Source organism: Siphateles boraxobius, unplaced genomic scaffold, assembly GCF_051911475.1.
Source record: "Siphateles boraxobius isolate OS27281-9 unplaced genomic scaffold, OSU_SipBor_1 13, whole genome shotgun sequence".
Classification (NCBI taxonomy): domain Eukaryota; kingdom Metazoa; phylum Chordata; class Actinopteri; order Cypriniformes; family Leuciscidae; genus Siphateles; species Siphateles boraxobius.
Genome location: NW_027508733.1, coordinates 7,402,821 through 7,691,178, shown reverse-complemented (window position 1 = coordinate 7,691,178; position 288,358 = coordinate 7,402,821). Strand labels below are relative to the sequence as shown.

Here is a 288,358-nt window from a genome sequence, read left to right as displayed (position 1 = left end):
ACTTGGAGTGCAACCTCCTCAGACTGGCGAACAGTTGTAATGGTTTGGGGAAGTGTAAGATCAGCCATTAGCTGCCATTTACGTGACAGATCCTTGTCTAAAATGCCCACAACAATGCGGTCGCAGATGTGTTCGTCTCTATTTACGCCGAAGTCACAGTGTTCAGATAACTCATACAGGGCTCTGATAAACATTTCAGCTTTCTCACCAGGCCGCTGCGATCTCTGGTGAAAACAGGCGCGCTCGTGAATCACGTTGCGTTTAGGATAGAAGTATGCGTCGTATTTTCCCAACACAACGTCTATCTTCTTCTCATCCCCCTCCGTTTCGAAGGTGAAAGACTTGAAAATGTTTTCAGCCTCAGGCCCCATGGCATAAATCAGCGAACTGACCTGAACTTCGCCGTCCTCTTTACTCAGTTTAGTGGCCAGCTGAAATCGCAGGAAATGTTGCTTCCAGTCCGCCCATTCATTTGGACGATCAAAAGCGAAACATTCCGGAGGATGAAACTTGGCCATGTTTTCAGAGAAGCAATGTGTCCATCAAACGCTTCTGACACCATGTAAATAATTCAAATGTCCACACGAGTCTTAGACTTCAATGAATACTTTGTAGTGTTAAACAAACGTGCAGGTAACCTACAGGCATGTACGAACTAAACTCTCTACAACAGCTTGCGTCTTCCCTCAGGGGCACGCCCCCCGTACGTGCGTAGCGACGTAGCAGAATGTCCTTAAAGGTATAAAGCACATTTACATGTGCACATTGTATGACAATGTCCCTTATTCAGACTGAGACACTACATATAATAACATTAGCAGCAGTGAAATCAAGAGTGCTTGAGGATTTCCAGTGTGTGTAACATTGGAGGGATTAATCCTGCACTGTTCCTGTCTGATTCAGCTACTGTATTAATCCCTCTAACGTTACATAGAGGGATTATTACGTGAGATTACTACATTACATTTTTTTGAAAAATCATTGGAATGCTTTTTCAAAAAAAGTTTATGTAGTAATGTCAAACTGCAAGTGCTCTTCACCGATCATATGCAAAAAAGCATGAGAATTTGATAAAATCTGTACTGTAGAAAGACAGTGGCCAATCAGAGGTGTAAGTTAGTCAGAATCCACTCAAAATGCTGTAGTTTTTGTTCAGAACCGAGTTCTTCGCGCTCACAAATCCACTCTTTATAACAAACACATTGCAGACATGATATAAATAAAAGATTCAGTGTGCAGTGTTAGACAGCTTTGTTGATTATAAAGAAGATTTGTGAGATTGCGATGAACAGAGTAAGTGACAACTTTTTATTGATTTTAAATGAAGCATGAACTTTGTAGTATTTTGGATAACAATGTTTACGATAATAAAGTTGACAAGATCATGAAAAATAAACGTAATAGTTCATAACATGTTATGTTGGACTAATTTAAACACTCATCACGACGCGATTAAAATACATTATAAAACATATAATACATTACCATAACATGTTAATTATGCATGATTATACAGTTAGCATTTGCCACTTAAACTATTCTTTGGAAGAACATGAGTGAAATCACAAGTTACCGATGCTTCATGGCAGATGTGTGTGTACAATTCTGAAATAGCTGTTTTAAAACCTCTTTACTGGCAACGCTAACAATGTGGGCCGTTCTGCTTGTGTTAAACTGCAAGTTAAGTGCAGTGTATCTTCTTTTAAATAAATTGACACTCCTAAGTGTCTTCTTTTAAAAGAAACCATGCTTGACTAATGATTGCAATCATATAAGTTTATTTAGCTTATGTCATTTTCTAGTGTTGCTCATAAAAGGGGATGACCGGAAAGAGTTCATTGCTCTTTTATGTCCATTTGTTGTTTAATTCTTGTGATTCTTTTTTTTCAGATTGTTAGTTGTTTATTACCATTTACTTCATATCTACTTTTTTTCAATATTCATGTCATAGTAAATTGCAGTTATTTTGAAATATACTTATTTATTTATTTATTTATTTATTTTATAGAGTGATCATTGTTTGTCCTTGTACATTCTGGAATGTGATTTTTTATTAAAACTTTCACTTGTAACATTTAACATAGGATTCAGCCTTTGATTTTTAGTCAAGCTAACTAGATGTACAAATCAGTAATGCGAAATAATAAACTGACTTTAAAAACATTTTTATTTTGTGTATTTATTTTAGATGAAGTTGATGGCTGTTCTTGGAAAGGTTTTATGACTAGATTTCAGTCTAGTAAAGTATGCATATTTGTCTATCAAAGAAAATGGATAAGTAAATGGATAGCTGCAATTTGCAGAAACTGGAATACATGCACTGAAACAGGGTCTTGCTTAAATTGCCTGTAAACATTTTTTTTTTTTTTTTTTGCTTTGTTTTGTTTTGTTTTCAATCATTGTGGTTTGGTTGGTGACTATAACAAACTTCATTTACCATGGTCACTTTTTAAAAAAAATTACTTACGATATTGACTTCATTATTGCAAATTTGCATTTTATTTGTTATTTGACCATAAAATACAAAGTCATATAAAAAATACATTTTTATATAAGAATTGTACAATTCCAGAACCTGAAATCTCATCAAAACAAACCAGAAGTGACTTTAATTTTTCCTTTTTTTTCCTTTTAGCAGTTAACAGACTGAATCAAATCTGGACAAAAACTGGATGTCCACATTCAACTAAATACAAATTCACAAACTAGTCATGAATACAATATTGCTGTCTTGTCAGTTTCCATAGATACACTTGTTTATCACCATGACAACTAATCACCTTCACCTGTCCCTCATTAAGCCTCTTGTTACACAGTGTATTTATACCCTTGTGTTCCAGTCAGTGGCTGTTGGTCATTCGCTAGCAGTGTTACCAATTTATTGATTTTGTCGCTATATTTAATGACTTCCCCTTTTGAGACAAATCTAGCAACTTCTTGGACAAACCTTATCTAGATTCCGAGACTCATTTATATTTATATAGATTAGTGAACTCGCCATTATGACGTCATCTAGCGACATTTAGTGATCAGTTTTAGCTACTTTCCATTGAAAGCAGTTGGCAATAGTGATGGTGAAATGAAGCTTTGTGAAGCAATGAGGCTTTCCCCTCAAGCAAAGAGTATAGAAGAACAAGAGGAGAGGAGAACTCAATAGAACGTTCCATTGCAACACCAGCGCCCAGCAGCAGCGCTACGCTTCCGCCATTTTGGGGTGAAAGCGCCTCGGCAGTCCACTAGTGTTGATGTGTAGTTCGCGAACGAGCCGCTCTAAAACCCGATTATTTGAAAAGAGTCGTCCTTCCCATCACTATCCACTAGCTTTTTGCTGTCGCTATGGCAATATCAGCTGCTTTGTAATTTTTTTTTTAAAGTAGCCTACATTAAAGATCAAATCCAAACTGAATGATGACAAGACAGAATAGCGTATACAATCACTAGACTAGTGATCATCAAATCCCTTTTAACAGTTTATTTCACAGACTTTTCAAGTTTTCTACTTTTTTCCCACAAAACCTTTAGTATTAGCATTACAAACACTGAATTAATACCAACATATAACAGTAAGTAAAGGACATGCTATATCAGATAATTGGGAATGTTGGACAATATTTATATATAACAGCAATAGAATAGCTTTACAGTCAACTGTTTTTTTTTTTTTTGTTTGTTTTTTTTGCAGTAGCTATCTTATATTAATGACCGTTAAAGCAAGGCTATGTAAACAAAAAACACAGCCATGTCCATTATGTTCTATAAGATCATCATGTTTGTAGCATGATCCAGGGGATTACCCATACAGAAATGTAATATATGTCAATATAAGTAAATTACATATATAGCCTAATGTCAGCGCCCATGTATGTCTACTGCCTATATGAGAATATATGCAAAATTCATATAAAACACATAGACATATGAAACAATATAGCAAAAATGGCAGTTTTCATGTAAGTGCCATATATTTTCCTGTATATGCACATAAATGTTAAATATATGTAGCCTAGGACGCATAATGTATGCATATATGTACTTATTTCAATGCATCAGTATCACATGCATGTATGTTTACATACATTTATTAAATATGTGGGAAACAAATATGTATGTCACGTATTTATACTTAATGTTGTCCATATATGCGAGAAATACTATACTCTGTAATATATGCAGATATATGGTATCATATATACATATATATATTAACTCAAATATTTTCTTCACATGTTTGGACACATAAATGTTCATATATGTTGCAGGCATAGGCTATATTGTGTTCTCAGATAAGTCAAATATATGTATAGATATATGTCATGCTATTTAAAATATAACATATATGGCCATACATTACATTTTTGTATGGGTAAAAAGTACAACATATATTTCAGGCCTAGTGGAGTTGGTAACTAATAATAGTAATAAATGTGTAGTTGCTTAAAGTTGCATAAAATGGAAATACTCAATAAAGCAAGAAAAAACTACCTCAAATGTGTATTTAATGATTGGATTAACTGTTACTATGCTGTTGTCCAGAAACTCCAGTTGGAATTTTCACCCCAAAATGGCGGCCGCGCTACCGAAGCGCCACCTAGTGGCTGTTTCCAAAAAAGCATCAGAGTTTCGCCTCTTGTTCTTCTATACTCTTTGCCTCAAGTGTATGGTAAATTGGTTCATTACTCGAAGCTTTTCAACACGGTGCACACTAACGTTATCTTGTGGTCAAAAGGTGGAAAAGCTACCTTTCCCAATTTTTTTATTTATTGTTTTATGTTATAAATCACTTTGTGCTATGAAAACCACAAAGCAATAAAATCATCAGTATTAGTGTTGATTTTTACACAATGTATGAACAAATGAGATTTTATTAATTTATGAAAGAATTAATACATAGGACAAATTAACCCTGCTTTGTTTAACAAATGCAGCCTTAAAACTTTAGCCATAGTCCTAAACCTATGAGTTCATAGGCAAGGCTCATATAGGTATACTGTATATAATCAAAAATAAAGCTATTGTGGAATGGTGAAAGGCTGGGTAGTGAACCTGCTTGTGAACTGGGGAGTTGTGTAATTGAAGATTTTTTACTAAGGAACAGGACTTGTTCAACAGTGTGAGGGCTAAGTCTATTTCTTTTTTTATTTACTACTTCCCCTGCCTTTGTGTATATTCTCTCACATGGGACTTTATACGACCTGAAAATGCTGCCAGACTTCCGAACGGCCTCGTTTCACTACCGACGCGCATGCATGACACTCGATATCCTGCGCAAGGGGTTTGCGCTATTGTTGAATCAGAATATGAAGCAGTCACGTGGTTGTGAGTCGAAACGAAGCTTCGGACGTCACTGATCACATTATGGCAAAACGAATCAAGCTCCGGTACAGTGGTTCGTGAGAGATGTTTCGTTATTTTTGATACAAGCTTCGAAGCCTCGGTGCCGAACGTCACATCACTAGTTGGAAACACTGTTTGCTATGTTTCTGTACAAAGTTGCGAATTTAACTCATATGTAAAATTGGAATATCACACAATACGTTTGCAAAGAATGTTTCCATCCAGTGAGTCGAAGAGAACTAAATCGTCACTTCCTGATAAACTGGTGCTAAATATCACTAAGAAAATTAAGTACGAGAACTCGAGAAGCCAATATAGTTATTGTCGTATGTAATTTCTTGCATCTCAGACTGCGCAGAAGAAACACAAACGTGGTTACATTTTTTTAAACACTCGGGTGGATGCCTGCTCTTTGGGTACACAGTTGAGTAGGCCTTAGACATTTCTGGGAGGTAATTTAACAGAAACACTTTGACAGACTTTCCTCAGGTGTTTTAAAATGACCAAAACAACATTTCAAATCCTGTGCAACTAGATCCGTCCGCTGGTTAGTCCAATTATGTCGTCCCATCGCACAATTCACATTACTTTTTTTTGATGCGCATCCTGGAAATTATTCGGCTAAATGTGTTTCCATCACATTTTATGCGCATGTTTTGTAAGCGGATAAAAAATGTATCCGTCTCAATTGCGCATTTGTAGAATTTATACGCATCTTGGTGTTTACATCAAACAACATTTTTGTATGTGAGATTCCAAAAAGCACATAAAATAGGTGGGTGTAAACCACTATATTATCCTTATACAATTATGCACAGCTGTAACACTGAATACAGACTGCTTCACCTTTCCTTGTCCCTGATATAACTGCGGTCACGCCATCTGTGCTTCAGAAAAGCGCGGTCACGCCATCTACGCTTAAAAATATATTGCGCGTCTACACGAGGTTGCGTGGTAGGCTCAAGGTGTATGCGCTTGGTGTCGGCAGACTTTTTTAAAAATATTCATAATAAAATAAATAAAATCTAATTGTTTTCTGCAAAATCCACCAGATTATTGTTCTACATCTCACAGACTACCACTGTGGTGATTTTCATGTTGTTCTACTGTTTTATTATTTAATAATTAACTGCCAAAGTCCTATACTGTATACCTTGTTATACAGCAATATTTAATAAATTCGTAAAAAAAATAAAATCAAATTGTTTTCTGCAAATTCCACCAGATTATTGTTCTTCATCTCACTGACTACCACTGTGGTGATTTTCATGTTGTTCTACTGTTTTATTATTTAATAATTGCCTGCCAAAGTCCTATACTGTATACCTGGCTATATAGGCATATTTGATAAATTCATAGAAAAATAAAATCAAGTTGTTTTCTGCAAGCTCCACCAGATTATTGTTCTTCATCTCACTGACTACCACTGTGGTGATTTTCATGTTGATCTACTGTTTTATTATTTAATAATTAAATACCAAAGTCCTATACTGTATACCTTGTTATACAGCAATATTTAATAAATTCATAAAAAAATCAAATAAAATTGTTTCCTGCAAACTCCACCAGATTATTGTTCTTCATCTCACTGACTACCACTGTGGTGATTTTCATGTTGTTCTACTGTTTTATTATTTAATAATTGTCTGTCAAAGCCCTTTGCTGTTTACCTGGCTATATAGGCATATTTGATAAATTCATAAAAAAATAAAATCAAGTTGTTTTCTGCAAACTCCACCAGAATATTGTTCTACATCTCACAGACTACCACTGTGGTGATTTTCATGTTGATCTACTGTTTTATTATTTAATAATTAACTACCAAAGTCCTATACTGTATACCTTGTTATACAGCAATATTTAATAAATTCATTAAAAATTTAAATCAAATTGTTTTCCGCAAATTCCACCAGCATATTGTTCTACATCTCACTGTCTACCACTGTGGTGATTTTCATGTTGATTTACTGTTTGATTATTTAATAATTGCCTGGCAAATTCATGAATATTTACATTGCTATACAGTAATATTTGACAAATTCATAAAAAATCAAATTTATAAAATATTACTGTATGGCAATGTAAATGTTCATGACTTTGGCAGAGAATTATTAAAGAATAAAACAGTAAATCAACATGAAAATCACAAAAGTTGGAACAACATGAGAGTAAATACTGACAGAATTTTCATTTTTGGGTGAACTATCCCTTTAAGAATAGTTCCTCTTCAAAAACTCCTCTTGCTAAATCTGGAAATAACTTCTGAAACTAGCAGAGGTTGTCTGCAGGATCACAGCATGAGAATGTGAGGTCAAGGATACACTATATATACTTACTGTATATAGAACTGCATATACCCTTGAATATCAATCCTAATATTTCACAAACACATAGTAAAATGTCATAGTAATATTGCTGTTTGAATTTAGTCAAATCTGTCAGATTCAGTATTTTGTACTAAAGAAGTTTTGTCTAAGCAGAAGTCAAATGGTTTCATATGAACACGAATGGAAAACAACACACCCTTCACCCACACACTATTCTCAACTCAGACACATCCCAGACATAGTGTTGGCCCAGATCCGGCCCACATCTGGTACGTGTGGAGTCCATGTATACCAGATCTGGGCCAACATTATGTTGCTGTCTGGGATTCACAAACTGACATCAAACACAAACGTCCAGCAGTAGATGCTCATGCACAAGGTGTTTGTTCACCCAACAGATCAAATTACATTACAGTTGTAAATGAAAAAAAAAAAATCAGGTTTAAATTATGATGAGTGTTTTGTATTTACATTTTGCTCTTTTTTGCATGAGATTTGGCACTCGTGGCCAGATTTACTAACAGCTTGCTCCTGCGCAAACACTCTTTTGGCATTAAACAATTACTGTCAGGATTTACTAAAGAGACTGCTCTAATAGTTGTTACGTTCTATGAATGTCTAGGGGTCAGAACATAAAGTTTAAGATTTTAAAGAGCAACAGTCAGGGCCCTGCCACAGCACCACAACAACGAAGTTCTTTTCAAAAAATTTATTCAAAAAGTTAACAACAATTTACTTAGAGAGTAAATTGGGAAGGAAACAAAGACTTAGGGAGGGGGCAATGCCAAAATAACAAACAAAAGTTTAATCTGCCGGGGAGAGTCAATTTCTTACTAAACCTCTTAAAGAAAATACAAATAAACAACAGAAATGTACACTCTCTCCCCACAAACTAGGAGAAAACAGGGGATATGCAAAATAAAGATGGCACCCACCTCCCTACAGTTCCCAGACAATAAACAAAGCAAATAACCAGATAGATAACAGCTTAAATGATGAAGCAAAAAAGTATGGACTGGGACGTCTCACAAAGAAACAACAGTGCGTGGCTCCAGTGGTTAACAATAGGCAGCAAAGCAACAGTTCTCTAGCCAGAACAACAGAAAGAGGAACAGTGTTGCACAGGTCCACGACAAGGAACACAACAGCTCTCAACAACTGGGCCGGGCAGGACACAGACCATGCTCTGGAGAAAGGTTCTCCCTGAATGATAGTTCTGCTGGCGTTTATGCTGCGTCCCTCCTGGATGATAAGCAGGTTCAGCTGGAGACGTAATCAGCTACCTGCCAGAGTGAAAAAGTGGGAGGAGCCAAAAGAGAACAGGAGACACCAAAACAACAAAGAAAGCACACACAGGTCACAGTACCATGTACTTCACAAAAATATACGTCCTTGGACGTAACATAGTGCTGAAGAGGTGTGGTCACGGTTATTTGCATTATGCATTTGTAGGAGTTTCCTTTTCAAACGCAAAATTTATGGGAGGAGAGTATTTAAATGTATCACGCAAGGTGATTTACTAAGGTTTATGCTAGTCAATTTACTGGTATTTTTGGCATTATTTACCGCCCCAAAAAGCATTCTTTAACCAGACGGCTCTTGATGTTTAGTAAATCCTGCCCATGGTCTCTTTAAGGAGTCAAACATGAAATTGCTCCAATGAACCATACAATTTAGATGATTTGTATTACAAGGCAAATTCTTTTTAGGGGGTAATATCTTTCATCAATCTTTAAGTATCACATGTGGTGATTCTCACAATCCCTAAACTCAACCAAAAACAAACTGAGAGTGATGGCACAGATCTGATACTAGAAAAAGACTGAATATTGATCATCTTCTCATGGCAAGCGGTGCATATTCCACATGATCCTCCTCTTTAATATCCTGTAAAAAAATACAAGAGATGATTATAGGCTACTAAAAAACAAAATGAAGTGTGACCCTCTTAGAAAGACACTTGACTATATTGGCAGTATGGTGATGTAATGTCAAGTTGGACAATAACAATCTGATCTGATATGTGATTTTGCTGTCAGATGGTTTAACAGAGTGAGTTTCTGCTAAAATGAACAAACAAATGGCCAGTCCTCTTACAATTTGTAAAGTACAACTTAATCCTTTTGTGTTGGAACCATTTATGATATTAAAAAAAAAAACTAATTGCATCGTGGATCTATACTTCCCAGCATGCTTTTAGCACTGCATTAGGAGAGTAAATGTTGAAATAAAGGAAATGTTGCTTCAAAAATCTAGAAAAATAAATTATTTTATCTTTTCTGGAACTATGTTTTCCTAGAGCAACTTAAATAAGGAATCTTACCAATTTCTGTGAGTTTCTTTTGTGGAATGTCGGATCAGCGTAAGTGATCTCTTTATCAGGAGTCTGAACTGTTTCTACAACAACAATGATAAATGCATTAACAACAAAATGCAATCTTAACTAGATCTGTTTATTTTGCAACATACTGTTATTAGGGCTGTCAGAGTTTAAGCATTAATGTATGCAATTACATATTTGAAACAAACAAGATAATCAGTGACCAAGAAAACCAAAACTGAACGGAGCAGAGAAACATGAACTAAATAAAACAGAATATAAAAGTCCCCAAACGTGACAACAACAGAGTGTTGAATGCTTCATTCTGATTGGTTGACGAATATTCTAATTTGTCCTATTATTTTCCAGTAAATCCTGTTAAAGTAGTTCCACTGCCTACAATATCAAATTAAGTATTGCCCACAAAGTCACTGACCGAGTCAATAAATAAAACTAACAATAGGATAAAAATGTGAAACTATTTACATGTTTCCCCACTAACACACATGGACAGAATACATATTTTTGATAAAATATTTTGCAACTGAAAAGCTACGTTATTTAGATTACACTTGCCTTCTTGATCAGTTTTTCCGTGTTTTCTGCAGATGCAGAAGATCCCAAATCCTGCAACAATCATCAGAGATCCAGCAGTAGAAATCAACACTATCAGAGACACTGGAAAATGTGAAGAAGAGATGTGTCCAGTGCTGTAATGATAAAGAAAGAAGTGAATGCATCAGTCTGATCTAAAACAGAAGACAGAGATCAGGTCAGTAAATACACACATATATCATCAGCGCTGTCGTACATGTCCAGATGTGGTGGTGATGATGATGATGATGATGATGATGATGAATAGTCTCTACTGATGACAGGAACAGGCAGATGAGCTGAGAAACATGGGAAAATAATAGAATAAATCTACACAACAATTTTCAGTCCAGTGTATTTTTTATTTTTTTTACAGTCTGTTTTTAAAATGATTCAACAATTCAGTATGTTGATATAAAACAAGCGTAAAAGACAGGACAAATGATCTCTACTCACCAAAGACAGAAACATTGAATGTTTTTGATGTTATTTTCACTCCCTTTATCTCTAGTTGATAAACTCCAGTATGTTCAGTTCTGGAGTTTGTGATGGTCAGAGATCCAGTTTGATGATCCAGTTTCAGTCTGTCTCTGAATCTCCCATCAGGAACATCATCAAATGTAGAGAAGATTCGCTTCTCTTTGCTGATTTTAGCTATCAGAGAGTTTTCAGCTCCATATTTCCACAGTATATCGTCATCTTCATGTATTTCAGTAACATTATTGTATAAAGTGACAGAATCTCCCTCCATCACTGACATTGACTGTATTTCATTTGTCTTTGTGCCAAACACACCTGGAGAACATACAGAGGTTTTGTTGGTTTATAAATCCTGAAATCAGCTGTAGTTTTGATTATTTTCATGTGAGCTGAAGAACATTCACAAAAGCAGCAGAAACAGAAAATGAAAGGTGAGATATGACAGACGTGTGTGTGTGTGTGTGTGTGTGTGTGTGTGTGTGTGTGAGTGAGTGTGTTCGTGTGTGTGTGTGTGTGTGTGTGTGTGTGTGTGTGTGTGTGTGTGTGTGTGTGTGTGTGTGTGTGTGTGTGTGTGTGTGTGCGCGCGTGGGTGTGTGTGTGTGTGTGTCACTTTGATCTTTTTTTGTTTTAAATTGATCTGCTGTACAGCAAAATCAAGTTTAAAAAGTTTACTTGTGCTGGATATTTCATAAGACACTTAGACGAGTATAACACAAGTTATCAGTGTCCATGCACATTTTGACTGAGTTTTGTAGCTGTATTTATAAACTTGTATTTTTAGAATTTTATATTTTAAAAGTATAAAAAAATCGCCTGATAATTGAGAGCTACTGCATGGAAAGTGTTGGCTTTCTAAGCCTCCATGCAGATCATAAACTGAGACATTTACATTCACAAGAGATTTCTATTACTTTCCATGACTTTTTTTTTTTGTGTCATTTCTAGAGCGAGAAATTTCATAGTCTTCAACAGAGACCTGAATTCAAAGCAAGCAGATCTTACAAAATTCTGTCAGGGTTTGGGGTAGAGGAGATAAGGCGAGGACTCAAACGCAGAAAAATAGGCTTTTTTATTAATAAAAATAAAACAAAATACAAACAAAAACTACCCCAATGGGGGAAACCAAGACAGACTTAGACTTGGCAGCAGGGAAACACATGGTGTAGATATGGCATACATCCGACGACGAACCAGCACAGGACTGCAATCACAAGGAGAATAAATAGGGAGAGCCTATTTGAACTAAGCGGCTGCTTAGGGCCCCGCCGCCACTAGGGGGCCCCCAAACTATAGTCCGAATATAGACCCTGACCGTGACCTGTAACTTAACGTAAATTCGCATCACATGTTAACGCAGCGGTCGAGTTACTCAAGAGGCACTGCACTTATTCGCTATCACAAAAGTTTATAATTTGCATTTGCTTTAAAACATTGTCGGTTAAACATTTCATTCTGTGCGCGTACACACTGAGCATGCCGTGCACACACTAAAAACCTGTCAAACAGATTACTGGACTTTATCTATATTGCGTCACAAAAGTGTTGAGTTAAATAGTTCTGTTTTTTTTACTACATTTCTAAAATTGATAATGGGTGTGTTTTGTAGTCTGCGAATAATCAACTATTGACAATAGTCAATCATATTGGCGGCACCATGGGCCCCAAAATAAAATTCTGCTTAGGGCCCCATAAAGGCTTGGGCCGGCCCTGGGGAGAGCAAACAAAGCAAGATGGGCGGGACTAGACAATTGACAGGAGAAAAAATGGCACAAGGAAACATACATGACAAGCCATGTGCTCACACCAAACATGACTAAAACACAAGCACATGGCCAGGAAAACAAATCACCAGCCACATGCTCACACAAAACGAGACATGAACTAATAAGAAAATAAGAGCTAATAAGCACACTCATAAGCCACATGTTTACACGAAACATGACAACACAGCACAAGACAAAACATGACATGAAAGCACATGAAACAAGGCACACAGACAAGACAAAACAGGAGTGTCAGGGCTCTGTCATAAAACCAAGAAATAGACTAGACAGAAGTGACAGAAATTAAACCAAAAATATATTTGTAACTTACCAATCGGACGGCACCAGCACAAACAGAACAAAGCAAACACGTGAAACATTTTCTTCTGTTGTTCAGTGTGTGATGAAACGTTGTGCTAAAACACTCCGTCTAGTGTGAATCCTCCCACGACACAGTTTGACCCTCCCAGTTTCACACATTGTGTTTGCACATGATTTATTGTTAGTTCATCTGGCTGTTAAGATTTTAACTGTTCATAATGGATTCTTTATTTTTTTTTCATGTAACACATTTTTTGTAACTGTCTGACTTTTAAATGGCTAAAAGTAGAATAATATTGTGTGAATTGTGTATAAAATACATTTCATGGTAAAATAGAGCCTAACTCTAGTGATTTTAAAATGGTTGAGTATATTTGTATAATGTATTCAATTCTCAGTGAACGGAAAACGAAAATAAATATTTAAACCCGTCTGCCATCTCACAGTATCAGTTTTAGTGAAGTTCATCTGAGTCAAACTGAAACCTTCTTCGGTCTGATTCCTGACATCAGCAGACTCTTCACACTCTTCAACATTATCTGCACTGGTGTTCAGTGTTGAATTATTAACTGTTTATTCCAGAATAATACTACACATGAATCTACATGGATTTTGTAGATATACATGAGTGTGCAAGGAAAAACACAGAAAGATCAATTGTCATTGTCATTGAATACACAGAAAATGCATAAACTCAGCAGTAAAGACATGAACCAGCATCTTAAATGCTTCACAAAGGCACAGTGTGTTGTGGAGAACAGTCTTCTCTTTCATTCAAATGAAACCAAAGAGTTACAGAAGTCATAATAAGACCTTATTGCAAAGCAACAAAGCTGATACTCCTGCAGAACATCTAAATCTTCCTTTGGCCAAGACACAATTATTATTCCTTTTTCTTATCTGTTATATCACAATAACCAAGTGACAACGTCTGGAAAGATTCACCCCTCTTGTTTTCAGACCATTAAGTTCTACATCTTTTGCTTTTCTCTGTGGCATTCTGCCAATTGATGGTCAACCCTCTTTCATTGGCAAAATGTAACATTCTCCAAGGACAATCAACTCTTCTCAGAGGCAAGAAACATCTACGTGACACCTCTTAACAATGGTCTTATTCTTTCACATCACCTGTTGTTTACTGGAAAATCCCTGATTATGCACACACTTCTCATCTTGACCTTCACAGTCACATAGGCCATAAAGCTTTTTTTCTAAAGAATTGTTTTCTATAGAATAGATCAAAAATTTTAACAAATGTTAGAGGTTACAACACAGTTGTTACAAGAAAGTGCAAAGAAAAACATTCACTTCTGCACGTCAAAAATAAGGATATTCAGTGGCCTGTACAGGGCCAGAGCCCAGCGAGATTTTAGATAGCGCTGCAACAAAACCAACTTAATTCAAATAACTCAATAAATAACTTAAAATAAGTAGTTAAATATGTATTTAACTAATAAATAAATACATACTGTACTTCTCTTTCATACGAATTGCAATTTACTATGATATGAATAGGCTAAAAATTAGCATAAATATGAAGTGGTAACAAACTAAAAAAGCTGTAAAAAAGAATCACAAGAATTAAACAACAAATCGACATAAAAGTCAAATAAACTAGACCCTTTCCTGTCATCACCATTTTTGAGCATACACTGGAAAACAATATAAATAAACGTAAATGATTGCAATTCATAACTACAGTCATGTTCTCTTATAAAATAAGACACTTAGGAATTTTTGGTCAAGTATTAAAAAAAATAGAAATCTAAACATGAAAGAAGATACACTGCACTTAACTTGCAGTTTAAAACAAGCAGAATGCTCCACAGTGTTAGCATAACCAGTAAGAGGTTTTAAAACAGCTTTTTCAGAATAATACACAATCATCCATGAAGAGTCGATAACTTGTTATTTCACTAATTTTTTCCAAAGGATAGTTTAAGTGGCAAATGCTAATGGTAAAACTAATACCCATAACTGGTTATGGTAATGTATTACATGTTTTATAATGTATTAATGTATTATAATTGTGTCATCATGCAGGCAGTTTAAATTAGTCTAACACAACATGTTATGAACTATTATGTTTTTTTCCCCACATTCTTGTAAACTTTGTAATCGTAAACATTGTAATCCAGACTACTAAAAGTTTACACTTTTACTCGCAAAGTTTCATTATAATAAACAAAGCTGTCTAACACTGCATAATGCATCTCTTATTTGTATGACGTCTGCACTTTACATGTAATCGCACTGAAACCGATTTTGCTTATCACGATTTTGAAATCACAAAGGCTGTGATTTTTTGTTATGCGCAGCTTATACATCAGTCATTGATGTACGGCTCTGTAAACGCAGCTCCGTCTGAAAGCACTGTGAGTTTGAGTCACTTATAACGTGAATTTGAAAAAGCAACACATATCAAACATATTTCCAAACATGAGAGGCATTTATGAACCTCTTGTCCAACAAAAGGCAACATTTAATAACATCTTTTTACTCCAAACTCACTTCATAATGACAGTTGAGCTCATCCTTCTGTGAGATGATGTGGCTTCTTACACAGAATAAGGCAGTTGTGTATTTATAATCAATCAGATTGTTTAAATCTTCTGTTTAGTCAGCTACAGCGATGATGCGAGGATTTCCTGGAATGATGTGTGCTATTGTACTTCTGCAGCGGGGCATATTTGGAGTGTCTGCGTGGGACAAGCTGTGCATAAAATAATCGCAGCCTTTGCCAAATCGCGTGCGGTTTCATTGCGATTAATCGTGCAACCCTAATGAGAGGATTTGCGAGTGTGAAGGATGGTCAGACAACCGTGCGGCCAATCAGGATCACCCGTCTGCGAAGGCTCGGTCTGAGGAGTCTTAGGTTGATTAAGGGACGTCCATTAAACAGCATATGTCTGGAGTCTCACGCTGATGAAGGTACGGAGAACACAGAAAACACAAACAGATACACAGTGTTAGGGTGGTTACTTTGGAAATGTAATAGATTACAGATTACAAGTTACCCTATTTAAAATGTAATAAGTAGTATAATAACTATTTCAATTAATCTATTAAAGTAATGTAACGGATTACATTTGATTACTTTTTAGTTTAAATCAAAATGTGCTGCACACTTTCCTCTCAATAACACAAGAAACACTCAACAAAAATGACAGCGGTGAGACCACAGTCACACTTTTAACAATCACCACGAACCTATGGGAGTTCAAAGCAAGCTGTTTCAAACTCCCGAAAAAAAACTCCAAATAAACTTTGTTTTGGCCTGATTTAGTTTGAGATGATGTTACACCAATTCGTTTTTCAATTTTCTCGTCTTTAACAGTTTTCAAAGTTGTCAGTTCCCTTTCGAAGGGAACTCAACAATACGTCATCGACGCTATGGGGAACGCCTCAGGCGTGACAGGTGTCTGAAATCACTATCAAATCACGTCAATCACATTGACCGGCGACAGCCCGTGAATCATTAGAGGTGAATGATTAACATGCAACCTGGAAGTATATAAGGGCGCCTTGTAAACATGACAAATCATCTCATCGTCTTCAGGGACTGTTTGTGTGAAACACTACTCAAAGTTACGAGCAAAGGTAAGAGAATGAAACACACAGCAAAGGCAGATTGTTTTCGTAAGTGTGACGACCCGTGTCCGAGGTTTCTGACACCGGCTGACACACCCGAGCTGTGCGTTTTTTGCCTGGGAGAAGAGCACGCACGGGAGGTTCTCGAAGGAGACGTCTGTGCAAACTGCGAGCATTTTTCTCTTAAAACGCTCCGCTCTCGTCTGGCCCTCTTCTCGAGAGGCCGAGGCCGAGCGGCGACTTACATCATGGGGTTCCCAGATGGAGCTCGTCGATCACCTCGAGAGGGCTGTAAACCTCTCAGATGATTCGACGGCTGACGAGGGCGAACTGCAGGTCGATGGGGAAGATTACTCACCGACTGTTCCTGCAGTTGCGGCTCTTCAGGACGCGCAGGAGATGGTTGAGGAGGTTTATGATCAGGAAGATCTTGAACCCCCTCAGTCATCCTGCCCCGTGTATGCAGAGCTGGTGGATGTTATGGAGCGCGCTGCTGGTAGGCTGCAGTTGCCTTGGCAGCGTGCTAGAAGAGAGGCCGCTTGCGGTAGGCTCGATGATCGGTTTCTCCCAGGCCTTACACCACCAGCTCGGGTGAGCCTTCCATTCCTTCCTGATCTTCACATGGAGCCCGTATTCACCAACATCAGCGGGCAAGTTCCGCTGATGTTGAGGGGATTGGAGAGCATGGGTACGTGTCGATGCCGCCCATTGACGAGACGTTTGCGAACTATCTTGTGTCTGGGCGGGCAGCAACACTGAAACCTCCAACCCTGCCATCCAAACCGCTGAAAACAACGGCTCGTGTTTGAATGGCAGAGCATACACGGCAGCAGGTCAGGCCGGTGCTGCACTTCATTCCATGGAGGTGTTGCAGCCATACCAGGCCGACCTGCTGGGGGATCTCAACCAGGGGGCAGGGATGTCCCCTGAGGCGGTGGCTGAGCTGCGCCGTACCACAGATCTGGCTCTCCGGGCTACTAAGCAAACCGCTGCCGTGATCGGTGGGTCGATGGCGGCGATGGTGGCCACGGAGAGGTATCTGTGGCTAAATCTAGCTGGCATCGGGGAGAAAGAAAGAGCCTTTCTCCTCGATTCGCCAGTTTCGCCTTCCGAACTCTTTGGCACCTCCGTAGAGGCAGTGGTGGGGAAGTTCAGGGAGGCGAAGGCAAGCTCAGCAGCATTCAAGAGCTGTATACCGCTGAGATCCGCTTCCGCACCCGGGCAGGCGGGAGAGCCTGGCCCTTCACGGTCTGAGGACCGTAGCAGGAGCAGGTCGCAGAGGAGGCGTGACTCCCGCAACAGGAGGGATTTGAGGGATGTTATCCAGCACAAACGCTCACAGCGTCGGTAATGGATAACCTCCCCGGAGGGTCACGAAATCTGCCCTCTCCTCTCTCCTGACCCCCAGGCGTTCATTACATCAGGCCTGGGGATGGGCCTATGATGAGAACTACGTTCTGATGGCCCACCTAGGCTTGGTTGGTGGAAACGCCCCTTTCAGGCATGTAAAAGTGGCGGATCCCAGGTTCATAAAGAACTGTCTGGCGAGTCTTCACTTCGCACGCCGAAGGTGAGCTATTGGTCTTTTCAAAGAGTATTTTTTGTGATTAAAAAATAAAAAATGTCTCTTTACAGACCTCGTTCCCTGTATAGAGTATGGGGTCATGTCAAGATAATAAGGTAAGAAACTTTATTGGATATTAGGGCCCTGAAGTTCCCCGTTAGGTGGCCAGAAAGATAACTGTGTTAGCCTTCGGGCTGCTAGCCACCTTAGGGCAGAGTAGTTGGTCTCTCTCTTATAGAATGTTTTACTTAGAGTGTTGACAGACGCTAGAGCTTCCGATAGATCTCATGTCCGGCCCACAGGACAATTTGACTTCTCTGAGTTTTTTTCCGCCCCCTGGGCTCTGTTTGGGTTTTCAGTAGGCTGAGCGATTCTGCAGCCCCTTTTTTGTATGGAATAATACAGACTATACTCTTTAGCAGGCTGTGGCTTCTCCGAGCCCTCAGATAGATCTATGCTTGCAGGCTGGCCCTCACCTGGGTCGCCTCTGTAGCTGGCCAAGGCTGTGCCAGGGATAATTAGAGGCACTCTGCTTAAATTAGCATTTCTTCCTCTGACCCTTCACTTTGTGAATGTAGGTGTCTAACATCCCTGTATAACAGCCTCCTCCCATGGGAGTCGTTAGGCCAAGGCCCGCCCTCTTCTCTGCATTCCGGGGTGACTAGAGTAATGCAGTGTGGTGCAGAGGATGGTTTATACAGGACATGGTAGGCCTCAAACAGGCCTCCTTGGTATATATGTCTTTATTGAGCAGGGTTAGGCCGTCATTCGCTTCACGAAGAAGACTGGGTCTGTCTGCCCGACCCTGCCGTGCAGAACTGGCCTACGGACTTAGGCCGCCAGTATAGGCTTCTCTCACCTTGCTGAGCTACTGCTCGAGTGCTGGGTTGTAGGTGGTTGGCTTTCATTCAAGCCCCACTCCCCTAGGTGGGCGCAGATATAGTTCTGCCAACCCTAGAGCCGCTGGCAGGCCCGCACCCTGGTAACCTATCAGGGTGAGGTGTGTGTATTCCCCTGTGATACAGGGTAGGTCTGAGCACTTCACTTCCAGTTCTGTTTTTCCTACCTCGCACCACTATGGCTCGGGTCGAGTATGAAGTAAGCCTTCACTTCTTCTTTGGTTGAAGTACGCTCCCCTGAAGCCAGAGCATTGCCCTGAGATGATGCCCATGCATAGATGGTAGGCCCCTGACTATCTGGGGCCTCCGGTGAGGCAGAGTGGCGTATGCTGTACTCCCCTTGCTTTAAGGGTGCTAGCTTTCTTGCCTTGGTGGTTCGGCAGTTGACTCACTGATGGGTAGTAGGCCTTAAGCAGGCCTCCTCGGAGATGACAACATTGTGGGACATACCTTGTAGCGCTATTGGCCAATATGTAGTGGTTCCCAACAGTGTATGTTATAGCAGAATATGACTCGCTATCAGCTAGTAGGCCCGGCCAGGCCTCCCTGATAGACGAGTCCCCAGCTGGCTGGCCTTATCAGGCCACCTTGTACTATCACCCAGACACAGGGCTCATAGCTACCAGTGGTATCAGGTAGTAGGCCACTCAGGCCTCCCTGAAGGTAATTCCCACTTAAGATGGTTATCAGGTGATAGGCCTCACCCGGCTGCCCTGAATGTGAGCTCCCAAATATTGTGGCTATCAAGTTGTAGGCCTCACCAGGCCTCACTGAAGGTGAGTTCCCACATGCCGTGATTATCAGGTAGTAGGCTCCTCCAGGCCTCCTTGAATGAGAATGGTCAGGTAGTAGGCCTCACCAGGCCTCCCTGAAGGTGAGTTCCCACAGGTTGTGGTTATCGGGTAGTAGGCTCCTCCAGGCCTCCTTGAGTGAGTACGGTCAGGTAGAAGGCCTCACCAGGCCTCCCTGAAGGTGAGTTCCCACAGATTGTGGTTATCAGGTTGTAGGCCTCTCCAGGCCTCCCTGTGAGCGGTTCCCTATGGTGCTGGGCCTATGAAGCTAGTGGTCTCTTGCTATCAGTCTCAGCTAGCCTTAGTAGGCAGCTGCTGAAGGCGAGCCTGCGCCCTGGCTCGCTAAAATGTTCATTCACTGCTTCTCTCTGCCTACAGCCTAGTTTGCCTACCAGGCGGACCTTCTTGCTCCCCTCACCGAGGGTCACTATGAGCATGTGGCCTCCTGAGTCTGGTCAGACGGTCGCAGGCCTCTCGTGAGGCCTCCCAGTTAGATCAGCTCTTAGGCATTTGCAGGCCTCCTCAGTGTTTTGAAACACAGACGCTGGGTAGATCCGTGGATCGAGTAGAGAAACTCCCCTCCCTGGTAAGGGTTGGAAAGCGCTATGCTGAGTCATATTCTCCGGGATATCCCGTCTCTGAGATCCGGGCCCAGTGGTTCACTGCCAACTTTGCAGTCCCCCGGGCTGGATGCCTTACCTAAGGCAATTGTCCAGAGGCTCTGTCTTCGGACAGACAGGAAGTGGCCAGACTAAGTGTCTATGTCTGACGCCAGGTCAGGCCGTCCTGGTGGCATTTCGGGGTGAGTACATTCCCCTGAATAGGGAAGGCTGGGATTCCTTCGGGTTCCCTAGCCACATTCCCTAGAAGGGACCCCTTCTAATTGGAAGCTGTGGTTCCAGGCCCGGAGCAGGCCCAGGTAGGCCTTTCATTTAACCATGTTTATGAAGGTTTTCCTGTGAGGCTATAGCTTGGGTTATGACTGTAGGGAATGCTGTCACTGACAGCCCAGTGTGACCTGAGGGTGAGTGGTTCTAGTGTTTCATTTGAAGTTGCTGGTTCTGACAGTTGTCACTGCCCTCTGGCATGCACTCCCCTCAGCATGGCGGAGTGGGTATTTCGTTCCCCATAGCGTCGATGACGTATTGTTGAGTTTCCTTCAAAAGGGACTTCTTCAAATACTCGTTCGTACTACTCTGAGTCTCGTCAGTGTCACCCTTCTTCAAAGACTCGATCATACTACTCTGAGTCCCATCAGTGTCACCCTTCATTGAATTGTCACAAATCTTCTGGAAAAAAAAATGAAAAGAATATACAGTAGCTAAAATTGATTCACTTACACAAGCACAAAAATATGTTTTTCCCTCTGTTTGCTGAATGTAAAGACCCTTGTTTTTCATTTGATCAGCACTTTCTTGAATACATCAAATTGGAATTGGTGTATCTGTGATGATATACTCATGAATTTATTTTTCCTTCTCACTTTAGTAGTATAAAGAAGTTTGAAATACAGTATGTGGCCAGTGATATACTATACGTGAATATCCGAAATATACAGTCAGTATACTATAAATTCAGTGTTTTTGCAGATAGATTCAGTGCTCACAGTATATCACCGGATCATCATTGCCTGGTGTCTCTTCTGTTTGAAAAACATCAACCTCCACTTTGGTCAATTAGAAAACAATTACTAACATATTTCTAAAGATTATTTTTGCACAATATCTCATATTCACATGTTGTATAATCAACTGTACGTTATACTTGCCATATTTCCCTGGTAGTGTAGTTTTCCTGCTGCGATAGTAAATCACAGCAGCGACAGTCACAAATGCTACAAGTGCTACAGTCACAAATAGCAGAGCAACAGCAGCACTTATTCCTGCTATAACAGCTGAAGACAAACCTGAATCTGGAACAGATGAAGACACACAGTCATCATTTATAGAGATCATCTGATAATTGATTTTAACAATACTGTCGACTAATATTTACATCTTTCTATTCACAGTAGAAAGCTCCATGATGATTTAACTTGTAAATTGCGCCATCTGGTGTGTTTTTGAGCAACAGCAGTTAAAACAGCATCAGCACTGTGTGAGCTCAACAGAAAACAACATTCACAGTAAAAACTGACTAATATTATACCTTTTTTATTTTTATTTACATTTAGACTTCGAAATTGTAAGTGTGTTATCTCAATTATATTTTAATGTTGGGTCAAAAATCTCACTTTTTCAAACAGGCCAAAAATGAAAACATTTATTGGGTCGATTTAAATAGTGAATGGTTTTCTAAAACTGCTCAAAGGCAAACGCACTGAATGAATAAATGAAACTTACCAGAGACAGAAACATTGAAGTGTCTAATGATGCTGAATCTGCTGTTGTTGATCTGTAGTTTATATTCTCCAGCATCTGTGTTTCTGGTGTTTGTGATGGTCAGAGATCCAGTCTGATGATCCAGCTTCAGTCTGTCTCTGAATCTCTCTTTACACTGAACATCTGTACAGATCTTACTCTGATCTCCAGTGATTTCAACAATGAGAGTATCATTTAAATACAATGACATAAAATCATTTGGGTTTTTTATTGCACCAGTATATAAAGTGACAGATTCTCCCTCCTTTCTCTTCACTTCAGCAGAAACACCTGAAACACAAACCAACAGCTGCTGAAAGGATCTTGTTTTGAGGGACAGACAAACAACATGAGAGAACGGATTATATGAAAGAGATAAAACACGCTGTCTTGACTTTCAGTCTGAAAAGCAAGATTTATTCACATTTTGTGCTTGTAAACACATTTTACATCTAATCCTATATTCCTGTTGAACTAATAACACTGAGTATGAAGTAATAGATGCAGATGATTATAAAAGATCAACAGAGATGATATGATGATAAATTGTTAATCATGTGTACCAGAACTAAACCAACTGTCAAAGCTAATAACCAATGGAAAAACTAAATATGTCAATACTCATTAAAATATATATGTACATCTACAAAGTTAACTTGAGTTTTGAAGATATTTTCTTTATACTGCATCTGAATTAGTACACAGGTAAAGAAAAAAGAAAAATATCACTGAACACATTAATGATGTGATTAAAATGTACAAGACTTGCTTTTAAACATAATGACTCACCAGTGACAGAAACACTGAAGATCTTTTCACTGATGCTGCTGTCGCTGATGATCTTCAGTGTATAAAGTCCAGAGTCTGTGTCTGTAATATTCATGATGGTCAGAGATCCAGTCTGATGATCCATCTTCAGTCTGTCTTTGAATCTCTCAGTGCCTTCATTACACTGAACATCTGTACAGGTCTTACTCTGATCTCTATTGATTTGAGCCATTCGGGTGTCATTAGAATACCATCTAATCTTCTCCTGTCGGTTTGTTTGAACACCAGTGTTTAGAGTGACTGAATCTCCCTCCATCACTGACACTCTGTCTGGCTCAACACCAGAAGCTCCTGTAGAAGAACAGTACATTATGAGCTGAACAACATGAAACAACATGAAAGTAATGTGAAAAAGTTCATAAAGTTTATGTGTAGAGAAATATGTCTGGATTCATAATGTAACATGTAAACAAACAGCAGAAGAACATCATTGATTTACAGCAGGGATGCCCAATCCTGTTCCTGGAGATCTACATTCCTGCAGAGTCCAGATCTAATCCTGATCAATCACTCCTGTTTCTAAATATCAAGAGCTCATGAAAATCTTAATTTTCTGCTTCAGCTGTTTTTGATCAGGGTTGAAACTGAACTTTACAACAAGTTAGATCTCCAGGAACATGAGATCCAGCAATGTTGTGACAATCTGACAAATTTCAAAAACACATTGTACACAGAAAGTTCACTTCACAACGACCCCATCATAAAGGACATCTGAATTCTCTAACTGCACAGCGAGGAGGCGAGGAACGAGGAGTGAGGATACAGTTTCCTATGCAGAAGTCTTCGGCTGCGTCAGAAAACGTAGGCAGTGACTTGTTGCCTCGCTGCTCTATCAGATTTCTGAGGTTGTGTTACGGTTTAATGATCCACAGCAAAATAAAGCGAGTAAGAGAAAGCTAAGTGAATATTTAATGACTACAATCCCAATTTCTTGCTAGAAATGACATCAGTGGAAAATGTTTACCAAAAATGTACATTTACACCCAAACTGACCACAGGCCGCAACTCTCAGACAGCATCTTTATTTTTATAGCTCAACTGTCACAGAATTGAAAGCACAGGATTGTGGGATATTAAAGGCAACGAAGGATGGATCTATCCTGCCTTAAAAAAGCAATCATGTGAAGGTGTCTCAGGAGACAGGAAGTGAAACTAGCATTGCATTTGGACGTGCCTTGATGCCTTTTTACCTTAGAATGTGTCTTTCGAAGGCAGCATTTATCAGTTTTCGGACACAGACTATCTTGTCGAAAAACCTGATGCATGTAAGCTATACATTATCCTCCCCCTTCATATCTGTCACAATCATTTTAGTTTATGTTTTACCTTTGCAGGTTAAATAAACAACACATCTTATATATTTAGCAGGGCATCTTGCTTTATTATTAATTATTATGAATTTCTTTAAAAAAAAAAACAATCTTTAACAATATAAGGGCAGATCCCTTGAGCGCAGCTGATGATGCTGTGAAGTGATGCTCTGTAGTGATCGAGTAGCCTATATTCCATTATATAAATAAGATGTCAGTCTTCATTTTCTTTCCATGTCTCCTTCCCTTGCTAATGGCGGTGGAGCTGAGACTCGAGGAAATGAAGAGAGGGCGCACAAATAACAAATATGAAGCACCAATGACAGCATGAAAAGCTTTTCAGTTCATGTCATCATTGTTGAGATTCATAATTCTTTGATCTGTGTCTGAATAATGCCACTCCCTGAAACAAGCTTTTAAAGGGTGGGATTTCAGCAAACCTAAATGTCTTACAATGGTAAAAACACACACTGCAAATACGAATGATAGGCCTAAATGCATTTCTGTCGAATATAAATCGATTAGATAAGAGACTATAAAATACGCTTAATATCTTACCATGATTGATTAAACACAAGAGCAATACGGGCAATATAGTAAGAAGCTTCATTTCCCCCATTTTTCCTTTAAAGTATTATTGCATCTTTTGATACACAATAGCGCTGTGGTCCTCTACATTGACGCCAACGCCAAAGAGAAATATTTTGAGATGCTTATAGTTACGCACTTGTAGCGCGATGACGTAGTGACGCTTCGCATGTAACTCTTTGATGCGTACGACCACATAATTGTTGCACATATAATATTATTTTGTAATGTTTACGATGTTTTATTTTTTGGGCGAAACGCAGCACTCGATTATGTGTTTTTACAATTATTTGTGTTTTACGATTATTATTACACCCTCAAAACGTGTTGTTTTGTTTTACAATCACAACCACATTTCACTTCAATTTAATTAAAAAAAATAATAATTAGTTGATCGAAAGAGAGATAAACCAATGTATTTTCGAGGTCGGTTAAAAATAAGATCACTGTGAGAAAATTAAAGAGAACCTTTATTTTCACCATTATTTTTCCATCAGTGAATGCTGATTCAATGATGTGTCGTTCTTCTGCTTCACTGGGGACGAAGTTGTTCCACTAGTCAAAGTGAAAGTAATAAACTGGAACCCCTAGGCTTTATGAAATGTAGGGTGCATGATAGAGAACGTGACATTCTAAAACGCTTAACGTGAAAAACGTTTAACGTGGTTAATGTACTGAGACAGTGGCATTAGCAGATTAAACCCTGTAAACAACACCATACTAATAAAGCATAGCCTTATATGCAAAGAAAAGTAGATTAGTCCGTAATGCAACTTGTTTAATTACACGTGGTTTAATGTTACTCAGACAATGGCATTATCAGACCAAACTCAGTAAATACCATACTAATAAAGTATGCTATGCACAGAAAAGCAGATGAGTCCAGAATATGAACGCAGCACGTTTAATTCACATGGTAAGTCTTTTCAATCTAAGACACATAGATTTTCTGTAAAGCAGCATGGAAATGAAATGTAGGCATATTATGAAAAGTGCTATAAAAATGTATGTGAATTAAATTTAATATATTTTATCCATTATAAATAGGGTTGATTTTAGTCCAGTATGTCCAAGTCTTAATCTTGATAAAAATCACTTATTCTCTTCTGTACTTTCCTTTAAAAGTTTTTAATTGATGATTTAACCTCACCTTTACCAAAGTGGACATTCATTATTTCCTCGGCCTTTAATTTCAGAGCATTCATCGCAATCAAATCTGCGTAATCATTGCCCTCCACACCAATATGAGCTGGAACCCAACTAAACTGTACATTAATTCCAATTATGCTATTTGTAGCATTATCGTGAATATTTCTTTCAATTAATCATCTCTTATTGTTTCAGTTGGCCTTACCTCTATCCATTGCAGCCCTAAGATTATGGCTGCAACTTCAGCTGTAAATAAAGATAATTTGTCATTTATTCTTTTGCATATGGTTACATCAAATTATCAAGCTATTAAAATTATAGTTGACAAGATACTGGGTTCATGTTGACAAGGACTGAGTTAAACAGGTAGATAACGGTTGATATTGATTTTACTGATAAATGGCTCCATCTGGTGTGTTTTTGAAGAACAGCAGCTAAAACTGCATCACAACACTCTGAGCTCAACAGGAAACATTTTGGTTACTTGACTTAAAGCAGGAACGGGATGCTGCCCTGACAGCGCTATGGGAAAACATATTTGCTTGACCGGTTGTGTGGCAAACACGACAAGAACATGGCTTTGAATAACCTCTGATGATGACGTCATTGGAATGCACACTCGAGAAAGGATATAAATGGACTCGAAACAGGTACATTTTCCAGTGACTTTGTCTGAAGAGACGTCCTGAACACACCCCCAGTGCGCCAATGTAGAGCAGCATCTTGTTCCTGCTTTTTTCAGGGAATAGGGTTACAGTCAAGTAACCCGAGATGTTCCCTATCAAAAGCTACTCTCAATGCTGCGCTGACAGCGCTATGGGAATGAGAAAACTAACGCCACCACATGGGAAATGTCTTGACCCCTCAAGGTTGTGTAGTGTGTGCGCACAAACACAAGAAAAGGCCTCAGTTATGAACTTGGGATGTCGACTCAAGCACATGTGAACCTGGAGTAACATGAACATCCAAACTATAAAATCTGATGTGTGTGGAGAGGACAAGCCTGCCGTATCACATACTTGTTGCAAGGAGGGCACCTCTTGCTAAAGCCCTGGAGGATTCAACCCCCCCTGGTAGAATGAGCCCTAACTCCTAAAGACAAAGCTTGACTGCACACCTCATAGACTAGAATAATAGCATCCCTCACTCAGTACGACATTGTTTGCTTGGTGGTGGCAATCCCCGGCTTGCGGCCCACATGGAAAATCAAAAGTTGTTCTGACTTACGCCACTGGCTAGTGAAGTGGATGTAACTCTGAAGAGTACAAACTGGGCACAGTAGGTGAAGTTTGTCCTGCCCTGATGTAGTGAATGGCGGAGGACAGAACGCTAAGAGATCGACCAGACGCACAGTTGAGAATGATAGACAGGGTAAGAGTGCAAAATAGCGGATGGTAAATTTCACATTTACCATTGACATTTGATATTTACCAAATTTACCAATTTGGCATCGCTCCGTGGATGAGGTGGGCAATCAGAGGATGTTTCCCAACTGGAGCTTTTTCCTGCAAAAACTCCAGCACTGAAACAATATGGCAGTGAACTGGGTCTGCACGGCGTATAGTACACCTCTGGGGTTGCAACGGAGCCAGTGCTAGGCCGAATGAAAGAACACAATATTGTTAAGCTTCACCCCTGAAAGTGATCCCCCGGAACATCCTGTGTTGTGGCAGAAGTTCAATATGAAAATATGGGTCCTTGAGATCGATTGTGACAAACCAATCTTTGTGTTGGATCTGAGACACAATCATCTTGATTGTTAGTATCTGTAACCTGTACACTGTAATCCCTTTCTACTGTCTTTAAGACCCAATAAGAGATACTTGGCAGTAGTTTCCATTTCCATTTTTGTCTTGTTGGGAGGGGGGTGGGCTGTTTAATATTCTGTGTCTTTGGAGATAGCAACAGAACATTCAACAGTTCGCTGGAAACCGCTGCTCCCGAAACACCGAAGGTGGCGGGGATATAACAGCGGTGCCGTGATGGTGTTGGGAAGGAGAAGGAGCTGCCATAGTGTGTACATTGTTCTGAACGGCTTGGTGGGGAGCGCTGACTTTTAAGTGACGATGAGCTCCCAAGAGAGATAGCCCACGAGAGTCTCTTCCAACTGGGGCATCATTGTATAACCACGTGCCCTTGCACCCACGATAGTTGAATAAGTCGACTGTAACAATGTTCAGGGAAGAAGGAGGCGGGAACCGGCGAACATTTAACAAACTTTATTTAAAATAAAATAAACAAACTAAAATACCGCCAGCAGCCCCTCAACAACTAAAATCAGGCCTGTTCCTCTCTCGATCATTAATGTCGTCGCTCCCCCTTTATGCTTCCGCTCCTCCGTGAGAGATGCGAGACCGGTGTGCTATACAGGTGTTGCTCATTAGCAATCGCACCACCGGCCTCGCGCCGTTCTCTCACGTCCCTCGGCCGTCCCTCGCCACATACCCCCATCGCCCCTCACAGGCCGGGGGGCACCCACGAGCCTGTGCCTACTCCCCCCAGCGGCGGCGATCCCTGGGGGGTATGGACCGACAAGCCGAGAGAAACGGAGACGGAAGCATGAGGAGCGACAGATCGAGAGAGGGGAGAGAAAAAAAAAAAAAAAAAAAAAAAAACATGGTCCGGTTCCCACAACGCGCTGCCATCATGGTCCTCCACCAGCTGGGCGATCTCCTCCGCGGTGCCTGGCGGTGACGCTGGGTAGCCCTCGATGGACGGCTCGACACTCCTCCGCCGCCCGGTGGACGGCGACGGCTCCTTGGGATCTAGGGCAGACGGCAGGAGTCCCCTGCTCCCTGCTCCTCCCCTTTGCTGGTGGACGGCAGTAGGCTCCGGCCCACGGCGAGCGGCGGCGACTCCCCCGTTCCCTCCCGGACGGCAGCCGCCCCTCCAACTCCCAGGCGGCCGGCAGCGAGCTCGGCCGTCCCCCCGGCAACTCACTCCAGCGCACCGCCTCGAGCGTCCATGGCTGCGAGTCCCCCGCTCCCTGCTCCTCCCCTGCCCGGCGGATGGCAGCAGGCTCCGGCCCACGGCGAGCGGCGGCGACTCGCGCACCATGCTCGATGGCACCGCGGATTCCCCACAGCGGCGAGGACTCTCTGACAGCGCGTTCCTCCCTCTTCCCGGGTTTCGGCACCAGTGTAACAATGTTCAGGGAAGAAGGAGGCAGGAACCGGCGAACATTTAACAAACTTTATTTAAAATAAAATAAACAAACTAAAATACCGCCAGCAGCCCCTCGCGGACGACTGCTGGCTTACCCAAAATAAACATAACGGCCAGCAGCCCCTCGCGGACGACTGCTGGCTAAAGTAAAACACAAATACAAAAACCAGAACAACTAAAATCAGGCCTGTTCCTCTCTCGATTATTAATGTCGTCCCTCCCCCTTTATGCTTCCGCTCCTCCGTGAGAGATGCGAGACCGGTGTGCTATACAGGTGTTGCTCATTAGCAATCGCACCACCGGCCTCACGCCGTTCTCTCACGTCCCTCGGCCGTCCCTCGCCACATCGACGTCGAGGGCACAAATTATTTTTGATTAAGCCTCTTTGATGTTGTTATCGTCACAGGTTATTTAAAGCCCCGTTATTGGGGTGTTAGACAAACATTACAACTGTTCATACAAAGATGCCCATAGCGCTGTCGGTGCAGCATTGAGAGTAGCTTTTGATAGGAAACAGGGCCCGGTTGCCCAAAACGTTCTTTTCGCTAAGTAGTTCTTAACCTATTCCTTAACCTCTCTCTTAACATCATGGCACGATTCCCGACACGTTCGTACGCTAAGTATATCTTTTGTAAGTCACACTTTTGTAAGGTTGGTCTGGACCATTCGTAAGCTCTCTCTTAGCGTTGTTTGAGCTCAAGATGCTAGTCGCCGCCTAGGCTAGCCCTCTGCTAACCTAGGCTATTTCTAACCTAGGCTATTTAATGTCATTAAAGCGTTTAAATTGGCAATCACTTTTGATAATTAAAATCTGGCAAACAATCTGGCTCTAAATGGTCTATAAATTTAAATATAAAAGATCTATAAATGAGTAAGCATAAATGGGTAAGCATGGTGGTGTCCAGTAAGCGACCAACGATGGCACCGATCCAACGTGTCATTGTATTGAATCAAAGACAGCGCCGTCTGCGGAGCCGTTTAGTCCATGTCAATTGTTTTATTCGGCAAAACTTAAGCCCTTTTGACATTTTGCCTGACGTGGCTATATTAAAAATCATTTGCCTCCCAAGACAACTCATTATGGAGCTGCTGGACCTTCTAAGACCTGCACTTGCTCACCTCGTCCAGCAAAACTTCAAGTTCCTCTGACGAGAAGCTTGGTGCCCTTTTTTTACATTGCTTCCCCACCATATTCAGTATCTAACTCTCTCTCTCTCTGTGTTCATTGTAAATAGGTTGCTTTTTATTGACAACATTAACCAATGGCAATCAATACCGCATTAAACAGAAGTAACTGCAGCTGCTTGCCAATCAATTCTGATTGTAAAGTACCTTACCATTAATATAAAAGTGTATTACATAATTTTTAGAAGTCGTTACCCATGTCAAGAAGCGGCACAAGTGGCACAATGGGATAAGGAGGGTGGATGATTAGCGAGGGATACCCGGTTCGTCTACCCGTCTCAACATATCGCGTGAACATATTACTGACAATTTGGTAATTTAATTAATAGTCTATATTTTACTGATAACTTAAACTATGTTAAAATAAATTTTACTGGAATAATTTGAGGAATGTTTCATTTTCATAGAACTTGTTGTCTTTCTTAACGCCGTAATGCACCTTCGCGTAAAGTGGAAAATCGATTCCTGAGCAATCGATGCCAACTAATTCCAATAGCGTCTGGCTGCAGACAAGTGACGTCACTTGCACTCTCGGACTTGCACGCTCAGGCACAAGCGCTTCCTCTGCAAGTGACGACTCTTGCACTCTCAGACACGCGCTGTGGAAGGCGATCGGGGCCAATAGTCCTCAAACGAAACGCGTGAAATTTGACCGTGTCAAATTTTTTTACAGACTATGGTCAACACGCACTGTTTGTCCGCGTTAACGCTGCAATTTTTACGTTTTTCTTTTGTATGCGTTGACACGCTCATTTTGGTCGTGTTAAGGCGTCAGTTGTCGTCGCGTTACTTTAGTGCGTGTAAAGACGCACAGTTTTACCATGTTAAGACGACCAATTTTAACGTGTTTCTTAACGCGCACGTTCTGTACGCATTGAAGTGTAATATTTTAAAAAAGCAGACTTACCTTTTATATGTACCTAAATATTAATCCTTTAGTTTATTGTGGCATTGCTTTACTGACTACTGTGCTAGAGTAAAGTAATGTTACAGTGTATATCAAGTAAGTCAAGTGCTAATTATCCATATTATACAATTATTATAATGTTTATGGGTTATTATTTATTTTTGTTTTAAGTTATAATTTCCAAAAGTATTATAGGCTAACTTACACAGCACATATAACTAAATACACACACACACACACACACACATAAATTTATTCACTTTCACATAGCCTAATAATGTTTTGTAATTTGGTGTTTAATTGGTTGTATGGTTTGTTTCTGCTGTTCTGTCTGTATTGTTTCCAGGAACATCATCTATGTCTATCTATCATCAGTGCTATAATAAAATTACTACATTATATTTAACATGTGTTTTGATATTCATTATAGGCCTACTTTTATTATTAATATGTTATTTACCCATAAACTTGTCTTTAGGAATCCATAAGTTATAGTGGCAAGAATAACTTTGTTAAACCTTTAGGGGCGGTTTCCCAGACAGGGTTTATATTAAGACAGGAGTAGGCCTTAATCTACTTAATCATGTTTAAAAACACAGATTAAGTACAGATTACTGACAAACATATATGTTTTGCTTGCATTAAAATAATTGTCTCTTGTTTTTGTTTTTTTATTGCAGTCTTTTTTGTTGCTTCCATTCATGCTTCTCAGTTCCATGCAATTTTAAGATTTTCTTGGTTCTTTCCATACGTGACCTCTGTCAGTTTGTTTTACAGTTTTTTTTTTTAAATTGCTAAGACACTAAAAGTGGAATTTGAGGCTCACTCTGTGAAACCATTCACTCATGTACCGAATCTTTAGACCAAGTCTGCAAAAATACAAGGACATTATATGCTTTGCACTGCAAACTTTTTTCAAAACTCTAAACACATTTCTCTACATGTGAGAAGCCAGACCATTCTCACTAATTCAGCACCTTTACTTGGGACAGCGCCTTTGTAACGTCGAACGTAAGAGGCAGTGTGCTAAGAAGCTTCCTGGGACACTTCGGAGAACACACTTAGGAACCTAAACAACTTTGGTACGATATATCTTTCGAGTCTTCTTAGCGCGCTAAGAGTGAGCGTTATCGAGAAACCGGGCCCAGAGTAGTATGCTAGTGCCATGTGATACCAACACTATATTTGCACGGTTTTAAGGGTAAGGTTTGGGCTTGGGCTCTACACTATACAAATTATTCAAACATCATACAAGCTACATCCTTATTTCATCCCAGTAGAAACGGAATATAACCTTTATTATGTGAAAGTGTAAATTTGATAAAATATATAAAATATCAAAATACCAATATAAAATAAAATAAAATTTACAGACTAAACTTGAATGGTAGTGTTAAATAAGATTGTTTTCTATTGCTTTTCTGCCTCGGTGTAAAACAGTTTCTCATCATGTTTCTGTAGATTAAAAAAGTTACAGTTCCCTTTCAGTCGATAACGTCAGATGTAGTCGACGTCGACTGAATGGGGATCACGCTAGGGAGCCTATCATCTTCGATTACTATTGAACGAGCCAATGGAATTTGGCGTGCGTGATTTGCATCACACACTCCGCCCCCGCGGCGCGGGTATAAATACGGAAGTGGATGCACGCACTAGTTGCCTTTCGCTTCGGAGCCGTTCGTCTTTGATGTCTCTGAAGAGTGCTGTTGTGTTCAACGAGCGAGTGTGTCGGTGTTCTTGCGGGAAGACCTCTCCAGTGTTGGTGTTCTACAGCGTGGTGTAGCGGTGATCGCGAGCTTCTCAGCTCTCAACTGCTGTTTTAACAGCATCAAATTTCTATTGTTTGTTTGTGTGTTGACGGTTGGTTAGAGGGCGAGAAGTGAGTGCTTCACTGTTAATTGAAAGACTATTCAGTGTTTGCCGCGGTCATTCCCTGTGTGCTCCGGCACTGGTGACGGTCCCATTTCCTAAAAGAGCAACACGGGTGTGAGTGCGTCTTTTTCAACATGCCATTCCATCCGTGCGTTTCTGGGTGCGGTCTGGCACTATCCCCCTCTGACGGTCACGAAAGTTGTGTCGCATGTTTGGGCTTTCAGCATGCCGAGGCAGCTTTCGTGGATGAGTCATGTTCTCACTGCGGGAACATGACCATCTCGGTGTTGAGATCTAGACTCGCCTTCGTCAAAAGCGTTGGTGCAGTCCCCACCTCTGGGCCCCGCCCCTGTTCTTCCTCTGGGTTACCTTCCCAGAGGAGGACTGGGGTGCCGTCCAAGCTGGGTGATCTGAGGATCACAGTGAGGGGTAATCCGCCCGGCCACGCCCCGTGGGTCCCTCACTCCTCTTTCACACCGCAACCGGTGGAGCTCCCCATTGATCCCGCTGGTCCCTCTGTAATGGACGGGCCAGCCGTGTCATTTGGGGCCCCTCCAGGGGATACATTGTCAATCGCAGCATCGGAGGGGGAGCTGAACTCTGGAGATGATGACTCGGCTGCACTGCCTCCCTCCGGGAGACCAATGTTGCCCGAGCCAGATCCAGAGATGTCAGCTATGCTGAAAAAGGCCGCCGAGGCGGTAGGGCTCGTGTGGAACCCTCCACCGTGTCCCGAGCCGTCTCGGTTGGATGATTGGTATATCGGGGCGGGCCGTACTGGTTCTCAGTCCGCCGCCCCGGTTCCTTTCTTTCCTGAAGTGCATGAGGAGCTTACGAGGGCATGGATGGCACCTTTCTCTGCCAGAAACCGCCTGAGTAGCCCCTCCCCCCTCACTACCCTTGATGGGGGAGCGGTGAAGGGTTACGAGGCTATCCCTCCGGTGGAGCGGGCCGTTGCGATGCAGTTATGCCCAACGGCGGCCGCTTCCTGGAGAGGTGATCCTCGTCACCCCTCTAAAGCCTGTAAGTTCTCGTCCGCTCTTACGGGCAAGGCTTACAGAGCTTGTGGGCAAGCCGCTTCCTCCTTGCATGCCATGGCGTCGCTCCAGGTCCACCAGGCCCAGGCACTCATGAACATGCACGAGGGTAGTTCGGACCCTGAGCTCATGGGTGAGCTCCGCACTGCAACTGACCTCGCCCTCCGGGCGGCGAAGGTTGCAGCTCGCGCGGTTGGTTCGGCGATGTCCACACTAGTGGTCCAGGAGCGCCATCTCTGGCTCAACCTGGCCGATATGAGAGAAGCGGACAAGGTTCGGTTCCTGGACTCTCCCATTTCCCAGGTTGGGTTATTCGGCGACGCTGTGGAGAACTTTGCCCAACAGTTCTCTACAGCTCAGAAACAGACGGAGGCCATCCGGCACATCCTGCCTCGGAGGGACGCTGCTGCCTTCACCCGCCCCCCGAGGTCAGATCCTCCGCCTGCTCGTCGCCGAGGGCGTCCGCCCGCAGCCGCCTCAGCTCCCGCCGGACCATCGCAGCAGCCTTCACCCAGGTTCCGGCGCGGAGCCGGCCGCGGAAGGGGCGCCCAGCCTGCTCCAGGCGCTGCCAAGCCAGGTGGTAAGCACCAGCGCAAAAGAAAACGCTGAACCTGGACGGGCTCTCAGGGATGGAGGAGTTGCTTGTGGAGTGGTCGCCGATCCACTCCCTCTGGCTGGTTGGAGGGCCGGCTGGAGTTTTTTGATATGTGTGTGTGTCTGTTCCGCCGCTGGCCCCTATAAAAACGGGGTCAGCGGTACCCACATATTCAGAAAAAGAGCAATTTTTCTATTCCTGAGTCCCAAGTGGGCCAGTCTGGCGGGTGTGACCCTGTATTAGCCTTACATCCCCCAGCTTCCCTTGGTCGGCAACAGGCAGCTTGGGGCGTTCGAGGACCCGGTCGTCCGCCTTCTCACGTCCCCTGCCGCTAGTGGAGACAGGTAAGTGTTGCACTGCACACTAACACCACTATCTCTACTTTGCTGCCCCACCTCAGGCTCGGCTACCCCGCTCAAGTCGGTGATGGTCACCACAATAGGTGTTGAGCAGAAGTGCTCCTGAAAATTCAGTGATATTCATCACACCGAGTGTGGAGCAAAAGTGCTCCTGACTTGTGCGTGTTTATCTTATCCTGCTTGCGAAGGATTTGATATAGCCGCCCTCCAGCCGGTACGAAGGCCAGTCGAAGACTCGCCCTTCGTGCTACTAGGTGGTGAGTCGTGACCATCTTGGCCCAAGATTGGTCTGCAGCTTTGACCTGAAAGACATGTGCTTCGGATCTCTACCCCCCGCACCGCAGGCCATCCTGCAGGTTGCGTCTAATGGTGGAGTATCAGTGCAATGTCCTTCCCCTCGAGTGCTCCAGAGCCCGTTGGGTCTTCAGGTCAACTGGAAGAGAGTAATCTCGCCCACGGGCTGAGTATCTCTTTTTCAGTTTTGGAGAGGTACTCGGTCTAACACGTCTCTCCAGTGAGAATGTGTTCAGCTGGTGTTGAAGTGAGAAAGGGTCCCACTGAAAAGATTCAGAGGCTCCTGGGGTATACGGTAGTACGCAGCCCTTGGCTTCCTCCATATGTGACCGCTTCAGCGCTAGCTTCACGATCGAGTCCCGAGGTGACCGTGGCAGAGCAGCTCACCCTGTGTGACTATAGTTCATCCCGGTCTGCTGCCAAACCCTCCTCAACAGAGGGGCCATGTACAAAGGGCGTGTTTTAACGGGGGCCTGGGCGACCCCCGACTACACGGGCATTCGTGCCTCGAGTTGTTAGACATTGCAGCCGTTACGTAAACCCCTGTATGTCAGAAACTCTCCCATCACCTCCTCCTTGGAGTCAGACGCTTCTGAGGGCGCCTTGTTCCACTCCTCCCGCTTACTCAATCGTGCCGCCATCGAGCCTCACGACAGTTATAGCCAGGGCAAGTGGAGACTCCATCCCCTGGGTCCGGCTGGGTCATGACCATTCCGGGGCCGCTCAGTTGCCCCCCCGGTTTTATTTTTCCGCCAGTGTTTGGGTAAACCGAGCGGACTACCCTTGGACAAACACTGGGTCTCAGCTGCCCCGGGGGCCCGCAGAAATGCGTTTAACCCCAGTGAGCCTTCTAAAAGTGACTGCGACTCAGGGTCGCCTTGCGCCTGCTCAAGTCAGTGAGATCATCACACTTCATGTTGAGCAGAGTTGCTCCTGAAACTCAGTGAAGTTCATCGCACTCAGGTGTTGAGCAGCAATGCTCCTGTAGCTCAGTGAGTTCATCACAGGTAGCTCAGTGAATTCGTCACACGCAGTGCTGAGCAGAAATGCTCCTGGTGCTCAGTGAAGTTCCTCGCACTCAAGTGTTGAGCAGAAATGCTCCTGAAGCTCAGTGAGTTTATCACACTCAGGTGTTGAGCAAGAATGCTCCTGAAGCTCAGTGAACTTGTCACACTCAAGTGCTGAGCAGAAATGCTCCTGTCGCTCAGTGAGGTTCTTCGCACTCAAGTGTTGAGCAGAAATGCTCCTGAAGCTCGGTGAGTTTATCACACTCAGGGTGTTGAGCAGAAATGCTCCTGAAGCTCAGTGAACTTGTCACACCCAAGTGCTGAGCAGGAAACGCTCCTGAAGCCCAGTGATCTTCACATGTTGTGTTGAGCAATGCTCCTGCCTTTTGCACCCGTCACTTGCACCTACGTGCCAAGTCAGGAGAGGAACAGGTCTTCATAGTTGCCCCTTATTGGCCCAACTAGACCTGGTTCCCATCAACAGCCTTCCTGACTTCCCCTAAAAACTCTTCGGGGACGGGGCACGATGGCACACGCGTTCTTCCCCCGGGGATTCCGGGCGGTCTTACATCTGAACGCGGAGGTTCAGGTGGCTATCACAAGAACATGTGATAGTTACCATCACTTCTGCGAGCACCCCCTAGAATTGGGTAGCGTGCTTACGCCTCTAGAAGTGGAACCTAGTCGTTGAGTGCATCTTCTCTCCAGAGGAGATCCTGAGAGCTTTCGATCACTTCAGTGCTCTCTTTCCTGCAAAATGGGTTGCAGTAGGCTGTTTTTCTTCACCCTCAAGGTGATGTTGCCTCGGTGTTTAAACGACGCTCATCGTGTTGCAGGAGTATGCAGAAGCACGTTCTGATCGTCAGGTTCCTGAGGGAGCAAGGTCTTGTAAATCCTTGTGGCCCTCTTTATCCTCTTGGGCCTTGTCCCTGGTGCGATTGCACTGCAGAGACCGCCCCTGAGCCACTACAGGCAGTGAGTTAAAAAATCTGTTATATCAGTTCTCCTGCTCGCGTGGTCTCTACTAGAGGGTAGGGACTTGCTCGCTTTCGGTCAACGTATTGTGCCTGGAGTCTGGGCCGGCTAACTCTCACAAGCTGAGACCCCGGCTCGGATTGTGCCCAAGGTTCCTACCTCTCCCGTAATAGGAGCAGGTGGTGAGCCTGCAAGCGCTGCCCTGGAGGAGGCAGATCCAGCCCTGGCTTCTCCGTCCGTTCGCTTAGACGTGTACAGAATGTAAGTCATAGACCTCAGACCAGCTCTACAAATATCTGTTGGAATTCAGCAGAGAGGGAAGGCTGTTTCCAGGCAAGGTTGCACTTAGTGCTTGCCTTCATTTCGGTAAAGATCCGGGATGCAACATGTCCACTTAGGTGTTGAGCTCCTCTATGATGAGTGTAAAGTGCTCCGCCTGGGCGTTGACGATATGCTTTGCTAAGACAGATTCTAGAGTTGGGGGCTGGACGACACCTAGTTGAACCGCTGCTTCCCGTGGGCTCCCTTCTCATGAAGCCAGTTTCACCGTGAGCCCGGTTCAAGTGTCGGCTTGCTGCGCCATTCCCCTCCTATGGACTGGATGCGTGCGCCCTTCTACTTCAGTTGAGTTCCCTTAAAATTGAACCCTGTTGAGTTCCTCCACACCCCTCCGACGTCGGACGTGCGGAACGTCTGGTGTTAGGCCTACCACTCGTAAGCAGTGTGGAACCTGTGTTAGGCTGGGTCCATATGTTGCGGTCCCTTCGGTGACCCCATATGTGTATTCTTCCACGATACGGCTCCCTGCGGTGAGCCCGTGTCTTCCCTCGGCAGAGTCTCTCTGCCGTCACTGTCCGGTGTGTCTCCCCCCGTCTTAGGCTGGAGCCACCCCAGTGACATTCCATATGTTAGACTGCCCGGTTTCCGCCCAGTTCATATGTGTATTCTCCACATTACCTCCCTCTGGGTTGGATGTGGCTTCCGCAGCGTCCCTTCCTTCCAACGTACGGGGAACGCTTTCCCAGTGGTCCTGTAGGAACAGCGGTGACTTCCCTGGCCTAAGCCCTGTCCTTCCCCGCCTTAAATTTGCGGGGGCATCAGGAGGCTTTTGTTTAGGCACTGGAAGGTGGCAGCTTTAGTGGCGTTTTCAAAGGTTATCCCGATTCAGTCGACGTCGACTACGTCTGACGTTATCGACTGAAAGGGAACGTCCTGGTTGCGTATGCAACCCACCGTTCCCTGAAGGAGGGAACGGAGGACGTAGTCCCCTTGCCACTACCGCTGGACCACCGCTGACCCCGGGTTACTCTCGGCTCCTCAGCGAAAAGCAACTAGTGCGTGCATCCACTTCCGTATTTATACCCGCGCCGCGGGGGCGGAGTGCGTGATGCAAATCACGCACGCCAAATTCCATTGGCTCGTTCAATAGTAATCGAAGATGATAGGCTCCCTAGCGTGATCCCCATTCAGTCGACGTCGACTACGTCCTCCGTTCCCTCCTTCAGGGAACGGTGGGTTGCATACGCAACCAGGACGTTTTTTACAGTCGCTAGGACACATTTCTCAATACTTAGGTCACTTTTTCAAAACTCTTCACACAGTGAGCACAACAGAAGTATATGTGGGCTAAACTGTGGATCATTTATCATTGCTTTGGCACAAAATGCATTCAATGACTACATCTTTCAAATTACATTAATTATTTTCTCACTTCGACACAACAACCACCAAAACTCTGTGTACTTACAGGCCAATTTGCACATGCTTACATACTGTTTTCAAAACTGTTAAACTTATGTTCAAAACAATAACATAATACAAAACGTCTCAGGTTACGACTGTAACCTATGTTCCCTGAGAACAGGGAACGAGACAATACGTCAACGACGTTATGGGGAACGCCTCAGGCGTGACAGGTGTCTGAAATCACTATCAAATCACGTCAATCATATTGACCGGCGACAGCCCGTGAATCATTAGCGTGAATGATTAACGTGCGACCTGGAAGTATAAAGGGGCGCCTTGCAAACATGACAAATCACCTTATCGTCTGAAGGGACTGTACGGTAGGCAAGCCCCGAGGCATGGCAGGGAGACGTATTGTCTCGTTCCCTGTTCTCAGGGAACATAGGTTACAGTCGTAACCTGAGACGTTCCCTTTCGAAGGGAACTCAACAATACGTCAACGACGTTATGGGGAACGATATACCAACGCCGCCATGCTAAGGGGAGTGCATGCCAAGTGGCAGTGACAACTGTCAGAACCAGCAACTTCAAATGAAACGCTAGAACCACTCACCCTCAGGTCACACTGGGCTGTCAGTGACAGCATTCCCTACGGTCATAGCCCAAGCTACAGCCTCACAGAAAAACCCTCATAAACATGGTTAAATGAAAGGTCTACCTGGGCCGGCTCCGGGCCTGGAACCTCAGCTTCCAATTAGAAGGGGTCCCTTCTAGGGAATGTGGCTAGGGAACCCAAGGGAACCCCAGCCAGTCACTATCCAGGGGAACGTACTCACCCCGAAATGCCACCAGGACGGCCTGACCTGGCGCCAGTACATAGACACTTAGTCTGGCCAAATCCTGTCTGTCTGAAGACAGAGCCTCTGGACAAATGCCTTAAGTAAGGCATCCAACCCGAGGGACTGCGAAGCTGGCAGAGAACCACTCGGCCCGGATCTCAGAGACGGGATATCCCGGAGAGTATGACTCAGCATAGTGCTTTTCAACCCTTGCTAGCGAGGGGAGTTCTCTACTCGATCCATGGATCAACCCAGTGTCTGTGTTTCAAAACACTGAGGAGGCCTGTGAAGGCCTAAGGGCTGATCTAACTGGGAGGCCTCACGAGAGGCCTATGACCGTCTGACCAGACTCAGGAAGCCGCATGCTCATAGAGACCCTCGGTGAGGGGAGCACAAGGTCTGCCTGGTAGGCAAACCAGGCTGTAGGCAGAAAAGGTTCCGAGAGGGAACCAATAGCAGAGAATGAACACTTTAGCGAGCCAGGGCGCAAGCTCGCCTTCAGCAGCTGCCTATTAAGGCTAGCTGAAACTGATAGCAAGTGACCACTAGCTTCATAAACCCAGCACCACTAGGGAACGTTATAAGGAGGCCCGGAGAGGCCTACTACCTGGGCCAACGTAAGTGGGAATTCACCTTCAGGGAGGCCCGTGAGGCCTACTACCGGATAACCACAGTATGTGGGGTGCTCACCTTCAGGGAGGCCCAGAGAGGCCTACTACCTGATAACCACAGTATGTGAGATGCTCACCTCCAGAGAGGCCCAGAGAGGCCTACTACTTGATAACCACAGTACGTGGGAACTCACCTTCAGGGAGGCCCGGTGAGGCCTGCTACCTTACAACCACAGTATGTGGGGAGCTCACCTTCAGGGAGGCCTGGTGAGGCCTACTACCTGGTAACCACTATCTGTGGGAACTCACCTTCAGGGAGGCCTGGTGAGGCCTACTACCTGACCGTTCTCATTCAAGGAGGCCTGGAGGAGCCTACTACCTGATAATCACAGCATGTGGGAACTCACCTTCAGGGAGGCCTGGTGAGGCCTACTACCTGACAGCCACAATATTTGGGAGCTCACATTCAGGGAGGCCCAGAGAGGCCTACTACCTGATAACCACAGTATGTGAGATGCTCACCTTCAGAGAGGCCAAGAGAGGCCTACTACCTGATAACCACAGTACGTGGGAACTCACCTTCAGGGAGGCCCGGTGAGGCCTGCTACCTTACAACCACAGTATGTGGGGAGCTCACCTTCAGGGAGGCCTGGTGAGGCCTACTACCTGGTAACCACTATCTGTGGGAACTCACCTTCAGGGAGGCCTGGTGAGGCCTACTACTTGACCGTTCTCATTCAAGGAGGCCTGGAGGAGCCTACTACCTGATAATCACAGCATGTGGGAACTCACCTTCAGGGAGGCCTGGTGAGGCCTACTACCTGACAGCCACAATATTTGGGAGCTCACATTCAGGGAGGCCCAGAGAGGCCTACTACCTGATAGCCAACGTAAGTGGGAATTCGCCTTCAGGGCGGCCGGGTGAGGCCTAGTAACTGATAACCATCTTAAGTGGGAATTCACCTTCAGGGAGGCCTGAGTGGCCTACTACCTGATAACCACTGGTAGCTTTGAGCCCTGAGTCAGGGTGATAGTATAAGGTGGCCTGCTAAGGCCAGTCAGCTGGGGACTCGCCTATCAGGGAGGCCTGGTCGGGCCTACTAGCTAATAGCAAGTCATATTCTGCCATAAACTACACTGTTGTAAACCATACTACACAGCATAATTTACTAATGGGCTTCCAGTAGCGCTATAAGGTATGTCCCACAATGTTGGGACTCACCTCCGAGGAGGCCTGTTTAAGGCCTACTACCCATCAGTGAGTCAACTGCCCGAACCACCAAGGCCAACCACGTAAAGTGAGCTGGCCTACAGTGCCCTCTGGGGGGCTGTCCAATCAAGGAGGCCTGCTGAGGCCTACTACCTAATGGCGCAGCCTTCGTTGGCAGAAAAACTGTTTACACAGCGCCTACAGCATCCTGGTGCCTAATCACATTGCCCATGGCAGTGTACTCCGCAAGAAAGCTAGCACCCTTAAAACAAGGGGAGTACAACATACGCCACTCTGCTCAACGGAGGCCCCAATTAGTCAGGGGCCTACCATCTATGCATGGGCGTCAGCTCAAGGCAATGCTCTGGCTTCAGGGGAGCGTACTTCGACCAAAGAAGAAGTGAAGCTTACTTCATACTCGACCCGAGCCATAGTGGCGCGAGGTAGGATAAAACAGAACTGGGAGTGAAGTGCTCAGACCTACCCTGTATCACAGGGGAATACTCACACCTCACCCTGAGGTTACCAGGGTGCGGGCCTGCCAGCGGCTCTAGGGGTGACAGAAATGTATCTGTGCCCAACCTAGGGGAGTGGGGCTTAAATGAAAGCCAACCACCTACAACCTAGCGCTCGAGCAGTAGCTCAGCAAGGTGAGTGAAGCCTAAACTGGCGGCCTAAATCCGTAGGCCAGTTCTGCATGGCAGGGTCGGGCAGGAAACCCAGTCTTCTTCGTGAAGCGAAAGACGGCCTAACCCTGCTCAATAAAGACATATATACCACGGAGGCCTGTTGGAGGCCTACCATGTCCTTACAAACCATCCTCTGCACCACGCTGCATTACTCTAGTCACCCCAGAATGCAGAGAAGGGGGCGGGCCTTGGCCTAACGACTCCCACGGGAGGAGGCTGTTTATACAGGGATGCCAGAAACCAACATTCACAAAGTGAAGGGTCAGAGGAAGAAATGCTAATTTTTTTTTTTAGCAGAGCGCCTCTATTATCCCTGGCACAGCCTAGGCCAGCTACAGAGGTGGCCCTGGTGAGGGCCAGCCTGCAAGCATAGATCAATCTGAGGGCTCGGAGGAGCCACAGCCTTACTAAAGAATATAGTCTGTATTATTCCATACAAAGGGCTGCAGAATCGCTCAGCCTAATGAAACCCAAACAGAGGTCAAGGGGCGAAATACTAAGGAAGAAGTCAACGGACCCGTGGGCCGGACATAAGATCTATCTGAAGCTCTAGCGTCAGTCAACACTCTAAGTAAAAAATTCTAAGAGAGAGACCAACTACTCTACCCTGAGGTGGCTAACAGCCCGAAGGCTAACATAGTTATCGTTCTGGCCACCTAACGGGGAACTTCAGGGCCCTAATGATCCAGGAAACTTCTCTTACCTTATTACCTTGACATGACCCCATAGCTCTATACAGGGAACGAGGTCTGTAGAGAGATACATCTCGGAATTTTAATTCACAAAAAATTACTCTTAAAAGACCAGTCAGCTCACCTGCGGCGTGCGGAGTGAAGACTCGCCAGATAGTTCTTTATGACCCTGGGGTCCACCACTTTACATGCCTGAAAGAGGCGTTTCTACTAGCCAAGCCTAGGCGGGCCATTGGAACATCGTTCTTATCATAGGCCCAGCCCCAGGCCTGATGTAATGAACGTCTGGGGAGTCAGAAGAGAGGAGAGGGCTGGATTTCTTTTTAATGATGCCCTCCGGGGAGATTATCCATCAGCGACACTGTGTGCGCTTGTGCTGGATAACCTCCCTCAGATCCCTCTTCTTGCGGGAGTCACGCCTCTTCTGCGCCCTGTTCCTCCACGGAGGGGGCGCACGAGAGGCGACACTGGCTCTCTGGCCCTGTCTACAGTCCTCGGACCGTGAAGGGCCAGGCCCTCCCGCCTGCCTGGGTGTGGAACCGGATCTCAGCGGTATGCAGGATCCTGCAGCAGGTCGGCCTGGTATGCCTGCAGCACCGCCATAGTGTGCAGGGAAGCACCAGCCTGAACCGCTGTCGTGTATGCTCTGCCATTCAAACGTGCTGTTGACTTTAGCGGTTTGGATGGCAGGGTTGGAGCTCTCAGTGTCGACGCCTGCCCAGACACGAGATAGTTCGCAAACGACTCGTCAAATGGGCGGCATCGACACATACCCATGCTCTGCGATCCCCTCAACATCAGCGAAATTAACCCGCTGATGTCGGTGAATACGGGCAGAGTATGGGCTCTTCCATGCCCTCTCGATCTCCGTGTGAAGATCAGGAAGGAATGGAAGGCTCACCTGAGCTGGTGGTGTATGGCAGGGGAGAAACCGATCGCCAAGCCTACCGCGAGCGGTCTCTCCTCTAGCGCGTCGCCATGGCAGCTACAGCCTGTTGGCGGCGCGCTCCACAACATCCACCAGGTCTGCATACACGGGGCAGGGTGGCTGAGAGGGTTCAGGATCTACCTGATTATAAACCTCCTCAGCCATCTCCTGCTCGTCCTGAAGAGCAGCAACTGCAGGAAACCATTGGTGCCTGCAGTTCGCCCTCGTCAGCCGTCAAATCATTTGAGAGGTTTACAGGACTCTCAAGATGATCGATGAGCTCTATCTGGAAGCCCATGATGCAAGTCGCCGCTCTGCCTCGGCACGAGCGGGACCACGCGGACCAGACGTTGAACCGCCTTCACTCGAGAAGAGGGCCAGACGAGAGCGGAGCGTTTTAAGAGAAAAACGCTCACAGTTCAAACAGAGGATTCCCTCGAGAACCTCTCGTGCGCGCTCTTCTCCCAGGCAGGAAAAAAAAAAGCACACTCGTGTGCTGTACATTTAATTTTCTTACCGTTTCATTGAGTAGCGTTTTCAAACAGACAGTCCCTGAAGACGATGAGATGATTTGTCATGTTTGCAAGGCGCCCCTTTATACTTCCAGGTCGCACGTTAATCATTCACGCTAATGATTCACGGGCTGTCGCCGGTCAATATGATTGACGTGATTTGATAGTGATTTCAGACACCTGTCACGCCTGAGGCGTTCCCCATAACGTCGTTGACGTATTGTTGAGTTCCCTTCGAAAGGGAACTTAATATGACAGCAATTTGCCACATTTCTACAGTAATATTGTAATGAAATATATTTCGAATCTAAAAATGAAATGCTATAAAAACAATTGGAGCAACCACAGCTGATTCCTATTGTATCTGTATCGGTGAATGGTGTGTATAAATTCTTGTATTTTGTAATTACTGTAGTCTCTGCAAAAAAAAAAAAGATGTCTGATTCATTCCAGTAAAATATATTGGAGTGAATTCTAAACAGAGAGGTGTGCTTGTTTTACAGAAGAAAACATTGTATAATGCTACCTGTTGTTAGTGTTTTTTAGGTCATTGTTTTGTGGGTGACAAAGTTTGTTTGTTGTCTGTCAACCTTTGCTAGTGTGATGGAAGAATATGTTGATTTGAGACATGTATGAAGTGATATGGTAGTTTTAGTGCATTTTGAAAGTGAAATGAACTGCTGTGCCGAGCTGAAAGTTGGTTTGGAGAACTGTGTGAAGAGTTTTGAAAAAGTGACCTAAGTATTGAGAAATGTGTCCTAGCGACTGTAAAAAAACTGTAAAATCTGCTCATATAGAAGCAGGACAAGAAGAAACTCTTCACCTACAAACTAGCACAAACACACATTCACTGTATATCCACCCTCACATACAAGATATCTGTCCAAAAAAACAAAACAGCAGGTTTCAGTTTGACTCATAAGATGGACTTCTTTAAAACTGGGACTGTGAAATCAGACATGGATTTTAACTTTAACTTACTTTAAATACTTTTTCTACTTTTTCTCATTATAATTGAGAACTGAATAAACATACACAACAATTTTAAATCACTTTCTATTTTACAATGAAATGTAGTTTTTATTGGACATATGTATATATAGCATGTGCATATGTGTGTGTGTGTGTGTGTGTGTGTGTGTGTGTGTGTGTGTGTGTGTGTGTGTGTGTGTGTGTGTGTGTGTGTGTGTGTGTGTGTGTGTGTGTGTGTGTGTGTGTGTGTGTGTGTGTGTGTGTGTGTTTGTGCATAGGAGGGTCAGACAGAGGGGAGGATTCACAAGCTTGTGTTTATTAAGATCTGTTATGCTTTCATTGATAGCCTTATTAGATTAGACATTTCACTGAACAGCTGAAAATGTTTCACGTGTTTGTTTTGCTCTGTTTGTGCTTCTGCCGTCTGATCGGTAAGTTATAAAAATATTTGTGACATTTATTTACATTTCAGAGTAAAAAACTCCTGTGGCGGTTCAAATGAGATTATTTTCATCCACTCATACTGAGATCAAATCTCTCTTGTTGTTTTAGAAATGTTGTTTTCAATGATTACAAATGCAAATTCTCCTCAAGCAATTTTAAAAAAAATAAACATTTTTAATTATTCTGCAGTAATCATAAACAACTACAAATATAATGGAAGTTCAATCATAATACATTCAATATATCCATATAATTTAACTTGTACTTTCAAGCAGTAATTCATTTAACATATCATTTTGATTTTGTTTTACACCAAATAATTTTAAAACACATTAAAGATCTAATTCATTTATGTGACTTTTCATTTAGTTTGGTGTCTCTGCTGCTGTTAAAGGTTACAAACTGATCTCAGGCTTTCTAAACCAACATGAGCATTAATCTGAAAACCTGTTCATGTTCATCAGGTGTGTTTGCTGCCGAAACAAATGAAATACAGTCAGTGTCAGTGATGGTGGGAGATTCTGCCACTCTAAACACTGATGTTACTAAAATACATGAAGACGATGACATATTGTGGAAATATGGAGCTGAAAACTCTCTGATAGCTAAAATCAGCAAAGAGAACCGAGTCTTCTCCACATATGATGATGTTCCTGATGGGAGATTCAGAGACAGACTGAAGCTGGATCATCAAACTGGATCTCTGACCATCACAAACACCAGAACTGAACATGCAGGAGTTTATCAACTAGAGTTAAATGGAGCGAAACTGACATCAAAAACATTCATTATTTCTGTCTATGGTGAGATAATTTGTCCTGTCCTTCAGTTATACTTATTAAATTAACTTCTTCAGTACCAAATGTTTAAGCATGTCCATATTTCTCATGTTTTCCAGCTCGTCTGCCTGTACCTGTCATCAGCAGAGACTCCTCAAATTGCTCTTCATTTTCTTCTTCATCAAATTGCTCACTGGTGTGTTCATCAGTGTTGAATGTGAGTGATGCGACTCTCTCCTGGTACGCAGGAATCGGTGTATTGTCCAGCATCAGTGTGTGTGATCTCAGCATCAGTCTCTCTCTACCTCTGGAGGTGGAATATCAGGATAAAAACACCTACAGCTGTGTGCTGAACAATCCCATCAGCAACCAGACCACACATCTGGACATCAACACACTCTGTCACACATGTGCAGGTGCGGTTGACATCAACAAATTTCAGTGCTGATATTAGCATTTATCAGGTACCACAGCACTGATATTTAAAGTCAGAGCTGTAATTAGTGTTCATTGACTGATCTGATCTCAGTTTGATGTGTATATTCCTCAGACTCTGTCCACTGTTGTGGTCCTACTGAAGCTGTGATCCGATTGGTGCTCTCTGCTCTGGTGGGCGTGGCTACTGTGATTGTTCTACTTTATGACATCAGATCCAGAAGAGCTAAACAAGATCAAGCACATATTCACACATTGGGACAGTAAATGATGATGTAATTTCTCATTCTCAACCTTTTCAATCATGTATTAATCTTCATTTTTTATATTAATCTGGTGGTACTGATGTTTATTTATTGCCACCTTTATAAAAAAAAATATCCCTCTCTGAGGTTCAAGATTCTCACTCCATTACATTTCATTTTGTTATTTTTCGGATCCTCAAGACAAAAAAAAAAAAAAAAATTGGGGGAGGTGGGATGTAACTTTGCATTCCATTTATTACTTAAAGCTCACTTTAAGCACTCCGATACCACAGCACATGTTTCATTTCATAATTTTTCTCCAGTATGATTGGTGCTTCACATGTATAATTCTCTGTTACTAGATAAAAGCAAGTTAAGATTCCTTGATACTTCAGCTTGTTGTTAAGGTCATGAGGTTAGATATAACAAAACCAGACAGCTGTCTAGTTCCGTTTCCACTTTGGTTATATCAGACACACTAACTCTGGCCCAAGTGTTGGAGACTTAGTATTCAAAACAAAAGCATATAAATGTTAATCCTACAAGAAAAAGAAATGTTAGTTATGATTCATTTAAAAATTCCTTAACAATTGCTACAGGAAATAGGAACCCACTTGTGATGGTGGCAACCCATATATTTGTACATTATGTAAGTTCTATAGAGCGAGAACGCACCTACTGGCTGTAAGTGTATATTTCATCAGTTGTGTTTCTAATTTTGTGTTGGTTTATTATTTTCATTGAATGTATTATTCATTTGCTATTTATTTTATTGCAGAAACCACCCACATGTAAACACACATCTAGATCAAACTATAAATGACCCGTGGATTCACTTGAATAAATCAATGCTTGGGAAAGAATCTGCTGTGGAACTCACTCTTTGTTCTGATAAACCTTCTGATCGAGGTTGAGGGCTAGCTTATACACACAAGTGCATCTACGCACATCCATCTTTAACACCAGTTGATGTTCTCTAGTCTGTGCCAATTTCAGTAGTCCATTTCTAAGAGGGAACTGCTATTGATTTTTATGTGGGTATTAATAATTTAGATATTTATGACAGTAATTTATTTAGATTTTTAAAGTGAAAGGGTTTAATAAAGAGAGGAATGAGCGTTTTTTAAGTTCCTTTAACCAACAGATTTTGTTATTATTTTTCTGAACTGTATGTATTGAAAGTATGCCATGTTATATTTTAACTGGATTTGGTCAAAGGTCTTAAGCAGGCCAATTATTCAATAAAATTTAGCAAAAATAATAAAAACAAGAACAGTAAATGACACAAAGGAGTACAGTAAAGGATGTGATTAATATTTAATAATGGGCAGCAGGTGAATTCCTAACTAAAAACTAAAAACGTTTCTGTTTGCTATATCCCAGTGGGCATTTGATGTCAATTTAACATCAATATGACATCAAACATTGATGTCAAAATGACGTCACGAAATAGGTCAAAAATGAAAGTCAAATTGACATCAAAGTGTCCGTCAATTTGATGTCAAGATTTTGACCTCTGCTGATGTCATTTTGATGTTATTTTTGATGTCATGCCTTGTTGGCATTTAATGTCAATTCAACATTTATTTGACGTCAGGATGACATGATGTTGATGTAATTTTAATGCTATTTTGATATCATTCAATATCAATCAACAATATCAATTCAACATGAATGTGATATCAAACATTGACTGTTTTTCAAACAGTATCTGAAGCAGTGTTAAAGTTAATGAGCTAATTAAGTGATTAATTGAGTGATGATTGGCCATTATTGAAGACACCTGATGTTAACAAGCAGAATCACCAAATGAGAAAATAAAATTTTAAGCCACCATTATGGTGATCAGTGTTTGATTTAGTTGGGCTCTTGACCCACCATTAATATTTAAATTTTGTTTGGCTGATGTAATTGAGTTATACCTGCCAGATGAACATTGAGAAAAGGTGATCTGGTTGTGTTTTGACATTATCATCACATCAAGTAATTTAGAGTGTCTTTACTTTGTTTATTACACCAAACACTGTAATTCTATAGCAAACAATTATCATAATTTTCAAAATGTTTCTAAAAAGTTGTTCTGATCAGAAGACTTTGAAAATTTATTTTATTCAGACACAATGACATCAATAATCAGCCTGTGAATCAATGGTAACAATGGTAACAATAATAAAGCATGTTGGTGGGTGGTGATGGCGCAGTGGATAAGACACATGCCTTTGGTGTGAGAGACCTGGGTTCGAATCCTCTACGAGACACCAATGTGTCCCTGAGCAAGACACTTAATCCCTAGTTGCTTCAGAGGCGTGCGACCTCTGAAATATAGCAATTGTAAGTCGCTTTGTATAAAAGCGTCAACTAACTGAATAAATGTTGCAGTGCATTCTAGGTGCCACCAATCAAAACTCATTCATGGCTCGCATTGCGGTATGAATAAATTATGATCTGATTTGTCTTAGTAATTTCCTTTTCCTAATTGAATATTTTGTTTGTCACCATTGTTGAAATTCATACACCGATTCTAAATGTCTGTGTGTGCCTAAAAGAAAGACTTGTTTTATCAGAACAACTTTTAGTAAATCCTTTGGATTACAGTACATTGAAAATTCTGGTTCGTATGCTGTAGAATACTGTGATGCTGTAATTACCAATATGAATCTAAGTCAGAGATTAGGCTCTAAATGAGTTCAGTGATTCAGGTCAAATGATGATTATGTCAAAACATAACCAGCACCATCAGATCACCTTTACTCTTTGTTCATCTGGTTGTTCACCACTCAGTTTCAGCAGCCAAACACAGTCTAAAGTTAAAAACTTAGGGTCCAAAGCCAAACTAAAACAAACATTGATCCCCAAATTGTGACTTAAAATTGTGATTTTCTCATCCAGTGATTCCGCTTGTTACGTAACATCAGGTGTCTTCAATAATGATCAATCATCACTCTTACACTCATATAAACTCCCAGGAGAGATAATTTAACACTGGAGTTTTTGCTTTGTAAAGACTTGCATGGCTGTGAAATTATTCAACATAATTCGGAAAATTGCACATATCAAAATTAAGTAGCCTGCTAGCTGGTTACTTACCAGGATTTGGAAGTGATGGATTTTGAGTTTCGAAATTGAAATTGAAGATCTCTGGCAGTTGAGCAGACATAGAGTGTGAGAGCGGTTATGCAGATCTGCTACTTTTCCACGTGATATGGCCAGGATGTTTTTGTAGTCAATTTGTAGTTCATGATGATTATTTTAAAAATCAGCTTCAATATCAGATTAAATTTACCTTTTATAGTATATGCAATTATAGTGTCTACTGTCATTTTAAACGTGAACTAAATGTAAACATGCTAGGATTTAAATAAATAAAAAACACACATGCATAATTCATAGACCTAGGCCTACAACTTTCAAGATCATTCAGGCTAGGTCTTTTAGATGTTGAAAATGAGACGCATTGATTTACAATGAGTAATAAACATACTTTTTCAGACATTTCAGACATTGTTTTGACATAAATTTCACATGAATTTGACGTCTTATTTCCTGCCATCAAATCAACATTGATTTGATTGATTTAATGTCAATGATACTGTCCTGAGATGTAGGCTAGAGTTAGGCCGTCTAACTCGATCCAATGGCGGTAATCGAATTAGCGGTGAAGGTCTTTGCGTGTTACTGTCTTTTCTCGCGGCAAAGTATTTTTGGTTAAATGCAATACATTTTCTCATATGTATTTTCTTTTTATTTCATCTGACTCCATAAATGAAAAGGCTTTAATGATATCTGTGCATCATTAAATGTGAGCGAATGTTTTACTATTCTTTTAAACTCTTGAATGAACATTATGTCAAAGTCAATTAGAATAATCAAATGTCACAATTTAATATGTCAGGTAAATGTATCATTATAATTTCATAATCAATTCAAGGATAATCAATGCAAAACATCAAATGCTCTAGAACAAAGAGGAAAAAGTTTGCCCGACAAGAAATGCGTGAGGCTGAGAGTCTCGCAACTCTCAGCCTCACGGGCCGATCTCAAATATAGAAAAGGCCCCGAGCTCTCCCTACGTTTCATTATATACCCAGACCTCATTTCAAATCTAAACATCATCCACAGTGGTAAGTCACCATTTGCTAGCAGTGTACAATTAGCATTCAGTCAAATGGTCAGAAGGTATTAACTCAAAGACACACCCTTCATTGTGGAAGATGTTTCTAAACTTCCTAAGAACTTTATTACCTTTTTGCTTATTTATTTGGGAATGAGACACTTGTACCAGTCGCACAGAGACATTTCAAATAATACCAAACATGTATAAACCTTGATGATAATCATTCACAATCAACCATTTCGATTCTTGTGTGAGTTTGGGAGATCTCTGCCAGGATGAAGAATGGGGGAAAGAAATGTAGATTAGGATGAGGGAGGTGAGACCTTCGTCTCAATAGTGCATGAGGGGGAGTTCAAATGTTAATTTCCTTTGTTTTCTCAGAGAGTGGCCCTCTCTTAAAGTCCTTCCAGTTTTTCCAGTCTTACACTAGGGACCAGAAAAAACTTGTCAGATTGATACCTTTGTTGGGCCTCTTTAAAACCACAAGGACATAATTACAAAATATAATGAAAATATGCCTTTTCATGCATGTCATACATGGTGGTCAAAAGCTTGACTATTTGTTGATGTCAAATTGATGTCAAGGTGCCCGCTGGGATGATATTAAATACATTTAAATTAAAACAATATCACAATATCACAATAATACCAAAAGATGTGATACAAAAAGTAAAAACAGACGTATCCTGTCAGAGAATTAACTTGAGCCAAAAGTGAGAGGTATTACGAACTCTAACATCAATTCCACTATAGATACAGTATTTGATCATCGTTTTTTGGGGACATTTTCATACACAGCCTTCATCTTTAATTTCTGAAAGGAAACAAAAACACAATCAGGATCCTGGAGATGTGACATAACTATTTCTATGAAAAAAATGTCCTTAAGTGATATAGATATTAAACTAATACAGAATAGATGCTAACATGGAGCTACAGGAGGAAGTGACATCACACGCCCCTTTTATCACAAGATCTGAAAGATTTTCATGATAGCCATGCTGTCCACTGATCTGATAATGATTGTCTTTCACACAAAAGCAACAGCAACGATTGTTGTAGCACGTCTACAAAGCAACCAATGGCTGCATTTCAGCTCAGAATAATGATAAACCGCAGAGCAGCTGCAGCTTGAGGACACACTTCAGCACAGCTAACATGAGTTAACACTGCTTTCTTACTTTCTACTTGCTAGTAGGACTACTGTCCTACTTTATTTCCAAAGACTATCAAATGATATAAAACTTATGTTGTATGGGTTATTTCAGAATAGCAAACCAATTTACAATTAGAACTGTTTACATATGATTTCAAACAAAAGATTATATAAATTGTGAGGTCAGAGATAGATCACAGACTGGATTTTTACACCCATAACGAAAATAGTCATAACAATTAATTCATGATGTGTAAATTAAAAACTATTGTGGGTGGACAGCAGCACATCTAAAATAGAAATGGACTGTCATAAACTAAAGACATGTCGCAGTGCAACTTCATAATGTTACTGATTATAACAGGAGCACATGTGTGTATAAAAGGATGCCTAAATTACACAACATCAGCTTTTTTGTCTTCAAGAGCTGTTTGTTTTAACGTGTGATAATGGAAAGCAAGAGTTTCAGGAAGTGTGTTCCTCCATGAGGGAGCATATGGGGAGTTGCTTGAAATAATGGCCAGGTTGAATTTGTTCCAAATTATTCTAATGTGGAGGAATTATGTGTGCAGGGTATGTGAGGATGCTCCTTGTGGAACAGACGGCGGCAGGGTTAGGAATCCTCATCGAGGGCTCCTGTCTTAACGTCAAAGCCATGTCAGACCACCTTGCGGCTCGTGGGTAAGGAATATGGGGCACCAGGTCAGGCTCAGGGTCACACTTTGGCAGTTTTACAGTCATGCCAAACCGACGTGGTTAGGGACTTCGAAAAAGGCAGGGATTGTCATCAGAGGCGGTGGCTGAACTGCACTAGACCACAGTTTTGGCTCTCTGGGCAGGCGGTAGTCACGGAAAGACACCTTTGGCTTATTCTGTCAGGAATTAAAGAGAAGGAGAACATTTTTCTCCTGATGCCCTGATCTCGCCCACTGGACACTTTGGCAACTCTGTTGAGGCAGTGGTAGGGAGATTCGGGGAGGCAAGAGTGCAGTCATTTGCTTTCAGGAAGTAAACCGCGCAAAGGTACAAGTAACCTCCTGAACCCTCCACTTCCTCTTCTAAACCTTTGGACCTGTTCCCTGAAACAAGAAAGGGTCAGAAAGCCAATGTGGCTGCTCACACCTCCAATCCTATGAGCAGAAGTGGTACGGTGCAAAGAGGAAGCAAGACCTCAGGAAGGTGAACACTCATAGACATAAAAGAAACCTCCTCTTCTTCTCAGTTGTTTTTTGTATTAAATATCAACCACTAGATTGGGGTTAGTAAATGATGCATGGAATTGTATTTCTCATCAGATCCATTTCAGCATTTTGGCTTGAAGGTACTGGAGTCATTCCTGTCAGGCTTGTGCTGGTTTTAACAAACGTTTCTGAAAATCACAGAGTTAGAGCAGGTTACATTTACTCTTTAAGGAACTGCTCTCTCTGTCACCTGTTTCATATCAGGCTGGGTGCAGTGCTGTCTATATTATGCACACAGCAGTATAGTGTTCCCCCCTGTGGGTGGTTGCTATAATCGACATGAAGCTTGGTGAATTGGGTTGCATTAGGCAAATGCTTTTGTCACACACTACCATTAACAGTCCTCTCCAATTATCCAGATTGAATTGTTGATGCATCTCTTTACTATAGTCTGTCATAATGTCAGTTTGTTTTGATTCCTGTTCTTTTCTGTGTTTGGTTAATCTAGAAATTAGGTCAGCTCTATGTTGCGATGAGTTTGTTGTTCTGTTCTTGTTCTGGAGATTATTTTGTGAAGTTTGAGTTTAATTTTGAATAAAGCTGCTGCACTTAGATCCTGTTTCATCTCTGCTGTAACCACCATGTAACAGAAGAACTGACCACAAAATGGATTTAGCAGCAGCAAAGTTGGTCTGACTGCGTCAGGGAACACACTCGTCGAGGATCACATCCAAGATTTTTTGGACATTTCAAATTTCACCAACCTCCCGGACTATGTTCTAATTTACTTTTTCTGCCATGAACTAAACCATTAACTTCAATCCCTTCTTGTCCGTAATGGTCCTCGATAGGGCTGGGTATCGAGTTCTATACTTTTTAGGTACCAACCAAATTGCCTCGATACCATTGAGTATCAAAAAAGGTATTGTTGTTCGCTACCAAATTTTGATACCTGAGGGTTAATCTGGTCAAAGTCAGTGAAACACTAAGCATGCAGCATGTATGATGTGCCTAAATCAAGTGCTTGTGATTGGCTGTGGCGAGGCATCAAGGAAAAACACAAGTTTATGTCGGTTTGAAGGCAACAGCGTGCAATGAAATGAATAGCCCATCAGACAAGCACCGCGTGCATCGTGCATGCTGTGTAGCAAACGAAACGGTGCATCTGCGCCATTCATTGATGCAGAACCATAGCGCAGAGCATGCAGGACATGATTCTCACTTTGACAACATTTCATTTGAGAGAAACTATCGTCACATCACAAAAGGAGGTCTACACGGCAACCCGTCAAAATAAAAGTTTGGTTTAACTTAAATAAACTGCGATAGAGTTCAATGCAAAGAGTTCAAAGCCCCTGGGAGCAGCAGCTCATTTGCATTTAGTCACCCTCAAAAAGTGACAATTTTAACATGCTATACACCATATTCCTGATGAGCTTACTGTGTTTTGAATTATGGGTGACACTTCCGGTTTGGTGAACTTCCATTCAAAAAGGCTGAAACGAATAATTTCAAATCATAAGGTTGCCCTACAAATAAAGCTTTTTCGTCAGTTTGACTGGATGAGCGGTCAATGCCCCTTCATGTTTTATTTTCAGACATGAGAATAATGTTACACTTTGTATTTTAACGTGACATTTTATAACAAGAATACCTATATTAAAAATATTTATTTAAAAAAAACATTTCAATAGTTGACAGCATGTTATGTTGGATTTAAAAATTGCATGCATCATGACGAAATTATAATACATTACCATAACGTGTTAATTATGCATGATTATGCAGTTACTATTAGTATCATTAGCATTTGCCACTTGACCTATCCCTTAGAAATCACAAGTTACCTACTCTACTCTTCTATCAGATGTTTGTGTGCTATTCTGAAATAGCGATTTTAAAACCTCTTTACTGGCACTACTAACACTGTGGGCCATTCTGCTTGTTTTAAACTGCAAGTTAATCGCAGTGTATTTTCTTTCAAATAAATTTAGATTCTTCTTTAATAAGAAACCATGACTGTAGTCATGAATTTCAGTCATTTATGTTTACTTAGCCTGTACTGTATGTCATTTTCCAGTGTATGCTCAAAAAGTGGGATGACAGGAAAGAGTCTAGTTTATAGCACTTTTATATTGATTTGTTGTTTTGATAAAATTTATGCTATATATTCATCAGTAAATTGCAGTTCAAATGAAATATACATATTTATTTGCACTATCTAAAATCTCGCTTAGGGCTCTAGTAGATTCTGGGCCGGCCCTCTACAGGCTACTAAATGTCCTTACTGTTGACATAAGTAAATGTTTATCTTTGTATTTTCTTGTAACAAATATGTTGTAACCTGTAACATTGTGCCTTTTGTGAAGCATTTTATAAAGATGCTGATGTTTTTGCTGCTGAGTTTATGCATTTTTATGCATTTACAAAATAAGAATTTATCGTTCTGTGTTCCCTTACACATATCTATGTATACTGTATCTACAAAATAACCCTGTAGATTCATGTGTTGTATTATTCTGGAAAAAATGGTTAATAATTCAACACTGAACACACCAGTGAAGCAGATAATGTTGAAGAGTGTCAGTGATCAGGAATCAGACCGCAGCAGTTTCAGTTTGACTCTGACGATGAACTTCAGTAAAACTGCTACTGTGAGATGGCAGACGAGTTTAACTATTTATTTTCGGAGGATTCACACCAGACTGAGTGTTTTAGCACAAAGTTTCATCACACACTGAACAACTGAAGAAAATGGTTCACGTGTTTGCTTTGTTATGTTTATGCTGGTTGAGTCTGACAGGTAAGTTATAAATATATTTTTTTTGGTTTAGTTTAGTGAAAAAGCTGCTATTTTCGATGGTTATACCTGTGGATATTGTAAGATCTGCTTATTTTTTATTTAGGTCTCTGTGGAAGACAATGAAATTTCCAGCTCTAAAAATGTCATAAAAATAAAATGTTAAAAGTCATGGAAAGTAATGGAAATCTCTAGTGAATGTAAATGTCTCAGTTTATGATCTGCATGGAGGCTTAGAAAGCTAAAACTTTGCTTTCAAATATCAGGCGATTTTTATCCTTTAAAAAAATACATGATTATAAATACAGCTACAAAACTCATCAGGCAAAATGTGCATGGACCCAGAGAGCATGAGAGACGGTGATACCAGTGGAGTTTGTGTTATACTCGTCTAAGTGTCTAGTGAAATATCCAGCACAAGTAAACTTTTTAAACTTGATTTTGCTGTACAGCAGATCAGTTTAAAACAAAAAAGATCAAAGCGACACACACACACACACACACACACACACACACACACACACACACACACACACACACACACACACACACACACACACACACGCTCACACACACACACACACACACACACACACACACACACACACACACACACACACACACACACACACACACACACACACACGTCTGTCATATCTCACGTTTCATATTGTGTTTCTGCTGCTGTTGTGAATGTTCTTCAGCTCACATGAAAAATAAAAAAAACTACAGCTGATTTAGGATTTATAAACCAACAAAACCTCTTTATGTTCTCCAGGTGTGTTTGGCACCAAGACAAATGAAATACAGTCAATGTCAGTGATGGAGGGAGATTCTGTCACTTTATACACTGATGTTACTGAAATAAATGAAGAAGACGACATACTGTGGAAATATGGAGCTGAAAACTCTCTGATAGCTAAAATCAGCAAAGAGAACCCAGTCTTCTCCACATTTGATGATGTTCCTGATGGGAGATTCAGAGACAGACTGAAGCTGGACAATCAAACTGGATCTCTGACCATCACAAACACCACAACTGAACATACTGGAGTTTATAAACTAGAGATAAAGGGAGTGAAAATAACATCAAAAACATTCAGTATTTCTGTCTATGGTGAGTAAAGATAATTTGTCCTGTCTTTTATGCTTGTTTTATATCAACGTATTGAATCATTTGTAAATATTGAGGACAAAAATATCAGGATAAAAACCCCTACAGCTGTGTGCTGAACAATCCCATCAGCAACCAGACCACACATCTGGACATCAACACACTCTGTCACACATGTGCAGGTGCGGTTGACATCAACAAATTTCAGTGCTGATATTAGCATTTATCAGGTACCACAGCACTGATATTTAAAGTCAGAGCTGTTATTAGTGTTCATTGACTGATCTGATCTCAGTTTGATGTGTTTATTCGTCAGACTCAGTCCACTGTTGTGGTCCTACTGAAGCTGTGATCCGATTGGTCCTCTCTGCTCTGGTGGGCGTGGCTACTGTGATTGTTCTACTTTATGACATCAGATCCAGAAGAGCTAAACAAGATCAAGCACATATTCAGACTTTCGGACAGTAAATGATGATGTAATTTCTCATTCTATCTTAAAATTTTCTTCAAACTATTTCAATCATATATTAATCTTTATTTATTTTTAATGGTTTATATGTTAGTCTGGTGTTATTGATGTTTATTCATTGGCATCTTTATCAATAATATGTTCCCACATTGAGGTTCAAGAGTCTCACCATCTTACATTTCATTATGTTATTTTTCAGTAACTTTGCTTTCCATTTATTACTTAAAACTCACTTTAAGCTCTCCGATACCACAGCACATGTTTCATTTCATCATTTTTCTCCAGTATGATTGGTGCTTCTCATGTATAATTCTCTGTTACTAGGAAAAAGCAAGTTAGGATTCCTTTTTTTTTTTTTTTTTTTTTTTTTTTTTTTAATGACCACACAGCCAGGCTGGTGGAATTTGTTTTCAGTACAGCTCTTTGGTACAGGTTCCAGCATTACATTAAACAGTAAACATTAAACATATAAAGTAACATACATATACATACAGACAAACACATTAATACATAGTACATAAGGGGTCATGCTTAATCCACAGTCCTCAGCGTTCAGAGTTCAAAAGGTGTATTGCTTTTGGAATAAAACTATTTTTGAAGCGAGTTGTTCTAGAGGCGATTGTCCTATAACGCCTCCCAGAGGGCAGTAACTGGAAGGCGTAGTGAGCAGGGTGCGAGGTATCAGAAATTATCTTGTGGGCTCTGCGTAGTGTCCGTTTGTGGTAGAGTGATTCAAGGGATGGTAGGGGTGAACCAATGACTTTCGATGCTCTGTTGATGATACGCTGTAATTTCTTCCGGGAAAGTGAGTCAAGACTGCCAAACCAGACTGTGATGGAAGTGGTGAGGATGCTTTCAACGATGGCCATGTAGAAGCGGAGCAGAAGATGAGACCTTACTCTGAACTTCTTGAGCTGTCGGAGATGAAAAAGTCTTTGCTGGGCTTTTTTGTAGATATGATCTGTGTTGATTTTCCATTTAAGGTTATTGCTGATGTGTGTCCCAAGAAGTTTGAATGTATCAGTAATGGAGATGGGTTCACCTTCAATGAGCACAGGAGTTTTGGGGGATGGCTGACGTCTCAGGTCGACGATGAGTTCTTTTGTTTTTGATGTGTTGAGTAGAAGATCATGGTCTGTACACCAGGTCACTGCTTGGTTGATCTGTGCACGGTATACGGTTTCTTGGTTGTTGGTGATGAGTCCTATTATGGTTGTATCGTCTGCATATTTGTATAGGCTGACAGAACTGTGGTGTGATGTGAACTGGTTTGTGTAGAGAGAAAATAGCCATGGCGAGAGAACACAGCCTTGGGGTGCGCCTGTACTGAGGTACAGAGGGGAGGATGTATTATTATTAATCTTTACCCTCTGTTGCCTGTTCCAGAGAAAACTGTGAATCCAGTGACAGATGCATGGATCGATATTCATGTCCAGTAATATATTGATCAGTTTGACCGGGTTTATTGTATTGAATGCCGAGCTGAAATCCATGAACAGGATGCGGGCATAGGTGTTTGCAGACTCAAGATGGTTAAGTATCTGATGAATTGCTAAGTTGATGGTGTCCTCAACTGACCTGTTGGCTCTGTATGCAAATTGGAATGGGTCCATGAGGGGGGTGGTGACAGTTTTTAGGTGATTGAGTAAGATGCGTTCAAATGATTTCATGACTGCTGATGTCAAAGCAATAGGTCTGTAATCATTGAGACAGGAGATGGTCTTGGTTTTGGGAACCGGGATGATAATGGATTCTTTGAAGCACTTGGGTACTGAGTTTAGACAGAGGGAGGTATTGAAAATGTCGGCGAAGACCCCAGCCAGTTCTGCAGCGCAGTGGTGGAGAACGGTGGGGCTGATGTTGTCTGGGCCGGGGGCTTTATTCCTCTTAAGTCCCCTAAAGATGCTCCTCACCTCCTCCTCATAAATGGTAAAAGGGGGGTCGGGGAGGGGGTCGGGGGGAGATGGTGGTGCAGTCGGTGCCTGCTCAAACCTCCCAAAAAAGAGGTTGAGTGTATCAGGAAGCTGATTATCACCATCAGGTGTAGGAGCGGGTTTCTTTTTGTAATCTGTCATGTTTTGGAGTTTTTTCCAGATAAAACGTGTATCATTAGTGGTGATTTGTTCTTCTAGTTTAGTAGCATAGTTGGATTTGGCTCTTCTTATTGCAGATCTCAGTTTGTATTTGGCAGCCATATATTGTTCTTTGTTGCCTGATAGATGAGCTGCATTTTTCTCCTGTCTTAACTGTTTAATGTCCTTGTTGAACCACGGTTTGTTGTTATTGTAGTGTTTGATTTTTTTGAGTGGTATGCAAAGGTCCACGCAGTAATTGACGTATGACGTTATTACGTCGGTGACGTCATGGAGATCGCCTGCAGCATGGAAAACTTCCCAATCTGTGCACGCGAAACAACCACGAAGTTTTTCGATGGCCTCAGGGGACCAGCACCGAACGATTTTTGTTGGTGACTTGGTGGATTTAACTTTTTGTCTATATTGTGGAATTAGCAGCAACACTGCATGGTCGGACCTGCCCAGCGGAGCCCTCGGGAAAGCACGGTAAGCCTCTTTGATGGTAATATAGCAGTGGTCCAGCGTGTTGGTTCCTCTGCTAGAGCAGGCTACCTGCTGATGGTAGCGGGGGAGCTCAGACGACAGATTAGTCTGGTTAAAGTCCCCAAGGACAATGACTGTTGCGTCCGGGTGAATATTTTCCACTGAGGAGACGTAGTTGGCCAACTCGGCTATGGTCGTGATAGCGTTAGCCTCAGGTGGAATGTACACACATATCATGATTACTGACACGAACTCCCGTGGGAGGAATGATGGTCTGCATTTGACAGTGAGGTATTCCAGGTGAGGTGAGCATAAATGAGCGAGTTCTGTAGAATTTGTACACCAGCGTTCATTGATCATTATGCAAATACCACCGCCTTTAGACTTGTGCGATAGTTTGGGTGATCTATCGGCACGGTGTAATGTGAAACCTGGAAGTGTTACCGCTTGGTCGGGTACTGATTGATCCAGCCAGGTCTCTGTCAGGCAGATGGCAGAGCAGTCACTGTAGTCTTTGTTGGTTTGTAACATGAGTTGTAGTTCATCCATTTTGTGCCGGAGGGATCTAACGTTTGACAGCAAAAGGGCTGGAAGCGGTGGCCGGTAAGGGCGTCTCCTGAACCTGGCAAAGGTTCCTGAGCGGCGGCCTTTTTTGGTCGGCAGCCATGGTGTTGAATGGCTTGATATGTTTAATTCCCGTAATTTCTCCAGCAAGGATGTAGATGGACCCAGATCACTGTGAGAAGTGTATCTGAGGTTTAAGAGCTCCGATCGAGTGTGCTGGATCAAACATGACACTTCACAAACAAGTAACGCCGATATTAAAATGACAGACAGGAACACTGCTTGTACTGTGGCAAGCCTCACGGCCGCCATCTTTTTCCTTGATACTTCAGCTTGTTGTTAAGGTGAGGTTATAGAGGTTAGATATAACACAACCAGACAGCTGTCTAGTTCCGTTTCCACTTTGGTTATATCAGACACACTAACTCTGGCCCAAGTGTTGGAGACTTAGTATTCAAAAGCATATAAATGTTAATCCTGCAAGAAAGAGAAATGTTAGTTATGATTCATTTAAAAATTCCTGAACAATTGCTGCAGGAAATAGGAACCTATCAGGTGTGGGGTAGAGGAGGTGAGGCGAGGACGTAGATGAAGTGCAGAGAAATAAGGGCTTTTAATGATGATAAAAAACAAATTCACACAAAACATGACAACAAAGCACACAGCCAGTGAAAACACAAGCTCCATGCAACACAACACAAGACAAAACATGACATGAAAGCACATTAAACAAGGCACACAGACAAGACAAAACATGAGTGTCAGGGCTCTGTCATAAAACCAAGAAATAGACTAGACAGAAGTGACAGAACCCTGACAGGAACCCACCTGTGATGGCGGCGACACAAACACATTCACTTACAAACCTACAGTACATGTGTCTCATCAGACTGATCTCATGAAATGGCGTATATGTATGACACGCCAATTCGTATTTCCATTTTTGGCGTGCTATCAACACGCATAATCACTTTTCAGCGTGTTTATAAACGCCGTTGACTTAACGTTACATCACTGTATATATAAATATATGACCTACCCCAACCCCGTCCCTAAACCTACCCGTCACTAGGGTTATTACCATTTATGAGTCTTCCCCTACCATCATAGGAAAAAAAATATCGCTCCCCAGATGTAGATATACATTTTGCTTCGTTTCGCTCGGACATTTAACGGCGTACACATACACGCGGAATCACTCGGACATTTAATGGCGTAGACATACACGCGGAAGATGACGGTTCGTTTCGGCGTGGACATACACGCGGATAGCTAAAAATGCGTATAGATAACACGCCACTTGACTTGAAAGTGGCGTGTATGTTTACGCAAAGTCATGATGTCATGTTGCTCTCATGGATGTCTAACTTTAATGCACACCATACAACCTACATCCTAATTCATACCCTGCTCTCCATATATTTGTTCATTATGTAAGTTCTATAGAGCGAGAGCGCATCTACTGGCTGTAAATATATATTTCATCCTACAGTTGTGTTTTTTTAATTTTGTGTTGCTTTATTATTTTCATTGAATGTATTATACATTGCTATTCTTTATTTGAATGCAGAAAGGACCCACAAGTTAAACACACATCTAGATCAAGCTAAATGACTCTGGATTCACTTGAATAAATCAATGCTTGGGAAAGAATCTGCTGTGGAACTCACTCTTTGTTCTGATAAACCTTCTGATCGAGGTTGAGGACTAGCTTATAAACACAAGTGCATCTACACACATCCATCTTTAACACCAGTTGATGTTCTCTGTGTGCCAGTTTCAGTAGTCCATTTCTAAGAGGGAACTGCTATTGATTTATATGTGGGCATTAATAATTTTGATATTTATGACAGTAATTTATTTGGTTTTTAAAGTGAAAGGGTTTAATAAAGAGAGGAATGAGCGTTTTTTAAGTTCCTTGAACCAACAGATTTTGTTATTATTTTTCTGAACTGTATGTATTGAAAGTATGCCATGTTATATTTTAACTGGATTTGGTCAAAGGTATTAAGCAGGCCAATTATTCAATAACATTTTGCAAAAATAATAAAAAAAGAACAGTAAATGACACAAAGGAGTACAGTAAATGATTTGATTACTATTTAATAATGGACAGCAGGTGAATTCCTAACTAAAAACTAAAAAAGTTTCTGTATGCTATCTGATATTGGTAAATACATTTAAATTAAAACAACATTTTATACATCACGATAATACCAAAAGATATGATACAAAAAGTAAAAACAGACGTAATCTGTTAGAGAATGAACTCAAACCAAAAGTGAGAGGTATTATGAACTCTAACATCAATTCCACTAGATACAGTATTTGATCATCGTTTTTTGGGGACATTTTCATACACAGCCTCCATCTTTAATTTCTGAAAGGAAACAAAGACATGATCAGGAACTAGTAGATGCGACAGAACTATTTCTATAAAAAAATGTCCTTCAGTAATATAGATATTAAACTAATACAGAATAGATGCTAACATAGAGCAGCAAGAGGAATTGACATCACACACCCCTTTTATCTTTTAAGCTCTGAAAGATTTTCATGATAGCCATGCTGTCATCTGATCTGATAATGATTGTCTTTCACAATCAAAGCAACAGCAACAATTGTTGAGCACGTCTACAAAGCAACCGATGGCTGCATTTCAGCTCAGAATAATGATAAACCGCAGAGCAGCTGCAGCTCGAGGACACACTTCAGCACAGCTAACATGAGTTAACACTGCTTTCTTATACTTTCTACTTGCTAGTAGGACTACTGTCCTACTTTATTTCAGGACAATCAAATGATATAAACAAGACAGAGTCAGAAAGCAGTGAGGCTGCTTGCGCCCCAATCTTATGAGCAGAAGTGGCACACTGCAAAGAGGAAGCAAGACCTCAGGAAGGTGAACACTCAGAGGCTTTAGAAGAAACGTATTAAATGTCAAACACAAGATTGGGGTTGGTAAATGATGCATGAAATTATATTTCTCAATAGTTCCATTCCAGCATTTCGGCTTGGAGGTGCTGGACTCATTGCACTTTCTTGTCGGGCTTGTGCTGGTTTTATAAAAAACGTTTCTGATAGGCACAGTTTTTTTCGGAACTGCTCTTTCTGTCGTGTTTCATATCAGGTTGGGTGCAGTGCTGTCTATATTATGCACACAGTAGTATAGTGTTCCCCCCTGTGGGTGCTTGCTATAATCGACATGAAGCTTGGTGAATGGGGTTGCATTGGGCAAATGCTTTTGTCCCACACTACCATTAACAGTTCTCTCCAATTATCCAGATTGAAGGGTTAGTTCATTTCTTTACTATAGTTGTTAGATTATTCATAATGAACAGACAGGAGACAGCGGGCTCTAAACATGGAAGCTTTACTGAAACTCTTTTTTCCTTTCATCAACAAACCCTCTGCATTGAGCAGGTCATGTCTGTGTTGCCAAAACAATGCTAGGTGTGGTGGAACACTCTTTTTTCCATCCCAGCCTTTACATACAAGAGAACTTAGCTGTCTGCACACTTCATCCTCTTCCTGAGCCCTCTTTATTTGAGCTAGCTTGGTAGGTGTTGCTGCCAATTGTTGAATGACATGATCAACACACACTTTTACCTCTTCCTCTCTTTTTAGGTCTGCGTCAGATGGGTTTTCTTTGAGTGGAGCTCTGGAGAGCGCGTCTGCTGTGATCAGGTTTTTTCCAGCAACGTGCATGATCGTGTAAGAGAACCGCAGAAGTCGTAGACGAAATCTTAATATGCGAGGAGGCAGGTCATCTAGCGATCTCGAGCCAAGTAGACTGACTAGTGGCTTGTGGTCAGTCCTGACCACAAAATCCAGTCCCAGAAGATAAGTTTGAAATCTCTCACAGGCCCACGTGATTGCTAGGGCCTCCTTCTCAATTTGAGCATATCTTTTCTCCGTAGGCGTCATGCTCCTTGAACTGAAAGCAACAGGTCTCCATTCACCTGTAGGCTGCAGCTGAGATAATACTCCTCCTAATCCAAAGAAAGACGCATCAGCCGAAACTCTGGTATGACGATCTGGACAGTACTGTGCTAATACTGCTGAAGAACTGAGTTCTTGCTTCAATTTTTCAAAAGCTTGTTGTTGTGGACTCCCCCACACCCAGACGTTTTCAGCTTTGAGCAGGTCTCTGATAGGTCCAGTCAACTCTGCAATGTTGGGTGAAAATTTTCCAACGTAATTCACCATGCCAAGGAATCTCTTGACATCAGCCGTATTTTTAGGCTCTGGCATTTCTTTGATAGCTTTTATTTTGTCTGGGTCAGCTCGTATGCCTTCTGCACTGACGATGTGTCCTAGGAACCTAACTTGAGGCACTGCAAATTGACATTTTTAAAATGTTAAAACAGTATCTTCCATAAGGCGTGATGAAGTTAGTGAGTGGGACCGAATCTTTATGCAAAGGAATATGCCAGAATCCAGCAGTAGCATCCAACTTAGAGAACACTGTTGCCCCTGAAAGTTTTGCCAGTGTTTCATCAACTGCAGGAAGAATATGTCTCTCTCTGCAGACATTGTTATTTAGATGTGTCAAATCAACGCAGATTCGAATCTTGCCATTGGGTTTCGGCACTATCACCATACCTGAACACCACTCAGTTGCTTCTTCAATTGGCGTTATTACCCCTATTTCTTCCATCCTTTCCAGCTCCTCTTTCACTCTGTTCATCATAGGCAAGGGCACTCGACGAGGGGCAGTCAGAGCAAATGGAGTGGTTCTCTCTTTAAGTTTGATTTTGTATTCTCCTGCCAATTTTCCAAGTCCTCTGAAGACTGTTGGGAACAGCTCTTTGTAGTTCGGATCTGCTGTATGTATTGCATCCACTGTGTGAAGTAAGTCCAGCTCTTTTATGGCTGGTAGTCCAAGGAGAGGGGACACCAGTCTTGGTATCACAAACACAGGGTGTTTTATCACTCTTCCCAGATGACAAAGTGATGCTTTAAACTGCCCTCTCACCTGTATTGACAAGTTGCTTGGTCCACACAGCTTTTTGTTCGGCGGGCTGAGAACACCGTGGCTCGTCTTTGAGTACATACTCTCTGGGATTGCTGTCACTGCTGCTCCTGTGTCCAGTTTGAAAAGAATTGGCTCGCCGTTCACCGCAATGAACTTTTGCCAGACATCAGTCGAATTCTCAGACTTTACGACTCCCAGGAACACAGTCTCTATGTTCTCCGTCTCATCGACATGATATAATTCCTCCAGTCTTTTCTTTGTTTTGCAGACTGCAGCGAAGTGGCCTTTTTTGTTGCACTTCCTGCACTCAGCCTCCCTCGCTGGACAGCTGTTCAGTGAGTGTGCTTGTGGCTTTCCACATCTACCACATCCCTTGCTGGCTTCGTTGTGTTTTATACTGTCTTGTCGTCTTTGCAGCCCTTTTTGTGCAAATCTTGGTTTCATTTTGTATTTTAACATGTCCATGTTTACCTCATTTGAGTCACCGCTTGCTTGTCTTAAGATCGTCTGCTGCTTTTTTATTTCTTCACTTTGTCTTATCTTTGTGATGGCTTTACTGAGTGTGAGCTCTGGGTCAAGCTGTAATCTCTCTGACAATCCGTGATCTCGTATGCCAACTACCAGTCTGTCTCGTATCATTTCCTCTTGAAGGACTCCATAATGGCAATTTTCTGCTAGTTTATGAACTGCAGTTATGAACATTTCAGCTGATTCGCCCTGTTCTTGGCACCTCTTGTTGAATTTAGCCCTCTCGTAGATCACGTTATGTTTACATACGAAGTGTTTCTCGAACGCTTCTTTAACTTTGTCATATATTTTTCTGTCTTCTTCAGAAAGAGCCAGCGTATACATGATATCATCAGCTTTATCTCCCATTGTGTAGATAAGCGAATTAACTTGATATTCTTGGCTTCTTTCAGTAATTCCCGCTGCTATACGGAATCTCTCATATCGTCTAATCCAATTTGGCCAGCTGCCAAAATCATTGAAGTCGAAATGTTCAGGCGGGCTTAATGAGAACAAAGTATCCATCTTATATGTTTACCTTGATGCTGTTTTATGTTGAATTTTCTTCGGGGTTTTCTTTTTTTCTTTTCTTCTCGTTTTATCGTCTCGGAGCTCACTCACACTCTGTGTCCGTCTCGCAGCTGCCGCCGTCCCAATCGCGTGATCTCGTTTGATTAATCAAAACTTCACTTACACTCTCTTGTACTGGGTCGGCCTGTTATCTTTTAGAAAGCGAGGTAAATCCGCTTCTGACACCATGTTAGATTATTCATAATGAACAGACAGGAGACAGCGGGCTCTTAACATGGAAGCTTTACTGAAACTCCTTTTTCCTGCGCATGATGCGCATGCGCACCTTAAACATCCAAAACATCCTACCGGTACAATAGTCTGTCATGATGTCAGTTTTTTTTTATTCCTGTTCTTGTCTGTGTTTGGTTAATCTGGTAATTAGGTCAGCGTTATGTTGAGATGAGTTGGTTGTTCTTTTCTTGTTCTGGAGATTATTTTGTGTAGTTTGAGTTTAATTTGGAATAAAGCTGCTGCACTTAGATCTTGTTTCATCTCTGCTGCAACCACTGTAACAGTCAGAGGTCAAACCCATCCCCAAACACTTGCATTGGGGTTTCAAATAGGGTTTAAGCTCACCTCTGATTCCCAATGGGTATTGAGCCTGGTGATTGAAAGTTTCGGGACATGTGAAAGTACAAAAATGATTTGTCCCATATTCTCGTTTTTCTCCCTCCCTTTATAAATCTATTCTGGAGGGACATTGCTGCCTTTTGGGTGGTGCCATTTCTGTAGGTTGTAGCCTGCCCTTCTCACTAACTATCTAGCCTCTCAGGCCAGAATTTGTTCTGCGTGGGACACTGCTTTTAATTCTGAATAATTCTGTAAAGTAATTTGATTTTATGCAACCTATTGATCAGGCTTTTCCTCAGCATGACGTAGTGGGTATTGTGTTCCCCATAGCGTCAACACCAAGACGCAGCAAAGAAGTTCCACTCCGAAAGGTAACGTCTTATTTGCATCTTGTTGCCATACTTTGGCACATGCCTGCACATCTCCTTCAGACAAAAGAGTTCATGACGTGTAACTTGGGCACTCTTTTGTGTGCATGAGCGCTTCATGTGTGATGTCATGGATTGCCATCTGCCAATGGATTTGTGTGTGTTTACACATCCTTAGTCACCGGTCACTTCGAGGGCATTTACAATCGCGTCAGTCAACACCAAGATGACCAACACCAAGTCTCATTCCCCTTATTAGGGACCCTGGTTGATAAATCATTGCTTTTGATACATGCTTATTACTAATTATTTTTTTAGGTCTGTTAAATCAAAATAGCCCTTTAAAAAGTGATAAAACAATACACAGCCACCCTCGTATGTTCACTGACCATCTGATGCTGCACACAAAGCTTTGATAAGACTAAATGAATGAAACTTCTTGCAACAATGTCATAAATGGATTTACCGTTTTTGGTGTTGTTGGTTTACTCAATGCTGAATCAGTTCTGTCTTTGTCCTGGGTCTGAACTGCATTAACAATAATCACAGATATGTTAAAAAATGTGTGTCTTAAAAAACTTAATTATTTGTACAAATTAATTGCTTGCTCTCCTTACCTGTTTTTCTACATTTCTTACAGATGCAGCACATCACGACTACAGCAACAATCATCAGAGATCCAGCAGCAGCAGCAGCAGCGATCAACGCTGTGTACAATAAAGGTAGGCCTTGATCTGTAATGGACCAAATTGAATTGAATGTGTCTGATGTATAACAAAATCAGAGAGAAACTCAGTAAATAAACACTAATATCAGCGCTGTCGTACCTTCACATGCCTGACAGAGTTGAGTGATGTCCAGATGTGTGGTCTGGTTGCTGATGGGATTGTTCAGCACACAGCTGTAGGTGTTTTTATCCTGATATTCCACCTCCAGAGGTAGAGAGAGACTGATGCTGAGATCACACACACTGATGCTGGACAATACACTGATTCCTGCGTACCAGGAGAGAGTCACATCACTCACATTCAAAACTGAACACAGCAATGTACAATTTGATGATGATGATGAACAATCTCTGGTAATTATAGGAGTGACGGGATGAGCTGGAAAACATGAGAGAATAAACAGAAATATATAAAATGAGTAAACATTTCAATATGCAAACAGTTAAAGGAACATTCAGAGTTCAGTATGAGTTAAGATCAATCAACAGCATTTGTGGCGCATGATATTGATGACTTAAAAAATATGTATTTCCACTTGTCCAGCCGAAAAGTAAAAATCTGAGGTACTATGGACTGAGAGTTTTAAAATGAAAGTAAAAGGAGTCAATCTGCACACGTTAAAATACTCACAACACAAAACACCAAAATGATTGTCGATTAAGCTTAACTTGTCCTAAACCCCAAATATCCCTTTAATAATACTTGAACGTTTTAACAAAGAAACACTAAATGTTTTTGATCTCAGTTTTGCTCCACTCATCTTTACTTCATAGAGCCCAGTATGTTCAGTTGTGATGTTTGTGATGATCAGAGATCCAGTTTGATTGTCCAGCTTCAGTCTGTCTCTGAATCTCTCATCAAGAACATCATCATATGTGGTGAAGAGTCCAGCAGCTCTACTGATTTCAGCAATCAGAGAGTTTTCAGCTCCAAATTTCCACAGTATATCATCTTCATGTATTTTATCATCAGTGTTTAGAGTAACAGAATCTCCTTCCGTCACTGACACTGAATCACCAAACACACCTGGAAAACATGAACAGATGTTCCACAGAATAATGGTCAAGTTGGTTTACTGAGCATGAAATCAGCTGTTGTCAGTCACTTTTAAAAGTGAACTGAAGAACAGGATCAGAGACGCAAAAGAGAATTACAGTAAAACTACAAGTTTAATTCTACTTGACACTTTCAATAGTTTCATATGTTTATATTCGGCTCATTATATCACACTCACAGTGACCTGAATCCAAAGTGGATCTCACAATAATATGCGTTTGATTTAATTTATGTAACAAGAACAGCAAATGAAAATACTCTAAACTATTATAAACTATCAGCAGCATTATTACTGAGAAACAGACATAAATTAGGCTATTAAAATGCATTTGTTACTTACTAATCAGACGGCAGCAGCACAAACAGAACAAAACAAGCAGGTGAAACATTTTCTTCAATTGTTCAGTGAAACGGCTGACCTAAAAAGACTATTTGCTGATAACCATCATCTGGTATGTGTATTCTCACGGTTTGACTTTTGTAGTTCACACACTCTGAATGCGTGTTAAGAATCTATAGCCTATATAAATCATATAACTGTTCTTCTGACATTTGTTAAGAATTTAACTGTTCTTTATATTGGAAAACAATCTTTATCAAATGTAAAACATTCATATAATATAACACCGATAGTTTCTGAAAGGTAGTTTCTGACATAAAAGTAGAAATGTGTAAACTTGTGTAAATATTGATTATTCAACATAAGTTTCATGATACAATAAATCTCATGGATTTTAAAATGGTTTTATAATCATATAGACCATCCACCATCTCACATGGTTTCCAGTCATACTAAAGTGTGCCACGAGCAGCTCAGTTTTAAACTGAAACCTGCAGTGGTTGTTCTTAGGAAATCTGGTGAGATATCTTTGACAATGATCTTGTGCATCACAGGGGCCATTTTTTTCAGTGTTTAGTTTGTATGTTAAGATTTTCTTCTTGTGCTGTGATCTTAAACCTCACAGTCTGACTTCTATCCTACACAGATCAGAAAAGAGAATGTATATAAAATATTTGACTGTCACAGACACATTAGCAGTAACTACTAAACAATTAGCTTTCATGTTGTCATGTGGGGTTGCAGTAAATCGCAAAATGATAGAAAATATAAAACAAACAAACTTTAATAAAATAAATCAAACAGGAAACACACAGGAGCTCACAAGGAAACAGCATAGAAACAACTAAAACAACAATGACACCGAACAAAGAACTGTGGGAACAGAAAGCTTAAATACACAGGGAGTAATCAACGGAACTAGAAACAGGTGCATAACAATCAGTAACCATAGAAACTTATTAGGAAAACAGATGGGCAGTCAGGCAGGGAAAACCAAAACTAAAACACAAACAAACCAAACATGTCTCTCACTTCTCACCGCCGTCCTCAGGAAAGCGTGTCCTCGCGGTATAACGATAAAAAAATGGAGGGAGGGTGGGGGTTCTGGAGGCAAACGAAGAGCTAATCTCCATGGTTGAGATGATGGAGAGAGGAGACAGGGTGAAGCCTTCGAAGAAAGTACGGGCAGAACCTGGAGACCGAGCGACAGAGGTGGAGATGGAAAAATTGGAAAAGATGGAGCCGTGGCGACGAGAGGCAGAGATGGAGTCAGGGGGATGGAGGAGTGAGGCAGAGCTGTTGGGGCCGAGGACCAACGTGGGGTTGAAGGAAAGGGGGAGCTCGACAGAACCAGAGAGGCAGAGGGATGAGGCGTAGCCAAAGGCCAGTAAGTCTGTGGTATAGGCAGACCAACGACTGACCAAGAGCAGTCGAAGGAACAAGGGAGCTCAGTTGATCCATAAGAACGAATGTCCCAGTTGGAGCCGAGGGGGCAAGGAGCCAAGGCGGAGCCGATTGGTCGAACGGGCCATTTGGACAAAAAAAGAAAACATTTAGTACTGGTCCGCTTAGCGTTCACATTGACAATTTAAAGATACTAAACTTAAAGGCATAGGGTAAATGTTCACAACCTGGCTTGTTTTATCACATATTTCACAACAGGCTAAAGGGGCTTTTTGTCTGTGCATAGCAGCCTACATATTATAGTATTTTGATGAGCTGAGAACTTGTGAAGAGCTTATAAAATGTATTAAGGAGTCAAAATAGCATGAGGAATCTGAGACTGAGACTGTGATTAGCAAAATCGTCACTATGATTTGAAAAAAAAAAACAGGTATTCTGTCCTTTTTTGGGTCGAATATTAGTTTGTTTACATGTCTTTGGTCTATGTTGCGTTCATATATCATTCAAACCACACCAGAGTTCATTTGGAAGCGAACTCTGCGGCAGCATTCACATTTATTTAAATGAACCGCACTAACAGAGCAATCACCAGAGTTTGTTTTAATCTGTCCAAACCAAGCCAATCTTGCAAGTGTGAACACTCCCTAAGTGTAGGGGAGAGCGGGGCACAAATTTTGTGTATTTACTAGTTGCCATATCAACAATATATGAAGAAAAAATTGCGCCAGAAATCTTTGGAAGATGTCATTGAACATTTATTTAACTATAGCAAAAGTAAATTTCTTACTTATGTTAATTTTTCATCTCTATTTCTGGCGTTTATTTTAAATTAGACAAATCTGATATTATTTTCATCTCCAATATGGTATTTAACAGTTGATATGGTTCTTTAATGCTTCGCTAACTAGCTGAAGACACTAGCCAGATTTCAATCCCAGTTGTGCAGGCGGGGCATGTTGTCACACTGCGTTACAATGTGCCCCATATTAGAACTATGCTATTCTATTCTATATTTTTTATGAATTCTATTGAGAATACATGAGAAAAAGGTGAATAAAGACTGGGAGTCAATGTTCAGAAATTCTTAATTAATATTATGTTTTGAACTGTTGTATAGCATCATTGTCAAACTCAAAAATTATTTTATTTTTAATTATTAAAAAATGCCATTATTTATATGAAAAAGTTAATAATTGTATATTTTTTTTTTGACAAAATATTTTAGTTTGACTTGTATATATTTTTTTATTAGATCAGATAGCATTTTAAGCTGTTTTTGGTCATGTTACAGTGTCCCCACCTATGGAGCATGTTGTCACATTTCACTTCCACTCTTTCGGGGTATATCAAGAAAAAAGCATACACTGTATTAATAAAACATAACCAGATAAGTGTACTAGAAATGTGTGAAAAAACAAATACTCTGAACTCTAAATAGATTTACACAAACTGTGAAAGTCAAAAATCGTTTAGTCGTGCACCTATAATGTAAATTCAAATATTGGACATGGGTCACTTTTAAAAGAAGATGTAAGATAGTCCAAAAAAAAAAAAAATCAAATATAGTCAACAAATCGGAATTGGGCCTCAAGTCCTGTAGTGTAAATATGCTGATCAAATGAGGTCACAGGTGTATTTGGGAACTTAAAAAAATAATAGTCTATCTAATCAACTGTAACTGGCGGTTTTTGACCGCACCAACTAAAAATGGATGGAAAACCCTTTGATTAACAAATGTAATTAGAATGTCTTTTCATATGAAAGCAGCAGAGCTCGAATTACATGAAGCACGTTATATCCGCCTTATCTGATACTGTATACTTTTCCTCCCCTCACCGCCTACTCTCGGCCACATTTCGAGACGAGGCGCATCTCAAACCAGCCACTGACAGCGCACTAATAAACGAGAATCACCTAGTAATCCTCATACAATCGCAAAGGCTTTCATGACGAAACACCAATGAAGCGAGCGTGCTTTACTGTGATGTTTCTGACCTACGCTTTGGTTACTCGGCGTCACACCAATTTAAATAACTTTCACTTGGGCGCCGTCCTCAAGAGTACTAAAAACGCTTTTATTTATAGAGAATCCGCATTCATTTCAGTGGAAAAGTGGTGAAAATGAATGGCTTTGTTTTGCTCACATTGATTGTATTCATCGTTCCTGGTAAGAATTCACTTTCTCTTATAGTAAACAATAAACAAATAGCGCTTGTCATGCACCATTTTCATACGTTATTAACACTGTAAATCACTTGACAGAAATGTATTATTTCTTAACTGTTTAGGATGACTTTGTTGTAGTATTAGACAGTTATGTTTTGTGCACAGACAAAAATTACAGCGTTTAAACGGTCGTAGTTTAGTTTAAAGTTTATAGGCAGCAATGTTAAGAGATAGGCCTATTCATCATAGATCTAAATCTACAATGTTCTCTTGAATATATTAGTTAGTTAGTTAGTTAGTTTATTTAAGAGTTTGACAAGGCAGGATATTGAAGGACAAAACCCTGAAATGTATCAAACAGAACACATACTCAAGACAACCGTATATACCTAATTAAAAAAAATTAAAAAAATAAATAAATAAAATAGAAGAAACAAACAGGAGGGGTAAAACAGATGCATACAAAAACCTGAAATACATCAGGCTTCATACAAGCAGGACCTGCAAGTTATTTATAAAACAGTTTAAGAGCACGTGGAATAAAAGAAAGTTCATGTCTTTTTGATTTACTCCTGGGCACAATAAGTTCTCTACGCTGCCGTAGTAGGTAAGTAGGTGTTGGAGCCACAGACAGGAAACAATGCAGCGGTGATGAACTGTCCTTGAGTAGTTTTGTAAAAGTACGTATAGTGGCCTCATCACGCCTCTCACTCAGTGATGGGAGAGAAGAAGTTGGAACACCTATTATCCGACAGCTACGTTTTTGGACCCTTTCCAACTCATCAGAGAGACCTTTTGGTAGTCCACCCCATACTGGACTAGCGTACTCATGCACAATTTTAGTTTATTTAAAGTTAAGTTTAAAGTTTATTTAGTTTATTAATGCACAAATATAGTATGTGTGAGGATATGAATCAGGATTGCTTGTAGCCTATGATTTTAAGTTGCATGAGATTATGTTTGTTTTAGGAGTGAATGTGAATCAATGATGTTCTTCTGCTGTTTGTTTGCATGTTACATTATGAATACAGACAAATGTATTGATCATTTTTCAAAACATTTTCATAGCACTTTGTCCCATTAGCCTATCTCAGAAGTGACATATAGGCTAATGAACTGTTCATTTCTTCTCTAGGTTCGTATGATGTTGATAAAGATGTGTCAGTGATAGAGGGAGATTCAGTCACTCTAAACACTGGATTTATAAAAGCCGAACAAGAACGAATTAAATGGTATTTTCAGGACAGTCGCATCGCTGAAATCACTGGAGATCAGAGTAAGATCTGTACAGATGATCAGTGTAAAGAGAGATTCAGAGACAGACTGAAGCTGGATCATCAGACTGGATCTCTGACCATCACAAACACCAGAAACACAGACTCTGGAGAATATAAACTACTGATCAACAGCCGCAGCACAGAAAAACTCTTTAATGTCACTGTTCGTGGTGAGTCGTTTAGTGGGTGTTTAAAAGCCAGTTAAGTTTTGAATTGCATCCTTGTTTTTTATTGCAGAGACATTCAAGATAAATTAATTCAAGTACAGTATATATTATGTCTTTAAAAACAATTGCTGTGGGAGTGCAACCGTTCAGTTTGATTTAAAACGAAATCATTTCCGTTGATGAGTTTTTTTATTGTCTCATGTTGGTTTATGTTTCAGGTGTTCGTGCTACTGAACTAGATCAAATGAAGAGAAAGGAGGGAGAATCTGTCACTTTAGATTCTGGTGTAGTAACAAACCCAAATGATGTGACAATGTGGTATTTTAATGATATTCTCATTGCTGAAATCACTGGAGATCAGAGTAAGATCTGTACAGATGAACAGTGTGATGTTCTTGACGGGAGATTCAGAGACAGACTAAAGCTGGATCATCAGACTGGATCTCTGACCATCACAAACACCAGAAACACAGACTCTGGAGAATATAAACTACTGATCAACAACAGCAGATTCAGTATCATTAGGAGCTTCAGTGTTTCTGTCACTGGTGAGTTTCATTTAATCATTCAATACATTTTCCATTGCAATTTCAGAAAACAGTTCAAATATTTTTAAGTTGTTTTGAGTTAGTATTACATTATAATTAAGATCATCTCTATCACCTTCACATGTGTGAAGTTACAAATGACCATCTTGTCACTTAGATGTGTTGTAGGGTTGTTTCTGACACGTGAGATTTAAACAAGACAAGCTAGTTCCAAACTTTATCACAAAACTTGTAGATTTCATTTTAAATTCCTAGTTCTGACGGGCAAACACATAGTAAATGACAAAAGCTTGTTTCCTCCCGCACATGTCCTGACACGGTCATCAAAATGTGCTTCCCTCCATTACACACATGGCATGTAGCTTTAAAAAATACTAAATGCCAACACTTTAACTTGTGCACAGTTTAAAAGGATGTTTGCCGATTTAATCTAGCTTAGTATTTTTAGCAGTGTCAATAGTAGGCTATATGTAAATGAACAATGTTTACACATTTTTTTCATGTTACCTGTAACATCTCATATTACTGCATTTTTTGCCAAACAGACTGATCAAGCCTGGCAGCTTATGAGTTTTTAAGTTCCATGCATTTTTGGCGAATGTTCTACAGTCCTATTTTATCTGTATTTCTAGTCGTGTTTCACTTGTAAAAAAACAACAACAAAAAAACACTGTGTCTTGAACCACATGAATCCAGTCATATTTTTCTTTACCTGCACTCTTTATGACCTATAGAAAAACTTTTTTTCACAGCACTTTCCTGTTGTATAATTTTGTCCCAATATGTCAAAAGTGGCTTATAAAGAGCTGTTGATTTCTTCTTCAGGAGCTTCTGGTGCTGATGAAGACTGGGTGTCAGTGATGGAGGGAGATTCAGTCACTCTAAACACTGGTGTTGAAATGAACCAACAAGACAGAATTAGATGGTATTTTAATAGCGATCGTATAGCTGAAATCATGAATGATCAGATTAAGATCTGTACAGATGAACAGTGTAAAGAGAGATTCAGAGACAGACTGAAGCTGAATCATCAGACTGGATCTCTGACCATCACAAACACCAGAAACACACACTCTGGAGAATATCAGCTATCGTTCAACAGCCGAAACAGTGGCACGAACTTCAATGTTACTGTCAATGGTGAGTCCTTAAATATGTTTTATTCGTTTTATATTGTGTTCATTTTTACTATTGACAGCCAGAGTGACAAAAATCATCACTGAGTATTCCCTTTGCTGATATATATAATATTCATTATTAGAATTCACATTAAAATACCAGAAAAAAAGTTAATGATGTCAGTGTAAATCAGGTTTAAATAGCAACATTAGCATCTTTTGTTACACTAAGTGAAAACAGTGAGAAATGCTGTGCTTGCAACGTGTAAATATAGGTAATATGCTATTAATATTAAAGGTAAAATTTCTGAGCAGTAGTGGGTGGAGTTAAAGAACACCTATTCTGCTTTTTTTCCAAGTTCAACTGTCTTTAGTGTGTAATGTTGCTGTCTGGGCATGAAAAATGTCTGCAAAGTCTCAAAGCACAAATTTCCTCCAAAGGGTGACTGTAATAGAGTTCTGTAAATGAACCAAACTTCACATGCTCCCCTTCCACCCTAAACATTTCCCCTTACCTCTCCCCATTACTTCAGTCCACTTATCCTCCTGCAAAATCAACTTGACCTTTTCAACTATTGGAATATCAGTGTCACTGTTTCTGAACTCCTTGAAACGCCTCCATTGCGTCTTGACTTTTCTTTTCTTAAACTCTATATCAACCCTAGTTGGCTTTGGAAAAAACACACTCCAGAGTGTTATGGACAGACTGGGAAAAGAGGAATAATTAGTTGTTTTTTTAACATTCAATCATTAAAACCTAAAACCCCGTAAACTAATTTATATGTCAGTAAATCATAACAGTAACTTTGCTGTGCTAATCATTGGAATTTCAGGAGTGTGTCATGAAACAAGTATTCAGCAGATTTACTTATATTCCTTCTGGAATGAATCTATGCTACTGTTAAAAATCAGCCATAGGAAAGCATCTCGGACATTACAAATATTTGATCCACGTGTGCTTTGTTGTCCTGTTTCATTATCCTGCCAACAGAGAGCATTTTTTCAGCTTTTAGGTGCATTCTTTTTTGTTTATAATGAGAGTCAGTGGACAAAACTCTTCTGTGCAGTTTAAATGAGTCTGGTTAGCTGGTGTGATCTTGTTTGTGATTGGCTACTGTGCTCAGCACCGCAAAAACTGTTGTCAATGAAATTCTTTAACACAACAGAAGAGCATCTAGTAAATAGCCGTAATCGTGACTGTCAATTTACATCTATACAGTCACTGTAAAAGCATACAGTATTTGCTGTTAAAGTGAAATGTTTAGTGTTATCTCAGTTTACATTTAAAAATATGCAGTTGTATTTTGATGAAGATTACAGAATCAAATGGTGTCTCAGATCACCTTTTAACCTCATTTATCATCTGTTTAATTGAGGATTTGATGTGAAATTACTATGTAAAATGCAAAACCATGGATACATGTTGCTTTAAAGACTTGGAGTCAAGACTATCCATGATGTATACCGCCCCAAACACACACACACACACACACACACACACACACACACACACACACACACACACACACACACACACACACACACACACACACACACACACACACACACACACACACAGACACACACACACACACACACACACACACACACACACACACACACACACACACACACACACACACACACACACACACACACACAAACAAAGATCCTCCAGCATCTGTTGGTTTGTGTTTCAGGTGTTTCTGCTGCTGAACGAGATGAAAAGAGAAAGTCTGTGGAGGAGGGAGAATCTGTCACTTTAGATCCTGGTGTAATAAAAAAAACAAATGATTTTATGACATGGTATTTTAATGACATTCTCATCACTGAAATCACTGGAGATCAGAGTAAGATCTGTACAGATGTTCAGTGTAATGAAGGTAATGGGAGATTCAGAGACAGACTGAAGCTGGATCATCAGACTGGATCTCTGATCATCACAAACACCAGAAACACAGACTCTGGAGAATATAAACTACTGATCAACAACAGCAGATTCAGCATCATTAAGAGCTTCAGTGTTTCTGCCACTGGTGAGTCTCATTGAGTTATTCAGTGTATTTTCCCTCGAGCAATTTTAGAATAGTTTAATATATTTACATCGACCCAGTCAATGTTTTCATTGTGGCCTGTTTAAAAAAGTGACATTTGTCTCAACATTACAATATAATTTGAGATTGTCTCTATCACCTTCAAAACAGACTTACAATTTTGTCTTTGTCATGTCTATTGTTATTAACATAAAAAATGCATAATATCAGTTGGTTTTCCTGTGAACATTGTTTTCTGTTGAGCTCACAGTCCTTGATGCTGTTTTATCTGCTTAAAATTTATAAAAATCAGAAGGCACGTTTTATTAATTAAATCAGTGTCGTAAAACTGATTACCAGAGCAGAAAGTTGTAATTGTCAGTCAACAGTTTTGGTAGAGTTGATTATCAGTTGATCTCCTGTAATAATGTGTGTCTGTCTTTAGCTGTTCCAGATTCAGGTCCGTCTTCAGCTGTGAGGAATGACAGCAGAGAAGGAATACGTGTTAAAAGAGTAATATGTGTTGCTGCTGCTGTTATTCTGTTTGTGGCTGCTGCTGCTGCTGTGATTTTCTATCGCCACGTCAAGTAATATATATAGCTGATTGTACAAAATGAAACAAAGCAACCCATAAAGGCATTGAAACCGAGAGCTGCTTTAGGATTTCCAGTGTGTAACTGGAGGAATTCTTACAGATGCAAAATTATCCAGACAGGAACAGTGCAGGATTATCACTGTTTTTATGTCTTATCTTTTTGTCTATTTCTGTTTGAGTTTTTTTATATTTATAAGTTTATTTGCCTTTTTGCCTTGATGAGATATAAAAGTACACTGAAATGTCTGTCAAGAGTCTCCTTCACTGACCAGTTCATAAGACATAAAATTCGTAAGCTTTTGAACATACACACATCCCAGCACTGCACATGTACACATTGTATTTTTGAATCCGATTGAGAAAATACATCAGACTCAAGTGTTTACATGCATAGTATTCTACCTTTTGACTGGGTTATTTCAGGATCACACCATCAAATTGAAAATTCAGAAAGGTTTTACAATCCAACTTAGCCATCAGTCCGGTTATTGATTATATGTGTATGTAATCAACATGATCTTGACTTATCAAATGTTTTGTTTAAATTAATGTATAACTGTCTGTGAAGCCAAGATAGATATTTCTAGAGTGTAAGTGTCACGATTACCAGTGAGAGTGCCCATCATTACCAGCAGAGGGCACCCCACCCCGCACTAGTGTCATTCCCTCATGAAACTACATTTCCCATAACTCTCTGCTTGGACTCAACCTATAATAGTTCCAGTGTTCCTTTCAGTGCTCCCTGTTCTGTATTTTTTCCCTGTTCATCTGTATTCCTTTGGTCAAAAGCACAGGGTAATCAGTCCAAACAATGACAGGGCACAGGAATACAGACAAACAAGACAATCCAAAAGACCGGTGAACCGAGAGAGATGATTGAAATGGACAAACACTGAAACGCTCAGAAATGCAATGTAACTGTACGTTCACACCGCCGCCGACTTGAGCTTCCAAAGCTACCGGAAGTCATTCATTTTCAATGGAAGCTGGCTTCTCTCAGCTGCAAGGAGCGTCAAATCCATCGGCTTCGCGTTTTGGGCGTTTTGAGCATCAATCAGAAAGTTGAAAGTAGCTCAACTTTATGGTAATGAGCTATGACGCGGTTCAGCGGCAAGCAGCGGCAAAAGCCAGCAACCAATCGGAATATAGACGTCCTCCGTGCTGGCTGATTCCGGAGAAACACACAATGTAAACTTTCGTTCCTACCAAAACATTAGTTCAGATAAAATGGAGGAGAAGCTAATAATTGCCGTGGCTGGGTTTCCTATCATTTATGATATGACGTTGTTTGCTTATAGGGACCAGTTACAAAAGAATGAGGCATGGGATAAAATAGCTGGGATATTTTACATTTTTGTTCTTAAAGTTGAACTTATTTTAACTTGAATGACGCGTTTTTTAAAATGCTGTGACATGCGCGAGACGCGGCAAAAGACACATAGCTCGAGCACACAGTCTAGCGCGTGTTTACATAGTTAAACAGAAAAGCATTGAAGTGGAATGCAAAAACACCAATCTCATGTGACATTTCATGTTGTGACAATTCTCTTCTCCCTGCTAGTGATGTGTCCTCCCGTATCGAGGCTTCGAAGCGTGTGTCGAGTAATCCGGGATGATTTCTGTGAAGCGCGTATCGAGGTTTGTGTCGGTGAAGTATGTGGTGACGTTTGAAGCCTCGCGAGCCGCCTGTACCACATGACTGCTTCAGGAAGTGGTTCGCGGTTTTTGCGGTCTATTTGAAATATAAGGGCCAGCAAAATGCAATGGATTCCCCCTTACATTTTGTGGACTTGGGACTTTGCGAGTTTGTTAGCGATCTATTCAAGCTTCTTTTTTTGCGATGGAACCATGCAATGTCATTATAATCACACTGCACATTTTACATTTATTGTCCACTTGATGGCACAATAGAGCAAATGAAGCACCATGAAGCTTCGGCACATGAGTGAACCAATTGGATGGAACGCCTCAATGCTTTATGAAGCTTCATCTCGCCATCACTACTCCCTGCTACGTCAGAGCGACCAAAGCGTCAACAATCTTCCCCGTACTTTTTGACAAGCGTCCTTGACAGGGCGTCCAAAGCTTCTTTGCCGCTCAAGTCGGCGGCGGTGTGAACGTACGGTTACACGTTCTTCACAGGGAATGAATGTGAAAACCAGGCTATTATAGGGTGAGTTAATCAAGGTAATGAGACACAGGTGGATGCAATCAGGGATGATGAGTCCAGGCAGAGAGTTATGGGAAATGTAGTTTCATGAGGGATTGACACCAGTCCGTGGTGGAGTGCCCTCCGGTGGTAATGATGGGCACTCTTACTGGTAATTCGTAACCGTACGAGCCAGTGAGCATCTGAAGGAAACTACTGAACTCCACTGAAAGACACTGTGGATTGAAGCAGCTACAAAATGCCATTTTTGTTATTTATTGTTATATCTTATATTCTCTAACATTTCTATAGTTTCAGATGTTTGCTACTATGGAATGTCGTTGATGAAATGTTCGAAAGTGAATGTTTTTCTTTGTAATTAGTTGTAACAAAAGTATAGAACAGAAAAACATTCTATCTTTTGTAAAGCATTTGAGATGTTGATTGTTTTTTTACTACCAAATTTGTGCAAATTCATGTGAAGAGGAAGATGCAAATGTATCATTATCTGTCTATTTCCCTCCATTTCTTGTCTGTTTAGGTTTAAACTGCATTAGCTTTATGTTAAACTGTGCTTTTTTAGTGTCATTGTATATAATTTAATTAAATGATTGTGTGTTCCTGATGTGTTTGTATTGTGTGATTGGAAATGATCGTCTGCACTTGAACAGGACACAGGCAAGTACAGTATGTTTGACCGCAGTTTAAATGTCATCTGCACAAAAAGAAAAGTCCTGTATTGTGTAAATCTCTCTTTCTTTCTCATGTTTATCAGAGCTGAGTCCACTGTTCAAAGAGCTCAGCAAATGATACTGAACAAGATCAATAGGATTTAGAAATGTCATGGTGCCCATGTTTGCAGTACTAGTGTGCCAAAGTCCTGTAACACGACCTCAGTAAGAGACAATAATTGTGTGGAGACAAAAACTCTTAAGCGTAACATTTTCAGACTCTTTCTGTTTTCTTTATCTTTGTATTAGCCAAGTAAACAGTTTAGCCTATACGCAATTTCAACCGCATGCTAGTCATGCAGACAGACCAACTATTGACACACAAACTGAAAACAACCACACACTGCAGAACCTGTTTGTCCACCAACAGAGCAAACAACATTGTTGCACAGAAGTAAATAAATGAAACGTATAGATGAGTAGCTTATTTTGCATATGTTTTGCACTTGAAAAATACTACTTTGTCTACATTACAGTCCAGGCCGCAGCTAATTTTCACTTTAACTAGTGACAGCAACATAGTGTCGGCCCAGATCCGGTCCACATCTGGTACACATGGGCTGAATCCGAATTTGCCCCCTATACCCTCAAATAGGGCATTATTTGAAGGTACAGTCATTTGTAGTGGTGTCCGAAACAGTGAGTGTTATAAAGTGCACTCATTCAATCCCAAAATGCACTGCAATAGCGTGTGCACAGCAGATCTTCGCTCAACGGCTGTCCGAGTTCACTCACTAGTTTTCATTCACTCCTTCAAGTGAACTGTATTAGTGGACTTACATAAGGAATAGTGATTGAGGGTTTAGAGGGCGATTTCGGATTCAGACATGGATTCGACGCCTACCAGATATGTTTAAAATGTTATCTAACTATAATATGGCATTATACCGTGATGAACAGTCCTTGAATACACGCTTCAGTTTGTGATTTAGAGAATTATTCAGTTTCGCAGTTTAAGATTGTATATATATATTGCATAAATTGTAATCGGCTGAAATGTATTCGGCTGAAATGTATACTCTCTTGCATATGTACTTATTTTGAATTATTAAATACTTTACGACCGCTAAAAAAATTATGTTCTATATAGTATGAGTGTGTAGCTACTGTGAATTCAGACATACTTCTTTTGACACATACTATTGTTCACCTATATAGTAGGGAAGTATGTGATTTCGACTGCAGCCATATTTTTCTCTCTTCCGCTCGACCGGTGATAAAATTGAAAGTGACGCAGATGTTTTTTATCAGCTCTAATCGCTTTATATTCGACAGAAATGCAATTATCATTTTGCAGGGTGTATATTGCTCAATCCATTGTAAGACATTCAAAGGTTACAATTTCGTGTTTTGACAACGATTAAAACAGTGACGCAGTTATATTGAGTAGCCTAGTCGAGGGCGAGGCAGTGGTGTATGTTTTCCGTATGACTCAGCTACGCTTAACCACAATTAGCCATGATTTTGTTATAGTAAAAGTGAAATGACCATGGTTTATTTGCGGATTGATTACCATTTGTATAACCACAGTTGTAATATATATATATATATATATATATATATATATATATATATATATATATATATATATATATATATATTGAGTGATGTAAACCTAGACAATATTGTTTGAGAATTAAAAAAAAATATACATTCAAATCCACAGCTTAAAAGTAGGGCTGGGCGATATATCGCACGATATTGTTATGCGCATCTCGTCAGTAAAGCCGGTTCCTTGATTAGTAGTAAATCGCCTTCACCTGCTTTCAGATGGAGCGGCATTTACTCTACAGCACAAACTCCAGTGTTAAATTAACACTCAAGAGTGTTAAAGTTAATGAGATAATTAAGTGATTAATTTAGTGATGTTTGAGCATTATTGAAGACACCTGATGTTAACAAGCAGAATCATTGAAGGCGAAAATCACAAATTGTAAGCAACCGTTATGGCGATAAGTGTTTGCTTTATTTGGGCTCTTAACCTTTATACATTCACTTTAAATTTGTTTGTCGGCTGTTATTTGATTATAACAGTCAAATGAATAAAGAAAACTGTGATCTGATAGTGTTGGTTATGTTCTGGCATAGTCATGCTGTGATCTGAAATTGAATCTTATTGAGACAGTTTGGATTAACAGATTGGCAACAACTTTATGATTTTAGAGCATATATGAGTATAGGTATGTTTCTTACAATCCAAAATATTTAATAAAAATTGTTCTGATCAAAATATTTTCTAATAATTTTATTTTGAAACACAGACATCAATAATCAGCCTATGAATCTCAACAATGGTGACAATAATAAAGCATGTTGCAGTGGCTGCCACCAATCACAACTCATTAATGGCTCCCATCATGCATTGCGATATGAATAAATTATGATCTGAATTTTCTATGTAATTTACTTCTTCTAATTGAATATTCTGCTCGTCACCATTGTTGAGATGCAAAGACTAAATCTTGAAGTCTGTGTGTTTCTAAAAGAAAGATTTTTTTTTTTTTTTTTTAGAAAACAACTTTTAAGATATCCTTTATATGATAGCTAAAATTCTGGATATTTATGCAGAATCACAGTTATGCTGTAACAAACAACATAAATCAAAAACATAAAGTTCAAATGATGACTATCATAATATAACCAACACCATCAGATCACTTTTTTCTTTGTTCATCTGGCAGTTACAACTCAGATAAAGCAGACAAACATAATTTAAAGTTAATAATATAAGGGTCAAGAGCCCAACTTAAGCAAACAATGATCGCTATAACGGTGGCTTACAATTTGAGATTTTCTTCTTCAGTGATTCTTCAGGTGTCTTCAATAATGCTCTATCATCACTAAATTAATCACTTAATTATCTCATTAACTTCAACACTCTTGAGTGTGGACTAAGGGTGCTTTCACACTGGCAGTTTAGTTCGGAACGGGGCACGGTTCGCATGAAAAATCGCTAATGTGAATGCTGTCATGGGACCCGGATGCGCACTGGGGTACCGAACCCGAGACTACCTGGAGGAGGTGGTCTGAGTTCGGTTGCTCCCGAACCGTCCTGCGATTCGCGTGTATGTGAAAACAACACGGACTCGGGTGCGCACTTGTTCAGGAAGTAAAGTATCCTGCGCATGCGTTTTAGCCGATTATGATGTATTTAGTTAAATAAAACACACGTAAGGGTTGAAGATTTACCCTGGATACGAGCAAGAGTGAGTCTGCAGTGTATTCGCGCATAGTGCGTGCAATCAGGGCAACAAATTAATGGAAATCCACTGTCTCTCAAAAGAGTCCATTTGCAAGCAGCGGAAAGACGGCTTATGCGAAACACACACACAGTTAACCTGCGTTGTTTACTCAGCTATGAATAATAGCACCAAATTAATAAAAAAAACAATATATTGACCCGCGTCGTGTTTTCTATCATGCGCCGTGCACGTTTGCAATGACGTAAGATGCACGCAAACGCACCAGAGTTAGATAGAATCAAGTTGAGTGTGAAACCAGACCAACGCTGTGGGGGGGACGTGAACAATCGCGCCCGGGCTCGGACCGCAGCAAACGAGCCCAGTGTAGAAGCCCCCTTATATACACTCCCAGGAGTGTTAATTTAACACTGGAGTTTTTGCTGTGTACAAAGAGCCGTAGTTAACTGACAAGCTGAGCCATATCGCATTAATTATCGCTGGCGATACGTCCGCGATATTGATGCGATATGGCTCAGCTTGTCAGTGAACTACGGCTCTTTGTAGTAAATGCCGGAAAATATCATATCGAGTCAGATTAACGAAATATGGAAACTATGAACGTTTTAACAAAATGTGTAGACTTTTTACATGGTCCCTTACACACAACAACGTTTCAAATTTCCGAATAATTTCTCACTAAATACTAACTTTAAAATGCTGATGTGACCTGCTCAAATGATTTAAACATGTTAAAATAATGAGAAAAGTTGCGTCCCTTAATGGTTTGAGACGCGACGAACATTCAATAGGCCTATTGAATAGACGTCAGAATTATAGGCCTAATATTTGTCCAGTAACAATAATCGGTCTATTTCTAATGTTGTTAAGATGGATATGAATAAAAGCGAAGATTAATGTCACGTATGATGTCTAACTTTTCCAATTAGGTCTACTTTTGGAGGTTTCATATTGTTTTATATTTCATACAACGTTATTCCCAAGTCAAAACCCGTAAGTTAACAAGTTACAACTAACGTTAATCACCACAAAGCAAGATAAAACAGCACAAAGCGCCTTGCATATTATTTTGTTCTAAAATTATATTAGCTATCAAGGTTCGCTGATAAAATAGCCTACCTGTAATAGCCTCAATTATCTCGTAGAAAACCCACAATGCATTGAGGTGACTCTGTCTGGCATATCTCCCGCCGCCTTTAGGGGCACTATTTTAGGAAACGATGCAGTGGGTCGTATTTGAGGAAAAGTGCAAACGACCATTATGGTCGTATAAGTTGGAGGACTTGTTGTTATAAACACAATATTGGAGCAGCAGAGAAAAACTAACAATAAAAAATGAAAAGATTAAAGAGCCCAACTAAAACAAACACTGACCACCATAATGGTGGCTTGAAATGAAAAATTCCATAAAACATTGCCGTCTAAACTTCTGTTGATTCTCAATAACTTTTGTAGATGTATGACAGAAATAAAGTCACGCTGGTAATAATAAGTGCAATAATGTGTAAAGGCTCGAAGTCAGTATTTCTTGTCTTTCTCTTTTTTTCCGTTCTTGTTGTTTCTCTTTCCTTCAATGATTCTGCTTATTAACATGAGGTGTCACCAAAAAATGGCCAATCATCACTTAATTAATCACTTAATTATGTCATTAACTTCAACACTGCTTCCGTGTTCATTTTTAACACCCTGTAGTTGGACCTATATGTACACCAGGAGTGTTAATTTAACACTGGGAATTTTGCTGTGTCTTCTGGCCATCGTCAGGATGTGGGTTCTAGGTTTGATAGCAGCGATTATTTCTGTGAAGCTTGATAAGTTCTACTGAAATATCGCACTGCAAGATCAGGGTCACGAACAATAACACCAATCTTAATCCAAATATGGCCTTTTAATGTGTCAAATTCAAACAATAAGAAGAATGCCTTAGTATGTCAAACATCAGCATTAATAGTATTATATTTGTGAGCATCATATCAGCAGGAATGGGGAACAAAAATGCCACTATTGCACAAGCTTTTTGTCTAATACAATCAGTTACCACATCAAACCACATTTCTTTCCAGACCAGCAAGCTTCATTTTGACTCCCAAACAAAGTTTAATTGTTGAAAGCAGGGTGGTCCGGCCAAGATGGCGTACTAGATAGCAGCATAGGTTAATCGCTAGCAAGGTCTCAAAGTTTTATTTCTTATTTTTAGACTTTTCCCAAACGGTTTAATAGAGATTTATTTTTTTATCACCTAAAGATGACAAGTAGAGCACGTAACTCTGAAGAGAAGGCCGTGAGCAGTAACAGAAATGATCATGATTATGAGGACGCGATGGAGGTTTCTGCTGAAACTAACAAACGTGTCTTGGAGGAATGCGCTGCTGAGAATTTACCTGTCACTCCCAGCAAAGTTCACATAATGAAGAAAGTGCGGCCTGATCAGGTGGAAGATATCTCTAATGCGGATATACTTGAGGCAATTCACTCCCTCGGCAGACGATTTGACAAGCAGGAGAAAAAACTTGAGGAGCTGTCCAAAAAAATGGAAGAGAATTGTATCGCCATTTCTGAGGTTAAGGAAGAGATGAAAGCACAAAAGCAGAAGGAAGCTATATTGGAGCTGGAACTTTCTGATATTAAGAAAGAAAATAAAGAGCTGAGGTCAAGGGTAGGAGAATTGGATCGCTACAAAAGGCGTTGGAATTTACGCATCAAAGGCTCGTCAGAGAAACAGAACGAGAACATCCGACAGGAGGTGATAACCCTGCTGGCCAAGATTGCTCCTGGTGTGCCCTGGGAAATGGAAGAGGCGGTTGACACGGTTCATCGGATTGGAAGAAGAGAAGGAAATCGTACGCGCCAGATCATCATACAGTTTTCGAATCGAATCTACAGAGATCAAATATGGACATTGTCAAAGGGATCAACAGTGTGCAAGGAGGCAGGCATTCATTTCGCTGAGGACTTAAACAAAGAAGACCGAGAGGCTAGGGGAGTTCTGTGGCCACGCATTAAACAAGCACGAGCTGAAGGGAAATGGCATACTTTCGTGGTCCCTTCGCCTTCATTGAAGGGAAGCAAATTTTTGCCTGATGGTGAAGTCTTGGAAGATGGGAAATGTGTTGTTTTTTAAGAGACTTTTTTTGTAAGTGTTGCACTTTATTTTTCTAATCTCATTGTCGATAGCTTTTTGACACTCTCGATCCGTACACTGTGAGTTCCAGTGGGCGTATGTTCTCGTTGAAATCTCGTTTATCTTTTTGTTCGTTAAATGCAAGGGGACTAAAGGACAATTTAAAACGCAAAGGTATATTTTTGTTTTGCAAGGGACAGAAGTCACATTTTGTTTTTCTACAAGAAACTCACTCTACTGAAGAAGATGCTGCTTTTTGGAAGATGCAGTGGGGAGAGACAATTTTGTTTAGTCATGGCTCTAATCGTTCAGCAGGGGTCGCCATATGCCTTAACAATTGCCCTGGGAAGATTGTGACTTTTCAGTCTGATGCTCTTGGTCATTGGCTTGCTGCTGTGGTTATTAGTGAAGGTACTTTTCTTATTTTAGTTAATGTTTATGGTTATAATAGTAGTGGGCAAAACAAGGTTTTATTTTCTAAAATTACAGATGTTGTCACACAGCTTAAATCGAAATTTCAAACAAATTTTGTACTAATTGGAGGTGATTTTAATCTAGCACCAGATGAATGGCTGGACAGATCTCCTTCTAGTTATACAAGTCACCATTTTAATAACATTATTCAGGAGTTATGCCAGTCAAACTCCCTTAATGACATCGGGAGGTTGAAGCATCCTAATGAGTCCCAGTTTTCTTGGGTCAAACCAAATGGATCCTCTAAGTCACGGATAGATTTTTGGCTAATTACTGAGGAACATTCTGAGTTTGCCACTGACGTTTTCATTTCTGCCGCACCAATGACAGACCATTGCCTCATTTCATTAATTTTGACACCAACAACAAAACGTACCTTTAGGAAAGACTACTGGAAGTTTAATGCGGAACTTTTAAAGGACAAAGATTATTGTAGTCAAATAAGAAATTTGATTATTGAGGTTCAAGATGACCTCACTTTAACTTCTAATGGGCATAAATGGGAGTATTTTAAATTTAAAACAAGGGAAGTTTCAATTAGATTTGGCAAACAAAAGAACAAAGAACAGAAGCAAAAAGAGTTAAGTTTAATTCAAGAGATTAACACTTGTTGTAATACACAGGTAATGACTCAAGAAGATCTTGATAAATTACTTTCTCTTCAGGCTAAATTAGATAATTTTTATTTAATGAAAGCACAAGGAGCTTTTGTACGGTCTCGTGCAAAATGGTTGGAGAAAGGAGAGAAGAATACAGCATATTTTTGTCAGTTAGAAAAAAGGAGACAGAAAAGCAATGCTGTGAATAGTTTGATTGTTAATGAGAAGGTAATCACAGACCCCAAATTAATATCCGAGGAAGTTTACTCATTTTATAGTGATATTTATTCTTCTTCATATTCTGTCAGAAATGGTCAAGAATTTCTAGAAAAGATAAAAGATTTTATTCCGCAGATTGATATTGAATTTAAAGAAAGCTGTGATGTAGACCTGAGATTGGAGGAAATCGATTCCGCTATTAAAAAAATGCCTTTAGGTAAATCTCCCAGTCAGGATGGTCTGACTACAAATTTTTACAAATTTTTCTGGGAAGATTTAAAAGATTTGCTGTTTAAAGCTCTAAAGGATTGTTTTGATTCTAACTCTTTACTTCCAACTATGAAGCAGGGGTTGATCATTCTCATCCCAAAGTCAGGCAAAGACAAAAGAGTTATTGATAATTTGAGACCGATTACCCTACTCAATGTTGATTATAAAATTCTTACATCTGCTATTGCAAACAGGCTAAAATTTATGTTGAGTCAAGTTATAAGTGAAACACAATCTGGTTTTATTAAAGGAAGGTTAATACACAACAATATTAGACTTATTTTGGATTTAATTGATTATGCACATTTGATTAAGGATGATGGGTTTATTTTGTTTCTTAATTTCTATAAGGCATTCGATACTGTGGAACATACGTTCATTTTACATACACTTACATCCTTTGGATTTGGTTATAAATTTGTCAAATTGATAGAGATGTTGTATAAAGATATTAATAGTTCAGTATCGCTTCCAGGTGGGACTTCTAAGCGTTTTAACATAAACAGAGGTATTAGACAAGGAGATCCGACTAGTCCCTATTTGTTTATTTTAAAAGCTGAACTTTTGGCAATTTATGTGAAAAATAGTAAAGATGTTAAGCCGTTGAATGTTTTGGGGAGTCAGCTATTAATAAGTCAACTAGCAGACGATACTACTCTGTTTCTCAGGGATGCAGAGCAGATCCCAGCTGCCATTAATTTAGTGTCACATTTTTCCAAAGCTTCTGGTTTGAATTTAAATTTAAAAAAGTGTGAGTTGATGGCAGTGCATAATCGGACTGAATCTCAACTATTTAATATTCCATTAAAAAATGAGGTAAAATATTTAGGTATTGCTATTACTAAAGACACTAAAACTAGAGAAAAAAATAATTTGGCTGACAATATAACAAAAAGTCAAAATATGTTAAATGTGTGGTTACAAAGGGATATTTCCATTTTTGGCAGAATTTTATTACAGAAAACTGAGGTACTTTCTAGGCTGATTTATCCTGCATATTCTTTAGGTATCTCTGACAGGTGGATAAAGGATATCAATCAAATTCAGTATAAATTTCTTTGGAAAAACAAACACCATTACATAAGAAAATCAGAGGTAGTGAAGCCAATCAGTGAGGGAGGTTTGAATATTATTGATTTCAGTGTTATGAATGGCACTCTTAAATTGAGATGGCTCCAAGCTTTCCTTAGGAATAAACATTCTGTTTGGTCGAGTTTTTCTTCCAAAATCTTTGATTTTTTGGGGGGCATTGATTTTCTTTTGAGATGTGATTTTGAGCCAGCAAAACTAAAGTGTAAACTGTCGTCTTTTCATAGTCAGGTATTATTGTATTGGAAACTGATTTACAAACACAATTTTTCCCCACATAGTTGTTCTTTGTGGAATAATAAGTGTATCCTTATTAATAGGAAATCTGTGTTCTTTCAGGACTGGATGGATAAAGGTGTCTGGTCCATACACATTATGGATGGGGAAGGGAATTTCCTTAGTTATGACAATTTTTGTGAAAAATATAATATTATTTGCACTCAGAAATTATATGTGGCTTTATTAAAAGCTGTTCCTGGTGGTTTGGTTCAGCTGGTTAAAGGTGCATTGTGTTATTCACCTGTGATTCCAAGATTGAAGAGTTTATTCATTTCTGGTTATAATTTTACAGAGGAGGGCTGTAAGATTAAAGTTTTAAGATCATTGGTAAATATAGAGACTTTCCCTTGTAAAGTTAAAAAGAGACCTCTTATATTTGATTTCCCGAAAGACAAAGTGTGCCAAATTAGAACAAGATTTCTCACTTTTCCTATTTTTCCAAAGGTAAAAGAGGTTCAGTTTAAAATTATTAATGATATTTATCCTTGTAATGATTTCCTCATACACAGATTTAATATGGATTGTAATGAGTGCTCTTTTTGTGAAGCAGACATAGAGTCGTTGGAACATTTATTTTATTTATGCAAATTCTCAAAGAAATTCTGGGATGACCTTTATGTTTGGTTAAGTTTGAAATATGTAATACCTGACTTTAATTTTAAAACTATAAAGTATTTGTCTTTTTCTTCGAATTACGATCATGAATTTTTGGTGAACAATATTGTGATGTTGGCCAATTACTTCATACACAAATGCAGATTCTTTAAGAACAATCCCACTTTCTTACTTTTCCATAAAGATTTAATGATCTTCTTCAAATCTTTAAGACTTGTGCATAACAAAAGAGCCCTTAAATTATATAATCTTTTGAAGGTATTTTTTGATGATAAACCCCTTGTGTAATATTTTATTTATTATTTATTTTACTTTTTGTTCTTTGTGTTTTATTTAGATTTATGGTGTTTGTTTATATTTTGTGCTGCTATTTGGACTTCTTTGTAATCGAATAAGATTTGTATCTTAAGGTTTGTTTGGTGTTTGTATCTTTCTTTAAGCAATAAAAAAAAAAAAAAAAAAAAAAATTGTTGAAAGCATCTAGTCAATCACAGTCACAGCAAAAATTTGTTTGTGACATGATTTATATTGGCTTTATTATCACATTAAAGTACCATTTACACTACACCATTTTTAACTAAAAACGGAAAACGTATGCGTTTTGGACATTCATTTACACAACAACGGCATTTTGAGGGCCTGAAAACACAGTTTTGAAATCAAAATTCTTGAAATTTTTGCAGGAAACTCTCTTACACGTCCAGCATTTTGCATGATCAGGTTTACTGTGGGATCTGTGGAGGGAGGAGAAAGAAGACGTGCAGCAGAGGAGATCAGGCTTAATTACATCGACTACAAACCACAGCGCTTTCAGAGTTTTAAGCCCGAGCACCTTGAGTGATACTACTGTATTTCAGATCCCTGAACCGCTGAGGAAAATGTTCAGATCAATTTTGTTCTGTTTGTGCTGTTGCCGTCTGGTTGGTAAGTGTTACGTTCCAGCCCCCAAAAGGGAGGGGAACTTGATAAACCACCGCTCGGGCCCACAAATGCCAGTAAAGGAGGTATGGAGTCGCGGTGCGAGAAAAGGACACAATTTCCAAATACCGTACAAACTAAACTTTTATTTTTGCCACGGTAATGATGTGAATGATAAACAATTTTTCAGGGAGGAAGGGGAGATCTGGATGGACCAAAGAAAAGAAATAAACAAAAGATACACCACCGCTAACCTATTCTAATTATACACATCCCCTATCTGGCACACGGTCAAGGCGCCCTAACCAAACTTACAGATGGTGGTCCGCCCAGGTCTAGCTGGTGTTTCTAGACAGAGAAGTATGCCTACGGGTGATGTATACCCCGGGGTAGCTCTAAATCTACTCCCCCAACTCCCTATAAACATTAAAGAAAAAGAAATTAACAAACAATAATACTATACAAACATCAAATGCTCAGTCCTGCTGTTTACAAGTTCCAAAAGTGGAACACAAAGCTAGATTTACTAGCTAGAAAATCAGATTAAAACATTGTCAAACGTTCCAATCATACTCTCAATAGAGAACAATAAAGTTATCTAAAAAAAAGTCACAAAAAAAATACCCACAGAGGGATACAAACCACACCAACAGCAGGAGCAGAAAGCAGAGAACAGAGCAGAGAGTGAACTTCTTCTTCTTCTTCTTCTTTCGTTTTTTGGCGCGTTGCATTCTAAGTGCATATCGCCACCTACCTTTGCTGTTGTGCAGTCATGATTTCTTATGATCAGATTTTCCTTATCATTATTATTTCCTTTACTTCCTTCTCAAATATCTATTCTTATTTAATTATTTTGATGCTCCATCTCATTCCATCTCCCATAGCCCACCTGGCGCTGCGTGTTCAGCTCCTCCAGACTGGACAATAAATTCTGGAATAGTCCAAAGCATCCTTATTCTATATTTAAACCCTTTCACTTAATCCAGTACTATATATATATATGCTATTAGTATTCTATATCCTACTCTATCTTTATTAAAATCATAACCTAACAAATATGGCAAATCTTTATTAACCTTCCCTCTTTCATTTAAATACAATATCAATCCCTTTCTTTCCTTATCATACCTTTTACAATCATATATCACATGCTCCACTGTTTCTTTCTCCCCACAATTCTCACATAAACCAGTCTCATGAACTCCAATTAAAAAGAGTGTTGCGTTCAATCTTGAATGCCCAAGTCTCATCCTAGTCATTATGACCTCTTCTTTTCTATTTCTACCATTTATGCTTTTCTTAGTATCAACTATTTTTTTGATATTATATAAATACCGCCCCTTATTATCTGTATTCCATTTTTCCTGCCACTCTTTAATAATATTTTCCTTAATAATAGATTTAACTTTACTTTTACTTAATGGAACATTAAAATCTATTTCTTCCCTTTTTCAAGCTTTTTTTGCTAATTCATCAGCAGACTCAATTCAATTCAATTCAAATTTATTTGTATAGCGCTTTTCACAATACACATTGTCTCAAAGCAGCTTTACAGAAATTGCATTTCGGAAATGTACATAGAAAAATACAGTTAGTTAATCAAGTATTAATTTATGGCATAACATATCGCCGGCTTTGAGTCGTCTCTTCACAGGCGTCGAGTCGTCTCTTCACAGGTGTTGGGGCATCTGAAGTCTCCGTGAGAGGCTGGATACAAACTGGAGCTGACGAACGCTATTTACCTCGGGACTAGCGTCCCGAGATAACAGCAGAAAGGCAGATGGGAAATAATTAGCATAGCTGATGTTCATAATGTTAATGCATTCAAACTGATTCAGCAGTAGTATCAAAGGTTAAGCATTAAGTGAATGCTTGGTTAAAGAGATGCGTCTTTAATCTAGTTTTAAACTGGGACAGCGAGTCTGAGTCTCGTACAATATCAGGAAGGCTATTCCAGAGTTTAGGAGCTAAATCCTCATTACCAGGTACTCCTACATGCGCCGGCACCCAACAGAATCCAACTTCTACTCCTTTCCTTTGTATTCGCCATAATAATGAAAATATTTCGCACATCAAATCTTCTCTTGAAGTACAATGAGTAACTAGTGATGTTAAGACAGAAGCAGAGTCAGAGCATATCACTACTCTGTCTGGCTTCACCTCCTGTACCCATGTTAATCCTATTATAATAGCGACCATTTCTACGGTATATATTGACAATTTAGATGTTAGTCGTTTAGATATTAATATTTTAAACTCTGGAATATATACTCCTATTCCTGTAATCCCTGTTCTTGGATCTTTAGATCCGTCAGTATAAATGTGCATACTTGCGTAAAATCTTTCCTGTATGTACTTAATAACTTGGTACTTACTCATACCCATCTCCTCCCATTCCCGTTTCTTATCTAATATTCCTAAATCAATTTTAACCTCAGAGATAATCCATTTTGGAACCTCTCCCCATACAGGAGACACACTACATTCAATATTTGCAATCTGATATTTCTCTGCTAACTGATTTATCTTCCATCCATATCCTCTCTCGATACTACTTAAGTATTCCCAACAATTATTTAAGACATCTTTAGCTATATTTCCTCCAGTGTAACTCTTTAAAGATGTCCAGAATACCAAAGACAATTTCTCTCTCCTTAATTTCAACGGCATTTCATTTGCTTCTACTAATAATGCATTGACTGGAGTTGTTTTAATTGCTCCTAAACATATTCTAAGGGCTCTATATTGTATTCTATCTAGACTTCTTAATAGTGATTCTGAAGCTGACCCATAAATCATGCAACCATAATCAATAGTTGATCTGATCAAGGCTTGATATATTGTTATCATTGAGTCTCTTTCTGCTCCCCATTCTTTCCCAGCTATTGCCCTCATCACATTTAAGACCCTCCTGCATTTTTTATCAATTTCCTCAATATGTTTTTTCCAGGTATATCTCCCATCTAACCACATTCCTAAATATTTAAATGTTTTAACTTGTTCTAAAGATTTCCCATACAATACTAATTTAACATCCTTAAAATCTTTTTTCCTACTGAATATCATATAACACGATTTACTAGTTGACATTTTAAAACTCCATTCTATACTCCATTCTTCCACCTTTTTAATAGCTGTTTGCATACCTGAAATCACTTGCTTTGTATTTCTTCCTCTCTTCCAAATAGCCCCGTCATCAGCATACAATGCACATCCCACACCATATCCCAAATTGTCAAAAATATCATTAATCATAATATTAAAAAGAATTGGACTAATAACACTCCCTTGAGGAATGCCATTTTCTGCCTTATAAATTAATGACTGACACACTCCCACTTGAACTACAAATGTTCTTTCATATAAAAATTGAGATAACCAATTATACATATTTCCGTCTATTCCTATCCTTGATGCTTTAATTAACAACCCTTCTCTCCATATCGTGTCATACGCTTTTTCTATATCAAAATACACTACTGCCATAATTTCTTTCATAGCTATTGTCTTCTCTACTTCATTACTAACCTTGATTAATGCATCCATGGTTGATCTTTTACCTCTAAATCCACATTGATAATTACTAAATTTACCCTTTTTCTCTAGATCATATGTTAGTCTATGAACTATAATCTTTTCCATTAACTTACATAAGTTTGAAGTCAGAGCAATTGGGCGATAATTTCCTGGGTTTGTTGAATTTTTTCCTGGCTTTACTATAGGGATTATTACAGCTTTCTTCCATTTTTTTGGAATAATTCCTTCCTTACATATTTTATTATATAACTCAAGTATCTTCAATAATATACAATCTGACAAATGTTTTATCATTTTATAACTTACTCTATCAACCCCAGGAGTGGTGTTGGCACATTTTTGTAATGCAACTTTCAGTTCTGTAAGAGAAAACTCTGAATCCATACAGCTCTTATTGCTATTTCTTTTCTTCATTATATCTAAAGTTTTGTCTAAAATGTCCTTTTTCCTTATCTCATATTCTTCTCCCAATTCTATTCTATGTGCTCTTTCTAAAACCTTACCTAACATGTTTGCTTTATCTATATCTAGCACTGCAGTTTTATTTTCTTCAATTAAAACTGGCATTATATTTGACTTCTTTCCTTTCCCATTCATATTCCTTAACATATTCCAAATTTTATCCATAGAAGTATCTTTTCCTATGGTAGAACAAAATTTCTCCATCCTTCTCTCTTCGCATTCTTAATTATTCTTCTTGTTTTAGCTCTTGCTTTCTTATACTCCACCAGATTACTCATACTCATATTTTCCCTGAGTTGTTTAAATGCCTTATTTCTTTCTTTAATTGCATTACTGCACTCTTCCTTCCACCATGGAATATTTTTGTTTTTCTGACCTGACATTCTTTGTGGTATATATAATGTTGCAGCTTCCATTATTATACTTGTAATTGAATCCCAAAATGTTTCTACTGAATCTTCTACCACTAAATCTTTATTTTCTTCACAATGCTTACTAAAAGAATTCCAATCTGCCTTCTCATACAACCATTTCTTTTGCAGTAAACATTCTGGATTATTATCTACATTTATTTTACAAATAATTGGGAAATGGTCACTTCCAACTGTGTTCTCGCTATTTACTTTCCATTCACATAAATCAGCCATACCATTTGATATTAATGTTAAATCTATACTTGATACCGAATTTTCTATCAAATTATACCTTCTTCCTTCTCCTGTGTTTAAACATACTAATAATCTATCATCCATGTGTTCTATTACTTCCCCATTATAATCTATATTTTTACTCCCCCATAACCAATTATGAGCATTAAAATCACCACACCATAATTCCTTTTTCTCTTTCTTAATCTTTTCAAACAACTTTAATGAAATCTTCTTACATGAATTATAAAAATTACATATTACAATTGATTCTTCTCTAAGATATATTTCAACCACAACACATTCCATATCTTTAACTTCACATAATTCCCTATATATTGTTCCTTCTTTTATAAAGGTTACCACCCCTCCCCCTTGTTTTCCAACTCTATCCTTTCGAACAGACTTATATCCTGGTAATGCAAATTGCAGGTTTGGCTTAAGCCAAGACTCTTGAACACAAATTATACTTGGTTTATGATCCAAATCTAATAAAAAAAAAATTAAATTCTTGACCATTTGCTACAAGGCTCCTTCCGTTCCATTGCATTACAAATATCACCATTAATCTACTCAGATGTCTGTGAAACTTCTACTGATGTTGCTCTAGTTAGAATTTCATGTATTGTGCTTACTGAAATCCCAGAGATCCCTAGGAATTCTGATGCAGCTTCTAGAATTGTTTTAATCTTTGCTGATCTGCTTGGCAACATAGCAGTGACATTAATTACCTTAACAATAAAGGCTAGAAAGTTATATCACCCCCTTTTCCCCCTTATCTACTCCAATCTCTTTGGATGTGACCTTTTCTTCGTTCATTTCTTTTATCTTGAGTAGTTTGTTTTTTTCCCCACTATCTTTCACTATGATCACTACTCTCCCTTGTCCCAAACATTCAGCCAAAACCACTGACCCAATGATTTTATCGATCGCCTTGGATAGACCTATTGGATGCAAATGTGTTCCTGTACTCTTTTCAAATGTCAACATAATTTTGAATCCAGATTCCTTAACATTTTGCACAGTTTGCTCTCTTACAATTTCTTGATTTTCTTTTGTCTTTTTTTTTATATTATCCTGCATTGATTCCGTCATATCTTCGCTATCCTCTTGATCCTTAGATTTCTTACGTTTTGAATTTTTTTTCTTTTGACTTTTTCCCAAATATACCTCCGTAAATTCTTCCCTATCCTCCATTATCGATTCTTCAGAATCTTCCTCCATGACTGCACAACAGCTGTCCAAAACTATCAGAATTGTCAGTTGTCATTAATAAACTATGAAATACAAAATTAACGCCGACCGCGGATCCGTGGAAGTCTCCAACGTGTGGCGTCCTGTTCCTCCCCTCGACAACCTTAATCGGAAGCCGATCCACCCTCCAGAGAGTGAACTGATTCAAACTAGGCTTTTTAAAGAGCCCAGCCAGCTGCAGCCACTGACGAGTGGGAGGAGTTCCAAGATCCAATCAGCCGTTGAACCACCAATCAGCTGCCGGAACTGTTACAGAAGCCATCTTACCTGTTAGAAGAAATACAAACACACAAACCACAAGCAATGCCAGAAAATAATCACTATAATACGTACCCAGAGCTCTGGGGACGTAACAGTAAGTTACAAACATATGAAGATGCGTCTCTGAGATCTGTTTATCTTAAAGGATCTCATTTGAAAGCAACAATTGGACTTTCCAGAGTTTGCAATTGTTTCAATACCACTAATTTCAGTTCAAGCTTAATTTAGATACCTTTAAAAACCTTAATCTGCACAGTTGACTTGTTTTGTCTCTGTTCTCCAGGTGTGTTTGGTGTTGATGCAGTGAAGTCAGTGTCAGTGATGGAGGGAGATTCAGTCACTCTACAGACTGATACTGAACTACAGACGGATGATCTGATCATGTGGAACTTTAATACCACCGGGCCTCTTTTAGCGAAAATCTACCGCGCGACCAACTACATTTCAATAAAGGAAGATGCTCTTGATGGGAGATTCAGAGACAGACTGAAGGTGGACTCTCAAACTGGATCTCTGACCATCATGAACACCAGAACCACAGACTCTGAAGATTATCAAATAACCATCAGCAACAAAAAAAAAGACAGAACATAAATTCAGTGTTACTGTCTACAGTGAGTAGAGATTTACAGGTTGCTCTGTGTTTTGTATGTTATGGACAGTTGCAGGAAAGCTACATGTCTCTTTATTCTTTCATGTTTTTAAGCTCGTCTGCCCATTCCAGTTATTATCAATGAATTCCCACCAAATTCATCATTAGGATCTTCGGAGTCCAAATGTTCGCTGCTGTGTTCAGTGTTGAATGTGAGTGATGTGACTCTCTCCTGGTACAAAGGAATCAGTGTATTGTCCAGCATCAGTGTGTGTGATCTCAACAGAAGCCTCTCTTTACATCTGGAGTGGATGATTCGTACAGCTGTGTGCTGAACAATCCCATCAGCAACCAGACCACACATCTCAACAACACTGAGCTCTGTCAGCCATGTTCAGGTATGTTAGTTATATCATTGACATAATTATCTTGGATGCCTTATTTGTTTTGTACAGTCTGTTGTTGGTCTTTCACAAGTGTATCATGTTGTTTTTCTATTTCCTCAGATTGTGCTTTCTGTTGTGATGCTTCTGAAGTGTTCATCTGATTGGTCCTCTCTGTTCTGGTGGGCGCGGCTACTGTTTTTATTTTAGTTTATGACATCATAACATCCAGGAAAGCTGAAAAAGAGATATTGTCACGTTCAGGGATGAGGTGTCCATGATGTTTCCTTCTATTGTAGAGTGTACGTAACAAACAAGACAATACAATATAACTAATTAGCTCACTAATAATTAAAGATTACTTTAGTCTGTGGGTTTATTTTTGGTTTCACAACTTCACTTAGGGGCCGTTTACACGTCACCTTTTTGAACTAAAAACTGAAAACCTTTTATCCGTTTTGACTGTTCATTTACACAATAGCAGTGTTTTGGGTGCCTGAAAACATACTTTTAAAAAACGGGTTTCTAATGGCAAGTTTTATTTAAACTATACTGTTCTCTGTGTCGTCTCTGTGTAAACTATAAAAACACAAATTTGTGAAAATGGTGACATCATGCACATGCTTATTACATGTTTAGTCTATAAGCACATAGTGGTTTTTTTTTTGTTTTGTTTTTTACAAAATTACATCTCCATCTACTGGCCTGATGGCAAAATACAGTGTTTTTGCTGAACCGTGTGAAGGGGATCGCTTTGAAAATGTTGTGGTCTGTGCGCGGAAAATGCAAATGGACACCTTTCCATTTATAGCACATCGTTGTCGTGTGAAAATACTTTTTATTTTATATACATTTTTATGGCTTGCTTTACCTTGTTTTTTTTTACTGATATACATGGAGCTTCTATATTCATTATTATTTTACATTTAATAAAACTTACAGTTTCCAACACTGCTCTATTACTTCCATAAAACAGTAATGATTTAAATATATATTTGAAAAATAGATTTTTGGTCCTCTACTGGTCTGGGATGTTAAACATTTGTGGAAAATATGAAGTGTTTATATTCATTTCATTTCGTGTACCGTTTCTTAATGTGATATTTGAAAAAGAAAAATTGGGATTAAAATTTCATTATATTTAAATAGGCTTGTATTTTGTTTTCAAATGGCAAATTAAATGAAAGAAATCATTGTAAAGACAGGGAGAGGCTATGTATGAAAACGTGTCACTGTGTTTGAACTTGTTTAGAGAACACTTCTCTCATGCGTCATGTTTGCTGAGAGTGATGGAAGAAAACGGTGTGCCGAAAGACTTTTTATATATGGACATGGTTTGGGCATGTTTTATGTAAATTACTTGGCATCTCATGTAGAGTATGCTTCTCTGGAATCATCAACATTAGAAGACAGTTAAGAAGAAATTCATGTGCAGACACGCACAGTGGTTAACGTGGGATTTGGCGTGGGGAAACCCTCAAATTTTGTGTAGGTGCAACAGGGGGAAATGACTCACCGTGGGACAACATATAGAATATCCTGGTAAGCAATACTTTTTGGGAAAAGAGTGTCACCGCGGCACCAAATATCACAAAACTTCTTGGTTTTCTCTGACCTATGTGGAAAAGACTTTTGAAGGCCAAAAAAATGGATAATAAATAGCTTTAAAACCATGTCATCTCCTTATCTCCATCTTTCTTTAATCTCAGTCTCCTTATCCTGCCCTATTTCTTCCCCTCCTAAAGCTGAACTATGACTGATAGTCTTTTTTCATTTTTGTCTGTGTCAGTGAAGAAAGTAAACATAGGCTCAACTGACAAGTTTTATTAATCATTTTCTTAGATAAGTTAAATTAGGCCAACTCAAGGCTACCAGGTCAGTATTGCCAATAGGAACCTCCTACAAGCTTTGGAATTTGAAAAGTGATTTTAAATAATAAAGATTATAGGCTACGTTTAACGCAGATTGTGGAATTGACAGACGTTGAAACCAGGGACGTGCAGTCAGGGTAGGCAGGGTAGGCAGTGCCTCACCAAAGGAAATGTTGACATTACATTTATTAATTCCAAGAGCTTTATTAATTCACCACATTATTAATTGCATTTATTTTATTCCAAATATTAATTTTTGTAACACAATTTTTCAGGAATACACATATAATATACTCCTTTTGCCATTGTTTGCTCCTAAAAATCATTGTTTCATGCAGAAAATTCAAGGCCATGGCCATTGAGGCAGAGGTTAGCAGTGCCTCTTTGGTCCATAGAACGTAGTTTACGTAGATTTGCGCATGCGCAGTCAGTTCTCGTGCTGTCTTGAATTATCAACATTGAGGCAGAGACCGAGCGTGCTTCATGTCACGTGATCCACTCGCTCTCACTCACTCCCCGCTTCAAGCTACTTAGCATCTAGCGGCGCCTAGCGTTGGAAGCGTCCTATGAAGAAAAAGAGCTGTGGTCGCTAACGGGAAAGTCCATGCGTCTATCCCTCTGGACAAAGATGTCAATTACTTTTTTGTAAAAGTCCTCATTGTTGGGTGTATTTCTCAATTTCACGAGTCTCTCCTTTTCAATGGAAATAAGAGCCAGGATGAAAGTCTGTTCTGCTCCATTCACGTCAGAGGCGCCCGCGCCATTGGATGTGCAGTTGCCGCAGCACAGCCTATGAGCGAGCCATACGCTCACTGTGCTAACGTTAGCTGTGCAGCTGCAAATGTGTTTTATAGGCTTCAGTAAATCGAGGAAAAGGAGTTTCGTCTACAAATAAAAGTAAGCACCCCCTTTAAAAGTTAAATTATTCATTTATTTATTATTTTTAAAACCCTTATATTGGCTTGTGTTTGTTGTCTGATGGTGGGCTAACAGTTATAGGCCTGCTGTGCGCTGACACCAAAACGTTCTCTCTTCCATACCCTGGTGCGCCGTCACCTCTGCCATATTTGTACTGTAGGTCTATCTGTGCGATTATGGTGCATTTCGTAAGGGTTAAAATGCTGTTTTGTAGTTCTCTTTTTTTAATCCTGGTGCGCCGTCGCCAGACGCTCATTGCGTGTCGGTGTGTGCGCCTTGCGCAGTTTGTAGGAGCGAATTTAAGCTGTTTTTGTACTGTAAAGCTGTACTGCTGACACAATGTTTTCTGACTGTAGCCTATTCAAATCCTGGTGCGCCGTCACCAGAGTGACCAGACCAATAGTGTGTATGTGGCTGTCTGTGCGCGTTTGCGCATTTTGAAGGAATGACTAGGCTGCTTGTCGGTTCGCTGACAACGCGCCGCCTCCCTCTCTTACTGTGTCCCGCACAAAACATTTGTTTGTTGTATAAGTCATAAGATAGATGTTTCCATTCATTTGATTCCTAGATTTGATTGTGCATTAGCCTCACATATGACTGACTTTGCTGTATGCAGGCAGCGATGTGATGATGCCTGATATGAACTTGGGTTGCTACATTAAAGGTTGTATCAGTGATTTCTGGCCCAAAAATAAATGTCTAATCTTTCCTAACGATCCGCTAGCTGCCCGCCCCATAAGCATGCCGTCCAAAAACCGCGTCTCTGTAGGCAGCCTAGACTCTGAGATCTGCACACAAAAACAAATGGGTACAACCACCACTCAAAACCAAAATAAACAGTGTTCCAACCAATCACTGACAGGGGCGGGTGTTGCTCCGATTTCGCGTCCAGCCGTGCACGAGCGCAAAACCTCACAACACCCGCCCCTGTCAGTGATTGGTTGGAACACTTTATTTTGGTTTTGAGTGGCGGTTGTACCCATTTGTTTTTGTGTGCAGATCTCAGAGCCTAGGCTGCCTACAGAGACGCAGTTTTTGGACGGCATGCTTATGGGGCGGGCAGCTAGCGGATCGTTAGGAAAGATTAGACATTTATTTTTGGGCCTGAAATCACTAATACAACCTTTAATTGAATGAATATATGAACATAAATGCCACATTGATAGGTCACAGCCTACCCATGACAAGATTTCACCGCACGTTACTGGTTGAAACGCGTCAAAGCATTCTCAGGTATGCAGCATTAATGCAAGTAGGTGATTTTGAACGAATATTTATGTCGATATAGAGGTATGCGCATGACGTCACCGTCGGCCGGAGAGATTGCGGTCACGCCCACAAGTGGCAAAAAGACTGAGCGGCAGCATTTGTTTTCAGGGTGAATGCCGTGAAAAACACACAAAACACATCTAAAACGGGAAAGAGCTTTGCGATTAACTGTACAACTAGATTTGACCAGAAATCTGAGGTACTGTATATTTTTACAGACTGCAAAAAGCTACAGAACAGACTATATTCTGCAAAATTGGATGTTTTTAAATAAACACTGACAAAAAACTATACATGTTTTAGGGCTTGACGATATGATGACATACAGTATAACATTAATGTAAGTGATCACTCGGATTAAGACCTATTAATATTGTATTTATAACGTTTAAAGGCAAATTTTCTTAATTTATTTCCCCGGGGAGGAAAATCAGGCACATATAAATGTTAGGAAACATGATTCCTGGCTGCATGTCAATATCCATGGATCACTGGATCTTTGATAAGTTGTAAGGAACACTATATCGAGTCCAACTTTTAGTTTAAACTGATAATAGTTTGTTTTACTTGCGTTTTCGCAGTTTCCCCTATTAAATCCAGTCACGCAGCAGCTCTTCTGCCACTCAGTCCGGCTGAGGGGGCGTGTTCCGCCGGGAAAGTGACGTTAATGCATTCCCTCTATACAATGGTTACATAATGTTAAAACGAATCCTGCTATTGATATCTTTGTAAGACTGCAGGTGTTCTGACGATTCATGCTACCCATCGAGATGTGCTACTTACTGGTTATGCGCATGTGCAGACTCATTTTTCTTCTGCTTACCACGCCCATAAATCTATGCATCCTTGCTGTGGAGACTTGTAGGAAACTTTGACAGGTCAAAGATGAATATTTGATGATCATTTTTACTTTTCACACCGTTTTAAAAACAAAAACAGTACAGTATACTGTACTCATAACTTCGAATTTTATTATAATTGTATTTCATATAATAATGTCATTTTTACTTGTTATATCAAATGTGATAATTGCTAGTTCATTTAAAATATCAAAATATGCTCCCCATACACTTACCCTGATTTAAATAAAATAAAGATGTCATAATATTGTGAGATTTACACCATTATGGAAACAATAGAGAATTAATCAACATTCTCTGTGATCGATTCGCGCTTGGGTAGCATTTTTTGAGAAGGCAGCACAAATCAACAGACTCTGCAATCGATTCGCGCTACGGTAGCATTTTTCGACAAGGCAGCACAAATCGTCAGAACACCGGCCCTATAGAACAGTGCCAAGGGAAAACAAATGTCCGACAAATATTGAACCTAAAACTAACTTTACCGCGCTCAATCATCGTGAGTGCATCACACATTTGTAATTTGGGAGGGAAGGAAGGGGGTCGGTCGGCCCATCTCGGGCCCAGCGAGATTCGTTGAGATTAATGCATCTATTTATTTATTAATTTATCTGTGGTGCCGGAACTCAGTTCCGGATCGTTCCGCCCCACTTAACCGCTGCACACGCGTGTTGTTGATTTAGGCAGAAAGTTTAGTCTTGTGAGAAGTTCAAATGTGCCTATAAATATGAAGAAAGTGCGCAATTATTGGTGAATGAGACCCATTATCAACTGGAAATGTTCCTAAAAGGAGGAAATTGTATGTAAGGTGGGATCCAGTTGATATATGGGTTTAAATATATCCTCTATTCTTAGGGTTTGTTTAATGAGGTTTAAAGATGTAAGGTATATTTAAGTATCAATATGGAAGGCATCTTGTTTGTACAATCATTTCATTTTCTTTCTTTCTTTCTTTCTTTCTTTCTTTCTTTCTTTCTTTCTTTCTTTCTTTCTTTCTTTCTTTCCTTCTTTCTTTCTTTCACCTTTTTCCAGATTGATTTATTGAAGTGGTGAGCCATAATAATTTTTTTTCTTTCTTTCTCTGTGTTGTTCTCTTGTTCGATTTTAGGTTATGTTTGTAATGCTTGAAAATAAATAAAATCAACAACAACAAAAAAGCATTAAAGGTCTACTACACTCGACTGTACCAGTTTTTGGAGTCAAGTTTTGACACGCCTAATGAAACACGCAAGTGCCAGCAAATTCCCGTACTCCAGTTACGTGACTTCTGAAAACAATAAGATCCTCGACGCCCTTGGTTTTAAATTGTGCTGTTGGATCCATGCTGGAGTCTCAGTGTCACCAGACTCAACTTATCATCAGTATGAAGAGCCTTATAATCTTTCTTTTCTCATTAGTTGTGAACGGTAAGTGCAACGCTGCAATGCTTTGGTTTTATTTACTGGTGGAAACGTGTTTGAGAACCCCTAGTGTGTTTTCCCCTTTCTTTTTTTTACACTAGCCTACTATTCAAAGGTTTAATCAGAAAGATTTTTTTTTTATGTTTTTTAAAATAATTATCTTCTTCTCACCGAGGCTGTATTTATTTGTACCAAAATATAGCAAAACATATTTTAAATGTAATTTGTTCCTGTGTTTAAAGCTGAATTTCAGCATCATTACTCCAGTTTTCAGTGTCACATGATCTTTTAGATTATTTTAATATGCTGATTTGCTGCTCTTGAAACATTTTATTATTATCAATGTTGAGAACAGTTTTTTCAGGATTCTTTGATGAATAGAAATATCAAAAGAACAGCATTTATCTGAGAGAGAAAGCTTTTTTTTACTAGAAATGTCTAGAATGGTAGTTTATGCTGTTACAAAAGCCAATTCATCTCATTTCTAGTGCATCTCATCTCTAGTGCATCTCATTTCTCTGAATCGTCTTCTAGACATTAATTGGAGTAAATCTGTCATAGGGCCTATATATTGTTTAGGCGATGGGTGATTTTATTTCTTCTTTGAAATAAAAAGTAAAGAAATTCAAAGTAAATAACTGTTTCTGTGTGTTCTGCAGATGTGTCTGGTGCTGAGACAGATGTTGTGGAGTCTGTATCAGTGATTGAGGGAGATTCTGTCACTCTACATACAGATGTTACAGAAATACAGAGAGATGGTGTAATTGAGTGGAGGTTTGGAGAAGATCTCATCGCTAGAATCAGTAGTGAATCTAATAAGAACATAGTACTTGTTTGCCCTAATAGACAGACACTGCTGCTGGACCATCAGACTGGAGATCTCAAGATCAGGAAAGTTAGAATCACAGACTTTGGACTTTATAAACTTGAGATCAACTGCGACAGGGGGATATCATACAAGACATTCAGTCTCACTGGTGAGTATGTCAGGTATTTAGGTGAGGTTTGAGACTCAAGGTGAAAGTGTTTGATCTCTGACAGAAATATTTCTGTTCATTAGGTGTGAATAATCTGGTGTCAGATGGAGTGAAGTTCGTGCCGGTACTGGAGAGAGACTCTGTCATTCTATCGCCTGGACTTACTGCAATACAGAGAGATGCTCAGATAACCTGGAAATTTAAAGGCACAGTCATCGGTCAACTAAAAAATCAAACAGCTGAAATCATTGCTAATGTTCTTGATGGGAGGTTTGAAGACAGACTGCATCTGAACCGGCAGAATGGATCGCTCATCATTACTAACGTCAGACCCAACACCTCTGGACCTTATGAAGTAGACATCACCAAGAGCGGCAGCAGTTACACCACACACAAGACTTTCAGAGTTACTATCATTGGTGAGTCACTTTAATATTGAAATGCTTGAAGGATCTCAGAGTCATTAACAAGTCAATTAAAAATCTAGGTGTAAACGCACGTGCCAAGTTCTCAGAAATGTTTCTTACAATTTTCTTTAGTTCTTTCAGGAGAGAATACCACACTTTTCTCTTTTTTAAATGTCTCGTGATGAGAACAGCCGTACCACCCTAAAATTTCACTTAATGCCTCAAAAAATATACCGAACATATTGATGTTATGTTGGAACATAAAGAACAATATGACAAACGCGACAAACTAGCTCTCTTTTTCTGAGTGACAAGCGAGTGTCGGAAGCGTAAAGTTGCGCAGCGCCACTTTGTGTACCACGGTATTTCTGTTTTACATTAAGCGGCATCTAATGTCAGGGAATGAACTTGCATGTTCACTCTGCTCATCGTCAGCGAAAATCTCTTGGGTGTGAACACAAAAAACGCATTGAAAAACGCGCGCCGATATTCGTCCCGTTGTGTAAGGACCTTTATGCTGAGGACAGTTTTCCGCTCCTCCGACGGAGACTACAAATTGTCAACACCGGCCATGAAAAAAGTTACTAGTGGTCCAGGAAGAAGACTCTCCCAACAGCAATGTGAGTGAGACGACCAGTTAGCCCGCAGATACTGAGCTACTGACGATCCTCTCAAAAGCAGTGGATGAGCTAAGACTGGACTGGTCAGCTTCCAAGCAGCCATCAAAGAACTGCCTGGGTTACTTGTTTCTACAGTCTCCAAAGACAGGCACCCTTCTGTCCAGAGTTGCACGATTAGACCTCCCGCTCATGGGTCATGGTGCACAACTTGAAGCGTTGTTTGCTGAATGCATAGCTTAGCAAGTTCAGCAACGATGTATTTTATAACATCCTCGTTTCTGCACACGCCGTCAAATTGACGTTGTACCCTTTCTTCTGCCCAAATGCTCAGAAAAACTTTGGTATCTTCGACAGACCAGTACAGGCGATTCTACATTTCGAGCAGCGATTATTTTGCGCGATATAAAAAAGTGAAATGTGACCATAACTTTCCCTAACAGCGATAAACTTGACCACGCCTCTAGCCGAAGCTGGCCCGTTTTGGCCCAAGTAGGGCTGGGCGATATATCGCACGATATTGTTATGCGCATCTCGTCAGTAAAGCCGGTTCCTTGATTAGTAGTAAATCGCCTTCACCTGCTTTCAGATGGAGCGGCATTTACTACAAAGAGCCGTAGTTAACTGACAAGCTGAGCCATATCGCATCAATATCGCGGACGTATCGCCAGCGATAATTAATGCGATATGGCTCAGCTTGTCAGTTAACTACGGCTCTTTGTACACAGCAAAAACTCCAGTGTTAAATTAACACTCCTGGGAGTGTATATGAGTCCACACCCAAGAGTGTTAAAGTTAATGAGATAATTAAGTGATTAATTTAGTGATGATTGAGCATTATTGAAGACACCTGAAGAATCACTGAAGGAGAAAATCTCAAATTGTAAGCCACCGTTATAGCAATCATTGTTTACTTTAGTTGGGCTCTTGACCCTTATATTATTAACTTTAGATTTTGTTTGTCTGCTTTATCTGAGTTATAACTGCCAGATGAACAAAGAAAAAAAAGTGATCTGATGGTGTTGGTTATATTATGACAGTCATCATCTGAACTTTATGTTTTTGATTTATGTTGTTTGTTACAGCATAACTGTGATTCTGCATAAATATCCAGAATTTTAGCTATATTATAAAGGATTTCTTAAAGTTGTTTTCTAAAAAAAAAAACTTTCTTTTAGGCACACACAGACTTCAAGATTCAGTCTATGCATCTCAACAATGGTGACGAGCAGAATATTCAATTAGGAAAAGTAAATTACATAGAAAATTCAGATCATAATTTATTCATATCGCAATGCATGATGGGAGCCATTAATGAGTTGTGATTGGTGGCACCCACTGCAACATGCTTTATTATTGTCACCATTGTTGAGATTCATAGGCTGATTATTGATGTCTGTGTTTCTAAATAAATTTATTTGAAAGTGTTTTGATCAGAACAATGTTTATTAAATATTTTGGATTATAAGAAACATACCTATACTCATATATGCTCTAAAATCAAAGTTGTTGCCAGTAAGTTAAACCAAACTATCTCAATAAGATTCATTTTCAGATCACAGCATGATTATGCCAGAACATAACCAACACTATCAGATCACACTTTTCTTTGTTCATTTGACTGTTATTATCAAATAACAGCCGACAAACAAATTTAAAGTGAATGTATAAAGGTTAAGAGCCCAACTAAAGCAAACACTTATCGCCATAACGGTTGCTTACAATTTGTGATTTTCTCCTTCAGTGATTCTGCTTGATAACATCAGGTGTCTTCAATAATGCTCAAACATCACTAAATTAATCACTTAATTATCTCATTAACTTTAACACCCTTGAGTGTTAATTTAACACTGGAGTTTGTGCTGTAGAGTAAATGTCGCTCCATCTGAAAGCAGGTGAAGGCGATTTACTACTAATCAAGGAACCGGGTTTACTGACGAGATGCGCATAACAATATCGTGTGATATATCGCCCAGCCCTAGGCCCAAGGTATTCCACGGGCCAGAAATCCTGGCCGTTGGCCCAGAGTAAGCCCCGATCAAGCCCCGGAAGTGACACAGGAAACGCGACTGGCCCTGGCACGCACTAGCACGGCTTGGCCCTGGCCCGGCAGTGGAAACGCGGCTATTGAAGAAGCTTTTGCGGCCCAGCTCTGCCCTTCAGCTATAAATAAATTGTATACATATATATACAATCGAATCACCTACAGTCCTCAACAGTTTTCAGCATACATCTACTGTCGCTGCAGGGCTACCTCCTCCGCTCCAGCAGGAGCTCCCTCCATCTTATCCATTGGATAATTGGGAAACGCTGGTTGAAAAGCATGTTTGGTTCTACTGCTGCATCAGTGTCATCTTCTCTTCTCCTACAGGATCCTCCTTTCTCATTTCAACATAAAAACACTGCTGCAGCAGTGCTACCTCCTCCGCTCCCGCAGAAGCTCAGCTTCTCCATATAACCCGACTTCACTTCCGCAGAAGCGTTATCTCTCCTGTTCCTGCAAGAGCTCACCTAGCGAGGTTCACCCTCTGATGCCACGACCATCAAAATCTCATCTGACTCAAGAAGCCTTTCTGATCCAATGACTAACCCCTCCATACGATTGGCACACCTTCGGATTCGTACTTTGCAACTTTTTGGGGGTTATCAACTGTTACGTGCCACATGCACTAACATAGAAAGCGACACCTATTAAAAGGCGACGCCCGGAGTTCCGTCTTCTGCTCCCGTAAACACTCCACAACGCAACAAATTATTCAAGAAAAAGTCAATGTTTATTTTTACATGTAGGGGTAAGATTTCATTCGTTTGTAAAATAAAACATAGTTTGAAATGAGAGGGTTAAATCGGCCACAAAACGGGTCTTCTGAATTTATTTTTTAGATCGTCTTTCCTGGATTTAGAAATAAACAAAAGATTCTTACCTCCCCGTTAAACAGTAAACAGGAGAAAAAAGTAAAACAAAGGGCTTGAAAAGTAAAACAAAGGGCCTCTGACCTCTCAAACACTAAGTAAAAGGGTTGCAGGATATCACATTTACCGGCCTATACCGTTAACAGTAAGGACGCTGCTCACAAGCAGCTTACACTACAAAAGAAGCACACGACAGCCAACCGGCTGTAACACGGGAGTTTTAGGCAAAGCCCGTACACACACGCGCTCTACAACACCATGAAGCAGAAGTGGGGAACTCGATGAACAAGGCTTCCACACAGCTTATATCCATGCGATGAGTCCAATCAGCCCCACCCTTTTAATAACTGCTGCACCTGTTACTCTCAAATGAAGGTGAAGCGACAGGGAGAGAGAGAAAGAGAAAAAACAAAGAGAAAACACATGCGCACATTCACTTGTTCTACACAATATTAAATAAAACAGGATTAACGTTCCGACAAGTAACATCAACATAATTTTCTGGCTGCTGTCCCATGTTAGTTGTGACTTTTTGGCGGGAGTACTATAGTCTGGTCCCACCAGACTCTCGTACATTTCATTTGTACATAGAATCTGGCACCGCTCCATTGACAGGCGTTAACTTCCTTGTAGCCGGGTACTCTACTGAAGTCTAAAACTATTGGATCTGCCCAGAGTCACTCTATCTGCCATAACCAATCGCTAATGTTTGGTTGTGACGTGTCTTTTCCTGAACCCCGTGGTGAGGAGGGCAACAACATCATGGCCACCAACAAAACTAAGCAAAGATTGTTCTTGCTCCAGCTTTAACTTCTTGATATTCGGTAGCATTGCCACAATGGACCGAATGGCTTCGCTCGCATCTTTCTCCGGTGCAATTACTGAACTAAAACTCAAAATAACGCACAACATCAACGTCATCGTTCTCACCCACTCCCTCTGTTCGCTGATTTGCCTGGTAAAAAATTGACTGGAGAAAACCAAAGTCTACAGCACAATCCGAGACGTAGTACTGAAGGAAAATGAAAATTGAGCGGAAGTACGTAGGAGGGCGGAGCCAGGCTAGGAGTAGGCCTACTCTGGGTTACGGCCGAATAGAAAATACCCCCAAAATAAAATAGAGCTCTTTCATTTAGTAAAAAAAATAAAAAAAACAAAATTGTCCTTGGGAAAATATAAATTATATCTACCTGGGTAGTAAACCAAAACACATTCAAGGATCTGGACTCCATGGAATGCAATATCCAAGGTCTGGATAGCCTACAAATCAGTTAAATCATTTCGCAGAAATAAAATCCGACACAGCTGGCCACACTGCGTCCAAACGTTCATTCTGTAGAATCTCCCTCACTGGGACAGGCTCGCCATCGAAGTCGGTATGGTTTGGAACCAAACAAAATCCAGGATAAAAACAAATCTGAGGTTTCGGCAGAAAACACTGTGGAGAATAACAGAAAACGTCTCCCACAATGCAGTCCTCGGGTTATTAGTAAAAGATTATCTTATTCACACAACGCCTGATTATAATTGATTATGAATTGACATAGAATTGATTCAATGTTGCTGCGTGTTCCTAGTGTGCCCTCTAATGGCATCATGTAATTCGTCACTCCACTAATTAACCATTTAGTGACAGCATATTGTATGGGTTACAGGAGCTCAGAGCCGTCTCCTCAGATAGGCGCCGATACCATGTGCTCCGGGGCTCGAGCACCCACGGAAAATACCGGTCACCCACGTGTGTGCCAGACTGCCAGTTGCCTAGGCTACATTAATTTAAAATTAAACATTGCAGTTGGTGCAGTGTGAAGCGTCTGTCACACTGTGATTGGTTATGTCGCTGTCAGTCACCTGCTCCATATCCTATCCACCAATCACAGCGTTTCTCAGATGAAAACGCCTCTGATCGCGGTTATGTGTCAGTTAAACTTTTGATCTCCAATCCTGTCTGTATTTGTGAGAAGTGGCGCTGTCCTGAGCTATGGTCCTGAGTTGAAAGATAGCCTACTTTACGGCTTTATTATCAAATGGGTGTGTGCGTTCGTGTCGGCGGCTGTCCATTTCCTAAAAGGGGTCGGACACCGGACGAGAAGCGCAGCGCCGCGTAGTGCCATGTCTTTTAAAATTCGAACACATTATTCTCTATGAGTGTAACTTACACACACCGGCGGCGCCCAGCTACGGCTATAGGACCTTGTTCAAAATCCTGCCGTGCCACAGAGCGCGATTTACATAGTTTTATATTAAATTTACATTTATTTGTCTCAAATCGTCGTTAATGTACTGACTTCAACCTTTGCTGCAATTCGTACGAATTTTACGAGGTGGCTAATTCGTACGAATTCATACGACCTCACTCGTACAAATTAGTACGATTTTTGCTAAATCGTACACATTTTACGAGTTGCACAAAACGTATGAATTTGTACGAATGACCTACCCCTGACCCCGCCTCTAAACCTACCCATCACGTGGGTTTAGACAAATCGTACAAATTCGTACGAGTGAGGTCGTACGAATTCATACGAATTAGCCACTTTTTAATCACTCGTACAAATTCGTACAAATTGGTCGTGAGATAGCGTTGGATATTCTCAATTCATTCAGTTAACGGACCCCCCGGTTGTATTTAATTGTACAGTACAATCGTAACATAGTAGCCTACAGACATGATCTTAATTCCATAATGTCCTTAAACATAACATTACAATATTGCTGGCCATAAACTGACAAAGTGCGCGTCCGGTGTGCGATAGGCTACCTCGAGTTGTCATAGACGCAGCGCTGCGCTTCTCGTTCGGTTCTGAAATGCAAACATTTTTTGACTAAGCCTAACGTTACTTTTTTTTTTTTTTTAAAGGGCGTGCGCCCATGAGCACCCACGGAGGAAAACATAAATCGGCGCCTATGCCTCAGACAACACGCCAAATACTCATACCATTTATTCTATCTGACTTATTTGTAAGTGCAAATCATGAATGCTTCACCGCTGTGGCCTGTACACTCGTTGCACGTTTACATTGAATGCTTAATCAAATTTCAGAGAGACTGTCTCACTTGATTGTGGATTAGTTACATGCCTCAATATGGGCTTATTTGCGGTTGGCTGATGCTGAGGATGTATTGTGTGATGTATTGCTCTTGAGCTTGATTGCTATTGGAATATTTGAGACTGTCTTTGACATGCTGCTGTTCCGGCTTTTTGTGACTTTTTCATTTCCGAGAATGAAGGAACTTTGTAAAAAGGCATATGCCTAATGCGTAAATGTTTTACTGTATGCTTAATCTCTGTCTGTGAATGTTCTCTTGTGTTTTACTGTATGTTGAGACAGATGGAGGGAATAGGCTGTCAGTGATGGAGGGAACTTCTGTCACTCTAGAATCTGGTGTTTCTAAAATACACAGAGATGATGTGATAATATGGAGGTGTGAATATGGAGACTCTGTGATAGCAAAAATGAGCTATGGGATCTTCGCTACATTTGATGGTGCTGATGAGAGATTCAGAGGCAAACTTAAGCTGGACAACAAGACCGGATCTCTGACCATCAAGAACACAAGAACTAAACACACTGGACTTTATCATCTCGATATCACCAGCAACCGACGCACCATATTCAAGAGAATCAATCTTTCTGTCTATTGTGAGTATCTGAAGTGTTTTAATGTAGGCTAATAATACAAACCATAATAAGATCGGCACTGTGAAAATAAGTTCTGAAATTGCTCTGAAATTAACTAAGGTTAATTAAGTAAACTATTAATATTATAGTGAAACTCACAATCAAAACAGAAAGGTGCAAACCAATCAGAAAACATTGTCAGAATACTGATTGGCTGTTCTCTTTATCATTACAGCAAAAGATTGGTCTCCATTTATTATAACAGTAACTGGTGTTGCTGTTCTATTTCTGGTCGTGGTTGGAGCTGCTGTTGTGATTTGCTGTCGAAACAGGGTCTCTCATAAAACAGAAAATGCAAAAAATGAAGCATTTGAGATTTAAATTTTTTTTTTTTTAAATGGGCATCAGAAGGAATCATGTATACTGTTTGCGCTATTGTTTGAAGTACATAAAGAAAATTTGCTAACAAAATATCTTGTGTTTGTGCTGGCTTTGTTTTTGTTTTGGGGCTTTTTTATTGTCCATACTGATGCTGTCATCAGTGATCAGCTTGACAGTTTAAAAAAGACCGTAATGTAAAATGTAGCAGGAAAATTTGGGTAAATAACACCAGTCTTGATATCTAAATCATTGCTTTCACTTTGCAAATGTTAGTTTTGGACACATATTAGTTTTGTGTTTTTTAAGCAGCCTCTTATTTTTTTCTATTGCCAGGTTATTTGTTAAACATCATGGAATTATGTTTAATAAAACTTTTTCAGTTTAAGCAGTGAGAGATTATTTTCTGCATGTTGCTGTCGTGTCTCATGATCTGATCTTATCTCTTGTATTTGTTCTTCGGTTAAGGTCTGTGATGTAATACTGTATGAGAGTGATGGTTTGCATTTTTGCGTGGGGTCATCAGATATGTGCAATCACACAGGAGCTGATTTACAAGAACAGAGGTAAAAGATGAAATTCAGCCAAAAAAAGATTTAACAAGTCTCAGAAAGCTTTATTTGGAGGAATCACCCTTACTAGCTTTTCGAATCATTTAATGAATTAAAACACTGTTGTTCTGATTGATCATTGTTCAAGCACTGATGCTTTGCGGTTTTATTTGTTTTTGACAATAGAATGTTACTGTACGATTTATATACATTATCAAAACATGCTAACAACATTAATGCAACCAAGGAAAATAGTGCTTTAAAGTCAAGATTTTGGAAGATCCTTGTATGTTCATGTTAATTCAGTGTCATAAAAAACAAATTGTGTTACATCACAACATCTGTGAATTTGCTTGTTATGAAATGATATGAGTTTATTATAAATAATGTGTACTGAATTATCATTTAAGACCTTCACCTTTAACATTTCAGGAATGTTAAATAGCATGTGTGGCTTCAAGATAGCAAATGTGTTACACTGTTTATCTCTTTTATATTGGTTTTTATATTTGCTCAAATGATCTCTACTCACCATAGACAGAAACACTGAATGTTTTTGACGTCAGTTTCACTCCCCTTATGTCTAGTTTATAATCTCCAGCAGGTTCAGTTGTGGTGTTTGTGATGGTCAGAGATCCAGTTTGATCGTCCAGTTTCAGTCTGTCTCTGAATCTCCCATCAGGAACATCATCATATGTGGAGAAGACTCGCTTCTCTTTGCTGATTTTAGCTATCAGAGAGTTTTCAGCTCCATAGTATCCATATTTCCATAGTATGTCGTCATCTTCATGTATTTCAGTAACATCAGTGTTTAGAGTTAGAATCTCCCTCCATCACTGACACTGACTGTATTTCATTTGTCTTAGTGCCAAACACACCTGGAGAACATGAAGAGGTTTTGTTGCCCAGCGGGCACCTTAACATCAATTTAACATCAATATGACATCAAACATTATGTCAAAATGACGTCGCAAAATAGGTCAAAAATGAAAGTCATATTGACATCAAAGTGTCAATGTCAATTTGATGTCAAGATTTTGACCTCTGCTGATGTGATTATTGAAGACACCTGATGTTAACAAGCAGAATCACCAAAGGAGAAAATATAATTTTTAAGACACCATTTTGATGGTCACTGTTTGCTTTAGTTGGGCTCTTGACCCCTAAACTTTTAATATTTCAATTTTGTTTGGCTGGTGTTAACGTCACTGCCAGATGAACACTGACAAAAGGTGATCAGGCGGTGTTGGTTTTGTTTTGACATAATCGTCACTTGACCTAAATCACATGAGTCAAATAGACTGTCTTTGCATTGTTAATTACAGCAACACTGTGATTCTATAGCAAACAATTATCAGCATTTTCAATATAATCCAAAACATTTCTCAAAACCTGTTTTGATCGGAAGACTTTGAAACATTTTTTTATTTAGACACACTGACATGAATAATCAGCCTGTGAATCTCAACAATGGTGACAATAATAAGTTGCAGTGCATTCTGGGTGCCACCAATCAAAACTCATTCATGGCTCCCATCATGCTTTGCGGTATGAATAAATTATGATCTGATTTGTTTTAGTAGTTTCCTTTTCCTAATTGAATATTTTGTTTGTCACCATTTTTGAGATGCATACACTGATTCTAGATGTCTGTGTGTGCCTAAATTACACACTTGTTTTATCAGAAAAACTTTTAGAAAATCCTTTGGATTAAATTAAAAATTCAGGATTATATGCTGTAGAATACCGTGATGCTATAATTACCAATATAAAACTTAATCAGAGATTAGACTCTAACTGAGTTCAGTGACTCAGGTCAAATGATGATTATACTCAGCTCAAATGATGATTATGTCAAAACAAAACCAACACCATCAGATCACCTTTACTCTTTGTTCATCTGGCTGTTCACCACTCAGTTTCAGCAGCCAAACAAAATCTAAAGTTAAACACTTTAGGGTCAAGAGCCCAACTAAAGCAAACATTGATCACCAAAATGGTGGCTTAAAATTGTGATTTTCTCCTTCAGTGATTCTGCTTGTTAACATCAGGTGTCTTCAATATTGGCCAATCATCACTCAATTAATCACATCTGCAGAGGTCAAAATCTTTGACATCAAATTGACATTGACACTTTGACGTCAATATGACTTTCATTTTTGACCTATTTCGTGACGTCATTTTGACATAATGTTTGATGTCATATTGATGTTAAATTGACGTCAAGGTGCCCGCTGGGTAGCCTAACTGATTTTTTGTGACCAACTAAAAATAGATGGAAAACACTTCTTTCGGATGGGATTAACAAATGTAATTTGAATGTTTTGTTCATCATAGTCATTTGAAAAGCAACAGAACTTGAATTTCATGAACCCGTTAGTTATATCCGCCTTAGATCTTGTCTGATGGCCTACTGTATACTTTCCTCCCCTCACCGCCTATACTCATGTATAGACGCATCTCATCATACCAGCCACTGACGGGACGCCCACTTATGAGAATCACCCAGTAGCCGTCATACAATCTCGAAAGGCTTGCATGACAAAACATGAATGAAGCGAGCGTGCTTGACTGTGTTTATGACCTACGCTTTGGTTATTCGGCGTCACACCAATTTATGGGTCATTCCTGGGATTCGGTAATATTTCAGTCCTCTAGATTTATGAAAGTGGTGGTTCACCAAAATGAAATGTTAAAAGCATTTCACAATACTTTGGTATGTCCTTTATAATGAATACAAATAATTATTGCATTTAAATAATTTTTATCATTAAAAAAAATCTTATTTCTGTCTTACAGCAAGCATTTTGTCATGTCCCTGAGGTTCTTCGCTGAATTTGTACTTTGAAAATAATTAATAAAATGTGCACAGTGTCTATAATTTTCAGCAATAATGCAATTATTTATTTGTTTTCTTTGCTTTTGAAAAGAAAAATGTAAAAAAAATGCAAAATATTTGATAAAAAACAACTTATAAAGTTACGTCCTTCAGTCTGAACTCAACCCCGTCACGCCAACCATTCTCCGCCCATAATAATTTAGACTCCACCCATATGTGACATCATTCACAGGAAGTTGCATCATTCAGCTCTCTTCAACGGCATGGCGCAGAAGAAGGTGAGTGATATCACACTTTTTATTCATTTTTTGAGGTGTATTATAGTCAGGGAGGGTACTGTCAGGCTTAACAACTCAACCCCATCACATACAATTAAGATAGAAAATGATGACTTTTCAAAAAATTTATTTTAATCCATAAAAATCTAAAATATACTTATTTCATTGGCTGCCATGTGGTCCACTCTTCTACACCACATTAAGAGCAGTGGCCATTTTGAGCAAAAAAACTCAACCCCATCACACTCAACCCCGTCACATATGTCATTGTTTCGGGGTTGTAAACTTTGTGACAGGGTTGAGTTATTCACTTAATTTAATCAATGATTTCAATTTAAAAGTTTAATTTCAGTAAATATATTATTACCAACTCATATTTTAACTCATATTTTTGTTATAGATAAAATATTTGATGTAATGTTTCCACTTAAACTTCAACAGGCATCCTAGTCAGAAATGGCACCCACATCAACAGCAGACAGGCAAAGGCAGTTTCGTGCACGCAGAGATGCTGACCCAGAAAAAAGGGCACAGTACCTTGAGAGAGAGAGGCAGAGATGGAGAAGGAATGTTGAGGCAGGAAAGAAAAAAACAATTAGTGATCTAAGTGAGAGAGCACAGCGCCAGAGGCGGGGAAAACTGGGAAAACCAGGGAAAACCTCTTTTCCACGAGATATTGAAGCCAAAAATTATCCTTAATTTTGAATTAATGTAAAACGCATTGCGGCAGCATGCAGACGTAGGCAAGACGGCTCGCGTGCCTATTGGCTGTCCTGCGGCAACTGCAGCAGCCTTTCGAGAGAGGCCCTGTGTGACACCATATCCAATGGGGGCGCTTCGCGCCCACTACGTCACCTCCCGCCTGAGCGGGCGTGGCCTGGACCTATAAATACGGCTCGATGGGCTGATATAATCTGTTTTTTCATCGCCGAAGCAAACCAGAGCGTGTTGCAGGCACGGCAAAGATACGCAGTACTTGTTCCCTCTTCTAGAGGAACAGAGGTTACGTTAGTAACCGAGTACGTTCTCTTACGAGAGGTTCTCTTGTACTGCGCAATATCTTACGCTAGGGGAACACAGTGTAAAACGCCGTGTGTGCTGGGATCCAACACCAAAGTCCCAAGGGCAGGTGCCCGGGGCTCATATAGTGCATAATCACCAGGGACTCACAGAGAGTCTGAGAAGAGAGGCTAGAAGCATCATTCCCAATAAGTTAGTGTCCTAAGGGAGCTAATCACATCAACAGGGATCCATACAGTCAGGGTGAAAAATTCGGCCTGAACTGTGTAACGGTATGGGTCTTATTCTGCCCATAGAGTAACTTTATCGATCAGCGAGCGGTGCTCAAGCGGTTGTAGTATTCTGAGCCGAGCAACCGGGCAGACAATACTAATTTTAGACCGAAAGTAGTTTAGCCTGTAAGGCGGGAACCTCTAGGTTATAAAACCTTATAAATATAGACGGGGAGGCCCAGCCTGCCGCCATACAGATATCCTGTAAGGTAATCCCGCTAGACCAAGCCCACGACGAGGCCATGCCTCTTGTGGAGTGCGCTCTAACACCTAAAGGACACTTCAAGCCTTTAGATGTGTATGCCAGCGCTATGACATCAACTATCCATCTGGATAGGCTCTGTTTCGATGCAGCTAGTCCCTTAGCACGTCCGCTGAACAAAACGAAGAACTGCTCAGTCTGTCTGAAAACAGACGAGCGAGAGACATAAGCTCTTGACGCCCTGACTGGGCAAAGGAAGCTCGCGTCCTATTCCTCGTTGTAAACCGGCAGGGCAGACAAGGAAATAACCTGAGCCCTGAACGGTGTGTTGAGGGATTTAGGCACGTATCCGTGTCTTGGTTTGAGTATGACTTTCGAGTCATTTGGCCCAAATTCCATACACGTCGCGCTCACTGAGAGCGCTTGTAAATCCCCTATGCGCTTCACTGAAGCAAGAGCCATAAGAAACACTGTCTTGAATGACAGATGTTTCATGTCTGACGACTGGATTGGCTCGAACGGGGCACCTTTCATGGCTTCCAAAACCGTGGAAAGGTCCAACATGGGGACTGAGGGGGGTCTGGGAGGATTCTGCCCTTATCCAGTAGCTCTTGAAGAAAGGAGAGCACTTCCGCAATCCCGCAGTCTAGGGGTGAACAGCCTCGGGCTTTGCACCAGCCAGAAAACACAGACCATTTCGAGGAATAGAGCCGTCTAGTAGATGGCGCTCTAGCCTGCGTGATCGTGTTTAACACTCCCTCTGGGAGGTTTGCTGGTACCCGTTGATGGCCCATGCGTGCAGGGACCACAGTTCCGGGGGAGGATGCCAAATCGAGCCCTTGGCCTGAGAGAGGAGGTCTTTCCTCATCGGTATTGGCCATGGGGCAGTGCTGGTCAGCTGCATCAGAACTGGAAACCAGGCCTGGTTTTTCCAGAGCGGAGCCACAAGTAGCACTGAGCATCTTTTTTCCCTGATTTGTTCTAATACCTGAGGCAGGAGCGAGATGGGGGAAAAGCATAGAGTGGTCAGCGGGGCCAGACATGGGCCAGCGCATCCCTGCTCTTGGAGAAAAACTCTGGACAGTGAGCGTTTTCTTCAGACGCAAACAGGTCTACCTGCGCTCTGCCGAATGTCTCCCACAGCAGTAGGACCGTCTGCGGGTGCAGAGACCATTCTCCTGCTGGAATATTGTTTCTCGACAGTCTGTCTGGTCCCAAATTCAGGTGACAAGTCACATGTGCTGCTCTCAGTGAGCGCAGATTGTGCTGAGCCCAGACCAGGAGGCGTTCCGTCAGCCTGTAGAGGTTTCGGGACCTGACGCCACCCTGGTGATTTATGTAGGCCACCACTGACATGTTGTCCGAGCGGACCAAGACGTGGTGACCTTTTATTTGGGGACAAAAACGCCTCAGCACGTTGTCGACTGCAATCATTTCTAGACAGTTTATGTGTAGGAGCTTCTCTCGTTCTGACCACTGCCCACAGCACGGTTTGCCCTTGTTCTGTGCCCAGAAAAGATATTCTCTGACTGGGAGACAGCAACTTTTCTCCCAATTGACTTTGAGACCTAGATTCTCGAGGTGTTTGAGTAATATGGTCCTGTGTTCTATGAGCTCTGATTGTGATCGAGCTAGAATCAGCCAATCGTCCAAGTAGTTCAAAACTCGAATGCCCAAAAGTTTCAGGGGTGCGAGAGCCGTGTCCATGCACATCGTAAATGTACAGGGTGCCAGGGACAGACCGAACGGTAGGACTGTGTATTGATATGCCTTGCCCTCTAAGGCGAATCTCAAAAATCGCCTGTGACGCGACGTTATTTGGAAATACGTGTCATTCAGATCTATTGACATAAACCAGTCCCCTTGGCAAATCTGTGCGAGGATTTTGCTGGTCGTGAGCATTCTGAACTTTTATCTGCTGCAGTTTTGTTTTATGTTCCAGCACTGAGGAATGTTACAATTTAGACACTTTAGTGAATTTACCTATTGTGCCCATTTGATAAAAGGTTGTTTGGTAATCTATTTTAGTTTTTTCTTACCAAAAATATTGAAAAGTTACTAACGACCGAACTGTCTGCAGTAGTTTTCTTTGTTTAAATTCTCACTGCAGTTCATATAATAAAGTAAAAACGAAAAAATTTAATATGACTATGTCTTTATTACATGGTTGCCTAAAATAAAATAGTGTTTTGTTTGAGTCTCAAAGAGGGATTTTCGTATTAAACAAATACAAATTAAAAGTAGGCCAATGTGTCCTTTCAACCCTGTTACAGTATTCAACCCCATCACACAATTCTCAACCCTGTCACATTAATATTTTTGGAAAATAAAATAAGGAAGACAATTAAAAATTAAAGCATTTCTTGCTGATTACCACCCGACATGTTAAGGGCTAACAAAGTAAAATTGTGGTTTTAGTGAAACATCTAAATTAATTTTTTTCTTACTAAAATAAAGAGACCACGGACAAACAATTTGGATATTTGTAACTTCCATTACATACAAATGTGAAAATTATCATACATATTACATTTGAAGTCATTGAATTGGTATGAGGGACACATGAGCAGTAGGTAGATGTTTGTTTTATAACAAGTTTTGTGTAAAATCCTGTTTAAACTAATTCAATTTTGTCCGTTACGGGGTTGAGAATAAAAGGTGTACAAATCTGAAAAAAACTGAAAACAATAAAAAGTCTTTAATGCCTGAGATGGGAAAATATGATTTTTTGAAGGTTTGATATGTACCTAATAATGTGAGGGTATTTAGAAATGTAATCATATGTAGTTCAAAAATGAAAAAAGTCCAAGTTGAAATATTACCGAATCCCAGGAATGACCCTTATATTAAACAACTTTTACTTGGGCGCCGTCGTCAAGAGTACTAAAAACGCTTTTATTTATAGCGAATCAGCATTCATTTCAGTGGAAAAGTGGTGAAAATGAATGGCTTTGTTTTGCTCACTTTGAGTGTATTCATCGTTCCTGGTAAGACATCACTTTCTATTATAGTAAACAATAAACAAATGGCGCTTATCGTGCATCATTTTTTGCACGACGTTATTAACACTTTAAATCACTTGACAGGAATGTATTATTTCTAAACTGTTAAGGATGACATTGTTCTAGTTTTAGACATTTTAGACAGTTATGTGTTGTGCAGAGACAAAAATTACAGCGTTCATTTAGGCCAGACAAGTTAAGAGAATATTCATCATGGATCTAAGTCTATAATGATCTCTATTTGAAAATATATGAATGCCCTATGCACAAATATAGTATGTTTGAGGATATGAATCAGGATTGCTTGTATGAGTTGCATCAGATCCATGAGATTATTTTTGTCTTAAAGGTGAATATGTGAATCGATGATGTTCTTCTGCTGTTTGTTTGCATGTTACATTATGTGTCCAGACACATTTCTTGATCTAGAAAAAAAAAAAAAACATTTTCATAGCACTTTGTCCCATTAGCCTATCTCAGAAGTTACTTTTAATAATCTGTTAATTTATTCTCTAGGTTCGTATGGTAAATGGTATTTTCATCACAGTCGCATCGCTGAAATCACTGGAGATCAGAGTAAAATCTGTACAGATGATCAGTGTAAAGAAAGATTCAGAGACAGACTGAAGCTGGATCATCAGACTGGATGAACATCACAAACACCAGAAACACAGACTCTGGAGAATATAAACTACTGATCAACAGCCGCAACACAGAACAAATCTTTAATGTCACTGTTCGTGGTGAGTTGTTTAGTGGATGTTTAAAAGCCAGTTAAGGTTTGAATTGCATCCTTGTTTTTAATTGCAGTACAGTATTCAAGTACAGTATATAGATAATGTCTTTAAAAACATGTGTGGAATTTGTAGAGAACACGCCGACTTTTTGGGACTTTAGCTTATTCACCGCATCCCCCAGAGTTAGATAAGTCCATACATTCCCTTTTCATCTCTGTGCGTACCGCAACTCTGTCTGAAGCACCCACCGCTAGCCTAGCTTATCACAAAGACTGGAGGTAAACGGCTCCAGCTAACATACTGCTCCCAATAAGTGACAAAATAACACCAACATTGTTTTATTTACATGTTGTGATTTGTATAGTCACAGCGTTTACAAATAACAAGGTCACATGAGACACAGCCATCTTCTAACCGTATACATACTGGGAACTATATTCTCAGAAGGCGAAACACTGCTACTTATTGGGATTAGTATTCTAGCTGGAGCCGTTTACCTCCAGTCTTTGTGCTAAGCTAGGCTAGCGGTGGGTGCGTCGGACAGAGTTACGGTACGCATGGAGATGAGAAGGGTATGGATTTATCTAACTCTGGGGGATAATCTAAAGTCCCAAAAAATCGGCGTGTTCCTTTAAGGTCATTAAAAAGTTCAGTTTGATTTAAAACAAAATAATTTCCATTGCTGAGTTTTTAGTGTCTCATGTTGGTTTATGTTGCAGGTGTTTCTGCTACTGAACTAGATACAATGAAAAGAAAGGAGGGAGAATCTGTCACTTTAGATCCTGGTGTAGTAAAAAACCCAAATGATGTGACTATGTGGTATTTTAATGACATTCACATCGTTGAAATCACTGGAGATCAATGTAAGATCTGTACAAATGAACAGTGTGATGTTTTTGACGGGAGATTCAGAGACAGACTGAAGCTGGATCATCAGACTGGATCTCTGATCATCACAAACACCAGAAACACAGACTCTGGACTCTATAAGTTCAGCAACAGCAGATTCAACATCATAAGGAGCTTCAGTGTTTCTGTCACTGGTTAGTCTCATTTAATCATTCAATGCATTTTCCATTGCAATTTAAAAAACAATTCAAATATTTTAAGTTGCCTTGAGTTAGTATTACATTATAATTGAGATCATCACTATCACCTTCACATGTGTGATCAAATGACCATCTTGTCACTTAGATGTGTAGGGTTGTTTTTGAAACGTGAGATCTAAACGAGACAAGCTTCCAAACTTTATCACAAAGCTAGATCTCATAGTTCTGATGGCCAAACACATAGTAAATGATACAAGCTTGTTATCTCCTGCACATGTCCTGACACGGTCATAAAAATGTGCTTCCCTCCATAACACATGGCATGTAGCTTTAAAAAAATGCTGCATGCCAACACTTTAACTTGTGCAGAGTTTAAAATTATGTTTGACGATTGTATCTAGTTTTTGTAACCGTCTCAATAGTATATGTAAATAAACAATGTTTACACTTTCTTCATGCTACCTGTAACAAGATCTCGTATTACAGCATTTTTTTGCCATACAGGCTGATCAAGCCCGCCAGTTGATGGTTTTTAAGTTCCATGCATTTTTGGCAAATGTGCTACAATCCTATTTTATCTGTATTTTCTAGTCATGTAGCACTTATTTTTTTAAAAAGCACTGTGGCTTGAAGCACTCGTGAATCCAGTCATATTTTTCTTTACCTACACTCTTTATGACATAGGCCTATAGACCAATTTCGAGCCGACGTCACAGTTACGTCACGGCGCTAGCTGGAGGCAAAACGAAGGGAAAATAGTGGGGTTGGTCCAAGATGGCGACCGGTGCAGACGTCTTATTCTGAGCTCCGAGACTCTGACTGAGTATTAATGATTTGAATTTATTTTTTGAGACTGTTTATCGATAAATGAAGGAGTGGATCGTTGCTCTGTCACCCAGTAAGTTATTTCGCTCGAATAAAAGGCCCTTTGCTTGTTGTTAACCGAAGTTGTGCTAAACCAGGACACGTGCGCAGTGTGCTGTAAACGAACATTTTTGCTAACTAGCCAGGACAAGAGTGCTACGATGTCAAAGAGAGATGCCAAGAAGGTGAGAAAGGAAGGCTTGATAATGGATATAGAGGCTGAAAGTTCGTTCTCCGGTTTATGTACACCTCTTCCTGATACTCCCACAAAAAGCCCAAATCCTAAGAAAGTCTGTACCAAAGAAGAGGAAACGGTTTCAAATGCTGACATCCTAAAAGCAGTTAATGCTTTAAACGACCGTTTTTTAAAGTTTGAAGAAATGATCATGGAAAATACAGCTGAGATTGCTAAAGTGCAAGAAAATGCGAAAGGGCTGGAAATTCAGTGGAAAGGTACTGAGGACGCAGTAAAAAAGACGAGTGACCAGATGACTATCCTGAGGGAGAAACAAGAAGAGTCAGAGCGGTACAGTAGGAGATGGAATCTTCGTCTTCTGAATTTTCCAGAAAGCAGCAACGAGGATGTGAGGAAGGATGTGTTGGAGATTATTGCGGAAATCATTCCAGAGGAAAAGAGCAAGCTTGGATTCATGGTGGACACTGTGCACAGGGTCGGACGCCCGAGAGAGGATAAAAGCACACGTCCAATCATCATTCAGTTCACCATGCGCACCTTCAGATTCAAACTATGGAGAGCTTCCCTCAACGCTGATGTCATGAAGAAAAAGAGCCTGCGGATGACTGAAGATTTAACCCAACAGGAGAGACAAAGCAGAAATAAACTGTGGCCTCTTGTGAAGCAAGCGCGCGCTGACGGAAAGAAAACGAAATGGCAGGGGCCTGCTGTCATCATTAACGGTGTGAGACACACCGTATAACTTGTTAATCTTCCCTTAATGTGTGAGGTACAATTTTCAAGTTAACGACGTCACGTGATCAGGTTAATTTGTTCTTCTGGTAGACAGTTAAAAGAGCAATATGTTCACTCCAATTGTTAAATAAGAATGTTTAGGAGTTTGAGATACTCATGTTCAGAGTTTTCTACTAGGCGGTAATCTTTTATATTTCCTATCTCAGGTTCTTTTTTTCTTAACTAGTTCCTATAACTTTAACAATCATCCAGTTCTTTATTTTTCTTTTTTTGTAATATGACAGACTTCTGTTTTAGTTCCTTAAAAATAATATCTTTGAATGTCAGAGGTATTCGCGATGGCAGTAAGAGGAAATCAATCTTTTTATTCAGTAGACGAAAAAATGCTGATTTAATTTTTTTACAAGAGACTCATTCGGTGGACGATGATGTGAAGTTTTGGAAAGCACAGTGGGGTGATGTATGTTATTTCTGTCATGCCTCTCAACAATCAGCAGGTGTCGCCATTCTACTTAATAAATTTAAAGGAGATATCATTGAATCAGTGACCTCAAATGAGGGTAGATGGATCATCTTGGTTTTCAAATTAGACAATTCCTTCTTTATAGTTTGCAATTTATATAACTATAACAATACAGCTCAAGCAAAAATAATGTTTTTACAACTTAGTTTGAAACTTGAAGCCTTTAAAAACCAATACAAGGATGCACACTTGATTATTGGAGGTGATTATAATGATGCTCCTGATGATCTTGTAGATAGAGTACCGGTAAGATTAACTCCACATTTGAGATTCAAAAGTACTGCATACATTTGTGAACAACTAGCAATTATAGATGTTTGGCGTTTTCTAAACCCTGATATTAACGAATTTACCTGGAGCAATGTTAGTAGATCCTCTCAGTCTAGAATTGATCTATGGCTTATATCTCCCTCTTGTCTGCAATTTGTGGCAGAATCATCGCATAGCTATGCCCCATTTTCTGATCATAAATTAATTTCAATCCATTTAGCAGGAACAAAACAACAAAATGGTAATATACGTGGTTATTGGAAATTAAATAATAATTTATTAAAAGATGAGGAGTTTTGTGATTTAGTCAAAAAAACAGCAAAAAGCATATTTGATAATGACGAAATGAAACCCATACAAAAATGGGAATTTTTCAAGTTTAAAATTAGAGAAATAGCAATTAAACGAAGTAAAGCAATTAAAAAAAACAATATAGCAAAAGAAATAAGTATTATGGATAATTTAAATAATTTGATGACTAAAAATAATCTTTCAGAGGAAGAAGACACTATAATGAAAAAATTAAAAGAGGAAATAGATAATATGTATATTGAAATGGCTAAAGGGGCATTTGTAAGGTCGCGAGCAAAATGGCTGGAGCAAGGGGAAAAAAATTCAAGTTATTTCTTTGCTCTAGAGAAACGAAATCGCAAGAGAAATAATTTAACTACTCTTAAAATTGATGATAACATCATCTCTAACTCTTTAGACATTTCAAGATATGTGGGTACATTTTATAGCAATATATATAAGTCTAATATTCAATTTGATGATTGTGATAAATTTGTCGAATTAGTTAAAGTATTTACACCAACTATATCTGAACAATTCAAGTTGGATTGCGAACGTCCCATTACTAAAGTGGAAATCTCAGAGGCTGTCAGTTCAATGAAAAAAGGTAAATCGCCAGGCAATGATGGGCTTTCAGTCGAATTTTATTTGCATTTTTGGGAAATTATTGAAAATCCTCTATTTGATTTATTTAAAGAATGTATCCTAAAAGAGGAAATGTCTACGAGTATGAAGCAAGGTTTAATATGTCTTCTCCCTAAACCTGATAAAGATCATTTAATGATAGAAAATTGGAGACCTATTACACTCTTAAATATTGACTTCAAAATTTTATCGTTAATTTTTGCTAAACGGTTAAAAAGAGGTCTTCATGAGATAATAAGTGAAACACAAACAGGTTTTATGTCTAACCGTCACATTAGCTCCAATATAAGACTTGTTCTCGACCTAATGGATTATTCTGATAACATCAATACTGATGCACTGATAGTATTTCTTGATTTTTATAAAGCATTTGATACGGTAGAACATTATTTTTTATTTAATGCACTTCAGATTTTTGATTTTGGACAAAAATTTATATCTATAGTTAAAATGCTTTATAAAAATATTGATAGTTCTGTAATATTATATCCAAACACCACAAAAAGATTTCCTGTACTGAGATCAGTTCGCCAGGGCTGCCCTATTTCTCCGTTTTTATTCCTGCTGGTGGTTGAATTATTGTCATTACATATTAAACATAGTCCTATTATTAAAGGATTGTCTATTTTTGGTAAGGAAATCAGAGTAACTCAACTAGCGGATGATACAGCTCTCTTTTTGAGTGACAAACATCAGATTGATAATGCTATAACTCTCATTGACCAATTCTCGGCTGCTTCAGGTTTAAAGCTTAACAAATCTAAATGTGAAATCTTATGCCTGTACCAGACTGATGAGGAAAAAATGTTTAACTTACCTGTTAAGAAATGTGTAAAATATTTAGGTATTCATATCTGTAAGGATCACAAGGAACGTCAACAACTAAATTTTTCACCTAAATTGAAGAAAACTAAAACAATTCTAAATTTATGGCTTCAAAGAGATATTTCAATTTTAGGAAGGATTCTTTTGACTAAAGCAGAAGGAATTTCAAGATTTGTCTATCCTGTTCTCTCTCTTAATGTTCATGATTCAATATGTAAAGATATAAATACCATATTTACAAATTTTGTGTGGAAAAACAGACACCATCATTTAAAAAAAGCGGTGCTCTCTGGTTCTAAGGATGAAGGTGGATTTGAACTTTTGGACTTTTGTGACTTAAATTATACCTTTAAGGTGAAATGGTTGAAGGAATGTTTAAGAGCACCTGAGTCCTTATGGTACTTTATCCCCAACAACATTTTTAATAGTGTAGGAGGCCTAAAATTTTTATTAAAATGTGACTATAATATTACAAGATTGCCGCTAAAACTATCCCATTTTTATCAACAAGCACTTTTGGCCTGGAAGCTGTGTCATTCTCACAACTTCTCTCCACATAAGTCCATCGTTTGGAATAATGAATGCATCACTAGAGGGAACAAGTCACTCTATTTGCAGAAATGGATCGATAGAGATATCATTTTTTTAAAAGACCTTTTTGATGGTAATAACCAATTACTTAACTATGAATCTTTTCTCAGGGAAAAGGCATTCCCAATAACTTTCAAAGAATATAACTTAGTTTTCAAGTCTATACCTAATGGTATATTAGAATTAATGAAAAGTTATAATAAACAAAACGAAGTTCCTGGTATTAATTTGACTCTTTATATAAACGGTATGGATGTTATGAGTAGCAATTGTACAAATAAGCATATCAGAAAATGCTTTCTAAATTTAAAGAAAATAACACCTCGTGGGAAATTTTTCTGGAATTCGCACTTTTCTGAGATTAATTGGCATAGAGCGTGGCTTGTTCCTTTTAGATTTTGTATCACAAACAAAGTTAGGGAATTACATTTGAAAATATTACACAATATATATCCCACAAATTTGTTTATTTCAAAATTTAAACCTGTTGATAATCTTTGTAGTTTTTGTAAGACAGAACAAGAATCGTTAACTCATCTTTTTTATGGTTGTTCATTTTGCATTTTGCATATTGTAAATCTTTTTATTTTATTGGGCAAGTTCCATATTCATAAAGCTAAATTTTCCAAGTCAAGGCCATGTTTTAAACTTTTCCAAATTGAAACTGATATATATTTTGAGTCTCTTAAATGGGTTAAAAATAAGAAAGCTATGTCAATTACTGAAATATATTCAAAATTTTTCAGTTGAAAATAGAAAAATCTTTTTATTTTTATAAATAAGATTGTAAGCCTGTCTATTTAATTTATTTTTTTATTTTTTGTATTGATTTTATTCTTGTATTTATTTATTGTTTGTTGTATAATATTTGTTTACGTACTGTGATGATTGTATGTTTGAAATTTTATTTCAATAAAAAAAATTAAAAAAAAACATTTACTTTGAAAAAAAAGAAAAAAAAAGAAGGGAAAATAGTTCCCGGAAGTAGCAGCAGCGCGGTAGAGTTACAGCAGAACCGTTTGTGATGCACTTTTAAAAGGTAAGACGTTTAAAGAATAAGATTGTATATTATCAGTACATCTGAATCAAATTAACTTATGTATTAAAGCATGCTAGTTGATTATTGCTCTCTAAATTAGTAGTTTTAGGGGACGTTATCAGGTAAAATAAAGGCCATTGGATAAAGTTAATACCGCATAACAAACCACGAACAGCCTATTAATGGTTAAACCCGTTCTATTAATGCATGTTTATCCTTTGTTGTGTAATAAAAGGGAAAGACTTCTAAACAGGGGTTAAATATAACATTGGGGAGTGTGATAGTTGTAATTGATAAAATGAGAATATCGGTTTCATTCCATATTAAATGTGCAATAACGGGAAAAAATCCTTATTTTAGATTTCATATTTGAGTAAGCAAAAACGTAGGGTTGGAGTTTTTTTATTCATTGTGTTTCTGTTGACTATTACCTGTCTATTATGTTTCAGCTCAGCTGATTTGTATTGATGGGAAAGGGAGATGGAAGTTTATAAGTAAGATTAAAAACCATGTTTAAAACGTCAGCAAGCCATTTTCTAGATCAAATCACACTAGGCTAAATGGGGTATTATAAATACCATAACTGTATTATATACTGACTACTATACAATTTATCCCGTTTTTGTTTCCTTTATCTCTTTCAACACAAGAAGCACAAAAGGGATTCAGTGGATCCTGAAGACTCCTGCACTGACGCTGTACCCTCACCTTCAGTCTCACATCCTTGGATTTTGCAAGACTTTACTTGCTCCTTATTTTTAATAAACATTAAACTTTCCAGTGTTGGTCTTTGTGAAAAAGTGCAGATACACACAAGTATGATTAGCACAAAATGTTTAGTTCTATTTAGATTGCTCCTGACTTGAGCATATTTCTGCTCTCTGTGTCGGACAGTACAAGAACAACATAGAGGAAAGGACAGACGACATGCTTGACGTGCAGTTTAAATGTTTTTTTTTAAATATTTCCTAAACTGATGAATGATATTTTTGTGTTATGAACAATGTATTTAAACAAGTTTCAGTTGTGAACATTTCTAAGTGTTTAAATTCACCTGAAAGTGTACCAACCTACTCATACTTGAAAGTAGTTTTTACCAGTATTTGATAGAGATCTACAAGGATCATTAAGGCTCCTCTGGACAATGCTTTATCATGCATACTGTAATTACCATAATAAGAGAGCCATGTTTGCAGTTGTGCGACCCTGACATGCAAATTGCTTGACAAAAAGGTTTTCAATTATCTCAACAGCTATAAATCTACTGAAATGTATAAAATTTGTTTATATGAACAAACCACGAACATTCTTTGGAAATGATGCCAAAGAATTTCATTTTTATTTTTTTATTCTTAAAACACCATTTAAATTAGTATTTTAGTCTGTTCATTTGTGCGGACAGTTGCACAACCTGACATTTTGGGGGGTTTAAGATATAACAGGACTATAAAATATATTATGTATTCATTTATATAGTAATAAGTGCATAAGCATTGTAAACATTAAGATGAATACAATTTTACATTTTACTTGTTTGCAATGGCTTTTTAAGACAATCACCTGTTTCCTGCAAGTCTCCTGTCCTCGTGAAACCACAGTGAACATTACGTGATAACCCTTAAATAACATACACGTTTAAGAACACAAAAATACTTCAAAACAACTGCAAAACGGTCTTTAACCAAGGTAAAGTTAGCCCGAAAATATGTTAACAAAGGCAGGCAACGCTGGTTGACCACAATAAACAATAAATATTAGCAGGTTTTTATCTTTTAAAAACAATATTGCTGTAACTACATACACATACATCCAATTGTCAATGTATTATATACATATTGTAAACCAACGCATTTATTGACTACAAACTACCAAAAATCACAGTTCTGCTCTCTAGATCCATCGATTTGAATTGGCGCCAAAGCACTTCCTGGAACTATCTGAGGTCTACGCGAATCACGTGACAACCAAGCATTTCGAACGTCCGTTGTCGCAACTCTCTCTCTATATGGCTCTGACGGCTACTGCGGGTCAGCCAATCTGGTTCCGTCCGTTAAAATTAACTTTTGCAAATAAAAATTGCGGTCCTGGACAGTGTGTGACCAAACGTAACAAAACGTGCATAACGTTAGGGAAGCGGCCAGCCAGAGGGATCGTTCTGCCTCCACCTAAGCTCCGCCCACAAAACAACGTCACCATGTTTACCAACTGAAAATTGGTCTATACACTGTAAAAAAAGATTAGTTGACTCAACTTAACTAAGTCAAGTAATCTTGTTGCTTTGACTGAGTTGAGTCAACTTATAGTGTCAAGTTTATTGCACTTCAAAACACGAGTTGACTCAACTTCCTGTATCAAGTAATGTGGACTGGAAAACATTAGTTAAGAGAACTGAAAAAAAGATGTTGGTTGATCTTATGTTGTTAAATGGACTGCATTTATATAGTGCCATCCAGCTCGTCGGGAGCAGCTGGGGTTAGGTGTCTTGCTCTTGGACACCTCGACACTTGGTCAGGTGGATCCAGGGATTGAACAACCAACCTTCTGGTTTGTAGACAACCTACATGAACCACTGAGCCACTGCCGCTCAGATTTTATCAAGTTAGTTTACAGAAATTACTAGATTTCAAAAATTTCAGCAAGCTAATATCTACAAAGAATCTACATGAGAATTGAGAATTGGCCAGTCAAACTTAACACTGACACTCTGGCGGCGCTAGCCAGCTGAATTAACAGCGCTCAAAGTCGACACTCAGAGGCTGTGTTCAAAATCATATTCTATACCCTCATTCACTATTCCCTACATTAGTTCACTAATATAGTCCACTTGACTGAGTGAATAATTCAGTTAATTAAGTTAATTGAGACCCTGATAAACACCTGCTGTTAACAATCAGAATCACTGAAGGAGATAGGAACAAGAAGAACAGAAAAAAGACGAAATCAAGATAAAAGACATTAAATCTTAGCAAAAGATCTCAGCAGAGGAGGATTAAACATCTCCACAAACAGCATTACCAGCTTCACTTATTACTAACCAGACTGACTTTATTTCTGTCAGACGTCTACAGAAGTTCTTATTAAAAGGTGACAGAGGTTTAGATGTCATTTTATTTTCATTTGATGTTACCATAATAGTGATCAGTGATTGTTTTAGTTGGGCTCTTGACCCTTGACTTTTGAACATTAGTTGTTCTTTGGCTGCTGTAGCTGTGTCTTTAAAATACATCAGCTATGGCACAAAGCTGAAGACAACAGGATGACAATGACTGTTTGTTAATAGTCACAATCATCATGTAATGGCCTGGTTTACTGATCTCATTTGCTGCCTAGAGTTGTTAAATGGTGATGTTTTGAATTTTTGATTTTGTTGTCATTGTGATTTTACAGATTGAGATCTATCGTGGATTTGACGTAAAGAAAATAATGATTTTAAAAAGGTTATACTCAGAACATTTTGAACTTCTTGATCAGCCAGACACACACAGGCATCAATAATTGGTGTATGAATCTCAACAATGGTGACAATCAACAAAAAAGATAACATTAAATTTGAACATCCCAAAATACGCAACTAAAAGTCAACACAAAACCAAAAGCAAAAATAAAAACAAAAAGTAAAAATTAAAGCAAATAACCAGACAAATCAGCTGCATAATTTATTCATGCTGCAATGCATGCTGGGAGTCATGTTTTTTTTTTGGTACCCAACATGCATTGCAGCATAAAACTTATGATTGTCACCATTGTTGAGATTCATACACCAATTAGATGCCTGTGTGTGTCGGGCTGATCAAGAAGTTCAAAATGTTCTGAGTATAACCTTTTTAAAAACATTATTTTCTTTACATCAAATCCACGCTAGATCTCAATCTAGCGTGGAAAATCACAATGACAACAAAATCAAAACTACAAGACATCACCATTTAACAACTTTAGACAGCAAATGAGATCAGTAAATCAGGCCATAATATGATGATTGTGACTATTAACAAACAGTCATTGTCATCCTGTTGTCTTCAGCTTTGTGCCATAGCTGATGTATTTTAAAGACACAGCTACAGCAGCCAAAGAACAACTAATGTTCAAAAGTCAAGTGTCAAGAGCCCAACTAAAGCTATCACTGATCACCATTATGGTAACATCAAATAAAAATAAAATGACATCTAAACCTCTGTCACCTTTTAATAAGAACTTCTGTAGACGTCTGACAGAAATAAAGTCAGTCTGGTTAGTAATAAGTGAAGCTGGTATTGCTGTTTGTGGAGATGTTTAATCCTCATCTGCTGAGATCTTTTGCTAAGATTTAATGTCTTTTATCTTGATTTCGTCTTTTTTTCTGTTCTTCTTGTTCCTATCTCCTTCAGTGATTCTGATTGTTAACAGCAGGTGTTTATCAGGGTCTCAATTAACTTAATTAACTGAAAATTAACTGAATTATTCACTCAGTCAAGTGGACTATATTAGTGATCTAATGTAGGGAATAGTGAATGAGGGTATAGGATATGATTTTGAACACAGCCTCTGAGTGTCGACTTTGAGTGCTGTTAATTCAGCTGGCTAGCGCCGCCAGAGTGTCAGTGTTAAGTTTGACTGGCCAATTCTCAATTCTCATGTAGATACTTTGTAGATATTAGTTTGCTTAAATTTTTGAAATCTAGTAATTTCTGTAAACTAACTTGATAAAATCTGAGCGGCAGTGGCTCAGTGGTTCATGTAGGTAGTCTACAAACCAGAAGGTTGGTTGTTCAATCCCCGGGTCCACCTGACCAAGTGTCGAGGTGTCCATGAGCAAGACACCTAACCCCAGCTGCTCCCGACGAGCTGGATGGCACTATATAAATGCAGTCCATTTACCAACAGAAGTTCAACCAACATCTTTTTTTAGTTCTCTTAACTAATGTTTTCCAGTCCACATTACTTGATACAGGAAGTTGAGTCAACTCGTGTTTTGAAGTGCAATAAACTTGACACTATAAGTTGACTCAACTTAACTCAGTCAAAGCAACAAGATTACTTGACTTAGTTAAGTTGAGTCAACTAATCTTTTTTTACAGTGTAATTGTTTTACATAGATTAAAATAGCTTTTAAATTACGCAAACTGGCAATATTAAATCGGTTTAAAACATCTCCCCTTAAAACGCTACTGGTCTCGACTATTTAAATAAAGTTACAGGAATATGACTTGGCCTGAAAAAAATTTCAGTCAGAAGAATTTTTTTTCACTTTAATCCCTGTGCACTAAACAGGGGCGAGTTGCATAAACTGCCTAGACTAGTTTTACAAGTTAGTCATCCATTTTTTTTCTTCAAAACTGTTCATAACTTTTTAAAGTTAGTTAAATAAAAACGTACATTGGTCTAATTTGATACGGAACAGCAAGACTGATTACCCCTTACTAACTCCTGGTCAAACTTCTTAAGACACTGTCTTAACATAATGGCTATGCAACTGGCCCAAGGTCTACTTTCGCCATTATCGAGCATGTCTAACAACGGTCAAATAAAAACACACTGCAAAATACAAACGTGAATGCATGTCAGTTTTGCCTATATAGCCTATCGATTATAGTTCACCAAGCAACTTGGACAAGAAGAGAGACTAGGTCTAATATTCTTACCTTGATCGAGTAAACACCAGAGTAATAAGACCAAACAAATGAGAAGCTTCATTTTCATCAATTTCCTGAAAAAAAAAAACATTCCAGATTTTGATACACAGCTGAGATCGGGCAGAATCATAATAAAAAAGAGATCGGGCATTTCACCTCCTGGTCGACGAAAGAGAAAGTAATATCTTCTTCTATGTTCCATCCACGGCAGCTTGCGTCCAGAAGCACTAGGCTACTGCTATATCCGGGTTTATGTTCCTATAATGTCCATCACATCATATTCTATTCATCATTCATATCCTTGTAAAAAAAAAAAAAAAAAAAATGCGTCTTCTGCTTTCGTTCTCACCACTTTCTAGTAATTCCTCATCCTGTTATTTAACTTTCCCTAATTCTTACATCCTCTTTTTCCTCTGTTCTTCATATTGTCTGCCACTCAAAAGCACGTGTTATAGATTCTGTAACCTGACAATAGTCACAAAATCCAGTTGGGTGCTTATATATTCATGTATAGCCTGCCATTTAAATTACTGTGACACATCTTAATCTGGTCATAACTATTTCTTCTTTTATATTCCCTCCCCATTTTCTTCATAACAGCTAACAGCTCTTTCCTTTGACTTTGACAACTGAATATTTATTTCAATGTTCTCTTTTTTAACATTGTCGATAAGGGATCCAAATCAGTTGAATCTCAAAGTATTTTTGCCTGCTTCCCGTGTATGTTGTCAATATTGTATACAGTAACTCCTGATGACTATTGGACATACCTGTCATGACACTGTAGCTGACACTGAATCACTTCCCTAAGTATTTTCCCCAACCCATAGTGTCCTCATCATGTGTATAATTCGAGAAAGTAATTTTGGGCAGTCTACACTATGATGACGTAGTGACATTTTATGCTTTCTTTTATATTCATCGGTCAGCTGTCCGCCATCATGTTGGAGTGGTCCATGAAGGTTTGAAAGCAAGTTGACTGAGCATCTGTGTAGTTGAGGGCTTTATATAAATATATCCATTTACCATTTATAATATTTATCCTTCCATAAAAAAAAATAAAAATAATAATAATAATTAAACGGGAACAATACCATTTCAAAGTGTATACACTATCCAGGAAAATGTTTAAAGGAACAGATAGTGGTCGTAAGATAGTGGTCGTATTACAGTTCTGTTGTGTTTATTTAAATACCTTTCCCCCCAGGTGTCTCAGCCAATAATTGTTACTAAATAACTTTTCACTGAAATAATGTGGAAAATGTTTGCTGTTTATTTTGTTCTGTTTATTATATTTTGTGATGTTTTTTTTTTTTTTTTTTTTTTTTTTTTTTTTTACAGAGAGTTAAAGAGGATGATTATGTGGACTGTGTGGACTATAACCAGACCATTGGTCATTGATTTCACTCGCAACAACCTCAGTCTGACATGGAGACAAGCATGATATACAATTTAATATTATTTTCAGCCAGTTTCAATATTCTAGATTTAATGATAGTTGACTGCAAAATAGCTGTAATCTCATCTATGAGCCACATTTCTGTACACATAAGGGTTTTATCGGTCAGGTGGACAAACGGTTTCTGCATGAAAGTTGCATTACTGTAAGTTTGTGTTTGATGTGAGTATTTCAGGAGACGGTAGTGTGTCTCAAATGATTTAAGATCCATCAAAAAATCTGTGACTGTGAAACATCTTATATAATACTATAAATGAATGGTGTAAATGTAGAAAGACACTATTTGCCCACAATGATGAAATTACAAGATTTTGTAGTAGGAGCTAACTGACCAAATTAACCTTTCATCCAATATAATATAGGCTACATGATATATAAAGCTTATACAATTACATTGTGTATATATTGCTAAGTATTGTAAGACTGGAACAACTGGTTGATGGAATCAACCTCACCACAGGTCTATAAGACAAAGGACCTCGCTTGCACATTAACATTTAAACATCTCACACACACACACACCCCGCACCCCCCTTCCTCGGAGCACCTTATCTACATTTTCTCTCTCTCTCAGTCAGTTACACTAAAAACTCACACAAGAATATATATGGTTTTAATGTGAATGTGATTAGCTTTAAGGATTGTTTAGTATCATTTTAAAGGTCTCAGGGTGACCATAATGTCTCTTTCCCAAAGAAGTGAAACAAAAAGGTAATAAGGTTTTTAAGAGTTTAGGAATAACTGGCACACAAAGGAATGTGGTCCCCAGGCACTCCCAAAGGTGTAAATTCATGAATGCTAATTTCCACTATTCTTAGCAGATGGTCAACTTCTACCCCCAGTAATGGTGGGGGAATACAGTAAATTTCCACTAAACTCAAGTTTTACATATCAAATGAGGACTGGCTATATAAGGAAAATGCAACGAGAGCTCAGGGCTGTTTTCTGTATTCAGATTAGCCCGTGTGGTTGAGGGTCTCGCGACTCTCAGCTCACGTAGCCATACAGTGTCGGGTAAAGGATTTTCCTCTTTGTTCAAGAACATTTGATGGTTTGCATTGATTATCTTTCAATTGATTATGGAATTGTAATAATACATTTACCTGACATAATAAATTGTTATATTTGAATACTCTAACAGACTTTGACTTTATTTTCATTGGAGTTAAAAGGAATAGTCAAACATTAACGTATATTTAATGATGCACAGATATCATTGAAAAACCTTTTCATTTTATGGAGTCAGATGAAACGAGTTAATACATAAGATAAAATGTATTGCATTTAACCAAAAATACTTTGCCACGAGAAAAGACAGTAACACGCAAAGACCTTCACCGCTAATTCAAATACCGCCATTGGATCGAGTTAGACGGCCTTACAGTATAGAGTCGAACAGCTTGAGAAAAGGTTAAAGATTGAGAGTGTTTAAATGTACAGACACACAATTATCTCTAAAATCAAGACAAATTCACAGTTTTCAGAAGTTATGATGATCAGTTAATTATGATGATCATAAACTGTTTTATTGGCACCCATCACATGAACAGAGGAAAAAGTGTTCACAGGCTCAAGTTTAAGGCACTTTTTGTCTTTAAAAACAATAAAAAAAGTAAAGAAAACAAATACATTTTATATACAGGTGAAACTCGAAAAATTACCATATCACGCAACAGTTCATGCATTTCAGTAATTCAAATTAAAAGGTGAACCATATATTTAGTATATATAACTGTCTATACATATGCATGATTATACTTTTCAGAGGGCCGACATTTCTGTATTTAAAATCCTTTTTTTATTGATCTTGTAATATTCCAATTTTCTGAGATTTTGAATTTGGGGTTTTCAAAAGCTGTAAGTCATAATCATCAAAATTATGACTTTTACACATATTCCAATTTTTCGAGTTTCTCCTGTATATTCTATATTCGTCAAACTAGCAAGGCACTCAATTTTTGTCTCTTAATAATGTTGTCTTTTTTTTTTGAGTCGTTTTGAGAAGCAGCTTCAGTTCTAGATACAGATCTGATAATAAACATTATAAACCTGTGAAAGAGAGAGATTTGCACAATTAGAAATATGTTCCATAGTTCAGACAAACAGATTTAAAACAAGTCAAACATCCTTTACCTGTTCTAACTTCTCTCTGCAGCTCTTCAGGAAATGTGGCGGTAGAGACCGAACTGACCAGTGTAGATCATCATTTCCATCACACAGTGATATATTCTACAATACAAACACATCAAGAAAACATAATTACATGATCAAATCAAACTGAAAAATTAAGGAACTGAAACGGAAATAGAGGGATTATGTCCCAATATTCTTTACCTTGAACGCCCCACAGGTCTCCATCTTCCTCACATCCATACGGGAACGTCACTGTAAAAAACTATTCAGCAATGCTTTACAATTTTACAAAAACATTTTACATGTTTTTGTAACAAAGAAAAACTCACTTTTACAATTTTCAACAGTGAAAACATTCAGTGTAAAACATCTGAAATCTATATATAATTTTTTTCCCATGAACACTTGCAGCAGCCATTAACGGTTGTGGAATATAATGTACAATACATTACAAAGACATTTGTAATTGTTGTAGCTGCTTCAAATCACAATATCTATCAGTGCAGTTTTTTTACAGTAACTGAGATTCAGAGTTTGATCAAGACACAATGGTAAGATTTCATGGATCAACTCTTGCTGGATTTGAAATGCCTTTCTTTGACCACTAAACTAAACCAGACATTCAAGCATCAGTGTGGAGTGTATATAATATATATCAAGTATTCCCAGTAAAAACTCTCGTTTAGAGTTAAAGGAGTAGTTCACTTTTAAAAAAACTTTTGCTGATAATTTACTCACCCCCATGTCATCCAAGTTGTCCATGTCTTTCTTTCTTCAGTCGAAAAGAAATTAAGGTTTTTGATGAAAACATTCCAGGATTTTCTCCATATAATGCACTTCATTGGGAACCAAACGGTTCAAGGTTTCAGTGCAGCTTCAAATGGCTTCAAACGACACCAGACGATGAATAAGGGTCTTATCTAGCGAAACGATCGGTCATTTAAAAACGTTTTATAAGCACATATGCTCGCCTTGCTCTGTTCTGTGATGAGCGTTCGTGACTCTCCTGCTCAAACTCGTTCATCAAAATGAACAAATCTTTTTTCGAGTCATAACTCAAAGAGTCCGAGATAAGACCCTTATTCATCGTCTGGTGTCGTTTAAAGCACTTTGAAGCTGCACCGAAACTCTCATTTGGACCTTGAACCGTTTGGTACCCAGTAAAGTGCATTATATGGAGAAAATCCTGGAATGTTTTCATCAAAAACCTTCATTTCTTTTCGACTGAAGAAAGAAAGACATGGACATCTTGGATGACATGGGGGTGAGTAAATTATCAGCAAAAGTTTTTTTTAAAAGTGAACTACTCCTTTAACAAAGCTGATTGAACAAGGGAGGTTTGTTGGTTAAATGAGCAAAACTCAACGTATACAACATACATACTGGTATACAACATACAACATAGATGTCCATTCAACATAGATGTTTCTCTATCCAAGCTAACAAAAATATGTTCTAAGAATGTTTTGCTAACACTTGCATTAAGTTATGAAAACATTTTTTTTTATATATATTCTCAGAATGTTTTCTTGATTATATAAATCTTCTTCCATTTGTCCAGTTGTTCTGTTCCATTTTTTCATTCAAACATTATAAGAATGTTCCTTTTGTATTTTCTATGAACATTCTGAAACAAGTAGCAACATTTAAAACAATGTTAGACAAACATCCAACAAAATCATTTCAAATGTCTCACGACCAATGTATAATGTTTTTTGTGTTAACATTTGGACAGCAATACTTCTATTACTGATACTGGAATAACCCTGAGAGAACCTCCCCAGAACATTAGCTAAGTCCTGAGATTAACATTCCCTGATAGTGTAATGAAGATGTAAAAACGTAACAGAAGGCATTCAGTGTCAGTGAATTGCATAAAAATAGTGTGTAAAGTGGACTCACATCTTGCAATATGCCATTTTAGGCCAACATTTCAGTCTTAAAACCATATTTACTTTCCTAGCCAGTTATAAGTTAATGTAAACAAAACTGATGATAGGTCAAGACCCACATGATCTGTTAGTAATCAGACTGATGGCTCAGATGGATTGACAAGCCTTCATGTAAACACCTCAATCAATCCTGTTTTCATCAGACTGAAAAGATCTAATGGACAAAACATTTAAAGTTTGACTATCTTCTCTTCTGATATTTTTGTCAGCTTTCTTTTTTTTTTGGTTTGTTATCAAAGCAAACACGGCAATTATACTTGAGGCAGCTCCGGTGATTATCATCGTGACTTTCTCCTGTTCTGAACACTTAAGGACCCTTTTCACATGTCAACGGTTCTCAGAAGTGGAATAAAAAAAGAAAAAAAAAATGATAGCATTTCCACAACTTTCCAACAGAGGAAAATAATATAATAATAACATTAGTCTGGAAACTCATTATCAACTCATCAGCGCAGTCTCAGTCTCATTATGGGACGTCCCAGTAGCAACAGCCTCCTGTGGAATGCCAGTGTGATTAGGGGTTGTTTCTTCTGCAACACAATTCTCCTGAAAGAAAGAAGCAGATTCACAGAAGGAAAAACATGTTCAGGGTTGATGATTCAGTTACACACACAAAGAAAAGTTTTTCTCTGTGATGTTTTGTGAATGTAAAGACCCCTGTTCTTAATTCGAGCAGTGCTCTCTTAAATACATCAATTATAATTGGTGTTTCTATGTGATAATTTTAATGAAACCACACATACATTCACACAGAAAACACAAACAAATACACACTACCTCAGTTTCAGCAGGACCCGTCTAAGGACTGGTAGCAGCATCTGTCTGTGGATCCTCAGGCTGAAGAAGGGGTGTCGCATTAGTGACAGCTTGCCTTGGATTTTTATTAAGGGACATTTGATCAAGGCCATTCCCCTGAATGAAAACAAATTCACTAAAGTTAAAACAAATGCTCAGGATTGATGATTCAGTTACACACACAAAGAAACGTTTTTCTCTCTGATGTTTTGTGAATGTAAAGACCCCTGTTCTTCATTCGAGCAGTGCTCTCATCAATTATAATTGGTGTTTCTATGTGATAATTTTAATGAAACCACACATACCTTCACACAGAAAGCACAAACAAATACACACTACCTCAGTTTCAGCAGGACCCGTCTGAGGACTGGTAGCAGCATCTGTCTGTGGATCCTCAGACTGAAGAAGGGCTTGACTTGGATTGTTAATATGGGACATTTGATGAAGGCCATTCCCCTAAAAAAAACCAAAAAAACACTAAAGTTAAAACCAATCCTCAGGATTGATGATTCAGTTGTTTTCTGAATATAAAGACATAATTATAAAAACACAAAAGAATCACTCTCTTAAATAAGTCAGTTATTATTGTTTCTATGTAATAATTTCTGGACGAAACATGCAGAGAAACCTCAAACGGTCTGGTTTCAACAAAGCCCTTAAGTTAAGAAAACCCAGTTATAACGTTAATGGAACCCTTAGTGAAACGTGCAAGAAAAACAGCAGCCATGAATATTGCACAGTTAGCTTAAATTTGGCATATCAAAATATTTTTAAATGCAAAAGACAATGTACACAATCTGTATCCTGCAGCCTAGGTAAAGTCAGTGAGTACATCATATTCGACCCGACTCAACTTAGGTAAAGTTGGTTTTATATTCGCACATTCGCGTTAAAGAACTTTTTCAATTAAATAGTCAATAAAGCAATTTTTTTCCAGATTCGAAGCAGCTACATGATATTGACAACAAAGATTGTGAACTACAACATTTTCTACAATCGATCAAAATGGGCAAGTATATTTTTAATGCATACATACTTAGGAGAATATTCAATGTAGTGTGGTAACCAAGATAGGTACCGTCTAAAAAGTGAATATTGTTTTTCATCGTGTGCAAACAGGCACAAACTGCTTTTTATATTCGCTTCGCATATTTGCGGAGTTCCGCGTTCAATATCTCGTGAGCTGAATATTGTTACTACACAAATAACATTGTTTTAATATTTTAATCTCCTCAAAACGAGTTTTCCTTCGGGTTTGCACTTTGCAGATGGTCCCTTCTTAGCAGCCTGCGCAGAGATCAATGTATTTTGACCAGTGCGAAGGAAAGATCGTTTTGAGGAAATTTATGTTGTAGCTTCTGGTGTTTTATCTGTAGTTATATGTGATATGTGTTGTGTGTTGCAACAACGACTCGGTTACTAACGTAACCTCGGTTCCCTGAGAGGAGGGAACGAGTATTGCGTAAGTAGCTTAGGCTATGGGAAAACTCCTTTTCTCGAGAATACTGAAGTCTTTATGTAAAACGCATTGCAGCTGCACAGCTGACAGCAATGAACGAAGGAAGCTCGGTCATTGGCTGTGCTGTGGCAACTTGCTCGAACCAATGACGGGGCGACTCTGAATGCGCGACCAATGAATGCGCTTCGCGCCCGCGCGCGTCAGAGCCCGTCAAGATGGGCGTGGCCAAGAGCTATTTGTTGGGCGCCCCGTCATGAGAGTTCTTTAGGTTAAAACGACTGAAGCGAACTAACCAAGCACAAGCACGGCAGCTTACGCAATACTCGTTCCCTCCTCTCAGGGAACCGAGGTTACGTTAGTAACCGAGTCGTTCCCTTTCGAGAGGTCTCTCCTATTGCGTAAGTAGCTTACGCTATGGGAACACCATGCAAAACGCCGTGCATGCTGAACTTCGCCTTATGATAGCCAGAGGGAGGTGCCTGAGCTGAAAAGCAAAGTTATCATCCAACTAGCCGGCAGAGGCGAGCTTTATATGTGGGAAAAAATACAGAGCGGCTAGAAGGCGCTCAGTGTGACACAAGCACATACATAATCTAGATACGAACTCGTAGTTCAACTAGCATCATGCTGATAGTACATTGGAATGCAATGTCGGGACCTGTAGGTTGTAGAACCTGATAAATGTGGACGGTGAGGCCCATCCTGCCGCTGCACAAATATCCTCGATCGGTATCCCGCTCGACCATGCCCAGGAAGAAGCCACACTCCTGGTGGAGTGTGCTTTGACTCCCCAGGGGCATTGAAGTCCCTTTGCTTCATAAGCCAGTGCTATAGCCTCAACTATCCAGTGAGAGATTCTCTGCTTTGAAACGGCAGAACCTTTCGTACGGCTGCCAAAGCATACAAACAGTTGTTCTGTCTGTCTGAATAGGGCAGAACGCTTCAAATACACTCTGAGAGCCCTAACGGGGCAGAGTAGATTAGCGTTGTGTTTCGTCTGCTGGAGACGACAGCGCAGTTAGGGAGATAACCTGTGCTCTGAAGGGAGTGGTGAGCACTTTAGGAATATACCCGTGTTTCGGTCTAAGGACGACCCTGCAGTCGTTAGGTCCGAATTCTAGGCAGGCAGCGCTTGTCGAAAGCGCGTGCAGGTCGCCCACTCTCTTGACCGAGGCGAGTGCCAGCAAGAGCGCAGTCTTAAGCGAGAGCTGTTTAAGGTGCACGGTTCGGAGTGGTTCGAACGGGGGCCCCTTAAGAGCGTCTAGGACAGTAGCTAGGTCCCAGATCGGCACTAAGGGGGGGCGTGAAGGGTTCATCCTCCTAGCGCCCCTTAGGAAACGAATAATTAGGTTGTTTCTTCCCAATGGACGTTCCATTACAGGGTCGTGTGACGCTGTGATGGCCGCCACATATACTTTGAGTGTGGAGGGGGTGCGGCCCGCCTCCAGAAGCCCTTGTAGAAAAGCGAGTACGTTCGTAATCTCGCATGTTTCAGGGTTCAGGCCCTTGGCATTACACCAGTCACTGAACACTTTCCATTTCTGAGCATATAAGCGTCTCGTGGAGGGCGCCCGCGCCTCAGCGATGGTTTTTAGTGCTCCGCTCGTGAGGTTCCTGGGAACCCGTTGAGGGGCCATGCATGAAGGCTCCTCCTGACTGAGGAGGTCTGGCCTCAGTGGAATCGCCCGTGGTGCAGATTGCATTTGCATCAGATCTGGAAACCATGTTTGGTTCTTCCAGAGTGGGGCTATCAGAAGCACTGCGTTTTGCTCCTCTCTGACCCGACTGATGACCTGTGGCAGCAAAGCGATCCGGGGAAAGGCATATAAGGGGCGGCTCGGCCAGCTCTGGGCGAGTGCGTCCGTGCTTTTCGTGAAGAAAAGAGAGCAGTGCTCTCCTTGGAGGCGAAGAGGTCGATCTCCGCTTTGCCAAAGGTTTTCCATAACCACTGAATCGTCAGCGGGTTGAGAGCCCATTCTCCTGGGAGAATCTTGTCTCTGGATAGCATGTCTGCCCCCTGGTTCAGGGCGCCTGGCACATGCGCTGCTCTCAGCGAGCGCAAGTTGTGCTGGGACCATAAAATGAGTCTCCTGGCCATTGAATGCATGGAGCTCGACCTGAGTCCACCCTGGCGATTTATGTACGACACTACCGTCATGTTGTCCGTTCGGACCAAGACGTGTTCGTTTTTTAGATGTGGAAGCAGGGCTCTGAGAGCCAAAGCGACCGCTTTCATCTCCAGACAGTTTATGTGTAGGCGCTTTTGTGCCAGGCCTGCCCTCGTAAAAGGCCCCCGAACCTATTTTGGAGGCATCTGTCGTTATCATCTTTCTCCTTGTGTTCACACCCAGACTCACGCCTGACTGGTACCAGTCGGCGGCTTTCCAGTGCGTCAGGGCTTTTATACAGCCGTGGTTCGCTCTGATTAAAAGGTGGCCTGAACGCCACGCGTGAGTAGAGATGCGGCTCTTGAGCCAGCGTTGGAGAGGGCGCATATGCAACAATCCTAGCTGGAGTACGGCCGATGCTGAGGCCATGAGACCGAGCATCCTCTGAAACCGCTTGACGGGGGCGCGCACGCCCGCCCTTAATGATGTTGCAAGGCGCCGGATGGTGAGCGCGCGCTCTGATGAGAGACGCGCTGTCATTTGCATCGAGTCTAGAACTATTCCCAGGAAAGAAATCCTCTGGCTGGGAGATATTATGCTTTTTGCAAAATTGATTCTTAGACCCAGGCATTCTAAATGGCTGATAATCCAAGATCTGTGTGTTATTAACTGACTCTCTGATTGTGCTAGGACCAGCCAATCGTCGAGATAATTCAGTATTCGCACTCCCCTTCGTCTCAAGGGGGAAAGTGCTGCATCCATACATTTCGTGAATGTAAGGGGAGCCAGGGACAGGCCGAACGGAAGTACTGTGTACTGGTAAGACTGTCCCTCGAAAGCGAATCTCAGAAACGGCCTGTGATGAGGCGCTATTGGAATGTGAAAGTAAGCATCTTTCAGATCCACTGAGAGAAACCAATCTCCTGGGCGTACTTGCGCGAGGATATGCTTGGTTGTTAACATTCTGAACGAGCGAATCATTAGTGCTTTGTTCAGGTGTCTGAGATCTAGGATGGGGCGGAGACCGCCATCCTTTTTCGGGACGAGAAAATAGCGGCTGTAAAAACCTTCCTCGCTCATAGAGGGGGGAACAGTTTCCACAGCGCCCTTTTCTATCAGTTTGCGCACCTCGGTGCGTAGAACATGTGAACACTCCTTTCTCACTTTCGTCTCGACCACAGTCGTAAAACGTGGTGGTCTGCGAGCGAACTGGAGCGAGTATCCGTGCTTTACTATATCCAATACCCATTTCGGCATATCTGGAATGTTTTCCCATGCCGTTGCGTGTACAGATATGGGCTGAATACAGGCTAGGGGCGGGCCGCTGTGACGTAGGGACCCGGCCAGCGAATCGCCTGAGCTCGTAGCTCTCAGAGGCGCGGGCGCGCGCTGAGCAGCTGAGTGAATGGGCGCGTGTGTGATTACAACAGCGCGCGCCGTGTCTGTAAAACTCGCGGCCTGAGCTGGGGTTGTGTTTGACACTGTAAGGACAGTGTTTATAAGTGGGGGTGCATAAACAGTGGTAGGCACACTCGTCACTTTTATAATGTTTCCCGCTTTTACTGGGGGGGAATTTATAACTGTGTGAACAGTGCTTGTGTGTAGTGGTGCGTACATGACCGTAGGCACGTGATCTACATTCATGGGGCGCGCAGCCTGAGCTGGGAATGAATTTGGCACTGTTTTGACAGTATCTGGGAATGCACACTTTGTGGACATGTGAACCCTTAGTGACACAGTCAGAAAAAGACTATTTTTGTGTTTTCTGTGCGTCGCCGTAAAAACGGCGTTTGTTTGCAGGTGAGCGAGCTCTTTGACTGGCCCATTGACTGCTGTATGGACATATCCAGCCGCCTGTAAGGGGACTGGGTAATGTTTGAGCTTTTGCAGAGAGAGTGGTCCGGCTTTTGCGAGACACGCACTCTCTCTTCTCATTCCTGTGGCTAGGACGGCTTTCGAGGCTCAGGGTTCAGCACAATCTTGGGCCGAGGACCCCGTCACTCAGACGGCGGCTTGCGGTTGTGAGAGCGCGAGCGGCGTCGAGTGTCAGCCTGAGGCGCGGGCTGAGAGGCGGTGGGAGCTGTTCTAGCCTGCTGCGGCTGTAGCGGTCTCTGTCTGCTCTGCGATGAGCTGAAGCGCTTAGGCAGGAAATGGCGCAAAGCTTGTGAAGCGTTCTGGGCCTCAGTGAAGCGTTCGGCGAAACCCTTAACCGCCGGTCCAAACAGCCCGCTGGTGGAGATAGGCGCGTCGAGAAATGGCGCCTTATCCGCGTCCTTCATCTCCGTCAGAGTTAACCACAGATGGCGCTCGAGAACAGTCAAATTAGCCATGGCACGGCCAATAGACTGGGCGGTGGCCTTCGTGGCTCGCAGAGCTATATCAGTTGCGCTGCGTAGGTCCCTGAAGGCTTCGGGTTCGGGGCCAGACTCGTCCATAGAGCGGAGAAGTTTGGCTTGGCACACTTGAAGTACCGCCATTGAGTGAAGCGCTGATGCAGCTTGGCCGGCGGCGGCGTAGGCGCGACCGGCGAGAGCAGAAGTAGTGCGGCAGGGCTTCGAGGGGTGGGAAGCTTTGGCTTTCCATCCGGTTGGGGAGGGCGGGCAGAGATGATTGGCCACGGCCTCCTCGAGGGGCGGTGTTCCCTCGTAGCCTCTTTCCTTCGCGCCGTCCACAGAGGAGAGCGAAGAAGAAAAAGAAGGCTTTAAGCGCGCAGAGTGGGGGGCTTTCCACGACTTGGTGAGTTCTTCGTGAACTTCCAAGAAGAAGGGAGAAGGCCTTTGCCGAGGGGCCTGCTGGCGCCCCTGCAGAAACCACTCATCCAATCGGCTCCGGGTTGGTTCTTCGGGAGAAGACCAATCGAGTCCGAGGTCTTCCACGGCCTTAGAGAGGACACGGATAATCTCGGTATCCATGGTGGAGCCCCCGCTCGTGCTAGCTAGCGTCGACGGGGCGGGGTCGAGAGTGGAGCCCGGCCAGTCGTCCGATGCAGCGTCGATGGACAAGCTGTCATCTATTCCCCCATCGTCCTCGGACGCGCCGAAAGTCACAAGGCCCGCCGCTCTGCTAGAGGGGTGTAGGTCCGGCTGGGTGAACTGAACCGGCGGTGGGGAAGGCAAGAGCGGCGGTGAAGCACGCGGAGACTGGCTCGGCATGACGTCACTGAGCTCAGGTTCAGGAAGCCTCTGTGAGCGGCGCTTTTTCTTGCGCGGCTCAAACAGAGGGGTGGCGGCGATGGGCTCGCTCACGGCGAAAGCGACGAGGCGAGCCCGCAGTGCGGAGAGACCCAGGTCATCACATTCCGGGCATCCGCCCTTGGTCAAAGCAGCTTCTGCGTGGTCTCGGCCCAGGCAGCGAGCGCAGATGATGTGACGATCCCCGTCCGGGAGAAGGTCTCTGCACGACGCGCAGGAAGGCATTTGAAACAACGCCTCAGAAATTTGCTCTTTTACAAGTGTCGCGGGGCGAACAGATGTAAAGATACTTGCGTGTGTGGCACGCCGGATGGCTCAGTAGGATGGCGTTCGAAGGCGGCTGAAGGTGCCGGCGTCCTCGTAGCAATCCCGCTGGTATGCTTTTCGACGGCGGCGAAGGCTTCAATAATCCGGAGGATCCAACGGAGAAGGTGTTCGCTGAAGGAGATTAAATCTAAAGAACTCTCATGACGGGGCGCCCAATAAATAGCTCTTGGCCACGCCCATCTTGACGGGCTCTGACGCGTGCGGTCGCGAAGCGCGCTCATTGGTCGTACATTCAGAGTCGCCCCGTCATTGGTTCGAGCAAGTTGCCGCAGCACAGCCAATGACCGAGCTTCCTTCGTTCATTGCTGTCAGCTGTGCAGCTGCAATGCGTTTTACATAAAGACTTCCGTATTCTCGAGAAAAGGAGTTTTCCCATAGCGTAAGCTACTTACGCAATAGGAGAGACCTCTCGAAAGGGAACGTTTAGTTCACGAGTTATTGAACGCGAAAGTCCGCGAATGTGCCAATATGCAGATATAAAACCAACTTTACCTAAGTCCCGAATCACTGTTAATGTAATTTAATCGAAATTCTTTGGAGCGGCAGGATTTTTAACAGCCTAATGCCGAGTTCAGACTGCACGATTTTAGCTCGCCGACAGGTTTTGAGAAATCCCCGAAATCACAGGTAAATTGGCGCTCGTTCACGCGAGTGACAATCACGCAGTGTGAATGAGCAAAGACGCAATCTAAGAGAATTGCCGAAGAGTCGCCGACGCCCGTGAGATATTTGGCATGCTAAATATCCGGACCTGTCGGCGATTCAAAATCTTGCTGTGTGAAAAGTGTTCTGACTTAAAACTACATCGGCGATTACTGACAGCCAACGAGAAAGCAAGATACAGAGCAGCAGGGAGTTCGGGGAAGAGTTATAGATCATATATCAACATGCATGGCATTGTTTCAGATAAAGGCTTCTTCTCGGTCTATCTGGACACAAGAAATGGAAGAAAAATTTGTAGAAATTTGGCTAGATTTGGCTGTTTGATGTTTCATCTGAGCTGTACCACAACCGGGTCGAAAAAGAAAAAGTCTCACGTGAGAACTCTGGTCTTGCACGTGTGATGTCTCGTTGTTTCCTTGACAATTGTCACATCTCGTGTGTGTTTGTTGTGAAACGTACGTAGTTTGCGCCTAGCGTGCTAGACAGAGTTGTCGGCGATTCTTCCTATTGCAAAGTCATGCAGTGTGAAACCTTCTGTCGCCGATCCATCGTGCAGTGTGAACAGCAGCGACTGAATGCTGGCCAAGATAGTCATGGAGTGTGAAAAGAACAGCGACCCGACTACTTTGAAAATCATGCAGTCTGAACTGAGTCTGGTTTGAGTGGCACACACATATTTGTGCAGTGAAGTTCAAAAGAGACTCGCTTGTGGTAAAGAGAAGCAGTTTTGCCTGATGAAAATGTGCGCCTTGAAATCATAAAGTCGTGTTTGATAGTCACAAAATGATCACTTAACATTTGCCACAAAATCACTTGCTTGCATGATCATTTTTTATTAGAAATTGTTAATTTAATATTTTATAAAAATGAATAGGGGAAATGGTCTTAGGCACAACCGAACTACATCTCAAAGCACCGTCTATATGGCAGCTGAAGCTCGGAGTAATGGTTTCAGTAATACAAGCATTTTTGTTCAGTGATAACTACGAAAAAAATAAAAAATAAATGCCGTAAAAACATAGACATAGTGGCGTTTTAAGAAATTGTACGAACTTCCGGGTAAAGCCACTTCCACCAATTTTATCAAAATACAGATACAAATAATTTTAAGGGTGATACAGATACACATTTTGGCTCCACTGCACACCCCTAGTGCACACACTCAGAAAACAATGTGTTAGGATATTAAATCATTTGTGTATTTTAGGACACTTTGTGCTTTTATAATCTCCATAAGTCAAATATTGCAGTACACAGCTCTACAGATTTGGTAAGGTAAACATGTTTAAAAGTAAGCGGTCGATTATGTTCTGTTTGTGGGAGACGCTTCAGAGATGCTAACGGCCAAAGTTTATGGGAGACTTCAAAACTATCGCAACAACTTCCCTTTTGTTGTGTTTAAGCCAGAAACTATTGTGAAATGCTTAATATAAACATTTAGGTAAAGAAATTACTTGCTTCAAGGAACATTTGCCCTTAAGGGTTTTCATGCATACATTGAACCCAATACAGTCAAACAAATTTTTTTTCAGACACCTTGCTTTCCTAACTTACATAAAATAACTAAAGTGTCCTGCACCCACTAGTTTAAAAAAATAATAATAATTATATGGTATCTGAATACTTTATGGTTTGCCTGTACTTACAGATCTGTCATCTATCATCTATCTGTAGTAAATTCACAGTGTTTTGCAGACAGAGATTCAGAGCTCACAGTATCTCACCTGTTGATTATTATTGTCCGGTGTCCTGTTTCCTGTTCGAACTATAACAAAAAACTCTTACTTTGGTCAATAACATATTTTTAAAGATTCCTTTTGCACATTAAATATTTTATTTATATTTTCTACAATCAGCTGTGTGTAATACTTGCCTTGTTTTGATTTGCCGATACAGTAAATCCCAGCAGCCACAATCAGAATAACACCAACACATATTCCTCCTACAGCAGCTGAAGATAATCCTGAATCTGGAGCAGCTGAAGACACACACACATGATTTCTAGAGATCGACTGATAATTTACTCTAACAATTGTTTCTTCTTTCAGTATAAAGTTGTATTATACAGATTTATTTGATAAATGGTGGCATCCGGTGGGAACAACAGCAGCTGAATCAGTGATTTACATGAAAACTGAAATCTTTTTTATTAACAATAGACTTAAAAATTGTAAAATTAGCAATGTGACAAAACTCAATGCGACAATTGTCTAATTGTTTTGATGTGCATAAGGTAATAGAGATGATCCTCACTGAAAACATTTAGGCTACTATTTAAAACTATTTTCTAAAACTGCTCATGTAAAAAGGCACTGAATGACTAAAATACTCTTACCAGTGACAGTAACACGAAATGTCTTTAAGATGCTGAATCTACTGTTGCTGATCTGTAGTTTATATTCTCCAGAGTCTGTTTCTGTGATGTCCATGATGGCCAGAGATCCAGTCTGATGATCCAGCTTCAGTCTGCCTCTGAATCTCTCAGTATCTTCATTACACTGAACATCTGTACATGTGTACTCTCCAGTGATTTTAGCAATGCGAATGTCTTTAAAATACCATGTCATTGAATTTGTTTTTCTTCTTAAACCAGGATCTAAAATAACATATTCTCCATCCTTTATTTTCACTTCATGTCGTTCTGCAGCAGAAACACCTGAAACACAAACCAACAGATGCTGAAAGAACTTTTTTGGGGAAAGATGTTGTGTATACAACATGAGAGAACTGTGCAATAAAACATGTTTTGACTTTCAGTTTGAAAAGCATAATTTATCTACATTCTGGGATTATGAGCACATTTACATCTACGCAATACAACATTTGACAACATACAACATTATAACCTCTGTATTCTCCTGTATAAGCTCTGATTGCTGGTGAACTTAATTTTTTTTTTGAGATGTGAAGAGATATGAACAGGCTGCTCATCACTTAAAACACTAAAAGCACTCATATATTTTATCAATAAATGGAAATTGAACGTCAGCTGGCCCTGAGCGACTCTGCATTTATTAATGAGAAAGAGCTTGATCAATCCAATCACTGCGCTGTATTACGAACAAGTTTGCATAACAGTGGAGATTTCAAACAACAGCGTTGAGGGCGGTTTCTGCGGAAGCACTGCGATGAGTTCAATAACGCTTCTAAAGGCCAATTTACTTCTGCGTCGAGTGTGCGCCGTGGTGTCCGTTGTAGGTTACTCACATCGGCAACGCCGTTGTGAGCATTTATACTTCTGCATTATGTTTGTGTTGCTATGCAGTTACAGCGCCGAAGTGCTAGTTGCAGACCTGCAAACTCCTCAGAGTAAAAAAGGTGACAGTGGGGGGGTCTCACACACACATTTCTGAGCGCTTTATTAGACAGAAATTTGCTGTTGGTGTATTAAACTAAAACAACATGCTCGCCAGATTGTTTATCTAAATAGACCTATGTTGTTAGAATTTACTGTTTACCAGGTTTTTGGTAATTTTCTTGATTTAATTTTTTTTATTCTTTTTTTAAATGAAAACTAACATCATAAAGTATGATATTTGTTTTACTTTGAGCAATTCTGGAGCTATAATTGACTCTTTTTAGGAGCATATAAAACAAAACAGCTCCTTGGAAAAAATGAAATGTAATATTGTAGTGGTTATAAACAAACATATTTTAGTTCAGATTAGTTTGAGGGCAGTAATTGTATTCATAATGTCAAAATAAAACCGACGTAATGTTACTTGAAGGCATTATAGCCTACTATTCCTGCCAAACTTCCATGGTTGCGGTTAGTGTTACTACAGTAAATCCATGGTGAATGTTGCTGATCTGTGGACACTGGATAGTTCATTCATGACACAATGTTTCTTTCTGGTTTCCACGTCAGTGCTGTTTGATCCGTTAATAACGGAGAAATGTGAATGTTTCTCACTAGATCTCAAAGCGATGTTATTACTTCTGTGGCAAATTCAAATTATTCCTTTACTTGATCTCTTAGCGCTGTGTAGTAACAGTGTCGTTTGATCAAGCTCGGCTCGTGCTGCTTTGGTCCAAACTGTTAAACGGTCCGTCAACCACACAATAACGAGCAGTTTCGTTCCGCTTGCATTACGTTTGCCATTTGATGTTTGGCAATGTTGTGGTGGCTCCGGCGGATTATGAGCGCGCTTACCACGCGCAACGCGCCTACATTTGAAAGAACGAAATTTTGGTCTGCAGGAAAAATGGCCTAACCCCCCCCCCTCAAAGAAAAAACTCTCCTGTTCTACGCGATTCACGTAAATGACCCAATTGGCCGAGAAAACGGCGATTGTCGCCGAAAAGCGACAAGTTTGCAGGTGTGTAGTTGGCGAGAGAGGGTTTTAATGTTCCACTGTTTAGATTCCTAGCGGCTGTTTTGGCTTTAGGCTACTAGAAGCAATGGCGACTGATATTTCCGCACCTCTTCAAACAATACCTCGGTCACTTGGTCCATTTCCATGTTTCTTCACTGAACTTTCACTGAACTTCTGAATTTAAAAATGCCGGGCGGTACATAAGAACACGGCGGAAATGCGTAGGAGGAAACGCAATGCTACCAAGCCGACCAAACAGATTATGCGGTCCACGTCGTCGCGACGTAGTTACATTTTTGAGGAGGAGTGCATCAGGGTACGGCGTATTGTACGCGTCTGTGCGTATGCTACGCCGTACCTACTACACGCACCCGATGCCGAAGTATGAATTGGCCTTCACTCGTGCGGACGCCACGAGTATAAAGAGTATAGCATCCTGTTATATCGCGCAATCATACCTAAATTCACAACAAGAATTATTAGGGACAAGTGTCGTGAAAGCTTTAGCTAAAAATACTATGATACACACATCAGACTGTTTAAGCTTATCTATGTTATTTGTATCTGTCCCTACCTAAATAAACTTCCTTACTACTACTACTACATATCGTGTGTCCTCGTGACTTCAGCTGTCCGTCATGGCCGCAGCCGTTCTGCAACAAATCCGGATCTGGAAGGTGGACGACGGAACACAGATCCGACACGCAGTGGAGCCGATCCGCAGCCGTTCCGCAGTTGGTGGAAATCCGGCGTAAACCTAGCTTTATGGTGCATCTCCACTACAGCTGTAAAACTCGCTCAGTGCCGCTGGCAACGCTATAACGCCTCTGGGGGTGTGCCGGTTCCGAGTGTGTTTAATGGACAGTTAACACACGGACAGTATAATCATCAGAGGTACACGCAATTACATTTAGAAATAGACAAGCTATGTTTCCAAATGCACCAAGCAAAGATATCCGTTCCGTGTTCTCCCCACGGAAAGGGCAAGCCAGTGTACACAGGATATTACTAGGTATTTCACTTTTGTTTGTTTATTTTGTCACAAACGATAAACCAGGTAATAATCTCTTTCAGACAGAGGCTTGTAGTAGCCTAAACCCAAAACAGCCGCTAGGAATCTAAACACAGTGGAACATTAAAACCCTCTTCTGCTACCTAGCATTTCGGCGCTGACATATAAATGCTCAGGACGGCGTCGCCTATGTGCGTAACCTATGACGGACACTATAGCGTACACTCAACGCAGAAGTATAAATTGGTCATGAGAAGGTGCGTGCGGCAAAAATTACGTCATTGCGGCGTGGGCTATCGCACAAGGGCCTATTTCGCTTGGCGATGTGCTCGGCTTTTTTTGTGCGGCTCCGCATCCGAACATGCATGACTTCAAGCTGAATCTGGCCGAGCATGTGCATCTCACCGCACCGGCACCCAATCTTGCGTCTAAATTAGTTGCTTACATTTACAAAGTGAGCCTACAATAGAAGACATAAAGCCTTTAAATAAAAATAAATGCCCATGTTTTATTAAAAAAAATTCACAACTAAATAAAAATTTTGCGTTTCATTTTTTTTTTTCAATTCATTTTTTTTTACTATTTTTCGTCTTAACGATTATTTTGTAGTGTATTTTAGTGTACTAAAGTGTTGTACTAAAATAAACATTCACGAGTGTACCTCACATTACTAATTCTCACCGCTGATTCCTGATGGTTTAGATGAAAATTACACCTCCTGAACAGTCGCCTCCTGTCGTTTCAAAGAATAGTACAACGGCGAGCGCAAGTATAAATGCCTCGCCCATTTGGGGAGGTGCGCTGCGGACCCTGGCGAAAGTCAAGTCAAGTCAAGTCAAGTCATCCTCCTTTATATAGCGCTTTTAACAATGTAGATTGTTTCAAAGCAGCTTTACAGAGATAAACATATAATTTAAGGTAACAGAGATTGGTTTGGTTTTATAGTGGCTCTTGAAAAATGTTTTTTCCAGCTAAAGTTAGTTTTAATTGATTCACTTCCGTCTAAATGATCATTTGTTATTAAATTAGACGACACCGTTCTCTTTAAACAGACTTTAAACGTGAACCTGTGATAGACGCTGATGGCGTTCACATGCGCATTAAGAATTGATTCTATAGTTATGTGCGTTTGAATATATGTGCGCAGGTTTGTAATTCCTTACAAACCATGCCTAAACAAACTACTTGTCTATAAATTTTGATGCAGAATTTTTATTTTATCTTATCACTTTGGGTAGGTACGCGAACCGAAAAATTCCACAACGCTTTATCTGTAGAGTGGTATTGGGATCCTCCTAGAAAGTATAAACAAGGCTTGGGGGATCATTTTCATATAAGGACAAGAGCAAGTGTGTTTCAAGGTTTATGGACATTTAAAACACTCTAGTGCTCTAAACATGAACCAACACTGTGGGCCCTATTTTAACGATCTGAAAAGCAAGTATCAAGCGCAAAGCGCAAGTAACTTTGCGGGCGGGTCTTCGCGGGATAAATGACTCTTGCGCCCAACGCAAGTTTAAAAGGGGTTGGTCTGAAGTAGCCTCAGGGTTGGTCTGAAGTAGCCTCATTATTCATAGATGTGGTTTGGGCGTAACGGAAACAAACCAATAAGAGCATCATATCACATTCTCTGTAAGAGCGTGATGAACGAGGTGGGCTTGTTCCATGGCGCAATTCTATTTTAACGGCGCATTTACCGGGCGCGATTCAGAATCGGTTCACAGCCGAGGAGATCGATGTTCTCGTCAGGGCCGTAAAAGAAAGAGAAGGGACATTGGGCATGGGACAAACCCACCCAAATTAGCTTCGATTAAACATGCATACTGTATAATAATTTGGGTAAATGTGTAAGCTTTATGCCTATTTTTCCCATCGTCATGGACACACAACAATGATTTCCCTCGTGTTTATATATTTTTTCTTATAATAATGTATCATTTGCAAAAAGTAAAAAGCATCTGTGTAGATGAGAGAATCATCTACAGTGTATGCGCGTTGTTCACACTCTGTATTATTGCCAAGCATGCACGCTTAAAATAGCATCTGAATGTACACGCAACGCGCCACTGACTTTAGACCACTTTTTTTTTTCTGGTCAGTGGCAAAATTGTTTTCTGGAACTGCAAAATAGCACTAGGGGTTGTTTGCGCCGAAACACGCCTCCTTTTTGCGCCGACCCGCCCATGGAGCGCAAGTTCATTTCCTAGTTTACCGACGTGCGTCTGTGGAGGAAAAAACCCCGCTTTGCGCGGGTGCAAAATAGGAATGATAAATGCGTCAGTGTATAAAGTCATTTGCGCTGGGTGCAAGATAGGGCCCATTGTATGCACTCGTCTTCTTCATATGAAATATGTGCAAATAAGGACACTGATACCCTTTCGTCTGATTATGAACGCGATGGCACGATGGATAATTCTGATACACAAAAGACAATAATGTAGACCGACAATTCCAAGAACAACAGACCAAAAAAGTAACTATGCCTTTATTCTTTCTGTTTTAAACTGACTTATCATTTGTTCAGAGACTACAGTGCTTGTAAATGTATACACGGTTATATGGTTCATGACACTTTAAGAGTAGCTAGAGCAGTCTATTGTTTACAGGGCCTCATGAAGCCTCCAAAGCTGATACTCGTTGGTTGTGGTAAGATACGTGTTGCAACAGGGGTTTCTACAGGTAAACAGCAAAAATACCTCTGAATGTCAATGCGAAATAATTTAATAAACTAATTTATTATGTGATTAAAATGTACAAGACTTGCTTTTAAACATAATGACTCACCATGAACAGAAACACTGAAGATCTCCTCAACGTCGCTGCTGCCCTTGCTGATCCTCAGTTCAAAATCTCCAGAGTCTGTGCTTGTGATGTTCATGATGGTCAGAGATCCAGTCTGATGATCCAGCTTCAGTCTGTCTCTGAATCTCTCTTTACACTGATCATCTTCACAGATCTTACTCTGATCTCTGGTGATTTGAGCGATGCGAATGCCATTATAATACCATCTAATTATCTCTTGTTGGTTTGTTTGAACACCAGTGTTTAGAGTGACTGAATCTCCCTCCATCACTGACACTTCATCTGTATCAGCACCAGACAAACCTGAAAAATAAATAAACAGTTCATTATTAGATGAACAACATTATACAACAGGAAAGTGTTGAAAATGTATTTCTACACAACATAAATATTGTGAGTAGAGCAATCAATCTGGATTCATAAATGTAGCATGCAGACAAACAGCAGAAGTACATAATTGATTAACACACTCATCAGACAAACATACATGCAGCACACATCTGATATTTTGCCCTCCTACCTTAGCCTAGAAATCAAGACGCACCCTAGCGGCAACAAATTTTATTTTGCAGCCATGGTTGTCTAGCAACTCGTTGGAGTAATAATCAAGAAACTTTACTGCCGTACCATGAGTGCAGCAGGTGTAATGATATGATGCAGCGCCTGAAAATAGGCTACCTTCCAACAACATAACTACACAAACTTAGTCCCGGTCACGTTGGAAGTTACCGAGCTGGGGACTATTTTCAGGCGCTGCGTCATATCATTACGCCTGCTGCACTCGTGGTACGGCAATAAAGTGTCTTGATTACCACTTCAATGATGTATGATAAGCTATGCTAAAAGTGGTGCTGCCAGAACCGGAGATCGGCTGAATGGATTCATAAACGGTAAAACCCAACAGTTTAACTCGGGGGAGTTGTAAAATTAGCCTATTTCCAAAAAAAGTGGAGTATCTAATGTTAAAATGTACATTTTGAATGTAAACTTCGTCCATACCTTAGTCAGTTCTTCAATAATTTATGCAATTTTGAATTATTTATTTGAAACTGAAGAGCAGTTTCTTGTCTATCCTGATATTGTTCAAATGGTCGAGATATGGGATTAAGAAAGCAATTAATGCAATTAATTAAGTCTAATTATACTTTACAAGATGTAATTGGTAACTAGTAATTACTTTTATTTGGAGCTATTTACCCAACACGGGTTCAGGAAGCTGTCCTTCTGATGTGTACAAGCTCATTTTTGGGTTGTATTGCTCAGGAACAGTGTTATAAATACATACAAATGATCCCTAATTTCCATATGCGAAAGGCCAAACAAAGGTGGATTTGTTTTCACATCCCAACACACAGCATCTCCACAACATCACAACAACTTTAAGGGAGAAGTGAATGCTAAGAGCTTTGTAACAAGACTTGCTTTTAAACATAATGACTCACCATTAACAGAAACATTGAAGATCTTCTCTCTGTCGTTGCTGCCGCAGCTGATCTTCAGTGTATATTCTCCAGAGTCTGTGTTTCTGATGTTTGTGATGTTCAGAGATCCGGTGTGATGTTCCAGCTTCAGTCTGTCTCTGAATCTCTCATCACCACCTTTACACTGAACATCTGTACAGATCTTACTCTGATCTCCATTGATTCGAGCGATGTGAGTGTCATTATAATACCATGTAATACTGTCTTGTTGGTTTGTTTGAACACCTGTGTTTAGAGTGACTGAATCTCCCTCCATCACTGACACTCTGTCTGTATCAACACCAGAAGCACCTGAAGAAGAAATGAAGTTCATTATGAGCGTAACAACAACATTATACAACAGGAAAGTGCTGTAAAAATGTTTTTCTATGGATCATAAAGATTGTGAGTAGAGAAATCTGTCTGGATTCATAATGTAACATGTAATCAAACATCAGAAGAACATCACTGATTCACTCATCAGATGAGTCTCATGGACGATCTTGAGCAACTTCATGAACATCCTACAAACAACATCCCGAATTCATTTACAGTTCTGCCAATAAGTTGACATAATTCACAATGTTAATTTTAACAAAGAGGGATCATAAAAATGACATGTTATTTTTCTTACGGGGTTGGAACAACACGAGGGTGAGTAATTAGAGCCCGTTCTCATCCCAAGGCGTCATATATGACGCTTTTGCCAAAGTGTAGACATCCAACGCACATGGCTCCTTTTAGCGTCAATGCGTTGGTATTATTGACAGAATTTTCATTTTTGGGTGAACTATCCATTTAATGTTCTGTTGTTACCTGGATGATCAATGATTGTGTTTGTCTTTGTTAGTTGATCATAAGGCCCAGCCTGGGAAAACCCAGACAACTTCCGGCAAATTTAGATTTGCTCTGAAAGTTAATCTGGCAAAGAGCTCATCCAAGTCCATTTCCAATCCGCCGAAATCGCGGCACCAATCAGAAACGTTGGGGCGGGCTTTACACAATGACGACAGCGCTGGGATTTTGAAGCAGATTTTGTAGCCTACATTACAAAGATGGATGCCGCCGTCGAACATCACTCGTTCAAATCATCTATCCATCTATGTTTTAAGCGATTTGAACCTCTCCTTTTTGTTTAAAAACAATATGTCATCTCCTTCATCGCTCTGATTGGTTTTAGGTCTATTCGTGATGTCCGTTGGTGGAAATGATTTGTCTACGGCGCTTTGCCAGACCATAACTCAGTTACAAATGAGAATGGTCTGGTTTTAACCAGGCTATAAGGCCCTTTGACCCAAAAGGTAAAATGTTTCAGTTTCCCAGCAACTTCGGCATTAAACCTATTGCAGTGACTGAAAGAGTTTTTGATCTTTTCAAACACTGAGGAAGAATGAAGGACTAATAGACAATTATTTAAAAAGGTGAAAACATTCACTGATGCTCAGCAGAAACATTACGAGCCTTTTTGAATCGGATGATCATGGTAATGGTCTTATTTTGTCTACTAGGAAACAAATAAATATATAGTTGGTTTTATGTTTGCAATGTGATTCCTTATTGATGTATCAGTGCATGTTTTCATGTTTTGTAATAGTTTGATTTACTCAAATCCTACCAGTGTTAAAATATGGATCTCATAAGGTTAAGGTTATGAGCTTATACAGTGCCACCCTCTACCCCTCCCTATATATATATATATATATATATATATATATATATATATATATATATATATATATACAGTTTTTTTGTTGTTGTCGTTTAATTTTTTTTATTAAAATTGTGCTACTTTTTCTACTCTTGTTTCTACTATTCTGCTCTTGTTTTTCTACCAACCATTATTGTTTTTAGTCTAGCTGTTTGAAACTCCTTGGGGTAAAAACACCCACTGTTTCTTTTCATGGCCCTAGGTTTAAAAAAATAATTGCCATAAAAAAAAAAATATATATGTTAGAAACTAAATATTTAAGTCCTCTTTTATACTTTCCTTATGTGGGGAAAGGCTTCTTGGTTGCTAGCTCCTTTATGACTATAGTTATCTGACCATAGCTATACATGCTAGCTTTGCGGGTAATGCATTCTGCTTCACCTGGATCCCGACCGAGACAAAAACACAGGAATTTTCTATTGGGATCAATATCCCGTCAAAAGTATTGCTGACATGGATCAAAAGATAATGGGTCTCATTCATGAAACACGAGAACGAATTTTTGTGTGAATCGTGTGTAAAGTGGTTCTGGCGTAAACTTTCGGATTCATTAAAATGTTCGTATTTTCCAAATGTTAGTTGGTACACAAGAAATCTACACCTGCTCCCAGCCACGCGTAAATAGTGCGCTTAACACCCGAAAGTTTTGCTCATTAATAAGGCTGCATTTTAATTCACCTTAATCGGGTACATATTTGCACAGCATTTTGAAAAAATATTATATATAGTAATTACATACGGTTTTTCTTATTATGAGAGCCAGTACTGCGATGGTGGTCCTTCTCCAGTTTTAATACGATTTTTCCGAAGTGAACTAATTCGTTTTTTGCTCTCAAGCTTAATGTCGAACCATTTTATTCTCACTGCTGGGAATGTTCGATTAACAGATGAACTCCATTGACTGCATCTGTAGCCTAATATATTGCCAAGCTTCCCTTTTTTTTAGGACCCGATACGCCATGTACGCTTGAAAATACAATGTGGCGTTTTGAATGAACTTCTGATAATAAAACTTCAATTTCTGCATCTGAGAAATTTTTTTTTTTCATTCGCATTCATGTCATAATATGATGCCCATATATAGTTGTCAGTCGGATTTAATGGGCGGGATTTATGGTAATTGGGAATGAACGTGCACGCGCATCCCATTTACGACTGATTGGAATTCATTAACACACACACACATTTCACTATCACATCTGATGTTTACGAAGTATTTGTGAATCAGGAGAAGAGTTTTCGGGAAGGTCTCTTTACGCGCAAATCACTCGCATATTTACTCGTATATTTACGAATGTTTCATGAATGAGACCCAATAAGCGTAAATAAAAGAATAAAAACACATGTAAAAATATATTGCACAAACTGAAAAAAAGAATGCAAATTGTTCAGGATAGCAAACAATGTTGTCACAGATCAATTAATAATTAGATTGAATAAAAAAGTAACAAGAAAAGCATAAATAAAAACTTTAAAAATTAAAAAACACATTAAAAATACTATTGCTCAAAAGTTAAACTTATGTTCATGTTTTCTTAAAAAATGTTTCCCTTGGTTGTAATGCTCTGCACTTTGTGCTCTTACATTTTCTGCTCTAATTTTGCACTTTATACGCTTGTGCTGTTTTTCTTTTCGCTCTTCTTTTCACGTTCTGCGCTTGCTTTTTGATTTGTAAATTACAGTGGGCTTAAGATTCACCATTCGTTCACTTAAGTTTATGCAATATATTTTTGTGTTTTTAATTTTTGATTCACGCTTATTATTATTTTTTATCTGTGACCACAATATTTTGGACAGGATATTGATCCCATAATTTTCCAAAAAGGTATGGCGTCTCTAGAAAGGAAAAGCAGAATCCCTGACATTTTGATCGATCTAAAAATCGCTGTCGGAAAAAAATTTTAGGTCCAAAAAGTGGACGTATGTTAACCATACCTTTCAATTTTTATATATTTAGCAGAGGCCTTTATGCACATGCATCTAACATTTTCAAGGTAAATGCACTTATAGCCAATAGACTAGTAGGCTTAAATTTAACAATGAAGTTAATCACACTTCAAAATACAAATGATACATGTTTTTTTTTTTTTACTCTCTAATATTAAGCAAAGAGAAAATAATATACTTTCGGTTTTAGGCCGGAAGTAAACTCAAATGTCTTACCATTGACGATTAAACAACAGAACAGTGATACGAGTAACCCAGGAATCTTCATCATTTTCCCCCTCCAAAAAATCTATGCAAATTTCGATGTACGGATTTCGATGTTAATGAGAGAAAGTAGAGAGAAAGTAGCCTGAGCAGTGAGAGAAAAGAGTGCCTTAACACGCCTTAACCCCATTCAGAGACCGAGGAGGAGAAAGCGTAGAGAAACGGATGAGCGTCGAAGGGGGAGGGGGAAGATGGAGGGGGAGCTGTATACTTCCACCGCATTTTGATTAGTCGACATATTTCCCCACACATACGTTTGTTGTTTCCGGATTGAGTCGGTAAGGTGGACAGAGTACAATTTTCTTGAGTGAAAGGACACTACTAGGCTACTGGTCAAATATTACTCCGTTACAAGAAGTACAAGGTGTAAAGACCGATTTTTAGTAAAATTAACGTTAGTTAAGTAGGCTACTTGTTTTTAAAAGTACAAAGTAAATGTCAATACATTGTTATATTATTGTTGCATTATTACAGGACCTATGCATCTGAAACAAACTGTGAATACACTGACCAGTTTGTAGTTTTGTAGTGTGGAGCTTACAGAATGTCACAAAACCTAGCTATATTAGGCCTAATTAAACAACTGAATTTATTAAAAAAAGACAGCCATCATCTTCATTCTTTTTTTACTTAAAAAAAGTACACATCTGTATATCCATTCATGCACATTTGAATCAAGTGGTCTGTATAAAATAAAAAATAAAAAATCCTTTAACAAACAGCACAACAGAAATACTTATTTGCCACGAAAACAAAAAATTCAAACCATTTCTTAAAACAACAATACTGTCTCTCACAGATCACTAGTAAAGAGCAATCGTAGGCCTACCAATCGTCAAACTTCACGGCACGTCACCCTACAATCACGTTTTAGAGACGGAAAAAAATCATGCCCTGGCTAACATAACCATGTCTATGAACATAACCACTCAAGGACTTTGACAGAAATGTATTGGAGTAAAAAAGTATGACATTTGTCTTGTAAATGTAGTGAAAAAGTTTCCAGAAAAAAAAAAACTCAAGTAAAGTACAGATACTCAAAAATTGTCCTTAAGTACAGTACTCAAGTAAATGTACTTTGTTACTGTTACTGTCGTAACTAGAATGAGTTATTCTTTTGACGAAAAAACAAAATTGCTGAAAACAAATTTTATTTCATAACATTATAACACTGTAGTTTGTGCATTGTGTGAATATGCACCTTTCATTACTTATAGTGGTGGTGGGCAATAGCCAAGTATTTTATAATATTTTTTTGAAATTTGGAGAAACTTTTGATTTTAATCCAAAACATAAACAAAAAAACAAACAAAAAATACTTTCATTTCACTCCCTGAAAAGCATGTGGTTCCTTGTTACATGCAAGAATAAATATCTCTTAAAAAGAATTGTATTCTTTGATTGGCTGATCCTTTACCCCTCTCAGTAGTCCACATGCCCTTAGACTTCAAATACTTAAAGGAACATGTTGGGGTTATTCACACAAAAACTTTCCACACCACACATGTGTGAATCAAGAGTGTTGCCAGTAATGCTGGTGGTTCTCCTCCCTAACTATGTTGTCTGCATAGGCTCCTGTACAAGGCCTGATCCACACTGATGCGAAGAGACACTGTATTGGTGTGTACTTATAGCTACGACATGGTGTGATATTTCGTAGTGGTATCTAAAGATCTTAAGTGTGTAGTGCTTGCTGTGTTGCATGCTTCGACTGGTGCTGGGTTGTTGTCCCCTGTTTCTGTCTCCCCAGGGTCAGAGCCTGAGCAGGCTGATCCAACCCAGACTGAGGAAACTCCAACAGTCATTTATCATAGTATTTGTCCTTATCACTTTTCTACATCTTTTGTACGAAATTATAATAAATTTGGAACTCATTTACATGTCGCCTCTTGTCGGAAAAAACATAGAATTAGCCACTATATTCACAGAAAGATTTGTGGTTCCTCCAGCCCATCATCAGGGGGTGGCGTAGTCAGACTAAAGAAGGTATGCTGCTTGGCAGGTACTACACTGTGTGTGTGTGTGTGTTTCATTAAACATAGATTAAACACACTCGCAACATACACACCCCAAAGCAGAGGCGTTATAGCATTGCCAGCGGCCGCAGGACAGTTTTCTCTTCTCATAGTGGATCAAACACCTGTGAGATCAAAGACGAATATCACGGGATTCACGCTTGTGAATATGTTGCAAATAAACTGGATGTAGGGGAGACAGAGGATGGTTGTAACATTTTTGACCTTTCTGTCTATATCTTGGAGTACTTTTAGGCTAATGTGTTCAAAATGTGATTCAAACTAGTAACAAGTGTCTGCTATCAGATTACATAGCTATTATCTTTGCAACACAAACAGAAAATGCAATTTAGTTTCAAACACGAGGAGTGTAATATTACAATTCACCCCATAGTCTGGATTAGTTGTAGCATACCCTGGGGTGAGATGTAACATTATGATATCCACCGGGCTGATATGTTACATAATGAAATAAGGATTATGACAAAAAAAAAATGGATTTTGAACATTTCATTTAGTCGTGGGTAGATTGAGGCTTCGTGAAACAAAAACAGTTGAATCGAATGTGCCATATTGTGCCGAAGCTTTGAAACAATCAAACACCTGTCTCAACGGTGACACCTAGTGGTCAGAACAGTGTAAATCCAACAAAAACCCAGGCCAAACATGCATAAAAACACCTTTTACAATCTATTGCATTTTTTTTTAACTGAAAGTAAAATCTTTCAAATGCGATTATCTAATCATTTAATAAGATTATCATGTGTAAAAGTGTTATTTTATCAATTTTCAAGGTCTGTTTTGTTTGTCCTAATGGCTCAGTTAAACAGCCCAATAAGACTATTAAGTACCTCATTTTAATTATAGTAATGTTTAATTAAAACATCCACAAATGTATAAAACTGATCAGAGATCAGGTAAAACCCACAGACACTTGACACATTGGTTCTCAGTGACTCTTCATGAAATGTCGAAGTGTTTCGAAACCGTTATGACGTAATGAAGTCTCGTTTACTGAAATCACGTGACTCTGCCAGTTTGCAAGCTCCGAATCATTAGGCTTGTTCGACTTGAACCGGCGCTGCACAGACCGATCGGTTGATGACATCAAAGTACCGCGAGAGCGATTAGAGAGCAGACGGCTCCTTATGCTTTTGAATCGCTCTCGCGGTACTTTGATGTCATCAACCGATCGGTCTGCGCAGCGCCGGTTCAAGTCGAACAAGCCTAGTGATTTGGAACAAAAGATTTGTCACAAAAGAGACTGTTCATGTGTTTTGAAGGTGGCTTGGCTTTAAAGACGCTGTGAAGGGAGGGTGGGATCTCCTGCTTTCAAAGCTAACTCGCTATTGCCTTGCTCTCTAAAATTGCCTAACCTATTTTTAAGGGAATTGAACATACTAAAAATGAATTTGTGACAAAACAATATATATTTTTTAACAAAATAATAAATTGAACAAGCAGCAAAAATTCTTATTTTCAGTGAATTATTTGCTGTTTTCAATCCAGCCTGGACTCTTTAATGAACCAAGAGAGCACACGTCAGACTCTCATCATAAACTTGCGCTGGTTCCCAATTACCGCTCGCATTAATTTCAGAGCACTGATGTTTGCCTAGAACAACCAATGGATCTGCACCTCTATACCTAAACATCAGACCTACAGTACGTGCCATCCAGAAGCTTGTGTTATCAAGTGAACAGCGTCTTGTGGTGCCATCATCCCAAAGAGGCACAAAATCACTTTCACGACCTTTGACTGTTCCCTGACTAACTCAACAGACCTGCTGAGTCTTAAGCCATTTACAAGAAACTGCTGAAGATGCATTGTTTCGGCAACACTTATCTATTTATTATTTATCAAAATAAAATACATTTGATGCACTGACTAGTTGTTTTATTTTACTGTAAAGCAGGTTTATCTAGAGAGGAAGTCAGAGGTTCATAACAGCAGGACAGGAAGAAGCCCTTCTCCTACAGACTAAACACACATCAAACAAGTGGCCACATTCAAGATGTTTGTCCATCCTGCAGATCAAACCACGTTTCTATAGAAACCAGACCACAGGTTTCAGTTTGACTCAGATGTTGCATAGCTAGAGTCAAACCTCAATAATACTGGCAATGTGAGATAGCAGACAGTTTTACCTTTCTGTTTTGATTTTCCATAAAAACAACAATTGATAAATGGATAACTTTATTGAACGATAAAACCATTTAGATTATTATTATTATTATTATTTTACCAATGTAATTCCAGGAGATTCACACAATGGTCTATGAATTAAATGCATAACATCATACAACATTGCCAATGTAAAAAAATAAAAAATAAATAAAAATCATTATTAAAACAGTTAAAGTGTTAAGATCCAAAAGATTATTTTGATGAAACTATAGGCTATACAGTATGACGTGTTCAGACTGTGTGAACTATAGGAGGGTTAAACTCTGTCGTGGGAGGATTCCCAACAGCGTGTTATCCGTAACTGTCTTATCTCACAGTGAGTTTTCACTGAACAACTGAAGAAAATGTTCTACGTGATTGTTTGGTTCTGTTTGTGCTGGTGGAGACTGACAGGTAGGTTATAAAAGCATTTTTATGGCTTAATATTTCAGAACAGTGTAACAAACTACTCTTTATTATTGTACTTAGTTACAAACTATAAAATTTACCTCTGAATTGAGATATTATTGTGTGATCTGCTTTGCAGTCAGGCCTCTGTTCGACAAATCATTTTAAAGTGGTGAATTACAGGCCTGGAAAAGTCATGGAAAAGTTAAAATGTTAAAAGTCAGGGAAAGTGTCTCGGGCTTAGAAAGTGAGCTTTTTGTGCTTTTAAAAGTAATTTTAATGATTTTTCTTGGACATGCACAAATCATCATCTCTAAAAAGATTTTTAAAAATTCTGCAGTATCCATGAACAAAGACAAAATAAATTTGAGGTTTGCTACTTCGGGGTTTACTAACCAACAGAAGCCTAATCTGTTCCTCCATGTTCTTCAGGTGTGTTTGCTGCCGAAACAAATGAAATACAGTCAGTGTCAGAGATGGAGGGAGATTCTGTCACTCTAAACACTGATATTACTGAAATACGTGAAGATGAAGATATACTGTGGAAATATAGAGTTGAAAAGTCTCTCATAGCTAAAATCAGCAAAGAGAACCGAATCTCCACCACATATGATGATGTTCCTGATGGGAGATTCAGAGACAGACTGAAGCTGGATCATCAAACTGGATCTCTGACCATCACAAACATCAGAACTGAACATACAGGAGTTTATAGACTAGAGATTAGGGGAGCGGAACTGAGATCAAAAGCATTCGGTGTTTCTGTCTGTGGTGAGTAGAGATCATTCTTGTCCTTCACATGTTTACAAGTTAAAGCATTTATGGCATCGTGTTGATTACCATAAAAAATCATTCAGACACATACCTCATTTGGAGGTTACGGGGAGGCACTTATAATGAACATGAATGAGGGCAGTATCTTAAGGATACTTCAGAAGCACTTCAGCATGTTTACAGTCATTTTATGGTTTGTGCCATTGTTGTCATGGCAAACAAGTTGTAAACATTGGATATAACTTTGAATAGAAAAGGTTTAGTGATTTTTCACAAAAAAAAAATCATGTTAACATGCTTATTGGTCACATCTAGTAGCTGTTGGCTACTATTGAATCAGTGAGTATTTAAAAAAAAAGTAAGAACTGCAAGGAAAAAGTCTGATTTGCGAGATAAAAAGTCAGAATTATCTTAAAAAAGAAATTTATTCCGTGGCGGAAACAAGCTTCCACACCATTCAGCGTTTCACTGTACAGATTTGTGCTTTGCTGGTGGATAAATGGAAATACATTTTTGTGGCAATTAGCATCACGTCAAAAATGCATCAGATTGAGAAACAATATTCCTTTAAATATTTATATACCGAAATGTTTAATTATTTCTTGAGAAATACTCACCGTACTGTATCCCCGTGTGACCGTCAACACACTACAATTAAAATAAGCTTGATGTTCAGATTTATCCATATTTCTGTTTATTCTCTTGTTTCCCAGCTACTCTGCCCACTCCTAACATAACCAGAGATAGTTCATCATCATCATCATTGTGTTCACTGGTGTGTTCATCAGTGTTGAATGTGTGTGATGCGACTCTCTCCTGGTACGCAGGAATGAGTGTATTGTCCAGCATCAGTGTGTGTGATATCAGCATCAGTCTCTCTCTACCTCTGGAGGTGGAATATCAGGATAAAAACACCTACAGCTGTGTGCTGAACAATCCCATCAGCAACCAGACCACACATCTGGACATCAACACACTCGGTCACACACGTGAAGGTATGTTGGTGTTAATCTTAACATAAGCTGATATATCAAGTGCTGATGATTTGATGCATGTGTGTGTAGCGTTGTGGTGTACGAGAAAGAGTCTCAAGGGAACTAACAAGGGTTTTACCACATTTCTAACAGAAATGACAATATAATACGATCGACTACGCCACCCCAGAAAACCAGGGAAATAGCCCTAAGGGCACACAGGTTCGTTTTGCGTGGATGGGTGGGAAGACATGAGTCGTATAGAATAGAAATGTTTATTTTTGTTTGTCAACAAAATATTAAATAGTTAGAAATTCAAAATCTAAAACTTGTCACAAGCATTATGGTTTATTTGTATAGGTTGTATAGTATTTACAGTCATTACGTTCCTGTGTATATTGCGTGAATGACGGGTGGTTGGGCAGATATTGTGTTTTGCGGTAGGTGGTATGCCATACGGAACCGTTGCCACTGAAACTGCATATTAACGCACCAGTGGGGCTCGACAGCCTTAGTCAAACGGGTTGGCGCGTATGGTTGGGTTGCGGAGAGATTGTGAGATTGTGGTTAGGTCTCAGCAGCAACTGTTGGTTTATTTGTATAGGTTGTATAGTATTTACAGTCATTACGTTCCTGTATATATTGCGTGAATGACGGGTGGTTGGGCAGATATTGTGTTTTGTGGTAGGTGGTATGCCATACGGAACCGTTGCCACTGAAACTGCATATTAACGCACCAGTGGGGCTCGACAGCCTTAGTCAAACGGGTTGGCGCGTATGGTTGGGTTGCGGAGAGATTGTGAGATTGTGGTTAGGTCTCAGCAGCAAGAGGGAAGTAGAGGTCAGTAAGCTGGGCTGAGTTGAGTGGGGGACGGAGGGGGGTGACTCTGGGACGCCAGAGTCACTGTCGAGCCCTCTTGAGGTGTCGTGGGCTAGTCGACGAAACACTGAGGACGGAAGGTGCCCACTTGAAGACCCTAGAGATGTTCCCTACTCCGCTCAATCCAGAGGGTTGTTATGGGGGACCGCACTGTGGTTGCAGCCGTTGTGTGTGCTGACGCGCAATACACTGTATTAACACAGACAGAAGATTCACGTCACCAGATGGAAAGAAGCGTAAATGGATGGAGAAGCATAGGTTACTGTAAAGCTACGTCTTAGTTGGTGATTATCTTGGCGAAAGCCGAGTACAAATCAGCATGAAGTTTTAACATCTACTCTCGTGTAATGGAAATCATGAAGATCTGGATACGTCCAGTGACTGCGGTGAATAGTGCTGCTGGCAACAAGGGAAAGACCTTGTGACAGCCTGGAGAGACAGCTGACAGGAGGAAAGAGACCCCAATGGGGCTGGTAAGGGTTAGCTACCCTTGTCGGCAGTATCCAGCTCTGTGTTTACAGGATGCTGGAGACACCCGCCCAAGGCTTCTGAAAAATTAAAGAGGAAAATACCCCTAGAGTCTGCGAGAGCAGGGGCGGAAGATGACTCAATGGTGGACAACATGGTTAACGACTTTGGAATGGAAACGGATATGGGTATAGAGAGTACTTCACAAAAGACTAGTTCAGGTTCTGCAGTTAGCAAAGCCATTGAACTCCAAGCTTGTGTCTGTGGCTGGAGCAAGGCGACAACGGTCAGGGGTTTGAAGATTCATCAAGGGAAAATGAAATGCTTGAGGGAGAAGGGACAAGGGCCTCGCATTGATCAGTACTTCTTACGAAGTCAGTCAAGTCAGTCGAATGAAATCCAGCGACAGGAAGCAAACCACAGTTCGCAGGATATCAGCACCCGTCATAGAGGAGAGGAGGGTTTGCACAGTTAGTGATGAACACATTGATTCTTGTGAACCCGGTCAGACTAACCAGCATAAGAGAGAAAAGAACCTCAACGGGCATAGGCCTGGAGTTAGATGGCCAAGAGCTTGTGAGAAAACTGCATGGGACACGGTAAACACAGATCTATGCTTTGCATTAGAAAGATTAACTGGTACAGTTGAAAAGAAGCTGGATAAATTTGGGGACATCATTTACGCATATGGAAGTGAGAGGTTTGGTGTGTAAAAAAGGAAGGAAAAAGTACAAACTACTCCTGGATTGTCTAGACGGCAGCAGAAAATTGAAGGGTTAGTTAGAGAAAGGAGACAGCTGAGGAAGCAATGGAAAAGAGCGGAACAAAGTCAGAAGGAGGGACTCAATCTCTTACAAAGGGCCATAAAAGATAAGCTTGCAACATTACGCAGAGCTGAGCGCCTACGGAAACGCTACAAAAAGAAGGAGCGTGCGAGGGCTAATTTCTATAAAGATCCATTCAAATTCGCAAAGAAGTTATTCACCAGTGAGAAGAATGGCACTTTAAAAGCATCTAGGGTTGAGCTAGAGAGATATTTGGAGGAAACACATACAGATGCAAAAAGGCATAAGCCTATGTCTATTCCGTCAGACATCCCACCTGTCAATCCACCAGAATACCAAATGGAGGTCTGTGCACCTAAGTGGAAAGAGATAGAGCAGGTTGTGAGAAAGGCAAGGGCTTCATCATCTCCAGGGCCTAATGGAGTTCCGTACAGAGTGTACAAGAGTGCTTCAGGAGTTCTACGAATTCTGTGGAAATTGATAAAAGTGGCTTGGGAAAAGCAGGTTGTACCTAGAGCATGGCGCAGAGCAGGGGGAGTCTTTATACCCAAAGAAAAAGATGCTACAAGCATCAGTCAGTTTCGCCCTATTTCACTATTAAACGTCGAAGGAAAGATTTTCTTCAGCATTATTGCTCAGAGATTGTCAACCTACCTATTAAAGAATGGCTTCATTGACACTTCAGTTCAAAAAGCGGGCATTCCAGGATTCTCAGGATGCTTAGAACACATCAGTGTTATCTGGCAACGAATTCAATCAGCTAAAAAGGAGAGGAAGGAGCTCCACGTGACATTCCTGGATTTGGCTAATGCATATGGTTCAGTGCCACATGAGCTTCTTTGGGCATCATTTGATTTTTTCAGGGTACCGATGTCGATAACAAATTTAGTGAAAGCCTATTTTGGAGATTTGCAATTTAGTTTCTCAACTCCAGAATTCAGCACTACATGGCAATGCTTAGAGGTTGGAATAATGGCAGGATGCACCATTTTTCCATGGCAATGGAAGTAATCATTAGGGCATCAAAATGGGTAGTAGGAGGAGAGCGCTTGGCTTCTGGGATGCGACTACCACCAATCAGAGCATACATGGATGACATGACAACCATGACTACAACGGTAGCCTGCACTAATCGGTTATTGGGGAAGTTAACAGATAATATTGAATGGGCACGAATGCAATTTAAGCCCTCTAAATCAAGGAGCATCTCCATAATTAAAGGCAAGGTAGTAGATAAAACATTCTTCATTAATGGTGAGGCAATACCAACAGTTTCTCAGAAGCCAGTGAAGAGTCTAGGGAGATGGTACGATGGGGATCTAAAGGACACAGTTCGAGTGGGAGAAGTTAGACGACAAGCAGTGGAAGGGTTGAAGAGCATAAACAGCTGTGCTCTACCAGGCAAACTGAAACTCTGGTGCTTTCAGTTTGGTCTACTGCCAAGGTTGCTGTGGCCACTGACTGTGTATGAGGTTTCTTTGACAACAGTGGATAAGCTGGAAGCGTTAATAAGTTCATACATCAGGAAATGGTTGGGAGTTCCACGCTGCCTCAGCAGAGTGGAACTTTATAGTAAAGGAGTATTGCAGCTGCCAGTCTCTGCTTTAACCGAGGAGTTTAAGTGTGCCAAGGTCAGACTGGAAATGACTTTAGCAGAGTCACGTGACAAATGCGTAAGGGAGACAGCCCCTGTGGTAAAAACTGGTAGAAAGTGGTCAGCAAAGAAATCTGTAGTAGAGGCAAAGGCTGACCTTCAAATTGGAGATATCGTGGGACAGGTACAGCATGGAAGAGGGGGTTTTGGGGTCAGTTTAGCTCCTCCTAAATGGCACAAGGCAGGCCCAGCCCAAAGGAGGAAGCTGGTAGTCAACGAGGTGCGAAAGCAGGAGGAGAGGATGAGATGTATAAAGGCCATTTCCCAGGCCAAGCAGGGAGAGTGGATGAGATGGGAGAGTGTGGAACAACGCAAAATGGGCTGGCAAGACCTTTGGTCAATGGAAGAGAGTAGGATCAGTTTCCTTATTAGGTCAACATATGATGTTCTCCCATCACCGCAGAACCTAAACCTCTGGGTAGGAGAGGATCCATCTTGTCCTTTGTGTTCATCACCTGCCACATTAAGGCACATTTTGACAGGATGTAAGGTGGCTCTTAGCCAGGGTCGGTTTACTTGGCGCCATGACCAAGTATTGCGATGTTTGGCTTTAGCATTGGAAGGCAAGCGTAGTATGACCAATAAATTGCCGCCTGTTCTAGCAAAACATTACACGCAGAAGACAATATTCCTCCGCCCAGGCGAGCAACCACCAAGAAAAGGTGCTAACACCAATTCTCGCCCAGGACAACTGGAAGCTGCTAGGGACTGGAAGATGCTGGTTGATCTTGATCAACGGCTTATTTTTCCACCTGAGATTGCCACCACTAACCTACGACCAGATATTGTTTTGTGGTCTGGATCAGCACGCATTGTTCAACTGATAGAGTTAACAGTGCCATGGGAGGATGCGGTAGATGAGGCATATGAGAGGAAGAAACTGCGTAATGCTCATCTGGCCACTGAAGCAGAACAGCGAGGATGGAGAGTCCAGGTTTATCCAGTGGAAGTGGGTTGTCGTGGTTTTGTGGCACACTCTACAACCCGGTTCCTCAGAGACGTCGGATTCAGTGGCCAAGAGTTGCGTCGTACAGTAAAGAACTTATCTGAAGCAGCAGAAAGGAGCAGCAACTGGCTGTGGTTGAGACGGAAAGATTCTAGCTGGTTGTGTACAGGCCGCCATGCTACGATTTCGTAGAATTCTTGAAAACTTGAAAGGTCTGTTGGTTTATTTGTATAGGTTGTATAGTATTTACAGTCATTACGTTCCTGTGTATATTGTGTGAATGACGGGTGGTTGGGCAGATATTTTGTTTTGCGGTATGTGGTATGCCATACGGAACCGTTGCCACTGAAACTGCATATTAACGCACCAGTGGGGCTCGACAGCCTTAGTCAAACGGGTTGGCGCGTATGGTTGGGTTGCGGAGAGATTGTGAGATTGTGGTTAGGTCTCAGCAGCAACTGTTGGTTTATTTGTATAGGTTGTATAGTATTTACAGTCATTACGTTCCTGTATATATTGCGTGAATGACGGGTGGTTGGGCAGATATTGTGTTTTGTGGTAGGTGGTATGCCATACGGAACCGTTGCCACTGAAACTGCATATTAACGCACCAGTGGGGCTCGACAGCCTTAGTCAAACGGGTTGGCGCGTATGGTTGGGTTGCGGTGAGATTGTGGTTAGGTCTCAGCAGCAACTGTTGGTTTATTTGTATAGGTTGTATAGTATTTACAGTCATTACGTTCCTGTGTATATTGCGTGAATGACGGGTGGTGGGGCAGATATTGTGTTTTGTGGTAGGTGGTATGCCATACGGAACCGTTGCCACTGAAACTGCATATTAACGCACCAGTGGGGCTCGACAGCCTTAGTCAAACGGGTTGGCGCGTATAGTTGGGTTGCGGAGAGATTGTGAGATTGTGGTTAGGTCTCAGCAGCAAGAGGGAAGTAGAGGTCAGTAAGCTGGGCTGAGTTGAGTGGGGGACGGAGGGGGGTGACTCTGGGACGCCAGAGTCACTGTCGAGCCCTCTTGAGGTGTCGTGGGCTAGTCGACGAAACACTGAGGACGGAAGGTGCCCACTTGAAGACCCTAGAGATGTTCCCTACTCCGCTCAATCCAGAGGGTTGTTATGGGGGACCGCACTGTGGTTGCAGCCGTTGTGTGTGCTGACGCGCAATACACTGTATTAACACCAGACAGAAGATTCACGTCACCAGATGGAAAGAAGCGTAAATGGATGGAGAAGCATAGGTTACTGTAAAGCTACGTCTTAGTTGGTGATTATCTTGGCGAAAGCCGAGTACAAATCAGCATGAAGTTTTAACATCTACTCTCGTGTAATGGAAATCATGAAGATCTGGATACGTCCAGTGACTGCGGTGAATAGTGCTGCTGGCAACAAGGGAAAGACCTTGTGACAGCCTGGAGAGACAGCTGACAGGAGGAAAGAGACCCCAATGGGGCTGGTAAGGGTTAGCTACCCTTGTCGGCAGTATCCAGCTCTGTGTTTATAGGATGCTGGAGACACCCGCCCAAGGCTTCTGAAAAATTAAAGAGGAAAATACCCCTAGAGTCTGCGAGAGCAGGGGCGGAAGATGACTCAATGGTGGACAACATGGTTAACGACTTTGGAATGGAAACGGATATGAGTATAGAGAGTACTTCACAAAAGACTAGTTCAGGTTCTGCAGTTAGCAAAGCCATTGAACTCCAAGCTTGTGTCTGTGGCTGGAGCAAGGCGACAACGGTCAGGGGTTTGAAGATTCATCAAGGGAAAATGAAATGCTTGAGGGAGAAGGGACAAGGGCCTCGCATTGATCAGTACTTCTTACGAAGTCAGTCAAGTCAGTCGAATGAAATCCAGCGACAGGAAGCAAACCACAGTTCGCAGGATATCAGCACCCCTGTCATAGAGGAGAGGAGGGTTTGCACAGTTAGTGATGAACACATTGATTCTTGTGAACCCGGTCAGACTAACCAGCATAAGAGAGAAAAGAACCTCAACGGGCATAGGCCTGGAGTTAGATGGCCAAGAGCTTGTGAGAAAACTGCATGGGACACGGTAAACACAGATCTATGCTTTGCATTAGAAAGGTTAACTGGTACAGTTGAAAAGAAGCTGGATAAAGTTGGGGACATCATTTACACATATGGAAGTGAGAGGTTTGGTGTGGAAAAAAGGAAGGAAAAAGTACAAACTACTCCTGGATTGTCTAGACGGCAGCAGAAAATTGAAGGGTTAGTTAGAGAAAGGAGACAGCTGAGGAAGCAATGGAAAAGAGCGGAACAAAGTCAGAAGGAGGGACTCAATCTCTTACAAAGGGCCATAAAAGATAAGCTTGCAACATTACGCAGAGCTGAGCGCCTACGGAAACGCTGCAAAAAGAAGGAGCGTGCGAGGGCTAATTTCTATAAAGATCCATTCAAATTCGCAAAGAAGTTATTCACCAGTGAGAAGAATGGCACTTTAAAAGCATCTAGGGTTGAGCTAGAGAGATATTTGGAGGAAACACATACAGATGCAAAAAGGCATAAGCCTATGTCTATTCCGTCAGACATCCCACCTGTCAATCCACCAGAATACCAAATGGAGGTCTGTGCACCTAAGTGGAAAGAGATAGAGCAGGTTGTGAGAAAGGCAAGGGCTTCATCATCTCCAGGGCCTAATGGAGTTCTGTACAGAGTGTACAAGAGTGCTTCAGGAGTTCTACGAATTCTGTGGAAATTGATAAAAGTGGCTTGGGAAAAGCAGGTTGTACCTAGAGCATGGCGCAGAGCAGGGGGAGTCTTTATACCCAAAGAAAAAGATGCTACAAGCATCAGTCAGTTTCGCCCTATTTCACTATTAAACGTCGAAGGAAAGATTTTCTTCAGCATTATTGCTCAGAGATTGTCAACCTACCTATTAAAGAATGGCTTCATTGACACTTCAGTTCAAAAAGCGGGCATTCCAGGATTCTCAGGATGCTTAGAACACATCAGTGTTATCTGGCAACGAATTCAATCAGCTAAAAAGGAGAGGAAGGAGCTCCATGTGACATTCCTGGATTTGGCTAATGCATATGGTTCAGTGCCACATGAGCTTCTTTGGGCATCATTTGATTTTTTCAGGGTACCGATGTCGATAACAAATTTAGTGAAAGCCTATTTTGGAGATTTGCAATTTAGTTTCTCAACTCCAGAATTCAGCACTACATCGCAATGCTTAGAGGTTGGAATAATGGCAGGATGCACCATTTCTCCACTGGCTTTTACCATGGCAATGGAAGTAATCATTAGGGCATCAAAATGGGTAGTAGGAGGAGAGCGCTTGGCTTCTGGGATGCGACTACCACCAATCAGAGCATACATGGATGACATGACAACCAAGACTACAACGGTAGCCTGCACTAATCGGTTATTGGGGAAGTTAACAGATAATATTGAATGGGCACGAATGCAATTTAAGCCCTCTAAATCAAGGAGCATCTCCATAATTAAAGGCAAGGTAGTAGATAAAACATTCTTCATTAATGGTGAGGCAATACCAACAGTTTCTCAGAAGCCAGTGAAGAGTCTAGGGAGATGGTACGATGGGGATCTAAAGGACACAGTTCGAGTGGGAGAAGTTAGACGACAAGCAGTGGAAGGGTTGAAGAGCATAAACAGCTGTGCTCTACCAGGCAAACTGAAACTCTGGTGCTTTCAGTTTGGTCTACTGCCAAGGTTGCTGTGGCCACTGACTGTGTATGAGGTTTCTTTGACAACAGTGGATAAGCTGGAAGCGTTAATAAGTTCATACATCAGGAAATGGTTGGGAGTTCCACGCTGCCTCAGCAGAGTGGGACTTTATAGTAAAGGAGTATTGCAGCTGCCAGTCTCTGCTTTAACCGAGGAGTTTAAGTGTGCCAAGGTCAGACTGGAAATGACTTTAGCAGAGTCACGTGACAAATGTGTAAGGGAGACAGCCCCAGTGGTAAAAACTGGTAGAAAGTGGTCAGCAAAGAAATCTGTAGTAGAGGCAAAGGCTGACCTTCAAATTGGGGATATCGTGGGACAGGTACAGCATGGAAGAGGGGGTTTTGGGCTCAGTTTAGCTCCTCCTAAATGGCATAAGGCAGGCCCAGCCCAAAGGAGGAAGCTGGTAGTCAACGAGGTGCGAAAGCAGGAGGAGAGGATGAGATGTATAAAGGCCATTTCCCAGGCCAAGCAGGGAGAGTGGATGAGATGGGAGAGTGTGGAACAACGCAAAATGGGCTGGCAAGACCTTTGGTCAATGGAAGAGAGTAGGATCAGTTTCCTTATTAGGTCAACATATGATGTTCTCCCATCACCGCAGAACCTAAACCTCTGGGTAGGAGAGGATCCATCTTGTCCTTTGTGTTCATCACCTGCCACATTAAGGCACATTTTGACAGGATGTAAGGTGGCTCTTAGCCAGGGTCGGCTTACTTGGCGCCATGACCAAGTATTGCGATGTTTGGCTTTAGCATTGGAAGGCAAGCGTAGTATGACCAATAAATTGCCGCCTGTTCTAGCAAAACATTACACGCAGAAGACAATATTCCTCCGCCCAGGCGAGCAACCACCAAGAAAAGGTGCTAACACCAATTCTCACCCAGGACAACTGGAAGCTGCTAGGGACTGGAAGATGCTGGTTGATCTTGATCAACGGCTTATTTTTCCACCTGAGATTGCCACCACTAACCTACGACCAGATATTGTTTTGTGGTCTGGATCAGCACGCATTGTTCAACTGATAGAGTTAACAGTGCCATGGGAGGATGCGGTAGATGAGGCATATGAGAGGAAGAAACTGCGGTATGCTCATCTGGCCACTGAAGCAGAACAGTGAGGATGGAGAGTCCAGGTTTATCCAGTGGAAGTGGGTTGTCGTGGTTTTGTGGCACACTCTACAACCCGGTTCCTCAGAGACGTCGGATTCAGTGGCCAAGAGTTGCGTCGTACAGTAAAGAACTTATCTGAAGCAGCAGAAAGGAGCAGCAACTGGCTGTGGTTGAGACGGAAAGATTCTAGCTGGCTGTGTACAGGCCGCCATGCTACGGTTTCGTAGAATTCTTGAAAACTTGAAAGGTCTGTTGGTTTATTTGTATAGGTTGTATAGTATTTACAGTCATTACGTTCCTGTGTATATTGCGTGAATGACGGGTGGTTGGGCAGATATTGTGTTTTGTGGTAGGTGGTATGCCATACGGAACCGTTGCCACTGAAACTGCATATTAACGCACCAGTGGGGCTCGACAGCCTTAGTCAAACGGGTTGGCGCGTATGGTTGGGTTGCGGAGAGATTATGAGATTGTGGTTAAATCTCAGCAGCAAGAGGGAAGTAGAGGTCAGTAAGCTGGGCTGAGTTGAGTGGGGGACGGAGGGGGGTGACTCTGGGACGCCAGAGTCACTGTCGAGCCCTCTTGAGGTGTCGTGGGCTAGTCGACGAAACACTGAGGACGGAAGGTGCCCACTTGAAGACCCTAGAGATGTTCCCTACTCCGCTCAATCCAGAGGGTTGTTATGGGGGACCGCACTGTGGTTGCAGCCGTTGTATGTGCTGACGCGCAATACACTGTATTAACACCAGACAGAAGATTAACGTCACCAGATGGAAAGAAGCGTAAATGGATGGAGAAGCATAGGTTACTGTAAAGCTACGTCTTAGTTGGTGATTATCTTGGCGAAAGCCGAGTCTCAGCATGAAGTTTTAACATCTACTCTCGTGTAATGGAAATCTTGAGTCTCTCTATCTTAGTCTGACTCCAGTTTGAACATAAAATGCTAAAAGTTTTAGAAATTTTCAGTGCATGTTTGTTTGAGTGCAAGCTGTTTTAGCTCCGCCCTCTGTGCCGGGAGTAGCAGCTCATTTGCATTTACAGGGACAGACACAAAAACGGGGCGTTTTTGCTCACCCTCAAAAAGTGACAATTTTAACATGCTATGAGTGGTCAATTTCCCTTCATGATTTATTTTCAGACATCATGAGAATAACGTTACACTTGGTATTTTAACGTGACATGTAACAAGAATACCTAAATTAAAAAATATATATAAAAAAAAACATTTCAATAGTTGACAGCATGTTATGTTGGATTTAAACATTGCGTGCATCATGACGAAATTATAATACATTACCATAACATGTTAATTATGCATGATTATGCAGTTACTATTAGTATCATTAGCATTTGCCACTTGACCTAGCCTATACTGTATGTCATTTTCTAGTGTATGCTCAAAAAGTGGGATGACAGGAAAGAGTATTGCACTTTTATATTGATTTGTTGTTTTGATCAAATTTATGCTATATATTCATCAGTAAATTGCAGTTCAAATGAAATATACATATTTATTTGCACTATCTAAAATCTCGCTTAGGATTCTGGGCCGGCCCTCTACAGGCTACTAAATGTCCTTACTGTTGACATAAGTAAATGTTTATCTTTGTATTTTCTTGTAACAAATATGTTGTAACCTGTAACCTGTAGCATTTTTTTATGTATTTACAAAATAAGAATTTATCGTTCTGTGTTCCCTTACACACATCTATGTATACTGTATCTACAAAAAACCCTGTAGATTCTGTCATAGTAATATGCAATTTGTTCATTTATTCCTAAAATACTTATAATATATAAAGTCTTTTATTGACAGCTTTTATAGTAAGCTGTTTATAAAGCTTTATCGATTAGTCTCTCATGACAACTTTCATATTAAGTTATTTATAAGACCTTTTATAAGAGGGTCTGTAATTAATAAGCTGATTAAAGCTTTATGGAAGCCTTTTATGGAGAGTCTCTGATTACAGTTTTTATATAACAAACTGTTTATTAAGACTCTATTTAATGTACTATATACAAGCATGAAAAGCAAAAATGTTTATTGGGTTTATAGAGAATACAGAGACATGATGTAACAAAAATGTTTATTGGGTTTATAGAAACTACACGGAGACATGATGTAACAAAAATGTTTATTGGGTTTATAGAAACTACACAGAAACATGTTTTGAGAAAAATGTTTTATTGGAAAAGGATGAAAGAAAACACAGTGAGCTGTATTTTGGAAAGTTATTTTATTGACTTGAAAAGAGCAAATAAATAAAATGTAACCTGTATTAAGAAACAAATACTAAGCATGCATATAGTAAGGAAAATGTCAGTATTACCTCAGTCTCATATTCCAGGCCAAAAGGAGAAGGAGACTGAGAAGGCTTTCTCGAAGAAAAAGAAGGAAGACGTACAGAACTTTTTATAGCAAACTTGTGAGAGGAGACAAGGGGTTGACCGTTGTTCAAGATCTACGATTGGATAGATTGTGCATATGATATTAAATATGTAATGTAGGGGTGTGATATGTAATATGCATTATAAAAGGTAGCCTACTGTATTTCACGTATGTATCAGACGCTGGAAGATGAGCCAGCCTCTCCATTGTTTGATGATCCAAGCCTGACACCTGCTGATGGAACTTGTGAACTGATTTTATTTTACTTTAACTTTGTATGTAAACTTTTGAATAACAAATATAATACATTTATTTGTAATTATTATAAAGAAGATTGCCTGCCACAAAGTCTCTGCTTTCTATAAAGAACTAAACCACGGAGGGGTCTTTCTTCTAGACTGTAGGTATGAACTTGAATACTTATTATCTAGGGTAGAATTTGACCAATACTTTACCTTACCTGAGAATATAAACAAAATAAGGTAGAAGGTGTTGAGGATCTATGCATAGGATATATTAGTAGAATCCTACACCATAAAACAATTCATATGTTGTATTATTCTGGAATAAATGTTTAATAATTCAACACTGAACACACCATCGAAGCAGATAATGTTGAAGAGTGTCAGTGATCAGGAATCAGACTGCAGAAGGTTTCAGTTTGACTCTGACGATGAACTTCTGTAAAACTGCTACTGTGAGATGGCAGACGAGTTTAACTATTTATTTTCGGAGGATTCACACCAGACTGAGTGTTTTAGCACAACGTTTCATCACACACTGAACAACTGACGAACATGTTTCACGTGTTTGCTTCGTTATGTTTGTGCTGGTGGAGTCTGACAGGTAAGTTATAAATATATTTTTTTGGTTTAGTTTAGTGAAAAAGCTGCTATTGTCGATGGCTATACCTGTACAAATGGATCATGAATATTGTAAGATCTGCTTATTTTTAATTGAGGTCTCTGTTGAAGACAATGACATTTTCAGCTCTAAAAATGTCATAAAAATAAAATGTTAAAAGTCATGGAAAGTAATGGAAAGCTCTAGTGAATGTAAATGTTTCAGTTTATGATCTGTATGGAGGCTTAGAGAGCTAAAACTTTGCTTTCAAATATCAGGCGATTTTTATCCTTTAAAAAAATACATGATTATAAATACAGCTACAAAACTCATTAGGCAAAATGTGCATGGACCCAGAGAGCATGAGAGACGGTGATACCAGTGGAGTTTGTGTTATACTCGTCTAAGTGTCTAGTGAAATATCCAGCACAAGTAAACTTTTTAAACTTGATTTTGCTGTACAGCAGATCAGTTTAAAACAAAAAAAGATCAAAGCGACACACACACACACACACACACACACACACACACACACACACACACACACACACACACACACACACACACACACACACACACACGTCTGTCATATCTCACGTTTCATATTGTGTTTCTGCTGCTGTTGTGAATGTTCTTCAGCTCACATGGAAAATAATAAAAGCTACAGCTGATTTCAGGATTTATAAACCAACAAAACCTCTTTATGTTCTCCAGGTGTGTTTGGCACCAAGACAAATGAAATACAGTCAATGTCAGTGATGGAGGGAGACTCTGTCACTTTATACACTGATGTTACTGAAATACATGAAGATGACGATATACTGTGGAAATATGGAGCTGAAAACTCTCTGATAGCTAAAATCAGCAAAGAGAAGCGAATCTTCTCCACATATGATGATGTTCCTGATGGGAGATTCAGAGACAGACTGAAACTGGACGATCAAACTGGATCTCTGACCATCACAAACACCAGAACTGAACATACTGGAGTTTATCAACTAGAGATAAAGGGAGTGAAAATAACATCAAAAACATTCAGTGTTTCTGTCTATGGTGAGTAGAGATCATTTGTCCTGTCTTTTATGCTTGTTTTACATCAACGTATTGAATCATTTTAAATATTGAGGACAAAAATATCAGGATAAAAACACCTACAGCTGTGTGCTGAACAATCCCATCAGCAACCAGACCACACATCTGGACATCAACACACTCTGTCACACATGTGCAGGTACCACAGCACTGATATTTGAAGTCAGAGCTGTTATTAGTGTTTATTGACTGATCTGATCTCAGTTTGATGTTTTTATTTCTCAGACTCTGTCCACTTTTGTGGTCCTACTGAAGCTGTGATCCGATTGGTCCTCTCTGCTCTGGTGGGCGTGGCTACTGTGATTGCTCTACTTTATGACATCAGATCCAGAAGAGCTAAACAAGATCAAGCACATATTCACACACTGGGACAGTAAATGATGATGTCATTTCTCATTCTATCTTAAACATTTCTTCAAACTATTTCAATCATATATTAATCTTTATTTATTTTAATGGTTTATATGTTAATCTGGTGTTATTGATGTTTATTCATTGGCATCTTTATCAATAATATGTTCCCACATTGAGGTTCAAGAGTCTCACCATCTTACATTTCATTATGTTATTTTTCAGTAACTTTGCTTTCCATTTATTACTTAAAGCTCACTTTAAGCACTCCGATACCACAGCACATGTTTCATTTCATCATTTTTCTCCAGTATGATTGGTGCTTCTCATGTATAATTCTCTGTTACTAGGGAAAAGCAAGTTAGGATTCCTTGATACCTCAGCTTGTTGTTAAGGTGAGGTTATAGAGGTTAGATATAACAAAACTAGGCAGCTGTCTAGTTCCGTTTCCACTTTTGTTATATTCAGACACACTAATTCTGGCCCAAGTGTTGCAGACTTAGTATTCAAAAGCATATAAATGTTAATCCTGCAATAAAGAGAAATGTTAGTTATGAATCAAATTCCTGAACAATTGCAACAGGAAATAGGAACCTGTCAGGTGTGGGGTAGAGGAGGTGAGGCGAGGACGTAGATGAAGTGCAGAGAAATAAGGGCTTTTAATGATGATAAAAAACACAACAGACAACAAAAACTACCCCGAGGGGGGAAACAAGACAGACTTGACCTTGACATTGGCCTTGACCTTGAGCACACAGTGTACAGATGACGAAACAGCACAGGACTGCAAACACAAGGAGAGTAAATAGGGAGAGCAAACAAAGCAGGAAAAGAGGGAGGACAGGTGGGGCAAATTAATCAATAATCAGGTAACAAGATGGGCGGGACTAGACAATCAACAGGAGAGCACATGGCACATGGAAACATACATGACAAGCCATGTGCTCACACCAAACATGACTAAAAACACAAGCACATGTCCAGTAAAACAAATCACAAGCCACGTGCTCACACAAAATTAGACATGAACACGCAGCCAATGAGAACACTCATAAGCCACGTGTTCACACAAAACATGACAACAAAGCACACAGCCAGTGAAAACACAAGCTGCCGCTACACAACACAAGACAAAACATGACATGAAAGCACATGAAACAAGGCACACAGACAAGACAAAACAGGAGTGTCAGGGCTCTGTCATAAAACCATGAAATAGACTAGACAGAAGTGACAGAACCCTGACAGGAACCCACCTGTGATGGCGGCGACACAAACACATTCACTTACAAACCTACAGTACATGTGTCTCATGGATGTCTAACTTTAATGCACACCATACAACCTACATCCTAATTCATATCCTGATCCCATATTTGTTCATTATTTAAGTTCTATAGAGCGAGAGCGCATCTACTGGCTGTAAATATATATTTCATACTACAGTTGTGTTTTTTTAATTTTGTGTTGCTTTATTATTTTCATTAAATGTATTATTCATTGCTATTCTTTATTTTATTGTAGAAGCCACCCACATGTAAACACACATCTAGATGTGTGACCTGTGGATTCTCTTGAATAAATCAATGCTTGGGAAAGAATCTGCTGTGGAACTCACTCTTTGTTCTGATAAACCTTCTGATCGAGGTTGAGGACTAGCTTATACACACAAGTGCATCTACACACATCCATCTTTAACACCAGTTGATGTTCTCTAGTCTGTGCCAATTTCAGTAGTCCATTTCTAAGAGGGAACTGCTATTGATTTGTATGTGGGTATTAATAATTTAGATATTTATGACAGTCATTTATTTGGTTTTTAAAGTGAAAGGGTTTAATAAAGAGAGGAATGAGCGTTTTTTAAGTTCCTTGAACCAACAGATTTTGTTATTATTTTTCTGAACTGTATGTATTGAAAGTATGCCATGTTATATGTTATATTTTAACTGGATTTGGTCAAAGGTCTTAAGCAGGCCAATTATTCAATAACATTTTGTAAAAATAATAAAAAAAGAACAGTAAATGACACAAAGGAGTACAGTAAACGATTTGATTAATATTTAATAATGGACAACAGGTGAATTCCTAACTAAAAACTAAAAAAGTTTCTGTATGCTATGATATTGGTAAATACATTTAAATTAAAACAACATTTTATACATCACGATAATACCAAAAGATATGATACAAAAAGTAAAAACAGGCGTAATCTGTTAGAGAATGAACTCAAACCAAAAGTGAGAGGTATTATGAACTCTAACATCAATTCCACTAGATACAGTATTTGATCATCGTTTTTTGGGGACATTTTCATACACAGCCTCCATCTTTAATTTCTGAAAGGAAACAAAGACACGATCAGGAACTTGCAGATGCGACAGAACTATTTATATGAAATAATTTACTTCAGTAATATAGATATTAAACTAATACAGAATAGATGCTAACATAGAGCAGCAAGAGGAAGTGACATCAAACGCCCCTTTTATCTTTTAAGCTCTGAAAGATTTTCATGATAGCCATGCTGTCATCTGACCTGATAATGATTGTCTTTCACACAAAAGCAACAGCAACGATTGTTGTAGCACGTCTACAAAGCAACCGATGGCTGCATTTCAGCTCAGAATAATAATAAACCACAGAGCAGCTGCAACTCGAGGACACACTTCAGCACAGCTAACATGAGTTAACACTGCTTTCTTACTTTCTACTTGCTAGTAGGACTACTGTCCTACTTTATTTCAGGACAATCAAATGATATAAACAAGACAGAGTCAGAAAGCAGTGCGGCTGCTTGCGCCCCAATCTTATGAGCAGAAGTGGCACACTGCAAAGAGGAAGCAAGACCTCAGCAAGACCACACTTCGAGGCTTTAGAAGAAACGTATTAAATGTCAAACAAGATTGGGGTTGGTAAATGATGCACGAAATTATATTTCTCATTAGTTCCATTCTAGCATTTCGGCTTGGAGGTGCTGGAGTCATTACACTTCCTTGTCAGACTTGTGCTGGTTTTAGCAAACGTTTCTGATAGGCACAGTTTTTTTTTCGGAATTGCTCTTTCTGTCACCTGTTTCATATCAGGCTGGGTGCAGTGCTGTCTATATTATGCACACAGTAGAATAGTGTTCCCCCTGTGGGTGCTTGCTATAATCGACATGCTTGGTGAATGGGGTTGCATTAGGCAAATGCTTTTGTCCCACACTACCATTAACAGTCCTCTCCAATTATCCAGATTGAAGGGTTAATTAATCTCTTTACTATAGTCTGTCCAGTGGCGGTTCTAGGATTTTTCTGTAACAGAGGCCATTAAGGGGCCACATGTTACATTCAGGGGCCAAATACAGGGTACATTCAAGCACACAAAATAATTTATTCAGTACGGTGCAAATACATTTCGGCAGTCATTCCTTTTTCAAATGCTCTAATAAAAAATGATGAGCCAGTAAAGTTCTTAATGATTTTTTTCATTTATTTATACTGTGCATAAATGACACAATGCACTTCTTTCTGAATTCCACCTTTTAAGTTTCCTAATCATGTCGTCCCTTATAAACAGTAAATTATTGTTAATTGTTTGGGGGTGGAATTGCATGATCGTTGTGAAGAATTCTCCGGTTGCTCTTCTCGTGAACGATTGATGGGTGGGAATCTCTAAGCACCTCACGATTCGATTACGGTTCAGAGGGTAACGATTATCGATTATTAACAATTTTTTTTTTTTTTTTTTTTACTACTTGGTACTTTGAAAGCAAGTGTTTATGATGACCCATAATTAACTTACTTCCAATACTAACTATAATAATTTTTATTAATAAAACAAATGGAAGTGATTTGGCAAGTCAACTGTAAGGTTACATTTGCCAGCATATGCCCCAACATTGCAAAGAACCAAAAGGAAAATAAATGTGTGCCTGTTCTAGCAGCGTACTTGTAGTACATTAATACAAACTTCAGCATATTCTGAATCTCTAGCATAATAGACTTCTAACCAACATCCTCTTTTTATTTCCAATGAGCAATCTAATCCTTCAGACAAAAATAAACATTTTGCTGTAGCAAATTCACAAACAGTTTTCGTTCAAAAATATAGAATTATGTACCAGCAGATCTCATACAAACATAATGCTTGTGGACTTAGCTGCTATTAGTAACATACAAAGCCGCTCTTATACACAACTAAATAATAAAGAGTTATGACTTGAAATGTTTGCTGTATACCACAATCAAAAACAGCTTATACAAAAAAAGTGAATGAACATCTGCAGAGAGCGCATGCACCTTTTTGTGAATGGCATTGCACATATTGCAGGGCAGTATTAACACATCGGTTTACAGCATATTGATGTGAAAACTAAACAATACAGAAAGCAGCTCTCATTAAAAAAATACTAAACAGGTAACAATGAAATTGTCAATTTTTCGTACGTTATAGCTTTTAACGAAGAGGGTGCCGTTCGAATTTGGCGCTCAGTCATCATGCGTCTATGAGCGCGACTCTTTTATGTGCACGCCACAGACTGTCCGCGCACTGCACGTCCGGTTTAGAGATCCGCCTTTTGCATTCCGTCAATATTACGTTATTAGGAAAAAAATATGTATATTTTTTAGAAAATCGATCTTTAACATTTGTGAATCGATTCAGAATCGTCCACGTCCGCATCGCGATGCATCTAAGAATCGACTTTCCCCCAACTACTAGAAATGGGGGCCAATCAGGGGCCAATCAGATTTCAGCAGGGGCCAGGGCCCCTGTGGCCCCGCCTCTAGAAACGCCCCTGAGTCTGTCATGATGTCAGTTTGTTTTGATTCCTGTTCTTGTCTGTGTTTAGTAAATCTGGTAATTAGGTCAGCTCTATGTTGCGATGAGATTATTGTTGTTTTAATTTTGAATAAAGCTGCTGCACTTAGATCCTGTTTCATCTCTGGTGCAACTACTGTGTAACATAGTCAGAGGTGAATAAATAACAATGAACATAGCATCCCATTCTTATATACCATCCTCCCCAACCACTTATTGGGGTTTCAAATAGGGTTTAAGCTCACCTCTGATTCCCAATGGGTATTGAGCCTGGTGATTGAAAGTTTCGGGATATGTGAAAGTAAAAAAATGATATGTCCCATATTCTCGTTTTTCTCCCTCCCTTTATAAATCTATTCTGGAGGGACGTTGCTCCCCTTTGGGTGGTGCCATTTCTGGAGGTTGTTGCCTGCCCTTCTCACTAACTAACTAGCCTCTCAGGCCAGAAATTGTTCTGCCTGGGACACTTTGCTTTTGACTCTGAATAATTCTGTAAAGTAATTTGATCTTATGCAACCTATTGATCAGGCATGTCCTCAGCATGATGTAGTGGTTATTGTGTTCCCCATAGCGTCAACACCAAGATGCAGCAAAGAAGTTCCACTCCGAAAGGTATCGTCTTATTTGCATCTTGACGTTCATGACATGTAACTTGGGCACCCTTTTATGTGCATGAGCTCTTCAAGTGTGACGTCATGGATTGCCATCTGCCAATGGATTTGTGTGTGTTTACACATCCTAAGTCACCGGTCACTTCGAGGGCATTTACAATCGCGTCAGTCAACACCAAGACGGCCAACACCAAGTCTCATTCTCCTTATTAGGGACACTGGTTGATAAATCATTGCTTTTGATACATTTTTATTACTAATTATTTTTTTAGGTCCGCAAAATTAAAATAGCCCCTTAAAAAGTGAAAAACAATTCACAGCCACCCTCGTCTGTTCACTGACCATCTGATGCTGCACACAAAGCTTTGATAAGACTAAATGAATGAAACTTCTTGCAACAATGTCATAAATGGATTTACCGTTGTTGGTGTTGTTTGTTTACTCAATGCTGAATCAATTCTGTCTTCGTCCTGGTTCTGAACTGCATTAACAATAATCACAGATATGTTAAATATGCGTGTCTTAAAAAAACATAATTATTTGTACAAATTAATTGCTTGCTCTCCTTACCTGTTTTTCTACATTTCTTGCAGATGCAGCAAATCACGACTACAGCAACAATCATCAGAGATCCAGCAGCAGCAGCAGAGATCAACGCTGTGTACAATAAAGGTAGGCTTTTATCTGTAATAGACCAAATGGAATTGAATGTGTCTGATGTATGACAAAATCAGAGAGAAACTCAGTAAATAAACACTAATATCAGTTCTGTCGTACCTTCACATGTCTGACAGAGTTGACTGATGTTGAGATGTGTGGTCTGGTTGCTGATGGGATTGTTCAGCACACAGCTGTAGGTGTTTTTATCCTGATATTCCACCTCCAGAGGTAGAGAGAGACTGATGCTGAGATCACACACACTGATGCTGGACAATACACTGATTCCTGCGTACCAGGAGAGAGTCGCATCACTCACATTCAAAACTGAACACAGCAATGTACAATTTGATGACGATGATGATGATAATGATGATGATGAACAATCTCTGGTAATGATAGGAGTGACGGGATGAGCTGGAAAACATGAGAGAATAAACAGAAATAAAATGAGTAAACATTTCAATATGCAAACAGTTGAAGGAACATTCAGAGTTCAGTATGAGTTAAGCTCAATCAGCAGCATTTGTGGCGCATGATATTGATGACTTCAAAAATATGTATTTCCACTTGTCCAGCAGAAAAGCAAATATCTGGGTTATAGACTGAGACTTTTAAAATGAAAGTAAAAGGAGTCAATCTGCGCACGTTAAAATACTCACATCACAAAACACCAAAAGGATTGTCGACTAAGCTTAACTTGTACTAAACCCCAAATATCCCTTTAATAATACTTGAACATTTTAACAAGAATCTTTACTCACCGTATACAGAAACACTAAATGTTTTTGATCTCAGTTTTGCTCCACTCATCTGTACTACATAGAGCCCAGTATGTTCAGTTGTGATGTTTGTGATGGTCAGAGATCCAGTTTGATTGTCCAGCTTCAGTCTGTCTCTGAATCTCCCATCAGGAACATCATCATAAGTGGTAAAGAGTTCAGCAGTTTTACTGATTTCAGCAATCAGAGATTTTTCAGCTCCAAATTTCCACAGTATATCATCGTCTTCATGTATTGTATCATTAGTGTTTAAAGTAACAGAATCTCCCTCCATCACTGACACGGAATCACCAAACACACCTGGAGAACATGATGTTAATGGTCAAGTTGGTTTACTAAGCATGAAATCAGCTGTTGTCAGTAACTTTTAAATGTGAACTGAAGAACAGGATCAGAGACGCAAAAGAGAATTACAGTAAAACTACAAGTTTAATTCTACTTGACACTTTCAATAGTTTCATATTTTTATATTCGGCGCATTATAACAAACTCACATAGACCTGAATCCAAAGTAGATCTCACGACAAATACTATAAACTATTATAAACTGTAGCATTAGCATTATTACTGAGAAATGGACATAAATTAGGCTATTAAAATGTATTTGTAACTTACTAATCAAACGGCAGCAGCACAAACAGAACAAAACAAGCAGGTGAAACATTTTCTTCAATTGTTCAGTGAAACGGCTGACCTGAAAAGACTATTTGCTGATAACCATCATCTGGTATGTGTATACTCTCACGGTTTGACTTTTGTAGTTCACACACTCTGAATGTGTGTTAAGAATCTATAAATCATATAACTGTTCTTCTGACATTTGTTAAGACTTTAACTGTTCTTTATATTGGAAAACAACCTTTAGCAAATGGAAAATATTCATATAATTTAATACTGATAGTTTCTGAAAGGTAGTTTCTGACATAAAAGTAGAAATGTATAAATTTGTGTAAATATTGATTATTCAACATAAGTTTCATGATACAATAAATCTTATGGATTTTAAAATGGTTTTATAATATAGACCATCCACCATCTCACATGGTTTCCAGTCATACTAAAGTGTGCCATGATCAACTCAGTTTGCCACGAGTAGCTCAACTGAAACCTGCAGTGGTTGTTCTCAGGAAATCTGGTGAGATATCTTTGACAATGATCTTGTGCATCACAGGGGCCATTTTTTTCTGTGTTTAGTTTGTATGTTAAAGTTTTCTTCTCGTGCTGCAGTTTTAAACCTCACAGTCTGACTTCTATCCTACACAGAACAGAAAAAAGAATGCATATAAAATATCTGACTGTCACAAACACATTAGCAGTAACTACTAAACAATTAACTTTTATGTTGTCACGTGTGTTTTTGCAGTAAATCGCAAAATGATAGAAAATATAAAACAAACAAACTTTAATAAAATAAATCAAACAGGAAACACAACTGAACTAGAAACAGGTGCATAACAATCAGTAACCATAGAAACTTATTAGGAAAACAGATGGGCAGTCAGGCAGGGAAAACCAAAACTAAAACACAAACAAACAAACATGTATTTAACTTCACACCCCTGCCCTAAGCGTGTCCTCGTGGTATAACGGCGAAAAAAAATGGAGGGAGGGTGGGGGCTCTGGAGACAAACGAAGAGCTAATCTCCATGGTTGAGATGATGGAGGGAGGAGACAGGGTGAAGACTTCGCAGAAAGTCCGGGCAGAACCTGGCGACCGAGCAACAGAGGTGGAGATGGGAAAGTGGAAAAGGTGGAGCTGTGGTGACGAGAGGCAGAGATGGAGTCAGGGTGATGGAGGAGTGAGGCAGAGCTGTTGGGACCGAGGAGGTTTTGAAGTAACCAGAGCCAAAGAGGTAAAGGGATGAGGTGTAGCCGAAGGCCTGGAAGTCTGTGGCATAGGCAGAGCAACGACTGACCAAGGCGCAGTCAAAGGAACGAGGGAGCCCAGTTGATCCATAAGAACGAATGTCCCAGGTGGAGCCGAGGGGGCAAGAAGACAAGGTGGAGTCGATTGGTCGACCGGGCCTTTTGGACAAAAAAAGAAAACCCTTAGTGTTCACATTGGCATTTTAAAGATACTGAACCTAAAGGCATGGGGGAAATGTTTGCAAACTGGCTTTTATTACATATATTTCACAACAGGCTAAGGGGGCTTATTGCCTGTGCGTAGCCTACATATTATCGTGTTTTGATGAGCTGAGCTGATGAGCTGGTCATGTTACAATGGGGCATGTTGTCACATTTCACTTCCATTCTTTCGGGGTATATCAAGAAAAAAGTATACAATGTATTAATAAAACAAAACCACATAATTGTACTAGACATGTGGGGAAAAGTAAATACTCTGAACCCTAAGTAGATTTACACAAACTGAGAAAGTCAAAACGCGTTTGACTTTCCCATAGCTCTCACATAGTGTAAATTAAAATATTGGATATGGGTCACTTTTAAATGATGTAAGATAGACATAAAAAATAAAATATGGTCAACAAATCGGAATTGGGCATCAAGTCCTGCAGTGTAAATATGCTGATCAAATGAGGTCACATGTGTATTTGGGAACTTCAAAAAACAATAGTAATAATAAACTCTGTAACTTTTTTTTTGTGACCAACTAAAAATGGATGGAAAACACTTCTTTCGGATGGGATTAACAAATGTAATCTTGTTCATCATATTCATTTTCATATGAAAGCAACAGAGCTCGAATTACATGAACCACGTTATATCCGCCTTATCTGATACTGTATACTTTTCCTCCCCCCTCACCGCCTACTCTCGGCCACATTTCGAGACGAGGCTCATCTTAAACCAGCCACTGACAGCACACTAATAAACGAGAATCACCTAGTAATCGTCATACTATCTCAAAGGCTTTCATGACGAAACACCAATGAAGCGAGCGTGCCTGCTTTGGTTACTCGGCGTCACATCAATTTAAATAACTTGGGCGCCGTTGTCAAGAGTACTAAAAACGCTTTTATTTATAGAGAATCCGCATTCATTTCAGTGGAAAAGTTGTGAAAATGAATGGCTTTGTTTTGCTCATATTGTGTGTGTTCATCGTTCCTGGTAAGACTTCACTTTCTCTTATAGTAAACAATAAACAAATAGCGCTTGTCATGCATCATGTTTACGTTATTAACACTGTAAATCACTTGACAGAAATGTATTATTTCTAAACTGTTTAGGAGGACATTGTTATAGTTTTAGACATTTTATTCAGTTATGTTTTGTGCAGAGACAAAAATTACAGCGTTTAAAACTGCCGTAGTTTATAGTTTATAGGCAGCAATATTAAGAGTTATATTATGTCATCATGGATCTAAGTCTATAATGATCTCTACTTGAAAATATATAAATGCACAAATATAGTATGTCTGAGGATATGAATCAGGATTGCTTGTATGATTTTAAATTGCATGAGATCAATGAGATTATGTTTGTTTTAGGAGTGAATGTGTGAATCAATGATGTTCTGCTGTTTGTTTGCACACATTATGAATACAGACACATTTATTGATCATTTTCAAAACATTTTCATAGCACTTTGTCCCATTAGCCTATCTTAGAAGTGACATATAATGAACTGTTAATTTCTTAGGTTCGTATGATGTTGAAAAAGATGTGTCAGTGATGGAGGGAGATCAAGTCACTTTAAACACTGGCTTTATAAAAGGCGAACAAGAACGAATAAAATGGTATTTTCAGGACAGTCGCATCGCTGAAATCACTGGAGATCAGAGTAAAATCTGTACAGATGTTCAGTGTAAAGAGAGATTCAGAGACAGACTGAAGCTGGATCATCAGACTGGATCTCTGACCATCACAGATATCACAAACACAGACTCTGGAGAATATAAACTACTGATCAACAGCCGCAACACAGAAAAACTCTTTAATGTCACTGTTCGTGGTGAGTCGTTTAGTGGGTGTTTAAAAGTCAGTTAAGGTTTGAATTGCATCCTTGTTTTTTATTGCAGAGACATTCAAGATAAATTAATACAAGTACAGTATATATTATGTCTTTAAAAACAATTGCTGTGGGAGTGAAATTTGTAGAGTTTAGGTCATCAAACAGTTCAGTTTGATTTAAAACTAAATAATTTCTATTGATGAGTTTTTATTGTCTCATGTTGGTTTATGTCACTGGTGAGCCTCATTAAATCATTCAGTGCATTTTCCATTGCAATTTTTGAACAGTTCAAATGTGTTTAAGTTGTTTTGATTTAGTATTACATTATAATTAAGATCATCTCTATCACCTTCACATGTGTGAAGTTACAAATGACCATCTTGTCACTTAGATGTGTTGTAGGGTTGTTTCTGACACGTGAGATCTAAAAGAGACAAGCTTCCAAACTTTATCACAAAGCTTGTAGATTTCATTTTGAATTCAGAATTCATAGTTCCGACAGGCAAACACATAGTAAATGACACAAGCTTGTTTGCTCCTGCACATGTCCTGACACGGTCATCAAAATGTGCTTCCCTCCATTACACACATGGCATGTAGCTTTAAAAAATACTAAATGCCAACACTTTAACTTGTGCACAGTTTAAAAGGATGTTTGCCGATTTAATCTAGCTTAGTATTTTTAGCAGTGTCAATAGTAGGCTATATGTAAATGAACAATGTTTACACTTTCTTCATGTTACCTGTAACATCTCATATTACTGCATTTTTTGCCAAACACGCTGATCAAGCCCGGCAGCTTATGAGTTTTTAAGTTCCATGCATTTTTGGCGAATGTTCTACAGTCCTATTTTATCTATATTTTCTAATCATGTTTCACTAGTTAAAAAAAACAAAAAACACTGTGGCTTCAACCTCATGAATCCAGTCATATTTTTCTTTACCTGCACTCTTTATGACCTATAGAAAAACTTTTTTCACAGCACTTTCCTGTTGTATAATTTTGTCCCAATATGTCAAAATTGGCTTATAAAGAGCTGTTGATTTCTTCTTCAGGAGCTTCTGGTGCTGATGAAGACTGGGTGTCAGTGATGGAGGGAGATTCAGTCACTCTAAACACTGGTGTTGAAATGAACCATCAAGACAGAATTAGATGGTATTTTAATAGCGATCGTATAGCTGAAATCATGAAAGATCAGATTAAGATCTGTACAGATGTTCAGTGTCCTGAGAGATTCAGAGACAGACTGAAGCTGAATCATCAGACTGGATCTCTGACCATCACAAACACCAGAAACACACACTCTGGAGAATATCAGCTATTGTTGAACAGCCGAAACAGTGGCACGAACTTCAATGTTACTGTCATTGGTGAGTCCTTAAATATGTTTTATATTGTGTTCATTTTTACTATTGACAGCCAGAGTGACAAAAATCATAATTGATTATTCCCTTTGCTGATATATATAATATTCATTATTAGAATTCACATTAAAATACCAGAAAAAAAGTTAATGATGTCAGGGTAAATAGATGTGGATACTATTTGTATCAGGTTTAAACAGCAACATTAGCATCTTGTTACACTAAGTGAAAACAGTGAGAAATGCTGTGCTTGCAACTTGTAAATATAGGTAATATGCTATTTATATTGAAGGTAAAATTTCTGAGCAATAGTGGGTGGAGTTAAAGAACACCTATTCTGCTTTTTTTCCAAGTTCAGCTGTCTTTAGTGTGTAATAGTGATGCGCGGGTCGTCTCATAGCCGGGTAAGAAATTGGGGCGGGTAAGAAATTGTCACTTCATTTGCGGGGCGGGTTGGGGCGGGTTATTAAAAGCAAAACTGAAAAAAAATCCATGTATGTTGCGTGTAATTTCCAGCCTATATAAAATATTTGGGAATATAGATTTTCATATTTTATTAAGTTCTTTGATAAGGTTACAATACGAATGCCGTAGCAACGTAACTTGTGTGATTTCCCCAAACCTTTGGCGTCACGTGACACGTCACGAAAGCGGCGCGCCAAGCAGCTCCCGCCGCCTTGCCACAACAACAAGAGCGGAGAAATAAAAGTGAAGATGGAAGACGAGGTGCGGGAGAAATTGAGGTCGGGAATGTACATAATTAAAAGAAAAAAAAAGGTCAGGCTGCTAAATCTAATGTTTGGAACCGGTTCTCAAATATAGTTGCAGCAGGAGACAGTATCGGCTACGTGAAGTGCAGCTCGTGTGAAAAATAAACAGGAGAGCATTTCCACTTTTCCAGCATCTCAAGACATATTTGTGGGGGGTCTAAGAAATAAAAAATTGTTTGGCCTATTAGATGAATACAAACGCTGCTTTGTAAATGTTGAATATGTTTATCATTATCTTATTAATATGACCAGATTTATGGTTCATATTCATAATAGTCTGTTGTTGCAAGGACGATGTTTAAAGGACGAGTTTACAGGACGATGTTTCCAAGCACTTTCAGGCTGAAATAAAGGCTGTTTTCATTTTACAATACCTAGTATGTCTATTTAACGGTTGCGGGTGCGGGGCGGGGCGGGTTGTAAAAATAGATACAGTGGTGCGGGGCGGGCTGGTGCGGGGCGGGCTGGAACGGGCCAAATAATTTCATAAAAGCGGGACCCTCGGGTTGGAAAAAAAGCTGACCCGCGCATCACTAGTGTGTAATGTTGCTGTCTGGGCATGAAAAATGTCTGCAAAGTCTCAGAGCACAAAGTCCCTCCAAAGGGTGACTGTAATAGAGTTCTGTAAAGGACTGCATCACACCCAAACTTCCCATGTTCCCCTTCCACCCTAAACATTTCCCTTTACCCCTCCCCATTACTTCAGTCCACTTATCCTCCTGCAAAATCAACTTGACCTTTTCAACTCATGGAATATCAGTGTCACTGTTTCTGAACTCCCTGAAACGCCTCCATTGCAGTCTCGAGTTTTCTTCCGGGAACAACCGCGTCACAATATTCCTCATTTTAATAATTCATATGCAGAATCAGGTGGGGTCTAGTTGAGTTAGTTAGTAGTGTGTTGAAACTCACGGTTATGGTAAGGGGCGGGGAATATCCCAAACACGCTCGGAAGCGCTTGACCAATCACAGCACACTGGTCCAGCTGACCAATTAGAGTAGATTGTTGTTTTCAGAAGGAGGGGCTTCATAGAGAAAGGAACTAAACACGGATGCGTTTTTCATAAGAATCGTTAGCCAACTGTGGTCGCAAGTTCCATTAAACTCTATATCAACCATAGTTGGCTTTGGGAAACACACTCCAGAGTGTTATGGACAGACTGGGAAGAGAGGAATAATGAGGTGTTTTTTGAACATTCAATCATTAAAACCTAAAACCCCAAAATTGATTTATATGTCAGTAAATCAGAAGGGTAACATTGCTATAGTGATCATTGGAATTTCAGGACTGTGTCATGGCTCATGAAACAATAATTCAGCAGATTTACTTTCTGTTGTCATTCTGGAATGAATCTATGCTACTATTAAAAATCAGCCATATGAAGACATCTCTGACATTACAAATATTTGATCCACGTGTGCTTTGTTGTCCTGCTTCATTATCCTGCCAACAGAGAGCATTTTTTCAGCTTTTAGGTGCAGCCTTTTTTGTTTATAATGAGAGTCAGTGGACAAAACTCTTCTGTGCAGTTTAAATGAGTCTGGTTAGCTGGTGTGATCTTGTTTGTGATTGGCTACTGTGCTCAGCACCGCAAAAACTGTTGTCACTGAAATGCTTTAACACAATGGAAGAGCACCAAGTAAATAGCTGTAATCGTGACTGTAAATTTACATACACTATACATGCAGTCACTTTAAAAGCATACTGTATTTGCTGTTAAAGTGAAATGTTTAGTGTTATCTCAGTTTACATCATTATAAATAGATTACAGAATCTAATGCTGTCTCAGATCACCTTTTAACCTCATTTATCATCTGTTCAATTGAGGATTTGATGTGAAATTACTATGTAAAATGCAAAACCATGGATAAATGTTGCTTTAAAGACTTGAAGTCAAGACTATTCATGGTGTATACTCCCCCTCCCCCCTCCCCACCACACACACACACACACACACACACACACACAAAGATCCTCCAGCATCTGTTGGTTTGTGTTTCAGGTGTTTCTGCTGCTGAACGAGATGAAAAGAGAAAGTCTGTGGAGGAGGGAGAATCTGTCACTTTAGATCCTGGTGTAATAAAAAAACCAAATGATTTGATCACATGGTATTTTAATGACATTCTCATCACTGAAATCACTGGAGATCAGAGTAAGATCTGTACAGATGTTCAGTGTAAAGAGAGATTCAGAGACAGACTGAAGCTGGATCATCAGACTGGATCTCTGACCATCACAAACACCAGAAACACAGACTCTGGAGAATATAAACTACTGATCAACAACAGCAGATTCAGCATCATTAAGAGCTTCAGTGTTTCTGCTGTCACTGGTGAGTCTCATTGAGTTATTCAGTGTATTTTCCCTCGAGCAATTTTAGAATAGTTTAATATATTTACATCAACCCGGTCAATGTTTTCATTGTGGCCTGTTTAAAAAAGTGACATTTGTCTCAACATTACAATATAATTTGAGATTGTCTCTATCACCTTCATAACAGACTTACAATTTTGTCTTTGTCTTGTCTATTGTTATTAACATAAAAATGCATAATATCAGTCGGTTTTCATGTGAACATTGTTTTATGTTGAGCTCACAGTCCTTGATGCTGTTTTATCTGCTTAATAACTCATGAAAATCAGAAGGCACGTTTTATTGATTAAATCAGTGTCATAAATCTGATTACCAAAGCAGAAAGGTGTAATTGTCAGTCAACAGTTTTGTTAGAGTTGATTATCAGTTGATCTCCTGTAATAATGTGTGTCTGTCTTTAGCTGTTCCAGATTCAGGTCCGTCTTCAGCTGTGAGGAATGACAGCAGAGAAGGAATACGTGTTAAAAGATTAATATGTGTTGCTGCCGCTGTTATTCTGTCCGTGGCTGCTGCTGCTGTGATTTACTATTGCCACGGCAAGTATTATATACAGCTGATTGTACAAAATGGAAATAAGAGATTTATTGCACAAAACAAATCTTTAAAAATATGTAAAAGTATGTATTTTTATTCTAATTGACCAAAGTAAGAGTTTGTTGTTGTTCAAACAGGAATCAGGACACCGCAAGATGATCCTCCTCAGGTGAGATACTGTGAGCTCTGAATCTCTGTCTGCAAAACACTGACTTTACTACAGATTCAGATCTGTGAGAACTGTCATCGGTGTGTATCTGTTGGGGCTTAGAAATCATTACATAGAAACAATAATTACAGACTTATTTAAGAGAGTGCTTCTCTTGTGCTGTTTTACTTCAGAATGAAGAATAGGAGTCTTTACATTCACAAACATCAGAGAGAAAAACACATTTCTGTGTTTAACTGAATAATCAATCCTGAACATTTGTTTTACCTTCTGTGAATCTGCTTCTTTCTCTCAAAGCAATGATGTTACAGAACAAACAACCCTTAATCAGGACTGAGACTTCATAGGTGGATGATAATAGTGGGACACCTCAAAAGACTGAGACTACTGGGATTTCAGAGTAACATTATTTATTATTTTAATATTTTTACTGAAAGGGACCATGAAGATAAATTAGGGTGAGGGGGACGGGAAAGTAAGTGGAAGGAGATCATCTGAAATTTTCATCGCTCATGGAGAAATAGTGTCAGGATACCAACATATCAGTAAACAATAGCAGTAAAATTTCACTTTTTACAAAATTTCTACTCAATTCCAAGTTTGAACAAAGCAACCCATAACCAGCATTGAAACCGAGTAGGGCTGGGCGATATATCACACGATATTGTTATGCGCATCTCGTCAGTAAAGCCGGTTCCTTGATTAGTAGTAAATCGCCTTCACCTGCTTTCAGATGGAGCGGCATTTACTCTACAGCACAAACTCCAGTGTTAAATTAACACTCAAGAGTGTTAAAGTTAATGAGATAATTAAGTGATTCATTTAGTGATGTTTGAGCATTATTGAAGACACCTGATGTTAACAAGCAGAATCACTGAAGGAGAAAATCACAAATTGTAAGCAACCGTTATGGCGATAAGTGTGAGCTTTAGTTGGGCTCTTAACCTTTATACATTCACTTTAAATTTGTTTGTCGGCTGTTATTTGATTATAACAGTCAAATGAACAAAGAAAAGTGTGATCTGATAGTGTTGGTTATGTTCTGGCATAATCATGCTGTGATCTGAAAATGAATCTTATTGAGATAGTTTGGTTTAACTTACTGCCAACAACTTTGATTTTAGAGCATATATGAGTATAGGTATGTTTCTTATAATCCAAAATATTTTATAAACATTGTTCTGATCAAAACACTTTCAAATAAATTTATTTAGAAACACAGACATCAATAATCAGCCTATGAATCTCAACAATGGTGACAATAATAAAGCATGTTGCAGTGGGTGCCACCAATCACAACTCATTAATGGCTCCCATCATGCATTGCGATATGAATAAATTATGATCTGAATTTTCTTTGTAATTTACTTTTCCTAATTGAATATTCTGCTCGTCACCATTGTTGAGATGCATAGACTGAATCTTGAAGTCTGTGTGTGCCTAAAAGACATTTTTTTTTTTTTTTTGGAAAACAACTTTTAAGAAATCCTTTATATTATAGCTAAAATTCTGGATATTTATGCAGAATCACAGTTATGCTGTAACAAACAACATAAATCAAAAACATAAAGTTCAAATGATGACTGTCATAATATAACCAACACCATCAGATCACTTTTTTTTCTTTGTTCATCTGGCAGTTATAACTCAGATAAAGCAGACAAACAAAATCTAAAGTTAATAATATAAGGGTCAAGAGCCCAACTAAAGTAAACAATGATCGCTATAACGTGGCTTACAATTTGAGATTTTCTCCTTCAGTGATTCTTCAGGTGTCTTCAATAATGCTCAATCATCACTAAATTAATCACTTAATTATCTCATTAACTTTAACACTCTTGGGTGTGGACTCATATACACTCCCAGGAGTGTTAATTTAACACTGGAGTTTTTGCTGTGTACAAAGAGCCGTAGTTAACTGACAAGCTGAGCCATATCGCATTAATTATCGCTGGCGATACGTCCGCGATATTGATGCGATATGGTTCAGCTTGTCAGTTAACTACGGCTCTTTCTAGTAAATGCCGCTCCATCTGAAAGCAGGTGAAGGCGATTTACTACTAATCAAGGAACCGGCTTTACTGACGAGATGCGCATAACAATATCGTGAGATATATCGCCCAGCCCTAAAACCAAGAGCTGATTTGGGATTTCCAGTGTGTAACTGGAGGGATTCTTACAGCTGAATAATGACCCAGACAGGAACAGTGCAGGATTATCACTCTTTTTATGCGTCTTATCTTTTTGTCTCTTTCTGTTTGAGTTTTTTTATATTTATAAGTATATTTGCCTTTTTGCCTTGATGAGATATAAAAGTACACTGAAATGTTTGTCAAGAGTCTCCTCCACTGACCAGTTCATAAAACATAACATTCGTAAGCTTTTGAACATACACACATCCCAGCACTGCACATGTACACATTGTATTTTTGAATCCGATTGAGAAAATACATCAGACTCAAGTGTTTACATGCATAGTATTCTACCTTTTGACCGGGTTATTTCAGGATCACACCAACAAATTGAAAATTCAGAAATGTTTTACAGGCCAACTTAGCCATCAGTCCGGTTATTGATTATTTGTGTATGTAAAAAACATGATCTTGACTTATCAAATGTTTTGTATAAATTAATTTATAACTGTCTGTGAAGCCAAGATAGGTATTTCTAGACTGTAAGTGTCACGATTACCAGTGAGAGTGCCCATCATTACCAGCAGAGGGCACCCCACCCCGCACTAGTGTCATTCCCTCATGAAACTATATTTCCCATAACTCTGCCTGGACTCAACCTGTAATAGTTCCAGTGTTCCCTTCAGTGCTCCCTGTTCTCTTTTTTTCCCTGTTCATCTGTATTCCTGTGGTCAAAAGCACAGGGTAATCAGTCCAAACAATGACAGGGCACAGTAATACAGACAAACAAGATAATCCAAAAGACCAATGAACAGTGAGAGATGGTTGAAATGGACAAACACTGAAACGCTCAGAAATGCAATGTTACACATACAAGACTTCACAGGGAATGAATGTGAAACCAGGCTATTGTAGGGTGAGTTAATCAAGGTAATGAGACACAGGTGGATGCAATCATGGATGAGTCCAGGCAGAGAGTTATGGGAAATGTAGTTTTTATTAGGGAATGACACTAGTCTGGGGTGGAGTGCCATCCGGTGGTAATGATGGGCACTCTCACTGGTAATTCGTAACTCTGAGAGCCAGTGAGCATCTGAAGGAAACTACTGAACTGCACTGAAAGACACTGTGGATTGAAGCAGCTACAAAATGCAATTTTTGTTATTTATTGTTATATCTTATATTCTCTAACATTTCTATAGTTTCAGATGTTTGCTTCTATGGAATGTCGTTAATGAAATGTTCGAAAGTGAATGTTTTTCCTTGTACTTAGTTGTAACAAAAGTATAGAAAAGAGAAACATTTTGTAAAGCATTTGAGATGTTGATTGTTTTTTACTACCAAATTTGTGCAAATTCATGTGAAGAGGAAGATGCAAATTTCTCATCATCTGTCTATTTCCCTCCATTTCTTGTCTGTTTAGGTTTAAACTGTGTTAGCTTTATGTTAAACTGTGCTGTTTTAGTGTCATTTTATATAATTTAATTAAATGATTGTGTGTTCCTGATGTGTTTGTATTGTGTGATTGGAAATGATCGTCTGCACTTGAACAGGACACAGGCTAGTATGTGTGACCGCAGTTTAAATGTCATCTGCACAAAAAGAAAAGTCCTGTATTGTGTAAATCTCTCTTTCTTTCTCATGTTTATCAGAGCTGAGTCCACTGTTCAAAGAGCTCAGCAAATGATACTGAACAAGAACAATAGGATTTAGAAATGTCATGGTGCCGATGTTTGCAGTACTAGTGTGCCAAAGTCCTGTAACACGACCTCAGTAAGAGACAATAATTGTGTGGAAAACGTAACATCTTCAGACTCTTTCTGTTTTCTTTATCTTTGCATTAGCCAAGTAAACAGTTTAGCCTATACGCAATTTCAACCGCATGCTAGTCATGCAGACAGACACACTACTGACACACAAACTGAAAACAACCACACACTTCCAGTAACACATGCAGAACCTGTTTGTCCATCAACAGAGCAAACAACATTGTTGCACAGAAGTAAATAAATGAAACGTATAGATGAGTAGCCTATTTTGCATATGTTTTGCACTTGAAAAATACTACTTTGTCTATATTACAGTCCAGGCTCGCAGCTAATTTTCACTTTTACTAGTGACAGCAACATAGTGTCGGCCCAGATCCGGTCCACATCTGGTACACATGCGGGCTGAATCCGAAATTGCCCCCTATAGCCTCAAATAGGGCATTATTTGAAGGTACAGCCATTTGTAGTGGCTGTGTAGTGTACTTGTAGTGTAGAATTATTTATGGCAAGCCGTTTTAACTTTTATTCATTTCCAGGATATGAATTCTTGATATCAACAATTCAATTGTTGATATCAACAATTACATTTTTGATATCAACAATTTAATTATAGATATCAACAATTTAATTCTTGATATCAACAATTAGATTCTTGATATCAACAATTGAATTCTTGATATCTGTAATTGTATTTTCACTAGTGAAATGTGTAAGGAACTCAGCTTTTTGGAAACATTAATAATCAATAATATCTTTTTATTATTAATTATAAATATTTGGGTCAGTTAATTGGATTAACTTGATGTGGCTGAATTAATATTACAATCAATTAATCAGTTCGTCCAAAGAACTCTTTTGATTATTAATTTATTCTAAGAAAAGGGTATCTTCCCTGGCCACAGAAGCATAATTATTTCTTCGCCTGTACAGTACTTTGAGCCAGTAGCAAAAACCGTGATCGTAAAGTGACTTGTATTGCAAACAAAACAGAACCAAATACATATTATGTACAAGTTTTATTAACTAAATATAGATATTTATATGAATATAAATAAACTAAACAACATACACACATGAATACATAAATAGGTTAGTGATAGGATGAAATTGGAAACCGGAAGAGGGTCTATGAGAAGAACCATCAGAATTTCATTTTCACATTTCATTGAATTGAATACTTGCATTTGTAATGGGAACAATTCTTGAAGTTGTTGAAAATTGAAGTCGTTGATGGTTCCGGCAGTGTCAAGTGGAAGTTGGTTGTGCGTTCTCTTTCTCCAGGAACGCATGACTGGTTTGGTGAAGGCCTGGGACTCTGTTGAGGCCACGCCGAGCACCCAGGAGAAGTGAGGAAGTCGGAAGGATGGGTGATTGGAGTCGTTGTTGGTTGGAGTCTTTGTTCCTAAACTCTTGAGATTGTCCTTGGTTCTTTGTGAGAGAGTCATCTCTCTCCTGCCTGAGCCCATATCTGGTTGGAATCGAGGCCTGTTGGGCCCTGGGGCCCCCGTGGAGGGGGAGGGGGTTCCCCAGTATCACCAGAACAGTGTTGCGGCTGGATGAAAAAACTAAGAGAGGGAGGTCACATGTGGACTGTCTCTAATAAGGCCTGGAGAAGATCCTCCCCTAAGGGTTGAACTCGACCAATCAGAAAGGGGACATGTCTGAGAGGGAAAGTGGCTCTTAGTTGATTTACGGATCTTTGTCCCATAATATGATTATACCTTCATTAATGCTAAAATAGCTATAACACATCCACACTGCATTCTAGAAGAAGGTGATGTACATCAAAGTGTGAGTCATTAAATGAGGATTATTTAGGTAGGAGGCATTATACAGGTGAGGTTAAATTGATAGTTAGTTGGTTGTATACCAGGATACATACCATAATATATACCTAATAGTACACGAGACAGTAAACCATTTACACTGTTTCTTTCACAGTTTTATGCATGTTCATTTATAGATCAGTTAGTCTATGATTAACGCAGCAAAGTCTGTTTTAAAGAGGGTTTCTGTTTCATAGTCTCTCTCTTGAGTATGTGGCCACATTCCTCGGAGGTCGTAAAATCTCGATATCATGCCCTGTAACATGACACTGTTTCTTTCACTTGTGTTTGTTCATTTGGGCTGTGTAAGGAGTTTCATAAACCTTTGTATATAATGAATAAATAGTATGTGTCTGATTGGTCCATACCCTACAAATGTCACCATAGGCTGCCATTCAAAATTAATTGTTGATATCAACAATTGATTTCTTACTAGTAGAAATATAATTTTTCATATCAATAATGGCAAGCCGGTTTAACTTTTATTCATTTCCAGGATATGAATTCTTGATATCAAAAATTCAATTTTAAATAGTTAAAATTATAGTTATTGATATCAGGAATTAGATTTATACTAGCAACAATGGCAATTTTTGATATCAGAAATTACATTTCCACTAGTAACAATGCTAATTCTTGATATCAACAATTACATTTTTACTAGTTAAAATGCTCATTCTAGATATCAAGAATTGTATTTCAACTATAATATATATATATTCAAACTATAATTCTTGATATCTGTTATTGTATTTTCACTAGTGAAATGTCACCATAGGCTGCCATTCAAAATCAATTGTTGATATCAATAATTGATTTCTTACTAGTTGCGATTCCACTTTTACATATCAGAAATACAATTCTTACTAGTAAAAACCTTTATTTTTGATATCAATAATTCAATTGTCACTAGTTGAAATGTCTATTCTTGATATCAACAATTGAATTGCTACTAGTAACAATGTTCATTTTTGATATCAATAATTCCATTTTCACTAGTGACTATGTTAATTTCTGATACCATGAATGTGATTGTTACTAGTAAGCAGGGACGTGCACAGGAATTATGAGGGGCAGTTGCTCTGACCTGAAAAAAGGGCTTCCCCTACATTCAGTTTTGCTTCTTGCTCGTATTCAGTTCTGATGGTAGGCTACGGGCAACTACGCATGATTTGTAGTATGATTGCGTAAAGGGAACAGGAATTCCGGTAGGCAACAGAATCGACTGCTAAACCCAGGGCCGATCCTGAACTCCCCCTGGGGCCCTAAGCAAAAGGGGCCCTCTACCTGACCTGTGACGCCGTGAGCTATGTAAACCATTTGCCATTGCCACACAATCACACCTGACACTTCAGTGCTCCCAATACAATCCTCCCTCCTTTAAACAAAACAGTCAAAGAATAAGTACAACAATATAGAACAGAATGAGGTTCAAACAAACAATATTTATTGAATAGAGTATTTTCTATAGAATGTTGACATAACAAGTGAATATTAACGTAAACATAAATAAGAAGAAAATAATAAATTATAACCCTGAGCTTTGGCTTTTGGGATTAACTTTAGTTTCATTTCGTGCACGCGCATATGAACGCACGATAACACACGCGACGCGGTTATGTTTTCCGAGCTGCAGTAAACAAACACCGTTGCACTTTGTCGTTTATCAAAAACAAACGTAATAATTTTTTTTATTTTACTCTCACTTTTGTCAGGCACAAAGTGATGCAAGAGATGCACTGCCTGCCCAGCTAGGTTAGCAAGACCGAAAAACATCAAACTTTGCTGACATCAAACTTAGAGAGGAGAGAACACAAGTTTACCTGATTGTTGTTCCCGCAATTCACTCTCATGGGTTTTTTCTTCTTCCTCTTTTCGTGACCAGAAGGATAGTTTCGCTTCATTTTGTCATGGATGTTGTACACATTAATTGACACGCTATGACACGAGATGGAGGCGGGGCCTTAAGTAATTTGTGGGGTCTTACGCACCGGTCGCGTGCAGCGCTGCAGCCACGTAAACAGTTTGCCCTTCCCTTACTGACTTTCACTTTCGGTGCACGAATGGAAGTGAATGAGGCTTTGCGATTTAAAAAAATAAATAAAAAATGTATCTAGGCCTATGTGAAATTCTGCAGCCATTGTACGATTTTTATTATTTTTTTCTCGGAAGGGCAACCTGAGTCGAGAAGGGCATATGGGCAGTTGCCCGGGCAACCTGAGCAACCCCCCTGTGCACGTCCCTGCTAGTAAGAAAGCCATTTTAGATATCTGAAATAATATTGATATCAGAAATACATTTTCAGATATCAAAAATGAAAGTTTTTACTAGTAGCAATTAAATTGTTGATATCAAGAATAGACATTTCAACTAGTGACAATTTAATTATTGATATCAGGAATTCACATTCTTACTAGTAACAATGTATTTATTGATATCAAAAATTATATTTCTACTAGTAAGAAATCAATTGTTGATATCAACAATTAATTTTGAATGGCAGCCTATGGTGACATTTCACTAGTGAAAATACAATTGCAGATATCAAGAATTCAATTGTTGATATCAAGAATCTAATTGTTGATATCAAGAATTAAATTGTTGATATCAATAATTCAATTGTTGATATCAAAAATGTAATTGTTGATATCAAAAATGTAATTGTTGATATCAACAATTGAATTGTTGATATCAAGAATTCATATCCTGGAAATGAATAAAAGTTAAAACGGCTTGCCATATTGTTACTAGTAAGAATGTGAATTCCTGATATCAATAATTCAATTGTCACTAGTTGAAATGTCTATTCTTGATATCAACAATTTAATTGCTACTAGTAAAAACTTTCATTTTTGATATCTTAAAATGCATTTCTGATATCAATATTATTTCAGATATCTAAAATGGCTTTCTTACTAGTAACAATCACATTCATGATATCAGAAATTAACATAGTCACTAGTGAAAATGGAATTATTGATATCAAAAATGAACATTGTTACTAGTAGCAATTCAATTGTTGATATCAAGAATAGACATTTCAACTAGTGACAATTGAATTCTTGATATCAAAAATAAAGGTTTTTACTAGTAAGAATTGTATTTCTGATATGTAAAATTGGAATTGCAACTAGTCAGAAATCAATTATTGATATCAACAATTGATTTTGAATGGCAGCCTATGGTGACATTTCACTAGTGAAAATACAATTACAGATATCAAGAATTATAGTTTTTACTAGTTGAAATACATTTCTTGATATCTAGAATGAGCATTTTAATTAGTAAAAATGTAATTGTTGATATCAAGAATTAGCATTGTTACTAGTGGAAATGTAATTTCTGATATCAAAAATTGCCATTGTTACTAGTATAAATCTAATTCCTGATATCAATAACTATAATTAACTAGTTAAAATTGAATTGTTGATATCAAGAATTCATATCCTGGAAATGAATAAAAGTTAAATTGGCTTGCCATAGTTCGCCTATATAGTAGGGAAGTATGTGATTTCGACTGCTGCCATATCCGTTTACATTTAAAAGTGATTGTCCTCGTCACTGTCATTTATCTTAGTTTCCTCCAGATGGCGCCATTTATCAGTTCACTCAATATCATTAACTCTGAAGAAGAAAGGTGTAATTATCAATCTAAATATAGGTAAAAATAAGTTATCAGTTGAATCTCTTGTAATAATGACTGTCCTTATAGCTTCAGGTCTGTCTCCAGACGCTGAAAGAGCAATGCTGGTGTTATTGCTATTTATGTTGCTGTTTGTGTGGATGCTATTGTGACTGGAGGTGTAAACTGTTGGAAATTACGTTAACAAGTATAGAGAGTATATATAAGAAAGAGAGCTGAATAAAGCTAACATCATTGTGAAAAGAGCCATCCTTTATCTTATGCTTTTGAATTACTGCATCTGGCCGACAGTATGTGTTCCCAGACGCATGAAAAACAGGTCCAAACTATCATTTATCCCCCCAAAAATTGTATTTTTTAAATTATGTTCGTGTTTATTGATGGTCAGATGGTCTGACTATTCTAAATTAGATTTATTTATCTTAAATTATTGATTATTGTTTGTATATGCCAACTGTGATTGTTAAATTGTCTGCAGACTTACTTTACCTACGAGGATAAATAAACTAAAACAAATCAGATTATCTCATAACAGCTCAAATGTGTGTTTGTTTGCAGCTAAATTATTTTTGTTTGCAGTGAACTAAGCTAACATTGAGTCATGATTTGACTGATCAAAGTGTGTGATATGAATTCAGCACAAAAATAAATATAGGCTATTATAAAAAAGCAGAGGCTTAATTGCACAATGTTGACTTTCGTGTCCACAATCCTGTGCTTTCCAGTCCCTAAAAAATAAAGATGGCATTTGAAAGTTGCGATTAGTGGTTTGTTTGTGTGTAAATGTACGTTTTTGAACAACTTTCTCCACTTTTGATGTCATTATTTTCTGTCTGAGTAGGTATACATTTGAATTTGAACTTACTTTGTGACTGTACATTCGAATAAGTACATTCTGTATAGTATGAATATGCTAAATTTGGATGTACTACATCCACCATGTTGTCATTATCATGTGATCTACCAGTGTCAGTTGTGTCGCTTCACTTCCATTCACTCCTGTGGCCTCATGGGATAGAAAAGTGTCCATCATATGCACACCTCAGAATCTCGCTGGAAGTAGTAGGTCATCCAGGTACTTTTAGCCACCGTTTTTCAAATACTATCACTGTGTCCCAATTCAGATGCTGCATTTGAAGGCCGCACGCAACAAAGTCTGTCCCAATCTTTCAATTGCATCCTTTTTGTTCCTGTGAAATGAAGAATGCAACAGAGGGATCCTTCGTGCCCTTGCCTACCCCAAAATTCATTGCGTGCCAGTGACAACAGTTTTTTTTTTTTTTTTTTTTGAAAAATAGACAAATTACACTTTTAAATATGAGCATTGGGTTTGAACTTACTCTAATATCTAATGGTACAAATGAAAAAAAATGAAAAAAAACTTTAAAGCAGTTGACATATCTCACTAAGATGCGATTATTTTTAGTTTATACTCTTATTATTTACAGAAATGGACCATGGTGAACATATTTAGACAGTTTGTGAACCCTGTTTTGTTTTCAGACAGTTTAATATAACTTTGAAAAAAGTTCAGGACAAACATTACCTCCACTCTTCTACCGTCCCATTTATCAACACTTGGTTTGACCTTTGCAGCCTTCACAGGATGCAGCCTCTGTATTGGGACACAGCTTATGCATTTGACATACTAATCTTTTGGCATACTGTTGTTGTGCATATATATAATTATTTGTTTTTGGATTAAATGAATGAGAAGTGCCGGAAATTGTCTTTGACTTCTCTTATAATACTGAATTTTTTTCCCAGTGTAAACTCTGAAAATAGATCAATTCAAAACTACTGTTTGATGGCAAACATTGAAGATTAGCCTATAGAATGTTGATTCATTAAATGATCAGCTGGTTTTCAACAAAAGCAGTTTATTCAGCATAGTGAAACCTCTCCTTTATTGAAATCCATTACATAAAATGGCCTCTCCTCTCCTCCCCTGCACACTGCAGTGTTATGCTTTTTTTTTTTTTTTTTACCTTGGAGGCTTGCCTCAAAGTGACTTTGTGATCACTGAGCAGGAAGCCAAAGTCGTATAGTAGTGACATCACTCCCCACATGATTTATTGGCTAGGAAGAACTGTCAATCTAAAAAAGGGGCCAGAAACGTTAAACCGGCCCTGCTCTGCAAGAAACAAGAAGGACAAAGAAAAAAAAATGTGTGTATAGGGAGAAAGCAAAAAAAGTGCAATCAAAAAATGTCAGAAAAAGCAAAAAGAAAGAAATGATAGAAAAGATGTAGAAAAAGAAAATGATTTAAAAAATTACTTTTTTTCTCAAGTCTTTAGTTTTTATGTGTCTTTTTAGTGTCTTTAATGCTGTGATCATAATACTTTTAACGTTATAGACTGGTTTTATTTGTTGTTGTTCAATGATCAGCTGTCAATCTGTATTTTATCAGTGATGCATTATGGATAATAATTCTGTTTGACCTCTGAACTGATTTTAAATATCAGTGTTGATTAATTAATTTTATTTCCCAATAAAGCTATTCTGTGTACAATGGAAGTCAGACTGTGAGGTTCATAATAGAAGGACAGGATGAAACCCTTCACCTACAAACTAAACACACATGGAACAAATGGCCACTCTCATATATGAGATGTTTTTCCATCCAGCAGATCAAACCATGTTTCTAAAGAAAACCGACCGCAGCAGGTTTCAGTTTGAGGTAGTTGTTTTTTTGGCGGTTTTTTGTGTGTTTTTTTACCATTACACACGAGTTTAGAGTGTTGTGGTTTCTCTCTTTTGTAAAATCACTTCTCAGAGATCTTTTGATGCCAGAAATATTAGACTTTATTTTACAACAAAGCCGAGCATCTTCTGCAGAAGATAACTCCAGACCTTTGCTCAGCTCACACATACTTTATATACCATACATCTTTTTCCAAAAATGGTAACACACCCTATAGATATTTTTATGTAAAGTTCTTGTACCATGTCAGTCAGACCACAGTCAAACCCAGCGGAAATAATAGTTTATAAATATATAGCTATTATTACTTATTTTCTAAATAATAAAATCTTCTATAAGAGTTACAACCATTTTTTACATCAAAAATATATTATTTTACAATGACATTTAGGAAGATTAATACAACATTCCATTTTTCTACTTTCACATATTTAAAACAACAACAGTTCAAACACGTGGTATGATAAAACTGAAGAATGTTTTTCATTACTAAGAACAGTTAAAATCTTAATAAGGGCCAGACAAGCAATTATATATACTATAAATATATAACTATATGCCGTGAATACAGTGTGAGCATGTGCCACAGGAAGGTCAAACTCTGTCAGAGGGAGGATTCTCACACCGCTCGAGTGCTAACTTTCATTTCATTTGGAGGAAATGTTTCACATGTTTGTTTTGTTCAGTTTGTGCTGGTGGAGTATGATTGGTAAGTTATATAATAATTTTATACATTTTATAATTTTATAATTATTTATCTACCAATCGAAATATCCCATATAAAAACTGACATTGACAATATCCAGCAGAATTAAATTTGCACTCTCAAGGTTTAATTAACAGGTTATGTAACTCCACAGATTTATTTCGCTCTACAGCATATATATTTAAGACACAGTAAAGATGAAAGTATTTGCTCACTCATATATGTCTGTTCGTATATAGCTCACTGTCTTTGCTGCTTTTCTGAATGTTCTTCAGTGCACATAAAAAATGTATAAACTTAAGCTAATTGTATGCTTTGTAAGCCAGATTCTTACAAAACCATGCCGTTTGTGACAAAACCTGTTCATGTTCTCCAGGTGTGTTTGGTGAATCAGTGTCAGTGATGGAGGGAGAGTCTGTCACTCTTAACACTAATGTCAGTGATATAAAAGAAGACGACGATATTCAGTGGAAATATGGAGCTGAAAACTTTCTGATAGCTGAAATCAGTAAAGCTTCTGGAATCTCCTCCACATATGATGATGTTCCTGATGGGAGATTCAGAGACAGACTGAAGCTGGATCATCAAACTGGATCTCTGACCATCACAAACACCACAACTGAACATACTGGAGTTTATCAACTAGATATAAATGGAGCGATACTGACATCAAAAACATTCAATGTGTCTGTCTATGGTGTGTAGAGATGTAATTTGTAACTAATTTATAATACAAAATGTTTAAACATTTTTATGTTTGAGATGACAGATAGGGTACAACAGGGTTAAAGGCTAAGAAAACTGATATTCTATGATAGCAGAAAAGAAAACCAACTTTGCGTTGCTGTTGGTGATCACATCAAGGATTAGAAGCGGTTCTTAAGAAAAGTGCTGAGCTGAATTTTTGTGCCAATAAAGTCAAATGCGCCTTTTACCTCAGGGCACATTTACTTTGTACCTGTACCATTGTACTTGTACCCATTATCCATATTTGTGTTTATTCCATCATGTTTTCCAGCTCGTCTGCCTGTACCTGTCATCAGCAGAGACTCCTCAAATTGCTCTTCATTTTCTTCTTCATCAAATTGTTCACTGGTGTGTTCATCAGTGTTGAATGTGAGTGATGTGACTCTCTCCTGGTATGCAGGAATGAGTGTATTGTCCAGCATCAGTGTGTGTGATCTCAGCATCAGTCTCTCTCTACCTCTGGAGGTGGAATATCAGGATAAAAACACCTACAGCTGTGTGCTGAACAATCCCATCAGCAACCAGACCACACATCTGGACATCAACACACTCTGTCACACATGTGCAGGTACCACAGCACTGATGATATATGTGTGTATTTACTGAGTTGATCCATCAGTGCTGATGTTTGATAGTGTTTGTTATAGGTCAGACGGACAGATTCACTCACACTAATGCCTCATTTTGTCCATTACAGGTCAAGGCCTACCTTTATTGTACACAGTGTTGATCTCTGCTGCTGCTGGATCTCTGATGATTTTTTCTGCAGTTGGGATCTTCTGCATCTGTAGGAAACAAAGAAAAACAAACCAAGAAGGCAAGTGTTACTCATATGTTTTGAACAAGTACAACATTGAACACACTGTAAAAAATTATTTACTTAAAAAAAGAAGGCAACCTATTACATTCATGCCTGGTTTTACAAACAGGGCTTAGACTTACCCAGGATTAGACCTTAGTTCAATTAGGAGATTTAAGTAACTTAAAACGTGCCTTAAAAAAAACATTACTATGTGCATCTTGAGACAAAACAACGGCAATGGCATATTTTAAGATAAGTAAATTGCAAGTTGCTTTCAGTTAAAACAGCTCAGACATGCATTTTAGCCTTGGGACTAGATTAAGCCTTGTTTGTGAAATGTACTCGGTTACGTACGTAACCTCGGGTCTCTCTAGAAGGGGGAACAAGTATTGCGTAAGTTGCTTACGCTACGGGTAGAGTCATCTTTTCTCGAGATATGAAAACCAAAAATTATCCTTAATTTTGTATTTATTGGCAACGCAGTACAGCAGCTAGCCGACCTAGAGCAGGATGTCTAGCGTGCTCATTGGCTGCCCTGCAGCTAATGCAGCAGCCTACCACTGAGCCTGGCGTGACGTCACGCCCAATGAGGGTGCTTCGCGCCCTCTACGCGTCACAGCCCGCCAGAATGGGTGTAGCTTAGCATATAAAAGTACAGCTCGGAGGCTCCTTCTCTGGTTTTCATCGACTGAAGCGAAAGTCGCTCGTGGCGCGAGCACGGCAGGTTACGCAATACTCGTTCCCACTTCTAGAGAGAACCGAGGTTACGTACGTAACCGAGTATGTTCTCTTACGAGAGGTTCTCTCGTGTTGCGTAACATAGATAAGTGGGAATCAGGCGGCCAACAACACGGGCCGGCACATGTACATAAGCACACATAGGGAATACAGAGCAGCGTTGCCAGGCTATATAAAGCATATCAACCCATATAGTGCAGCTCAACCAGGAGAGCTGAGTCACCTGAGAGTAGTCTGTGCACGATCAGAAATGGGCAGAACGAACATCCCACTCATACTGACAGAAGTCTAGCCTGCAAGGCGTGAACTTCCAGGTTATAAAACCTAACAAATGTGGATGGGGAGGCCCAGCCCGCCGCCTCACAAATGTCATGAATGGAAATCCCGCTGGACCAAGCTTACGACGAGCCCACGCCACTAGTGGAATGAGCCCTGATGCCCAGAAGGCATTGCAGACCTATATTTACTTAAAAAAAGACGCTATAGCATCCACTATCCATCTAGACAGACTCTGTTTCGAGGCGGCAGACCCTTGGTGCGCCCACCAAACAAAACAAAGAGCTGTTCCGAACGCCTGAAGGGGGTGGAGCACGTAATGTAAGCCCTCAGCGCCCTGACAGCACGCGCCCTCTGTGCTTGAATACGGCGGCTCGCTGACAGCGATGGCTGGCTGTTTCACATGTGACTTCCCGATTGCTTTGAGCGGCATTTGCCAGCTTTATGAGGGTGGGCTCTGTGAGTGTGAGAGATAGGGCTGGGCGATATATCGCACGATATTGTTATGCGCATCTCGTCAGTAAAGCCGGTTCCTTGATTAGTAGTAAATCACCTTCACCTGCTTTCAGATGGAACGGCATTTACTCTACAGCACAAACTCCAGTGTTAAATTAACACTCAAGAGTGTTAAAGTTAATGAGATAATTAAGTGATTAATTTAGTGATGTTTGAGCATTATTGAAGACACCTGATGTTAACAAGCAGAATCATTGAAGGAGAAAATCACAAATTGTAAGCAACCGTTATGGCGATAAGCTTTTGCTTTAGTTGGGCTCTTAACCTTTATACATTCACATTAAATTTGTTTGTCGGCTGTTAATTGATTATAACAGTCAAATGAACAAAGAAAACTGTGATCTGATAGTGTTGGTTATGTTCTGGCATAATCATGCTGTGATCTGAAAATGAATCGTATTGAGACAGTTTGGTTTACCTTATTGGCAACAACTTTATGATTTTATAGCATATGTGAGTATAGGTATGTTTCTTTCAATCCAAATTATTTAATAAACATTGTTCAGATCAAAACATTTTCAAATAATTTTACTTTGAAACACAGACATCAATAATCAGCCTATGAATCTCAACAATGGTGACAATAATAAAGCAGTGGCTGTCACCAATCATAACTCATTAATGGCTCCCATCATGCATTGCGATATGAATAAATTATGATCTGAATTTTCTATGTAATTTACTTTTCCTAATTGAATATTCTGCTCGTCACCATTGTTGAGATGCATAGACTGAATCTTGAAGTCTGTGTGTGCCTAAAAGAGAGATTTTTTTTTTTTTTAGAAAACAACTTTTAAGATATCCTTTATACTATAGCTAAAATTCTGGATATTTATGCAGAATCACACTTTTGCTGTAACAAACAACATAGATCAAAAACATAAAGTTCAAATGATGATTGTCATAATATAACCAACACCATCAGATCACATTTTTTCTTCGTTCATCTGGCAGTTATAACTCAGATAAAGCAGACAAATATAATTTAAAGGGCCTTATATAATAATATAAGGGTCAAGAGGCCAACTAAAGTAAACAATGATCGCTATAACGGTGGCTTACAATTTGAGATTTTCTCCTTCAGTGATTCTTCAGGTGTCTTCAATAATGCTCAATCATCACTAAAGTAATCACTTAATTATCTCATTAACTTCAACACTCTTGAGTGTGGACTTATATACACTCCCACGAGTGTTAATTTAACACTGGAGTTTTTGCTGTGTACAAAGAGCCGTAGTTAACTGACAAGCTGAGCCATATCGCATTAATTATCGCTGGCGATACGTCCGCGATATTGATGCGATATGGCTCAGCTTGTCAGTTAACTACGGCTCTTTCTAGTAAATGCCGCTCCATCTGAAAGCAGTTGAAGGCGATTTACTACTAATCAGGGAACCGGCTTTACTGACGAGAAGATGCGCATAACAATATTGTGCGATATATCGCCCAGCCCTAGTGAGAGACACGGGGGTATCGTGCTTGCGTGTAGGAGTGAACACTGAGATGTGGGCACATTTTTTACACTTAGGGCACCAACGGCGTGAGCCGAATAACCAGACATTATACTCTTGAGATTTGTCTGGGCAGTAGAAACGGCGGTTGTGTGCAGGCGAGCGGGTTGCATTACCGGCTCATTGGCTGCCGAATACACCGCTGCAGTAGCCTTTTCTAAGGGGACTGACAGGGCGAGATATGTTGATGGTGGTCCGGCCGCGGCGGGACTCAACCTTATTTTCCTCCTTGTCGTTGCTGCGAAGACGGAGGCTGAGCTGGACGCTTGCTAGCGCTTCGCGCAGGAGGCTGATCATGTGAGCGGCCTGCAGCTGAGCTGGAGCGTCGCTCCTTAAATCCGTGATGGCAGCTGGATCCGGGCCTTTCTTGTCCCCTTTCTCGGCGGTGCTGTCCACTTGGGAGAGCGTCAAGGAGAGATGTGAGTGGAGTCTCGCGGAGAATGGTACATTCCACAATTTAGACCAGGATAGAGCAGCTGTCCCCTGCGGCATCTCCTTCCGCCCCGTCCCCTGGAGCGACGGCAGTGAGGGGCGGAGCCAGCAGCTGCGCGTCCGGGAGGGGTGGAGAAGGAGATATAGAAGCTCGAGGGAGAGGCTCCGGCGAGCGCTTAAATGCCACATAAGGCGGCGAAGACAACTGGCTTCCTCAGACGCTTTTCCTCTGCTTGCTGGTCGCTGGTTTCAAACAGGATCCAGCGATGCGTAGAGCTTCGCTGAAGAAATAAAAAATCAGAGAAGCATCCTCCGAGCCGTACTTTTATATGCTAAGCCACACCTATTCTGGTGGGCTGTGACTCGTAGCGGACGCGAAGCACCCTCATTGGGCGTGAGGTCACGCCAGGCTCAGTGGTAGGCTGCTGCATTAGCCGCAGGGCAGCCTATGAGCACGCTAGACATCCTGCTCTAGGTCGGCTAGCTGCTCCACTGCGTTGACAATAAATACAAAATGAAGGATAATTTTTGGTTTCATATCTCAAGAAAAGATGACTTTACCCGTAGCGTAAGCAACTTACGCAATACTCGTTCCCTCTTCTAGAGAGAACCGAGGTTACGTACCTAACCGAGTACGTTTCACAAACAAGGCTTAATCTAGTCCCAAGGCTAAAATGCATGTCTGAGTTGTTTTAACTGAAAGTAACTTGCATTGACTTATCTTAAAATATGGCTTCATATCTCGAGAAAAGATGACTTTACCCGTAGCGTAAGCAACTTACGCAATACGAGAGAACCTCTCGTAAGAGAACCAGGGGATCAACATTTTTAGTTAACTCAACTTATTCGCTACAATTAAAGTCAACTTGCATACTTTTGTTCATCTAACAAGTAACAGGTAGTCTTTTGAACTTAAAAATTCTTGCTAAGGCAGCTAAAAAAAGAAGTTGAGCTAACTTGAAAATATAAGACAGCCTATAACACTCAATTTTTTAAGTTAACTCAACTATTTTTCTCCGGTTAGTCAACTTAAATATTTTTGTTCATCTAATGAGTAGCAGGTAGTCTGTTGAACTTAAAACTTATTGTCAAGGCAACTAAAGAATGTCTTGCAATTAGCAATGCAAGCAGCAACAACCTGAACCCCTTTTTATCTGCATGTTTGATTTAGAGTTTACTACATTATATGAACATTGTTTGCCTTTTAGAGGCACAATTTTTTCCCATTTTACACAAGATTCACGTATACCTCAACACATCAATCTTAAACATGGTGATCAACAATGTAATTCAGTAACTCTGAACCATATGACAGCTAAATAACAATGATAACAGCAGGAGCAGCATTAAGCCAGTAAAGGCTAAGCAATGAGATAGGACAACATTTGGACAAGTTTAAAAAAATTGCATTCATAAGACATCTCATCTGGGTTTTATTTATAAATTATCTGCAAAGAATGTCTTTCTAAATTTAATGATAAAAACGTTATGTCATGAATTTCCTATCCTATATATAGCTGTACAAACATGTGTGTGTTTTACACATAAATGTAAAATGAAATGTATTAATGGCATTTTAAAAATCACAGAATTAAATATATTTAATTTTTTGTAGTAATATTTAACAGGACCAAAATATAATTACAAAAGAAGAAGATATAGTTATGATTAAGTTTTGTTGTTTAATTCATGTATCATTGTTGTTGAAACAGTCCGGCCTCTTAAAGATGAGATCACTTATGCCGAGCCAACATTCTACAGAAGAAAACCACATAAATCGGTAAGATAATTTATTCATAATGGAACCTTTTCACAGACTGTGATATAAGTATATACAGGTCTGTAGCAATGTTCAGGGAAGAAGGAGGCAAACCAAACAAACTAAAATACCGCCAGCAGTCCCTCGCGGACGACTGCTGGCTTACCCAAAATAAACATAACGGCCAGCAGCCCCTCGCGGACGACTGCTGGCTAAAATAAAACACAAATACAAAAAAAAAAACTCAACTAAAATACAGGCCTGTTCCTCTCTCGATCATCAACGTCGTCGCTCCTCCTTTATGCTTCCGCTCCTCCGTGAGAGATGCGAGACCGGTGTGCTCACAGGTGTTGCTCATTATCAATCGCACCACCGGCCTCGCGCCGTTCTCTCACGTCCCTCGGCCGTCTTGTTCGCCACATACCCCCATCGCCCCTCACAGGCCGGGGGGTACCCACGAGCCTGTGCCTACTCCCCCCCGGCGGCGGCGATCCCTGGGGGGTATGGACCGACAAGCCGAGGGAAACGGAGACGGAAGCATGAGGAGCGACAGATCGAGAGAGGGGAGAGAGGAAAAAAAATAAAAATAATAATTGGTCCGGTCCCCACAACGCGCTGCCATCTGGCCCCCCACCAGCCGGGCGATCTCCTCAGCGGTGCCTGGCGGTGACGCTGGGTAGCCCTCGGTGGCCGGCTCGACGCTCCTCCGCCGCCCGGTGGACGGCGACGGCTCCTTGGGCAGACGGTAGGAGTCCCCCGCTCCCTGCTCCCCCCTTCGCTGGTGGACGGCAGCAGGCTCCGGCCCACGGCGAGCGGCGGCGACTCCTCCTCTCCCTCCCGGATGGCAGCCGCCCCTCCAATACCCAGGCGCCCGGCAGCGAGCTTGACCGTCCCACCGGCAACTCACTCCAGCGCACCGCCTCGAGCGTCCATGGCTGCGAGTCCCCTGCTCCCTGCTCCTCCCCTCGTTCGGCGGATGGCAGCAGGCTCCGGCCCACGGCGAGCGGCGGCGACTCGCGCACCATGCTCGATGGCACAGCGGATTCCCCACAACGGCGAGGACTCTCTGACAGCGCGTTCCTCCCTCTTCCCGGGTTTCGGCACCTGTGTAGCAATGTTCAGGGAAGAAGGAGGCGGGAACCGGCGAACATTTAAACATACTTTATTAAAACAAAACCAAACAAACTAAAATACCGCCAGCAGCCCCTCGCGGACGACTGCTGGCTTACCCAAAATAAACATAACGGCCAGCAGCCCCTCGCGGACGACTGCTGGCTAAAATAAATCACAAATACAAAAAACAAAACTCAACTAAAATACAGCCCTGTTCCTCTCTCTATCATCAACGTCGTCGCTCCTCCTTTATGCTTCCGCTCCTCCGTGAGAGATGCGAGACCGGTGTGCTCACAGGTGTTGCTCATTATCAATCGCACCACAGGCCTCGCGCCGTTCTCTCACGTCCCTCGGCCGTCTTGTTCGCCACAAGGTCCTTCTCAAAAAATTAGCATATTGTGATAAAGTTCATTATTTTCCATAATGTAATGATAAAAATTTAACTTTCATATATTTTAGATTCATTGGACACCAACTGAAATATTTCAGGTCTTTTATTGTTTTAATACTGATGATTTTGGCATACAGCTCATGAAAACCCAAAATTCCTATCTCAAAAAATTAGTATATCATGAAAAAGTTTTCTCTAAGCGAGCTATTAACCTAATCATTTAAATCAACTAATTAACTCTAAACACCCGGAAAAGATTCCTGAGGCTTTTAAAAACTCCCAGCCTGTTTCATTACTCAAAACCGCAATCATGGGTAAGACTGCCGACCTGACTGCTGTCCAGAAGGTCATCATTGACACCCTCAAGCAAGAGGGTAGGACACAGAAAGAAATTGCGGCGTGGCATGGAGGCAATCAGCCTGTGGCACTGCTGAGGTGTTATGGAGGGCCAGGATGCTTCGATAGCGGCCTTAAGCTCATCCAGAGTGTTGGGTCTTGCGTCTCTCAACTTTCTCTTGACAATATACCACAGATTCTTTATGGGGTTCAGGTCAGGAGAGTTTGCAGGCCAATTGAGCACAGTAATACCATGGTCAGTAAACCATTTACTAGTGGTTTTGGCACAGTGAGGAGGTGCTGAAACATGAAATCTTCATCTCCATAAACCTTTTCAGCAGAGGGAAGCATGAAGTGGTCCAAAATCTCCTGATAGCTAGCTGCATTGACCCCGCCCTTGATAAAACACAGTGGACCAACACCAGCAGCTGACATGGCACCCCAGACCATCACTGACTGTGGGTACTTGACACTGGACTTCAGGCATTTTGGCATTTCCTTCTCCCCAGTCTTCCTCCAGACTCTGGCACCTTGATTTCCGAATGACATGCAAAATTTGCTTTCATCAGAAAAAAGTACTTTGGACCACTGAGCAACAGTCCAGTTCTGCTTATCTGTAGCCCAGGTCAGGCGCTTCTGCCGCTGTTTATGGTTAAAAAGTGGCTTGACCTGGGGAATGCGGCACCTGTAGCCCATTTCCTGCACACGCGTGTGCACGGTGGCTCTGGATGTTTCTACTCCAGACTCAGTCCACTGCTTCCGCAGGTCCCCCAAGGTCTGGAATCGGTCCTTCTCCACAATCTTCCTCAGGGTCCGGTCACCTCTTCTCGTTGTGCAGCGTTTTTTGCCACACTTTCTCCTTCCCACAGACTTCCCACTGAGGTGCCTTGATACAGCACTCTGGGAACAGCCTATTTGTTCAGAAATTTCTTTGTGTCTTACCCTCTTGCTTGAGGGTGTCAATGATGGCCTTCTGGACAGCAGTCAGGTCGGCAGTCTTACCCATGATTGCGGTTTTGAGTAATAAAACAGGCTGGGAGTTTTTAAAAGCCTCAGGAATATTTTGCAGGTGTTTAGAGTTAATTAGTTGATTCAGATGATTAGGTTAATAGCTCGTTTAGAGAACCTTTTTCATAATATGCTAATTTTTTGAGATAGGAATTTTGGGTTTTCATGAGCTGTATGTCAAAATCATCAGTATTAAAACAATAAAAGACCTGAGATGTTTCAGTTGGTGTGCAATGAATCTAAAATATATGAAAGTTTCATTTTTATCATTACATTATGGAAAAAAATGAACTTTATTACAATATGCTAATTTTTTGAGAAGGACCTGTAATTATAATTATAACGGGCATTATATCATAAACCCAGCAATGTTTTTTTAAACCAATTTTTTTTGTACATTTAAACATTTATAACACTATACTTTTTTATTATATTACCTTTGCATCAAATTGCAAAAAACAAAAGTTTAATGCTGCTGTGAGATAATACAGATAATAGATAATAGAGATAATAGTGTTACTAATACAGCGTCTATGGGAGTGACTGTCAAATTGACAACCTTCTCTCTTATCAATCTCTCTATATTTTTACCTCTTTTTGGAAAGTTGTGAAAACACTATGTGGAGTTTTTCTTTTGCTATTTGAGCAAATTGGAAGACAAAATATTTTTTAGTGTAGTTTCTCATTCATCGCTATAAAAGTTTACCCAACTATGACTTCTGCTTCTGAGAAACCCGGAAAATGGTCCCTTTGTGTTGTGTGTCCAATCAAACTCTATGCTATTTTTGCACTATTTTGATTATGACGTTCTTCACTCGGTGTTACCTGCCCAGTTAAAGCTCGGAAATTTGCAGTTCTGTTCTGTCTCTCTATAAAATTAATAGAATATTGGTCCCAGTGTTAGTTTTAGGCTGGTAAATCACACTAACGTTGTTGTTTAACCGTTTACAAAACCACTGAGAGCCACTGATGTAGAAGAAGCACATTTACAGCATGTCCAAGCTGCTTCTTGTTAACTTAACCACTTTCAGGTGACATTGTTAGAAAAAGTGTCATATTTAAAACTCACATCTAACCTCAATCAAACTTCCATTTTTTTATTTTATATTATATGATTCTTTTTTTTACAGAAAGTTAAAGAGGAAGATAATGTGGAGTATGAATCTGTTGCCATTAGAAGATGATCGGACTGCTGTGTGATCTTACATTGGGGCCAGAATGACAAGGTATATTCTGGGTTGTCACAGATGTGTTTTGCAGGCAGGAAGACGAAGACAGATGAATAGGGTTCCAAATGTAGTTTAATAACAAGTAATCCAAAAATCGTGCAGACACATTAACAATACACATCTATACATAAGGAGGAGGACGATGCGACCCCAGCAGAAGTTAGCCCGGGATGGAGACGAGGGACGGAGGAGCCAAGATGTTGCTGGCTTGGCTGTAGACATCTGGGCGACGGCCGGCGGAGACAGCCAGTGGATCCGATGGTCCAGACCGAGGGTCGAGGGAGCTGAGCGACATCGCTGGTTCTGGAGACCCTTGCGATGATAGTGTTACTGAGAACAGAGGTGATGCCGACAGAAAGGAGGAACCTGCTGCAGCCGAAGGAGTGGAGGGATGGAGCGCAGCGGCCAGTGGGACAGGGGTCTCTGGTGCAGCCAAAGGTACGAGGAGCCAAGATGGAGCCAACAGGTCGATGGGCCGAGGTGAAGCGAAGGGATTCGAGGCCAGAGGCAGAGCTGCAGGATCCTCTGGGACAGGCGCTGCTAGTGGTTGCATGACCTGGCTTGACATCCTGGCAGGGCATCTCGAAAGATGGCACAGGGCTGCAGACATCTAGTAGCAGTGGGGTTGGAGGACTGGCTGAGCTTTCCGATGATGGTAATATGAGGATGGATAAAGCCCCAGTTAATGACACATTCAATGCAGGTCAATGAAAATGATAAATCCCAGTCCATATATTCCATACTGCTGTCTTTAAACAGCGATGATGATTTGGGTGCTGGGTGGGAGTCGATACCTCAGTTTTGAAGTCAATAAGACAGACCTCAGTATGTGTTCCCTCAGCCTCACGCTCCTGGTCAGACTCACATTAGGGCTCCACTTCCGGGGCGATGGTAAGCTCTGTCCTCTTATACTCGGGGTCTGGCTCACTCATTGCGCGAGGCGTGTTGACTCTCTAGGTGTGCGGGGGGCACACAGTCCCCGCGGACGATGGTAGTTCGGTCTTCAATCATGGTATGTTGCAGGAAGGCACATGAAGAAGAAGATTAGTTCCAAACATAGTTTGATAACAAGTAATCCAAAAGGCGGGCAGTCAAGCATTAACACAACACATCTATACATAATGGTGACAAGGATATTGCGCAGAATTGTTTTCATTCATGCAAGTTTTATGAGGGGTGAAAAATTAGGGTGAAAATGTATTATTAAAAGCCTTCATCATCATCACTACCCTTACGTGCAGGAACTGCACTTGTTTTTGTTGTTGTTGTTGTTGTTGTTTTACCCCTAAGCTTAAAAAAACTGTTTCCACACAGACAGGCTCATTTCTCTTTAAATGTACATATTCTGAGACAATTCATATAAACCTCTCCTCACAAACAAAGCTTGAGGTTGTGGGATGCCTTCATCAGACTAAGGTAATTATAATTTAGCCCTGATCAAATGCATGCACTGAAAGTTAGTTTGTAAGTCAAAGTGAAACCTGTGGTCGTGTTTATTTACATCCATAGCATGTGTTTGAGGTATCAGTTTTGTGTCAGTGTGGTTTAAGAGTGTTTTTCCATCCCCATATGAAGGTCACAGTTTGACTTCTGCTCTACACAAAACTACTTTAAAAATGCTGGACCCATCATTGAAGTTTGGCAGATAAAAGATTATTTAAAATCAAACAGTGATATACTATCTATACTGTGAGATTGTACTGTGTCAGTTTGAAAAATGAAAATATCATATATGTACCCACATTAATGTACCCACATATCCAGTGATTTCTCAAAACGCTTGTAGGGATACTATGTCTGTTAATTATTTACATTAAAGGTCATATGCATTTCTCTGTAAATCTATGACCCTATATAGGATACTCATGCTGTGATATAAGCATAAGTGTAAATAATCATGTATAAAAGTTTTGCTAGTTTTAGTTTTTATTTCCAGTGGAGTTAGCAGAGGTTATTTTGGTAACGCTTTAGATTACAGCCCCGGAAAGTACTGCGTAATTAAAGGAATTTTACAGCATAACTTTCGGTAATTATAGTTTCCTAAAGTTCTTATATGTAAGTATAAGGGAACAATATTTTATAGTTTGGGGGATAAAAGAGTAACAACCAGGAGAATTTAAAAACTATTTAAGTATTAAAGAACTATGGGGTATTATACTATGATACACATTCTCATCCTTTGGCGTCATATAGGTGACGGCATATGACATTTCGTCGAAATCTTACGCACATGGCATCCTTTAGCGTCAATATAACACGCACTGTTATGGGTAGGTTTAGGTCTGGGGTAGGGTACACTGTAAAAAAAAAAATCGTAAAAAAACGGTCAATGACTGGCAGCTGCGGCTGCCAAACAAAAACCGTAAAAATAAAGTAAAATATCGTAATTTAAATGAAATGCAAAAAACTTTTACAGAAATTTTCCTTAATTTTTTTTAAGGAAAAACACTGTTATTTTACAACTATTTCCTGAATTATTACGATCAAACACCTTCATTGTAAAACAATCCCATAAAAAAACAGTCAAATGACTGTCAGCAACGGCTGCCATACAAAAACCATAAAATGAATGTAAAATATCTTAATTTAAATAAGTGCAAAATACTTTTACAGAAATCTTCATTAATCTTTTTTAACAGAAACACACAGTTAAAACAGTTATTTCACATTTATTTTCTGATTTATTTACCGAAAAACATGCAGTTAATTACATGCATGATTTGCTTTGACTATATACGTCACTACATCAGCAACTACACAGTTACTGTCAGTTAAATAAAGAAACATGCAGCATTTCAACAGTGTTTATTTGCTCATCCTGGACTGGAGCTCAGGCTCTACGCTTCAACACAATGGTGACACACGAAACACACCATACAGAAACACTTTAAACCCCAACAGAACATTAAACACTACCAGATCTTTCAGGATCGCAGCATCTTCACTTATTACAATCCAGACTTTATTTCTTTCATACTAACATTATTATTGAGAATTAACAGAGGTTTAGAAGTTGAAGCTTTATTGAAAAGAATAAAGTTTGATGTCACCATGATGGAGATCAGTATTTGCTTTAGTTGGGCTCTTGAACTTTTAGTCATGAACTTTAATGTTTCTCTGGCTGCATTAACTGTGTGTCTCTGATGCATATTTGTTATGGTAAGAGTCTAAGAGAAACTCAGATCAGATAATGCTGGTCACTTTGTAGTGAGAATAGTCATCATGTAGAGTCCAGCTCCATTGATACCATCTGAAGTATAATATCTGATTTTGTCATTAAATATTAGTTATTCATTTTGCATGACAAAGCTTCTATAAAACATTCTCCAGTGCTGTGATACTCAGATTTTATGAAGTCATTATACAGAAAATATTTGACAGGAACATATAGACTCACTCAGACATCAAGAATCAGCGTATGAATCACAACAATGGTGACAATGAAAAAAAAAACTTTTTTGGTCGTCACCATTGTTGAGATTCATATGTTGATTCTTGATGTCTCTATAAAACTAAAAAAAAAACTAAAAAACTTTTGTGTAGTATATATTTTATTTTTTTTAAATGCAGGTTGTTATAATACTGATACCACAATATTCAAGGGTCATGTGAAAAATTATGACATTAATTAAATACTTTGTATAAAGCTAAATTCCACCTACATACTCTGTAATCTAAGTTATCATATACAGAGATTTGACTGTCATATCAGTGAATCAGATCATCATATGATGACTATAACATCATCAATTAATGATCGAGATCATATGATATTTTCTTCAGCATTTATAACAAACGTGTATCAAATACACAATTAAAGCAGCCAAAGAAAAGCATAAGTTAAATCTCAAGGGTCATGAGCCCAACTAAAGCAGACACTGATCCCAATCATGGTGACATCAAATTTATTTTAAAGTTTTTTACACTTTATTTAAATTAGCATATTTTACTTTAATTTTATGGTTTTTGTTTGGCAGCCGCAGCTGCCAGTCATTTGACCCTTTTTTTACGATTTTTTTACAATTAAGGTATTTGATCATAATAATGCAGGAAATACCTGTAAAATAACAGTGTTTTTTCGGTTTATTTAAATTAGCATATTTTACTTTAATTTTATAGTTTTTGTTTGGCAGCCGCAGCTGCCAGTCATTTGACCATTTTTTTACGATTTTTTTTTACAATGAAGGTATATGATCGTGATTATTCAGGAAATACCTGTAAAATAACAGTGTTTTTCAGTTTATTTAATTTAGGATGTTTTACAGTTTTTTGGGGAGCTGACAGTCATTTGACCATTTTATCATTTAACTGTTTTGTTTCTGTTAAATTACAGATTATATTTGTAATTTTACATACATTTTTATGTAATTTAAGAAAACAGAAAAAATACTGTATGAAAAATACAATCAATTTTCTGTATAAAAAATGTGAATTACTGTAATTTGTCATTAATGTCACAATACCTAAAATAACAGCTGAATTTTTATTTTACAGATATTATTTGTAATTTTACAGTGTTTTGAGTATAATTTAAAATGAAAGAAAATGATCGTCAAAAAATCACAGTTATTTTCTGTAAAATTAGGATTTTTTTTTACAGTGTACGGTTATGACGCCTTGGGATCTGCGTCTCATATTCACGCTAAAGGATGCCATGTGCGTAAGATTTCAACGAAATGTCCAAAGCGTCACATGTATGACGCCAAAGGATGAGAACGGGCTGGATATAACCATCTTACATTTGGGAGCAATTTAGCAATAACATAAACTATTTTTTAAATAATGGTGAACCATACTGTATAGGCTTTTTAAAAATTACAGGGTACATATCTTTGCATTTATACAGTATTGTTTTTAACAAACGTGTGCTGAAAACGAAAATTATTGCAACATTTGCTTAAATATTGGGGAAAGATACTCTTGTTTCATGTAGTTGTGCTTGTTACCCTCTTGTTCCATGTAGTTACAGGGTAAGTACAACAAAAATGCATACACACAATCTGATTTCCATTACACGAGAGTAGATGTTAAAACTTCATGCTGATTTGTACTCGGCTTTCGCCAAGATAATCACCAACTATGACGTTGCTTTACAGTAACCTATGCTTCTCCATCCATTTACGCTTCTTTCCATCTGAAAGACTGTCTTTCCATACACACAATCTTATATTACTAACTCGGAAACCTTTATTTATTATACAATCACCACTTAACCACATGGAACAAGATCTATTTCCCAGTATTAAAAAAAATGCAATAGTTAATTACTTGACTTGAAAGATGAAAGCCCAAACTTAAACATCTGCACTTTTGCTATAAAAAAAACACACTATATAAATGCAAAGAAATACTCTGTAATTTTTAAAAGGCCTATACAGTGTGTATTGGTACACAAGTATTACAAAAAGGTGCGCATGTATGTTCTCACTAAATTGTTCCAATTGTAAGATTGTTGTATCTTAATAGTAGAATAAGTATCCCTTAGCATAATACTTAGGCCCAAAGTATAAATATTTTTTATAATTCTCCTGGTTGTTACCCAGAAGTTTATATTGCCCCCTTATAAGTACTTTATTCACTATAATTACAAAAAGTTACTCTGTAAATTTGCCTTAATTACGCAATACTTTCCGGGCTGCCTCACATCCTGTACTTTAAAAATATATATATCATCCTGCTTCTGTCAACAAACGTCTAGAAGTAAATTTAAGAATAGCTATCTTCAATAGTTGTTTATCTTTTCTTTAGTTTTTTATCAGTTTAGAGGAGAAACTAACAACTCTGCTAGCAGACTATACCCGGTATTACAGTTCAGTTGTCAGCAATTCTACAGTACCTTTATAATGTCTATAATAGACCCTCAATTAATAGAAGAAGTAAAGATACTGAGTTGTGATCAAATACATATATGAGTTAATCAATATATTGATAAGTTTATGGTGATATGATAGGCTATACTGTTAGGCCTATTTATAGATGATTCAAAGCATCCAGAATCTAACAAAATAGCAGTAGTTATCCACAACATGATTTTTTTTTTTTTTTACTCCACCAGATAATATATTACTGCAGAGTTTGGTAGCTAGTTATGGCCCTCCAGTGGGTAGAATAACAACGTACAAAGAAAGCAGTAACATACTATACTCAGATTCATTGGCAGCATTTAAAAGCATTAATTCTGCTCATATAGTTGCAGACAAGATGCTATCCTGGAAATAATGCAATACAATCAAGGAATTTATTATTATTTAGGTTATTATATAATGATGTATAGTTGGAGTTTTATAATATAGAATTTGACATTCATAAGCATCAGTAAAACAGGAGCAAAATCAATTATTAGGAGAACTTTAATAAAACAGCAAAAAAAATTGGATAAAGAGAAGTTAGGCAGACATTAATATATATTCAAAGGGAAGGAATATGGAAAAATGAAACTGGGTTAAACAGATGAGAAGATTCAGTAATAATAAAAAAACCCAGATTCGGACATACAGCATTAAATGAAAATCTATACAAAATTAAGAAACATCCTAGTGTATTATGTAGGCACTGCAGATTGAAAGAAACCGTATAGCAAAGAAGTTTAGTTTAGTTCCTTTACTGTCCACAAGTGGAAATTTGTCTTTGGCTTCAATATACACCACACACGAGGACACCAACAACATAACAATATACAAAAATAAAATAATTAAACAATAACATTCCCATGTACATACAATCTATGCAGCTCCACCCCTACTCATATTCATATCTTCTCAGCATTTAAAATTCAAATGGCAGTCATCACAAATGACATCTGGTACACATTTCTATTCGCCCAAGGTTGTCTAAAACGTCTCCTTGATGGCCTAGCAACTGAAATTTAGAATCTAAGGGATGAGAAGAATCCTCTATAATAACCAATGCTGGTTTATTTTTAATAAATATATCTAATTCAGTTGAATTTGTTTCTTACCCACAATTGTGCTTCACATTTGTTTCTACTTATCACTAATTCCTTAGTTTTATGCAAATGTATCTCCATTTGCACCATTTCTGCAGGGAATTTATATATAATAAACAATTTATTTATTTTGGTCCCACATTTGTTCAAAAGGCCGACAATTGCCAAATTGTCAGCGTATTTAAGTAGACTAAAATATGTATTGTGAATTTTAAATGAATTATTGTGTACAGTGAGAATAATAAAGGAGATAATGTAGTTCACTGTGGTACTCCTATATTCAAAATAATTATGTTATAAACTTTACCATTAACGAGAACTCTCTACCATTCATAAGCAAGTCTGTAAACCACCAGATGAGGCCACCATTCACACCTATATCAAGTAATCTCAGTAAAAGAACATCTATCTTAATTGAATTAAATGCTGAAGTAAAATCTATAAATAAAATTCTAGCATAATTTGTGGTCTGTTGAAATGTTCAGACACTAAATTGCATAGGGTTAAAGTGGCGTCATCCGTGCCCCTAGCTCTCTTATAAGCAAACTGCGGGGGGTCTAAATAAACTAGGCTACATGGATTTCTCAGCTGCTTGCGCACGCAGACAGGGGGCAAAATACCCGCGGTCTTCGTACCGGAGTAAAGGGTTTCTGATGGCAGATACATTTTGATAGACGTACCCTGCCATGCATTTGCAGTTAGCCGTAAGGGTGTAACCAAGGCCCTTATATATATCCATACAATTGCTGGCCACTTCTTGTCATCCACAATCCAAAGATCGTCAGGTATTGCGTATAGGGATCCGAGATATCCGGCAAGATCTCACCATTGCTGAGAGTAAGTTTTTGAATATAATCGCCACGGTCGGAGGTAGCCTACTACTTCCCACATAATCCATCGTCAAATCTTTGATTTACAGTAAAGTAACGTTATATGTGTGCAGTCATGATATGTTGCAGGTCGTAAAGTAACGTAAATAAGGTTAACTTATATAAAAGCAAATTCGGGCTCTATAGAGGCTACATTACTTAGTCTAACATGATAATTCATACATGCATCACAGTATGTCCGGATTTTGATTCGTAAACAGTTGGACGTTTTACATAATGTTATATTAATATGAAACACAAACAAACAGATCATCTCTGAAATTGCAGTTTATAATTGAGTCAACAAGAAATTACAAACAATGTGCAATCTACGTTAATTACAATGTTCTTTTACAGAACTCGGCATAACAGATAGCGGTTTTTTGCCCCCTGGATGCGCGTGCATCCGGTATTGTTTGTATACAAGAAACCCGTGAATAAGAATATAAAGTTTTGTATATTTCAAATCATTGATGCTTCACATTCTAGTTCAGTAGGTGGCGGTAATGCACCATAAGCTGGTTTGCCAACCTCCGTTAAACATCACAAGAAGAAGTAGAAGAAGTAGTCAGACCACCTTGGCTTTTTTGGCAGACTAATGTGGACCTAGAGATTTTAAATACCCACTCAAGAAATAGAACGGAGGTGGATATATGTCAAGTTTTTTGTGATAGGATGAGTGACAAGTATGGTGAATATTTGGTCATATTTACGGATGGATCTAAAGACCTTGAGTCGGGAAAAGCTGGAGCTGCTTTCAGTGTACCAAAAATGGGGGTGAAAATACAGAAGAGAATCTCTGATAATTTATCAGTATTCACCGTGGAATTGGTAGCTGTTTGGTTGGCATTGAATTGGGTTGAAGAAGTCAAACCAGAAAAGGTTGTCATATGTTCAGACTCAAGTGCAGTTCTGGAAAGTTTGCATTCTTTTAAGTCACAAGCGAGACAGGACATAATATATGAAATACTAGAAATTCACTCACGGATTTGTCAGATGGGGATAACGGTAAAGTTTACATGGGTTCCAGCACATGTGGGAGTGAAGGGTAATGAAATGGTAGATAGATTGGCAAAGCAAGCGAGTAAACAAGAAGAGGTTGAAATAGTAATTACAATAAGTAAAGCAGAAGCGAAAGCACAAATCTGGTCAAAAATTATTAAAAAGTGGCAGGCACAATGGGATGCGGAGGAGAAAGGAAGACATTTATATAAAATTCAACAAAAGGTTGGGACAGAAAGGGTTACTGGAAGGAAGCGAAGGGAAGAAATTATCTTCACGAGATTAAGAATAGGACATTGTGGGTTAAATAAGTATTTACATATGGTAGGTAAGCACGTATCGGGTAGGTGTAAATTTTGTGAAAATATTGAAACTGTGGAGCATGTGTTTTTTGAGTGTCAGAAATATGAGAGGGAAAGAGGAAAGATGAAAAAGGGTATAAGAAGGTTAGGGGGGCAAGGGAATTCACTAAGGGAATTGCTGGGGAAAACGGTAAATGGTGTGAGTGCATTGGTATTTCAATTCCTAAAAGAAACAAGACTGGCAGAAAGGATTTAGGATGCTTAAATTAATATATATATATATATATATATATATATATATATATATATATATATATATATATATATATATATATATATTTTTTTTTTTTTTTTTTTTTTTTTTAAGAAGGAAAAAGAAAAGAGGGAAATAATGTAAAGTTATTTTTAGTTTGATGGTTTATTTATGTATTTATTTTATCTCCGGTCCACACTCCAGTATAGTAGGTGGCGGTAATGCACCATTAATGTTGGATGCCAACCGCCGTAAAACGACAAAGAAGAAGAAGAAGAAGAAGAAGAAGAAGAAGAAGAAGAAGAAGAAGTAGTCTGTTGCATGGAATAGCCAACCCGATCTCGCGGCAATTCGTAGAAATTTTACGAGGTGGCTAATTCGTATTCATAAAAATCCGATTCCGAGGGAGGGACTGATTTACCAACACGCACGACGATCAGAAAATTATACAATTTGACGGAGGATTTATATTTGTTTAAGATATAAATTGAACCCGGCAGAGATGACAGCACGGATTAAAGCCCCTCACACTAGCCTCACGTTGCTGCTGCTCCCTCAAAAGTCGCAGGATCCAGCGTGGCGGATACACATCGTCAGAAACGAAAGCTGATGCTCTCCGCATGTTTTTCCGTCGTCTCCGGTCGGTCGCATTCATATATAAGTTGCGCGAGCTTATTTTGTTCACTATATCAAACATACATAAACCAGGACAGAAGTGGTTGAAAGTGGACCAAAATAGACACCAGGTGTAACGGGGAATGTGTCTCCCTTGCCTACTTGTGATCCGATCGACCGAAACGCTCCTGCCCTATAGGTTACTTTCCCTTTTCTTTTTTATGTACTGATTTATTTTGTCTTTAATTTATTTTTTCTGTTATGTTGAATGTGATGTGATTTGAGTGTAATCTCTGGTCTTTGTTAATCCTTCCGTTTTGGCTGCTTTTCTGTTGATATTCAACAAGTATATTTGTAAGCTTTGTATGAGAGTGTATTAAACCAGAAGATGGCAGTAATGCAGCATTAAGGATACTTACCCAATGAAGAAGACGATTTCTCGAAAATCACGTGATGACGATTTCTCATGATGATTTCTCGAAAATCACGTGATGACGATTACTCATGATGATTTCTCAAAAATCACGTGATTTTTGAGAAATGGTAGGGGAGGAGCAGTGTTTAAAGATAAACATATGCTGACGCACGTCCATACCGCTTAGAGGGAGCAAAACAAACATACCGGTATATACAATCTTGCCTGAAGCTGCCTCATTTCTGACTTGTAACAGAAATCGAAAAAATTTCTAAAAGCTTCTATGTGACAGGATGTAAAGTAAACAAGCTAAGGGGTCGAGGGGAACGTAATCGGCGACAGGATAGCAAAATAGAATAGAATATAGCCTACATACTGACATTTGTATATTTTACTTACCAGTGACAAAATGATTAATGCACACGTAGTGTATTTTTAGTGCATTCTGAGTGTCAGGATCCCACAATTGACCCATTCGTTCCCACTGATGCGTATTATTGCCTGCATCCACCTGTTGTGAAAACATGTTTGTTTGTTTTTCTTAGCTTGTTTGCTGGTCACCCTCACAACAGCTTTTAGACATTGTTTTGTTTTGTTATAAAAGAGCAGGCAGCTTAACGGTTGATTGTTTTCCGCTTTCGGTATGAGTGGGGTGTGGTATAAATTGTGTTGCTGTTTTATCTCTTTTTTCACTTACGCTTCGTTTTACATGAATACTGTTTGACGTAAGAAGGAATGTTTAACTGGACAGCATTACAAAGTGCTGAAAAATGAAGTTTATTACTTTTGCTATCATGTGTGGTAAGACATATTTTTTATTATAATCTCTCACTGTGGTAAAGTTTGTTGGATATAGGACATTCGTTTGAAATTCGCTGAAAATATGCTTGACAGTAGTGAAAATCATATGTATTTTAAAATATTTGAGCTTAAAAAATAGAATACTATAGTGTGTATTATGTGGGGAAGCAAGAAAAACTATTTCTATATTAAAGTTATTAATAAGTAAGTTTTTTTTATAAGTTAAAGAAAATAAGTTATTCACTATAAAACAGTAGTATAGTTAGTATAGTTATAGCGGACCCTGCTAATGAGTGGGGGAAATGCTAAGAAAAGAGCTTTATATATATATATTTATTATTATTTTTTATTTTTATTTTTTTTTTGGCTGAACTAACATTTATATGTTTTTGAATTCTAAATATTTGAATTTTTGGGGGGGGGTTTGGGGGGGGGGGGGGGTTGTGTGGACGGACTTTTGACTTGAGCTCGGCGCAATATTACACCTACCGACTCGGAGAACCGCAGTCCCAGGAACGCATTTCCAGGACCCTAGTTTTGGAGGACCGAAAAAAGTGCCACCAAGGCAGTATTTCCACCCAATTTTAACTTCATTAGAGTTTTTTTTTTTTTCAAGTTTTATTACACCCAAATACTACTTTCTTTACTGCAATTAAACCAGGTTCTAAGGTCTAAGTAGCATACCATAATAACTCAAGTAAAATAAACAAGGAATCACCTTATAGTCTTTTCAGTCACTATGGACCACATTTTCAAGTACAGAGGGAAGACAAGGATGACTCTGGGGGTAGATTTAAGATTGTGTATTTTACAAAATAATATATAACAGCTGAACTTGAACACACAAAATATTTTACAAAATAATATATAACAACTGAAATTGAACACACAAAATATTTTACAAAATTATATATAACAACTGAAATTGAACACACAAAATATTTTACAAAATTATATATAACAACTGAAATTGAACACACAAAATATTTTACAAAATAATATATAACCACTGAACTTGAACACACAAAAACAAATTTGATCATGACCTGAACCACATAGACAGAACTTCAATGGATGGAACAACACATGGACAACATCATCACTGACTCCTAAGAGAGAGAAAGAGAAGTGAATTAAATAAGGAACATTTAGTTGAACATGTTCTACTCTCTAATTTTAAATTTCATATTTAAAAGATCCAACAACCAACTTTATAAAACCATGTCAAAATGAAGAGATGTACACATAACATGTATTGTGGGTAACGTTAAACAGGCTGACTGTGAGCATGTGACAGAGTTAAAACATTAAGATTATTTTAAATGCATTAAAATGGAAAAACAGTGAGTAATAAACAAGCTTTCAGAATGAACATGCTACAGTTTATTGTGCTATAAATAAGTCAACACAGGCTTATCGTGCAACAGTTCCGTTTAATGAACGTGCTAACAATTCATTTTCCAGCTAGGCTAATATATGATGGCTATGCATTCAAGACTGTTTAGCAAATCACCAGCACGTTGGCAACGTTAACTTTCCAATGAAATGCATCAAAATTGTTTTTAAAGTTAAAAAAATAAAAATCTATTCGCATTTGATACTCACACTCTGAATGTCATCCATCTTCGCTGGTCCTCTAATTCGGTAGGTGGCGTTGTCACTAAAAATCTAGGGTCCTAGAAATGCGGTCCTAGAAGTGGGGTCCTGAAAATGCAGCCTCCGTTTTTGCAGGCAGATGCTACTCGCTCGGCGACTTCTAAGGCCCCCCCCCCCCCCTGCCTCGGGCCCTGGGTACCCTTTTTTCCCCCCGCTACCACGCCCCTGTCCATTTTCCTTAGTTCAATGGTTCTTCAATTTTTTAGAGTGCCGTAACCCCTCTTCCACTTAGATGCTGTCACACCTTTTCCATTAAGGGACAATATTTGCCCTCTTTAATCGATTTTTCCTGTTTATTTTTTACCTTTATAAATACTTTTATTAAATAAATAATGATTTAAATAAAACAATGTTCAATAAATATGCAATGATGGTAAAAACGAAGTTATAATTTTAAATATTAAATTAAAATGGCCACTAGGTGGCGGTAAGTCACATAGAAATAATAAATACATAGACGCCCTATTGGCCACTGGAGCGCACGTCAACGGCGCCGCCATATTGCGGAGGGCAACTTTCCCATACCTCTCATACCGGGAATAGAGAAAAATGCACTTTTCGTGTGCTGCACAAATCGCCAAACAACTGAAAACAGGTCTCGAGGAATTACCTTTCACAAGCAAGACTGAACATTTGTTTCTGGTTGTATTTGGTCATGATATAATTAGTAATAGTAACGTTCAGAGGAGAAAGGCCGCGAAATTTAAAAATACTACTGTTATTGTGTCACGAAATGTGCTCTTAATAGTTTTTCAGTCGACAATGTAGTTGTTTAAAGCTCAGATCTGTGGTTTATTTAAAAATTTAATCGGACGTTTTCGGAGTTGTGAGATACAGGCGATCACCGGGCGCTCAGCGCTCATGTACCCCGCCTGGAACAGCCTTACCTCGGCTAAGTTAGTGCTTCTGACGCTCTAAAGTTTCAAAACTTTATATTTAGGCTATTTAACGTTTTATCCTGCTGTGTGTTTGACTGAATCGTTTACTTTATTTCTTGTCTTGTATAGCTTTTTATACCTTTTAGGCTACTTATACTGTTATGATGGTTATTACTGATCAAAAAAGAGACAGGGTTGTGTCATTTTATTTTATATAGCCTATGTAGGAATATTTTAAAATATATAAATTATATTTGCATATTTATACATTATCTTCACTGTATGTAGGCCTACATAAAATAAAATGACACATCTAATGTCAGTTTAATGATCAATATTATAATGTTTCATATTGTCTATATTATTCTGCAATTGATATTACATTGAATTTGCTGTTCTTATTATTATTGATATTATAATATTATACCACTTGCGATTATCAATCTATTATAGTTATGCTATCATAGCCACTAACTTATTATTTTTACTGTATTACACATAAACCATATGCTATTATCAATATTTGTATGATTGTTTTATTGTACTTATGATATTATATAACTATACTATCCATTACTATTTTAATTTGCTGTATACTGTTTGTTTATTTTATTGACTAAACTATTTACTATTACTTCTCACTTTATCTTATATTTACTATTTGCATTTCACTGTAGTTGTACCATATCATATGTATTACCATAAAGGATCCATCCGTTATCTTTGTTATTGCTAAAATCGGGTCAATCACAGAAAATGTTTTTTCCACAATAAGAAAACTTTATTTCATTTAATGTGAACATTAAATTAAATCTCAGTATGGGGGTCTTCACAATTCTTATCCAAGAATAAAAAGCCAAATAGCCTACAAGACAAGCCTGAGCTTTGACATTTCCTAATACATTTTTTTTTATAAGTCTATCGAGATTTTAAATAACTGGAGATGAAACTTTTTGTACACCACATACAAACCACTGTAATCGGCTGATAAATGTAAAAACATTTTTTGTTTTTATCCTGAAAAACCGCAGCTCACCCGTTTACTTGTATTTGTTTACAGCTCAGTCTTGCCCTCCGCAAAATGGCGGACTCATTGACGTATCGCAGCAACGTTCCAAAGCGACCAATAGGGCGTCTATGTATTTATTATGTCTATGGTAAGTCAGTCTATAGTTTATGAGTGAGTCATCGAGCCATTCATTCATTCAGTAACGAAGCAAGTTGCTGTACTTATGAACGGATCATTGAATCTCACGATTCGTTCAAAGCCACAGATTCGTTCACGAATCACTGCTGTATGCTGCAGTTCTGCTGTGGCGTTTGTTGCAAAATAGAGCAATAATAGCCTACTGACAATACAGTTTTAACTGTAGTAGGCCTACATCACTTAATGTTACCCTTTTGTTTGTTGAACTGTTGTATAAAATCAATGTCACATTTGAAATCGTGTGGATATTCGGGAAACATTGCATTCTTGCTCGTATAGGGCTAATATGATCAACATTAAAAACACTGCTGGATATCAGCCTGAATTTTGACCTCAGATTTAGTCTCACAAACAGCGCAAGCGGCTAGTGACAGAAAAAAGGCAGACTGAATGACAATTTAATTTAAGTAGAAAATCTCAAATGAAGATCGCTGAACTAGTTTTTTCAGATCATTTGCGCTTCTTCAGCATGTAGAGAGCGCGCGCGCGTGCACGGTTGCCAGATACCATTGAAAAGACCGTGTAGAAAACGTGTTATTTAAACAGAATTTTTTAACTGGGGATTAAATTATTGAAATATGGCAACCGTAAGCATGAACGCTCGCAAACACAGTCTGTAATGTGTTGTCTTCTCCTTTATTCGACAAAAACAAGTTGTTTTGGTAAAGTCTTGTTTTTGTTTTAACCGATCCGTCTCGTCTTTTTTCGTCAACGATATTGCATGTGTTGATAGTCACAGTTATCGTTCAATGACGTGGGTGTCGTCTCTCATCGTCTTTTCTTAGTCAGGGGAAAAAAGGTCGTCAACGAAAATTTTTCGTCATAGTTTTCGTTAACGAAATTAACACTGAAACAAAAAGCCTGTTGAATTGTACTACTTGAACAAAATATGCATTCCATTAACCCTGCTTGTATATTAATGCATTGCATTTTTAGGGCTTGCATTTTTATGGCCTGAAATTTAGCATGGTTGAATATTTAAGCTGTGAATATTTCAATACAAAACATTTCAAACACATTTTCAGTAGTAAAATTTCAATAATCTATATTTACCTTTCATATTTCACTTCCCAAAAATACAACCTATAACAGGGTTTTTCCTGGCTCAAAATGAGGCGGAGGTGGTAAAATTGAAACACTAGGGGGGTCCGGGGGCATGCCCCCCCGGGAGAAAATTTTGTACATTTTAAAGATAAATTCATTAATCTGGTGCACTTTGAGTCACTCGAATCTGTTGTTAAAAATAAATAATAATCCACCCGCCAACCACACATTCGTTGATTTAGATATCTGCATCTGATCATCACATTACAATTATTCAATTAAGCATGATAATATGGTAACATATCACACAATTAACATTTATTTAAATTAAAAGTTCTTCTTTTGGCAAAGTACATTTTCTTTATAGCCTAAACAGAGGCTTTACTCCCTTTAAACTTATTGTCAATGTTTCATTTTTGAAAACACTCTTATCGGAACAATTTTTTGTACCTTTATAAAGGGCATTTTCCCCCTTATTTTATTTAATGTATGCTCTAAATTTCATTTAAAATTCTTACATTTTATCAATATATTCAATTAAAATAATAAGACACTAGGCTGTTACCAATCAAATTAAATAATTTACATTGAAAAATTATAACTGTATTAAATGAGTTTATTTTGAATATTTTTTGAATCTATAAGACGGTTTCAACGGCAACAACATAAACAAACGTTACTGCGCATGCGCGCTTTTGTGGCCCAAACTTAACTTCCGGTAGAATCGATAACAACAGAGTTCATCTGTAGCAGAGCCGGTCTTTCTACACTAGCAAATTACATTAGCTAGCAAGTATGTCTAGTCAGTATTATATGGGACTACCAATAGAAGAAAAGAGCCGTTACTTGGACAAACTTAAATGTGATAACGTTACACTACCAGACCCGTTCAACAAAATTTTGAGGCAAACATTTTTTTCTACAGACCTGTCTGATTTACCGGAGGTCAGTCAGGTAAATATATTTGAATACTTAGTCGAGAAGGAATGTGTGTACACAAGGGAGGCGTTCAAGGCATATCGTAGCTTGGATGCCTATAACTATTTTCATTCCGGAAAAGTTAAACAAATTCTAACACACACGGATGGAAATACCTGTATCGTTTACGGGGAAATCGAGGCGGGTCAGACGCTTTCAAAGAGCTACTCCGCCTGGATCATTGCGGTGAAGTCCGGCGAAATCCAGAGTGGGCATTGCACCTGCATGACAGGGTAAGTATGGCTGGCTAGCTAACGTTACATTTTACAATAGCATTTAGATACACTTTTTCAATACTTGCATTTATCCCGCCGATAAAATGTCTATCTGGATCTATGCAGCAATGGAGAGGTGTGTAGCCATGTGGGTACGATTTTGGTTGCTGCGGAGCAGTGTGTTCAGGATGGACTCCAGAGTGGCCCATCTGTCACTTCAAAACCAAGTGTTTGTTCACGGGTGACTAAAAAGGGGAGCATTTTAACAATTATTATATTTAATAATTATATCCTAGTCTTTTCAAATATCAGTGTACATTTGGTGGTATTTTGTACAACACTACATATGCCAATTTTCCTTAATAATTATTTTTATTATCATGTATATTTATGTATAATGTACATTTCAAATATCCTTTCAGGCTGATCCACAACCAGTAGCTCAGTGTGATTTCTTGAAACCTGGCAAGAAGATCAAGCTACAAGCTCCCCTCTGCCTTCCCCCACTAAATCCAGATGGGTCACCAAAAAAGCTTTTTAAAGCCCTGAAAGTAAGTTATAGTTCATATATCTCTAACAAATCAACTAGTCTAATGCAAAAGATTCAGTACATATATATGGCAGTGTAGGTAAGGTCTTTTCACCATTTACAGGTGAAACTAGAAAAATTAGAATATCGTGCAAAAGTTCATGTATTTCAGTAATTCAAATTAAAAGGTGAAACTAATATATTTTGTGTATATATAACTATATACATATGCGTGATTATACTTATCAGAAGGTCGACATTTCTGTATTTAAAATCCTTTTTTTATTGATTTCATGTAATACTCTAATTTTCTGAGATTTTGAATTTGGGGTTTTCATAATAATCAAAATTATAACTTTTGCACGATATTCAAATTTTTTCACCTGTATTTTAGGAAGTTGTGCCAGGCTGTGCTCTCTTTTCTGTCATGTGTGACAGCAGTGAGACAGACACAGCCTCTGAGTCAGGTAGTCAGGATTTCACCAGCAGTCAGGGAGAGCAGGATGCTCAGGGAAAGGAACTCTACGTGTTCAGCAGCTTAGCTCAGCCCCACAGTGAGCATGGTAGTGCTCTGAGCTGTCCAAAGTGCACAACATTTTACGATGCCTTCATTAAACTGAACCCAGATCAAGTGGTGGAACTAGAGAGAAACACTAGAAAACAGAGCATAGAACCACTCTGGCATGATGCGCGCAAGCTACTCATAACAGCAAGCACAGCCAGCAAGGTGCCTCAGCGTGAGACAACTGACCCGGCTAAGTTTCTCACTGAACACCTCTTCCCAAAGTTCCAGGGGAGCGTGGCCACAAGGTATGGGAAGGAAAGCGAGGGACTTGCTAAGGAGCAGATTAGGGAGAGGGGCTGCATAGTGATGGACAAAGGGTTGGTAGTGTGTGCAGGAGACCCATGGCTGGCAGCAAGCCCTGATGGTATCATTGACGACAAGCTGCTAGAAGTAAAATGCCCTATCACACTCAGTGCTTGCACATCCCTTAATGATGCACTCACTGCCACAAACCAAGACATAAGAGTGGAGGGCGGGCAGTACATTGTGAACCCAAAAGGCCCCAGAGGTTACTACAGGCTAGGGCTGGGCGAAATATCACACGATATTGTTATGCGCATCTCGTCAGTAAAGCCGGTTCCTTGATTAGTAGTAAATCACCTTCACCTGCTTTCAGATGGAGCGGCATTTACTCTACAGCACAAACTCCAGTGTTAAATTAACACTCAAGAGTGTTAAAGTTAATGAGATAATTAAGTGATTAATTTAGTGATGTTTGAGCATTATTGAAGACACCTGATGTTAACAAGCAGAATCATTGAAGGCGAAAATCACAAATTGTAAGCAACCGTTATGGCGATAAGTGTTTGCTTTAGTTGGGCTCTTAACCTTTATACATTCACTTTAAATTCGTTTGTCAGCTGTTATTTGATTATAACAGTCAAATGAATAAAGAAAAGTGTGATCTGATAGTGTTGGTTATGTTCTGGCATAATCATGCTGTGATCTGAAAATGAATCTTATTGAGATAGTTTGGTTTAACTTACTGGCAACAACTTTATGATTTTAGAGCATATATGAGTATAGGTATGTTTCTTATAATCCAAAATATTTAATAAACATTGTTCTGATCAAAACACTTTCAAATAAATTTATTTATAAACACAGACATCAATAATCAGCCTATGAATCTCAACAACGGTGACAATAATAAAGCATGTTGCAGTGGCTGCCACCAATCACAACTCATTAATGGCTCCCATCATGCATTGCGATATCAATAAATTATGATCTGAATTTTCTTTGTAATTTACTTTTCCTAATTGAATATTCTGCTCGTCACCATTGTTGAGATGCATCTTGAAGTCTGTGTGTGCCTAAAAGAAAGTTTTTTTTTTTTTTTTTTAGAAAACAACTTTTAAGAAATCCTTTATATTAGAGCTAAAATTCTGGATATTTATGCAGAATCACAGTTATGCTGTAACAGATGATGACTGTCATAATATAACCAACACCATCAGATCACTTTTTTTTCTTTGTTCATCTGGCAGTTATAACTCAGATAAAGCAGAAAAACAAAATCCAAAGTTAATAATATAAGGGTCAAGAGCCCAACTAAAGTAAACAATGATCGCTATAACGGTGGCTTACAATTTGAGATTTCCTCCTTCAGTGATTCTCCAGGTGTCTTCAATAATGCTCTATCATCACTAAATTAATCACTTAATTATCTCATTAACTTCAACACTCTTGAGTGTGGACTCATATACACTCCCAGGTTTTTGCTGTGTACAAAGAGCCGTAGTTAACTGACAAGCTGAGCCATATTGCATTAATTATCGCTGGCGATACGTCCGCGATATTGATGCGATATGGCTCAGCTTGTCAGTTAACTACGGCTCTTTGTAGTAAATGCCGCTCCATCTGAAAGCAGGTGAAGGTTATTTACTACTAATCAAGGAACCGGCTTTACTGACGAGATGCGCATAACAATATCGTGCGATATTAGTTAGGGATGTTAGGGATGCACTGTCTTGGGCTGAAAACATCCTGTCTTGTTATTTGGACCCCAGCACAGCACCTGGAACTTGATGTACCTTATGACAATGGTTTTGTCTCCAAATATATGCAAAGGCTACGTAGCTTTTACTTTAAACACATGCTGCCAAAAGTTGTGGATGCATTTGTAGAGGGAAGACTGCAGTTGAGTGACAGCTACATGAAAATAGTCTCAAAAGCAGCTTAATAGTTCTGATCTGAAATCAGGTTTACAAGAAAAATAGTTATTTTTCTTAAAGCATAGGTTGTTCCTGCCTTTTTGAGCACCAAGCTTTTTCACTTTTTACATCAAATACATAAATACATTAAAAACGGAAATCGTAGTCTACAGTACTTTACTCATCAGTCAATAAATCAGTTACTCAATAGTTGTTGGTGTTCATTACTGCATATATAATTTCATTTTATAATTACAATCCATGTGAAACATTGTGATACAACTGCAACACTACAAATATCAATGCATGTGTTTGGTATTTTAATATATTTAATAATAAAAAAGTAATCCCATAGGTAAAAGTATCAAATTAAAGGGTTAGTTCACCCAAAAATGAAAATTCTGTAATTAATTTCTCTCCCTCATTTCGTTCCAAACCTGTAAGACCTTCGATCATCTTCAGAACACATTTTTGATGAAATCCGAGAGCTTTCTGTCCCTCCATTGACAGCCTAAGTAATTAAAAATAGCTTAATTTGTGTTCCAAAGATGAACAAAGGTCTTGCAGGTTTGGAACGACATGAGTGTTTTTATAGGTGAAATATCCCTTTAAGTTGTGGTTAAGTCCTGCTTTATTTTGGTACAAGTGGTTTCCCCAGATTTGAAAGTGCTGCACAAACAATCAATATTTTATCTATTGTGCAAAGACTGTTATCATTTCTCCGTTTGACCATACTGACTGGCAGGGTGTTCCGCAGAATTCTGAATGTCTTCAGTTTTCCTATGGCCCTTTCCACGTGGATTCTCACTCGGGACATTTTTCTAGAGTGTGTCACCTCTAATCCTGTCAATTGTTTTCTTCCCTTTGTAGATGCTGGTACAAGAAGACGAACACATTTGGTGGCAAAATATTCAGGAAAATTGAAGCCTCCATCAGCCATTACATGGTCTCCTTGTTCAAGAAGGTCAATTAACCCTGAATTTTTTGTTATAACCTTGTCACTAGCACGACCACCCCAGACTTTTGATAAAAATGTAATAGCTCCTGTTGGACTAATACCAACAAGGAACTTCACAGTATTATGTGATTTGTAGTGGGAGTATGTGACTGCCCGTGTTTGCAAACTAGTTGGCCTCTCAATGAACACTTCAGTACAGTCTATTATACATCTAACTTGTTGGAAACCTGTAGTCTTGAAGAGGGTGGGGAGATTTCTTCTGATATCTTTCCTGGATGGCCACCGGACAAGGCATTGTAACTCTTTAGCCATTACATCGAGCCATTCATGAAAGATGTTTGAGACAGTTCCACTACTCACTCTGAAGCGAAAAGCGAGGTCTTGAAGTTAAGCCTAGACGAAGCTTCATCAGGACCACAAGAAACTGCTCAGGAAGGCCAAGTATGGTTGATGATGCGTTCCATGTTGTTGTCAGGTAAGTGAGGAGGGTGAAGAACACAGAAGCAGATGGTAGACCAGTGTAAAAATGAGTGTGCTTGTCATCATTTGAAATAAAATCGGACGGACTGCCAAACATATGATCTTGTAGTCGTTTTTCTTGAGATTCCAGTTTCTTCTCCAGTGAAGCCATTTTTATTTTTAATTCAACATTTTCATTTTGTAGCTGGTCGATATCTGCCATTGACAGATCTGTACCCACAGCAGTGCATCCTTCTTCAGGGTCAGCATGGGTGACCTCTAAGGAAGGTGAATCCATAGACTCAACCACAGATGGTCTCCTCTGTCTCCTCTGGTATCGCTCCAACTTCTGTGAACCATCAATGGTGTTTTAATGAGCGAAAATTGATGGAACATAATCTGGATGGCATGGGTCCACTGAAGGCGCACCTAAAATAAAGACAAACAGTGTGTGTTGACAGTATGGCACCTTGCTAAGCATCATACATACATGATTTGCATAATCCATAACTTTTCTGGTTTCATGTGCATTTCTATATTGATTACAACTTATTGATTAAAAAAATATTAGTAGCCTATAATGAAATTAGGTCAAAGTCAAATTTATTTCACAATGCACATTGTTTTAAAGCTGCTTTACAGATCAAATATATCAGGGAAAATGTAGTAAAAGTCCATATTTAGTACTTCATTTAAAGCTTCATTACAAGAGCTTTATTCAGCATTATTGTATTTATGTCCCCAGGGAACAAGCCTAAGGCGACTGTTATTTGTAAATGTATGTAGGTTATTTGTAAAGCATTGATGGAAAAACATTGTGGCTCTTATGTTTGATAGATATCAGGTATCATAACTAGGGCTGCAACAACTAATCGATAAAATCGATTATAATCGATTATGAAAATCGTTGTCAACGAATGTCATTATCGATTAGTTGGTCTGCTTACGTCACGGGGAGCGTTTACTGGTACGCACACACACGCATGGTCTCTCTCCCTCAGGCGCTCTGCCGAGCGCGCGCGCCGCGCTACACGGTTTGGAGCAGTCTCTTCTGTCTCGCATGCGCGCTCTTGCTTGCGCGCTCAAGATTTCGGGAGTTTGAACTAATTCGCGGGCATCAGGGAGCCGCAATCAATATGCGGGAGACTCCCGGGATCTTGGGATGTCTGTATTTTGTCTCGAGCATCAGGTTGCGCAATCAGTTCGCTCGCAACGTAAGTGATGGATTAAAATAGCGCTACCGCAGAAATAGGTTAAATTAAAACGGTCTTTACAAAGCGAAGCACTAAATATAAAGGCAGTTAATAACAGCAGCACAGGGATTAAAGTTCTCCGTCGCTACGACGGATTTCCGTTAATTGCAGCGAGTCTATGACGGATTTCCGTCAATTGCAGGGTTCCCGTCTGTCCTTAATGTCTTAAATTCACTTTTCATAATGTTAAGGCCGTAAATAGGCTTTCATTTCTCAAATAGTGTGATAAATGTCTTAATTTTAGTTTGAATAGGTCTTAAATTAAGGCAAGACGAGGTGTATTCACCCTGCTGAGGGGGATGTGATAAAGCCTGGATCGGAGCGAAAGCACGTTCCTCTCTCCACTCTAACATTCTGTAATCACTTCGCTTATGGTCCAGTCCGGGTTTTCAATTCCCGCTCACGGAAAAACTGCTCCGTGTTCACTCAATTAATCTTAGTTTTGGAGAAGTGCATGTCAGGCTACAGCTGGTTTGCTGCGGTCCGAATCCGAGCGAGTTTGTTCCCTGCGCCCCCCGCAGCGTTGGTCTGGTTTCACGTTCAACTTAATTCTATCGAACCCTGGTGCGTTTGCGTGCATATTACGTCAACGCAAACGTGCACGGCGCATGATAGAAAACAGAACGCGGGTCAATATTGGCCGTTTCTCAATACCAATAGGCTACGCAAACCTCGGACTTGCGTCCTTGATAGTTCGGACTTGGCAAGTTCGACTCGGGAGAACGAACTCCCGAGGACGCGAGTCCGGTTATTCTGCAAACGGATCCGCGCCGATCTTGGTTTCGTCACTCATCTCGCTCTGGCTACTCCGGTTATCTCTTTATGTATATTTTAGGCAACAATAAAATGAAATATGGTATAAAATACAACTCTGCCTCTTTTCATCAACAATAAAACGAAATATATACAAAACACCTCTTTTCATTTATAAATGAACATATCATAAACATATTAGGCCTATATGGCCACACAAATGTGGTTCAGACAACGCACATTGATTATCTTCACTCCATATATTTATAACAACACGCAATATAAAACACAACCCTGCTTCTTTTTGTTTTCATTTTAAAAATATGAAACATTATTGATCATTAAAACTGACAAACTTAACAAACAGAGACAGGGTTGTATCATTTTATTTTATTATGCATGTACACATACAAGAGAATGCATAGTAAAATATTTAAAGAATATTTTATATATTTTAGAATATATAACATTACACAACCCTGTTGCTTTTTGTTAAATGTCAGTTTTAATTATCAATAATATCCATAAAAGTATAAGTAGCCTAATATGTAGGCTATAAGAAGCTATACAATGAGAAATAAAGCAAACAATTCAGTCAAACATTAGTCAGCTCTCTAATAGGCTACACAGTTAAAGTTAAATAGCCTAAATATATAAAGTTATGAAACTTCACTTTGCCCTCGACCAAAACAATTTGCCATTAAACAAACTATATATTAATATAATTTAGCATTGTTTGGTCTTATAAGATAAATAAAAACATGCACTGAAAAGTTATGTAGATGGTTGATTATTTGTCAAGCTAAGTAATTTTTTTTCATAGATTAAAATAGCTTTTAAAATATGCAAACTGGCAATATTAAAGCGGTTTAAAACATCTCCCCTTAAAACGATATTGGTCTCGACTATTTAAATAAAGTTAAAGGAATATGACTTGGCCTGAAAAAAAATTTCAGTCAGAAGAATTTTTTTCACTTTAATCCCTGGCAGCAGTAAAATATTGTTTTTTAGTCACTGTACTCAGTGGTTTTCAGCGAATGCTTGTGCACTAATGCATAATTTCTCCTGTCCTTTACTCAAGCCTGTTAGCTTGCTGGGTAACGTTACCTCCATTCCGTTCTCTTTTTATAGCATTTGTCTACTAAGTTTTAATTGTTTTTCAAACGCGATCTACTGCGGCTCTACGTTCACACAATTGTTTTCAGTGTTTCTATATTTATTTAATCAATTTATCCTTATATTATTCTTTTATATATTATATATATAATATTCTTTATCCTTATATTCCTTATATATAATTAATTTTAAATAAAAATTAAATGAATTATATATTTTAGATGTTTTTAGTTTGTTTTTAGTTCAGATATTCACATCTGAACAACATGTCTGTGTAAATTTGTTTTAACAAAAATTGTGTTAAAACATAATATGTTGGATATCATTTTTTTAACAATAATCATGTTTGTCAACTTGCCATCAGCAATTATCATTAAAAACAATGCAAATATTGATATTAGTAAAACTCAATGTGTGGCTTTTGCACTTTTTAAAGTACACTTTTACACATAAATACCCTGATTTACGGTTTTATTTAGTTATAATAAAAAAAAATCTAATTTAATTTCTATCCGATTAATTGATTAATCGAAAAAATAATCGTCCGATTAATCGATTATCAAAATAATCGTTAGTTGCAGCCCTAATCATAACGCTAGTTTAAATCATAGCTAAAGCGTATCAACTACAACATTGTCGTTGCTGTGTAAAATTAATGTATACAATGTTAGCTACGTGTGTAGTAATCAATTTAGTTAATACATAACTATTGCAGGTTTGTTACTGGTCAGCTAGCTATTATCTGTTGCTTATCATGAGTTTGTTACCTGTAACCAGTGGCGGTTCTAGACCATTTCAACTGGGGGGGCCAAGCTGGGGCCAGTTACATTTAGACCTTATTGTTGTCATATCATTTTCTGCACTGCACTGCAGGCATTAACAGGCAAAATACCATGTTTATAATCATTAAACAATGCATTTGCATTACATATTCAGTATTAGTCAGAGTAACTGTAATTGACATGATGTCCTTCTTTCTCTTCATTTTGGTGAGAACTATAGAGCAAAAGCAATGGGGACCAAGAAGCTTATTAATTAATTTACTGAAAATAACTGACTTGCTAGGTAACTACTAACCGTTTACAGGGTTCCTGCACACTTTTTAAAGTCAAATTTAAGGCTTTTTAAGACCTGAAGAAATCAAAATTCATACCGTACATTAGGGGCATACCGTACATGTGCAATATTGACAAAAATATATCTCGATATTTTCAATGTTTTGTTGATAATTAGATGATATTTTACTGATTGTGTTTATGTGCTGGTGACATGGCTGGTTTAGGCCTGTTGTTGATAGCAGACTCACAAAGATATTCATATTTTTTAATATTCTATGCAGTGGTCACTTAACAGCAGGGACCGAAATTAATTTTTTAAATAATTTTTAATTAATTTAATTTGCCACCTTAAATTGATTTCCAGGGGCATTTTCACCTATATATGGACATTCTTTCTAAACTTATTTAGAGTTATGAATCACCTTTTATGTCAAATACTAACATTCAAATTATACAGTAATTATACTTATTTATACAATAATACTTAATTATACAATAATTATACATTACCACTGTTACCAGTCAAATTAAATAATTTAATCAAAATCCATCTTTGCAGTGCAGTCTAGAGGTGACACAGAAATGGGATTAATATATTTACACTCCATTTATAATTGCATAAATAAAGCTATGAGATTTTTTTTTTAAATCAATATTTAAATATGAAATGATTTCTAATTGTAATTTTCTAATTAAAGGGTACTTTAAATATAAAACTAAAACCGCCAGTAGGCGGCGGCAAGTCACGGTCTTAATGAGCGAGTTGAGGGAGTCATTCATACAACAGATTTGTTCAAACAGCTGATTCATTCGGGAAAGGAGCAAGTGATTCCTTCAAAACGCGGATTTCAGTCAATAAATCATCGCTGTCTGTTGCATTGAGACTCTGCTACGGTTTCATTTTGAAATTCTAGTCGGCGAAATAAAGGGAAAACAAACAATATTGACAATATTGTGTCTAAAAAGTAACTCCCAATGTTAACTTATTGTTAATTTAACTGTTGTATAACATCAATATCACAGTTGCAATTGTGCACGGGAAAACGGCCCTCTTGCTGATCTGATATTCTAATATAAGAACATAATATGATATAAATATAAGACATAAACTAATTTGGGGACATAGCCTACCTATGAACCGCACACAGCCGTGAAAGGACGATAGACAAATGCGATGTCAGCTCACGGTGCCTCGTATACAATTAAAACATTGATTACAATATCATAATAGACAATACACATCGCACACCCGATACGCACATAAAGAATGAACTTGCAACTGAACTGACATTTACCAGCTTTCTCCTTCTCTCCTCTCTCGCGTGCAGGAGACAGACGTTATCCTGCCGCGATTCCCGCGAATGTGATGCGAATTGTCACGTGAACAAGCAAATCCACAAAGATAGAATAATAAAAAAAAATAATACGCATACAACGAACAACGATAGCAAAAAAAACAGTTTTGTAAAAATTATTTCACACTCCACATTTAGGGGGGCCACAAGGGGGGCCGAGCTTGTTGTCACAGGGGCACGGCCCCCCCTCTAGAACCGCCACTGCCTGTAACGAAGTGAGTGCTACAGATCCTTGAATTCTTGCCTGGCTGCCAAGCCTCTCTTCGCACAGCGGTGATCCATGCTCGCCGTCTCCCTTCGTCTTTAGGAATCCGAAACATTTTTATTTTCGATAAGGTATTTCTTCCAGAGGTCAGGTTGCATCCCACAGCACAACAACCTGAGCCCAACTTCAGTCTAGTCATCACCTTAATTTTAACTGCGTTTGTAGTCGGCGCCATATTACCGACAAAGAGTATAGAAGTAACGTTACTTTGTTACCGATAAACAAACAGACCGGAAGTTAACTTCGGGCCAGCACGTAACCCTGGCAACGCGCGTGCGTCCAATAAAACCGTCTATACAAATAAGGAATGTTGAAAAGAATGATACTTTGAAACTAAACCGCCAGTAGGAGGCGGCAGGCGGCCGTCTTAATGAGCGAGTCATTGAGTCATTGATGTAAACGATTCGTTCAAACGGCTGATTGATTCAGAATGAGGCGGTTTAATAATGGGCTACTGAATCTTTGACTCAAGCCATTAGTTCAAAACGCTGAATGATTCAGTAATGAATCATGGATGAGTGTTGCTGTGAGACGCGATATGGTTCTGTTGTTTGGAACTATTTTCGCTGCTAAAACAGAACAAAAACAGTCTAAAAATGTAAGTAACTTAATTTTAACTATTTGTTTATTGAACTGTTATGAAATTAATATCTCGGTTTCAATCGTGATGGCATTCGAAAACAGCACTCTGGTCGTGTGTAGCCTATATATTCTTTCTTAACTATAATTAATGTTATAAATAATTGCGCGAGACTCAACAGCTCAACTTTGTTACCGTACGTACATTAGGTAACATGATGGGAGTTCTTACACTGATTTAGCTGTCATCCACCCTCGATTGAATGGAATGTTTTTATTACTCGATCCGTGCAGCACTATCGGCAAACTACACGGTTAGAGAATGGACACAAGCGGGAATCGCGACAGAACTGTCAGGGTGGAAAAAGTGTATATGAGCACGTGACTGTCTGTCCGAGTTTTGTCGAGAGGCGGAGGCGGCACGAAATTTGACGGATGCGGCCGCCTCATAATTGTCTATGCAGGAAAAACCCTGTATAATATTCAACAGGCGGTTTTCGGTCCATTTTATTTCTCTTTGCAAATTCTCTTCCACAAATTCAGTGGTTCAAATTCAACAGTAAATTTAACGTTGACATCCAGGAACTTCAGGAAAAGCAGTACTGAGCATAATCTCCATCTGCTGTTAGTCGACCTCACCAGCAGGGGGTGCAAGCGCGTGTTGTTGACACGCCATACAAATACAAATGCCATTCATTTATAAAAACTCATTTACAACAATTGAGCATGCATTACGTTTTTTGTGATGATTATCTGGGTCAGTATATATGCGGAAAAGATGATAAAGGCACAAAAGCTGTTTTTATGTTTCATTCATTAACATCATTGTTCATTTCCCTGTGTAGCCTTACATATTATCACCTTTTTCTACCATGAACGGGATTATAATCGGTTTCCCTCAATACCTCATCATACTCAAGGATTCCCCTTCTGTCCGGACAAAACGCTTAACGTAGCTTACTGGACTAATACATTGATATAAAAGACCAAACACATTATTGATGATTCGGGGAAGTATGCCTACATGTACTGCATTAGATTAAACTGGGAAGGGTCATAGCACTTTCATATTGTTGTCCTATACTGTTAGTTTAACTGTAAGTCGCTTTGGATAAAAGCGTCTGCTTAATGACTAAATGTAAAATTGGCCTGACATTCGCACATTTAGGCACCGTCTCTAAAGTAACATTAAAACATAGGGTGCTTCTCAATATCCCTCCTCGTCTCCTCGTTCCTCTGTCCTCCATCCTATGACCCGGAAACCGATCGAGCTCAGCCATCTTGAAGGACATCTCAATTCTCTAATTGCACCGCGAGGAGTCGAGGATCGAGGAGTGAGGAGGCTTTCGGAGGAGTCATGAGCGAGGATACACAGGTGTATCCTATGCGGAAGTGTTTTATTGACTAAACGTGACGCGCGTATACATTCTCCTCCCCCTTCACATCGATCACAATCTGTTTTAATGTATACTTTACCTTTGTTTGCAGTTTATATAAACCACACATTACACATATTTCAACAGGGTATCTTGCTTTATTATTATTTATTATGAATTTCTTAAATAAAGAAACTTCAACAACATAAGGGCAGATCCTTTGAGCGCTGCTGATGACGCTGTGAAGTGACGCTCGAGTGATCAAGTATTCCAATGTATAAAAAAAGCTTTCATTCGATTCCTCCATCCTCATTTTCTTTCCTTGCGTCCTTCCCTCACAACCTACAGGGGGAGGAGCTGAGGCGCTAGGAAAGGAAGCGAGGAAAGGAAACGAGGATGCACAAATAAGAAATGAGAAGCACCCTGAGACATCGACATGTTTCTCAGTTTTCCTCCGGCCTGAAAACACCCAGCCAATCAACGAACAGAGGGCGGGCTGAGAGCCGTGACGTAGACGCTAAGCGCCGAGTTTAATATTTGGGAAATCGAAAATGACCGCGGATATGGAAACACAGCAATTCGCTCTGTTGTGGAGAATATTCCTGGCATTTCAAAACTGAAGGCCAAACAAGAAGAGTGTTTGGTAAACATTTTGAATGGAGGTGATGTCGTGGCCCTACTCCCGACAGGTTTTGAAAAAGTGACGGAAAACAAATGATGATTTTAAATTTAGTACATTTGCAAACAGGTAAAGGTACTGGACCGATTTCAAACATAGCATTGCAGTGTTTAACCCACCTCGGTGACACTGCTCCGTGATGGCAAGTCAATGGCCTTCCTCTGCTTTTTTATGGTCCTTGGAGTTTTAGAGGGTGTATAGGTCTCTTTTATCTGTCGAGCTCGAACTGGCACCCTTTTGACAGGTCAGTGTCTCCTTTCTTTTCCAGTTCTTAAATATTTCCATGTCATGCGGTAATCTTGCAATTAAGTTGCAGCATTTCCGACAGACTCGAAATGAACAAAGAGCTGTGTTTGAGAGAACTAATCCTAACTTTGACAGTTGGCTGCAAATATTTTCCTGTTTCTCTCTACTGTCAAATATTAGTTTACAGGCCCCGATTGTGCCGTGGATGCGTAGATTTACATCACATAATCTACAAAAATCGTTGACAGCCATGTTCACTCCGGTATTTCGCACAATGCTTTTCCTGAAGTTCCTGGATGTCAACGTTGAATTTACTGTCGAATTTGAACCACTGAATTTGTGGAAGCGAATTTGAAAAGCAAAATAAAATGGACCGAAAACCGCCTGTTGAATATTATAGGTTGTATTTTTAAATCAGTTTGAATATATTTTGGAAGTGAAATATGAAAGGTGAATATGGATTATTAAAGTTGTACTAATGAAAATGTGATTGAAATGTTTTGAATTGAAATATTCACAGCTTAAATATTCAACCATGCTAAATTTCAGCACATAAAAATCCAAACCCTAAAAATACAATGCATTAATATACAAGCAGGGTTAATGCAATGCATATTTTTTTCAAGTATAGTACAATTCAACAGGGTTTTTGTTTCACAAACATTTGGCATTATTTTACTTCCATAGAAGTCACCTTCCTAAAGTAATTTTCATTTTCAAATGACTTAAGCAATTGTCTTAGGAAGGTGACGAATAAACTTATGACTTTGAATAACAAAGCTTCAACATAGTAACATAAGGGTTTGCATAAATGATGTAAGGAATCATGTCACCTTTGCTATGCTCCTATTCTATAAAAACTGTTGTATTCTTTTTGCTAGTGTAATTCTGTCTGAAATTTGTCTGAGATCCTCCGGCCGTGATTAAAGCATATTCAAATGCATTGTCTGTCTGTCTAGTTAACGCTGTGCAGCAAGTTAGTTAGTGAAGTTAGTCGTCCGACTCAAAGCCAGTTGTCGACTGTAGACGCAGTGATAGAGTATAAATATTATTAAGTGTTGACTGTATAGGGTGTCGATTGGAAAGAAGAAAAAATTACCACAGTGCCCTTTACAGGACAGGACTTTAAACATGTATGGTGTCAGAGACATTCACTAAAATATAATGTCCACTACAGTGGACAAATGTGTAATCCTAGGTCCCAGGAGCATAGACATTTAACACCTTAATAACAAGGTGGTAAATGCAGTTACAGTATATATTCACTGTATTTTTATTAATAACCCGTGGTATATTTCAGTGTTTCCCAACCTTCGTTCAGTCAGGGCACCCTTGGAAATTTTTCAACAATTTGTGGAACCTTACACTAGTGTTGTCATGATACTGGAATTTCTAATTCAATACCTTGAAAAGTATTGATATTCAATATTTTCTATACCATGGGAAAAAACGCTGTGTAGGCCTACTGTCATATAGATCTATTATTATATCTAATTTTTGTCCATCCATTGAAAGTCTGTCATAATTTCTACTGACGAGATCATTTTATATGATGACAGATTGTAAGGTCTTTTATTCTTATATAACCATTGCTCAATTACCATTACAGCGATCTTACCTAAATGTGTTTTACAATGAGCTAATTTTGTTGCAGTAGCACAATATAGTTTTTAAACAATAAAATAAGAACAAATTAGCAAATTACTAATAGCACAAATACTGTAAATGCAACAGAGTAAAGATACAAATAAAATAAACTGCTTGAAGTTTTCAGGTATAAATCTAAGAGTAGGGCTATTCAGGTAAGAAATAGCCGTGAGCGGAGCACAACCTAACGCAGGGCTAGTTGTAACACACTTGTTTTAAATACTTCCACACATGCCAGTGTGACCGGTTGATAATCTAACGTTCAGTGTTGTTCCTGAATATTGGGCTACACATTGCAAATGACTGAACACGCCCACCGGTGTTGAGCCGCGGTTGATATTGAGTAGGCTACACCTGCGCGGTGCAATCAGGCGGGCGCGTCTATGGCTAGTGTTGTGATAAAAACCCTGTCAAAGGTTGGTTAATGGTTATTCTTCTCTGTGCGGGGTGAAGTAACCTGCTACCCATTTCCAGTTGCATCGACTCTCTGGAATGTGTGTGCGTGAAGTGACGAGTGCAGGGGACGTAAAGGTTACTATAGCTAAAAATCCCCTACGAGGTGCGGCCCAAGAGCGCTAGCGGCTGTTTTTTTGCTTTTTTTAATTATTATCTTTATTTTTGGTCACTGTTTCATGGTCCTATTGCAACTGGCGGCTGCGGATATGGCGGTTGTGAACCGCTAACGATCGAGCTCTTTAACGAGCTGCTCGTAAGAAATGTTTAAATTCTGACGTAACCTAATGTATGTTTGATGAGCTATTAAGTTATAGTACACTGATATGCTGGTAGCCTGGTCCATTTCAAGTAGCGCAAACAATATTAACCTCAAGTCTTAATTGAGAAGTGCAATATGATGTTACTGTGACTGAGTGTTGTAATTATTTTCTTTTCTGTGGTTGTGTTAAATCCATTTGCCAGTTCTACCCGCTGGTAGCTAGAACTGCGATATTGAGGCTTAACAGAAGTTGGAGTGTATTGGTTTTTTTTTTGATATTCTTTTTATTTGGTGTGACACGTGTTTTATGTTTTGTTTATTCACTGATTTGCTGTGTTTTCTTTTCTTCTGTTAAAGTGGTCAAATTGTGGTCTCTTGTTTCTGTCGGTATTAATTGGTAACCTGTATTGGAGACTTATTTTGATTGTTTTTATGTGGATGATTTTATTCCCTGTGATAAATAAATTTGGTATACTTTTGGAAAGTCACGTCTCTGTCTTCAGTGCAAACCGAACCAGCAGGGTCCTTCCTTTTGTTGTAATTCTTTCTGGTTTAATTGTCTTTTTTTGGGGGGGTTATTTTTATTACTTTATACTTTCCATGGGTGGAGACGGAACCTAGGTGGCGTAGTCGGGTATATTTATATGGAACCAAAGGTTACACCAGCATGCTGAAACTTAGTTTAATTACTAGTTGCCATTATCAACACGGTATAGGCCTAGAGAAAAAATTGAACCAAAATTCAGAAATCTTTGGAAGATATCACTGAACATTTATTTAGCCATAGCAAAAAATTTTTTTATTTTCTATGGGTAAATATTAATCTTTGAAATGTTTAGAAAATTGCCTAAAATTAGACAAATCTGATATTATTTTAATCTAACATCTGTTATTTAACAGTTGAGAGAGTTCTTTAATTGCTTTTTGGCATGTTCGGCCCGCATGAACAAGGAACAATTTTGGTTAACTCCTGTTGGAGGAACTAATTTAGCTCCTACTTCAGAGTTGGGTCTATGTTGGTTGTGTTTATTATTAATGCCATGAACCAGAACAATACAATGAAACCTAATCATTCAAAGTAAAAATACAAAGTAGTTAAAGTAAAATAAAATAAAGTAGAAAAGCGGGAGAGGAGATAATCCAACGCAACTTTGAGGGGACCAAGCGAAACATGATTCTGCTCAGCTACTGTAGCAACAGTGCACGTCAACAACACGGCAAATGCTAATACTTTTTTATATAGGCTACGGTCTACTTTCTTTGGATAACAGTTTTGGACAGGATTGTTAGGCAGATCGTTAACTCATGTAGCCTATAAGAATGCTTCACTCAATCGTGCAAACAGTTCACAAGTCCATGCAAGTGTCCATCCAATTATAGCCTGCATTATTATCAAGGGACGGTCTCCAATTTTGAAAAGAAAATGTGACTAACAATATACGTTCAATACTCACTGCTGTGTATGATGTGTTTTCTATATCAAACATATATTGCTGAATTAAAACAATATGTCTATGTGTGTTGAGTTTATTAAAGTTGGCAGAGTGGATCTCTGAGATTGTGTGATTGAGTGGAGGTGGGGCTAATTTGCATATTCATGGTAACATGGATTCATCGTGATTTGATTAATTGTACAAATCAGTAATGTTTTTATGATTTTTTTATACTACATGTTTTATATTGTAAATCCGGAAATATTCCTCTCTCACAATCTTTATGATCTGTAGAAAAAACCCTTTGCTGTGTATTTTGTTTCTGGGATAGTGGTTCACAGTATAATGAATGGTTCATTTCTTCTCCAGGTGTGTCTGGTGTTGGTTCAGACAGAGTGCCAGTGTCAGTGATGGAGGGAGATTCAGTCACTCTTCAAACTGATGTTAAAACAACTCAACATAACAGGATTAAATGGTATTTTAATAACATTCGCATCGCTCAGATCACTGGACATCAGAGTAAGATCTGTACAGATGTTCAGTGTGAAGAGAGATTCAGAGACAGACTGAAGCTGGATCATCAGACTGGATCTCTGACCATCACAAACACCAGAAACACAGACTCTGGAGAATATAAACTACAGATCCTCAGCAAGAACAGTGGAAAAATCTTCTATGTTACAGTCACTGGTGAGTCATTATGTTTCTGTAACGCTGAGGCAGGAATGAAGCGGAGAGAGAATCCAAATGCAAGCACTTACTTTAATAAAACAAACAGGTAATCCAGGGCAAACAATACAACATGGAACTAGTGATGTGACATTTGAACCGAGGCGTCGGAGCTTGTGTCGAGAAAAAATGGGCGTGCCAAATGAAGCCGCGATTCGAGGCTTGTGTTGTTAACGTGAAAATCACGTGACCAATGACAAACTCAGTTTGTGTGAAAACCATAGCTGTCAACCCTCCCGTTTTTTCCGGGTTTCTCACGTATTTTAGCTCTTTTCCCGCTGTCTTCCCGTTTTAGTATTTTCCCGTAAAATATCCCGTATTTTTACGCTCTGATTGTGTGAGACGTACAAGCTCGGGCAGATTCGGCTTGAAGTTGTTCATCCTCGGATGCGGCGCCGCAATCGCTGTTACAAAAAAAGCCGTGCACACAGCAAAGCGAAATGTGGTCTTGCGCACCCAACTGGTCATTTTTGCCGCGCGCACCTTCGCGCTCATGCGGACGCGTCGAGTATAAACCATGGTATAAACAAAGCTTAACCCTAACTCCGTGTCAGCGTGCGCCTTGATCTGTAAAGGGGCACAGACATCTACCAAATCATCTCCTGCAGCATCCTCCGAACTTCCGAAGCACCACTAACCCACTAACTCCGCCTCCGTTTCCCTCGTAAGCTGATAGGCCTATTTAAACATTCTCTATGATAAAAAATGTAACAAATATTTTAATAACACGATTTTGGCGGTTATAGAGTTCTAATGACGGTGTTCAACTATAACCGTCGGTCTCACGGTTACGGTCACACCCCTAACACACACACACACACACACACACACACACACACACACACACACACACTGTCTCTCTCTACCTCTCTCTCTCTCTCTCTCTCTCTCTCTCTCTCTCTCTCTCTCTCTCACACACACACACACTGTCTCTTTCTCTCTCTCTCTCATACACACACACACACACACACACACACACTGTCTCTTTCTCTCTCTCACATATGTAGGCCATGATTAGTGCTTTTTTTTTTAAAGTTTGTGGGTAAGAATCGTGTAAAAAAAATCCCTTATTTTGGGGATGGATTCCGGGAAATCTCCCTTATTTTCAATGTTCAATGTTGACAGCTATGGTGAAAACGTCATCGGTTCGGTCTGAGTATCGCTACGGATAAAGGGGATTCGAAACGCGTGCCACCTTGTGGGTGTTGTTAGGAGTAGTAGAAGCAGTTGTAGTAGTGTCAGAGAGTCAAAGAACTCTCATTGTTATTGTCGTTATTGAGTCATATATGTGTTAGGGCTGTATATTATTACATTATATCAGGTTAGAATACATATATTATTATTATTAATTATAGTAGCTATATTATAGTCTTGTTATATTAATGGGATAAGATTATTTGGATTTTTGGATCTGGACTGCTTTTTGTTTTGGATCGCCCTTTTGGATGTGTTTGCTTTTTGCGACTCTTCCTTTTTCCTGGTAATGGAGCCAGCTAGAAAGAGGAAATCCTCCCCTGTCTGGGCTCAAAAGAAGCATCAGTATCCTCATTTATACCAGCTGGCATTTTTATGTTCCTCTGCATCCTCTGTTCCTTGTGAAAGGATATTTTCCAAGGCTGGAGAGGTTTTGTTCAAGAAGAGGAATCGTCTAAACCCCAACACACTTGAAAAATCTATTGTAATCCTTTCCTTCACCCACCCCAACCTGCAGTGTTGCAGTTTGCTCCTCTAAATCCCCAGAAACAATTATTAACTATTCTGTTGCAGTTTACTTTATTACACTCCCTCCACCAAGCACTGCACGCAACACAGTACAAAGTGGCACAGGAAACAATAATAGTGAATGTAATGTAGGCTATGCAATTGTAAGGAACTCAGCTTTTTGGAAATATTAATAATCAATAATATCTTGTTATTATTAATTATAAATATTTGGGTCAGTTAATTGGATTAACTTGATGTGGCTGAATTAATATTACAATCAATTAATCAGTTCTTCCAACGAACTCTTTTGATTATTAATTTATTCTAATAAAGGGTATCTTCCCTGGCCACAGAAGAATAATTATTTCTTCGCCTGTACAGTACTTTGAGCCAGTAGCAAAAACCGTGATCGTAAAGTGACTTGTATTGCAAACAAAACAGAACCGAATACATATTATGTACAAGTTTTATTAACTAAATATAGATATTTATATGAATATAAATAAACTAAACAACATACACAAATGAATACATAAATAGGTTAGTGATAGGATGAAATTGGAAACCGGAAGAGGGTCTATGAGAAGAACCATCAGAATTTCATTTTCACATTTCATTGAATTGAATACTTGCATTTGTAATGGGAACAATTCTTGAAGTTGTTGAAAATTGAAGTCGTTGATGGTTCCGGCAGCGTCAAGTGGAAGTTGGTTGTGCGTTCTCTTTCTCCAGGAACGCATGGCTGGTTTGGTCAAGGCCTGGGACTCTGTTGAGGCCACGCCGAGCACCCAGGAGAAGTGAGGAAGTCGGAAGGATGGGTGATTGGAGTCGTTGTTGGTTGGAGTCTTTGTTCCAAAACTCTTGAGATTGTCCTTGGTTCTTTGTGAGAGAGTCATCTCTCTCCTGCCTGAGCCCATATCTGGTTGGAATCGAGGCCTGCTGGGCCCTGGGGCCCCCGTAGAGGGGGAGGGGGCTCCCCAGAATCACCAGAACAGTGTTGCGGCTGGATGAAACCACTAAGAGAGGGAGGTCACATTTGGACTGTCTCTAATAAGGCCTGGAGAAGATCCTCCCCTAAGGGTTGAACTCGACCAATCAGAAAGGGGACATGTCTGAGAGGGAAAAGTGGCTCTTAGTTGATTTATGGATCTTTGTCCCTAGCAAGATTATACCTTCATTAATGCTAAAATAGCTATAACACATCCACACTGCATTCTAGAAGAAGGTGATGTACATCAAAGTGTGAGTCATTAAATAGGGATTATTTAGGTAGGAGGCATTATACAGGTGAGGTTACATTGATCGTTAGTTTGTTGTATACCAGGATACATACCATAATATATACCTAATAGTACACGAGACAGTAAACCATTTACACTGTTTCTTTCACAGTTTTATGCATGTTCATTTATAGATCAGTTAGTCTATGATTAATGCAGGAAAGTCTGTTTTAAAGAGGGTTTCTGTTTCATAGTCTCTCTCTTGAGTATGTGGCCACATTCCTTGGAGGTCGTAAAATCTCCTTGTCATGCCCTGTAACATGACACTGTTTCTGCCCTTGTGTTTGTTCATTTGGGCTGTGTGAGGAGTTTCATAAACCTTTGTATATAATGAATAATTAGTATGTGTCTGATTGGTCCATACCCTACACAATATATTATGTGCAAAAAGGTGGTTAAAATCACATTACATTGTAACATTACAAACTAAATATAAATATTTTGTTTTTAAAATGACTTAAGGCTAAACTAAAAATGAAAATAAAAACAAAACCACAAACTAATTACATTAGCCTGCATTTGATTACCCCATTATAATGGTCACTTTCATAAAAATATACTTGTAGGTTTAAAATTCCACATGTGGCACATTTATTGTCTCCAACAACAACTATTTTAGCAATAACCTATGTATATTTTAGCAGAGACTATTTATAGAGACATGCCACTTACTCAATCCCCAATACAACTATATAGGGAAGAACCCGTAACGCCAAAGATGGCGGTTGTATGAACATGTCCCCTCCCACTGGAAAGCCAATCGTCTGCCTTTAACAGTCAAGCCGGGAAACATTTAAGCCTATCGTCTGGTTCCACTGACGCATGCGCACAGTTGAGGTTTGCGACAGTGGAAAATAGGTTACTGTTTGAAAAGGCGGCAGATTTGATATGCAGTGTATGTGTGCGTTGTGTAAATATCAGACATCCCAAGTGTCTACCGCATATTTATAGCGGCTCCCTGATGCCCGCAAATTAGTTCAAATCTCCCAGAATCTAGAGCGAGCGAGCGAGAGCGCACACATACTGTGCTTCAAACCGTGCAGCGCGCGCACGTCAAGTATAACCTGTGGGGAAAAAGGCGTTTTAATATGGCGTTTAATATGACGTCATAAAAAATAACGCCATATTATGAACCTTATTTTGGGGTAAAGTCATCAAACTTTTTCAGCGATTTTTATCATATTTTACTGCTGTTTCTATACATGCAGTTTTTATGTCCCGGTGACAGTGAATGTGCAGTTCTGACTCTCTGTCCATTCATTTAGATAGGAGCCTGGTCTTGTTAGTCCGAAATAGCTGCCCGGAGGCGTTGCCAAGATGGCGGCCGAGTGGCATGACTTGCCTAAAAGGACTTTGATTTTAGTCAGAATTATTGCGCCACTATTCTATTGTGCTCGTCTGTTTGGCGCGCATACGCGCGGCGGCGCTCATTAACGGAAGCTTGAATTTTAGCGGAGATTCACTTGCAGAAGCTCTTCCTCTCCTGAAAGTGAAATGGACATATTTGTTTGACTTTCTAACATTTACAGATGGAGAATATACCTGTGAAATGTAAGTTAAGCACTGAGGAAAGCACCACATCTCAAACGCATTAAACAGCGCAAGTATTTATCTGTCAGTCAGCAACAGTCTCTGTCAGAGCATCTGACAGGGCAAGCTGCTTTAAACTTGTTAACTATATCTTACCAGTTATTTTAAAGCGCTTAATATAAGCTTGTGTCATGTTTAGGACAAATTGTAGGCTACCATGTACTTTCACTGCAGGAGTTCACTGCGTCCTCCGCTATTTTTCAGATGTGCTCGTATCAAACTACTGTATCGATATAAACGTTATTGCCTCATTCCATATCGTGGGGATAAAAAATATCGATATATTGTACAAACTCGATATACCGCCCAGCCCTACTAATAAACAAGAAAACTACAAAGGACTACAAAACATGGCACAGAACAGGAAATAACAAAAGCTTAAAGCTTTATTTATTTATCTTAAAAATACTGGTCTAATGAAAATAGTATAATTCCCCTTTTCTTTTCTTTTTTTGGATTGATTAATTGAATCCTTGACTCGAAGACATTCATGGTATTACACACTCCTGTACAGTTGGTGGCGGTATACTACAAAATAGTAATCTGCCAAGAAACAGAGGAGGAAGAAATAACAAAAGTCAACATAAGACAAGGAGAACACCAGACAGGAATCATGACAGTTTGGTTATATATGTTTGAATCACAAAAGTCTTGTTGCCATGTCATCCAGGGCTGTTTATTTTGCTTTAGCTTCATATTAATTCACATCTAATCATTCATCTGTTACAAAACGCATTTACTATAAACATGGAATTTATAGAATCATCCCTGTTTACATTGTTAAACAGAACAGTGTGATTAAACAGTTATTTAATGTGTAGTTCCTTGTTTGTTGGTTCGTTTTTGTTTGTTCAGCAGAAGATTCTTCAAGCATCTTTTTGTTTGTGTTTCAGATGTACTTGGTGCTGAGATGGATAAAAGGAAGATGGTGACGGAGGAAACACCATCCACTTCAGACACTGGTGTAGTAAACTAATCAAATTTGATTTGATAAACTTTATTGATGCCAGAGGGAAAATGTACACGTCACAGCAGCTCATATACCACACAATTATAATAAAATATAAAAGACAATAATGCAAGATAACAATTACTTTTTCAGTATCAGTTCTGCAATGCATTATGATTATATACAACCAAATGATTCTAAAATATAATCTATCATCTTGTAGAACTGATTGTTCAGTCTAAAAGCAATTGGTAAAAAGGGCTTACTAAATCGTTTCTTGTGACAGTGGGGATGAATTAATCTTGAGCTGAATGTACTCACTAGGATAGGGCTTGAACTGTTTCATGAAGGGCGTGACAATCATGATTATTATAGAGACCAATTTATCACCCATTCTATTCTGCCCAATCTCCTCTATTGTGGATTACAAGTCTCAGTATAGCACATTAAACTGCATTCACAGTACACCCGTTTCGTCCTTGTTAGTGCCGTAAGATCCACCACCCTCTTCCCAAGCAACCACACATTTCCAATAATGATCACAGGTAAATTGACCTAAGCCACAATGACAATAATCAACAATTATTTCATCCATCACGGCACACACACTTCAGTGAATATCTAGTGTCTGAACACAACAACAGTCCAAATGGTGCAAAAACATATCTGATTTTTTTTGGGAAGCCCAAACAAATTGAAATAGATTGTTCCTGGTGGTTGGCGGATAAATTGGAGGAGGAAGAAGACTTGTAGAGTTGGCGGCCAGGACCTTCGCTTTTTGAAGCTGTTGTCGCTGTAGTACCAGGACAACACGCTAATGTAGTTTTTGGCGAGGCAAGCACTCCACAACAACCAGCCAACTTCAGTTTTCCTGGAAGGCTGTTTGGAAAACAGACGTTTTGTTGTTCATTCAATGCAAACTGGTTCAACAAGGTGGCTAAAGTACATTGAGGAAGGCGATTGCATTGTATGTTTTAGCTGTGTCAAAGCAGTCGAAAAACATCTCATCAATGAAGATAGTGTGAGATTTGACAGCAGTTTTGTCAAGGGAGACTTTTGTAGTGATTGTAATGAATAGTAATTGGACCAATTTTTGAGTCTCTAGGACCAACTCTATAGCGCCACCACCAGTTAAAAAATCCAACATTGAAAGCGTTATAACTTTTGAACCCTTTGATCTAGGACCTGCATGCAGTGACACCTGTTAAAGAAGTCCATAGTTCATATTCATATTTAGCTGGGCAAAATGAGCAAACATTGTTACTGCATTCCTGGCATGGGTCAGACCCTTCAGTCACACCTCAGATATCAAATACACACATTTAAAGGATACATGAAATAGCATTTTCGATAATCACACTGGTAATTTCTATAACAGAGTAAAATCTCATAAGCCTAGAGAATTCATTCAACTTATTTGATATTTTGAAGGAAAAATATTGATTAATACCTTAATTATAATCACGCATTAGATAGAAATTGAAGCAGCAGCGGATTCCAGGATTTCATAACAAAAACTTAACTTGTATCATTACAATAAGGGTGATGCTTATTTATAATGTTGAAAATATGATTAAGCTAAAATCTTTACAGTTTTTTAATCAATTAAAGAATTTTTTTGTATAAGGAACAGCAGTTCTAATACCTACTTTTACCTAATACATTTATCAAAATTGAGTAGAGTGATCACTAGGAACATACTATAACCTTTGGAACATGAAAAAAGGTGAAATTCCAGTAATATTTTCATAATAATATGTATGTACTGTACTTACAGTAAGGCAGGTATTGGCAATATTTAACCTGTAGTAAGTCAGTCTGATCACTAGGAAAGTACTACAACCTTTGGAATATATATTAAAAAAAACTATAGGTGAATTATAGTTTATTACATAAACATATGTTATAAACATAATAATACAATTGTATGTACAGTAAGGGAGGTATTGTCAAAATGTCACCTGTAGTAAGTCAGTCTGGTCACTAGGAAGGTTCTACGCCTGTAATGCCTAACCAGCAGAGGGAGCTCTCACCTGAGTACTGACTGTGATCCACACCCTCTGCTTCCTCTACACTCCTACACTTTCCTGTTTGCATACTTTATAACCAGAGACTATGCTTGCACACCTTGTGAAGTATTGCCAGTTTACCTGCCTTACCAAGCGTCTTGATTATTCTCCATTGTCTGTCTACCTGTGTATGATCTTGCCTGATTCTTTGTTTGTCGATCTTTGGATTATCCCTTTGTTTTGGTTGCCTGTTCAGAGTGATGTTTCTGCTTGGACCCCTTGCCTGCCTACTCACTTATCCCTTTTGGATCTCTCCACTGGATGTGAATCTATCTGACTGCTACCTTGGTTTTGACCCGCTGCCTGCCTTCTTGTATTTGTTTGTGGTGACCATCTTTAATAAACTTCCGCACATGGATTCTCACTCTGCCTCTGCATCCTCATTACAATGCCCTTTGGAACACGAAAAATACTTTCTATGAGAAGTTGAACAAGGGTATCTTTCCCTCACATCCCGAAAACACCCCCCCCCCCCCCTCCCCCAAACGGAATCATTCATATTTACTCGTTTACAGATTTGCACTTTTTTATATTGTTTGTTTCAGACTAGGCTGTCTTCTTCTATACATTACAGATCATAATAAAATTCAAGCACCGGTTGCAGTCATTACTTGTGCATTGCTGTTTGGGCCTGCAGCTGTTTTTGTGATTTACTATCGCCACAGGAAATCTAAACAAAAACGTAACAAGTGTAAGTATTACAGCTGAGATAGCAAGAGAAAAATAATGAGCCTTATATGTTTGTTCATAGTCATAGGTTTTAAACTTTGTGTTTGTGTTTGATGTGGTTTTGTTCAGGTTGTCATTATCAAATAGCATTATATATAAATTTCATTGAGGGGATAGTTCACCTAAAAATGAAAATTCTGTCAGTAATTACTCACCTTCGTGCTTTTCCAACCCCGTAAGACTTTCGTTATTTTTTATTAAATCTGAGAGCTGTCGCACTCCTCCATAGGCTTTTATTTTATTGAAACTTGTCGGCCCAGAAAGTTAGTAAAATAGTCCAAGTGACTATAGTGGCTCACCATAAGTTTATCAAGCGACAAGAATACTTTTTGTGCGTGAAAAAAACATATCTTTATTCAGCCATTCATTTTCTTCTGTGTGGGCCTCTGAGTCAGTTCACTAGTGTAACAGTGCAGCGCTTCTGGGTTGTGCGTCAGAACGTAGGCTCACTATTGGCCGACGCTAGTCATGTGTGTGATGCTGGGCATAGTGAGCGTGAGGGTGAGTAATTACTGACAGAAATTTCATTTTCCTTTAGATGGATAGTTTAAAATGTAAATGTAAATGTATTTTATTTATATAGCACCTTACATCGACCGATAGGTGAACCAAAGTGCTTCACAACAAATTAAACAACAAGTTTAAAACAACAACACACCAATATTAAAAATACAATAAAGAATGAGAAAAAAAAGTAAGAAAAAGTTAAATAAAATCAATATGAATGTGCCATCACATTACTAGGTACAAAACGCCACTTCAAAAAGATGCGTATTAAGTCTTGATTTAAAAAGGCCCAGGTCAGTAACGATACGCATCTCACTGGGTAGCTTATTCCAGAGCTTAGGTCCAGAAACCGAAAAAGCGCGGTCACCCCAGCATTTCAGTTTTGATCTGGCACTTCCAACATAAGTTGATTGGACGACCTCAACGTCCTACCATAATTACGAATGGTCAGCATGTCTAGAATGTAAGATGGGGCAAAGCCATTAAGAGCTTTAAAAACAAACAATAAAATGTTATACTGATTTCTAAATTGTACCGGAAGCCAATGGAGAGAATAAAGAATCGGAGTTATGTGGTCTCGTTTTTTAGTGCCCGTTATTAGGCGGGCAGCTGCATTTTGGACAAGTTGGAGACGGTCAACAGAGGACTGGGAAACACCAATATAAAGGACATTACAGTAGTCCAGTCTAGAGCTTATTAAAGCGTGAATAGCCTTCTCAAGGTCATGACGGTTTAAAAACGATTTTACCTTTGCCAGAAGGCGCAGTTGAAAAAAGCTCAATCTAACAACATTATCAATCTGTTTGTTGAATTTAAAGGAACTATCAAAAATCACTCCTAAGTTCCTAACCGTCTGTCTGGCCGTTGGAAACCAGGGACCAAACCTGTTAGACACAGATTCTCCAAACACAATATATTCAGTTTTATCCTCATTTAAGTGCATAACATTTTGGGCAAACCACTGCTTAATGTCCGTGATGCAGTCAATTAAGGTACCTTGTACATTACCAGGCTTCAATGGCAGATAGATTTGCAGATCATCTGCATAACAGTGAAAAGATATGTTGTGTCTGGCTATAATTGACCCTAGCGGTAGCATATATAATGAAAACAAAATTGGACCAAGAATGGAGCCTTGCGGGACTCCACAGGAATACATATACCAGCTAGATATTGATACACTGGCCTCGGGCCTCAAGCATCGGGCTTGCGTTTCCACTGCCGGGCCAGTAGCCCCGCAGCACTGCCCTAAATCCTTTTTTTAGTTAGGCAGATAGCATGTATATTAACTCTCCGGCCGTGGCTGCCATAGTGTCCCGACTTGTCTCGCGAGTCGCCACTAACAGAGGGATTCTGTGACCCAGCACACTTTCCATTAAGTCGAACCATGGAAGCTAATGCTTAGCTTCAGCAGCGATATATTTTATAACGTCCTCGTTTCTGCACACGCCGTCAAATTGACGTTGTACCCTTTCTTCTGCCCAATTGCTCAGAAGAGCTTTGGTATTTGACAGGCAGTAATGTTACAGGCGATTCCCCATTTCGAGCAGCGATTATTTTGCGCTATATAAAAAAGTGAAATGTGCATCGCATCTTGCCGCAGACCATAACTTTCCCTTAACACCGATAAATTTTTACCTTTTACCTTGAGCACGCCTCTAGCCCGAGCTGGCCCGCTTTGGCCCAAGGTATTCGACGGGCCAGAAATCCTGGCCGTTAGCCCAGAGTAAGCCCCGATCAAGCCCCGGAAGTGACAGTGGAAACACGACTGGCCCTGGTACGCACTAGCACGGCTCGGCCCTGGCCCGGCAGTGGAAACGCGGCTAATTGACAGAAATTTCATTTTAGCACAGGTCATATTGGCAGATGCTCTCTGTGCCTCAGTGTTTTTTGTTCTCTCCTGTTACGTCCTCCCATCCACATTATTTTAAAAAGGTAAGGTAACGTATAGCACCAATTATAAAATTTAATATAATGAACAACAACTAATAAATAGAATTATAAAGCATAACAAAACAAACATAACATAAATTTAAAGACAATGATCTCTGGCTGGATCGCAAGTCTATTTCTCTCTTTTCTTCTCCTCATTGGTGTCTTATATAGCCAGAGTAAACAAGGGAGGGACAACAAAAAGAAACACAAGACACAGACTTAACATTGACCGTAACATCCCATAACTCCCACAAATACAATTTTCTTGTTCTAATTTATTTATTTGGTTTTTTTTCAATGTGTCTTTTACTTCAGTGTCAGTATCAGTGTCGGTGAAGGAGGGAGATTCAGTCACTCTAAAAACTGATGTTACTGAAGTACAGAGAGATGATCAGATAATGTGGCTGTTTGAATCTGGAGACACTCTCATAGCTAAAATAAGAAAAGGGTCAAAAGAGACACATGATGGTCCTGATGGGAGATTCAGAGACAGACTGGAGCTGAATGATCAGACTGGATCTCTGACCATCACAAACACCAGAAACACACACTCTGGAGAATATACACTGAAGAGCATCAAAAGTGGAGAAATTTCATTCATGAGATACAGTGTTACTGTCTTTTGTGAGTAACTCTAACCTCTCAGTATATTGATCTGTGAATTATTTTTTTTGAGGGACTATGAATTTATGATGGTGAAGATTAATCATGTAATTTGAAACATGATTGGGTGCATATCCTAATTTCTGATGTTTGTCTGTTGTTGTTTTTTTCCCTTTAAATGTGTTTTTCTTTAGGCTCCATTTCAAGAGGAATTGCATCTGATGCGCAGTTGAAGCCGCTGAGTACCGGTTTTGATGTGTAACTGAATACATGTCATGTATATTTGTGTGTTTCCTGCTTTTCTATGCCTTTAATATCTCCAGGAAAGATCAGGATCTTTGAAACAATATCTTCACAATTTTATTGTATATCACTTTCCGTCTTATCATTTGAAGTGTGTCATAATTTTAATTGATTGAAATATTTAATCTAATTAATTACATGATTTGCCATTTGATTATCAAATTAATCACAACTTTCTCTGTCAGCTCAGTTTGATCACAAGTTTTTGATTAACTCTGAAATGCCTGCATTGAACAGAACATGGAGTGTCAATTTGATTCAGGTAAATTTCACTTCTCTGTTGGAGACTAAAGAGATTATTATTAAAAATATGAATTTAAATTTTAAATACATTAACAAAACAGGAATAAACACGACAGCAGAAAGTTTGAGAAGGCAGCTCAAAATAAAACATGTAAGCTTAATTAGTTTAAAAGCTTTACATATTAAAGCTTCTATTTATGTGTATACAGTATATTTTTATAAAGTGAAATATGAAGTTTAATATTAATTGCCAATTTACATCATATGAATTGTACGTACATATAAATAATTAAAATTCATGAAATGTAAATATAATTAATAATTACCTGCAAAAGCTAGGCATTTTTTTAAAATCCTTTCATTATAAACCGCCTGAATTTTTAAATGAGCCTGTCCCATAAAACAAGTTTACCTAATAAGCCAGGAGTTAGTCTGACTCATTGTCAGTTGAATTAAAGCAAATTTAATATAGCTCAAGATCAGTCACTCTTTTAGGAGTCAAGCTAAGATCGAGGTTTTGCTTAACCAGAGTTCCTCTAACAATGGTTGACAGGACCTCAATCATATTACCATTGACTCTCTTGCTACCATTATTTCACTCTATTAACCACTATTGTTCCAAAAATAAATATACAGAAAATAAACTTAAATAATAAATCAAATAAATATATCAATGATAAACAATGCAATATAGACCTACAAACGTGTTCAATTTGATTGTATATCAAATGCTCATGTTATATGTATATATATATTTTTTTTTTTTTACTGATTGTTTGCGTGGTTTGAACCCAAGATTTAATTAGATTGCTTTTAATATATATAACTACATTTATTTATGGTTTTGTTTATGGCAGCTGTATATTTGTTTTTATAAGAAAATTAAAGCATTACTGAGATTACCCATGGATATTTTTAAGAACATTTAATACATTACATTTTAATCCATCACACTGTACATTGTAATACAGTAATATAATGTTAAAGACTATTATTTATGCATATTAAATATTGTATTGCCTTATAACGTTTTTGTAATCGTAACAAAAACTAAATTATTATTTGAAAGAATCAAAAATGACTGGGTCATCTGGGATGCAAAGTGCAGGTTTTCCACCTTTTGCCCAAACACTGGGGGGCGCACATCTTCAAGTGTGTGGCCAGCATTAGAGAGACATGCTAAATGTTTATGTTGCTCCTCATGACTAGGATTGAAAAACAATATATTTTTCCATATCTGTTGTGAAAGCTAATTAAAATTATGTTTTAATAAGATGTTTTCTGTCTGGGAAAAGTCGCTTTGAGGATTATATTTTAATGCACTTTAGGTTTATGGGCTTTCTGGTTGTTGTTGTTTTGTTTGTTTTTTTTCAGTTGGTTTCTGTTTGTATTCAACTCAGGGTTAACCATGCAACTGTCTGTATTTAAAAATGTAACTGAATAAATACCTTTGCATGCTTCTTTTCACATTATTATTGTAAAGCTAAATTAATTAATATTCTACATGTACATCAATTGTAAGAAAGATTCAGATAAAATATTCAACTTTGCACATCATTCTTCATGAAGAAAACAGTAATGTCAACATCCAGCTCAGGTCTCAATGGTGTCAGAACAGTCAGATCAATAATATTAATAATAATAAGTGTACAATAACAACTAAGCAAGCCAGAGATGACAGTGGGCGAGAAACCCAAACTCTATCAGGTGACAGACTGGAGACAAAAACCTTGAGAACCCAGGCCAGTTCTCCTCTGGCTAAACAACCCGACATGATGTGGTTTAATTCCACGGTATAATGGATGGTATAATTTATAATATTTCGTCCAGTTCCAGTTCCATCTTGAAGATGGAGATTCATGAAGCCAACATATGGTGGGGAGGAGATGAAGCGGGTCATACACTAAATTTTAGAAAATGTAGGGAGAGAGGGGCACAACCTAACGCTTTTTGACTTTCTCAGTTTGTGTAAATCTACTTACGGTTCAGAGTATTTATTTTTTCCCTCATTAATTTCACACATCTAGTATGCAATTATGTGGTTTTGTTTCGTTAGTACAGTGTCTTCTGCTGTTTAGATCACCATTAAATAACTCTCAACTTTAAAATAACATATATAAGATTATAATAATATAAGATTTGTCTAATTTTAAATAAACACAAAAGCAGATATGAAAAATTCACATAAGAAATAGTAGTAGTGATATGGCAGTATATACACTAAGTTTTGTCATGATGGCATAGAATTACTTAAAATAAGGCATTAGGTTGTGCCCCGCTCACTACTTTGCAGTAACATCTCCAATAAACGGTTTTGTTGAAATGAAATAAATTATTTAAGATTACTGATAATGACTTCAACCAACCTGAAAAAAACAATTAGTAGATATGACCTGATTTCTCCAGCAAGGTAAAACCATTTCATAAGTTTGATATAATGTTTTTTGCTTTACATAATGAAAGTCCTTTTCCACCTTGATGTAAATGCAGTTGGGTCAACACAATTTAGTTGGTTTAAGTCAAATTAGTCATTTGATAACTAGTATTTTTAACTCCATTACATTAGTCAAACAAAATTTTCATGCAGGACTAAACTAATTTTTAACCCTCTACAACACGCATTTTGATGGTGCATGATAAAAATGATTCCACATAATTTCTTGGCTCAGTTGGGAAAATTTTATTGATAAAACATTTTTTTGGAATGACGTCTCTCCCGAGTTGACTGTTTCTGGTACACAGGTCAGAAAGCTAGGATGGACGCCTCCAGGCAACATTATGTTGTGCTTTCTCTTTCAGAATACAAACACATAAAAAGCTATATTTTGCACAGATAATATCATGTCTACAAATAGATGTTGCATAGCACTGTGTGCACAACGGACATTTAAGGCACAGACAAACAGAAGTGCTAATGAACAGTATTTTACTACTGTTGATGTGCTGAACAGCCATTTTGGATTCAGTCAGGGTTGTTGCGCTTTGTCTGGGTTGCTGACTGCTTTCTATCCAGGCATTGACGCACACAAAAAAACAAACATGTTTTTTTAATGTCTTCTGGTCATCTTCAGGATATGGGACCTAGGTTTGATAGCAAGGGTTATTTCTGAGAAGCTTGATAAGTTCTACTGAAATATCGCACTGCAAGATCAAGGTCACGAACAATCAAGTCAATCTTAATCCTAAGTATATGGCATTTTAATGTCACATTCAAACAATAAGAAGAATGCCTTAGTATGTCAAACATCAGCATTAATAGTATTATATTTTTATAGAAAAAAGTTTTGTGAGCATCATATCAGCAGAAATGGGGGACAAAAATGCCACTATTGCACAAGCTGTTTGTCCAATACAATCAGTTACCACATCAAACCACATTTCTCTCCAGATCAGCAAGTTTCATTTTGACTCCAGAACACTGTGATTGACTATTCAACAATTAAACAGTCACAGCAAAAACACAATAAGATTATTGTCGTTTTTATAGAAAATAAAATGTCATTTGTTTGTGACATGATTTTATTGGCTTTATCATCACATTAAAGGACCACTTACACTATACTATTTTAAACTAAAAATGGAAAACTTTTATGTGTTTTGGACATTTCATTTACACAACAATGGCATTTTGAGGGCCTGAAAACACAAACTTTTGAAATCGATACCATTATTGTCTTTCTTTATGGTGTAAACTACAAATTTAATTAGTGAAAACGGTGCGCGTGTGTTTCTTTACAAAGTATTAAGGCCATCTACTGGCCTGGCAGCAGAACACAGTGTTTTTAGCCGTTTTCGCTGCTGATCCTTCTGAACGGGGATCGTTTTGACAACATTGTGTATTTGAAAAACGCAAGGAAAAACGTTTCAGTTTTTAGTACATCGCTGTCGTGTAGACGCCCTAAAAGTGGAAAAATAATTAATAATCCTACATTTAACTTTATTAAACTGCATCTTTTATTGTAAAAAGCAACAAGAATGAATCTTCCTAGACAGCAACATAGTGTCGGCCCAGTGATCCACATGTACCAAATATGGCCCGGATCTGGGCCGGCACTATGTTGCTGTCTGGGTTTAGTTCACTGTGAAAGAAATCACACTGTTACCATGATATCATCAGCTGTCATCTTGTTTTCTGTAGGTTCACAAGCATCAACAATCTACGTTTGAACACATGGCACATTGTTTAGCAGGATTGCAACAATACAAAAATAGATGTATAGTTATCCATTTGTGGGGATTGACCTTTGCAAACGGCTTCATTGACTACAAAGTGACTAGTAAGTGAAATCATGTCAGCCAAGGTTTTTTTTTTTTAGCAGGAAACTCTCTTACATGTCCACCATTTTGCATGATCAGATTTGCTGTGCTATCTGTGGAGGGAGGAGAAAGAAGACGTGCAGCGCAGGAGATCAGGCTTGATTTCATCGACTGCAAGCCACAGCGCTTTCAGAGTTTAAAGCTTGAGCACCTTGAGTGATACTATTTCAGATCCCTGAACCACTGAGGAAAATGTTCGACAGATCAATTTTGTTCTGTTTGTGCTGTTGCCGTCTAGTTGGTAAGTTAAACATATGAAGATGCGTCTCTGGGATATATTTATTTTAGTCCTGCTAAAAGGATTTCATTTGAAAGCCAAAATTTGACTTTCCAGAGATTGCAATTGTTTCAATACCACAAATTTCAGTTAAAGCTTAATTTAGATACCTTTAAGATCCTTAATCTGCACAATTGACTTGTTTTGTCTCTGTTCTCCAGGAGTGTTTGGTGACACAGATGCAGTCAAGTCAGTGTCAGTGATGGAGGGAGATTCAGTCACTCTACAGGCTGACACTGTATACAGACGGATGATCTGATAATGTGGAACTTTAAAACCAACGGGCCTCTTTTAGCGAAAATCAACCACGCGACCAATGACATCTCAATAAAGGAAGATGCTGTTGATGGGAGATTCAGAGACAGACTGAAGGTGGATCATCAGACTGGATCTCTGACCATCATGAACACCAGAAACACAGACTCTGAAGTTTATCAAATATCCATCAGCAGCAAAACAAATACCAAACATAGATTCAGTGTTACTGTCTACAGTGAGTAGAGATTTACAGGTTGCTCTGTGTTTTGTATGTTATGGACAGTTGCAGGAAAGCTACATGTCTCTTTATTCTTTAATGTTTTTAAGCTCGTCTGCCCATTCCGGTTATTATCAGTGAACTCCCACCAAATTCATCATCAGGATCTTCGGTGTCCAAATGTGTGCTCCAATGTTCAGTGTTAAATGTGAGTGATGCGACTCTCTCCTGGCACAAAGGAATCAGTGTATTGTCCAGCATCAGTGTGTGTGATCTCAACAGAAGCCTCTCTTTACATCTGGAGTGTGTGGATGATTCGTACAGCTGTGTGCTGAAAAATCCCATCAGCAACCAGACCACACATCTCAACAACACTGAGCTCTGTCAGCCATGTTCAGGTGTGTTAGTTATACTACTAATTATTGACATCATTATCTTGGATGCCTTATTTGTTTTGTATGTTATTGGTCTTTCACAAGTGAATCATGTTTTTTTTTTTTTTTTTTTCTCAGATTGTGCTTTCTGTTGTGATGCTTCTGAAGTGTTCATCCGATTGGTCGCCTCTGTTCTGGTGGGCGCGGCTACTGTTTTTTTTTTAGTTTATGACATCATCACATCCAGAAGAGGTGAAAAAGAGTCACGTTCAGGGATGAGGTGTTCATGACCAAACAAAACAATACAATTCATCTAATTAGCTTACTAAAAATTAAAGATTACTTCAGTCTGTGGGTTTATTAGTTTCACAACTTCACTTAGGGGCTGTTTACACAACACCATTTTCAACTAAAAAGTGAAAACCTTTTATTCGTTTTGGCCGTTCATTTACACAGTGTTTTGCGTGCCTGGAAACATACTTTTGAAAACGGGTTTCAAATGACTAGTTTTTTTTTAAACTATGCTGTTATCATCTCAGTGTAAACTACAAAAACACAAATTTGTGTAAACGGTGACATCATGCGCATGTCTATTACATGTTTAGTCTATAGGCACATAGTGTTTCTTTACAAAATTACATCTCCATCTACTGGCCTGGCAGCAAAATACTGTTTTTTTTCTGAACTGTGTGAATGGGGATCGTTTTGAAAATGTTGTGGTCTGTGCACAGAAAATGCAAAAGGAAAACTTTCCGTTTATAGTACATCGTTGTCGTGTATAAATACCCTTGGATGCATTGATTCGGATTTATTTTATATACATTTTTATGGCTTGTTTTACCTTTTTACTGGTTAATCTTCATGGAGCATCTTTATTCATTTTTATTTACATTTGATAAAACTGCCATAAAACAGTAATTATATTAATATATATATTATTTTTATTTTTTTATTTTATTTTTTTTTTATACAGTTTTTGGTCCTCTGCTCTGCTGGTCTGGGATGTTAAGAATTTGTGTAAAATATAAGTGTTTTTATTCATTTCATTTTGTGTTCTGTTTCTTTATGAGGCATTTGATAAAAACCTTGGATTTAAAACCAACAGGAGGAATTCCTTACTATTTACGTGTCTTTTAGCCTATATATATATATATATATATATATATATTATCAAATGGCAAATAAAATCAATGAAATAATTTTAAAGACAAAAAGAGGCTATATTTGGATTTTAAAAAATACAATAACAATATTTATTATTGCTATACACATTTTGGGGGAGAATGTAGTGTTCTTCAGCCTATAATTATAAAAAATACATGTATTTGCACTAAAGGGCTTTTTTAGAGTTTCATCTTACTTCCAGTCAACTTGTATCAACTTATTTTAGGTTAAATTAACAAGCGTATTTTCCAAATTAACTGAAAATGCTGAATCCACTGAATTTAAACATTTGGATTTTATCATGTATATAATCACCTATATTATTGTGTTTTCAGATCTCTAACTGCCCAATAAAACATTTTTATAACAAAGTTGGGTTTTAGCATTTTGTTTAGGTTATAAGGCAGGGTTCCTCAAGTCTTGTCAAGCTTTGTATTCCACTGTAACAATATTAAAGAAGACAACATACACTGCGCATGTGTGGTCTGTTCTCTCGATAAGTTAAGGGATGTGATTTTAACACTCTCTAATGGACTAAACTTTCACCTTTAACAAATTTTAGGAATCAATCTTTGACCTTTAAAGTTGTTCAACTCAATCCTGAGTGCATTCAAAATGAATGCATTGTCTAATCAGTATGTACTTTTAATTTTGTTTAATGCATTTAGATGAGCTTATTTTCACCTTTTCAGAAAGGAGAGTTCCTGGTTAGGACACTAGATGACACTCTAGTGATAAACTATACACACACTTTAATAAAATAGCAGGCAATTTATAAAAAGGGCAAAATATGAGACTGATTTTTTTTTTTTTTTTTAAATCTAGTTTACTTTATCTACTTTACAGAAGAATAACCATAGCCTTACATCTGCTGGCTTTTTTACATTAATATGGCTATATACATTAATATTTGCACTTAATACAACTGCCCAATCAATCATAGAAACGTTTTCAACAGTGTTCTATTATTTTAAAAATATACCCTAAATGAAATGCAGTTTTTGTCTGTCTGCTGGTGTGGGATGTTAACATTTGGGTGAAATACTATAGTGTTTTTTTTTAGTTTTTTTTTATCATTTCAATTTGTGTACTGTTTCTTAACCCTTTAACCAAATGCTTGAGCACATTTTGAGTCACTATATTTTAATGAGAGGAGTACCTAACTTAACTCAAACTGATTGAGCCATCTCTACCATCTGGTTGAGGTATGTAATGCCAAAAAAAAAATCCACTAGATGTCACAGTGTCAATCAACAGCACTTGTCACAACACTTCTTCTAACATGGATGTCAGAAACAAATAAATCACCCCAGCCATGTGAACTGTTTTTGGTGAAAATTTGCAAGCTAAGCATATACATATTTTTTACATATTACACTGTAAGAGCCCTAACTTAACACAAGTATGTTACTTGGTGCCATGAAAAAACTTATGTTTTTAATAATTTTTCAAAAACATGCTCAACCAAACGGTTGATTTGGCAAATAACGGTTAACTGTTAACAGTTAACCCTTTTTGAGAATGGACATTACAATGCACTATTAAAACTTGGTTGTAATTCAAGAATGCTTTGGAATAAAGACCTAAGTTTGGTCTTGTTTTAAAGAAAACACGCAGCAAATTATCGCTGATGTAAAAGCATTTTTAAAAAAACATTATTTTTTCTTTTATACAAATATATATTTTACAAAATATGTTTTACTATAAAATTACTATAAAATCAAAGCCATATATCTAACCAAGTTGTGTTCCAAATTTGAAGTTGATATCACAAAAATTGAAGTTTCCATGAGATTTTGTTTAGGCGTAATACCAAAAATGACATACATTCCATTGAATTTAATTGTATGCATTCTGCTGTAACAAATTAATAAATTTCTATCCAAATATCACTTCTGTCACAAAATAAGGAGAAAGATAAAAATTTTCCATCACTTTTTTCTTGGTGCGGACATTAAAGGGTTAACCCTCTAGTTCACTTTAAAATGAAAATTCTGTCATCATTTTCTCACCCTCAAGTTGTTTCAAACCTGTTTGAATTTCTTTCTTCCTGCTGAACACAAAAGAAGATGTTTTGAAGGATGTCGTAGTTAATGGACCCCATTGACTTCCATAGTATTTTTTCCTATGGAAGACAATGGAGTCCACCAACTGTCAAAAGACGTAGATACAGCTGCCTTATATGTCTATATGTCTGTGTTAAAGTGTTTTATTGCGTTTGAACTTGTTTAGAGAACGGCTCACTTGACAACATGGCTCGAGGAGATCTTGCTGCACTTCTCTCATGCGTCATGTTTGCTAGAGTGATGAAAGAAATGAGTATGCGGAAAGGCTTTGGACATGGTTTGGGCATGTTTTATGTAAATTACTTGGTATCTCATTTAGAGTAGGCTCCTCTGATTTCAACAATATTAGAAGGAGATTAAAGGGGTGGTAAAACGCATTTTTTTCGAAGGCTTGATTGTGTTTGTGGGGTGCACTGTAACCTGTATTCATGCTTCGTTTTTTAAAAATTGCATTATTTTTCATATATTTTACCTTTATTCTACACTGCTCTGCCCCTCCTTGTAAAAACGGTCTGATGGTTTCCTGGTTCTATGAAGCCAGTCCCTCAAAACTACGCAATGGGCTCAGATTGGTTAGCTGGCCCAGCGTGTTGTGATTCGCTAACCGTCTAGTGCACGTTCTCCGGAAACGTCACACCCCGTACCTTAACCGATAGCCTAGTTTGTGCTTTGGTGTATTAGGCTGGTGACACACTGGCTGCGTGGCGTGAGCGTGGCGTTTCTGTTGGGTGTCAGCTTCGTGGCGGCTGCGTCGCGTTTTCTGTCTTCTTTGCACACCAGAAACGTGTCTGACGCGGTCCTGCTGACACGGATCACCCTTGTTCGACATATGGGAGAGAGTTGTGGAAGCCCTATATAGCCTAGGCAAGGCTACTTCATGTTAAGCATAAATATAAAGCCTACTGATAAAGACACTGTCAGCAGTATTGACAGCAAAACAGACTACAGAATATTTAGTTCTGTATTGACAGGTGCAATATTTGGAAAATTGATAATTATTTATTTATTTTTAAATTATATTTATATCTGAATTTATGTCAAAACCTAGACTTTCAACCATCAAAATGTAATTTATTAATAATTATTTGTGTACAAAATAACGTATAAACATCTTTTCCTATTCTATTTTGCCTGGAAACGCTTCCAACACGCTTGCGTGTCCCGTGAAAAATAGGCGTCTGTTCTATTTCTAGCATTTTCTGCACACGCGTGTCACGCAGGCAGTGTGCAAGCTCTAACCTTTAACATGGGAGCCGAAATAAAAACGGACACACCACGCAGCTGAGACGCTTACGCCACGCAGCCAGTGTGTCACCGGCCTTATAAACAATGAAACTGTCAGGATACAGGCACAGAGGCGGAGGTAAGTGAAAGCAAACATGAGTTTATTTACAGTGATATATGTGCAGAGACAAAGTTCATGTGCAGGTGCGTTGACGATCACGTCGTGCAGAGGATCCCAGGTGAGCAGACCCTTCTTCAGAGAGTTGGACGTGGGTGGACAATGTCCAGTGATACGAATACTTTTCTGTTTCAGATCCAGGGAGGAACAGGGAGATCTCGGTGGACACGTGGAGCACTTGGATTCAAATGGCAGGACTCGGGAAACAGGGAACCAGACTGGAATACTGGAGACAGCAAGACAGGGAGACAAAGGTGAGTATATTCAGGGGTGAGTATAGTTACGTGATGGATCTTCGTTGGCAGACTTGGAAACTTCGGGAAATCGTGGGTAACGGTCTTCTCCTGTTGGAGGCTTGACAATGACTGGGGTGTGCGTGAGTGTTTTATAGGGCTGGGTAACGAGGTGACTGATTGTGAACAGGTGTGACTGGTTAATATTCCGGGGAGAGTGACCTTTGAGTGGTGGATGGGAATGAATCTGATTGATTCCTGACAGAAACGTTAGTGGAGATGATCGAGCAGAACCTGTTCAAAATCGGCTGTTAAAGGACGTTTCAGAAAGGTTTGTTTTTTGTTGTTCTCTCATTACTTGTCAGATACCGTTAAGTATGAATGAGCATTTAACAAACCAGCAGAGCCAAACAGCATTGTCATTTGTTTACTTCCTTGCTACAACGTAGCCTACAATTAACAATACGAACTATTACTGGAAAACACATCTACAAAAATAAATCATACTTACAGGTTGTGGCTCCTAAACAACAGCTTCTGTTCTTAAAGTTGGAACTGAGAGCGAGATTTGGGTCATAATTATGAGGGACGAGTTAAAAATTAATTTTAACCATTGATCCCTAACTCCCTTGTCCCTAGGAAGGCTGAACAAAGTGGACCTGCAACCGGGATGAAAATAACAGCAGCGTTTTCGACGGCATTGCGACAACTCATCTCCAAAACAGCAATATAAAATGGCCTCGCCCCGCTTATTAAGTATTCTCGGAGGAGGGGTTTATGTAAATAATGGGATATGCTGACATCAGCAACTCAAGAGGAATGGCATGTAGTTCAAAACCGGCTGTTTGCTGTAGTCCTTAGAAATTTAATTTGTTAAAAGCAAATATCTCCCTTTGCTTTGAACTTTGAGCGCTGTAACTTTGCAGATGTTATTTATACTCAAACAGCAACATTACACATTAGCTAAAGTTAGAAAAGTGAAATCGTGTTTTACCACCCCTTTAAGAAGATGTTTTTACACACACGTTGTTGAATCAGGCGGAAACTTTAGTTTCGTGAGAAGTTCCAATGTGCCTATAGCTATTCGAAGAGAGTGTTCAATTATTTGTGAATGAGACCCACTATCAACTGAAAATGTTCCTAAAAGAAGGAACTTTTATACAGAGCTGCCAACTTTTGAGTTTAGCTTGGAATGAGAATTAAGGGCGGGTGAAGGGGGGAGCTATTATAGCTATAATCACAATAGACTTGCATCATGATAAGTTGTGATTGTCAAAACATTTACTAGCCTAACTAAACAATTTCATTAAGTTTAGTGACAGCATATTATGGTGCAATGACTGGCAGGCTATTGCTTTTATTATTTCTTTGATTATTATTGTGGTTGACCAATTATTGTGGTTTGATTCCGATCTTGATTCAATATCGATTCATTCTGATAAATATTAGGTACAGTAGATAGCCTGCATAATTAAGAAAATCTCACCTAATGCTGTAAACATATAGCTAGCCTACAGAGAGCCCTGTAAGTTGGTATTATTAAATGTTAAAAATACATGTGTTTTTTATTATAATAACATTTTTATAATATTTTAATGATATAAGTAAAAATATAATAAATATATAATAGTGCACATATTAAGCTAAATACTCATTTATACTAATACTACATCTATATTATAAAATATTAATTTTGTTTAATTATCAAGCTGTTTTATTGACAGTTTTTCGCGCTTGAAAAACACTGGTTTATCGATATTATGTATGAGGTATATACATTTCGGTAAGTTGTACTGTATCTTTCAACATAGGCTACCTATTGTTCATTTGTGTTTATTTTCTATTAACTAGTAAAGAGAGATTATCGGTTCACTTGCCGCCAGGAGCTATCTGTCACGTCACATTTCTTTATTCTTTGAATTTCGTAATAAAATTGACAGAACCTGAGAGCTGAGAATTTGTTTCATATCAAAAGTAATCCGCTTTGTCTTGTCTGTCGGTATCAATGTCTTCTTTGCTTCTCGATTTTTCTCTGCGTGAGAAAATGGATGTGTGGCGTGAGAGCGTGGAAAGTGTCAATTGCGTGCGTTTTTCTTGCATATACGAATGCAAGCTTATGCTTTATTGCCCCATCACTGAACAACAAACCACAAAAACAAGCCAAAAGTTGAAATAACCTTAGAGCTATTGCTAAACAGCATGCTGTTTAAAAAGCATTAAAGGACAACACTGTAAAAAAAAATCCTAATTTTACAGAAAATAACTGTGATTTTTTGACGATCATTTTCTTTCATTTTAAATTATACTCAAAACACTGTTAAATTACAAATAATATCTGTAAAATAAAAATTCAGCTGTTATTTTAGGTATTGTGACATTAATGACAAATTACAGTAATTCACATTTTTTATACAGAAAATTGATTGTATTTTTCATACAGTATTTTTTCTGTTTTCTTAAATTACATAAAAATGTATGTAAAATTACAAATATAATCTGTAATTTAACAGAAACAAAACAGTTAAATGATAAAATGGTCAAATGACTGTCAGCTCCCCAAAAAACTGTAAAACATCCTAAATTAAATAAACTGAAAAACACTGTTATTTTACAGGTATTTCCTGAATAATCACGATCATATACCTTCATTGTAAAAAAAAATCGTAAAAAAATGGTCAAATGACTGGCAGCTGCGGCTGCCAAACAAAAACCATAAAATTAAAGTAAAATATGCTAATTTAAATAAACCGAAAAAACACTGTTATTTTACAGGTATTTCCTGCATTATTATGATCAAATACCTTAATTGTAAAAAAATCGTAAAAAAAGGGTCAAATGACTGGCAGCTGCGGCTGCCAAACAAAAACCATAAAATTAAAGTAAAATATGGTAATTTAAATAAAGTGTAAAAAACTTTAAAATAAATTTGATGTCACCATGATTGGGATCAGTGTCTGCTTTAGTTGGGCTCATGACCCTTGAGATTTAACTTATGCTTTTCTTTGGCTGCTTTAACTGTGTATTTGATACACGTTTGTTATAAATGCTGAAGAAAATATCATATGATCTCGATCATTAATTGATGATGTTATAGTCATCATATGATGATCTGATTCACTGATATGACAGTCAAATCTCTGTATATGATAACTTAGATTGCAGAGTATGTAGGTGGTACAAAGTCTTTAATTAATGTCATAATTTTTCACATGACCCTTGAATATTGTGGTATCAGTATTATAACAACCTGCATTTAAAAAAAATATATATATACTACACAAAAGTTTTGTCGTTTTTTTTTAGTTGTATAGAGACATCAAGAATCAACAGATGAATCTCAACAATGGTGACAACCAAAACAGTTTTTTTTTCATTTTCACCATTGTTGTGATTCATACGCTGATTCTTGATGTCTGAGTGAGTCTATATGTTCCTGTCAAATATTTTCTGTATAATGACTTCATAAAATCTGAGTATCACAGCACTGGAGAATGTTTTATAGAAGCTTTGTCATGCAAAATGAATAACTAATATTTAATGACAAAATCAGATATTATACTTCAGATGGTATCAATGGAGCTGGACTCTTCATGATGACTATTCTCACTACAAAGTGACCAGCATTATCTGATCTGAGTTTCTCTTAGACTCTTACCATAACAAATATGCATCAGAGACACACAGTTAATGCAGCCAGAGAAACATTAAAGTTCAACATTAAAAGTTCAAGAACCCAACTAAAGCAAACACTGATCTCCATCATGGTGACATCAAACTTTATTCTTTTCAATAAAGCTTCAACTTCTAAACCTCTGTTAATTCTCAATAATAATGTTAGTATGAAAGAAATAAAGTCTGGATTGTAATAAGCAAAGATGCTTAGATCCTGAGAGATCTGGTAGTGTTTAATGTTCTGTTGGGGTTTAAAGTGTTTCTGTATGGTGTTTTTCGTGTGTCACCATTGTGTTGAAGAGTAGAGCCTGAGCTTCAGTCCAGGATGAGCAAATGAAACTGATGAAATGCTGCATGTTTCTTTATTTAACTGACAGTAACTGTGTAGTTGCTGATGTAGTGACGTATATAGTCAAAGCAAATCATGCATGTAATTAACTGCGTGTTTTTCAGTAAATAAATCAGAAAATAAATGTGAAGTAACTGTGTTTTAACTGTGTGTTTCTGTTAAAAAAGATTAATGAAGATTTCTGTAAAAGTATTTTGCACTTATTTAAATTAAGATATTTTACATTAATTTTATGGTTTTTGTATGGCAGCCGTTGCTGACAGTCATTTGACTGTTTTTTTATGGGATTTTTTTACAATGAAGGTGTTTGATCGTAATAATTCTGGAAATAGTTGTAAAATAACAGTGTTTTTCTGTAAAAAATGTAAGGAAAATTTGTGTAAAAGTTTTTTGCATTTCAATTAAATTAAGATATTTTACTTTATTTTTACGGTTTTTGTTTGGCAGCCGCAGCTGCCAGTCATTGACCGTTTTTTTACGATTTTTTTTTTTACAGTGAAGGTTATACTTGAATATGTTGCTTCTCATAGCAAAAATGTCATATTTCACAGGAGGTGGGATCCAGTCTTGATATATGGTTTAAATATATCCTCTAGTCTTATGAGAGGGTTTGTTTAATGAGGTTTAAATATGTAAGGTATATTTAAGTGTAAATATGTAAGGTAAGGCATCTTTTGTACAATTATTCAATTTTCTTCTTTCTGTCTTTCACCTTTTTTCAGATTGATTTATTGGAGTGGTGAGCCATAATAATATTTTCTTTCTTTCTTTCTATCTCTGTGTTGTGCTCTTGTTCGATTTTAGGTTATGTTTGTAATGCTTGAAAATTAATAAACACATTTAAAGAAAAAAGCATTAAACGGCAACTTCACTCGACTGTACCAGTTTGTGGAGTCAAGTTTTGGCACGCCTAATGAAATACACAAGTGCCAGCAAATTCCCTTACTTTCGCGATTGAAAACAATAATGGCTCGTTTCCACTGAGCAGTACGGTACGGTACAGTACGGTTCGGGTCGGGTCGGGTCAGTAAACCATGATCCGGCTAGCGTTTCCACCGCCAACAGTACCCTACACTGTAAAAAAAAAAATCGTAAAAAAACGGTCAATGACTGGCAGCTGCGGCTGCCAAACAAAAACCGTAAAAATAAAGTAAAATATCGTAATTTAAATGAAATGCAAAAAACTTTTACAGAAATTTTCCTTAATTTTTTTTACAGAAAAACACTGTTATTTTACAACTATTTCCTGAATTATTACGATCAAACACCTTCATTGTAAAAAAATCCCATAAAAAACAGTCAAATGACTGTCAGCAACGGCTGCCATACAAAAACCATAAAATGAATGTAAAATATCTTAATTTAAATAAGTGCAAAATACTTTTACAGAAATCTTCATTAATCTTTTTTAACAGAAACACACAGTTAAAACAGTTATTTCACATTTATTTTCTGATTTATTTACCGAAAAACATGCAGTTAATTACATGCATGATTTGCTTTGACTATATACGTCACTACATCAGCAACTACACAGTTACTGTCAGTTAAATAAAGAAACATGCAGCATTTCAACAGTGTTTATTTGCTCATCCTGGACTGGAGCTCAGGCTCTACGCTTCAACTCAATGGTGACACACGAAACACACCATACAGAAACACTTTAAACCCC

At 39.0% G+C, this 288,358-nt stretch overlaps 9 protein-coding genes across 13 annotated transcripts; 6 read left to right on the top strand and 3 right to left on the bottom strand.

Moving 5' to 3' along the window:
• Window positions 1–13,689: 13,689 nt before the first annotated feature.
• LOC143735280 (uncharacterized) lies at window positions 13,690–25,193 on the bottom strand. Of its 2 annotated transcripts, XR_013203078.1 has the most exons (6): window positions 25,041–25,193; window positions 23,134–23,463; window positions 22,327–22,635; window positions 21,980–22,086; window positions 21,753–21,896; window positions 13,690–16,061 (listed from the first exon to the last, which is right to left on the bottom strand). XR_013203078.1 is itself a non-coding variant. In XM_077225408.1 (5 exons), the coding sequence occupies exons 1-5, from the start codon at window positions 25,099–25,101 to the stop codon at window positions 16,057–16,059; spliced, it is 849 nt and encodes a 282-aa protein (XP_077081523.1). In that variant the 5' UTR covers window positions 25,102–25,183; the 3' UTR covers window positions 13,690–16,056. The 2 variants fall into 2 exon arrangements, 1 of the variants encoding a protein (XP_077081523.1); XM_077225408.1 differs by lacking the exon at window positions 21,980–22,086 and having other exon boundaries at window positions 25,041–25,183.
• A 21,432-nt stretch (window positions 25,194–46,625) lies between these two features.
• On the top strand, window positions 46,626–47,679 carry LOC143736363 (SLAM family member 5-like). Its single transcript, XM_077227101.1, has 3 exons — window positions 46,626–47,001; window positions 47,097–47,393; window positions 47,528–47,679. The coding sequence occupies exons 1-3, from the start codon at window positions 46,626–46,628 to the stop codon at window positions 47,677–47,679; spliced, it is 825 nt and encodes a 274-aa protein (XP_077083216.1).
• A 29,572-nt stretch (window positions 47,680–77,251) lies between these two features.
• Window positions 77,252–81,657, top strand: LOC143736362 (uncharacterized). The gene is made up of 4 exons (XM_077227100.1): window positions 77,252–77,435; window positions 79,114–79,449; window positions 79,892–80,033; window positions 81,603–81,657. The coding sequence occupies exons 1-4, from the start codon at window positions 77,252–77,254 to the stop codon at window positions 81,655–81,657; spliced, it is 717 nt and encodes a 238-aa protein (XP_077083215.1).
• A 25,351-nt stretch (window positions 81,658–107,008) lies between these two features.
• Window positions 107,009–116,462, top strand: LOC143735215 (uncharacterized). The gene is made up of 5 exons (XM_077225297.1): window positions 107,009–107,165; window positions 107,819–108,136; window positions 108,220–108,555; window positions 115,406–115,717; window positions 115,932–116,462. The coding sequence occupies exons 1-5, from the start codon at window positions 107,081–107,083 to the stop codon at window positions 116,075–116,077; spliced, it is 1,197 nt and encodes a 398-aa protein (XP_077081412.1). The 5' UTR covers window positions 107,009–107,080; the 3' UTR covers window positions 116,078–116,462.
• A 7,754-nt stretch (window positions 116,463–124,216) lies between these two features.
• LOC143735210 (uncharacterized) lies at window positions 124,217–205,394 on the top strand. The gene is made up of 7 exons (XM_077225290.1): window positions 124,217–124,273; window positions 124,755–124,981; window positions 125,695–126,018; window positions 197,600–197,914; window positions 200,682–201,011; window positions 201,454–201,588; window positions 201,724–205,394. Exons 2-7 carry the CDS (start codon window positions 124,885–124,887, stop codon window positions 201,774–201,776), a joined length of 1,254 nt encoding a protein of 417 aa, XP_077081405.1. The 5' UTR covers window positions 124,217–124,273; window positions 124,755–124,884; the 3' UTR covers window positions 201,777–205,394.
• On the bottom strand, window positions 142,702–165,352 carry LOC143735201 (uncharacterized). The gene is made up of 9 exons (XM_077225265.1): window positions 165,161–165,352; window positions 161,272–161,601; window positions 159,812–160,132; window positions 154,035–154,355; window positions 153,573–153,677; window positions 153,424–153,464; window positions 144,291–144,407; window positions 143,934–144,068; window positions 142,702–143,702 (listed from the first exon to the last, which is right to left on the bottom strand). Exons 1-8 carry the CDS (start codon window positions 165,213–165,215, stop codon window positions 143,955–143,957), a joined length of 1,404 nt encoding a protein of 467 aa, XP_077081380.1. The 5' UTR covers window positions 165,216–165,352; the 3' UTR covers window positions 142,702–143,702; window positions 143,934–143,954.
• LOC143736307 (uncharacterized) lies at window positions 186,301–193,805 on the bottom strand. Its single transcript, XM_077227051.1, has 7 exons — window positions 193,736–193,805; window positions 192,610–192,927; window positions 191,966–192,262; window positions 191,759–191,872; window positions 191,608–191,669; window positions 186,505–186,561; window positions 186,301–186,306 (listed from the first exon to the last, which is right to left on the bottom strand). The coding sequence occupies exons 1-7, from the start codon at window positions 193,803–193,805 to the stop codon at window positions 186,301–186,303; spliced, it is 924 nt and encodes a 307-aa protein (XP_077083166.1).
• Window positions 205,395–214,407: 9,013 nt separating the features above from the next.
• Window positions 214,408–216,602, top strand: LOC143736361 (SLAM family member 5-like). The gene is made up of 5 exons (XM_077227099.1): window positions 214,408–214,432; window positions 214,912–215,232; window positions 215,554–215,850; window positions 215,980–216,099; window positions 216,568–216,602. The coding sequence occupies exons 1-5, from the start codon at window positions 214,408–214,410 to the stop codon at window positions 216,600–216,602; spliced, it is 798 nt and encodes a 265-aa protein (XP_077083214.1).
• Window positions 216,603–235,041: 18,439 nt separating this feature from the next.
• Window positions 235,042–273,826, top strand: LOC143735249 (uncharacterized). Of its 4 annotated transcripts, none has more exons than XM_077225360.1 (6): window positions 235,042–235,579; window positions 260,086–260,406; window positions 265,913–265,981; window positions 268,612–268,728; window positions 271,524–271,832; window positions 272,006–273,826. In XM_077225360.1, the coding sequence occupies exons 2-6, from the start codon at window positions 260,127–260,129 to the stop codon at window positions 272,071–272,073; spliced, it is 843 nt and encodes a 280-aa protein (XP_077081475.1). In that variant the 5' UTR covers window positions 235,042–235,579; window positions 260,086–260,126; the 3' UTR covers window positions 272,074–273,826. The 4 variants fall into 4 exon arrangements, with proteins under 4 accessions (XP_077081475.1, XP_077081477.1, XP_077081474.1 ...); XM_077225359.1 differs by lacking the exon at window positions 235,042–235,579 and adding an exon at window positions 235,972–236,596; XM_077225362.1 differs by lacking the exon at window positions 268,612–268,728 and having other exon boundaries at window positions 235,063–235,579.
• The last annotated feature ends 14,532 nt before the right edge of the window (window positions 273,827–288,358 follow it).

What these genes read in the sequence shown, in the direction of transcription:
- LOC143735280 (XM_077225408.1), bottom strand. Translation starts at nt 25,101, where the DNA reads ATGGGGGAAATGAAGCTTCTTACTATATTGCCCGTATTGCTCTTGTGT. An exon ending in CTTGTGTTTAATCAATCATG is followed by an intron (nt 23,464 to 25,040) that starts GTAAGATATTAA and finishes GTTCTTCTACAG; the next exon opens with GAGCTTCTGGTGTTGAGCCA. An exon ending in CTTCAATGTTTCTGTCTCTG is followed by an intron (nt 21,897 to 22,326) that starts GTAAGTTTCATT and finishes CATCTGTTCCAG; the next exon opens with ATTCAGGTTTGTCTTCAGCT.
- LOC143736363 (XM_077227101.1), top strand. Translation starts at nt 46,626, where the DNA reads ATGAGCATTAATCTGAAAACCTGTTCATGTTCATCAGGTGTGTTTGCT. An exon ending in ATTCATTATTTCTGTCTATG is followed by an intron (nt 47,002 to 47,096) that starts GTGAGATAATTT and finishes CATGTTTTCCAG; the next exon opens with CTCGTCTGCCTGTACCTGTC. An exon ending in ACTCTGTCACACATGTGCAG is followed by an intron (nt 47,394 to 47,527) that starts GTGCGGTTGACA and finishes TATATTCCTCAG; the next exon opens with ACTCTGTCCACTGTTGTGGT.
- LOC143736362 (XM_077227100.1), top strand. Translation starts at nt 77,252, where the DNA reads ATGAATGATCAGATTAAGATCTGTACAGATGAACAGTGTAAAGAGAGA. An exon ending in CTTCAATGTTACTGTCAATG is followed by an intron (nt 77,436 to 79,113) that starts GTGAGTCCTTAA and finishes TTTGTGTTTCAG; the next exon opens with GTGTTTCTGCTGCTGAACGA. An exon ending in ATTTTCTATCGCCACGTCAA is followed by an intron (nt 80,034 to 81,602) that starts GTAATATATATA and finishes TCTCCCTGCTAG; the next exon opens with TGATGTGTCCTCCCGTATCG.
- LOC143735215 (XM_077225297.1), top strand. Translation starts at nt 107,081, where the DNA reads ATGCTGGAGTCTCAGTGTCACCAGACTCAACTTATCATCAGTATGAAG. An exon ending in TTTCTCATTAGTTGTGAACG is followed by an intron (nt 107,166 to 107,818) that starts GTAAGTGCAACG and finishes TGTGTTCTGCAG; the next exon opens with ATGTGTCTGGTGCTGAGACA. An exon ending in TTTCAGAGTTACTATCATTG is followed by an intron (nt 108,556 to 115,405) that starts GTGAGTCACTTT and finishes ATGTTGAGACAG; the next exon opens with ATGGAGGGAATAGGCTGTCA.
- LOC143735210 (XM_077225290.1), top strand. Translation starts at nt 124,885, where the DNA reads ATGAACATCACAAACACCAGAAACACAGACTCTGGAGAATATAAACTA. An exon ending in CTTCAGTGTTTCTGTCACTG is followed by an intron (nt 126,019 to 197,599) that starts GTTAGTCTCATT and finishes TTTCTTCTTCAG; the next exon opens with GAGCTTCTGGTGCTGATGAA. An exon ending in CAGTGTTTCTGCTGTCACTG is followed by an intron (nt 201,012 to 201,453) that starts GTGAGTCTCATT and finishes GTCTGTCTTTAG; the next exon opens with CTGTTCCAGATTCAGGTCCG.
- LOC143735201 (XM_077225265.1), bottom strand. Translation starts at nt 165,215, where the DNA reads ATGATGAAGATTCCTGGGTTACTCGTATCACTGTTCTGTTGTTTAATC. An exon ending in CTTCAATGTTTCTGTTAATG is followed by an intron (nt 160,133 to 161,271) that starts GTGAGTCATTAT and finishes TTTATTTTTCAG; the next exon opens with GTTTGTCTGGTGCTGATACA. An exon ending in TATCGGCAAATCAAAACAAG is followed by an intron (nt 153,465 to 153,572) that starts GCAAGTATTACA and finishes TTTTTGTTATAG; the next exon opens with TTCGAACAGGAAACAGGACA.
- LOC143736307 (XM_077227051.1), bottom strand. Translation starts at nt 193,805, where the DNA reads ATGGCCCCTGTGATGCACAAGATCATTGTCAAAGATATCTCACCAGAT. An exon ending in CAAGAAATGTAGAAAAACAG is followed by an intron (nt 191,670 to 191,758) that starts GTAAGGAGAGCA and finishes TTGTTAATGCAG; the next exon opens with TTCAGAACCAGGACGAAGAC. An exon ending in AACAAACAACACCAACAACG is followed by an intron (nt 186,562 to 191,607) that starts GTAAATCCATTT and finishes TTGTGTTTGCAG; the next exon opens with TCCTGTGCTGTTTCGTCATC.
- LOC143736361 (XM_077227099.1), top strand. Translation starts at nt 214,408, where the DNA reads ATGTGCCACAGGAAGGTCAAACTCT. An exon ending in ACTCTGTCACACATGTGCAG is followed by an intron (nt 215,851 to 215,979) that starts GTACCACAGCAC and finishes TGTCCATTACAG; the next exon opens with GTCAAGGCCTACCTTTATTG. An exon ending in AAGAAAAACAAACCAAGAAG is followed by an intron (nt 216,100 to 216,567) that starts GCAAGTGTTACT and finishes TTGGCAACGCAG; the next exon opens with TACAGCAGCTAGCCGACCTA.
- LOC143735249 (XM_077225359.1), top strand. Translation starts at nt 236,566, where the DNA reads ATGAAGTTTATTACTTTTGCTATCATGTGTG. An exon ending in CTTCTATGTTACAGTCACTG is followed by an intron (nt 260,407 to 265,912) that starts GTGAGTCATTAT and finishes TTTGTGTTTCAG; the next exon opens with ATGTACTTGGTGCTGAGATG. An exon ending in TAAACAAAAACGTAACAAGT is followed by an intron (nt 268,729 to 271,523) that starts GTAAGTATTACA and finishes CTTTTACTTCAG; the next exon opens with TGTCAGTATCAGTGTCGGTG.